General features: G+C 39.5%; 2 protein-coding genes and 1 pseudogene across 4 annotated transcripts; 1 reads left to right on the forward strand and 2 right to left on the reverse strand.

Moving 5' to 3' along the window:
• Positions 1-6,765: 6,765 nt before the first annotated feature.
• On the reverse strand, positions 6,766-139,264 carry LOC149200137 (sec-independent protein translocase protein TATC, chloroplastic-like). Its single transcript, XM_089402605.1, has 4 exons — positions 138,893-139,264; positions 91,953-92,263; positions 7,587-7,877; positions 6,766-7,112 (listed from the first exon to the last, which is right to left on the reverse strand). The coding sequence occupies exons 1-4, from the start codon at positions 139,182-139,184 to the stop codon at positions 6,888-6,890; spliced, it is 1,119 nt and encodes a 372-aa protein (XP_089258731.1). The 5' UTR covers positions 139,185-139,264; the 3' UTR covers positions 6,766-6,887.
• Positions 55,300-57,069, reverse strand: LOC149200138 (calcium-transporting ATPase, endoplasmic reticulum-type pseudogene; annotated as a pseudogene).
• Positions 139,265-239,695: 100,431 nt separating the features above from the next.
• On the forward strand, positions 239,696-247,306 carry LOC149200139 (psbP domain-containing protein 7, chloroplastic-like). Of its 3 annotated transcripts, none has more exons than XM_089402606.1 (4): positions 239,696-240,208; positions 240,373-240,510; positions 246,437-246,653; positions 246,823-247,306. In XM_089402606.1, the coding sequence occupies exons 1-4, from the start codon at positions 239,755-239,757 to the stop codon at positions 247,136-247,138; spliced, it is 1,125 nt and encodes a 374-aa protein (XP_089258732.1). In that variant the 5' UTR covers positions 239,696-239,754; the 3' UTR covers positions 247,139-247,306. The 3 variants fall into 3 exon arrangements, with proteins under 3 accessions (XP_089258732.1, XP_089258733.1, XP_089258734.1); XM_089402607.1 differs by having other exon boundaries at positions 239,696-240,202; XM_089402608.1 differs by lacking the exon at positions 240,373-240,510 and having other exon boundaries at positions 239,699-240,202.
• Positions 247,307-288,358: the final 41,052 nt, after the last annotated feature.

Here is a 288,358-nt window from a genome sequence, read left to right on the forward strand (position 1 = left end):
GACGCAGATTTGCAGTTTGACCACGCAGCTCACGTGTGCGATGAACTGAGGGAGCCCGTATAGCAGCAGCGTGAAAGGATTGCATGCACGATGGCAGCGGGCAGAAAAAATAAAATCGTGGATTTCTTGCAGTGGGGATTTGACTGTAGTTTTGCAGGTTTAGGAGTTTGCTGCGGATAAGATGAAGGGCAAACAGAGAAATGAGCGCAATAAGGAGCCACAAGGAGAGCTGGAGCTGTGTGGGGAGAATAGCTGAGCGTGGAAAGCTCCAGCATGAGGATGATCAGTGGATAAGAGATAATGGATGCCACAGATAATAAAAAGAAGAAATCGAATGCTTGTTTGGTTTGCAGCCCTGTGTGTGAGAACTTGACTGCGGCAGCGTAGAGGTAAGGAGAGCCAAAATCGCGTGGAGCTGAATTGCTGCGGAACTGGAACGAAAAAAAGAATGGGATGCATGTGGACAAGCTGAAGATAGGGAGACAGCATTAAAAAAATTGAGATTTTTTGTCAGAAAATAAAAAAATTCCTTGAGCGACAAAGAAACTGAAATCTTTAAACCCTTCCTGCTTCAAATTGCCTGATTGAAAACCCTGAAAAAGTTTCAAAGTCTGTACCTGCAACCTGCAAAAATCGAAAACCTAGAAGTAAAATGTACTAGAAACAAAACTGAAAACCCTAAAACCAACTAAAAATTTACAATATGTACAGATTTTCGACTCTTAAATAGCCAAATTTATCCATAGTCCATAGTAATATTTTCAAAATTTAAATTTAATGTGAAATACTTCAAAAAACCCTTCTTGCATTCAAAAGAAAAATTCAAATGATAAGCCTGGAATTAAAATTGGCTGGGCTCTTTCAGAAAACACAATCCGAGAATTGGCTGGTTCAGCCGAGAACTTCCCCTAATGCCCAGTAAACTCAAAACTAAGATTTCCTGCACATCTTAAAATCAACCATTAACATAGAGGGAAAAAACAATAGTGAAATCCCGATCAAATGGAGATACTTGCCATTATATTTCAGAATCTAAACTATCATTCAAACCCCAGAGATCAGACAAGATACCATTATTGAATAAAAATACTAGTCAACTTATGATTTTAATTAAAATATATATATATATATATATATATATATATGTAGAATACCAATAATAATTATTTAATAATTTGAATAAATAAATAAATTATCAAACCAACCATTAAAATTATTAATCCTACCTTAATAACCTAATATATATATATATATATATATATATATTAATTTTAATTTAAATAAATAAATAAATTCTCTTTTTGAAACCAACCATTTTACCTAATTTAACTTATTTCCATAGGAAAAATAATAATAATAATAATTATAATAATAACATTAAATTAATAAATAAGAATTTGACCTGTGTCCTAAGGTCAAAATTAGCCATTAGTCAATCTAGCCATTGGAGACTCTGCTCAGACTATTTATCATGCTAAGCTGGATCTGTTTCTTCACTTATCCTGACAATGAACCACACTAGTTGGTTCGAAACGCGTCGACAAATGGTATTCCATGTGATTTTCGCCGAAAAATCTCTCATAAACAAGATACCTGTGCCTGAATCAATCTTCATCAAGCTATTATCGATGACTGAAAATAAAATTATGCAGAAAAATAAAAGATCTTACAGCATTTCCACAAGAGTAACACCAGCAAGATTTTTAACCCCAAAGTCTTTCTTTATTGCACAAAAAAATGACTACAAGAGAGCTTTCTTTAGCACCAAACTCTCGGATCCAATCTCCTCTCAAATGACCCCTAGCACCCTATTTAAAGGAAAATTTCCCAACGGCTAGTTCGAGTGATCCATGTCAAAATGATCTTGACTGTCGATGAGAATCAAAATCCCTTTTAATCTCATCCGTCGAAATTTTAAATGCATTTTAATATATTAAAAAATTAAAACTTTACATTTATTTTCTCAAAATTTGACTTATTATTATCTTATTATTTTATTCTATTTTTTTATTTATTTTTTAATTTATTTTATTTTAGTTATTTTTATTTTTTTAATTTTTTTTAATTTTTTATTATTTTTGGATCCTCGAACTTAACCTTTGGAAAAATCACCTAAGACCTAGGACTTGGGACTTATGAGGGGATAAAACATTTTCTAACCCTCAAGACACTTTACATCATGACTTTTACAATTTTACATCTCAAGGGGGAAAACCCATTTGACATAGACCACCCAGTTCTGCAACACAACTATAATCTAGCAGATCATTTACATAGACTCGACCAAGTACACTAGAATTCCCCTAAGATTCTAATGACCAAATCCATTCTGGCTTTGGGGTTACGCTGAAGGAAAACTCTGCCGATCATGGGTCGGTGAGACAAAAAACCTTCCGGAACGTAGATTATCACTAGAAAATTAGGTCCACCTAGGCAATTTACATACATGACTCATATCTGCTAAGATTATTTACAATTTACACGTGCAGATTGGGTTTACAACATAACATGATCAGGTTGATGATGGAAGTCGAATGGCACAGACACGTCGCTCAAGCGCTATCCCTTTTGCGAAGACAAGCGGGTGAACTGCTATGGGTAGTTGACACGTAGTGGTCAATAGGCAGATTGTGAAACAGAGCCCACTGATATTGGAAATCAGACCGCAGAGAAGAAACTATGTAAATACATGTTTATTAATACAAACAACTTGATTTTGAGTTTATGTGTGTGTGTGGAGTAATTTAGCTATAATCTATGTGTGAACTAGAGTAGTTCTATGTAACAGAAGTTGCATGTGCAGAATCAGAGGCGAAATACAGAGAAGAGTGACAGAGAGGTGTTACAGCTTTGTTCACACCAACAGTACAGGAGGAAGCCTTTAACGTTATAGTGGAGATGAAGGAAGCATAAAGGCGCGAGTGGAGTTAAGGAGGAAGTTGCGATGCAGAACAACTAAAGACCAGAACCCTGGAAGAAACCTAAAACCACAGGAACACTAAGAAATGGCCTAAACATGGAGTAGGCAGAAAGGAACGAGAACCATCAGATCTTTTAGATTGACGGATATGAATGGCGGAGGACTAGATCGCGGGGATAGGAGAGCGTGGAAAGTCTTGATCACAGTTGAAGGCCCGCAATCAACCTTAGCCGTCGATCGCAAATTCAAACACTTTTGTGAAGTCAACTACGGGAGTTGAGCGTTTGGAAATTCACGTGTTAGTTGAAGGCTGCAAACCGTTGGATCATGGCTGATGCTGACTGTTGGATTAATATCGCATCGCATCATTCAGGAGTGAATGAACCTTGGCCGGAAGAAATTGCGATATGCAATGTGCGATGATTGGGTGAATCATCAACCGTCAGATTAATGAGGAGATCAACGGTGGAGGATGTCGATTGGGTTTGTTGATCAGGTGGATCAATGACCGTCAGATTGAATGGTAAGATCAACGGCGTAGAGTGGAGCGTCCGTACAAAAAGGGAAAGTCAACGCGGAAGTCAACGTGGGACCAGTTGCTGTTCAAATACCAGTTGTTCTTCAATTGTTGTTCAGTTGTTGTTCAATTGTTGTTCAGTTGCTGTTAATTGTTGTTCAGTTGTTGTTGAGTTGTTGTTCAATTACTGTTCAGTTGTTGTTCAATTGATATTCAATTGTGGAGCGGACCCGAGAAGTTTATAGACACGAGTTAAAGTTATTTGAGTTCCAGAGGACGAGTGGAGATCACACCACAGCCATTGATCTGATGGAATGAAATCGATGGTGGAGATTGAACCAATAAAGGTGGGCCTCGGAAAATGTGTCAAGGCTGTGGAAAAAGTGGAAAGGTAAGGTAAAAGCGGTTTATGCATATTTCTATTAAATGAGGTTATTATAGAAATAAATTGGGTTAAGGGCAATTAACCATGGTATGATTAGTGTTGAGAAAATCTAAGACCGGAGTAAGAGGGCATGGTTAATATGCGCGGGTTTAAGAATTAATGGAAGTTTATGAGGGTTGAACAAGATTCCGCTGGAGAGGTTAATTAAGGATTAGACTGTTGAATAGTCTTCGAAACATTTCCGCATGAGACATTATTAAGGGGCCTTAAAACATAATTCATGAAGGGTTGACTAGGCAGGGAGATTAAAATTCTTGGGATAAATAAGATTATGCATTTTATTTGCATACTGTGGGTATTTTCGTCTTAGCCGGCATCAACCATTATGCTAAATCTCGAAAAGCAAGCTTAGGCTCCTGAGTTATCCACCCAATCAAAGCAAATCATATAGAAGTAAAAGGTGCACTAGAGGGTTGGAAAAAACAAGTTGAGAAAAGGGGTAACTCATGCCTCCATGATTGCTCCCACCTTACATCTATACACTTAGGATCATGGACCACCATTAGTTGGATACTAGTTATGGCACCTTACCCTAAAGTCATTCCCACTCTATTGCCACCATTCCACACAAACCTATGGATTGATGGGCTAACTTGGGACTGTCACTTACCCTTGGCGGCTAGAAACACTTAATAGGATTATTCATCCAACCATCCCTAACATAAGGAGGTAACTTGTTTACGAGACTACATCTAATTAGATATTTAACGGTAAGCTTTGTGTGAAATGTTATTGTGCCCCCAACATTAGGTATGGTCCACTATGATGCATCCATGGTTATTGTGCCCAATGGTTGTTGATTTTCACTTCATCTTGAGAGGATTTTGTCAGGGGGTTTCATCACAACAATAGAGGCCTCATGATATGATTTGCCTACTTTCTCAGCAGCATTGCAAACGTTGTTTTACCCATTCTAGAAAGAAAATATGACCTTGTTGATGTAGTTTTGCCTATCCAGAGCAGAGTGTTGGGCTACTTGATGAACCCACATGATGCTTGACACTTTGAGGTACCCCCAAACGTTGAAATGTCAAGCCCATGAATCTTGGTCTTGGAAATATTAACAATGTGCCCAGTGGACCAAGGATGCCCCTAAGCTAGGTTTGACGTTGTGTGATGGGAATTTCTTGTTCAGAAGCCCAAATGATGATGGTCATCCTTATGATGACAATGGAGAGCTTGCACATCACTTTTAACCCCCAACGCTTGAGTGAGAGAGTGCCACATCACAACTCTTTCCCTTTGGAGGGTGACAATGGGCACCATGAATATAACATCTTTGGTATGGAGGCACTTGGGAGGGATGTCCATATCTAGAAGCTACATCTTGGGCTATGGAGCACTCATTATCCCACATGACACTTATTTGTGGCATTTAGAGCTCATTTGGAGGATGGCGTCATGCTTGAGGAGGTTTTTCTCCCACATGTGGGCATTTATGGCATCTTTGTTAAGCTTTTGAGCTAGGAGGTTAGCTTGTAACCTCTATCTTTTGGAACATTTAATAAACTTGTAATTAGGGCTTCTTTACTTGCATTATTGTAGAAATGAGTGGGATATTTCTCATATAAATAGAGACTCCCCTCATTTCATTTGTTCATCATCACACATTACATTCTTTTCCTCTCTAAAGAGAGTGTGAGTTAGTCGTTTTTGCTAGGGCAAGATGTAGTCTTTATTGGTGTGACTTTATTGTGGATGTGCTTTATGCATGGAGAGGATGTTCTAGGATTGAAAGTAGTACCGTTTCTGGAAAATTTTGTTAGTTTATTGTTTTATCATTGATATTTTGCATGTGGAATGTCTAAACTATTGTTTCTATTATGCCATGGCTAAATATTTATTATTGTTGAAATCTTGCTTAATTATTGCATGTAAAATTATTTTCTTTGAGATCTATACGGAAACTCTTAATATGAAAACCCTATATTTAATTTATCCCGTCGCAAGAATAATGGTTAGGGTTTTAAAAGTGGTTGCCCTTGTCATCCCCCCTTACTCCAAGATCTTTCCCTTGAATTTTTAACCTTAAAAGACTCCATTAATTGTTAGTGTGTTCATCATCCATAATTTTTTCTAAAAGACTTATTTTTCTCTCTCCTAGACATCTAGGGCAACGTCTAGGGTTTCTCGCCCCGATTTATGTATTAAAGTGAATTTTGTATGGATAAGAGTGGCCATAAATTAGGATTTGCTTCTATAAATTGTTTAAAGGCAAAATCTAGCATAGTGCATGGTCATATCCTTCTAATCAGGGCTTACATCACCCTTTTGCTATTTATGCATATCTAACAATCCTGGAAATACTTTTCCTAGCCTAATCCTTGCTTCCATTGGAAGATCTTTAATCCTTTGTTGTTAAATATCATTTTAAGATATGTTATTAGGCTGCTATATGACATTAAATACCCTTTCATTGCATATCATCCAAACCCTAACTTATAGCGGCCTCACTCTTTGTCTAGGCATAGAATACTTGAACCCAACATTATAGGCCTTTATTCCTCACCTTAAGCCATAGTATTAGAATATCCTTCAGGTGATTTAGGGAAGCCAGAGAGCAGGAGAAAGGTTGTTGAGGTGATAGTGGCAACCCTTTCTCTTGTTGCCATAAGGTTTAGCCCCACCCAGCGAGGCTTTGCACTGGGCCTACTAGAGTTTGTAGCAACAATGCCTAAGTATATAACTTATGTCAAACAGAAGCTAATGTTAGCAGCCAAAGTTCAAAACACATGTTTCCATCATCCATGCATTCAAGTGGATTTAAAAACTTCAGGTTAAAGCACAATACTCAGAGCAAGATTTTAAGCCAATTCAAACCATTAATGCCATAAACAAACTTTAAAATGCGACAATAATGAGCATGATAAAAAGAACATAATGTTAACACAACACTGCAACTTTTTGAAGCTAAAACAATTGTAGGAACTTAATTTACAGTTTGCATATTTGATGTACATGGAAGCACCACTATACTTCTTGTTCTAATTTTCATCTTCCTGTCACTAACTAATTTCACCCCGGGGTACAGTAAATTTCACAAGAAATGCACCACCTAAGTAGAGCCCAATAAGTGGTCCTGCCAAGAGCATCTGAGTTAGTGGATCAGTTGAAGGTGTCAGCACAGCTGCCACAATCACAGCACCTACCACGACATATCTCCAAACTGACAGCATTTGATCCCCAGTCACCAATCTAGTTTGTCCCAACAATAATTGTATGACTGGAACCTGTTAAAAATTCACGGACCATATCAAAAACAACCTCAAGAAAACAGAGACAAAAGTCTTCAAAATGTAATTAGGTCTACAAAGTCTATAAAAGTATAGATGAATGTAAACCAAAAGTACCAGTGAGTATCCAACAAAAATATCGATGGGATATAATTGACTTTTCAAAATTGGCAACCTACAAGAACTAAATGTGCAACAGAAAGTTCTTAAAAATAAAAAGAGACTTGCAGAGACTATACTTGATGTGATAACAAGCATGCAAATTGATTGTGTATTATTAAAGTAACTAGAATAATCCTATAATAAAACATGAAAAGGTCAGAATTCAAATATACATCATCTGAGTACTTATACTACCAAGCTAAATTGTGGCAGATTTAATGTAATTTAGATCAAAATGGATTTCATTAAATAGTTTCAGATTTCTAGGAAATTAACAAAAACAAAAATTATGAGATTGAACTGGATTACCTGGAAAGACAGTCCTGTACTGAACATAAGCACCAACACAAACTCAAAATACTGATCAATTGACCATAGGGACTCCACTACTCCTTCTGCATAACTTACAAAGAAGTTTAGAGCTGCTGGAGTCAACACCGCATAAGAAAACGCAAGGCCTGCATAGAAAAGAACTGATGAGCCTAGAACAATGGGGCCCAGAAATTTCTTTTCATTCCTTGTCAATCCTGGAACGACAAATGCTATAATCTCATAAAGGATGACTGGACTTCCCAAAAGTAGGCCACAATAACCAGAGACCTGTGCATGAAAATTAGCTTGATGAGAAATGAGTTTAAAATGCCACTTATAAGATTATATTGCAATGAGTAACTAGATCCTCGCGACAACCCTTTTACTTGATACTTCATGAAAATGACACCGACCATGTAGTTCAAAATGCAAACAAAAGCAACAACTTTTTTAATGATACTTCATGAAAAATGACCTCGACCATGTAGTTAAAAATGCAAACACAAACAAAAGAACAATAGAGAAACATGAGATTAAAAAAATGTCGAGTCAATATAATGACAAACAAAAATTTTGACTTTAGCTCATTATTATAGCATTTTACTAAAAAAGGAAGGATTGCTGATATTATTAAAAACCTTGGGTATCACAAAATCAGTACACTAGGTGTGATTGGAACTTAACTATGAAAAAATAAATGAGGTAATCCTTACCCATAGCAAAGGATTTCAAGAGTCCATTTACCAATAGCTGAGATCTCCCACCATCTACTAACTTCCTTTGACAAACATCTTGCAGGCCCTGTTGATTTTTAATGTACCTTGGACCTAGGGAAAAGTGTTCAAAATAATTACTTTCCTAAGTGTGACATTATAAAGTGAAAGTGACTTTATAAGTGGTAAAATCAATGTTAAATTATAAAGTGAAAGGTGACTTTAGACATAAAGTAAAATGTGAGTATTTTATTTAATGGGTGAATTAAAAAATAGAAAGTGAGAATTAAATGCACATTTATTATCATCCCTTGATCTAAATGAATCTAAGCCATTAGATCTTAGGGTTGCCCAAAAGTCATTTAAGGAAACAAAGGGGGAAAAGAAAAGAGAGACTGCATTCATTTTTCATGAGCAGATTGGAGAAAGGAGGCTAAGAGTTGGAGAAAAGTTCTGAAGGATAAATTTGTTGTAGCGTGCTGAAAGAGTGATTTCTGGGCAAAGTTGGGCATGGAAATCAAGGCATAGAAGACAGCAGAAGGTACAGTACGAACAGCATTGAATGTTGTGAGCGGTACGGAAATCCGTACAGTCGTATATGTATAGTACATATTTTCAGTTTAAAGTGGGCACGGAAATCGAGGCAAAGTGGGCACGATTCTCAAGGAGTTTTGGGCTGAAGAGATAAGTTATATTTTGCTGTTTTGTTTTGTTTGCAAATGTATTTTTCCTGAACGTGAAAGATAAATAAATTTGAAGAGCTCTCTAACAGGTTTTCCCCAGAGAAGATTGAAGGGGTTTTGCCTAGGTCTAAGTTGACCAAAAATCTGTGTATTTTTATGTGTGTTGCTGATCTGGTTATGTCCATATTTATTTTCAGCATGTGTTGACAGTCCCATGCTCTTTTATCTGAAAATTTCATTTCCAGAATTCTATATGTTGAATATATGTTTATGGGAAAGGGCATTTAACTGAATGGGAGTGATAAGGTGAAACTAAAACCGGGTTGGGATTGCAGGAAACTTTTTTTTAGTCATCAAATTTCAACATGGTATCAAAGCTACAGGCTGAAAATTGCAGTTTGAACAGCATACAGTGGTTTGGGACAGCAAATAGTGGTTTGGACAACAAACTGAATTTTTGGACAGCAAACTAATATTTTGGGACAACAAGGTGAAATTTCACACAGACTGAACTTTTAGGACAGCAAAGTGTGCTAGAAAGTTCATTTCTCCATTTTCTTGGTTTTGTAAATTTTGGACAACAATCATGGCCATGTTCTTAAGGATAGAGGACAGACTGGATGGGATATCCAACTATGACATTTGGAAGGACAGAATTCGGACAGTTTTTGAGGAGATAGAAGATTGGGACATAGTGCGGCAAGTGGTTGTACCTCCTACTGCTGCAGATGAACTTGCTAAATTCACAAAAAATAATGCAAAGGCAAAAAGGATTTTGATGGACAGTCTGAAGGATCATGTGGTTCCTTGGGTGAGAGGAAACACATGCATATCAGATGTGGACAGCTCTAACCACTCCCTATCAGAGTACCAATGAGAGCAGGAAGATGGTACTCAAAGAACAATTGAAGAACATCAGGATGACAAAGGTTGAAAGTGTAGTTCATTATCTTGGCAGGGTCAAACAAGTACGTGATGATTTGACTGCTATTGGTGAGGCAGTTGCACCCACAGAATTAGTCAGGATAGTTGTAGCAGGACTTCCTAAGTCTTGGGAGGTCTTTGGAGATGTTGTTACCTCCAGGAAGAATCTTCCTACTTGGCACAGATTCTGGGATGATTGTGTGCAGCATGAGATACAGAAGATTGGCAGTGGTGGGGTGAAGATAGCAGATGAGGAGGATGTAGCCTTGACAACGAGGGGGAAGAACAAAGTGAAGGCCAAGAAAGAGGCCTCATCAGATGGGGCTAAGGGAAAGGAGAAGAAGAAGAAGAAAAATACGAATATGTCCAAAGTCAAATGTTGGGCATGTCAGAATATGGGACACTATGTTGCTACGTGTCCTGAGAGGAAGAACAAGGAGAAGAAGGGTACTACAGCTTGAGCAGAGGTGGGGCAGTTTGCTTCACAGTTTGACCAGGACTTTGCATTTATTACTTCTACATCTAGTAGGAGTACATCATCTGATGTGTGGTACATAGACAGTGGGGCTTCCCGCCATATGACAGGTGCACGGGAGTTCTTTTCAAAGCTTGCAGAGAGGGCACTTGATATTGAGATTGTACTAGGAGATGACCGCACTGTGAGAGTTGTTGGTGTGGGGACTGTGACCTTTGAGAGGGAGTCTTTGCCTCCTTTGAAGGTCATGGATGTTTTGTATGTTCCGGGGATGAAGAAGAACTTGATTTCAGTGTCTGCTATGGAGGAGAAGGGGTTTGACATCACTTTCTCAGGAGGGCAGGTATTGATGCATCCCAAGGGAGCTTCCATCACTTCAGCCAAAGTGATTGGAGTCTGCTCTAGGAAACTATATAGGTTTAGTTTTCAATCGACAAGAGCATTAGTGAGTAGCACATCTAGTAGCACTCACACTAGTACCACCAGCAGTAGAGACTTGTGCGAGTTATGGCACCGGAGGATGGCGCATATGCATCATGGAGCTTTGAGAGTACTGAGGGAGATCACTACTAGAGTTCCTGATTTCAGTGTCGAGCATTATGAGGTCTGCAGAGGGTGTGCTTTGGGCAAGTACACCAAGTTCCCATTCCCAGCGAGCAACAACAGATCTACAGGTATACTAGACTTGATTCATACTGATGTTAGTGGTCGTATGTCTCATGTGTCTTTGGGTGGTTATGAGTATTATGTTATATTCATTGATGACTACTCTAAGGGGACATGGATATATTTCCTCAAGACCAAGGATGACGCCTTTAGTCGCTTTAAAGATTTCAAAGCTCTTGTGGAAAAGCAGATAGGTAGGAAGATTCGGGTCTTGAAGTCAGACAATGGTGGTGAGTACACCGATGGTGGGTTTTCTGACTTCTATGCACATGAGGGCATTAGGAGAGAGTTCACGGTTCCTTACAACCCCCAGCAGAATGGGGTGTCTGAAAGGAAGAACAGAGCTATTGTTGGGGCTGCTAGAGCGATGATTCATGATTAGGGGTTGCCTTTGTTTTTGTGGGTTGAGGCCTGCAATACTATTGTTTATCTTCAGAACAGGAGTCCTCACAGAGTATTGGGGAATATGACTCTAGAGGAGGCTTTCACCAGAGAGAAGCCTCATGTTGCACATCTTCGTATCTTTGGATGTCTCACATATTCTTATATCCCCAAGGAGCAGAGGACGAAGCTGGAACCCATGGCAGAGAAGGGTATCTTTATGGGTTACAGCGAGACTTCGAAGGCCTATCGGATCTTCATTCCTTCTAAATGGAGAGTGGTGATCAGGAGGGATGTGAAGTTCGAGGAGGAGAGGACCTATCGGAGATCTCGGGAGTATGATGAGAGAGAGTCATAGACTTCACAACGGGGAGGTCAAGTACAGTGAGCAAGACCTCAGATTCTGGATCGACTGGTACAGGAGGTACTTCAGTGCCAGTGATATCTGGCGCACCAGTGGCGCGTTCACCGAGCACTTCTTTAGGGAGTCCACTGGTACAAAGTTCACATGGCACTTCAATTGACACAGGCACAGGTTCCAGTACAGGTTCTTCGAGGACATGTGTTGGTACAGGCACGCCAGGGTTAGTTGGCAGACCTTCAGGTTCACCAGACTGGGGGGTAGAGGATGAGGTTCCCTATGGGAAAGCTTCTTCAAGGAAGAGGAGGCCCAAGTGGCTTCAAGACACCTTGAAGGAAGCGGAGTCTGTTGGTCCTCCAAAGAGGGTGAACAGGGAGAGTGTGCCACCTGAGTGGTTTTGCAGTTATGTAGCCAAGGCTACCAGCATTGTTGACTCTAAGCCTACTAGCTATGAGGAGGTTGCCAGCGAGGAGGTATGAAGAGAGGCTATGGTGGAAGAGTATGCCTCTATCATTAAGAACAATGTCTGGGAAGTGGTGCCTAGGCCTGAGGGAAAGTCAATTGTGACTTCCAGGTGGCTCTACAAGATCAAGCATGTTGCAAATGGCAGCATTGAGAAGTTCAAGGTGAGGTTTGTGGCTAGAGGGTTCTCACAGATAGAGGGAGTTGACTATGATGAGACCTTCGCTCCTGTAGCTTGGTACACTTCTATCCAGTCCCTTAACTCTATTGCTGCAGAAATGGGTTGGCAGATCCATCAGATGGATGTGAAGACCGCATTTCTGAACAGAGTTATAGAGGAGGAGGTGTATGTTGAGCAGCCACAGGGCTTTGAGGTACTTGCGTAGGAGACCCATGTATGTCAGTTGAGGCAAACACTCTACGAACTTAAGCAAGCTCCAAGAGCTTGGTATTCGAGGATTGATACTTACTTGCAGCAAATGGGCTTCACGAAGAGTGATGCAGATCCAAACCTATACTACATTGTTGTAGGGGATGATCCACTCATTCTTGTATGTTGATGATTTGTTCAAGAGAGACTGATTAGTGGTTGCAAGATCTTACTATGGAGTTCGAGATGAAGGACATTGGGCTGATGCATTACTTTTTAGGGCTTGAGGTGTGGCAGGAGGAGGGGCATATCTTTTTGGGGCAGGGCAGTATGTTGTGGATGCGTTGAGCAGATTTAACATGGCAGACTGTAGACCCATGTCTACACCTATGATCACCAACTGGAAGAAGCTTCATGCTTCAAATTCTAGTTTGGTGGATCTGCTTATTGGGTCCTTGATGTATATGGTCAACACTAGGCCAAATATATGCTTTGTAGTGAACACACTTAACTAGTTCATGGTTGAGCCCAGGAAGGTGCACTGGGTAGCTACAAAGCACATTCTTCGCTACGTGCAGGGGACTGTTGATTATGGTCTAGACTATAGGCAGGGAGATGGAGTGAGGTTGGCAAGTTACACAGATTTAGATTGGGTAGGTTGTGCTTCTGACAGGAAAAGCACTTCAGGGTGTTGCTTCGGATTGGGTTCGGTAGTTGTGTCGTGGTTCAGTCGAAAGAAAAAGTCAATTGCTTTGAGCTCTTCTGAGGCTGAGTATATGGTTGCTATTCAGGCTAGTTGTGAGGCCATTTGGCTTCACAAGTTGTTGTATGGCCTATTTGATCAGGAGTTGAGACCGACGATTATTCACTGTGATAATTAGAGTTGCATTAAACTCACGGAGAATCCAGTGCTTCATGATAGGTCAAAACACATTGACATTAGATATCATTTCATCATGGACTATGTTCAGAAGGGGGCAGTGAAGCTGGAGTATATATCAACAGATGAGCAGGTGGTCGATGTTCTCACGAAGTCCTTACCAAGAGGCAAGCATGTCCATTTCAGGGACAAAATGGGTGTGGTGAGAAACACTTCCCACAGTAAGAGAGAGTGTTGATTTTTAATGTACCTTGGACAAGTGGTTTCCCATGGGTTAGTCTCTACCTAGGGAAATGTGTCCAAAATAATTATTTTCCTAAGTATGACTTTATAAAGTGAAAGTGACTTTATAAGTGGTAAAGTCAATGTTAAATTATAAAGTGAAAAGTGACTTTAGACATAAAGTACAATGTGGGTATTTTATTTAATGGGTGAGTTAAAAAATAGAAAGTGAGAATTAAATGCACATTTATTCTCATCCATTGATTTAAATGAATCTGAGCAATTAGATCTTAGGGTTGCCCAAAAGTCATTTAGGGAAACAAAAGGGGAAAAAAAAGAGAGACTGCATTCATTCTTCATGAGAAGATTGGAGAAAGGAGGTTGAAAGCTAGAGAAAAGTTCTAAAGGAGAAATTTGTTGCAGCAAGCTGAAGGAGTGATTTCTGGGCAAAGCTGGGCATGGAAATCAAGGCATAGAAGACAACAGAAGGTACAATACAAACAGAATTGAATGTTGTGAGTTGCACGCCATTCAAGATAAGTTTTTGAAAAAAAAATCGTATAGTCTGTACAGTGGTACAGAAATCCATACAGTTTGTACAGGTTGTATTTGTACAGTACATATTTTCCACTGTTTTAAAAATCGGTCGGCTCGAAACCGACTCGGCCAAGTTGGTCCGGGTCATGCCCTCACTGAGTCGACTCGGCCTTCAAACCAGTTCGGCTGGCTCGGTGACAGCAGCCCGAAAAAGGAAAAAACATCGATTTTTTTTTAAACTTGCTTTTTGGGGACCCCAAACCCATTTCTAATTTGCCTATAGGTTATTTGGGGTCCATTCCCCTTTCCTAAACCCTATAAAACCCACCCAACCCCTCTCATTTCCTCACAGCCATCTCATTGCATTTGAGTGAGAGTTTGTGAGGAGTTGTCTAGTTTATTTTTGGAGCAGCAGTGAGGAGTCTTGGGCAAGCATTGTAGCAGGAGTGAGAAGCTTCTTGGGCAGCCATTTGGAGCAGCATTAAGGAGTTGGTTTGTTGGAGCAACCTTGAGGAGGCAGTTTGTGCCTAGAGGTATTTTTTTCACTTGTAAAAAATTGTTTTTGCTTATTAATTTTTATGTGCAAATCTGGAAATTGAAAAGAGTTTTTTTGTGAAAGAAATGAACATTGAAGCAACGCTAATTTTTTTTGTTTTCATTTTCAATTTTTTTGCTTTCATTTCCAAGTCAAAAAATGGCACCTAGAGTGAAAGATGTTGCTTGGGCATATGTTGAAATGATTGATAGTCAAATGCATTGCAAATTTTGCCATAGAAAAATTAAGGTCCTGGGGGCATTAATAGGCTGAAACAACACTTGGCGGGGATTAGAGGTCAAATAAATCCATGTGAATCAAATGAAATTGGGGAGATTAGGAAGGAATTGTTAACCAACTTTGAGAAGTTTAAAAAAGAAAAAGCTAGGCAAAACGAGTTAAAGGCTGAAATTGGGAGGAAGAGGAGTATACAAAAAATGTTGGCTACCAACCCCCATTTTGATTTTGAGGGTTCTTCCTCTATCCCTTGTACTGATGCATCCAACCCCTTCCGATATGTTCCTCCCTCTTTGGAGTCTATTCAAGAAAAGGGTAAGGGTAAAATGAAAAAGAAGGGTGATATGAATATCAAAAGTTATTTCACTGTCACACCCTCCTCTCCATCAGATGCACATGGTCCTCAAGCTAGTAGAACTTTGCAACCCACTTTAGATGACCATTGGAAGAAAGAATTGAGGGACACTGCTTGTGATTACATATGTAGATGGTGGTATGATGCTGATATGCCCTTCAATGTTTCCCGTTCATATTATGAGCCTATGTTTGATGCCATACATGCTACTGGAAAAGGTTTCAAAGGCCCTACTATGCATGAGATAAGGGAGAAAAGTTTGTAGAAAGAAATTGCCTCCATTAATGAGTATTTGAAAGATTTCAAGGACTCATGGGCAAGAACAAGATGTACCATCATGTCAGATGGATGGACTAATCCACTGTTGCAGGGGAGCGCCCCCCCCCCCCTTCGAACCCGCTCCCGAAGCGCGCTCCGGGCGGGAGCGGGTCGGGAGCGCGCTCCCCAAATCGCTCCCGGACGGGAGCGATTTTCGGGAGCGCGCTCCCGTAAAAAAATTTGCGCTCCCTGGTCTGTGAGGGAGCGCTTCAGGGAGCAATCGCTCCCGCGCTCCCGGAGCGCTTTTTAATGCCGGGAGCGATCGGGGAGCGATCGCTCCCTGATCGCTCCCGGGCATTAAAAAACGCTCCGGGAGCGAATTTTAAAAATCCTGGAGCGGTTCGGCGGAAAAAAATTCCGCCGGACCCGAAAAAACAAAAAAATTTAACTAATTTTTTTTGGTTTATAAGCCCAATGGGCCAAAAAAAAATCATTTCAATGAGATTGAGCTTGAGCTTGAGAGCTGAGGAAGAGCAAAGGAGCAAGGAGCAAGAGCTGAGGAGCAAGGAGCCAGAGCTGAGGAGCGAGGAGCCAGAGCTGAGGAGCGAGGAGCAAGCTTGCAGAGGTAAGTAACTTAATCATTTAGTTAGTTTAGTTGGTTAGGTAGTTAGTTTGTTTAGTTTAATTTACCTGTTTGAGTTTAAAGATCATTAATTTAAATTAAATTAATAAATTAAATGAATTAATCCCAATAAACTAAATTAATTTGCAGATTCAAGACTCAAACCCTACAAACATCAAACACGATGGACCTGGGGATTTTTATTGGCATTTTCCTCTTCCTGGTCCCTTTTCTGGTTATTATGGTGGTGGAGAGTAGGAAACGGAGGGGGCCTGAAACTGAAGAGGTGGATGAAGAAGCCGGAGGAAGTCAAATAGGTGAAAACCCCAGTGAGGAGGATGTGGAGGAGGGTGAACATGAGGGTCAAAAAACTAAACAAGACCAAACTCCATTGTGGAAATATGTTCAGAGGGCTGAAACAGAGAGAGGGGGTGGAACCACTAAATTTCATTGCCCCCATTGCAACACTGATTACACAGGCTCATACACCCGTTTGAGAAGACACCTTTGAGGGAAAAGGGCATGGGATGGAGAGAAACAAATAGGAATCAGAACTTGCGACGCGGTGTCAACAGCAGATAGAGCCAAATACATAAAGGAAGAGGAGGACGCCCAATACAAAGCAAAAAGATCAAGGGGTTTCTTTGAAAGCTCACAAAGAACTCCTTCAGCATCCTCCCAAGGCAGTGGATATGGACATGGAGGCTCAGGGTCATCATCTTTACGCCGTAGAACCATATCAGATTTCCTTGATGAGGGGTGTAGGAATGATGTGGATTCAAAAATTTACAGGTTCCTCTATGCAAATGGGATACCATTCAATGTTCTACGCTCACCTTATTGGCACGAAATGGTTTCTGCCATAAATGATGCCCCTAAAGGATACAAGAGCCCTGGGTATGACAAGGCAAGAACTGTTGGCCTTGATCATGAAAAAGCAAAAATATCACATTCTTTGAATAAAATGACAAGTTCTTGGACTGACAATGGGGTGTCCATTGTATCTGATGGATGGACAAATGTAAAAGGCAAGCCATTGATAAGTGTTCTTGCTGTGTCCCGAAGTGGTCCCATTTTTCTAGCTGCACATGATTACTCAGACAAGTTCAAGACCGCTATCAACATTGCAGAAGCATTGCTTGAAACAATTGAGCGTATTGGCCCATACAATGTCATCCAAGTCATCACTGATAATGCTCCTAATTGTAAGGCAGCGGGAGCAATTATTGAGGATAGATACCCGAACATATTTTGGTCTGGATGTTTGGTTCACACATTGAACCTTCTGTTGCATGATATTGTCAAAAACAAAAATGAACAATACCAATGGATTGGTGATTTGTACAAGAGAGGAAAAAAAATGATAAAATTTATTACAAATCATAGCAATACCCATGGCCTTTTCCGCAGTCACTCGAGATTGGAGTTGTTGAAGATTGCGAGGACTAGATTTGGTAGCTATTACCTCACCTTCAGGCGCCTTTTGAAGGTAAGAGAGGGTTTAGCTAGCATGGTATCAAGTCCAAATTGGCAGGTGTTAAAGGAAAGGGCTACAAATGTAGCTGACATTGCAGGTTTTGAAACGGTGGAGGAGGCCGCTCTTGATGGGCAGTGTTGGACAACTGTGAGACAGGTATTGGATTTCACCAAGCCAATTTATAACATGATTCGGTTTGCAGATACAGACAAACCAGTGATTGGCGAGGTGTATGAGCAAATGGATACCATGTTGGGGGAAATAAAAGACATTGTTAATAACAGAGATCCCGACTTGTACAATCTGATTCACGATTGTGTGTGTGAACGGTGGAAAAGGCTTAACCTTCCACTACATTGCTTGGCGTATATCCTTACGCCAAAATACTACTCAGATTCTTGGTTGGGCAAACCTGCAACAGGGGGTGGTGTTAGGACCAAACCCCATTTAGATCGAGAGGTAACTAAAGGATCTCTGGATGCATTAGAAAAGTTGGTGCCTGACAGGGAGGAATGTGCAGCTGTGCACCTTGAAATAGGCAGATACTTCACTGGCAGTGGTTTGTATGGTAACTTCCATGCAATGGACGACAAAGATAAATTTGATTCTCTCACATGGTGGGAAACATATGGCGGCCACGGACTTTTGCGAAAATTGGCATTGAAAGTTCTTGCACAGGTTGTAAATTCTTCTTCTGCAGAGAGGTGTTGGAGCACCTACAGTTATATACATAATGTGAAAAGAAACAGGCTCAACGAAAACCGAGCAGAAAGCTTGGTTTATGTGCACTACAATTCGAGGTTGTTGAGCCATTACTGTGATCGGGCTAATGAAGATCCCACATATAAAATTTGGGACAATCACCCTGAGGACGACAATTTGGAGGATGGCATTGTACATATGGAAGAACTAGAAGATGAGCTTGTACGGGATGAAGCTGAAGCAGCTGCAGCAGCCATGCCACCTCCACCTCCACCATCCAGTAGCAGTTCTCGGGGCCTGAGTCTTGTTCCATTGCTGTCGCCACCTCCATCGACACCCTCGCGTGGAGGCTCTAGTTCTGGTCGTCGGTCTGGGCGGGAGACTCCTAGAAGACCGCCACGACCTACTTATACTCCTAGAGACTCTCGTGGCAAGGGCCACTTGTATATTTACAGTTTACTTGTCTTTTTTAGTTTCTATTAGACTTGTCACTTTAGTTTTCATAACTGTTCAGTGTTGAGTTTTGAGTCCTTGACTCTTGACTCTTGACTCTTTCATATCATTATGACATTATGATATTTTTTGTAAACATTATATCACTGTGACAATGAAAATTTGAAGTTTGAAGTTGGGCCTTGGCAATTATAACTCATTGGTAATGATTGTGAATTATGAATATGATGCTTTGTGAAAGACTAAAGTTGTTTCATTTCATCTCATTATTCATGTTTCATTTTATAAATTTTTAACATTTCATATCATGTTAACAGTTAGAAGTTAGGACTTAGAAATATCTTCGATATTACTTCTTGTAATGGTTAAACTTGGCTTACAAGTACAACTTGTTACTTTGGTGATCAATGATGATAAATGTTATTGAATTGAATGTTATTTTAATTTATTATTTTACTAAGGTTGATGACGATTATAATTTCTAGATGATTGATGTGATATGGTTCAATGATCAATTTATGTTTTTTTATGTTTTTTATGTCTATTTCATCATTCTACATGTTTTTGTTGACATATATGTATCAAAAATTAAAAAATATAAAAAATATATATATTTTTAAAAAATCGCTCCGGGATTCGCTCCCAAACCGGGAGCTTCTGAAAATGGTCGCTCCCGCTCCCGCTCCCAAGTAACACTGGACTAATCAAAGGAACCGTACCATCATAAACTTTCTTATCTTCTGCCCACAAGGAACCATGTTTCTAAAATCAGTTGATGCATCTAATAAGGTTAAATATGGACAATTGTTGTTTCAGCTATTGGATGAGCTTGTTGAGGAGGTGGGGGTGGCTAATGTTGTTCAAGTCATCACAAATAATGCCTCTAACTATGTTCTTGCCGGTAAACTGTTAGAGGAAAAACACAAAACCATCTTTTGGACCCCATGTGCTGCACATTTCATAGACCTCATGCTTGAGGATATTGGCAAATTAGATTGGGTCAAAAACATTGTAGATCATGCCAAAAGAATAACAAAATTTATCTACAATCATTCATGGATTTTGAGCCTGATGAGGAACACACAGGGGGCATGGATATTATTAGGCCTGCCATCACTAGATTTGCTACTCATTTTTTGACATTGCAATCTATGCTTTCACAACATAGAAACTTGCAAAAAATATTTTCTAGTGAAGAATTGAATCAAAGCCAGTGGTCTCACAAACAGGAAAGCAAAGAATTGAAAAAGAAAATTAATGAAGAATTATTTTGGAGAAAGGCAGCAGAGATTGTGGAGCTTGTTGAGCCACAGGTTAGGTGTTGTGGTTGGTGGATGGGGAAAGATTGGCTATGGGCTTCATTTATGAGCCTATGGATCAAGCAAAGGAGCAAACAAAGAGGGCATACAAGGATAAAGTGGCTAAGTATGGGCCCATTTGGGCAATCATTGATGAAAGATGGAACAATCAACTCCATCGCCTTATACATGCAGCTGGGTATTTTTTGAACCCATGGTATCATTATAAAGCTAACGCGACAGGAGCTTTGACGAGGGAGGTTAGAGATGGACTAATTGACTGCATTGATCGCATGATCCCATTGGAGTGTGATCAGGTGGAGATACACCGACAAGTCACAACCTTCAGCAATGCCTCGGGTACCTTTGGGAAGAACCTAGCAAAGATTGCAAGGGAAGCAGATGAGCCAGGTAAACAAAAATTTCAATTTTCAAATTCTTAATACTTATTTTGTTGAATCATTTATAATTTGAAAGTTGGATATAATTTGTAATTTTGTTGAAACTTGAGCTAACTCATTACACTCCTATGTTTTTTGCAGCACAATGGTGGGAGGCTTTTGGTAGACAATGTCCTAAATTGCAAAAGTTTGCAATTCGTATTTTGAGTCAAACTTGCATTGCTACTGGGTGTGAGCGCAATTGGTCTGCCTTTGAGAGGATTCACATGAAGAAAAGAAACCGTTTGGATCAAAAAAGGTTAAATGATCTAGTTTATGTCCAATACAACCTCCGGCTCAGACACGACCAATTACTAACAAAAGACCTGATTCAAATCCCATTGTGTTGGAAGACATTGATCCAACATCAGATTGGGTAGTGGAGAGTCATCCAGCAGAGTTTCATTCTGATGAGGATATTGATTATGATTATGAGACAATAGCATCACTCGAACATAATGTTCAGTTGAATGCAGATCCTGATCCACTTGTACCAGCCTCAGGGCCAACAAGTCCTCCAGTTGCAAGCGCTTCCTCTACTCAGCCATGACAAAAGTGCATATCTCGTCTATCTCAGCTTGCAGTTGCTGCACAGCCTGCTAGTGCTACCACTTCTACAGTTGTAGTTGGAGATGATGATGAGGAGGAGCCATGGGTTGGCCTGTCTAACTCTGATCCAGAGGTTGAGCCAGATGATCTTGGCTCCTCTAGCAGTAGCCAGTAGTACTGGTCACAGTTTACTTTTGTTGTAGAGATCATTTCTACCCTCCTTAGTTATGTGTTTTTGTTTTGATCTCTATATCATCATCATGTATGTATTGGACAGTGCACTGGGTGCCATTTTGATATAATGGATATATTCATGAGCCTATTTTGATCATATGTTGTCTTCTATCTATATTCTAATGCTGTGTTTGGAAACATGAATGAAAATCTTTAAAATTATGCTTTTTTATAAATAAAAAAATATTTAATGTATTTTTTACAACGACCGAGTCATTGAAATCGAACCAGCCGAATCGATACCGAGTGGGAGTCGGAGTCGGAGTCGGCCCTCGGCCAAATCAGAGTCGGAGTCGGAGTTTTAAAACATTGATATTTTTAGCTTCAAGTGGGCACGGAAATCAAGGCAAAGTGGGCACTATTTTCAAGGAGTTTTGGGTTAAGGAGATAAGTTGTATTTTGTTGTTTTGTTTTGTCTGCAAATGTATTTTTCCTGAACTTGAAAGATAAATAAATTTGAAGAGCTCTCTAAGAGGTTTTACCAGGAGAAGATTGAAGGGGTTTTGCCTGGGTCTAAGTTGACCAAAAACCTATGTATTTTTATGTGTTGTTGGTCTGGTTATATCCATATTTATTTTCAGCATGTGTTGACAGTGTCATGTGTTTTAATCTGAAAATTTCATTTCCAGAATTCTATATGTTGAATGTATGTTTATGGGGAAGGGCATTTAACTAAATGAGAGTGATAAGGTGAAATTGAAATCGGGTTGGGATTGCAGGAAACCTTATTTTAGTCATCAAATTTCAACAGGCCCTCTATTTAATCATGATCTATTCTACTCCAATAAGGGGCATCCTACCGTCCACATGGGTGCAGCCAACCCTTGCATGCAATGGAAGGAATATGGAAATTTCTTTTTGTTGGTGTTTTTAAGTGTGACACGCAAGCACAAAATCTTAAGGAGAACGTGATTCTATTGCAATAAATCACAATAAGCCAAAAACACCTTATGATCATTAATGCTCGCAGAAAGGGTGCAATGCATCTAAATTATGACCAAAGAAGAGCATACAAATGTGTTAATTTTAGGTATGTTTTATGCTTAGAGCAATTTATTTCAATTTTATAGTTAGCTCAATATCTTTTCCAGATTAGCAATCACATCAACGTTAAAGTAAATTGCAGATAGAACATAAATATAGATTGCAGAAAACAAGCCAAGACAAGAGGACACAAGACGCGGCACTAGCCAGGGACAAACCCTAATGTGGGGAAACCCTTGATCAATTCTTCTTATAATGTTCTTCAATAGTTCAGCAGAGAGAGAGAGATAGTACATTTACAACGGAAGTCAACACTTTGACTTATCTAGATAAGAGCATAGATCATCTCTAAGAAGATGATACATGAGATCAGTTGAAGACATGCTGCTTCCACTGATTCTCCAAGGTGACTCTGTTAGGCCCCTATACTACTAGTGTAACCCCCTATTGTTGTTAGTATAACCCACTTATTATATTGATGTACCCATGTAGTGCCCATATTGTTACTATTGCGCCACATAGAAGCCCACTATTGTTATTATTGTGCCCTTACATTATTATTGTTATGTCGGCTCTGATTATGTTATAACCCCTTAGACTCCTATATATAGAAAGGAGGTCTTTTCATTTGTATCATCCAAGAATTGTTCATTTATGTAGTGTAAAGGAGGTTGCCCCCTCGAAGAGGCTGAATTCTAAGGCGTGGATCTCTCTTTTCTATCTTTTTGTGAGCTGGTTTCATAACATTTGGTATCAGAGCTTTGGATTCTAGGGTTTCGCTGCTCCAAACAGGTCATCGTGGCATTTTCGCTATAACTTTTTTTCTGTGACGTTTCAGAAGTCGCAAAAAAAAACCCATTTGAGAAGAAATCGCGTTGAACCTTGGGTCCGAATTTCAGAGCTTTTCGCGCGATATTTTCGGATATATGATCTCAGGAAGTTGGTCTTTTTGCAGACTCCTGAATTACACTCAAAACAGGTGACCTGGGGAAAATCGTCATAACTTTCTTTCTGAGCATCGGATTGAAGTTTCGTAAGAAGGTACAGAAAGAGGACGGACTGTAGTTTCTTGTGGGTGTTTTTCAGATCCAAAGGTCAAAACAGTGACTCGTGGCACGTCGTACAAGTTCGCTCTACTGAACTAGTCTATAATCAAGTCATTGTGGGAGATTTCGCATAACTCTTCCTTGGAGAATCCAATTTGGGTCAGACTTGTGGCATTGGAAAGAGGACACAGAGGGCTACTGCAGGTCACAAATTTAGAACTAGGTGATTGAAAAGTACAGAGTTACAGTCGTTTCAAGGTCGAGCTCCTAAAATCAAGAAAAAGCAAGATGAGGAAGTTTGATGGCAAGGATCCGGTAAATTGGATACTTCAAATGGAGCAATATTTTGATCTACATGGTGTACAACTGTTACAAAAGGTATGTATTGCATCTTCATATTTAGAACCAGATCAATTTTTATGGTATGAAAGGCTTTGTTCTCGTAAAAAACTTGTTACGTGGTCAATTTTCACGGAGGAAATGATAGCACATTATGAGGAAACAAAGAGCAACACCTTCTTTAGAGCAACACCACAACAATTGGAAAGAGTAAAAGGGCTTTGTGACATAATGGAAAGAAAAATTATGGAAACCAGGAAGCATACCCCTCACAACTATAAAGATGGAAGTGTTGTTTCTCCCAACCTTCCACAACCTACAAGGGTCACACCACAACAATTGGAAGAAAAAAGAGAAAAAGGGCTTTGTTACAATTGTGATAGCAAATGCACTAAAGGTCATAGGTGTGCTGAGAAGAAATTATTTTACATAGAATATGAAGAGGAGGAAGAAAAGGATCAAGAAACATCAAAAGAAGAGGATATACGCCAGGACACCACCCCAGAGAAAGAAGAAATGAATCAGACCATATCTTGTAAAGCATTGGAAAGAATTACCACTCCTCAAACTCTCAAGATAGAAGGACATATCAAGAAGAAAAAGGTGCAAGTAGTGAAAGATCACATCGAGAAAGAAGAAATGAATCCAACCATATCTTGTAATTCAATGGACAAAATTACCACTCCTCAAACTATCAAGATAGAAGGACACACCAAGAAGAAAAATGTTCAAGAAGTGAAAGATCACATTGAGCATCAAGAAATGAATCCGACCATATCTTGTAAAGGACGGGAAGAAATTACCACTCCTCAAAAGATAGAAGGACATATCAAGAAGAAAAAGGTTCAAGCAGAGAAAGATCACATCGACAATCAACAGCAAGTTCTCCAACTTTTAAAGGATAATGCCACTTCGGTGCAAAATCAAACGAAACAACAGGTAGATCAACATCGTAGTGAAAAAAATTTTGATGTAGGTGATTGGGTATTTTTACTGCTACATCTCAAGCAAGCTATTTATGAGAAGGAAATGTTGGCAATACTACATGCACTTAAAAAATGGCGACCTTACCGAATGAGAATACTCTTCAAGGATGAGGATGTGGAAGCATTGTTTTTTGCTATTTATATTATCCAACCAAATTGGATAAACGAAGCAAGGGATGAATGGAAGAAGGACGAAGAAGTATGGCCACTTATTCAAAAGTTGCAAAAGATGCCAATTCAAGCAATATTGTCAAAAATTGAAGAGGAAGGAAAAATCATATTGGAACCTAGAGCAGTCACAGAAACAAGAACCCGACAGCTACGAAATCGATCAATTTCAGAGTATTTCATCAAGTGGAAGAACTTACCCGCTGAATATTCCACATGGGAGGACAAGAATTTTATACAGAAGCATCAAGAACTACTCAAGCATTGAGGACAACGCTTTTTGAAGGAGAGGGGCATGTTAGGCCCCTATACTACTAGTGTAACCCCCTATTGTTGTTAGTATAACCCACTTATTATATTGATGTACCCATGTAGTGCCCATATTGTTACTATTGCGCCACATAGAAGCCCACTATTGTTATTATTGTGCCCTTACATTATTATTGTTATGTCGGCTCTGATTATGTTATAACCCCTTAGACTCCTATATATAGAAAGGAGGTCTTTTCATTTGTATCATCCAAGAATTGTTCATTTATGTAATGTAAAGGAGGTTGCCCCCTCGAAGAGGCTGAATTCTAAGGCGTGGATCTCTCTTTTCTATCTTTTTGTGAGCTGGTTTCATAACAGACTCCTTCACCTATCATTGTGTTGCATCTCGTCATCATGTTGCACCTCACCGTGCTGCACCATGCTGCACCCATCATCACAATGTTGGACCTCATGACCATGCTATACACGTCATACTGTTGCCCCTTGTGTTGCATTGTTGTCCCATGTGCCATTGTTGCACCATGCTACCACAGCTGTCCCATGTGCCATAGCTGCATCATGTTACCACACTGTTGTCCCATGTGGTGTGTTGAACCATGTTGACATACAACATGTCTCATGTGCTTGCAGCACCATGCTTGCCATGCAGTCCATGCTTGCCATGCTATCCATGCTCGCTGTTGTCCCATGTTTGCCTTAGCATTCCTTTGCCGTCCCATTTACGATGCAGTTTTCCCTTGCCACTACTGCCTAGATATATTGTTGTAGTTATTGTCCCTAACAGTCATACTATACCTTGTTGTTGTCCCCTTAGCCTTGCCATACCTTGTTGTTGTCCCATGTGTCTTAGCAGCACCATGTAGCCCAGTTGTCCCATTTACTAGCACTGTTGTCCTGGGCATGTTTGAGCCCTCAAACTCTTCATGTTGTCCCTGTTTTGAGGTGGTTAGGACTGCGGCCTACCACAGTCCCATGTTGTCACCTATAGCCCACCTTTTCACTGCCCCAAACAACCCTTCTTCAACTCAGCCTACCCTCGGCCTCCTTCCAGCAGCTCGGTGCCTTGTTTTAGGCCTTAAAACAATCCTCTTTTTTAGCCACATTAGACGTACGTCTAGGGCACCATATGCCTGCAGCTAGGGCACCATATGCTTGTTTAGGATAGCGTTAGGGCTGCCTTTAGAACAGCATTTAGGGTTGCCTTAGAACAACGTTTAGGGTTGCCTTTAGGACAGCGTTTAGGGCTGCCTTAGCACAGCGTTTAGAACTGCCTTTAGGACACGGTTTAGCACTGCCTTAGGACAGCATTTAGGGCTGCCTTAGAACAGCGTTTAGGGCTCTTCCTTGAGCTCCTTTAGGTCAACACATAGAACCCTTCCATCGCTTCGCTAGCCTGCCTTCTTTGCTGCGGCTAGGGCAGCCTCTTTTCCTCCAACGTCTAGGGCTTCCACTCCTAGATTTCTCTTCCACTAAAACCCAAGACAAGTGGAGAGAAATCAAGATAGAAGTGTGTGTGAAATGACTCTCAAGTCATCTCCTTTTATACTAAAACGTTGAGCACATGTGGGGTTTATTTGGTTGTTAGCCGACCTTGACGAATTGTCTTATAACACAAATAAATTCATAACTCCATGAATACTTATCAGAATCGGATGATCTTTAGATCAATCCTACACCTCTCGATGAGAGGGATCCAAGAAAAATATCAGCTGCCATAAATAAGATGACCCACGTGGAGTTTGGCCCTAGTTGCCAATTTTAACACTCCCTCTCAACTAGGGAGAACTCCATTCGCTGATCCATCTGTCTAACTGTACTATCTTTGCCATCAGTTCCCTGCACTGCTATGCTCTACTCTACTCTACTCTACGCTGCTCTACTGAGCTCTGTTGAGCCATGAAGAAGAAGAATTGATCGAGAATGTCTCATATCATTCTCTACTGACTCGAAGTTAGTTCCATATGAAGAGAGTGTCATACCACTCTTACTGACCTAAAGTTAGTTTCATTGATCCTAGATCAATAACACAAGAGAGTGTCTCAAACCACTCATACTGATTCCAAATCAATTTCATTGATCCCAGATCAATGGAGGTCATCCTAGCATAGGGAGTACGGTAGATACAACGATGCGTCCATCGATAGTACTACTATGGTCCCTAACCCCATTTCCCTGCTCATTGGCCAAATGAGAGGTACTTCCCATGAGTAGACTGCATGGGTAGGATGCCTCGACAGGAGAACCACTCATCCTGCCCCTAAGTCGCCACAAGGTATCACAGGGGAAGGCTGAGCCATTCACCCTGTACACAGCTCACCATTAGGGGAGGGTGAGTCGCCCTATGGTCACTTTTTGCTCCAATAAGTACCCCAAGCCCCCCCGGAGCCCCTAGAGCTCAATGCATGCAACATGCAGGACCCTCATAAGAAGGTCTCTCAACGACTCCAAGTCGTTCAGGAAAGTCACAAATTTGACCTTTCCCCGAGGCTTTGACAGAATGTCTGCAACCTGTACATCAGTCTCAATGCGATAGAGCCTCCTCGCTCATCGACGTACCATATCCCAAATAAGGTAGTATCTGATGTCTATATACTGGAGCAATCATAGAATACGGGATTCCTCAACAATCGAATCCCCCCTGGTTGACACAGAAGATCACGGTGGTATCCATCATGTGTACAAACAGCTCACTAAGGAGCTTCCACAACCAAGCAACTTCACACGAGATCATACTCGTAGCTATGTATTCGGTCTCAACGGTGCCCAAAGCAACCGTCTTCTGCTTCCTGCACATCCAAGATATCGAGCAGAACCCAAAGAGAACCAGCACCCAGAAGTGCTCTTGCGATCCTCCACACTGCCTGCCCAGTCAGCATTCGAATAATCATGCAGCTTCACATTTCTGACAGTGTATCTCAATCCATGAGAGATTGTGCCCCGCAGATATCTCAGAAAATTCTTGGCACCAATCCAGTGAGACTCAACCATATATGAGCTCATCATGCTAACTGCAAAACATATATCCGGACGGGAGTTCACCAAGAACATCAATGCTAGAATGAGTTTATGAAACACAGAGGCATTTCCCAAATCAAGTCTAGCATCCCTACCACATAACTTCTGAAAGTTAAGATCCATCGAGGTAGTCACGGGCTTGCAATTCACCATTCCAATTCCGGAATCCAACTCCCCCTTAATTTTGCAAATGAGAGGGTCTGCACCTGTCAGAAAGAGGTCGTCCTCAAAAGGTGCTAGTATGAGAGGTCTATCATCCACAACCTTCAAGCAATAGTTTGGATCGGCTTCACTCCTAGTGAATCTCAACTTTATCAGACAACTATCAATCCTCTCATACTATGCCCAGGATGTTTTGCTTCAAGCCATAGAGGGCTTTCTTCCACTTGCATACATGAGATTCCCGATCATGAATCTCAAACCCCTCGGGTTGTTCCAAACCTGTGGACCTGCTACATGAGGGGAATGGTCCCCTTGTAAGATTTTCCTTCGGTACATCTCAGACATGTACCTTCATGCTCTTTTTGAATTCAGGCATCCCAGTCACCATCTGACTCACATCAGGTAGGGTCCTATAATAAGTAGACCTCTAGTGCTATAGATGAGATATGTCAATTGACATGATCCCTAATGGACCATCCTGCAACTTGATACAGATTGCCAATCCTGAACCCATGAGTAAAAGCATCTTTGAAAATTCTATTTTCAAACACGTACCTTTCCATCAATGAATGCCACCATGAAACCTTTGACTTCCATTGCCGGAATGGACACCAAGGTCTTCTTGCGATCAAGTACATAAAAGAGATTCTTGTAAATGAATCGAGTTACCCTCATTCATTTGAGGGGTAACATTCCCTACATCCTTTCCGGGATAGGTGGCCTTGACTCCAAGTATAATCCCACGATTGTTTCCATCTCTACCAAATTAGAGAGAGCACCCTTCTATCTGATGAAGTGCCTTGAAGCACTACAATCAATAAGCCAGATTCCCAAAGACTTTGAAGGAGAGGGCCAATACAAGATAACACTTCTTATCTTATCATAAACAACATTTGATTCTTCATACCAAGGGTTCCTTGCTTTCTTTGAAGAGTCGGCTATTTCCTTGATGACCTGCATTACCTATCATTCCTTGATCATTGAAGATGTCCATGGAATGATTGTTATCTTCATCAAGTGATGTGTCCCTGCCATTCGGACACTCCTTGGTGAATATGAAGAGGGATGAGGAATCCATTGATCCTTTTGTCCTTTCCCCACTGTCTTCGGTGATTGCCCTTTCACTCTTGCTTGGGCTTTGTCTTCACCTCAACTCCAATTCCATGTTAATTTTAGGTATGTTCTATGCTTAGAGAAATTTATTTCAATTTTACAGTTAGCTCAATATATTTTCCAAGCAATCACATCAGCATTAAAGTAAATTGCAGATAGAACATAAATATAGATCGTAGAAGACAAGCCAAGACAAGAGGACACAAGATGTGGCACTAGCCAAGGACAAACCCCAATGTGGGGAAGCCGTTGATCAATTCTTCTTATATGTTCTTCAATAGTTCAGTAGAGAGAGAGAGAGATAGTACATTTACAACAGAAGTCAACACTTTGACTTATCTAGATAAGAGCATAGATCATCTCTAAGAAAATGATATATGAGATCAGTTGAAGACATGTTGCTTCAACTGATTCTCCAAGGTGACTCCTTCACCTATCATTGTGCTGCATCTCGTCATCATGTTGCACCTCACCGTGCTGCACCATGCTGCAGCTCACTGTGCTGCACCATGATGCACCTCACCGTGTTGCACCATGATGCACCCCACTGTGCTGCACCCATCATCACAATGTTGGACCTCATGACCATGTTGTACACGTCATACTGTTGCACCTTATGTTGCACTGTTGTCCCATGTGCCATTGTTGCACCATGCTGCCACAGTTGTCCCATGTGCCATAACTGCATCATGTTACCACACTGTTGTCCCATGTGGTATGCTAAACCATGTTGACATACAACATGTCTCATGTGCTTGCAGCACCATGTTTGCCATGTTGTCCATGCTTGCCATGCTTGCTGTTGTCCATGCTTGTTGTTGTCCCATGTTTGCCTTAGCATTCCTCTGTTGTCCCATTTACTATGCAGTTGTACCTTGCCACTACTGCCTAGATATATTGTTGTAGCTGTTGTCCCTAACAGTCATGCTATACCTTGCTGCTATCCCATGTGTCTTAGCAGCGCCATGTAGCCCCATTGTCCCATTTACTAGCACTGTTGTCCTGGGCATGTTTGAGCCCTCAAACTCTTCATGTTGTCCCTGTTTTGAGGTGGTTAGGACTGCAGCCTACCACAGTCCCACGCTGTCACCTACAACCCACCTTTTTGCTACCCCGAACAACCCTTCTTCAACTCGACCTCCCCTCGGCCTCCTTCCAACAGCTCGGTGCCTTGTTTTAGGCCTTAAAACAGTACTCCTTTTCAGCCGCATTAGACCTACGTCTAGGGCACCATATGTTTGCGGCTAGGGCACCATAGGTATGCTTAGGATAGAGTTAGGGCTGCCTTTAGAATAGCGTTTAGGGCTGCTTTTAGGACAACGTTTAGGGCTGCCTCAGAACAGCGTTTAGGGCTGCCTTTAGGACAGCGTTTAGGGCTGCCTTAGCACAGCGTTTAGGGCTGCCTTTAGGACAGCATTTAGGGCTGCCTTAGAACAGCGCTTAGGGTTGCCTTAGGACAGCGTTTAGCACTACCTTAGAACAATGTTTAGGGTTGCCTTTAGGGCAGCGTTTAGGGCTGCCTTAGAACAGCGTTTAGGGCTCTTCCTTGAGCTCCTTTAGGTCAACGCATAGAACCCTTCCATCACTTTGTTGGCTTGCCTTCTTTGTTGCGGCTAGGGCAGCCTTTTTTCCTCCAACCTCTAGGGCTTCGACTCCTGTATTTCTCTTCCACTAAAACCCAAGACAAGTGGAGAGAAATCAAGATAGAAGTGTGTGTGAAATGGCTTTCAAGTCATCTCCTTTTATACTAAAACATTGAGCACATGTGAGGTTTATTTGGTTGTTGGCCGACCTTGACGAATTGTCTTGTAACACAAATAAATTCATAACTCCATGAATACTTATCGGAATCAGATGGTCTTTAGATCAATCCTACACCTCCCGATGAGAGGGATCCAAGAAAAATATCAACTGCCATAAATAAGATGACCCACATGGAGTTTGGCCCTAGTTGCAAATTTTAAAAAAATGTGATATGTTGCTTGTTACAAATGAGACACATGAATATGGTTTTATACTCACTACACTCGGTGATCCAGATTGTATCATTATATTGTTTGTCATCCATCTCAATGCTTTCAAAGTGGAAAAGGTGGAGGAATCAGCTCACCGGACCATTTTTATCAATAGGACCCAATTTGGCAAAATAGGGTCTGAAACCTTCCGAGAGCGTTCTAAGGCATCAAACGACGTTTTTTGGAGGTAAAACTTTGTCACTTTACCGCCGCACTTTACAATGCTATTCTATACAAACAAAATTTTCAAACAACACAAGAACTGCGTCAATCGTAGTCCATATGCGAAAGTTATGCCACTCAGAAGTTGATCTTCCTTTTTTCACCACCATAATTCAAGAGGATGCCACGTCAACCCCATTATTCATGAAAAAGGGGCTAGCCATGTGATTATGATGTAAAAGACTCTAGAAAAGTCTATATTGTAACTCTGGTTAAGAGTTGAGGTAATCAAACCTAACCACTAGTAAGCTATTGGATTGTGTTATAACCGAGCCACTAGGAGGAAAAGGGATTCCATTCTTTTAAGTGTATTTGTTCCATAGCTGAGCAAAAATAGCCAAGAGAGGTAGGAGGTAGAGCACACATAGAGGATTGGTGCATTGTAGCATCCCACGAGCCACAAAGAGAGTAGAGCGGCCTCACCTTCCAATTGTGTTTTTCTCCCGAACGGGTTTTCTAGAGCATATCTTGCATTAAATGTGTGTGTGAGCTTTTTATTTTCCATTCTCTACTTTCCACATAATTTTAATTTCGTGCATGACTATTAACAATAAATCTACAAATCCAAAAATCTAATAAAATTCTAATAGCATAGAATTTCATATTTTAAATATAATTTTATCAAATCTGTTGTGAATATTTGTCTAGTGGAATATCCACGGCAACGGATCATATTAGTATCAGAGCAGGTTTCTTTGGGTGTATTGTGGAGATTTGCAAGAAATCTAAATTGGTTGGGCCTAAAGTCGTAAAACCCTAATCATGGTCCATGAATCTGTGAATAACCATCATGATTCCACAGAGGAGAGGCTTTTATGGCTGGAACAACAAGTCGCAAATATAAATCGCAATGTAAATATCCTTGTGGCATCCCTAAGCAATAAGCTCGGAATATTTGGAGAAGATGGGGGTTCAAATGCAGAGGTTAAATCAGAAGGTGGATCAGGAGATCAAGAAGAAACAGAGAATCAGTAGAAGAAAGAACCCAGAAAAGATCAACCCAGTTCAAGTTTCGTGAATCAATCACAACCCCTGTTTAAAATGGAAGCAAAGGTCGATATCAAGTTGTACCACGGCGATATCAACGCTATGAAGTTGAATCACTGGTTCCAGCAACTAGAAGTGTATTTTAGCATCCATCAAATTGAGGAAGAACAAAATATCTCGTTTGCGCAACTGAAATTAGAAGGCCATGCCCTAACTTGGTGGGAAAGCCACACGGAGACCCTGAGGTTGGAGGGAGAGCCTCCAGTGACTAAGTGGGAGGACTTCAAAACCCTCATTAAGTCAAAGTTTTACCCTACTGGGTACGTAGAAGACCAGTGGATCCAGTGCAACTACTTCAGGCAAAAGACGGGGCAAAGCATGCAGGAGTACACCACAGAGTTTAGAAAGATGGCCATAATGTTGGGTATCTCCCAAAAGAACCCAAATGTACTCATAAGTATTTGGAGGGTCTACACCGCCATCTGCGCGAGCAAGTGATGTTGTTCAAGCCTAAATCAGTGGGCAGGGTTTGTGTACAAGGCTAAAAGCACAGTACTCGGAGTATATAGGCCTGAAGAGTGCGCAATCAAGTGGATCGAAGTAGAAGGAGCAATAGAACACTTCTAATGAATGGAATAAGAAGCAAAAAGGGGGAAAAACAAAAAGACAACAGCCACAGCACACCAGTGCAAAGATCCCAACAACCACTGCAACATTGACGGCCATATAGAGGAGAACTGTTGAAAGTTGCATCCAGAGCTAAACCCAAAGAACAAGAAGAAAAACAATAAGAAGAAGAATCTCATGGCCACAAATTCGGGCAACCAAGTTCAACGCAGCTCAGACATGGATGAGAAGATCGTTTGTACGTCAGTGCAGAAGGAGGTGAATTTGAGTAGCCTTCAGCAACAGGAAGAGAGAAATGACCAAACTCTTTCATATAAAGATATAGGTCAAGAAGACGAATATTGATGCTCTGTTTGACTCAAGATCGCAAGTGAATCTCATTGCAGCAAAGCTGGTCAAGAAGTTGGGGCTAGAAGTTCATGATCATCCAAACCCATATCAACTGGGATGGATAAATAAATATACAGAGTTGAAGGTAACAAAACAGTGCAAAATTAGATTTGCCTTCAGTGTTGATTTTATTGATGAAGTAGAACTAGATGTGGTTCCCCTTGATGTATGTGGAGTCATGTTTGGGAGTCCTTACATGTACATGTGAGATGCAATATTCATGCGAAGAGCCAACCAGTATCGGCTCGTCAATGATGGAATATCATTCATCATCAATGTGCACAAAGCCAAGTCAAAAATTGCGTTGGTATGCGCCAAACAAGCTAAGAAATTGATCAGTTCCAGCAAGAAGTACGTTTTATTGTTTTTAGAAGAAAACCAGTCTGTAGAAGAGTCAGTAAGGGACAAGGCATCCCTGTAGGGGTGTACTAAGAAGCAGAAACAGCAACTGGAAAAGTTTCTACAGGCATACAGGGATGTGTTTCGGGAGCCTAAAGGGTTTCCACCTAAGAGTGAAGTGGAGCACGAGATCCAGCTATTGCGAGACTCTCCATTGACAAACATTGGGTTGTACAAGCAGTATGTTATAGAAGCAAGTGAGGTGAAGAAACAATTGCAGTAGCTGCTGGAATAGGATGTCATTCCACCGAGTACATCACCATGTGGGATACCCGTCATCATTGTGCCAAAGAAGTACAGGACTTGATGGACATGTATAGATAACAGGGCATTGAACAAAATCACGCTCAAGTATAGATACCCCCTGCCCAGGATAGATATTTTGCTAGATCAGTTGCAACTAGCAAAATACTTCACCAAGTTGGACTTAAAGTCTGGATATCACCAAGTTCGAGCCGGGGAAGAAGATACATGGAAGACCACCTTCAAAACCAAGTGAGGTTTGTATGGGTGGTTAATCATGTGGCATGACATTTAGCATATGCAATGCACCAACTATGTTTATGAGATTAACCAATGATGTATTGCACCCTTTTATAGATTCATTTGTTATTGTCTATTTAGATGATATATTGGTATATAGTGCTACCTGGGAAGAGCACATCTCTCATTTGACGCAGGTGCTAGAGACATTAAAGAAGCACCAGCTGCTAACAAATCTCAAGAAGTGTGAGTTTGTGCAGCAGTCTTTAGTGTATCTGGGGTATGTGATAGGTGGAGGAGAGTTGACAATAGATCCTACCAAGATGGACGTCATCATGAAATGGTCGGCGCCTACTAATGTTTCTGACGTCAGGAGTTTCATTGGGGCAACACAGTACCTAAGGAAATTCATAGCCTCATTTTCAGTGGTAGTAGCTCCATGCCATAATAGTAAGTGGCAAAAGTTTCTAGTGGGGAAAGGGTTAGTAGAGGGCTTTCGAGGAGCTAAAGAAGAATATCAATCAAGCACCAATTCTGGCATTGCCAAACTTGCAGCAACCCTTTGGAGTGGAGATAGATGTGAGTGGGTATGTTACGGGAGCAGTTGTGATGCAGGGAGGAAGGCATGTATGCTACCATTCTGAAGTATTTCATGGGGAAGTTCTTAACTACCCTACCTACGATAAGGAGCTCCATGCCCTGGTGCAAGTTGTGAAGAAGTGGAAGCACTATTTAATGGGAAAGGAGACAGTAATCCACACAAATCACAAGCCACTATAGTACTTGCAGGCCTAGATTAAGCTACAGCAGACCAAGCATTCCAAGTGGATGGGGTTTCTACAGCAGTTTCATTTGGTGATCAAGTAAAAGAAGGGAAGCATAAACAAGTTGGTTGATATGCTTTAAAGGCCACCCACACCACAGATCACAGCTTTGGGAACTCTTATGCATATGGAGCCATTCACCCATGATGCATATAAAGAGGCATATTCAGAGGATGAGGACTTCAAGGAGGTGTTTCAACAATTGCAAAGTCGAAGTCATGTGCACGATGGCAATAACATTGTTGACTACCATCTCCAGGATGGGTTACTCTACAGGCTACATAAGTTATGTGTTCCTAAAGGTGAGAGATTACAGTTGATTAGAGAAGTGCACACCTCCAAGGTTGCAGGGCACTTCGGTGTAGGGATGATTGTGGCCAACTTGCAAAGGTATGTGTATTAGCGCAAGATGCAAGAGCAGGTAGCTAAGTTATAAAAGGATACATGCTTTGTTGTACCAGCAAGCCTAGCTACAAGAAACGGGGTCTATATCATCCCTTACCTGTACACACTCGTCCTTGAGAGAGCATGTCCATGGAATTTGCGGGAGGTTTACCAACAACGAGGAAGGGACATGACTACCTATTCGTGGCAGTTGACAGGTTCAGCAAGATGTGTGTTTTGATGCCCTGTAAAAAGACCATTAGTGGGCAAGAAGCAATGAACTTGTTCTTTGGACAAGTCTGTGTGCACTTTGGGATACCAAGGAGCATCGTTTCAAACAGGGAAACAACATTTCTCAATGCATTTGGACTACATTGTGGGAGAAGATGGACACAAAGTTGAAGAGATCTACAGCATTCCATCCGCAAACAGATGGACAGACAGAAGTAGTCAACGAGACTTTGGTGCAGCTTTTAAGGGGATACAACCAGAAGCATCAAAAGACCTGAGATGAAAATCTGGTACAAATATGGCATTCTTACAATAGAGCAGTCCACACTTCTACAGGGAAGTCCCCCTTTTAAACTTGTTTTGGATATTTGTCGCCTTCACCTTTGGACATTGATATGGACAACAAGGAGTGAGGGAATATCTTACAGGTGATGCCTTGAGGGCTGAAAAATTTATAGAGATCAGGCAGATCCATCTACAGGTATATGAGACACTACAGAAGTCGCAAGAGAAATATAAGGCCAGGCATGATCGTTCAAGGTGGGAGACAGAGTATGGCTATAGTTGAACAAAGAGAGGCTACAAGGGCCTGGTAAGAAAATCAAAACTCTCAGGTATGGTATGTTCCAGATACTAGAAAAGGTGAGTGATAATGCCTATCAACTCCGTTTACCACCATATATGTGCATTTACTCAATTGTGAAAGTAGAGAATTTGAATCTCTATGAGCCTTCCATGCTAGATCAGGGAGAGAAACAAGTCCTACCTTCTATGGAGAATTTGGCATTAGATGCTGAGGCAGAGTTGACAAAAGATATAGTTTTGCAGAAGAGGTTTAGAACTACAAGAAAGGGGCAGCGTGATCTTTGACAGATTGGGTTGAAAGGACAACTTCCAGGCAAAGCTAAATGGTACACTAGAGAGAAGGTATAGGAAAAGCTTCCTCACGTCATTCAGTGAAAGATTTTGGGAACCAAAAGCCTCCCAAAATGGGCAAGTGTGATCCAGATTGGATCATTATATTGTTTGTCATTCACTCGATGCTTTCAAAGTGGAAAAAGTGAGGGAATCAGCTCACAGGACCATTTTTACTGGCGGGAGCCGATTTGGCAAAATAGGGTCCGAAACTTTCCAAGAGTGTTTTGCGGCATCAAACGACGTTTTTTGGGGTTGAAACTTTTGTCACTTTAGCATTGCACCTCATCATGCTATTCTACACACAACGACCTTTCCAACGATGCAAGAACCACGTCAATCAGAGCCTGTATGCAAAAGTTGTGCCACTCAGAATTTGATCTTCATGTTTTCACCACCATAATTCGAGATGATGCCGCGTCAACCCCCATTATTCTTGAAAAAGAGGCTAGCCACGTGATTATGATGTAAAAGACTCTAGAAGAGTCTATATTGTAACTCTGGTTAAGAGATGAGATAGTCAAACCTAACCACTAGTAGACTATCAAGTTGTGTTATAATTGGGCCACTAGGAGAAAAAGGAATTTCATTCTTTCAAGTGCAAAGAGGGATAGGAGGTAGAGCACACAAAGTGGATTGGTGCACTGTAGCAACCCATAGGCCACATGCCATACTTCTTTGTACACGCAGCCATATTTCCATCCAGAGAAAGAGTAGAGCGGCCTCACCTTCCAGCTGCGTTTTTCTTCCAAAAGGGTTTCCAAGAGCCATCTTGTGTTAAATGTGTGTGAGATTTTTATTTTGTTGTTCTCTATTTTTTGCATATTTTAATTCGCATGCATGCAGTATTAACAGTAAATCTACAGATCCATAAATCTAATAACATTGTAATAGTATAGAATTTCAAATTTTAAATATAATTCTATCATACTTGTGACGAACTTCCCAATGGAATATCCACGACAATGTAATGATCACTCGGATAGTGTGGACCTAGTCTAAAACACAAATTGACATAGACCAACACAACTCATAATAGAGGGAACCACATCAACCATAATGGAGCCACACAAAGGGCTCCAATAAACTTTACACCACAAAAATCACCAGTTAAATGTTATTGGGGAAAGAAGCAAAAATCATCACTCCACTTGAAAAAAGCCATCAAACACTAGAAGAAGATCCATCACTCAAAAGTACTTTGGGGATGGCATTACACATTAGGTACTTCTCCCCTTAATGACAACATTGTCTCAAATCACATGAAGCTCCATCTGCCAAGTTGATTCACTGATAGACTCACCAAAGAAGATGGGTTGTAGCCAACAAATCATAACCCTATTGGGATACTCCTCCCAAGTCATCATCATGGCCTCACTAAAAAACTACAGCTATTCTTGAATCCCTTACTTAGACTGATAAAAAAAGGGCAGGGATTAACAACAAATTGTCTAACTCACTAATGCACTCTAAGGTAGTATTCCTACTTAACTATGCCCGTGCCAAAAATAGAGCCCACCCTTTATCAATGCACATTAAAGCAGTGCTCCCACCAGCATCATTATTCTCATGCATAAAAAAAGATGGTCATCCTCAAGGATCATCACTCTCGAGGAAACATGCCATCTCATGGACTTCACCGTAATACCATCAAGATAAGGAATGTCAACATAAGCAAGTACACCTTGCCATCATGCATAACACTAGAAGATCTCAATTGTTAGGAATTCTTCAAAGTGAAGTATCTAATTACTAGGATGATTTCTAGAACCAGAAAACACCATCGAAAAATGGGGAAAAATTGCAAAAATGATGATATATTTGGGACCCTTGTGATATTATGATTCCTATGAGCTATTTTCAGACTGTTAAAATGTAAATACAAGAACTGCTTTATTTTACCCAACAATTATTTATACCTAGAAAATTATTTAATTACACATAAAATTTTGAATTCTTGAAAATAAATACTCTAGTATTTCTTAACTTCACAAATAAAATACAATAAAAAATCACAGTAAAATCAACCACAAGAACAGCAGAAATTTGACCCAGATCACTTTTCCTTCACTTATATTAAATCTGGAAAATATTGGGTTTTTATCCGCAGAAAATTACTTAGAGAAATAACAGTTGAAGGAGAACTTGTAACTAGGCTCACTGGAAATTATGGCTGCCTAGAAACTCAAATGTTGAACTAGAATCGGCCCCAAGTCAAACGCGGCCTCCTCGGAGTGCTCTTGACCTTCTCTCCTTGCTCATGGCTTCTCTGGCAATCATACAACCTGCGCAACTTTCAAATCAGCCCAAGGAAATAACTCAGCCTCCATAACAAATCATCCCCTCAACTCGGTCCTCCTCTTCCTGCTCGGCTTCCATTGAATTTCTCTAGAAATCTCCCCCGACAGCTCCTCCTCAATCTTCTTCAGTCAACTAGAGCCTCTCGCCCTCCTCTTGAGAGAATCACTCTCAAAATATGCATAATGGTGTCTTCACCTCTCCATTAGATTCACTTTATCATTTCATTAAGCAAATAATCCCTAACCCTAATTTCAATAGCTAGGATTAGATCCTAAGCCTCTCTTGAGATCAATGGCTAAGATTATATTTAAGTCACTTAAATAATATTATTATTTATCCTTAGAACTTTTGTTTAATAATCCAGAATAATTAATTACTCTAATTATTGTCTTTTTCCTAAGGTTAACGTTAGGAAATAAATAATATAGTCACTTACTCCACCAAGCAAGCATCTAAAGAGGCAATCAAAGTTTTTCTACATGCTAAGACACCAAGTCAGTGTTGAAGACATTCCATAGCTATAAAACATCAACACTCCCTCCTAACAAGGAAGGGATTCTCCACCACCCCCAGCCTGTCCCTATAGAACATGAACTTCCCCTTCACTAGAGGCTTGGTAAGAATGTCTACTTAACTGCTTCCCTATGTTGGAAAATATGGTTGCCATGGTTGGCATTTTCATCTTGAAAAAGAAATGGAAAATTGAATTTTAAATTTGCCTCCAAAAATTTATTAAGTCGGTTGGGCCCCTAAGAGGCACCCATTCAACCCCACTTGAAGGCTATATAAAGGAGATCATTTCTCCTCATTTGGACACACAATTTTTGTCACACATATCTATGATCCAACGAAATTACAGGAGGGCCGAAATTTCAGGAGGCCGAAATTCTAGGAATGGTCAAAATTTCAAGAACATGTTTTTTGATAGAGCACTTCATCATGATTTTGGTTACTAGTTTGGTTATTATTTTGCTATGTTTATTTATGATGTATGGATGACTTTGGAAACTCACTCTCTCTCATAAGGAAGAAATTTTTTGGGTTTTCCCCTTGTGGGTTTTGCCTTCGCTGTGTGCCTAATTTTTGTGTCTCTTGTCTCTTTGTTTCATGGTTACTTTATTGCTCTTACATGTTTATTAGTTGATGTTTTTCTTCTGTATAATTGCCTAAATGATATTGAATTTTAATGCTATGTGAATCTAATGTTCAATTGATCATTGAAGTAGTTCTCAGATGAAGAAAAATATTTTCTAGCAGGTGACCTAGAAAATCAACATGGTATAAGAGCGGGAAGTTCACATCCTGTGGACATTTGGATTGACGTCTGATGTTGAATTGCTATGATTATGGATCTCCTTCAACAAAAAGAAGACCATGATCTCAGTTATATGATGGCTTACCTCTGGCTCGTCTAACTCTGTGGAAGGATTACTGTAGGCTCATATAATTGTTACAGTGGCTCGCACTATATCTCTATGTTTATGGCTCTTAATATGACTATGGTAGATCGTTATAATTCCTATAACAGCTTGCTTTGTTCTGAAGTTCTCTCATCCTTGTTACTTGGCTCGCTACTATTAAAACTCACATATTTTGTACTTCTTTATGGCTCGCAAAACTCGTGTTTGTAATCTCGGGAATAAAACTCACAGTGGCACTACATTCTAATCTCAGTGGCATCTAAAAACATAAATTCATTCATATAATCTATGATTGTGACTTCACAATATTCAAATATCCAACTTGCATGAATGGAGTTTATAACTCTGTGGTTCTGGCTCGTATTACTCAGTAGTGAGCCTGTGAATTGGCTCCGTGATTAATCTCTATGATGACTTACACTTCTCGCACTTTTTGAAATCTCGCTCACTATGGCGACGTATTGTTTTTGAAGTCACACTTTCCATGGACTGATCTCGCAATCACAATGATTACAGTAGTTGGCTCTATAACATGATTTAGCTTATTCTGAGAAATAATTTCGAATCTAGCTGCACCTCATATATCACTGTGATGGTCTTGTGATGATCTTGATATATTTATAGTGGATGGTTGAAGGAGGCTTGTTTGCAATGGCTTATTACTAATTTGTTGTCTTTCTGAGGCATGAACTTTGCAAGTTTTGAAACTCGCATCAATGGCCAATCTCCTTGTAACCATATATCACCAAGAAGGATCATTTACTTACAAGGGCTCGGTCTTTCTACATATATCAATGGCTCCTGATTTGCTATTGGCAAGATTCATTCGCTTACATCACAAGTATGTGTCTCGTCTAAAGCTGGCTCTTCGCATCTAAAGTTCGCATTACAAAATTTATTGTTGTGGCAACAGTGGGTTATCAAGTTATGATAATGGCTCACATTAATGTGACTTGATCAAACATTACAAAGTTGCTCTTAACTATAGTAGATAATAATAGTAATTTGTATACCTCGAAGATGATAGTGATCTCATTCGTTGTGGTGACTCGATGGCTTGCGGCACGCTCTATGGAAAAATCCTATACCTTGGATACAATCTCTAAATAACAATGTGATAGCAGTCACCTTGCAATGACTCAAATATATTTTGAGTAACATATATTTGATATGTTGTGTAAAATCCGACCTGTAGATCACATAATCATTTTTGTGGTTTTGGTTTATAAGGCACAAACTTTAAGTATGAACAGTTAATAACTTGGAGGCATATGTGAGGAATGACTATGATGTACATAAGCAAGTAATTTTGGAGATTTATGATGATCGTATCCTCTATGACATCAGTTATAGGACTCATGATCCTGAATTTGAAAATATTGCAACAGTGAGTATTGAAGAATCTAAGGTTTATATGACCCCAATAAAATTTGAAGATTCAATGGCCTCTGAAGAAACTAGGGTTTGAAAGTTCGACTAGATTCTTGAAATATGTTGACCTTTTTTGGATTTATAAACCCTAGTAAGAAATTGATCTCAGAAACCTTAATATTGATAGCAAGAATGATGGAGATGAAATAGAATGCCAAAATGCTGATCGAGAAAGATAAGCTTTAGGGTTTGGGGCTAAAACCCTATCAAGTCAAAAAGGGATTGCAAATGAAAAACCTTGGGCCTGTGGATTGATTACTTCCCTAGATCCTAGATGAGTTGGCATCTTGATAATGAGGTTAATTTGCAGGATGGATTCAAAGATCAAGAAGGACCTATCATGATTTCAAAAGGATAAGTACCTTGTATTTCTTTGTTTTAATTATTATTGACATTGGATTGTTTTGAAAATCTTAGGTAGGGTTTTGGAGAAGAAAGCCTAGGGTTGATGAATCAAACCTTGGACCTGTTTGCTTCCACTTAAGAAGATTTGAAATCTTGTTGTTAAGGTTGATTTGCAAGAAGACTAAAAATTAATAAGGAGCTAAAAAGATAAGTATCTTGTGTTTTTCGTTTTACTTTTAAATCGTTACAAATAATGTGAACCCTTTACAAGGACTCCTTGTTGATGATATGGACTCAACAATAATGAAGGACTTGACAATGTGGACTTATTGCTAATGATAATGATGTGAAGCTCATTGATGATGTAGATGATATGAACTCATTGATGATGAACTCTATATTGATGTCTTTGATGTTGATATGAACATCTTGATGATGTGGATGATGTGATTTAACTCCTTGATGATGAACTCCTTGATAATATGAACACCTTGATGATGTGGATGTGAACTCTTTGATGATAATGTGGACTCATGATGTGGATTAGTTAATGTTATAGACTTATTGATGATGTGGATATTGATGTAAACTCCTCAAAGACATGGATGATGTGATTAGACTTTGAACTCCTTGATGCTTACTTGTTGATGATGATAATAATGATATGAACTCGTTGATTACATTGATGATGTTGATGATGATGATAAAGATATGGAATCAATGATGATATAGACTCCTTGATGATGATGATGATAACATGGACTCGTTGATGATATGGAATCGTTGATGATGTTAATAATGATAATATGGACTCGTTGATGATGTAGACTCCTTGATGATGATGATGAAGATATGGAATCGATGATGTTGTAGATTTCTTGATGATGATGTAGACTCGTTGATGATGTAGATAAAAATTCCTTGATAACATGAACTCCTTAATGATGTGGACTTCTGTTAAATTTTAGGTATGTTCTATGCTAAGAGCAATTTATTTCAATTTTCACAGTGAGCTCAATATCTTTTCTAGATTAGCAATCACATCAGCATTAAAGTAAACTGTAGATTGAACATAAACTTAAATCACAAAAGACAAGCCAAGACAAGAGGACACAAGATGTGGCGCTAGCCAGGGACAAACCCCAATGTGGGGAAACCCTTGATCAATTCTTCTTATATGTTCTTCAATAGTTCAGCAAAAAGAGAGAGAGAGATAGTACGTTTACAACAGAAGTCAACACTTTGACTTATCTAAATAAGAGCATAGATCATCTCTAAGAAGATGATACATGAGATCAGTGGAAGACATGCTGCTTCAACTAATTCTCCAAGGTGACTCCTTCACCTATCGTTGTGCTGCATTTCGTCATCATGCTACACCTCACCGTGCTGCACCCATCATCATTATGTTGCATCTCATCATGCTTCACTAATCATGATTGTACCCATCATTGTATTGCATTATGTGCCATTGTTGCACCATGCTGCCATACTAACCCATGTGTTGGTTACATCCTGCTTGCTTGTTGTCCCTAGCATGCTTGTTGTCCTTTGCATGCTTACTGTTGCATGCTAGCTGTCCCTTGCATGCCAGCTGTAACATTGCATGCTTGGTGTATTCGTTGCTAAGTACCATACAACTGTCCCAATGTTAGTTAGTTGTCCCTTGCATGTTGCTCTCCTTCGAAGACAGATGCTCTGGTTGTTTCGGCAGTTCCAGCTGTTCCGGTAGTTCCGGCAATTCCGAATGTTCCCGGCAATTCCGAATGTTCCCGGCGATTCCGACTGTTCCCGGCAATTTTGGTTGTTCCCGGCAGTTCCGACAGTTCCGGCAATTTCGGCTATTCCCGGTAGTTCCGGCAATTCCCGGCAGTTCCAACTTTTCCCGGTAGTTCCGGCTTTTCCCGGCAGTTCCGGCTAGTTCCGGTAGTTCTGGCAATTCCAACTATTCCTGGCAGTTCTAACAGTTCCCGATAGTTCCGACAATTCTGACTGTTCCTGGCAATTAAGGAAGTTCCCGCAGTTCCCGCAGTTTCAACAATTCTGGTAGTTTCGGCAGTTCCCGCAGTTCCGTCAGTTCCAAGCAGTTCCCAGAAGTTCCAGCAGTTACGGCAGTTCACGGCAGTTCCGAGCAGTTTCGAGCAGTTCTCGGAAGTTCCGGCAATTCCCGACAGTTCCGAAAATTCCGACAATTCTCGGCAATTTCGGCAATTCCGACAGTTCCGACAATTCCCGACAGTTCCGGCAGTTCCGGCTATTCCCGGCAGTTCCGGTAGTTCTGGCTGTTCCGACTGTTCTCGTCAGTTCTCGGTTGTTCCGGATATTCCCGGCAGTTCTGATAGTTCCGCCTTTTCCCGGTAGTTCCGACTTCTGCCCTCTAGATTAGGGCAACGTTAGCCCTTAGGATCTCTCCTCCTACTAAAACCCAAACACAAGTAGAGAGGAAGAGATCCCAAGTGTGTTGAAAATGACTTGAAGGCCACCTCTATTTATACTAAAACGTTGAGCACAAGTGGGCTTTATTTGGTTGTTGGCCGACCTTGACGAATTGTCCCATAACACAAATAAATTCATATCTCCATGAATACTTATCAGAATTGGATGATCTTTAGATCAATCCTACACCTCTCGATGAGAGGGATCCAAGAAAATATTAGCTTCCATTAATAAGATGACCCACATGGAATTTGGCCCTAGTTGCCAATTTTAACAACTTCTAAATGATGTGAACTCGTTGATGACAGTATGGACTCCTTGATGATGTAATCAAAGTCACTCGATTTGAGAAGGCTAAGATCAAGAGGAAGTTGACACACTCTCAAAAGATAAGTATTATCTTGATTGTTTCTATTGATTATTTCATTATGAGTCTCTTGGCTTGCTTGGTTGTTCTTGTTCTTTCATAGCCTCCTAGTGAGGATTGCAGGTACATAATGAAGATTGACTAGGTGTGGCAATAGTTGGAAATGATGGAAGAACAATGTGACAAAAGGACTCGTGATAGGATATGTACTCAGAGGGAGCAAACAAGATCAAGCACGTTTTTATAAAGATGACCGGAAGTTTTGAAGACTAATGCTGATCTAGATATGGTAAAAATGAGCCCGTGAATTTTCTGCTATGTAGAGGACTTTTGTGTAAAAGGGAGTTTTTTTTTTTTTAGGCATGAACCTGATGATATCCACAACAGGACTGCAGGTCCATCAACATCTCCCTAATGAATGTTTTGAAGAAGCTGCAAGACTCTAATATTGATTGTTCATTGATATATCTAATGATGTTTCTGTTGAGAAATCTAGGGGCAGCTAGATGAGGTGATTTCTCTTACACTGATAACTGCTTGTGATGTATTCTTACTTTACTTGATTAGCTTCTTCTTTCACTTGATTATATTTAGTGTTCTTATCATCAAATAGCTACAAAACAATAAATAGCAATGAGATAAGAGGACACAAGATATAGGTTATCAGCGAGGGACAACCCGCAAGAACTCTTCTCTTCTTATAGAACTTCAATTGACGAATTCCAAGACCTATGACCCTTGACCAAGACAGAGGACTGGAGGTCAGCTTCATGGGAGCTAAAGTAGTTGTTGGACCAAAAGAAGTTGATCCCAATGAAAGGCGAGTTATTGGGAGAAGGAAGAAGAATATTTATCTATTGAGAGGATAGACGGTGAAGGCTCTTGTACATGAGAGTGACAACCAAAGCGAGCTTTGGCACAAAAGGATGGGACACCTACACTAAAAGGCTCTTCCTATGTTACGGAGAATGGTCACAGGTTTTTTGCAGGTAAGGTTGGAGCAGGAAGGAGTCTGCAAAGGGTGTGCGCTTGGCACATAGGCAAGGTCACATTTCCTCACAGTGAGACAAGGTTGAAAGGTGCATTGGACTTGGTGCATTCAGACATTTGTGGTCCTATGTAAATGGAATCAATCACAGGGTTATTGTACTTTGCGACATTCATTGATGGTTTTTCAAGAAAGACTTGGATCTACTTCCTAAAGACCAAGGATGAGGCCTTTTGTCGATTTCATGAGTTTAAAACTTTAAAGCTCTTGTTGAGAACCAGATCCAGAAGAAGATTAAGGTGTAGAGATCGGATAATGGGGGTGAATATACCTCCTATGAGTTCCATTTTTTTTGCAGGGTAGTAGGGATCAAGAAAGAGCTCACGGTACCTTACAACCCTCAGCAGAATGGGATTACCGAAAAAAAAAATAGAACCTGTTGTCGCACAGATTATCCAGGCAGCGCGACAATGCTCAGACCAGGAGCTGTCAACCTGATCCCCGATCTCTCCGTTTAAGCAGTCTCCCCGAAGTAGGCTAAGGGGGTTAAACCCTATGGAATAAAAGAAGACCAACTAGTAATCAGCTGGGTTGGGAGACACAGCAGGGGAAAACATGCACTTGATCGATGTTAGAATTTGATTAGATTTTTTAAATGCTTAAGACCAGTGCCTTATGGAGTTAATGAAAACCAAGTAATTAATTAGCTGCTGCTGCTTATTTGACAATTGCTTGAAAATACTTACAAAATATCCAACATGTAACGAACATTATATAATCCAAGCGATGATTAATTTTACCAAATGCAAGATATTCAATAGATGCGCAATGTTCTAGCAAATAAATTTCAAAAGATCAAATACTTCAAGAAACCACGAAATTTTAAATGCTAAGCAGATTCAAATAGTTAATCTCCAGATATAAACATTTAAGCACATTTAACTATAGAGAATTGGAACAAAGATACCAAAAAAGACACCAAAATGAATTTTCGATTTTTAGTTAATCTTTTTCAATTTTTTTTTAATAAAAATTCTAAGTTTAAAATAAAACAAAACTAAAATCCTAATAAAATTAAAATCTAATCTAAACTTAAATCTAAATTAAATATAACCTAAAGACTAACCCTTTTTAACTTTTTTATTTTTTTAAATTTTGATTTGAAAAGTTAAAATTAAGGTAAACTAAGATCAAACCAAAAAAAAAAAAAAAAAAATCCTTTTTATGATTTTTTTTTAAAACAAAAAAGAAACTTAAATCTAATTCTAGAACTAAAGCCTAAGAAAAAATAAAAAAATGAACTTTTTTTTTGCCCTTTTAAAACCTTTTATGATTTATTTTTTATTTTTATATTTTTTAGATTTTTTATTATGATATAAAGTTCTAAACATAGAACAAAACTAAAATTTAAAAAAAAACAAAATATATATATATATATATATATATATATATATATAATTCTAAACTAAAACTTAGATTAATAAAATCAAAATCTAATTTAATCCAACCTAAACTAAAACCTAATCAAAAAACCTAAAAGAAACTTCTTTTTTTATGCCCTTTATGATTTTTTATTTTTTATTATTTTGTTTTTATCATTTTTATTATTAAATAAATCTAAAAATAATCTGAACTTAAATCTAAATCAAATAAATATAATCTAAAGCCTAAAACTAAACCAAAATAGAATTAATAAAAACTAAACGCATACATAGAAAATAAAATCGAATTTTTGTTTTGTTTTGGTAGCTGCAGGTTAATACGCAGAGAGCGTAGGAGAAAAAAAAACGCAGGTCTTGAGGCTGAGCAAACTGGACGGTGGAGAGAAGAGTCTCACACAGATTGTAATCGAACCGGTGAGGGAGCCACGGAAGAGCACACAGAGGAGGGCACGCTTTTTTGCAGGTTGGAAGGATGGACGGTGGAATGGCACCAACAGATCAGCGTGAGGAGCTCGTATGGCAGAGTGCTTGCAGGTACGCGGAAAAGAGAAGAAAATATAAACGAATCCAAAGTTTGATAAGGAGCAGCAATGACTGTGTGGAGGATGAGGGAGGTAGCACGCTGGAGCAGAGACAGCGGCGTGAGGAATGCGTGGGCAGCAAGGGAGAAATGGATGTATGGTTGCAGATGGGGTAGCTGCAGGGATTGAGGGAGATGGCAGCATAGGGTGCTAAAGACTCCGTGAGAGCTGTGGGAGAATAGAACATGAAATTTTTGCACGTATGAGCAGCACATTGAGGGTTTGTTGCAGGCCCAGGGCAGCGCATACCAAAAAAAAAAATCGAAAAAATTCCTGCGCCAATGAAACCCCAGATAGCAAACAAGTGGCTTGGCAAACCTCGAATTTCTTCAGAAACCTTTTCCAGAAACTTAATTTAGAATTTTTTAAATCAGCTGCTTCAGATTGTCAAATGAAAAATCCCTAAAATTTTCAAGATCTTGAAAATACCCCTACAAGAGTTGATTTTGAGGCCAGATCTTGCCCTCCAGGGCCTAGATCTGGCTTCAAACAAAAATTTCTTCTCAGACCTGTAACCTGCAATGGCAAAACAAATACCCAGAAACACCATGCGCAAGAAACAAAACTAAAAAACCCTAAAATCTGCTAAATAATTACACTATTCACAGTTTAAAGGCTCTAAATAGCCAGATTTGTCAATATGCCACAAAAATATTTTTAAAATTTTAAATTTAAGATGAGGTGCTTCAGAAAACCCTTCATGCATTCACCAGAAAATTTCAAATGATAAGCCCGGGATCAAAACTGGTTGGGCTCTTCAAAAAATGCAATCCGAGAGTTGGCTGGTTCAGCCGAGAACTTCCCCAAACGCCCGGTAATCTCAAAAAAAGGATTTCCTGCACAGCTTAAATCAACCATTAACGAAGAAGGAGAAAACGATACTAAAATCCAAATGTAATGGAGATACCTGCCATCATATCCAGAAATTTAACTACCATTCAAACCCTAGCGACTAAACAAGATACTTGTGTTTAAAATCACTCTTCATCAAGCTATCATCAACAGCTGAAAATAAATTTATGCAGAAAAATAAAACATCTTATAGAAATTCCAGAAGAGTAACACCAGCAAGATTTCAACCCCAAAGACTTTCTTTATTGCATAAAAAATGACTACAAGAGAGCTTTCTTTAGCACACGACTCTAAGATCGAATGATCTGAAATGACCCCTGACACCCTATTTAAAGGAAAAATTTCCCAACGGCTAGTTCGAGTGATCCATGTCAAAATGATCTCGACCGTCGATGAGGATCAAAATCTCTTTTAATCTCATCCGTAGAAATTTTAAATGCATTTTAACATATTAAAAAGTCAAAATCTTGCATTTATTTCCTCAAAACGTTGACTTATTATTATTTTATTATTTTATTTTATTTTTTCAAATTTTTATTTATTTTTAATTTATTTTTTAAATTTTATTTTATTTTATTTTTTATTTTTTAGTTATTTTTTAATTTTTTAATTTTATTGTTTTTTTATTTTTTTATTATTTTTACTGGACCCTCGAACTTAGCCTTTGGAAAAAAACACCTAGGACCTAGGACTTATGAGGGGATAAAACATTTTCTAACCCTCAAGACACTTTACATCATGACTTGTACAATTTTACATCTCAAGGGGGAAAACCCATTTGACATAGACCCTCATAGACCACCCAGTTCTACGACACAAATATAATCTAGCAGATCAAGAAATTTGTAATAACCTAACCAAATAGTTAGAATTATTTCCAAATTACTTTTACATAGACTCGAAGCACACTAGGATTCCCCTAAGATTCTAATGACAAAATCCATTCTGGCTTTGGGGTTAGGCTGAAGGAAAACTCTGCCGATCATGGATCGGTGAGACAAAAAACCTTCCGGAACGTATATTATCAATAGAAAATTAGCTTTGCCTAGGCAATTTACATACATGACTCAGATCTGCTAAGATTATTTACAATTTACACATGCAGACTAGGTTTACAACATAACATGATCGGGTTGATGATGGCAGTCGAATGGCACGGACACGTCGATCAAGCGCTCTCCCTTTTGCAAAAAAGGGGGTGTTACACAGTAATTTGTCACCATTTGTCACCGTCCCTATTACCCCTCTCCCGCACTTTGGAGGACTCATTCCAGGACCTGTGAGAAGTGACATAACTTGAAAACACTTGCATTATGTTCCCCTAAGTATGGACTTCATATGCCCTGAAGACATCTCCTGCAGAATATCCTTAAAAAGTTCCCTTTTTATATTAGCGCGGATCCACAATGTACTACTCGCGCCAATAGGGGAAATCCTCCAAAGAGGGCGCGCCAGTTGGCACTCTGTCTCATAGATATACTCGCGCCAACCGAGTTTGGGAAAGCTTTTAACAAACGCACGCGCGAAGGTTCTTTCCTTTCGACTCATGAAGCTTTTTAAGGATAATGCCAATCCCATGGATGTCGTGATTAATCTTATCTCCCTTTCCTCTATCCATAATAGCTTTTTGAGGATAAACCCAATCCCATAGATGGTGTGATTGATCTTATCTCCTTCTCCTCCATCTATAAAAGCTTGTTCTGTTGCCTTTGAGCAGGCTAGTGATAGTGATAGTGCTAGTTCGAGCATAGGGAGAATTATACTTTGAAGGGATCAAACATAGCTGAAGAAGAGAGTATTGTTGCAACTTAGTGACCTTCTGAAACCATATCTCTATATAGCTCTGATATCCTTGGTTCTTTTGCTGATCTGGATCATGTTTCATGTCACCTTCTAACATGACTTTCTCATCTTCCTCTTTTTGCTGATCTTTCTCTTGAATACATGGAATATTTGATGGTAACCATGAGGGATCTTTCTTTATCTCTGCTTCTGATGTCTTCTCTTCATCAAGTAAAGCCCATGGCTCTTTGATTTCCTCTTCTGAATCTTCTTTTGCCTGATGTGGTCCTTCAATGCTTTCAATATAGTCTCTTTTTTGCAATACTCTTCCTGAGCTATGGTGAAGATCATTGAGCTCAAGAGGAGTCATTTGGACATGTTGTGTCCCAGCATTGCAATTGTGTTGAGCTACTCCAATGGACAGGTTTGGAAATGGTGGTATGGGTAGCTGAGTGGGGGCGTAGATTTGAGATGGATGTGGATGGGGTTGTGGTTGGGTAGGCATTTGGGGCTGCCTTGGTGGAGGAGGAGGCGATGGTTGTGGATGAGCAGGTGGTGGAGGAAAATGAGCGGGATGAGAGTTGTACTGGGGCCTCCACCCCTGATAAGGTGCATTCCACTGAGGTTGTGGCTGAGCATAAGAGTGAAACGAATGAGCAACTGGTTGGGCATAATATGGATCTATGAAGGAACAAGGAGGAGGTGTGAACCAGGAAGGATGAGCAGGGGGACCCCAAGAAGGCATGAAAGTGGCTTGATAGGGGTCATAATAGGTCTCGGGTATCCCTTGCAGTTCCTGCTGGTAAGATCTAGGTCCATACAGACTCCTTTGGTTCATATAATAGAATGGTTCAGTGGCTCCTTTGGCTCTCTGATATGCAGCTTTGATTCTGGGCAAGGAAGGGCACTGATTCGTAGGATGGTCTCTTTCACAGACAAAACACACTTCGATGGAGTGCAATGGACATTCATTCCTAAGATGCTTTCTAGTGCACCTGGGACAAAAGATGACCAAAGCCCTCTTGGCTTCCTCTTGCCTCTTTTGGATCCGCAAGGTATCCAGTTGCATGGCAAGAAACTGCCTCATATCACTCTTGAAATCTTCCACCTGATCTTTAAATTCGTCTTTGGACAAGGTGCTGCTCCCAACATTTCTGCTTGTAGCCATTCGCTCTAGAGGAATGGTTTCTTCTTCTTCTTCCATTGAGGTTCTTCAAATATGTCTTGTTGTCCACCTAAGGGTTCTTTAATCACAGCCATCGAAGAAGAGAGAAGATTGGCTGTGTGAAGCAAAGGGGGGTGTTGTGAAAATATTTTTCTAACTTATCTCTACTCCTACAAGGCATGAAAGGAAATCTTTTTGGTTGTTTTTTTCTTTTTCTTTTTTTTTTTTTTGGTACCTGCAAAGACTAAAATAGATTGAACTGCAACTAACTATCTTGCTGAAATGAAAATGCGGAATCGAAATGAAAGCAGGAAATGACTAATTTATTTTGCTCAAATGAAATTGCAGGAATGAAATGCTAGTCTACGCTTGCAGAATTGAAATTGCGGAATTGAAATGCTAATCTATGAAAGCGGGAAATACTAATCTACTTTTGCAGAAACAAAATTGCATAATGGAAATGAAATAAACTACTTAGCAGAAGGTTGTAGTAGAAAATAGAAGAAAAGCAGCAATCACCAATACTCTGACGCTTCCCCAGCAACGGCACCAAAAAGATGGTGGGCCCCAGTATTGTAGCAATAATGCTACAACTCCTGGAACTCCCTTCTTTAATTTTATCAACCCAGTAGTTCGTAACAAACTTGGAAGCGACGGTGCTGTATGCACAAGTACTAGCTCTTGCCGCAGTTGTCACTTGGTCAGCTGGCACAAGTCCACTAGGAGCTTAAGCCAACTTCTATGAGGTCTTAGAAGAAGCTTTTTAATTGATGGATGAAAGCTAACTCGAAGGAAGCTAATCTAATTGCAAAAAGAAACTGAAAGCCAAAAAAAAACGCAAACCCTAGCAAACCCTAATTCTACCAGCTAGTCCTACTGACACAAAGGAGAGCATGCAAACTACTGAAAGAGATGCCATTACTTTTATGAAGGTAAAATACATGTGTTTAGACTACCTCTATCTGAAGAAAACATCTTTTTGTATTTTTGATTAAGTTGTTGGATATATCATGCATGTGCTTTTAACTGGCTTTTCACTATGCAGGGGTGGATCAAGGAGGAGAAATGCTTGGAAAAGGTTGGGATGGTACAAAGAGGGCCTAAGGGGTCCCTAACACCCTTCCAGAAAGTTTCACAGAGTTTGGCTATCAAGAAACCTCATTCGTGAGCTTCTACAGGAAGTCTGTAGGGGTTCTACAAGATGTTTAGGATTTCTACAGGATGTTCTGTAATTTTTCTACAGGATGTTTAAAAATTGGATTTTGGAGGATGGGTGAGTGAGGTAAGGTGCATGAATGGATAGGGAGGCAGAGTAGGGGCCTGAAATGACCCAAGGACTGATGGTTGGAGTGGTGAGAGGGTGTGGAAAGCTGGCTTGACTTAAAGAAGGCTAAGACAATGGAGGAGCAATAAGGTAGGGTTACGTGGGCAGAAAGACAGTTGTGAGACGAGGAACCTAACTAGGAGATGGAGCAGCTGGCCTGGACGAAGCTTGGGTGAATGAGAGAGAGATGGAGATGCCCTGCACAGTGTACACTTAACTGAATCAACTAAGTCCTGCACACAATCGAAATCTTAGCTAATCTAGTCTAACTGTCAATGAAACAAATGAACAGCAACTTTATTCATAAAGAGAACCATGTACAGCACTTAAGCAAAGAAGCATTTCAAAAGGCCTGAACGCATGATTAAATCCTACAAATGAAAACATTACACCAAAGATTGCATGGACAAGCAAACTAGTGTTTTTGTTGGGCAGCAAGGTCACCTTTGTCCCAACTCACGATCCCACTAAGGGAGAGGTAAGATCAGAGGTGCTTGAGCCCTTTTTCCAAGGATCCTTTATGTTATTAACCTATCAAATCAATCTGAATATGAAAATCTACTTTAATCATCAAAAGCAACCTAAATAACAAAACAAGATTTAGATCTAAATGGCAGATTTTATTCTAAGAATGCAGCAAAGACACATAAAGGTAAACAAAGGAGGTACTGGGCGCTTGAGATGGGCCCAACCCCAAGAGCTACAGCCTCCTAAGAGAGATTTAGAGCTGGTGCAAAGCTGGATTCATCTTTATTGATCAAGAAATGAAGAGTTACATCAAAATTGTCCACGAGGAGAACTTGAAAATGAGCTGAAAGCAAAGCTAATCTACTGCCTAAAAATCGAACTACAAAATGACTACAACAAGACTATGAAATGACTAACTACCAACTAACCAAAATGACTAACTGAAATGAGGCCCTAAGCCCTCTTATTTATACAAAATGAGGATCCCAACAGCCCTCCTAAACTTTAGGGACTCGACTGCCCAAAACTTGTAGTTAACAGCAGTCCTACTTGACTTGCTTGGCTGCCCTTGTGCTGATTGATTTGGTGGCCTTTGAACTCCGAGCTGATGGTGGAGAATTCGAGGTAAGGGCCCATAAATGAAGGGAACACCTTCCTAAAAATACTCTCCACGAATTTGGCTGCCAAGTGCTCATTTCAACCATTGACTTTGTCTCCAAATTGACCAAAAAGGCTACACAAAGCACACATTAGACTTGTTGGCATAATGACTAACCCAATTCACTCTATTAGCATAAATATAATCAAAAACATGCAATAAACTAATGAGAATGGTGGATTAATTCGAATTAGGAGGTTGAATGAGCCCAAATAATCATCCATTTTTGGGGCTCATCATCACCCCCTACTGAAAGTGTTGCTCATCCTCTGAGCAACCAATCTATCTCCTCATCTTTGATGGCCCTGGTGGCCTCCCTGTGATGCCAAGCTTCTGAAGTGATGCCCTCTTCTCTATCATGAAACCATGCTTTTCTCTTTGCTTCTTCCCACTGCCTGTGCTTCTTTTCCTAGAGAATTCTCAACTTTGGTATGATTGTGCAAGTATATTCAATATGATGGTGGAAATGGTGGTGAAAGGAGATGAAATCAATGGAGGATGGAAGTAAAGAGTGGTTGCATGCCTCCTCAACAAACTTCAAGCTTCATACCCGCTCCATAATTGATTCTGGCCTGCCCAAAGGCTTCTACAGGATGTTTCTGGTAAAAATACAGAACTTCCTGTAGAAAGTCCTGTAGCTCCCTGTAGAAGGTTGAACCATGACTAAATTGTGTCTGAACCCTTAAAAAAATGAGTGTTCATGGAGGGGATGGATGTGCTTAGGGTGGCCAGCACAAGTGCTGCCTCCCTAGCTAAAATCTCGGCCAATTTCTCCTTCTGCTGCCCTCTCCCCAAACTTCCTTGTATGCCAATCCCAAACAACGCAAAGCCTTTGAACTCATTTGATGAAACTTCCTCAAGAGTAATTCCCTTGATGCATCATCTAATTCAATAACTGATCCATCTACAAGTTGTTGAAAAGCACTCCTTTCAAGCAAATTTTCCATGGCGCCCTTCACTAGCAGACGATTTTGTCCCATTGGTTCCGTGACAATAACACCCATGGATTTTCGATCACAATCAAACTCCAATAAAGCCCGCCTCTTTGATCTTTGTATCCACCAATCACAATTGCCCAATTTCATTGTGCCACTGTTGAGAATGGCACTTGTATCACCTGCCATTGGGTCTGGAACTCCCATTTTTTCAACCAATACCTTCAAGGCTGCCTCAGTGGGAATACCAGTAGCATGGAACTGGTGACCTTGACAAGATATCCCTGCATCATTGCAAACTGCAGCAACTTCTGCCAGAGTTTCTAAATTTTCCCCCATATTATGTGCAGGCCAATCCAATATTTTTCCATCCTCAGGATTATATGTTGTTCCTTCAACAGTAAACTCTCTAAGTGAACCAGCACTGTGCCCTATGGCTATAAACTCACTGACAGACATCTGATTGGTTGTAAGAGTACCTGTCTTATCAGAGCAAATCACTGTGGTGCAACCCAAAGTCTCCACGCTCGGTAACTTACGCACAATAGCATTCTTTTGTGCCATCTTACGAGTGCCAAGAGCCAAACATGTAGTAATCACAGCAGGCAATCCCTCTGGTATAGCAGCAACTGCCAGAGCAACAACAATCTTAAAGTAGTACGTACATTTCTCAAAGGAAAACCTGATATTTTTTTTTGGCCACCCATCTATGACTTCCCATGAAAGAAAATATTTGTAGTTCATGATCCAGACAAGAATACAAATGGCACCAATCACTGTTGTCAGTCTTTCACCAAATTCATCTAACTTTCTTTTCAAAGGGGTATCATGACATTCCATTGAAGCTTCCTGAATTTGTACCTGAATTTTACCTATTTCTGTAAACATGCCAGTGCTCACAACAATGCATGTGCAGCAGCCATTGGTAACTGTAGTTCCTGCAAACACCATGCATTCTTTTGACTGCAACTCACAGTCACACAAGGTGGCTGGATATGTTCTTTTGACCACAGGCATGCTCTCTCTGGTCAGGGAGCTCTGCTCCATCCTAAAGGTGGATGTCTTGAGGGACACAATTCTCATGTCTGCAGGAACCTTGTCTCCCACCTTCAGTTCCATTATATCTCCTGGAACAAGTTCTCTGGAGGGAAGATCTACAACATAATGTCCATCTCTCAAGACCTTTGCATGATCGGATTGCATTTCTTTGAGAGCTTCCAAAGCCTTCTCAGAATTATTCTCCTGCCATACTCCAACAATGGCATTGAGGATGAGAATCAGGAGAATGACCAGGGGCTCTACATAGGCTGTTATGCCCTCCTCAGAAGACACATTATCACGAAAGTAGGCGAGAAGAAATGAAATGCCAGCTGCCAGCAGAAGTATTTTAACAACTGTATCATCAAATTGCTCCACTGCCAGCTTCCACAAAGGTGTACCATTTTTCTTCTGGAGCTCATTCCATCCATATATTTGACGGTTTTTTTCCACTTCATGAGAATTTAAACCATTCTCTAAGCTCACATCATATTCTTCTAAGCATTCTTCAACAGTTTTAGACCAAGCAGGGAATATCTTGTCCTCCATGGACTATGAAATAGATGATCAGATTCTGAATTCAAACAGATTGCTCCACAATTAACAGGTCTATAATGTGTTTGAAAAAGTCCAAAATCAATACTTTCAAGAACCCTGGTAACCTTGGACACAAGCTTTAACTACTTTTCTCATTTCAAGCTTGAATTTTGACAAAAATCTTGGGTTTTCCTTCTGCAGAGTTGTTTTCTGCGTTTCCTGTAGACGACTTCCTGTAGAAACGCCTGTAGAGTGCCCCTGCACCTCTAAGTGAGCCCGATACGCTGGAGAATTGTGAACCAAGCCACAAAGCTCAATGGAGGACAATGGGTTAATCATTTTGTGGAATTAGAGGATGCATACTTCAGTTGAAAATGTTGCAAGTGCAAGTTAACAGCAGTCTGTGAGTTTCAGCTGAGCGTTCGTTAATTGCTGCGTGATTTGTGGTGAAGGAGTGAGGTGGCCAGGTGTACATGGCCACATGCAGACGACAGTGCTATAATGAGCTGCATGTCCTCTTCTTGTTAATCAGTTGCACTGGAGTTAAAGCCTCTACCACTGTCTGTTTTTTTTTATTTTTAATTTTCACGTGAGTTGTCTAACACATACGTTGCATGATTCTTGGCTGATTGATAGAGAATTGGACAAGGAATTATCGGCTTAATCCTGCTATATTCGTGGCTCAATTCCACCATTCCATTCATTCATGCAGTTTTTAAATTAGATTTGTGCAATAGAAGAACGAGTTTCAGTCACGTACCTGAAGTCAAATGGCTGTTGTGAGGTGCTGAGGCTAGTCATTGCTGCATGCACTTGTTTCTTTGGTTGCATGAGGGCTTGGCTAATGATTTTTGCTTTTTTTCCTTGTGCAAGTGTCCTCTGGCCGGATGCATGCTGTAGGAGTTCATTTCCACGCTCAGATCTGCACCTTCAAGCTGCTGCGCTGAATTTTCACAGGACCGGAACTTGTTTTCGCCATTGCTCCCAAACGGCAAACCGGATTGATCTAAAACTTGCTGAGCGCATTCCTATCATCATGATGCACCTCCCATAGCAAAATCGTGATCAATGGATGCACAGATTTCGAGAAAAATGGAAAATGGCTGAAGATTTCAGAGATCAATTTCTCGGAAACCGTGCATCAGAATTGGCTGAAACTGCTTGGGTAGGCTACTACCACCTATGTGCATCTCCCCATGAAACAGGTTTTAAAACGGATGCATGGATATGGAGAAAATGCAAAAATGGCTGATGGTGATGGAGGTTGATTTCTTGGAAACCGTGCACCGGAATTGGCTGAAACTGCTCAGGCATGTTGCCATCACCCCGGTACAATTCCCCGTAAAATGGTTTTTCAAATGGATGCATGGTTTTCAAGTTATGGAAGAAACAAATTCTGTTCTAGGTATTTTTGCTTCAAGGCATTTTGCAGTTTTGTTGCATGGTATGAAAAATTGAGCTTGGGTTGTGATGCAGGCATGGAGATGATGGAGGAGGAGGTTGAAAAGTGCAGGAGGACTTCTGAACCCTTGAGGAAGCTACCATGTTTGCCAAACCACCTTTTTGAAATCCATTTCTAGCTTCCTACAATTTCTACAGGAACTTCCTGTAGAAGCACAATGAGAAGCACAATGAGGTGGAAAAATGATGGAGCAAGGCGAGGGATGGACACAAAGGTGCTTGCAGGCCTAACCAACAGATTCCCACCATCAGATTCCCTTCCAAAATCGAATCTGGCTCGCTTGAAGGTTCTACAGGATGTTTCCTGTAAAAATATAGAACTTCCTCTAGAAGGCACAAAAACTCCTTTGTCTTTGTTTTGAGTGATCCTCCTGACCTGCAATGTCATTGCTGCAACCTGAAATTATTCAATGGAAATTAGATTTCTTTTTCTTTTTCTTTTTCTCTTTTTTTTTTGAAAAACAACTAGGGCGCCTCATGGAGGTTTTCACCCTAATTGCCTGCCCTGGGCGCCTCCAAGGGAAGTTTTCACCCAGAGATCTTATTCTCTTTTCCCTTTTTTTCCCAACCCATTGACCGCCTCATGGAAGTTTTCAATCAATGAGCCAATCTAAGACACCTCCGAGGAGGTTTTCACCTTAGATTTCTATTTTCCTCTTTTTCTTCATTTTTTTCTTTTTCTTTTTTCTCTTTTTTTTTTCTTTTTTTTCTTTTTTCTACCCTACCCTACTTGAAAAACAAAATCGTTCTCAAGTATAAGAATACTTCCAATGGAGCCATGTGCACATCGAGATTAGAGATAAACTGATGTGGAGGCTTGAAATGCATGCTTTGACAGCTATCCGGATCTCAGAGACCAAATGATTTGACTTTGAAGGGATCAAACATAGCTGAAAAAGAGAGTATTGTTGCAACTTAGTGACCTTCTGAAACCATATCTCTATATAGCTCTGATATCCTTGGTTCTTTTGTTGATCTGGATCATGTTTCATGTCACCTTCTAACATGACTTTCTCATCTTCCTCTTTTTGCTGATCTTTCTCTTGTATACATGGAATATTTGATGGTAACCGTGAGGGATCTTTCTTTATCTCTGCTTCTGATGTCTTCTCTTCATCAAGTAAAGCCCATGGCTCTTTGATTTCCTCTTCTGAATCTTCTTTTGCCTGATGTGGTCCTTCAATGCTTTCAATATAGTCTCTTTTTTGCAATACTCTTCCTGAGCTATGGTGAAGATCATTGAGCTCAAGAGGAGTCATTTGGACATGTTGTGTCCCAGCATTGCAATTGTGTTGAGCTACTCCAATGGACAGGTTTGGAAATGGTGGTATGGGTAGCTGAGTGGGGGCGTAGATTTGAGATGGATGTGGATGGGGTTGTGGTTGGGTAGGCATTTGGGGCTGCCTTGGTGGAGGAGGAGGCGATGGTTGTGGATGAGCAGGTGGTGGAGGAAAATGAGCAGGATGAGAGTTGTACTGGGGCCTCCACCCCTGATAAGGTGCATTCCACTGAGGTTGTGGCTGGGCATAAGAGTGAAACGAATGAGCAACTGGTTGGGCATAATATGGATCTATGAAGGAACAAGGAGGAGGTGTGAACCAGGAAGGATGAGCAGGGGGGACCCCAAGAAGGCATGAAAGTGGCTTGATAGGGGTCATAATAGGTCTCGGGTATCCCTTGCAGTTCCTGCTGGTAAGATCTAGGTCCATGCAGACTCCTTTGGTTCATATAATAGAGTGGTTCAGTGGCTCCTTTGGCTCTCTGATATGCAGCTTTGATTCTGGGCAAGGAAGGGCACTGATTCGTAGGATGGTCTCTTTCACAGACAAAACACACTTCGATGGAGTGCAATGGACATTCATTCCTAGGATGCTTTCTAGTGCACCTGGGACAAAAGATGACCAAAGCCCTCTTGGCTTCCTCTTGCCTCTTTTGGATCCGCAAGGTATCCAGTTGCATGGCAAGAAACTGCCTCATATCACTCTTGAAATCCTCCACCTGATCTTCAAATTCGTCTTTGGACAAGGTGCTGCTCCCAACATTTCACATTTCTGCTTGTAGCCATTTGCTCTAGAGGAATGGTTTCTTCTTCTTCTTCCCTTGAGGTTCTTAAAATATGTCTTGCTGTCCACCTAAGGGTTCTTTAATCACAGCCATCGAAGAAGAGAGAAGATTGGCTGTGTGAAGCAAAGGGGGGTGTTGTGAAAATATTTTTCTAACTTATCTCTACTCCTACAAGGCATGAAAGGAAATCTTTTTGGTTGTTTTTTCTTTTTTTTCTTTTTTTTTGGTACCTGCAAAGACTAAAATAGATTGAACTGCAACTAACTATCTTGCTGAAATGAAAATGCGGAATCGAAATGAAAGCAGGAAATGACGAATTTATTTTGCTCAAATGAAATTGCAGAAATGAAATGCTAGTCTACGCTTGCAGAATTGAAATTGCGGAATTGAAATGCTAATCTATGAAAGCGGGAAATACTAATCTACTTTTGCAGAAACAAAATTGCATAATGGAAATGAAATAAACTACTTAGCAGAAGGTTGTAGTAGAAAATAGAAGAAAAGCAGCAATCACCAATATTCTGACGCTTCCCCGGCAACGGCACCAAAAAGATGGTGGGCCCCAGTATTGTAGCAATAATGCTACAACTCCTGGAACTCCCTTCTTTAATTTTATCAACCCGGTAGTTCGTAACAAACTTGGAAGCGACGGCGCTGTATGCACAAGTACTAGCTCTTGCCGCAGCTGTCACTTGGTCAGCTGGCATAAGTCCACTAGGAGCTTAAGCCAACTTCTATGAGGTCTTAGAAGAAGCTTTTTAATTGATGGATGAAAGCTAACTCGAAGGAAGCTAATCTAATTGCAAAAAGAAACTGAAAGCCAAATAAAAACGCAACCCTAGCAAACCCTAATTCTACCAGCTAGTCCTACTGACACAAAGGAGAGCATGCAAACTACTGAAAGAGATGCCATTACTTCTATGAAGGTAAAATACATGTGTTTAGACTACCTCTATCTGAAGAAAACATCTTTTTGTATTTTTGATTAAGTTGTTGGAATTATCATGCATGTGCTTTTAACTGGCTTTTCACTGTGCAGGGGTGGATCAAGGAGGAGAAATGCTTGGAAAAGGTTGGGATGGTACAGAGAAGGCCTAAGGGGTCCCTAACACCCTTCCAGAGAGTTTCACAGAGTTTGGCTATCAAGAAACCTCATTCGTGAGCTTCTACAGGAAGTCTGTAGGGGTTCTACAGGATGTTTAGGATTTCTACAGGATGTTCTGTAATTTTTCTACAAGATGTTTAAAAATTGGATTTTGGAGGATGGGTGAGTGAGGTAAGGTGCATGAATGGATAGGGAGGCAGAGTAGGGGCCTGAAATGAGCCAAGGACTGATGGTTGGAGTGGTGAGAGGGTGTGGAAAGCTAGCTTGACTTAAAGAAGGCTAAGACAATGGAGGAGCAATAAGGTAGGGTTACGTGGGCAGAAAGACAGCTGTGAGACGAGGAACCTAACTAGGAGATGGAGCAGCTGGCCTGGACGAAGCTTGGGTGAATGAGAGAGAGATGGAGATGCCCTGCACGGTGTACACTTCACTGAATCAACTAAGTCCTGCACACAATCAAAATCTTAGCTAATCTAGTCTAACTGTCAATGAAACAAATCAACAGCAGCTTTATTCATAAAGAGAACCATGTACAGCACTTAAGCAAAGAAGCATTTCAAAAGGCCTGAACGCATGATTAAATCCTACAAATGAAAACATTACACCAAAGATTGCATGGACAAGCAAACTAGTGTTTTTGTTGGGCAGCAAGGTCACCTTTGTCCCAACTCACGATCCCACTAAGGGAGAGGTAAGATCAGAGGTGCTTGAGCCCTTTTTCCAAGGATCCTTTATGTTATTAACCTATCAAATCAATCTGAATATGAAAATCTACTTTAATCATCAAAAGCAACCTAAATAACAAAACAAGATTTAGATCTAAATGGCAGATTTTATTCTAAGAATGCAGCAAAGACACATAAAGGTAAACAAAGGAGGTACTGGGCGCTTGAGATGGGCCCAACCCCAAGAGCTACAGCCTCCTAAGAGAGATTTAGAGCTGGTGCAAAGCTGGATTCATCTTTATTGATCAAGAAATGAAGAGTTACATCAAAACTGTCCACAAGGAGAACTTGAAAATGAGCTGAAAGCAAAGCTAATCTACTGCCTAAAAATCGAACTACAAAATGACTACAACAAGACTATGAAATGACTAACTACCAACTAACCAAAATGACTAACTGAAATGAGGCCCTAAGCCCTCTTATTTATACAAAATGAGGATCCCAACAGCCCTCCTAAACTTTAGGGACTCGGCTGCCCAAAACTTGTAGTTAACAGCAGTCCTACTTGACTTGCTTGGCTGCCCTTGTGCTGATTGATTTGGTGGCCTTTGAACTCCGAGCTGATGGTGGAGAATTCGAGGTAAGGGCCCATAAATGAAGGGAACACCTTCCTAAAAATACTCTCCACGAATTTGGCTGCCAAGTGCTCATTTCAACCATTGACTTTGTCTCCAAATTGACCAAAAAGGCTACACAAAGCACACATTAGACTTGTTGGCATAATGACTAACCCAATTCACTCTATTAGCATAAATATAATCAAAAACATGCAATAAACTAATGAGAATGGTGGATTAATTCGAATTAGGAGGTTGAATGAGCCCAAATAATCATCCATTTTTGGGGCTCATCAACCGGCAGGAGCAAAGGAACGGGAGTGTCGACTCTTCTACAACACTAGCGTTGGAATCCAAGTAGGCTCTCATCATTTACCTTTAATTTGTAATTAGGAACCTGCGTGTTAGCATTGTTTGATTGTTGCTAGACCCATTCTGGGCTAGTGGGGATCGCCTCTGTCTGCAGAGGGGATTTACCTCGTCAACAGGGGGTGTACTGTTATGGGTAGTTGACACATAGTGGTCAACAGAACCATAATGGAGGTAGCGAGAGCAATGATTTATGACAAGGAATTGCCCATGTTTTGTAGGCAGAGGCCTACAATACAGTTGTATATGTGCATAACAAGAGTCCTCACAGGTTATTGGAGGATGTGACCCCTGAGGAGATGTTTACAAGAGTGAAACCGGATGTGAGCCATTTGCGCATATTCGGTAGTCCAGTGCATGTCCACATTCATACAGAGAAAAGGACTAAGATGGAGCCCTTGTCAAAAAGGGGCATATTTGTGGGCTATAGTAAGGTCTCAAAGGCATGTTGAGTCTACATTCTAGGGCAAAGTAAAGTTATCGTCAGTAGGGATGTCAGATTCGAGGAGGGAAACAGCACCAGTAGCAGGGACATAGCCAGTAGATTTGGAGGAGGAACCATATGTTCCTTCGATCTCTTTCAGGTGGAGGCCGAGATGGGCCGAACAGACCTTGAGGGATGATAAGGAATAGACCTTGAGGGATGATAAGGAGAATGTGTAAACTCCTAGCAGCACTTTCAAGCAAAGCCAACCAACAGCAATATTTTCCAATTATTTGACCTTGTTGATCAACATAAGTGAGTACGAGCCTTCTACTTTTGAGGAGGCTACAGATGTGCAGGTCTAGATGGATGCCATGGTGGAGGAGTATAGCTCCATCATGAGGAATGACATGTGGGACATAGTGTCAAGGCTGAAGGGAAAATTAGTGGTCACTTCTTGATGGATCTACAAGATCAAACATGCAGATGATGGCAATGTCGAGAAGTACAAGAAGAGGTTTGTGGCAAGAGGGGTCTCCCATCAAGAGGGAGTGGACTACGAGGAGACATTCACACCATTGCTAGATATGCATCCATTAGATCAACCATGTCCATTGCTTCAAAGATGGGGTGGAGACTGCTTTCCTCAATGACTGATTGAGGAGGAGGTGTATATTAAGCAGCCTCAAGGCTTTGAGGTGCATTGGAGAGAGTCTCATTTATGCAGGTTGAAGAAGGCCCTTTTATGGGCTAAAGCAAGCTCCACGCACATGGTATGCCAAGATCAATGGATATCTTCTTCATTTGGGATTCACCCAGAGTGAGGCAAACCCCAACCTGTACTATGTACTCGTTGAGGGTGAACCACTCATCTTGGTACTTTATGTGGGTGATCTCTTCTTGACAAGGTTGGAAAAGCTCAAACGGATGTGCAAGGAGGATCTTGCTTCAAAGTTCAAGATTAAGGAAATGGGATTGGAGGTGTGGTAGCAGCCAAGCGAGACTTTCCTTATGCAGGGCAAGTATGCAATTGAGATCTTGGGGAGGTTAAGGATGGAGGATTCTGGCCTATGTCTACACCGATGATCACTAACTTAAAGAAGTCGAGTGACTCTGAGGACAAGTTGGTGGATCCTACATTATATAGGTAGTTGATAGGTTCCTTGATGTATCTGGTCAACACTAGGCTAGATATCTATTTTGTTGTGAACACACTCAGCCAGTTCATGGTAGAGTTGGGACAGGTTCATTGGCAAAGGTACCTACAAGGTAAAGTGGACTTTGGGCTCAGATATGTTGGAGTTGGTGAAGTGAAGTTGCAAGGGTACACATATTTTGATTGGGCAAGGATGTTGTGGATAGAAACCACATTTGGATGTTGTTTAAGCTTGGGATCAGTCATGATCTCGTGGTACAGCAGAAAGCGGCAGTCCATGGTGTTGAATTTGTAACTATGGTCAATCTTCATAATGTACTTTTGGTCACTCGATGTAATTATATTTATCATTGTAAAGCATATTTTAAAAATGCTTGAGTCAAAGTCCCATTGTGACTTTTAAAATGTAAATTTGAATTTTTGAGATGTAATTTTTGGGTCCAAAAAGTGACAAGTTGGCTTCCCTCCAAGTCAAATCGGCCGTGGCCAAGAGACACGTCTTTTCACCCTAGACAGACTACTAATGTAAAGGCAGCTCTAGCTCCTCATTTGCAAGATTTGCATTCCTCACTCAAGACGACTTCTGGGCAAGCGAAGGAGGTCAAGAAGGACAAAGAAAGGAGGTCGTGTTTCTCTCTCTCCTCTCTCATCAACTTGCACATGTGGAGAGAAGTCTCTCCCTGTGATTCGCATACTTTTGGGGCATTAGCTTCAGGGGGTCGAAATTTTTCTGGGTTATTGGGCACCTTCAGGGGGTAGAAATCTTTTCGGGTTATTGGGCAGCTTCAGGGGTCGAAATTTTTTTGGGTTATTGGGTAGCTTCAGGGGGGGCGAAATTCTAAGCTACTGGCCAATTGCTAGGAGGCCGAAATTTCTGGATCAGGCAGGCAAAAAAAAGTGCAGCTTCAATTTGGGTGACTTGACTTGGAGGAGAAGACCAGGTTTGACCATAGGTCTAGGTGTGTCTCTTATTGAACAAGAAGAATTTCTCTATTGAAAAGGTTGTTCGGTTTTTCCCCGTAGTGGGTTTTCCCAGGGTAAATATTGTCTCTCTTTTGTGCATTGTGATCTCTATTAATCTACTGTTAAATTTTTGAAGTATAATTGGTGAATGATATATTGAAATAAGATAAAAGAAGATCTACATAAAAATTAATTATCGGAATTTCAGAAATATTGTGCTAATCCTAATTGCACTAGAAAATTAACTCGCACATGGTAGCGATTATCGTGATGTGAAAATTCTATTATTGCAGCAACTGATTTATTTTACCTACTTATTCTTCAATAAGTTATTTACGAAATCCCTTCATTAAATATTAAAATCAATTCTACTACAGACATCACACCATTAAACAAAAACAAATACATGCACAAGAATCAAACACATCAACATAGTTATTTTGGACAATTGTCCCCGGAAAAACCCAATGTGGGAAAACTGGTGCACTAGGGGCGGATTTTATTAACCAGCTTTTCTTGAGTACAACTAGGGTGCCAAACTGGCTCACCCAACAAAGATAAATTCTTCGACACCTCCCCTAGGCTCAGCGTCAGTCCAGCTAGCCTCTGCGCAGCTCCCAAACCCTATGCATCAGCACTCTGCCTTATTGCGTCAGCACTTGGCCTCTCTGCATCACCCATGCAAGCCCTCTAGTGACTGCGCAGTCCTGCGTCTTCCTGAGTGGCTCTGCGTCTGCCTCTCTGATCTCTGCGCTGATCCTCTGGTACTGTCCCTGCCTCCTGTTACGTACTCGCTACCTCTTGCTGCTATCCAGTGTTTTAGTTCGTATTTCTCAACAAGCCCTGCTCCAGAAATCGAACTGACTGGTCTCCCTCAATCTCTCTCCAACTGACCCTCAAGCCTTCTCTTATACTTTTCTTGTTTATGAATCAACGGTCAAGATTAAGTCCCTAATCAACGGCTAAGATTAAAATAGACTTGATCTTCGTCTCTTAGAAGCTTCTCATCCTTATCTTTATTAATACCCATTAATATTTTTATTTTCCCAAGTTTAGACTTAGGAACTCATTAAAAATATTAATTATTTTAATAACTCTTCATTCGAATGGAATTTTCCAAAACCATTTTTGGGTCGTGGAGATCTCATGTGCTTTAGCCTCTCCACCAATTTTCATGGCTAGAGCACATCCGATGCTATCCCAAATCAACAGTACCTCTTAGCGAGGAATGTGCTCTAGTAATACTCCACAACTAAGCATCACCCTGATCATCTGGCACCAGTACCTGTGCTGATGTTTGGCCTTCTTGCCCAACATACACTGCTGCATCCTGTACTACTGCCCATGGCTCTACCACTACCACTACTACACATGTACTGCCGTTCCCTCTACATCTGTGCTGTTGTTGGTCCTTCTTCCCAACACTGCAACTCCCTCTGCATCCATGCTGCTACTGGTCCTTTCCTCCCAACATTGCATCTACACTGCAACATCATACCCATTTCTACGACTGAAATGGATTCTTTATCATCCCCATCTTCTCCATGAAATAAGCAAACTTTGTTCTTCCAAGGGCCTTGGTAAGGATGTCTGCCACCTATTCTCCTGTAGGAGTGTAGCTCAACTGTACAGCTCCTCGTTGGACACAGTCTCTGACAAAGTGACACCGAATATCAATGTGCTTTGACCAATCATGAAATACTGGATTCTCAAAGAGCTTGATGCAACTCTGATTATCACACATGATCCTGGTCGCTTCCATCCTTCTTCTGAATAGGTTCACAAGCAGTTTTCTAAGCCATATGGCTTCGCACGAAGCTGTGCTAGCGGCCATATATTCTGCTTCAGCTGAGCTCAAAGCTATGGATTTATGTTTCCTACTACACCAGGAGGTCATTCCCGATCCAATGTTGAAACAGTACCCAGAGGTACTTTTCCGATCCACTGAACTTCCAGCCCAATCTGCATCAGTAAATCCACTCAATCTGATATCCTTACTCCTAGTGTACAAGAGTCCATAATCGATTGTTCCTTGTATATATCTGAGAACATGTTTGGTTGTTGCCCAATGCGCCCTCTTCGGTTCCACCATGAACTAACTGAGGGTGTTGACAGCGTAACAAATGTCTGGCCTGGTATTGACCAAATACATCAAGGACCCTACGAGTTGCCTGTATAAGGTGGGATCAACATCCTTGTCTTTTGATGCATCAATTTTCTTCTAGTTGGTGATCATTGGAGTAACCATAGGCCTACAATCCTGCATCTTGAATCTCTTCAAAATTTCTGCGTACAAGAGTCCATAATCGATTGTTCCCTGTATATATCTGAGAACATGTTTGGTTGTTGCCCAGTGCGCCCTCTTCGGTTCCACCATGAACTAACTGACGGTGTTGACAGCGTAACAAATGTCTGGCCCAGTATTGACCAGATACATCAGGGACCCTACGAGTTCCCTGTATAAGGTGGGATCAACATCCTTGTCTTTTGATGCATCAATTTTCTTCTAGTTGGTGATCATTGGAGTAGCCATAGGCCTACAGTCCTGCATCCTGAATCTCTTCAGAATTTCTGTAGCATATCTCCCTTGTCCAAGGAAGATCTCCCCCTTCTGCTGCCAAACTTACAACCCCACGAAATAATGCATCTGTCCCAAATCCTTCATGTCAAATTTTGTGGCTAGATTCTTCTTGCAGTCCTCGATGAGCCTGGATGATCCTGTCAGGAAGAGATCATCCACATATAATACTAGGATTAGAGGCTCATTCTCTACAACCAGATAGTAGAGATTTGGATCTCGTCACTCTTGACGAACCCCATCTTCTGCAAGTAACCATCAATTCGACCATACCACGCTCTAGGTGCATGTTTGAGCCCATGTAAGGCTTTCTTCAATCTGCATACATGAGACTTCTTCTCATGTGTCTCAAAGCCTTCCGGTTGTTCAATGTATACTTCCTCTTCTATTACCCCGTTCAAGAATGTCGTTTTGACATCCATCTTATGAATCTCCCATCACATCTATGCTGCAAGAGATATCACGGTTCTAATAGATGTATACCTGGCTACTGGAGCGAAGGTCTCTTCGTAGTCAATTCCTTCCTTCTAAGCATACCCCTTAGCCACAAACCTGGCTTTGTATTTTTCCACACTGTCGTCTACAGCGTATTTAATCTTGTAGATCCATCTCGAACCTACCATCGATCTATCTTGAGGCCTAGGTACTACTTCCCAGACATCATTCACCATTATAGAGTTGTATTCCTCTACCATCGCATCCATCCAAACTTGATGTTGAGCGGCCTCCTGAAAACTGGAAGGCTCCCCATCCTGAGCTACTAAGGCCTGATATCTATCTAGTTGTTTTCGCTCCCTTTTATTGTTTCTCAGTGCACCGATGAAATCTTCTGCATCCCACAGAATCTGTCAAAGTTCCCGGCTCGTTCTTCCTCTGGTAGCAGGTGCATCTGTTATCTCCTCCTCTTCCTATGATTCTTCCTGTTCTGAGGGAGAATTCTTGGCTTCCGCTAGTTGAAGTGGTTTGACCAACAGCTCATCTTTTGACTGCTCCTCGGAAGGCATTTCTCGAGATTTTCTGAAGGCCCTATCTTCCATGAACTTCACATCTCGTCGAACTACTACCTTCCTACTCCCTGGAAGATAGATTCTATATGCCTCAGGGTTCTCACTATATCCCACTAGATATCTTTTCTCTACAGTTTGATCTAACTTCTTCCTTTCTCCTCGGGTATACGAGAATATGCTAAAGTCCCAAATATCCTGAAATGGCTCACTTCAGGTGTCTTCCCGATGAAGACTTTCTCTGGAATAATCTTGCCCAATGCCCTATGAGGAGTTCTATTCTGGACATGGACTATCATGTTGCATGCTTCTGCCCACAGGAATTTTGGCATATCCTGATCATACATCATGGCCCTCGTTGCTTCCACGATAGTCCTGTTCTTCATTTCTGCTACTCCATTATGCTCCAGATCGTAAGGAATTGTCCACTCTCTCCCAATTCCCTCCCTAACGCAAAAATCAATGAAGTCCTTATCGACATATTCTCCACCATTGTCTGAGCACAAAACTTTTATTTTCTTCCCATCAGATTCTCCACCAGAGCCTTGAACTCTTTGAATCGACAGAAAACCTCGTCCTTGGTTTTTAGAAAATAAATTCAAGTTTTCCTAGAGTGGTCATCAATGAAGGTGACAAAGTATTTGGCACCACTAAGAGCTTTAGTGGACATTGGTTCGCAGATATCTGAGTAAATCAATCCTAGTACACTCTTGGCCCTTTTTTTACTTCTAGGAAATGTTGCTTTGGCATACTTGCCCAGAGCACATCCTCTGCATACATCATCTCGTTTTGTACTAAGATCTGGAACTCCTGTTACAATTTTCCTGAGAATTCTTAGAGCTCCATGGTGCAAATGTCCCATTCTTCTGTGGCATAGTTCATTCAAATCCTTGTCACCATTACTACCTATCAGTGCCATTGGTGATTCTAGCTGTAACCTGTACAACCTGTTACTTATGATTGTGATATGCACTTTCTTTTTCCAACTCTGGTGTTTAACGTATACTTTCTCCTTAATGAAGAAAACATCATAGCCCTTGCTTTGAAGTTGTGATACGAAAAGTAAGTTCATCCTCAATCCTAGCACAATCAGCACATTGGTAGCACGGAACCGCCCTCCCGTTTCTGTTTGAAAAACTATGGTACCCTTTCCTACTAGAGTACACTTTGCCTTATTCCCCATGGTGATCTGAAAATTCATCCATTCCTCCTGATAATCTGAGAAACATTCCCGGATTCCTGTCATATGCCAGGAGGCTCCATTGTCTATATACCATACTTTTGATGATGCAAAGCTTGTCACACAAGCAACTTCTTCCAATCTGGAAGCCAACATAGAGAAATCGAAATTTCTCTCTCTTGTGCAATTGTTTGAAAATCTGCACGAGTCTCCTGACATAGATGCCTCTGCATCATGATATCGACCCATAATTGATTTTCCCTTCCTGTCTTTGATTCCTTGCGATGATACCATGTGAAAATTCTATTACTGCAGCCACTGATTTATTTTACCTACTTACTCTTCAATAAGTTATTTACGAAATCCCTTCAGTGCTGGGCGGATACGTACGTGGTGTTACATACACTTAATACCCCCCGCTCATAGTCGGAGGAAAAACGACCATCGTGAGGGGAATATATACCCCACCACTTCTCGGAGGTCAAACCTCAAATCCCTTCCTTTTGATGCAGCATGCTTTTTGATTTCAAAACCACTTCATTCTTGATATCCCCACTTCCTTAACATAGGCCACCTTTGAACTAGTGAATTTACCATCTTCTTGGGCCGCTACCTTTCAGTGACCACGCCACCTTCTATTACTGAATTGACCAGTTCAAGGTCCGATAGGTCTTGCCTGCCCTCCCCTTTTGTCCTCTATTTGAAAGGGGCCCCTACCTACCAGTAATAGGCCACCTTTCCGTATTGCATTTACCATTGGCGTAGACAAGGCGTATAATTTATCACTTCTCACCCTTTCACTCCACAATTTACCATCCCGCATACGCCACCTTGAATTAGTTATTGAATTTCCCCAATTTGAGAAGCGTGTTGAACTCAAAGAATTACCATCTTCATACGCAGCCTTCTTTCCCACTCTCACGATTACCAGTTCAATGAACCAGCTAAAGTGCCGCCAGATTCATGCATATCAATCTACCATCTGGATCTTCTAATAGGTCTTGCCCTTCCTTTCCTTAATATTAAAATAAATTCTACTGCAGACATCACACCATTAAACAGAAACAAATACATGCACAAGAATCAAACACATCAACACAGTTATTTTGGACAATTGTCCCCAGAAAAACCCAAAGCAGGAAAACCAGTACAGCAAAGGAGGATTTATTAATCAACTTTTCTTGAGTACAACTAGTGTGCCAAACTAGCTCACCCAATAGAGATAAATTCTCCGGTACCTCCCCTAGGCTTAACATCAGTACAGCTAGCCTTTGCGTAGCTCCCAGACCCTCTGCGTCAGCACTCTACCTTACTGCATCAGCACTCTGCCTCTCTGCATTACCTACGCAGGCCCTCTAGTGACTGCGTAGTCCTTCTACCTCTACATGAGTGGCTTTGCGTCTACCTCTCTGATCTCTGCGTTGATCCTTCTATACTAGCCTTGCCTCCTGTTACGTACTCGCTACCTCTTGCTGCAATCCAATCTTCTAGTTTGAATTTCTCAGCAAGCCCCGCTCCAGAAATCGAACTGACTGGTCTCCCTCAGTCTCTCTCCAATTGACCCTCAAGCCAAGCCTTCTCTTATACTTTTCTTGTTAATGAATCAACGGTCGAGATTCAGTTCCTAATCAACGGCTAAGATTAAAATAGACTTGATCTTCGTCTCTTAGAAGCTTCTCATCCTTATCTTTATTAATACCCATTAATATTTTTATTTTCCTAAGTTTAGACTTAGGAACTCATTAAAAATAATTATTATTTTAATAACTCTTCATCCGGATGGAATTTTCCAAAACGATTTCTGGGTCTTGGAGATCTCATGTGCTTTAGCCTCTCCACCAATTTTCATGGCTAGAGCACATCCGATGCTACCCCAAATCAACAGGCGAGTTGTGAGGCAGTATGGCTTTGCAAGATGCTTGTCGGACTCTTTGATTTGGAGATGGGGCCAACACTAATTCACTGTGACAATTAGAGCTACATTAAGCTCTCTGAGAATCATGTGTTTCATGATCGGTCCAAGCATATCAAGATCAAATATCGCTTCATCAGAGACAGAGTTCACAGAAGCGTTGTGTGACTGCAATACATTTCCACAAAGGAGCAGGTGGCAGATATTCTCACTAAGCCTCTAGCGAAAGGGAAGTTTGTGAAGTACCGAGATAAGTTGGGGATAGTGGAGAACTTTCCTTGCTAGGAGGGAGTGTTGATGCTAGTGGTAGCTTCAAAAGGTCTTTTGCATAGGCTTGGTTTCTTGGCATGTAGGAGATGATTTATTGCCTCTTTAGGTATTTATGTCTTCTTTCCTAAGTCTAACTTAGGAAAAATACAATAATTAAAGCAATTAAAATTGTGGACTATTTAGTCATTTTTTAAGGATAAATAATACAATTATTTAAGTGACTTAGAAATAATCTCAACCATTGATCTCCTAGATTTTCTAGAAGGGAGACTAGGGTTAGAGATTTGGACTTAATGACAATTATAAATGAAAGCCTAAGGGAGAGGTGAAAATACAAATAGAGAAGAGAGGCAGCTATAGTATTTTTGGGAAAGCGATTCTCTTAAGGAGAACGTAGATTCTCTGGAGTGAGAGGCTCAGTTAGACTAAGAAGAAGAAAGGAGAATACGGTGATAATTTCGAGAGTGTTTCCAGGGCGCCGATTCACTGGAAATTGTAGAGGTCGAATTGTTGAAGCAAAAAGGACGCGCAGTGGTTGAGGAGGCCGATTTGTTAGGGCTGATTTGTGAATGCGCAGAGGTTGAGCAAGGGCAAGGCACATGGGCCAATGGCTGAATTTCTTCAATGGTTAGTTTCCAATTGGTTGAATCTCCTTGGGCCGAATTATTCTAGTGGAGTTGAAGTTGTAGGTTCTAGTCATTGTATTTTTTTCTTTGTAAATTATTTGTGGATCGAAACCTAATTCTCCATATTAATAGATGAAGATGAATTGTTGTGGGTGTTTACATGTTGTAATGTGTGATTAATCTCTTTGTTTCATCATTTCCATTGCATATTTAATTTTCTGTAGTTAAAAATACCGATGATTTTATTTTTCAACAATTCAAAATTTATTTGATAAAATATATAAGTTGTTGGGAATAAAAATTGTTGTTAGAAAATAAATTTGGGTTGGTATTAGAAGATTTAACAAAATGAATAATAAGAAATCAGTTTTGGGCATTAAATTTTGTATATTGTGCGTGATCTAATTGTTGGTGAGTATTTCGCTATGTAAATGTTTTAAAGTTTGGCATTTCAATGTGTTTATGTTTTCTATTTTGTGAAACTGCCAAAACATAGACTAGACCTAAGGGGCATGGATTTCTAACATTTTGATAGTCACACATGGACTTTGCATGCTCTTATGTGTTCTTCTTACTATATTTGGAGCATAGACTTGGAGGGCACAGTTGTGGAGGGATACTTCTTGTTATTTATGGAAGTGTATCTTTTATTATTTCATGGAGTTTTGGCATGGTCAAAACCCTAATTCACCCTTATCTCTTTGGATTTAGCTTGTGAAGATGATCTACTTGCTCTATTGGGGTTTGACCACTTCCTTTCTTGTGGAGCGCTCAATTTCTTTGACATCTTACTTATTCATCCATGGAGTTGGTTGCCTTAGGATTCACAAGTGGATCACTTACATATATTTTGTGGACTACTTGCTATTTTTTAGGTTGGTTATAGAGCCTTCTCCTAGGATGAATATTTTATTGTTTTATCATTCATGCACCTTGGAGGGTGCACTTTGTGAGCTTTTCTCTATGTGGACTCTTGAGCACATCCTCCAAGGTCGAAATTATTTAATTATATTTTGCATGCATCCAACCTTGGAGGGAAAATTGCATGTGTACATCTTGCACGTTGACCTACTTATCATGCCTTTTTAAGTAGTATGCTCTCTCTTGGAGACTTTTGGGATGAAGATGAGCTCTCCTTGGGAGACATTTGTCCACATGTTGTGACAAGGTCGACCATAGATCAAGTATGGATATAACTACTCCAATTTTATATTATTTCTTTGAATTAGCATGGTGTTAGTTGGCAGAAAATATTTTTTTATTATATGAGAGGAGACTCACTCTATGAAGAGGAGCTCTCTCTCCATTGTAAGGGTTGTTGTGATTTTGGCGATTGAGGAGCACCCCCCTGCCCCCCCTCGCCCCTAACTTCATTTGTATACAACATACTTGGAGCTTGGATGTAGGATTGCAGTTATAATATCATTTTCATGTGAGGCTTCATTTGGTACTTATTATTTCACATGTCGATTTCTATTGTAGGAAATCATTGTATTGTTGATGTGATTGCCTTGTAAGGGACCATGCTTAATTTGGATAGAGTAACGCGAGAACATTATCCATCTTATTGCTATTGTTGTTATGTTAGCCTTGCATCTAATAAACCTAAGTGTTGTAAAATTAAGATGACATCAACTTCATGCAAACATTTTGAATAGCACACCTATATTTCCAATGACAGTTTTCTACAATATAAATCAGCAAAGCTAGGGCTGATTTGTGGTATGCTTAGCAGCCACTATTGCCCGAAATCTTCATGCACTCGCCTTCTTTGATCTATGCTTCCATGACTCCATTTACCCAAGGTGTGATTAGGTACCTGGTCTTGAGATTTCTACCTTCAACTTTCCCTTCTCACACCACTCATTATTCCAGTATTGCTACAACCACTTGTTTTGCTTAGGTTTACTCTTAACTAAATCACCTTCTGCTTCCACTCTATAACATCATCAATCTACATTTAGGGAATCCCCCCTTGAGTTGGAAAAGAGTCAACCAAAAGTGAGAGAAAGAGCTATTGTAGTGATAGTGAGTATCTTTCCTAAGTTGCAAAAGACTAGCCCCTTGATGCTTGGAACTTTACATTATACAAGGGTGCTCGTTTTTGTTGTAGCACTACACACTGACTTGGATAAAGTATGGTCATAAGCAATTTATTTAACACACATGGCTTGGGGCAAGTTGATGGTATGCAAATTGAGGCATAATGTTGGCCACTGGCCACACAAAGACAAATTCAGTAATTTGAATGAGAATGTTCGTGAAGGTCTTCTTGACTTGTGCCTTAGTCAAGATGACCACAAACAGTCTTCCTTTAGCATGCACAAGTTACTAGAAATCAGGACGAGTCATGGAGCAGTTAACTCATGCACAGGAGTTGGAGGCTCAGTTTTGTTTGTCTCCAAGTGCAAGTTTATTTTTGGAAAAGGACGAGTTAGTCCGCTTCAGTTTCTAATTGAGCCAGGACGAGTTATAAGACTCAGTTGACTCAGTTAACAGTTAAATCACAAGTCCGAGTTCCAAAAACAACTTGCCAGATTTAGCTGAGTCAAATTTCTTATAAGGAGGACGAAGAAATCTTTGTAATTCATTATTGTATCCACAGGTTGTGTGTGTGTGAGAGCTTGTTGTGGGAAGAGAGTATCTAGGAGCAGCCTAGAGAAAGGCAGCAGATTTGAGGGAGATAATTTCCTTGCAGAAGTGCGCTAGGATTTAGGAAGAATTCCTAAATAACAGGGGCTGTCCAGCGCTAGGAAATAGGAGCCAGACAGCACAAGGAAATAGGGAGCAGAGGTCGAGTCTTGCAGGGAGGTTTTTAGCTTAGTCCAAGCAGTGAGATAAGTTGTATTCTCTGTTGAAACAGTGGCCTTGTAAAAGAGATCAGATTGCTCTATTTTCTGTCAACAAAATTCTACAGCTAGCAGACGGTTTTCCTAGTTGGTTTACCTAGAAAAAATTATTGTCTCTTGTATAATTGTGTCTCTATCTCTGTGTTTTATTCCACTGCAAATTTTTTAGTAGAGAAATTCTGGGTCTTAGTGAATCAAACCCAGTTTCAGTTAGTTCATCAAGCAGCTCCAGAATTTCAAGGAAATTCTACAGAGAATCATTGTAGGTGAATGCTAAACACATGGCCTGAGGACGTGTGGCTATATGTGAATCAAGAAATGAAAAACAGTGCTAAAGCTATACACGAACGATTCTAACAAGCATAGACTGATGCTATGGGTAATTGACTGTGTGTAAACGCATTTCAGTGAATTAACTGGACCAGCAAACAGAGCAAGAGAAATTCAACATTGTAGCTATCAATTCCAGAAAAAATTGAATTAACATGCATGAGAACACTGTCTATGAATATGGTTTCCACTATCCAGTTTGTTAAGGAAAAAATCATTGATTAGAAGCATTGGACAGGGCTGCAGATTGAAAATCCTAAGAAGCAATCCCACAGATCAATACAAGTACCATAGCTAATCACAAACATAGTGCACAATCACAACTTCCATGCCAGAAAACAGAGCAATTGGAAAATTAACTAAGTGCACAAGCATTAATTGAACCATCAATGTAACCAGATTGATCTCAGTCACACAAGCATTTAAACACAATTGACACAGAGATTACCCTAGGATCCGAAATGGAAAAAACAGCATTTGGTGGCTTCTATTCATGCTCCTGATTTTTTACATATGTGAGTTATACACTCAATCAGAGATTTTATGTATTCTTACTCACTGGCAATATCTTACAGATTTCTTTGGCTCAGAGATGATCTTTTTTCATCGTGGATGGGCTCAAAATTCCCTTCGTCCTCCAATCTTCAATTAGACTTCTTCCGAGTCCTTCATCCTTTTGCTACTTACTACCTATTCTTCTTCCCAAGATTCATTTTGTTTCCGTCTCTCTTCTATTGCTTTTGCATCAAACAAGCAATCTTTATTATAAGGTCGCCTTGGAATGCCAACCATCGAGTGACTCATCTCATCTTCTTGATGCCTTTGCATGTGGACGACCGACTTCGCACTTTACAAGTTTTATCATGTTTACAAAGTTTAGGAGAGGGTTATTTCAAAACAGAACCTGGAAGGAACTTGGAGTACAAGCCAAGTCAATGTGAAGATTCCCCAATTAGGGAGAACTCCTCCAACTCAAAATAGATCAACTTAACTCATAAATGGCAAGTAGCAGACCTCCTCCAGTGACCCAACTCCTAAGAATAGAAGTTATTTGAACCACAAGTTATCCTTAAAAAGCATGCTTGGTGTGCAAGTCAAACCTGGAACAAACTTGCAGTGCAAGTCAAGTCAACTCGAATAAAGCTTGCTTTGCGTGCAAGTCAAATCAACCTTTCAAAGAGGTTGCATTGTCCAAGAATAAGTAACAAGTGGTTGTTACTTGTGAAGCAGCTTCTCCAAGGAATCTCTTAAGTGGGGTAAACCACTCATTTTCGCTCAAAATAACTCGACATTGATCATCAAGAAAGGTGCATTTTTCCAGGTCAAAACATCATCATAAAAAACCACATGCCAAAAATAGACTAGGATGCTCATCTCCACTGCTAAAAATAGACTGCACCAAAAAATATTTAAGTGCTCAAAATTTTCTAAAAACTGAAACCCAACACCTCTGCTAAAAATGCAATCCCGAGGTACCCACTGTTTTAACTTTTTTAGCACCAACAAAAACCACAAATTTGACCTAGTTTTTTATTTTCCAAGAATGTTTTGAAATTTTGACCACATATTGTTTACCATAAAGTTATCCAAAAATATGACCAATTCCCAAAATATAGAAACCCTATTTTTGACCTAATTTCGCATGGTCTCCAATCTTCAAGAAAATTGACAAACACGCTATCCATAAAGGGTATCCAAAAATTTAATTAGTTTCCCAAGTGCAGAAACCTTAATTTTGTAACATTTTTTTAATTTATCATAATGCCACCACAACTGAAACATCTGCAAAAATATGATCAAATTCTAGAAACATGAACTTTCTAAATATAGAAAATTCCCAAGATAGAATATCTTGTTAGACTAAAATTAACCTTTTGAAGCCCTCACCTGCCCATGCCAGCACCAAGAACTACATGTCATATGCAAGCATGGGAAAACTGTTGCATTAAAGAAATTTCTCAAGCTCTATACTGGTATGAGTGTGAGCTGCTCTCTTAAGTTAACTGCTTTGAAGATCACTGCAACAAACATTTTCAATCAACTCCAAAAATGAAGATACATGACGGTGTGCTAAGTCCAGGTTATAGCACTCACGAACTGTCAATGCTGATTCCCAAATCAGTCATGTATCCACCGACTGTCAATGCTGAATCAATCAAAAATGAACTTCTGAGAAGTTCATTTAAAGTGATAAGAGGTCCCCTCACGGTGATCAATGACTCCAATCAAAATCCATTCTCTATTTCTTCCCACTCTACTTCTAGCCTCAAAATGCCTTAACAGCAGCGTTGCATGCTTGACATGGTTTTGTTCTTGGTTTTGTATCTGCACTACTATTTCTTGTGTTTCTATAGACTAGTTAGTTAGCTCTCTCTCCTTTTAGTAGAGTAGTGATAGGAGTTGCTTTCTCACTCCAATTGTTTATTCACATTTGTCGTATTTTCAAGTCCCATTGACCAACTTTGTATTCACCTGTCAGATATTAATAAAATTACTATATCTTATCTAACGCTGACATTAAAATCAAAATCATAGATACACAACCACAAGATGTTGGAGAACACAAAGATACTGAGAGGGGGGGTGAATCAGTGTCAAACAAATTATTATATTCAATTAACATAATGCATGAACACACAGATTTAAAGTGGAAACACAAACTGGGTGAAAACCACTTGTAAATGCTTCACTAATAGGCTTCAATCTATTACAATGTTACAGGCAACCACCTGTGAGGGCATCAATCCTCTGTAAGCACCAACTTACAATTTTACAGGCTCCAACCTGTTGAACAGATGAGGACACCAATCCTCTGTAAGCACCAACTTATATTTTGTTGGAAATACTGAGAGGGGTGAATCAATATTTCTTTTCAATTGTTATTTTTACCAGTTAGATTCTTCACAATTTAATCAGAGAAATGTAGAATAATAATTTTATTAAGTACAAATAATTGAATACAATAATTGTTGCCAAGCACCTACTTGGTCTTTGGTGAGGCTCCGACCTCTAGGGCTTCGACCCTATCTTATCCAAGGCTCCAACCTTGTGTTTAGGAGCACCAACTCCAAGGACACCAATCCTGTTGTTTAATAGAGAATGTGTAAAGTACTTACTTGAATGTTCTTGGCATATTCTTCACTGTCTTCACCACTTCAAAAACAAAAGTACTTTGGCTTTACTGTGTACTCGTCCTTGATTTACTTCACTGTCCACTGTCCATCAAATATACTTGTTCATTGCTCAAAAATCACAATGATTTCTGTCATTGTTTTCACAATGATTGAATCACTGTCACATAAATCTGTGTAAAGAATCAATTCCAAAATTAAGTGCACTGTTCAACGTTTAAAGGTACTGCTGTCCGATAGGTGATGAGACCATGGAGCACTGTCTGAGTCCACTGCACTGTGTTCAGAGTACTGAAGCTATCACTGAGAGTAATCTTCAAATCCGAGTTGCAGTCCTGCAAAGAGGCCGAGGAAAGAACAGTCCTGCAGTGAATCCGAGGTGCAGTCCTGTAGTGAGTCCGAGTTGCATCACAGAGAGGCACAGTCAAACGAAGGTACAGAAGGCACAGTTCTGTTCTTTGAAGCCCGAGGTCCAGAAGTATAACCTTTTCTGAGATCTTTAACCCTTTCTTAATCAGTGTTCACAAGATGTGAACCTTCTTCAATTGTTCTGTGATTGTGTGCCGAAGTACTGGATCAAAATGAGGTCGAGCATCCTATATTTATAGTGTTTTTACAGTGAACAAGCGAAGAGACATGTCTCATAGGTAGGCCGACATGAGAGGCCAGTATAGGTCGGCTCACTGTCCAGAATAATATCCTTAACTTAAAAAATCTATATCTCCCAAACTATTTGGAGTTTCGGGCCAAGTAAGAGCTCATTAGAAAGGCAAAATTATGCTCTAAAAGATGGTATAGGTATCATATTGAGAGGCTGCTTCTAAGGTAGTGAAAAACATTTTTTAATGTGACTGGTCATCAATTAGTGCAGAATTGGAGGTAGGACAGAATGGCTTCATGGAGAGTAAGGCCATTTGGAAATGGTGACTTTCACTAGGAGAGTTGTGAAAATTCCTAGATCTAACAATCTCAGGAATCCTACTGCAACCAGCTGAATCTACTTCACCTAGATCATAAATTACATTACAAACTTATTTCAGATTTCTTCTTGAAATATTGAAGTAAATTACTGAAGCAGCCTACACCAAATTAAATATGATTCTGAAACATAGAAACTGAGCAAGGAAATACAAACACATAGGACACCGTTATTTTTGGACAAATGTCCTCAAAAAAACCCAATGCGGGAAAACCGGTGCAGCAGCTCTGAGGGTTTTATATTATCAAGCAGTAGCAAATTCTGAATACATCATTGAATACCTCATAGGGTTATTCCGTTACAAAGAGAAATATTGGCAAAATCTTAGTGAGATTTCCTCACACAATCACTGAGAAAAAGTCCCGGCTGTTCCGGCTGCTAGATGAGGTGCCCCTGGCAGGCCCTGCGCTCCCTCTACGTTGTCCCAGCGTCAACCCTCTCAGGCACAGCGTCACCCAGCTGGGCAATCGATCAGTAGCCCAGAATCACTGCTCTTAGCCTCCCAGTCTCACACCCCAGCTTCCGGCTGCTAAAACGGACTCTCTGCTCTGATTTTCAACTTTCTCTCTCTCCCTCTACGCTGCTTTTGCGCGCCTTTGCGTCAGCGTCTACGTCAAGGCTACTGGATCACTCTCTGCCTCTCTCTGTTAATGATTCTCCGGCTAAGAATCTCTCTCTCCGGAAGCTGCTATCCCTACCCCTCAACTGCAAGAAATCTTCTCAATCAATTTTTCTTCCTGAGAACTTCTCACTTCAGAAAATCGATTTCTTGATCTCTCTTGGTGTGTTTTCCAAATGACCCTCAAGCCTCTTCTTATATCTTCCTGTTGGGCAACCATATCTTCCTGTTGGGCAACCAATGGCCTAGATTAACTCCTAATCAAAGGCTCATATCATTTTGACTTGATCTCGGTCTTTTTCTAGAAGTTTCACCCACAATTAGATTAATACCCATTAATATTTTAATTTTCCAAAGTTTTGACTTAGGAATCCCATTAAGAATATTAATCATTTTAACAAAATTATTTCTGGGAGGAATTTCGCAAAACGGTTTCTGGGATCTTTGGAATGCATGTGCCCAAGCCTCCCTGCAAAATTTGAGGCCTAGAGCACATTCGATGCTACCCCAAATCAACACTCCCTCTTAGTGAGGAATGTGCTCTAACAATATACTGTTGCTAGATACTGCTCTGACTCTAAAGCATCGTCCTATGCGCTATTGATGTCTGACATGTTGTCCACCAACTACTGTGTTGTTGCTGCAACTGTACTGCTGCCTTTGACACTACCACTATCAATGCTACATATGTACTACAGCTCCCTCTCAAATGTTACATCTGCTATGCTGCTAGCACTGCCACTGCTAACACTGCATTCGTACTGCAACTCATTTGCTGAGAGAAGCAACTGAAAAACATCTAAAATTACTGAACTAATTATGTTCAGTATGATACCACGTGAATGTTGGAACTGACTGCTGCTAGTCTCTGCGCTGACCCTCTGAATCTACTGCGTTGTTGCTGACCTCTGCTCTATGCCATCTGCACTGTTGCCAACTCTGCTCTGCGTTGTTCAGTCTCTGGCGCTCCTAGCCACTGCAACTGACTCCCCGACACTCTTTGTCACCATCTGACACTAGTCCGTCCTGCTATTGCAAAATTGGGCTCCCGTAGCAAGGTATTGATCCAAGAGATGGACTCCTCAAGGATCCTGCCCATTTGTAGCTCTTTCAAACTACAGCTCCAAATCAGCCCACCTCCCTCCTGGAGGTATCTCGGCGAACTCCTCCCCTTCGATCTTCGTGGCTGCAACCTTAGGATCATGCTTCTCATCCTTGTCCTTTTTCTTCAAAGGACACTGGGATGCATAGTGGCCCATCTCGCCACATCTAAAACACTTCACCTTGGAGACATCCTTCTTTCGTCTTTGTTGCCCCTGCTGCCCCTTCGATGCAAGGGCTGCATTCTCCTCCTCCTCCTTGGGCTTCGACCCACTGCTGTTGCTGCTTCCATCAAGTTTGACCTTGACCAGGTCTCTCCTCAGCTCCTCTTGTTTTAGAGCTACCCACATCTCATCCCAATTAGGCAATGTTGCTCTGCCCAGGATACTCTGGACAAATACTTGCCACTCATCCAAGACAGAATTTAGGCCATTCTCACTAACTCTGAATCCTGAGGTGTATGCCCCGCAACCGACAACTCATCACGGGTCTCCTTTAGCTTCGTGAGGAATGGATCCACACGTTCTCCCTTCTGCATCTGAGCAAATCTCAGCTTCTGCTCTAAGTACATCTTCCGTTGCTCGGAAGATCCCTGATACAATGTGGCCAAAGCATCCCACATCTCCTTAGCAGTTGCTCTACTAGCAACGTGGCATACCACGTGATCCTTGACTCCATCCAGCATCATCCTCTTGACCTTTGCCATCTCAGCCTTGTACTTCTTTAGCGGATCAACGTCCGCAAGTTCAACGACCACACTATCAACATACGTCTTAAGGGCATGCTCATATAGGAGGAAAGACAATATAGCCTTCCAGATGACGTAGTTGGATGCTCCGTCCAACCTGTCCTGATCCCTCAAGCCACTAGTTGCCATATCTTCCAAAAAATGTCGAACAACTCCCTCTTTCTCCCTACTGCGTAGCTCCTACGTTGGCTTACGCACTCCCTGATGGAGCTAGTAACTCTGTTGCTCCTCTACTGCCCCGCAAATGAGAAAAACTGATTTCCTCGATAAGAAACCACTGAGGAAGTATTCCCTCACCATGCGATCCGCTTCCTTCTTCCAACGACTTTTCTACCCAGCACTCAACTTGCAGAAAACTGTGTCCCTCTAGATTTGCGCTAATGCTCTACGTGGTTCCCTCTGCCTTGGCAAATTCTCGATCCGGCAATCCTACCTCTCTGTCGGCTCACTTAGAGAGACACCCACGAAAATATAGCCCTCCTGGCTAGAACTGCGCAATCCCTCAAGGGATTTGAACTGCTGCTTGTTGCAGCAAGTTGGCGCTTGCTTCAGCGCTAGATTTGTTCTTCTTGTTTCACATCAAACCCTCTAATACCATGTGAAAATTCCTAGATCTAACAATCTCAGGAATCCTACTTCAACCAGTTGAATCTACTTCACCTAGATTGTAAATTACATTACCAACTTATTTCAGATTTCTTCCTGAAATATTGAAGTAAATTACTAAAGCAACCTACACCAAATTAAATATGATTATGAAACATAGAAACTGAACAAGGAAATAAAAACAAATAGGACACCATTATTTTTGGACAAATGTCCCCGGAAAAACCCAATGCGGGAAAACCAGTGCAGCAGCTCTGAGGGTTTTATATTATTAAGCAGTAGCAAATTCTGAATACATCATTGAATACCTCACAAGGTTATTTAGTTACAGAGAGAAATATTGCAAAAGCTTAGTGAGATTACCTCACACAATCACTGAGAAAAGGTCTCAGTTGTTCCGGCTGCTGGATGAGGTGCCCATGGCAAGCCCTGCGTTGCCTCTATGTTGTCCCAGCGTCAACCCTCTCAAGCACAATATCACCCAACTGGGGAATCGATCAGTAGCCCAAAGTCACTGCTCTCAACCTCCCGATCTCACTCCCCAGCGTCTGGCTGCTGAAACTGACTCTCTCTCTCCCTATGCATTGCTTCTGCGTGGCCCTTCTGGCATTGCGTCAGCCTCTGCGTCAAGGCTACTAGATCACTCTCTACCTCTCTCTGATGATGAATCTCCGGCCAAGAATCTCTCCCTCCGAAAGCTGCTATCCCTACCCCTCAATTGCAAGAAATCTTCTCAATCGATTTTTCTTCCTGAGAACTTTTCACTTCAGAAAATCGATTTCATGATCTCTCTTGGTGTGTTTTCCAAATGACCCTCAAGCCCCTTCTTATATCTTCCTGTTAGGCAACCAACGGCCTAGATTAACTCCTAATCAAAGGCTCAGATCATTTTGATTTTATCTCCGTCTTTTTCTAGAAGTTTCACCCACAATTACATTAATGCCCATTAATATTTTAATTTTCTTAAGTTTAGACTTAGGAAACCCATTAAAAATATTAGTTATTTTAATAAAATCGTTTCTAAGTGGAATTTCCCAAAACGGTTTATGGGTTCTTTGGAATGCATGTGCCCAAGCCTCCCTTCAAAATTTGAGGCCTAGAGCACATCTGATGCTACCCCAAATCAACAAGAGTAAGGCTTCATGGTGACATTTACTAGGAGAGCTCAACAATATATATTTCATCAATGACAATTATTGACCAACACATTTCTCCAGGCTCCAACCTGTTGAAAGGATGAGGACACTAAACCTTTGTGGTCAAGCAAACACAATATTGTACTCTGCCTGTCACTGAGGCAAACCTCACATTCTCCACTGAGGCAAACCTTACAATGTTGTTACATTCTCCACTGATCCCTGCGGCTTAAACAAGTCATGACTGGGATCTGTCAATTTCACAAATGAACTATTCCTTCTCTTAATGATAGCCTACAAGCCTGTGGTTTAGTTAGGCTGAAACTCGGCCTTCAAAATTGTCACAAATATGCAATATTCAATGGTTTAGGGCTTAGCCTACTCAACGGGCCTGGTGTTATGTTGCAGGAAACATGGTACAAAGGTCCAGTTTCCGTACGGAAACTAGTACGAAACACGGACACGCATTTGGTACGGCCGTGAAACGCGTTTCCGGCCGTACTGCCACGTTTCCCGAAACAGAAACGTCGCCAGTACGGCCGGAAACGCGTTTCACGGTCGTACGACCCACGTTTCCTCATTAACTTGTGTTTTTTTTTTTAATTTTTAATTTATTTTTAGGGTATGTTAGTGACTTCTAGTTGCTTCTAGATGCATGTCTAAAGTTATAAAAGTGAATTTTTGCCCTAGTGTTGATATACAGTTCATCAGGAAGTTTGACGCATATGCAATTCATGGTAATGTTAAATTCTTATAGTAAAAGGATGAAGATGAAAAATAAAGGAAGGAGAATATCACTTTTATTTTTCATCTTCATCCTTTTACTTAAATTTTTAACATTACCATGAAATGACTTAGGATGTTTGAGAGTGGTTTCGCCCTCATTAGATTTCATATGGAGAAAGTAGAATTTTAGATCTCACTCAAAATCCAGCAGACTTATCTGTTTTTCAGGATTTCAGGATTGGGGGGATTGCAATGTTTCCATTGGATTTTATCATGTACTAGGGTATGGAACTTGTATTTAATCAAGAGAACCAAGCCCTCTATGCAGGGGAAACTCCCAATAATCAAGATCATGTAGGGTACTAGGGTATGAAACTTGTATTTAATCAAGAGCACTAAGGTCGTTCAACTATGTAGGAGACTCCCGATACAACAGTAGGAGACTCCCAATACAACAGTGGTCCTTCTAAAGAATGGGATGTGGATGCAGAAAATCCTGATTTGGATCTTTCTCTTGCAGCCTTATAGTCTTTATTGTACTTGCAGCCTCATATATTAACATAAATAAAGGTTGATTTTGAGATTTGGATATATAATAAAGGTTGCTTTTGGATATTCCAATATTTTTATTTTCATTATGTGATCATTCATGAGTAAATGTGATGTAAAATAAATCTTAATGTTTAAGTGTAATAAATTATAATATATCATGTATGCTTTATGATTGCACATATATATATATATATATATATATATATATATATATATATATATTCGCGTTTCCCGGTTTCCAAAATTTGGGGAGGTCGCGTTTCGTATCGCTTCCCGTTTCGGAAACTCGTACCTATTTCCCCATTTCGTGCAACCTAGGTCTGGTGTCCGTTCTGACAGGGGTTACCAGTGAGCCCTTTACAGGGGCACGATGTTGATTTGGGGTAGCATCGGATATGCTCTAGCCATGAAAATTGGTGAAGAGGCTAAAGCACATGAGATCTCCGAGACCCAGAAATGGTTTGGACAGACTGTACCCTATTTGGGAGATATTAAAATAATTAATATTTTTAATGGAGTTCCTACGTTATCGGATATGCTCTAGCCATGAAAATTGGTGGAGAGGCTAAAGCACATGAGATCTCCGAGACCCATAAATGGTTTGGACAGATTGTACCCTATTTGGGAGATATTATAATAATTAATATTTTTAATGGACTTCCTAAGTCTAAACTTAGGAAAAATAAAACATTAATGGATATTAATATAAAACTGGGTTAGAAGGTTCCAAAAGTCATGGATCAAGCCAAATCTAATCTTAGTCATTGATTAGAGATTTAATCTCGGCCGTTGAAGGACCAACGAAAAAAATATAAGAGGAGGCTTGAGGGTCAGTTGGAAGACACACCAAAGTGATCAGTCATTCATTTTGCCAGAGCGGGGTTGCTAAGCAAAAGTGAATCAGTCATCAGCAGCGAAGGGCAGTGAGTACTGAACAGAGAGGCAAAGACAGTACTAAGAGACCAGCGCAGAAGCAGAGAGAGCGAGAGCAACAGCCAGTTCAGGCCACGCAGAGCCCAGTAGAGACAACGCAGAGGCCAGAGGGACTGCGTCATCCACGCAGAGGTTGCTGGAGTGACGCAGAGGGTCCCAGAGGTTGCGCAGTGCCTCAGAGGGCTGACGTAGAGGGTCTTGGGGCTAACGCAGGTCAGCAGGAGGCTGACGCAGAGGCCAGAAGGGCCAACGCTAAGCTTCAGAGTCGCCAGAGAGGGTTTCATGGGACAGGTTTTCTGAATACCTGTTTCCGAATATAGAGGTATTGTTGTCGTGTATTTTTCTCTGTCGGGTGAGACGGTTAGGCACCCAGTTGTACTCAAGGAAATATTGCATAATAATAAACCCTCATAATAGATGCACCGGTTTTCCCGCATTAGGTTTTTCCAGGGACATTTGCCCAAAAATAACAGTGTCACTTGTGTGTTTGTTTTCTTTCAACGGATGATTTGTAGATGTTGTCACTGTATTGTGTTTATTTCGGTATTTAAATGTTTTAAATAACTTGTTCAGAATTTACAAGTAGAAGAAATAAACCAGCAAAATACAGATTAATTTTCTAACATATAGACTTAGAAAATTCAACATGGTATCAAAGCATGGTTGCAGATCACAGGAACGGTGAAAGCATCAGCTGAGCAGAGCATTTGCAGCAGAATCAATTGTCCCGAGTGACAGTAGCTAATCCTTGCAGAAGCGACATAGGAAGGGTTAACGCAAAGGGACTGCGTCATCAGTCTGGGCCTGAGAGAGGCCAGCACAGAGGCTGAGGAGGGCAGAAACAGGCTCACATAGAGCCACGCAGAGGCTAGGAGGGCTGACACAGTTAGCTGAGGGAGTTGTTTTGCCAGTGTCGGGATTGCACAGAGCCAAGAGGCTCAATCCTTCAGTTGTAGGGGCGAAGGAAGCTGTGGGCAGTTTGCGGGAGCAAAGCTAGTGGGGTACCATGGTCAAAACCAACGGGGCAAAACCAAGGTATAGGGAGTCGTTGCTGAGGCGGATTTCTAGCCAAGTAATCCGGATCAGTGTTGCACTTGCACAGACGATCCGAGAGGGGCAACTTGACACTTGGCAGAAGGATCTCCAGGAGGGAAATCGAGACTCGGAGGAGTCGAACCGAGAACTTCCAGATAGGAAGTAGATAGACTCAGCAGGATTCGAACCAAGAACTTCCAAGCAGGAAGTAGAGAGACATAGAGGAGTCGACAAAGAAGAGCAGAGGGATGGTCATTAATGGGTTGAGGGATCAAGATAGGCTGGACGGAGTGTCCAACTTTGTGGTCTCGAAGGCCAGGATCCTATCCACTCTAGACAGACATCGCATCAAGGGCTTTTCCTGGAGAGTAATGGCTATCCCAGTTGACCCGGTAGCTAATGAAAGGTACGAGGAGGCAATGGCTAACGCAAAGTGCATCATCCTTGATGGGGTCAAGGATTATGTGGTCCAACATATTGCCGAGAAGGAAACGGCAAAGGAGATGTGGGACACTTTGAAGACAGTGTACCAGCATACTTCCGTGCGGAGGAAGATGCTCCTTGAGAATCAGCTAAGGTCATACTAGATGCAGAAGGGGGAGCAGAAAGACCTCTTCCTCAATCGGTTGAAGGAGACCCAAGACCAACTGACTTCCATAGGGGCCACACCGGATCAAGAGTTGATAGTGAGGACCACACTTAACGCAGTCTCCGAAGAGTGGGAGACATTTGTCCAGAGCATACTGGACAAGGTGAGTCTTCAAGATTGGGAAGAACTGTGGGCGGCTCTTCGCCAAGAGGAGATCAGACAGCTAACCAAGACAGGAAGTAGCAGCAAAGGAGTCTGGATCAAGAAGGAAGAGGAAGAGGATGCAGCTCTAGCATCTACGCAAAAGCAGGAGAAGAGGAAGAAGAAGGACCTCTCCAAGGTCAAGTGCTTCCATTGTGGGGAACTGGGTCACTATGCGAACCAGTGTCCGAGGAAGAAGAGTAAGGGAAAGGCCTCTGACTTGAAGGCAGCGCCAACAAAGGCGGAGAAAGAAGTCGAGGAGGATGACGATTGTGCCATGAGTGCTCATGTGCCACTTGAGAAGAAGGGGGGAGACATCGAGTTGTAGTTAGGAGGACTATAGGCGATAAGGGGCAGGATCCTTGAGGTACCCAACCTCTTGGATTATACCTTGCTACGGGAGCCCTGAAGAGGAGTAGCAAGACTGGCAGATGTCGGTAGAGACAAATGCGGATGAAGCGGCAGAGAGTGCTACAGTGCAAAAGTCCCCGGACAATGCGAGGCTAGCAGGTTGCAACAGTGCGAGGGGCACGGGAGTGTTGCACCAGTGCAGGATGGCACAAAGAGGTGTGCAACGATGCGAGATGCAGGGAGTTGTTGCAACAGCGCAGATGACAGTAGAGGGAGCACTTGTTAGCGGCAAAGGGAGCTTCAACATCGAGAGTGTTTCTAACCTGATAGGGATGTCAGTAGTTGGGTGGATCAGTTACTTACTTCTCATTAACTGAGTTGTAATGCAGTAGCAGTATGCAGTAACACGATACAACATGATGAGAGGGGGATGAAATGTAGATGCAGTGTTGGGAGGATGGACCAGCAGCAGCACGGATGCAAAGGGAGCTGCCGTATGGATGCAGCAGTGGCAGTGGCAAAGCCATGGGCAACAGTACAGGATGCAGCTGTGCAAAGGATGTTGGGCAGGGAGGCCCAGCATCAGCACAGGTACCGGTGCCGAATAATCAGGGTGATGCTCAGTGAGGAGTATTACTAGAGCACAGTCCTCGCTAAGAGGGAGTGTTGATTTGGGGTAGCATCGGATATGCTCTAGCCATGAAAATTGGTGGAGAGGCTAAAGCACATGACATCTCCAAGACCCAGAAATGGTTTGGACAGATTGTACCCGGTTTGGAGATATTAAAATAATTAATATTTTTAATGGAGTTCCTAAGTCTAAACTTGGGAAAAATAAAATATTAATGGGTATTAATATAAAACTAGGTTAAAAGGTTCCAAAAGTCATGGATCAAGCCAAATCTAATCTTAGCCGTTGATTAGAGATTTAATCTCGACAGTTGAAGGACCAACGAGGTATAAGAGGAGGCTTGAGGGTCAGTTGGAAGACACACCAGAGTGATCAGTCATTCATTTTGCTAGAGCGAGGTTGCTAAGCAAAAGTGAATCAGTGATCAGCAGCGAGGGGCAGTGAGTACTGGACAGAGAGGCAGAGACTGTACTAAAAGACCAGCGCAGAAGCAGAGAGAGCAAGAGCAACAGCCAGTTCAGGCCACGCAAAGCCCAGCAAAGACAACCCGTTGTTGGAGTGACACAGATGGTCCCACAAGCTGCGCAATTCCTCAGAGGGCTGACGCAGAGGGTCCTGGGGCTGACACAAGTCAACAGAAGGTTGACGCAGAGACCAAAAGGGCCAGCGCTGAGCTTCAGAGTCGCCGGAGAGGGTTTCATGGGACAGGTTTTCTAAATACCTATTTCCGAATATAGAGGTATTGTTGTCGTGTATTTTTCTTCGTCGGGTGAGCCAGGGAGGCACCCAGTTGTACTCAAGGAAATATTGCATAATAATAAACCCTCATAATAGATGCACCGGTTTTTCCGAATTGGGTTTTTCCAGGAACATTTGTCCAAAAATAACGGTGTCACTTGTGTGTTTGTTTTCTTTAAGCTAATGATCTGTAGATGTTGTGACTGTATTGTGTTTATTTCAGTATTTAAATGTTTTAAATAACTTGTTCAAAATTTATAAGTAGAAAAAATAAACCAGCAGAATACAAATTAATTTTCTAAAAGATAGAAAATTCAACACGCCCTACTCCAAAACAAGTGTAAAGGCTGCCCAGAATTTGGTCTATTCAAGAGCAAAAACTTGGCCTTGTCACAGAATTATACCATAGGTGAATACCCACAAGAAATACCAGAGTAACCAAAAAACGATCCTCCTTTAGCTCAGCCCTCTTTCTTCCTCAGCTTGGATCTTGTGGTCACCTCAAACCTTATTTATTGCTCAATCTCCGAGTTGATAATCCAAGTGAGCCACACAAGTGACATATTTATACTAAACAAGGGGGTGTCTATGGGCTGACTTATCCTCTTATTGTCACCTTAAAATTTGGATTCGGTTATACTTATGAGAGGGGCCGCCTTTAGCTAGGGACATAGTTTATATATGTGTGCATTCAAAACTTCATTTCTCTCCAACCGTGAAGAGTTGGGAGGTGTGCAACTATCACCGGAAAGGTCTTTAAATGGGCCATCTGTTTATGAAGTTTACCCTTCCATCTGGACTGCCTTTGACATTGATAACGACCTTTTTCAACACAAGAAATACTCAGAATAACATATCCCGTGGTAAATAGGTTCTCTTCTTACTATTACTCCTGCTATCCTATTTCATCGAATGAGTGGAGATCACAACAATTTGATAATAGAAAGGACACAAACAAACAACCTAGCACATATTATACATTAAACATAGATTTGTGTAACAGCAAGTGATTTGTCATCAAAATGAACAAGAGTATTCATAAACCCCTCGCAAACAAAAGAATATTCCAATATATGTTAACCACAAACTAAAACAACAATAGTCACCGCAGAGCATTGGATACTGTAATTAAAATTGCATACTTAGTTAATAAGGCATAAGAGCACCATAGAACAAGATATAAGATGTCCAGATAATCTAAATTTAATAACATTAGAAGCTACTTTCAAGGTACTCCAACTAATACCTTTATAGTAGTAAAAAAGAATTCTCCAGGTGACAGCTGCAGGAAGCGAACACCTTGTGAACTCACAGGAGCTTCTAGAAAGAATATTAAATCTTTAGAAAATGCAAAGCATGCTAAGATAGCCACTCCAACAGCTAACACTGACACAAATATCCTCTCCCGCAGCTCTTCTAAATGATCAAAAATGCTCATTTCTTTATCATCAGGAAGCTCTTCTTTGCCAGGATATAGCCATTTAGACACTGGATTCTCCTGATAATCTTCTTCCGAACTTTGAAGATATGGTCCCTGCAGATCATCTGATAACTTCCCTGCAATTTCCAGATAAAAATATTTAAAGTAGGAGACAAATTAGATGACATAGCAAATAAATGTGAAGGCACTCCTCTAACACATATTTGTGGGAACACATAAAACAGGTTTAGGACAGTGCTTTTTCTGTCTTTTTTATGGTATAACTTCCGGGCTTGTACTTTTTCCACTATAAATGAACAGTATTATTCAAGGTTTGATTTACATGGAACTTAAAAGCAGCAAGCACCTGTCAAATATTTTGTAGACAGTAAAATTTTTAAGTCGATTGCTATGAGGGTTTTGGAGCATATACAGAAGCGAACAGGATCAGCAGCTTTAGAAAAAAATGTTAACAAATGCCTTGACATTTTTGCTAAAACTGCTGGGGCAGCCATGAGTGAGGAAAAAGACACAGGCTATCATCTTAGGGTAAGAACACTTTCACTGTGAGATGCAAGGCAGAAAAAGCGGCCTTGTCGAGATCACAAGAGAGAGAAGAATCAAATGGAACCACCACCAAATCCTAAATCAGCAGGAGCCATAAACACATCATAGATAGAAGAGAACAAGTGTTACCAGAACCGGACCGGAACAGGTGGAACCGGCCGGTCCGGCCGTTTTTGGCCCAAAACCGGTCTGAACCGGGCTTCCGAACCGGCCGGTTCAGAACCAGTTCCAGCATAAAAAAAATTGCCTTTTTTTTATTTTTTGAATCTTTCAGTTGGTTGGCTAACTTCTAATTCTCCCCTAGGCTAGCCTAATATTCAAGCTTATGGCCTTCAGCCTAATAATCAAGCCTATGGCCCTAGTATTGCTATGGAATTCATGGTAAAAGTGACATTCTCCTTTATCTTTCATTTTCATCATTTTACTTGTATTTTTAACATTACCATGAAATGACTCAAGATGTTTGAGAGTGGTTCCAACCTCATTGGATTTCATATAGAAAGTAGAATTTTATATTTCACTCAAAATCCAGCAGACTTAACAGTTTTTCAAGCTTTCAGGATTGGGGGGTTGCAACGTTTCCACTGGATTTTGTCATGTACGAGGGTATGGGACTAGTATTTAATAAAGAGCACCAAACCCTCTATGTACTTTGATGTTACTAGCATTGGTTGTCGAACTATTCTATCACGACTCTACTAAAAATGTACCCATCATTCAAACAAAATCTTGACATGACATGCTACATTTTTTCTATCTTATTTTAATGCTTAAATGGTTATATCAATGACAAAGACCCCAATATAGGCAATGATTTTGATGATATGTAGGCATTTGTTGTAGCATGATTTTTTTTGGATGCTAGAGGCCATCTAGAGCCTATTTGTTGATGTATTTTCGGTTCAGAGATGGATTGCACTCGATGCTATTTTGGTTATGTGCACCCTTACATGCTATGTAAATGAGAACTTTTGCATATTTGTGTATAAATGGTTTGGATTCATATGGATGCACATGAATATATATGTTTTTCTTTAAAATATGAATATTTTATGTGTTTTTGTTAAACCAGTTTTTTTCCGGTATTTAACCAGTTCCGGTCTAGTTCCGACCGGTTCCCGGTCCATTGAGTTCATGGTTCATAATATTGAGTTGCATATTCATACACAACTCAAGTGAGGTGTCCCTTCAAGAGGGATTTATGGGCCCAAAAAACAAGGGCACACCCCCAAGAGGGTGACTAGGCTGACCTAGTCAAATATATATAAAAAAATCAAGAGGGTACTTAGCCATAAATGACCATATGTGAAGAATACCATCATTCTGACACCAATCCCCCCTACACAGCCCCCCTCCCCCCCAACAAAATTAATGTTAGAATGGGAACATGAAAAAGGATGATGAAGTATAGGAGTTTGCATACCCAACTCAACAAAGATAAAGTCGTAGCTGAAATACAAAGGAAAGTGAGTATGGATGATCCAACTCAAAATACAAGCATGCATGACCATATGTAGACCCAACCATCATCATAGAACCACTCAACTCCTGAGGAAATGCCATCACTGAATTTCATATCTTGAGACACAAGATAATCGACCTATCTATCTAATAAAAAAGCATTGAAAGGAGGCATGGGTACAAGACAAATGTGAGTGGGCATAACCAAGTCAATGCAAACTCAGCAATAGATGGAAGAGAGCAATGTAGGTTTGTGACAATCCAACTTAATAGAAAAGTGGACCCAATCAGCTGAAAGAATGTTCCACCAAACTACTCATCAATTGGCAAAAATAGTCACTAACATGCTCATCCAATGGAGGACAGCAAGAAAATATATCCCTGCCATACTATGCACCTACTGGGAGAGTGGTACTAGTGAACTACCCATCTAATGAAGAAGTACTAGAAGAAAGAACATGTGTAGAAATGAAGAATGTAGCCATAGACCTACTCAACTGCTGGGAAAAATAGTCACTAACCTACTCATCCAACAGAGAAAGTCAGGAAGACATCCCTACCATATTGCTCATCTACTATGAGAGTCGTACGATTGAACTATCTATCTAAAGTTGGAAGAGACATCTTGTATAGGAATGTTGAATGTAGCCACCAATTGTCTCATTTATTAGAAACAATTGCCAATGCCCAGTTCATCCAATGGAGGAGGGTAGGAAGATATATCCCTATTGTCATTGACCGACTTATCCAATGGAAGGAGGCAAGAAGACATATCCCTGCCATGTTCCTCATCTATTAGGACAGTGGTACTATTGAATTATCCATCTTAAGAGGTATTGGAAGAGACACCTTGCATATGAATGTTGAATGGAGCCACCAATTGTCTCATATAGGGGAAACAATTGTCACTGACCTGCTCATCCAATGGAGGGTAGGAAGATATATCCCTACCATATTCTACAACTACTAGGAGAGTGGTACTACATTATCTATCAAAATAGTGTTGATTTACGGTAGCATCGGATGTGCTCTAAGCCAGAAAATTTGCAGGGAGGCTAGGACACATGTATTCCAGAATATCCAGAAATCGTTTTGGGAAATTCCACCCGGAGATAGTTTTATTAAAATAATTAATTATTTTTAATGGGTGCCTAAGTCTAAAATTAGGAAATTAAAATAATTAAAGGGTATTAATGAAACTAGGTGTGAATCTTCTAGAAGAAGACAAAGATCGAGTCGATATGATCTAGGCCATTGATTAGAATCTAATCTGGGTCATTGATTACTCAACTAGAAGATTATAAGGACTTCGATAGACATTTGGAAAACAGACCAAGCAGATAGTCAGTTTCCCAAGCAGATCGATTTTCTCACTCTCTAAAGTTCAACAAGAGAAAATTGAATCAGAGGGAGAGTTGCAGGTTAGAGAGAGAGGGCATCAGCAATAGTCGGGAGTGCAGGAAGCAGAGAGAAGAAGCAGAGCAGAGGAGGGACAACGCAGAGGCAGTGACGCTAGGACTGCGCAGTCACTACACAGAAGGTGACGCGGTGAGATGCAGTGAGGGCAGCAGGTCCTCTCCAGAGTCAGAATTTCACTGTGAAGCGTGAGAAAATTGTCTGTAAAATTTCTCACAAAATTCCTCTTCTATTCTGCTGGTTGTATCTTGTACATGAGATTTTGTTGAAGATCAATCAAAAAACCCTCATTTACTGCACCAGTTTTCCCACATTGGGTTTTTCTAGGGACAAATGTCCAAAAATAATTGTCATTGTGATTGCACTTGTGCTAGTATTTTTCCTTGCATTTACTTTCTGCAGTGTTTTAATTGAGGGCTGCAGTAGAATTTATTTCGATATTTGTTGTCGAAACACTGCGAATAACTTATTTCTTAATTAATAAGTAGAAGAAATAATATCAGTCACTACAGTTGGATTTCTATTCAGAAATTTTCACAAATAGGTGATCCGAAATGGATCATTAATAATTATATAATTTGTCATATATCGTGGTACTTTCTAAATGGAAAAAATGGACAAAATTGCTTAGAGGGCTTGTTGCCTCAAAATCTAGCCGGCCTTGTGAGAGGCCTCACAAGGCAAGGGCCAGACCTAGATGCAACAATGAGGGGGATTGCCACTGTCACCTCAACAATCATCCTCCTGTTCTTCAATGAAATTTCACCACATGACAGCTTCCGAGTTTTCCCCTAAAGGATATTCTAAGTTAAATGGCTTAGGGTGATATAAATCAAAGGCTAAGCAAGGTACTTCTTTAATGGACAAGGAAACAATTCTCTATGTGTAGGAGAAACATACCATATAAAAGGTCTTAGAGAGGCTATTGACACCTAGGATTTCAAGATGTAGATCAACAAAGGAGAGCCTAAGCATACAAGAACAACGAAAAGGTTTGCAAATGATGTAATCAAAAAAATGAGAGGACAAGCCTTCAATTTAAGCCCCAAGTTGAAACATTAACCAAAGTTATGCTTTTTATAGGGCAAAAGTTACTTGGGGAAGATAACGTCAACCCTATTGAGGAAAATCCAATCATGAAAAATGCTAGATTTTGAGTGCAAATAATCAATCAAGGTGGATTCAAGTTAGAGAAGCCTAAACATCAGTCTAAAATGAGCCCTAATTGAAATCGGTCCTATGCACTAGCCCTAGCAGCTTGCCTTTAAGAGCTTAGAAAAATAAAGAGGAAGGAAAGAGTTAAGTTTTTTATGATTTTTGACCACCACAATGATTCTCAATGCCTTTCCCTACTTGGGTGATGGACTCTTTAGGGCTAAATTTACAAGAATTTAAATTTATGCTTGGAGTAACAAGGAAAACCATAGTTTTCACTTGATAAATCCAATTATCACTTAATAAGCCCTAGCTATCTTTTTATGAAGGGAGAAATTAAGTAGAGGAAAGCTCTCTAGGAGGTCCTCTATAGCATTCAAGGAAATAAAATCCACATGCAACGATCAAGCAAGACTTTCCAATAAAAATATGCACTTAGACAAAGAACAAGAGAAAAACACTAGCATATGTTCATTACATAAAAAACCATTAAAAATCTGCAATTCAACTTACATTTTTGCAAGAAATAGCCTTCTTTCAATCTCCAAGAAAAAGTATTCTCCAACAGCAATAGCTCCAAAAATATCACATCTCCACAAGTAGCGAGTTACAACAAGGCTAAGTCAAGCTCTCTAAAGGAGGCTGAAATCCACAAGTGATGATGAGAAATAAGAATGGAGTGATCCTCCATTTATATGAGGTCTATCACATCCATTAATTCACCTAAAATCCCTATAACAAGTTGATTTTGAGTAAACATGAAGTAAATGGGTTACAAGCCAACCCAATAGCTCAATAAAACAAAATAAGCCACTAATTTCCCACACATGTGAACCGAAACCCTCTCCAAGCATGACGTCATGCCCTTTTAGGGCTAATAAGGCTCCAAAAGTGTAAGATGAGGGCTAGATGCATCTCCAACCATCATAATCATCCATGAATTGAGGAAGAGTCCTCAAATCAAGCCTCAAAACATCTCCATGTGTTGAAAAGCCAACTTTAGGTGCCCTACGTCAACTCCATGGATGCCATCAAGACAACGTGGTGTAATCTCTCTCCAATGTTGGGGCTCCATGAGGTAGTACAAGCCCTTCCTAATCATCCTAGGGATGATCATCATCATCTAGACTTTGAATCAAGGCATGCCCATCAAACAGTATCAAAGCCAGCCTAGGGGTATGCTAGCTCCATTGGGTACATCATCAAGAATCTCCAATGCTAAGCAAAGTGAGCTCAGCATTTCAGCATCTAGAAGTACTTTGAGGTGTCAATCAACTATTAGGATCATCAACGTGCCCAACACTCTATTATGGAACAATGTTGCATCTACAAGGCCATCGATGCTCTCTAGAAGTGTAATAAAACCTAGGAAGCCTGTGGAGTAGGCATGGAATGAGTGTGCCCTCAAGGTCTCTGTTGCTCAGTATAGAACCACTTTGAAAAGCCATCTCAAACTCAAGTGAAAGAAATCACTCATTAGGGACAATGACCATATATGCAACATAGTGGACCATACTTAACTGTTAGGAGCATAATAAGACTTCAAACTAGGATCACCTTCAAATATCTAATAGACCAAGTCCCATAAAAGTGTTCCCTACCTTGGTAGGAGTGGCTAGGTAATCAGTCCTACTTCTAGCCCATAAGGGGAGGTGACATTTCCAAGGTCAGCCCTTCAATTCATAGGTGTTAGTGACAATTAATGGCAATAGAGGGGAGTAGAGCTCAAGAACCGGGTGATGGCTAATGAGGGGAGTAGAGCTCATGCTAGGCTTTTGCCCACAAGCTAATTATGTCTTGTCCATCTTTGCATTTTAACTTTTCTTTTTCTTTTTCTTTTTTCTTGTGGCCACGTTATGCTTTTATCTTTATTGTAGTTGCATCAACCTCCAAGGCAAAGATTTTTGGCCCTATCTCAAGGATGAGGATATATGAGTGCCAAATCCCAATGAACCAATGACAATTAACCTAAAGGATGGATGTCATATCAAGGGAAAGGTGAAAAGTGGTATGTGTGGAATAGTTATGGGCACGCTACTTCAAGTTTCAACCCAATTTTCCCAAGTAGTGCCCCTCCTATAAACGTAAGGCCTTAGAGGAGGTCCCACTGGACCAGGGCTAAAGACTAACCACCCAGTAAGGTGAGAGAACAAGTTTACAGTCAAGATCAATCAATTATCTAGATCACCCTTTTATCCATGTTAGGTGTTGAGAAACCAAGTGTAGTGGAATTAGGCTTGATTTCTCTGCTTGATAGTTACTTGTGAATATTTAGATTTCTTCTTTATTATTTGTTATGTCTTCTTCATCAAGCAATTATACAAAATGTTCAATATTCCAGGAAAATAAAGAGACGAGACACAAAAATTAGGCTCCAAGCCAGGGGAAAACCCCACAAGGAGGAAAACCCAACAATCCTTCTCTTATATAATTAGATCAAAATGAGATATCCAAGACCCAAGACCCAAGACCAAGACAAAACTACCACCAAAATGCCAAGTCAAACCCTCCTTCAAGTCAGCTCCAAGATCAAAGTCAATGATGGTCAAACTATCAAAATCAGGTCAACTCTTGAAATTTCGGTCCTGAAATTTCGCACCTGCAATAGCACAAAAAAATTCGGCCTATACAAAATTTTGTCCACATCAAAAATTTCGATCAACAAAAGAATTTCGCTCTCCTATGACTTATGCTCCTTGTTCTACTTCGTATGATTCAGATGTGCTTCTTGTTGTGTGAATGGATGATCTCTCAAATGAGTCAAACTACCACTTATATATAGTTGTCTAGAAGGGTTGAATAGGTGGCTCTTGGAGGCCCAAGCCAACTTGTTCCAAGGAGAGTTGACTTGACATTTTGTGGACTTGTTGACTCGGCATGGAATTCCAAATTCTTTTCTTACAAATGTCCAAATGGGACATGACTCAAGTGCATTTTTCTTTGACTCATAATAAATTATTTTTGACTCTTTTTTACTTTACAAGGATGAAGAACATGCTTTGACTAAAAATAAATATAATAATTATGTCAATGATAAAATTACATTACATTATGAAGACCGACACTAGTTACAATTTCAACACACCCTCTTAACTAGGGAGGTATTCATAATGACTCAACAGGATGTTCTCAAGTTGAAATATTCATATAAGGATCCGGATTGATAACCATCAATGATGATTACATCATCATAACCAGCATTGTCAAACTACCAAGGCCTTGACAAGTAAGCTCTATCTCTCCACTAGATCAGAGCACAATGTTGGGAGGCATAAATTTGGACACCATCGCCTCTCCAAGGCACATACCCCACCTGGGTGTTCACCAAGGTATGTCCTCACAGGACCATTTCCTAATCCATTGTCACAATACTTGACACAAGGAAATGTCGGTCCTCAAGACTATTCTTATCTTAGATCAATGTACTTGGTCACAATACAGATTTTCAAGAATGTTGATCCTTGATGCTTATCCAATCCACCATTCTCCCTACCAGCGTTCATGCACTAGGCTTACGGTTGTTAGTCCTGGCCATAGTACGTGACAAGGAGAACACGATGTCCACCCTCACTCCCTCTTAACCAAGGAGGAGATCTTCACTCCCTCTCAACCAGGGAGGAGATATCCACAAGCCCAAGCTTGTCACGGAAGTACTCATACTTCCCTTACATCAGCTACTTCTTCTTCCATGAAGATCTATTGTAGCTTCTCAGCTCTTATCTGCATCATACTCTTGAATCATAAAGCACTTCAACCTTCCTGGTTCTCTGACGATCTTCATGCAACTTTGATCAATATCATAATCAAATCCAACATGTCATCAAGTAGTTCATCAAACACCTTATGGAGCCAAACTTCTTCACAGTTGATTGTACAAGCCTTCACATCTTCTTCCTTTGCATTGCAATAGAATTTTGCTTCACATTCTTCCAAGAAATCATATTAGCTCCCAATCATCAGTAGTATCTCTATCAGCATCAATACTGCCAACTCAATTGATGTGCCCTTGAATAAATCAGGGATCCAAATGATGTATCCATCTTGCAGCTCCCTCCTTCCAACTAAGGTAAGTGAACTTCTTCCCGTTTATTAAGTGTTGCTTTCATGCTGCCATCTAACCGACTTCTTTGATGCATACATCTGTTAAAGTTAAGATAAATCTTCATGCTTTGCTACAATCTTCCAATTCTTCTATCTACTAATAAAACTTAGATAGTTCTTTATTTGACCTGCAAACTTTATTAGACAACTATGAAAGAACAAAAAGCAAAGTGCACAGACAAAATAGCAACAGTAGTAATTAAAGAGAGGAGATGTAGAGTACTTATCTTTATGTGGAAGGTCAACTCCCTCTTAAACTTGGACCTTTTTCACCAACCATGTCCTCACAACATCATGATGTTATTTCTATCGTCTTAAAGAGCTAGATTTTTCTTATTTACGGCGGAAAGAATTAGTTAGGGTTCTTGTTCCTAGGGTTTTCTAATTTAGACCTTTGCTAGGGTTTACAAACCCTAGATGCTTTAATAGCCAAAGTTTTCAAGACCTGCCATCTTTCAAATTGGCAGATATACATGTATATCAATATGCTAGCCATAAACCCTAGAAATGCTTTTGACAATTCTTTAAGAGATAGAATTCATTGATGTTTTGATCACTGGTTTTCTAACCTTGATCACAAAAATCTAGTTTTTCATATGCAAGAACAAGATCCGAGTACTATCATAACTATTATGTTATTGTCTTCAAGAGAGGGATGTGAAATTTCGGGAAAGCCAAATCCTATTGCAGCAACTAGAAATTATTCTCCTAATTGTTAATTAAATTTAACAATTTATTTATTGTTTCCTACAACAAATACTGAACAACTCACAATGCAACCTACACAAATAAACTACGAAAGAAATAAACACTAGAAGAAATACTAGCACACACACATAAAATGACAATTATTTTTGGACCAATGTACTCGGAAAAACCCAACTCGAGAAAACCGGTGCAGCAACTAAGGGTTTTATTATTATGCAACAGTGAAATAATCTGAGAACAACTGGATGTCGAAACTGGAAATCCTACAAAGAAATACTAGCAAGAAAATCTAGTGAGGAAAATTCCTCACTCCACAGGCAAATCCTGGCATTGACCTCAGCTCAAATTGAGTTGTCCAAACTGCCTCTACACAATCACTGCGTCACCCTAGCGCAATTGTTGTTACTCTCAGCTTGGAACAACTTCTCCTCAAACAGTCTGACCAGCTGTTGTCTGGGAAAACGTCTCTCCTGGCCTCTAGAACCTCTGCCCAGCTCTGGCATTGAAATTCTGAGACTCCCCAAGATTCGACTTTGCCTCTAGAGGCTACTGCGCTGCTCTGCATCAGCCGCACTGTGGCTTCTCTACCTCTCTGCAAATGCACTTACCGAATCTGGAATCCTTCCTTCGGCTTCATCGTCTCTGCCCCTCTCTCACTACTTCGATCTCACTAGCTCTCTCTCCAACAACTGACTACTGCGACTCTGGAAATCGATCTACCAAGAAATGGAATTGCTCAAGTGTCTTCTCCAAGCCCCGTCGACTTCTTATAATCCTCTATTGAGACTTCAACGGCCAAGATTAGACCTTAATCAATGGCTAGGATTAAGTCGATCCGTGTGAGTTTCTAGAACATTCACACCATAACTTAATTAATTCTGATTAATTAGTCATATTCCCTAAGTTTAGACTAAGGAAATATTTAAAAACTGACCAATAATCTAATTAAGTCATTTCTAAGAGGAATTTCTAGAAATGATTTCTAGGTTTTGGAGATCTCATGTATTCTAGCCTCTCTACAAAATTCAGTGTCTAGAACACATCCGATGCTACAAAAACTAACACTCACTCTTAGCAAGGAATGCGTTCTAGTGCTGTTGCCCCCTGTAGCAACACCTTGTCTCTGCATCATCTCCTACAACGTTGTTGATGTCAGGCTGCTACTACCCACTAAGTACTTGCACAACTCTGATATGTGTTGCATCTGTGTTGTTGCTGACTCTGCTAAACTACCGCCAACATTGCATCTACACTGCAACTCTCTCTCCATCTTCTACTGTTGCAACTACAACATCTGCAACTGAAAAGCATCCTAAATATTGAATCAACTGTGATCAGTATGATACATATGTCGCCCGAGTCTCTGACTGCTACTAGTATTTGCGTCGTCACTAAGGCATCTGCGCTGCTGCTGAATATGCACTGTGCCACTTGCACCACTGCCAACTCTACACTGCGTCCCCCAGCATCTGACTGCAACTAGACTGCATCTGTCACTGTGGCATCTGACTGCATCTACTGTCACTAATCCATCTTGCTACTGAATATTGTGGGCTCCTGTAGCAAGGTATTGATCCAAGAGGTGGACCTCCTCAAGGATCTTGCCCATCTGTAGCACTCTTAGGCTACAAAACCAAGTCACGTCACTTGACCCCTGGGGGTATGTCAGCAAACAGGGCGAAGTCCTCCTCCAGCCTAGAGGAAAGCCTATCGATCTCTCTTGATGTTTCCTATTGGTCTATCTTCTCCTCGTTGTCCTTCTTCCTAAGAGGACACTGGGTGTTGTAGTGGCCAAGCTCACCACATCTGAAGCACTTGACCTTCGACAGGTCCTTCTTCTTCTTTCGTTGCTCCCCTTGTCCCTAACTAGGACCCTTTGATGCGAGGGCCACATTCTCCTCCTCCTTCACCTACTTTGACTCATTGTTGTTGCCACTGATGGAGCTCTTCAATAGAGCTCGTCTCAACTTCTCCTGTTGCAAATCGGCCCACATCCTGTCCCAACTTGGTAAGGTTTCTCTGCCCAAGATACTTTGGAAAAATACCTGCCACTCCTCTGAGACACTGTTGAGTGCCAATCATACTAGCTCTGTGGGTTGAGGTGCTGTCCCAACAGCTAACAACTAATCCTGGATATCTTGCATCCTAGCGAGGAAGGGGTCTATGCTTTCCCCTTTCTACATCCTGATGCATCTCAGCTTCTCCTCCAAGTACATCTCCCGCTGCTTGGAAGCACCTTGGTATAGCGTGGAAAGTGCATCCCACATTTCCTTGGTTGTTCCCTTGGCCGCTACGTGTGATACAACATGATCTCGAAGTCCCAAACACCATCTAGGATCAATCTCTTCACCCTCACCATCTCCTTTTAGTATTCCTTCAGTTGATCTGCATCTGTGGGGTTAGCTACCACTGCATCAATATATGGCTTTAGGCCATATTCATCCAGAAGGAAGGACATCCTTGCCTTCCAGATGACATAGTTGAAAGCACCACCCAACATGTCCTGATCTCATATTCTAGCAATGGCCATCTCAGATGATGTCGAAAATCTCCTCTTCCCTTTCTACTCAACTGTTGTTACTCGGCTATTGTTGCTACTCAGTTGTTGTTGTTACTCGGTCGTTGTTGCTACTCAGCCGCCGTTGTTACTCGGTCGTTGTTGCTACTCGGCTGTTGCTGCTACTGCAAGGGAATTCGAACTTCTTGAGACTAGAATTCAGTGTGTGCTCTTCTTCCTCCCGAGGCTAGTTCTGCTCTAGCAACTGCTACAAAACTGTTGCATCCAGCGAGAGATCTGCTTTGTGAAAAATACTGGATTCTCCCTCTGCCTCTGCAAACCCTTGATCTTGAGAAATCGAATTTTTTTGTCCCTCTCTCAGAAAAATCGATTTCTCCTTAAGAAAATGACCTCTTCGCCAAGGTGACTGTGCTACCTTTGGGGTTTTGAACTATTGCCCCTCAAAGAACAGTGAAACTCCTTCTTCACTATTAAGCACTCTGGCAACTCATCTATCCTCTGATACCATGTGAAAATTCAACAAACCCGAATCCTATTGCAGAAATTGGAAATTATTCTCCTAATTGTTAATTAAATTTAACAATTTATTTATTGTTTCCTACAGCAAACACTGAACAACTCACAATGCAACCTACACAAATAAACTGTGAAAGAAATAAACACTAGAAGAAATACTAACACACACATAAAATGGCAGTTATTTTGGGATGAATGTCCTCGAAAAAACCCAACTCAAGAAAATTGGTGCAGCAACTGAGGGTTTTATTATTATGCAGCAGTGAAATAATCTAAATACAACTGGATGCTGAAACTGGCAATCCTACAAAGAAATATTTGCAAGAAAATCTAGTGAGGAGAAATTCCTCACTCCACAGGAAAATCCCGGCACTAATCTCAGCTCAAATTGAGTCGTCCAAACTGCCTCTACGCAGTCACTACGTCACCCTAGCGCAGTTGTTGTTGCTTTCAGCTTGGAACAACTTCTCTTCAAGTCGTCTGACCAGCTGATGTCTGGAGAAACGTCTCTCCTGGCCTCTAGAACCTTTACCCAGATTCTGGCACTGAAATTCTGCTACTCCCCAACAATTTGACTTTGCCTCTAAAGGCTACTGCATTGCTCTGCGTCAACCTCATTGTGGCTTCTCTGCCTCTCTGCAAATGCATTTACCGGATCTGGAATCCTTCCTCCGGCTTCACTATCTCTGCCCCTCTCTCACTACTTCGATCTCACTAGCTCTCTCTCCGGCAACTGACTGCTGCTACTCTGGAAATTGATCTACCAAGAAATCAAACTGCAAAAGTGTCTTCTCCAAGCCCCATCGACGACTTCTTATAATCCTCTGTTGAGACTTCAACGACCAAGATTAGATCTTAATCGATGGTTAGGATTAACTTGAAGTCGATCGGTGTGAGTTTCTAGAACATTCACACCATAACTTAATTAATTCTGATTAATTAGTCATATTCCCTAAGTTTAGACTTATGAAATATTTAAAAACTGACCAATAATCTGATTAAGTTATTTCTAGGAGAAATTTCTAGAAACGATTTATGGGTTTTAGGGATCTCATGTATTGTAGCCTCTCCACAAAATTTTGTGGTTAAAACACATTCGATGCTACAAAAACTAACAAGGGCAAATGATCTCTTACAACATATCTATACAGATTAACAATATCTAGATAAGCACAAGATAGTTAGCCTATCCTTCATAGCCTAGAAGATTTGTCATTTCAAGCAATACACTTGACATAGACTTCTAAGATTACAAACCTATAAAATCTACCCTTTTCTGATAGCTTCAGTAGTTAAGAGAACCTTGAAAAGAACTTACAAGTTAGAAGAATTTATACGTACCTCTTTCAACCTTACATGTCCATCTTTATAGGAATTCGGTCCTTATGCAACAAAGATTGTTTGACCTTTTCTTCAGTTGATATACATATCTTTCTTCAACATAGGTAACACAGATCTTTAGCTTTTGAACCAAAATGAGAGCCACAGAGATTTCCTTGTTAACTTTTCCATAAGAGGTCTTATGACTATGTCTTCATATGATCTTCTAGAGATCCACACATCAACCTTCAATTATACTTCTTATCACAGTGCTTTCTACAAGAAGTTATTACACCAAAAGATACAATTCTTATGATCAAGTGTAGACTTTCGTAACTCAGTCTTTTACCACAAAATCTCAACCTTTATTTTCAGAGAAGATTCATTGATTTTTCCGGTCCCTTCTAGGTTCTACAGAAATTTGGCTCTTATTGCACAAATGTATAAATGAACCTCAACCTTTCCAAGAGATATGCCATAGATAGCTTGATCCTCAGACTTTGTTGTATCATACTTTGTACTTTAGTCCAGACTTTTACTTCTAATTAGCCTCTCAAGTTCCTTGAGCGAGTAGCCTTGCCTGCAGTGTTCAAGTGTAGTCTTATCTTCTATTACAAATCAGAGGTATGTGGGTTGATGACTTCTAATTGAGAGATGTGATAGTTTCCTTCCACAAATGGATGTTTTTCTACATAACTCCAAAGAGATAAAACTTGCTTTAGTAGTTTGAATGTCTCCTTGGATCTGTTACAGAGGTTATGAGCCTTGATTTTTCATACTTTTGTCTTATGCATATGTCACAAAGTAATGTCCCTCAGGTCCTCAAATATAACTCAAATTAACATGTCTCGGGATCTCGCATACAATCACAAAAGATAGTGCCACGTATTAGAAGTCATAGAACTCAGATTCTTTCACAGAGAAATTCATCATTTGTATCACTAATCAAAAAAATCTTGGATGCCTTTGGAATAAGTTCAGATGTCATAAGAAGATGTTATTACAGTAAGCTTTAGAGAAATGTTGCCACAATAGATTTGGATGCAATAAAGAGTTGTCACAGAGGTTCAAACTTTTAGACTTATATTCTTGCTTGAGTGAAGGTATACAGATCTCTTCTTTATCTCTCTATACTTCAACCTTAAATCTTCTTGGTGTCGCATTATAACTTTTTCACCATAGCTCTAATACCATGTTGAGAAACCAAGTGTAGTGGAATTAGGCTTGATTTCTCTACTTGATAATTACTTGTGAATATTTAGATTTCTTCTTTATTATTTGTTATGTCTTCTTCATCAAGCAATTATACAAAATGTTCAATCTTCCAAGAAAAGAAAGAGACAAGACACAAAATTAGGCTCCAAGCCAGGGCAAAACCCCACAAGGGGGAAAACCCAACAATCCTTCTCTTATAGAATCAAATCAAGATGAGATATCCAAGATCCAAGACCAAGACAAAACTGCTAGCAAAATGCCAAGTCAAACCCTCCTTTAAGTCACCTCCAAGATCAAAGCCAACAATGGTCAAACTGTCCCAAATTTGGTCAACTCCTGAAATTTCGATCCTAAAATTTCAGCCCTTGAAATTTCGGGCCTACAATAGCACAAAAAAGTTTGACCTATATAGAATTTTGTCCAAATCAAAAATTTCGGTCAACAAAAGACTCTCTCTCCTTTGACTTCTCCTTATTCTCCTTCGTATGGTTCAGATGTACTTCTTGTTGTGTGATTGAATGATCTCTCAAATGAGTCAAATTGCCTCTTATATATAGTTGTCCAAGAGGGTCAAATGGAGGCCCAGGCTGACTTGTTCCAAGGAGATTCAACTTGACATTTGTGGACTTATTGACTCAGCATAAAATTCAAAATTCTTTTATTACAAATGTCCAAATGGGACATGGCTCAAGGACGTGTGAGAGATGAAGATGCCAAATGAGGTGGGAGGACACTTGTATTTATACAAGTCAATGAGGGTGAAGGGTCAGGTCTATTGGGCTTCATGAGCCTACATGATGATGTGGCCGACCTGAACACATTGTATATGAGTGGGCATAAATTCAAAATCATACTTCTACTTGTCCAAATGAGATGATCTTTATATCAATCTTGGTCCTCTCAAAAAGAGGAATCTAATGCAATCATCATTTCCATGAAGAGAGCTATCCCAAGGTGGAATTTGGCCCTAGTTGCCAATTTTAACACTCCCTCTCAACTAGGGAGAATTCCATCTGACAATCCATCCATCATCATCGATCATCATGCCATCATGACATCATGAACCTTCTTTGTATCTCATCTCTACTCTGCTGAACATTAATATGAATAATGATGAAGAATCGATCAAGAGTGAGTCACAAGACCTTACCACTCTCCACTGACAAAAGTCAGTCAAGAGGTAGAACCTCAATCAGACTTGATCCAGATCAAGTAGTTGAACACCATGCATCCTAGACATAGGGAGTACGGCAGTACACGATGCGTCCATCGGTAGGGTTATGGTCCCTATCCACTTTTCCCAACTCATTGACCAGATGAGAGGTACTTCCTATGAGTCTCGAACTACATGGGTAGGACCTATGTTGGGGCATCAGCAAGAGAAGGTGAACCACTCATCTTGCTCATATGCCATTGGAGAAGGTGAACCACTCACCCTACACACATGTCAAGGGAAGGTGAACCACTCACCCTACACACATGTCAAGGGAAGGTGAACGGCTCACCCTATATATAGTGTTAGAAAAACAGAAAGGCAGAAATATTTTCTTTAAATAGATAATTACTTGTGACTTTCTTATCTTTATGTTCTTCTTTTATCTTTTAGTTCATTAAGCAATTACCAAAACAATAGCATAAAGATCATGACACTAGATATAGAAGGACAGCCAGGGCAAAACCCCTATCTAAGGGAAAACCCAGTCAACAACTCTTCCTTAATAACTTCCAGAGATAATCCAAGACTCTTAACCTAGACACATGTGAAAATTCAAAAACCCCGAATCCTACTTTGCAGTAACTGAACAAATTATTTGTTAAATTAATTAAACAAATTATTTACAGTTTTCTACGGCAAATATCGAAACATATACATTGCAGCCTTCACAAAATAAATATTGCAGAAAAAATAAAAACACTGGAAGAATAGATGCACACACACAATAATACATCATTATTTTTGGACCAATGTCCCCAGAAAAACCCAACTTGGGAAAACTAGTGCAACCGCTGGGGTTTTATTATTATGCAGTAGTAAATCTGAGTACAAATCTATGGAAGCTCAAATCTAACTTTCCATACAGAGAAATAACTGACAGGAGATCCAGTGAGAAAAATCTCACTCCCACCAGTGATCCGAAACTGACCTTTGCTCAAGATGAGCTGCTCTTCACTGCCTTTGCATCCCTGCGTCATCCTACGCAGTTTTGCATCACACAACTCAGACTAGCGTCTCTCTCGCTAACTGATCAGCTGATGTCCGGGAAATGGACTCTCATAGCCTTCGGGCTCCCACCCCAGCTTCCGGCACTGAATCACTGCTTCTCCCCAGCAAAATACAACTTACCCTCTAAAGCACTACACTGCCTCTCTGTGGAACTCACTGTCTCTCTGTTATGCACTCACCGGACTTGAAAATATCCCTCCGGCGTTACTATCCCTGCCCCTCGCTGCTTCGATCTTACTGAATCACCTCCGGCAACACACAGCTGCTGCTGTGGAAATCGATTTCCCAGCAAAATCGAACTACTCAAGTGTGTTCTCCAACCCACATCGAATTTCCTCTTATAATCCCTCGTTGAGGCTTCAACAGCCAAGATTAAAACATAATCGATGGCTAAGATTAACTAGAAATCGATCCATGTCTTCTTCTAGAAGATTCTCACCATGACTTAATTAATACCCTTTAATTAATCAATTTTCCTAAGTTTAGACTTAGGCACCATTAAAAAAATATTAATTATATTAATTAAGTTGTCTCTAGGTGGAATTTCCATAAACGATTTTTGGGTTTTGGAGAATACATGTATTTTAGCCTCTCCACAAAGTTTCGTCACTAGAACACATTTGATGCTACAAAAATCAACACTCCCTCTTAGCGAGGAATGTGTTCTGGCGTTGCAACCCACTGAAGCAACACCCTGCCTTTGCACCACCTCTTGTTACGTTGTTGATGTCTGGCTATTGGTGCCCACCAACTACTACACAACTCTGATAAATGTTGCATTTGTGCTATTACTAGCCCTGCTGAACTGTTGCCAACACTGCATCTGCACTGCAACTCCCTCTCCACCTGTTGTTGCTGCAACTGCAACAACTGCAACGGAAAAGCATCCAAAATACTAAACCATTGTGGTCAGTGTGATGCATCTGTCACCTAAGTCCTGACTGCTACTAGACTCTGCGCTGCCCAACATCTAACTGCTGCTAGCCACTGCATCTGTCACTCTGGCACCTGACTGCACCAACTGCCACTAATCCATCCTGCTACTGCATGCTATGGGCTCCCGTAGCAAGGAGGTGGACCTCCTCAAGAATCATGTCCATCTTGTAGCTCTCTGGGGCTACAAAACCAAATCACCCCACCTCACTCCTGGAGGTATATCAGTGAACATGGCAAACTTTTCCTCCAATCTAGAGGACAGCCTGTCAATATCTGCAGAAGCAGCCTGCTGATCCTGCTAATCCTCCTTGTCCTTCTTTCTGAGAGAATATTGAGTGTTGTAGTGGCCAAGCTCACCACATCTATAGTATTTCACCTTGGAAATGTACTCCCTCCTGCTGCCCCTTTTGTTGATTTGGGGTAACATCGGATGTGCTCTAGCCATGAAAATTGGTGGAGAGGTTAAAGCACATGAGATCTCTAAGACCCGGAAATTATTTGGACTTATTGTACCCGGTTTGAAAGATATTAAGATAATTAATATTTTTAATGGAGTTCCTAAGTCTAAACTTAGGAAAAATAAAATATTAATGGGTATTAATATAAAACTAGGTTAGAAAGTTCCAAAAGTCATGGATCAAGCCAAATCTAATCTTAATCGTTGATTAGAGATTTAATCTCGGTCGTTGAAGGACCAACGGGAAAAGTATAAGAGGAGGCTTGAGGGTCAGTTGGAGAACACACCAGAGTGAACAGTCATTCATTTTGCTAGAGCGGGGTTGCTAAGCAAAAGTGAATCAGTGATCAACAGTGAGCAGCATTGAGTACTGGACAGAGAGGTAGAGACAGTACTGAGAGACCAGCGCAGAAGCAGAGAGAGCAAGAGCAGCAATCAGTTCAGGCCACGCAGAGCCTAGCAGAGACAACGCATCATCCATGCAAAGGCTGTTGGAGTGATGCAGAGGGTCCCAGAGGTTGCACAGTACCCCAAAGGGCTGACACAGAGGGTCCTGGGGCTGAAGCAGGTCAGCAGAAGGCTGACACAGAGGCCAGAAGGGCCAGCGCTGAGCTTCAGAGTCGCTAGAGAGGGTTTCTTGGGACAGGGTTTCTGAATACCTGTTTCTGAATATAGAGGTATTGTTGTCGTGTATTTTTCTCTGTCAGGTGAGCCGGTTAGGCACCCAATTGTACTCAAGGAAATACTACATAATAATAAACCCTCAAAATAGCTGCACCGGTTTTCCCGCATTGGGTTTTTCCGGGGACATTTGTCCAAAAATAACGGTGTCACTTGTGTGCTTGTTTTCTTTCAGTTGATGATCTGTAGATGTTGTGATTGTATTGTGTTTATTTCGGTATTTAAATGTTTTCAATAACTTGTACAAAATTTACAAGTAGAAGAAATAAACCAATAAAACACAGATTAATTTTCTAACAGATAGACTTAGAAAATTCAACACCTTTGATGTGAGGGCCACATCCTCCTCTTTTCCTGTACGCAGTTGCTGACTGGCTTTTCGCACTCGTTGGTGAAGTGGGCAAATCTGCTCACAACTACTGTTGCTCTACTAGGAAAATTCAAACTTCTGGGCTAGAATTCCCCTGAGAAAAGAATTCCCTCAGTGTGTGCTCTTCCTTCCTCTTGATGTTATTTTGCACTAGCAAACTGCTACAAAATAACTTCGTCCCAACTGAAGATCTGCTATGCAAGGAAAAATATTGCGTCTTCCTTTGCCTCTGGTAACCTCTAATCTAGAAAATCTATTCTCTTTTGACTCTCTCAGAGAAATAAATTTTCCTCAGAAACTGACCCTCCTGGCCCAAGGCACTGCGCTACCTCTGAGAATTTCGAACTGTTGCCTCCGCAAAGATTCAAAATTCCTCCTTCCTTCTGCTACTGAGCTCTCTGGCTTACGATCTGTGCTTTGATACCAAGCGATAATTCGGAAACCCCGAATCCTACTAGAGCAACTGATAATATTTCTTCTATCTGTTAAATTAACTAAACAAATTATTTGCAGTTTTCTACGAAAAATATCAAAACATATACACTACAGCCTTCACAAAATATATACCGTAGAGGAAATAAAAACACTGGAAGAATAGATGCACACACACAATAATACACCCTTTTTTTGGACCAATGTCCCCGAAAAAACCGAACTTGGGAAAACCAATGCAGCAGCTGAGGGTTTTATTATTATGCAGTAGTAAAACTGAGTACAAATCTATGGAAGCTCAAATCTAGCTTTCCATACAAAGAAATAAATGACATGAGATCTAGTGAGAAAAATCTCACTCCCACAGGTGATCCGACACTGACCTTGGCTCAAGATAAGTTGCTCTCTGCCGCCTCTGCGCAGTCCCTGCGTCAACCTACGCAGTTTTGCATCACACAATTCGGACCAGCATCTCTCTCGCTAACTGATCAACTGTTGTCTGGGAAATGGACTCTCCTGGCCTCCGAGCTCCCACTCCGGCTTCTGGCACTAAATCACTGCTTCTCCCCAGCAAAATATGGCTTCCCCTCTGAAGCACTACGCTGCCTCTCGGTGAACTCACTGTCTCTCTGCTATGCACTCACCGTACTGGAAAATCTCCCTTCAACCTTACTATCCATGCCCCTCTCTCACTGCTTCGATCTTACTGAATCACTTCCGACAACACACAGCTGTTACTCTGGAAATCGATTTCCCAACAAAATCAAACTGCTCAAGTGTGTTCTCCAACCCCCATCGAATTTCTTCTTATAATCTCTCATTGAGGCTTCAACGACCAAGATTAAAACATAATCGATGGCTAAGATTAACTAGAAATCGATCCATGTCTTCTTCTAGAAGATTCTCACCATGACTTAATTAATACCCTTTAATTAATCAGTTTTCCTAAGTTTAGACTTAGGCACCATTAAAAAAAAAGATTAATTATTTTAATTAAGTCGTCTCTAGGTGGAATTTCTAGAAACGATTTCTGGGTTTTGGAGAATACATGTATTCTAGCCTCTCCACAAAGTTTTGTGGCTAGAACACATCCGATGCTACAAAAATCAACAACACAAACTTCCTCCACACCAAGTCAGCCCTTTCTTCCTTCTTGCAAATGATAACCCTTCAACAAAAACTTGTAGCAGTAATTTCGACCTAGCAACTGGCAGCAGCAGCAGCAGCAATTTCGACCTAGCAACTGGCAGCAGCAACTTCGACTTAACAAGGGAGACTTCGATCTCCTTGAGGAATCGACATCAGAGAGAGATATAGCCCAAAATTTCGATCTTGATCTTTTCTTCCTTCTTTTCCAACTTTGCACTCCTTTTAGCCTCCTTTTCCAGCTTCGCAGTTTTCCAGCTCTTCCTCTAGGATATCAAACTTGTTTGTGTGAGAGAGTATGCACCAAATGAATTCGAATTGCTTGTATATATAGGCTTCTGGTGAGGTCGAATTACCCAAACTGAGGTCGCCTTGGTGTGGAGGGGACAAATAACCTATTTAACTCAATATTAATTCTTTTTACATAATTTAAAGACCCAAGAAGGGTCTCTTTAAATGGACAATGACTCTAATGACTCAGGATAAATCCTAGAAGTCCTCAATGGGGACTTTGACCTAAAACACTATGACCTAAGCATGAAACCCATGCTTTAATAAGTCATAATAATAATAATTATAATTCTTTTCGTTCTTTTGATAAATACATTTCATTGTGACTCAAATACAATTTATGAAGACCAAACCTAGTTACATTCTTCAACACTCCCTCTTAACTAGGGAGGTATTCATACTTACATATACAAGTACATGGAAGATCTCAAAACACATGAAGAGTTTAGGCACTTATGGTGCCACAGACTAGATTCCTGACCAGGGCAATCTATCTGGGTGTGACTAAGATGGACTAAAGCTTTCAGCCAGTCCAGGTACCACCAGGCTTAATTGCTAACCATCAACCAAGGGATCTAGGTGTGTATCCAAGGTCAAAGCTCCAAGACCAACGCAACCCTCTCTCTTCGGGATCCAGACAGCAATACATATGTCGGCCAGATGTCCTCCCAGGCATTATACACACTCAATGCCTCAACATATCAAATCCCTCTAACTTCAAGCATGCTTTTCAAAAACTTTGAGAGATTTAACCTGAACAGTCACAACCCCAATTAGTAACAACCTTCCAAATACTCGTGAGTAAACCAAACCTTCGGGGTCTTCTGACTTCTTGATGTTGCCTCACAATTCATCACAGTAGCACTTCGAGGCTTCCCAAACAAATCTTGACAAATGTTTCCTTAATCATTCAGCTTCCTTTTCTACTTCACACGCTGCAACCAAATCCTGCTTTCCTTCTTTCAACAACACCTCAATATGCCTTCTCCAATTTCTTCTTCAAGGTATCCATCATGACTATAATATGCCCTCTCTCTCAATGTGGGAGATATACTCTTTTCTTTATCTAGGCTCCCTCTTAACTTAGGGAGATCAACTTATATCAGAGAGTTTTCATGGCTTCCATCCTTCTTGATCATTATCATTCATATAACTTCCCTCATCATGCTTTACTTACGAATATCTTTAGCATCTTGAAGATTATGTACCTGCACAACTTAGATAGCAAGTACAACCAAATACATATAGAAGCATGAAGTTAACTATATCAGAATCATACACTAATGGAAGCATTAGACAACAAAAACCTAAACTTAGTTAGGTTCACAAACAAGAGACACATACTTTTATACTTCAATTTCTTGTTTGGGTCTTGTCATAAACCCTAGATCACAACATTTAAAGTAACTCAATCAAGATATCAATCTCATTATATCTAGGGTCTCAATATTTCTTTCAGAGATATGGCATACTCTACTATAATATATTGCAAACCCTAGAAGCAATTCAAACAAGTATAGTTCTATAATGCATCTAACAACTTTATATGTTAGACTTCTACTAGGATTTTAATGCAAACCCTAGATTCCATACATGACACATTACACCTTAGATGACAACAAACAAAAACAATGAAGTCACAGTCTAAGGTTTCAACTAAATGACCAACTTTTACTAGGGTTTGTTGTAAACCCTAGATTTTATCATCTCATCATATCCTAGAATATCAAACTTCTACTAGGGCTTAGTTACAGACCCTAGAACAAACAGGTTACCACAAATGCATATCTAGGATTTCATAAATCATGCACTAGCATATCAATATCCATTAAGTAAGCTCAAGACACAAATATCAATACATTTAAAGTCAGACATATAATGATCTTGATTAGGCTATGGTTTTGATTAGACAAACATACACCTAGGGTTTCATTCCTAGGAACTTACTCTCGATACATAAGGGTTTTACTTACAAACCCTAATTTACCAAAACCTCAAGGTCTAGCAACGCATTACCATCCAACCCTAAAGGACTAGGGTTTACCAAGACTCCAATCATGACATTACCATCAAAACCCCAAACATCAAAAGAATGGTATTTTCTAGATTTCATCAGTAACTCTAAGTAGACTAGGGTTTTTATCACATTAACATTGGCATACCCTTAGGTTAGGGTTTTACAGGGAACATATTAAGGTTCCACAAACATAATGATTAATGAGGGTAGATTCAATCAAATGATTTAATCTCCCAAACAAGAATCTCTATGATTCAATAATCCTAGACATAAACCTTGTTAGTAAAGTAGATTTATTAGAATGAATGAATGTACCTTTATCATGAGGAGAAACAAAACTTATAGTCTAAGACATACCTTTGATTTTAGACAAACCTTATAGGACATGAATTCCAATAGAACTTCTATGCTTTGTCTTGTGAGGTCTTCTCCATAGCCCTTGATCATAGCAGCAAGCTTTTCCCAAACAAGTAAAATATAAAAGAAATATGATTAGCATTGAGTGTAAATACATCTAAATAAGAAAAGAAAAACCAAATATAAAGGATAATACATGGAGTAACATACTCCAATCCGTGGGCTCCCTCTTAATCCAATCTCGAGGGATACCTAAAAACTTTAACAAAACAATGTTTTTCCAAATAATGTTAAACCTGTAAGTTCTAGAAATCAAAGTACAAAACAAATCAAAAATTCAAAGTAGAAGGGCTTAGTAGTATAAGTCCTTTATTTCCAATTCTTTGGTCTTGTGCTTCTTTGGAGATCCTTCTTCGGCAAAATTTGCATGATATCTATCTCTTTCTATTTCTTGGATTTTCAGGACAATCACTTTTGTAATGACCCATCTTGTGAAAATCGTAGCATTCAATTTAGAATATGTCAATCTTCCTTCTTGGCCCTTTAGTCTTCTTGAATGATCCTTTGTTCTTGTGATGAGCGGAGTAGGCATTTGAAACTTTTTCTTCTTCATTCTCTTTGTTGCTTACTAGAGAAATCCTGACTTCTTCCTAACTGCAAGCATTCCATAATTGTTCAAATGTAGGAGTCTCCTTCCAGTTGTTGAGACCTGATGAGAAGGCACTCCATGATGTTGGTAAACCTAGAAGTGTAGTGATTACAAGTTCTTTCTCTGGTACTATCTCATCAATCGCTTGAAGTTCATCTCTTAATCTGGCTATTCTCACAAAGAAAGATGCCACAGTGTCTTCCTTTATCATCTTTATAGATCTTAATTCAATTTTAAGGCTTTCTATTTGACCAAGATTCTTGATAGTGAATAATTTTGATAAAGCCTCATACATCTCTTGAGCAGAGTCTATGTTAGATATATAGGGGATGAGGTTATCTTTTATTCCATCCACCATTAGTGTCATAGCCAATATTTCTGTCTCCCTGAATTTTGTTGTTTCTGCATCAATTAAATCATTGGTTGGCTTCTTTCCCTTTCCCTTAACTAAATCCAAAACTTTATTCTTCTCAAGGATGAGGTCTATCCTCTTCTTCCAGGCCCTATAGTTAGATGCTCCTTCTAGTTTGTTTTCATCCTTCATTGAGTTAGACATTGTCCTTGAAGATGATAGATTTGACTTCTTATATGTTCCTTTTGAAGACCCTCCTTACTCTTCAATAGATGTTTGAGCTGCCCTTTTCCCTTCTTCACCTTAGCTCTGATCCCATGTTAGAAAATCAGAAAGGCAGAAAGATTTTCTTTATATAAATAATTACTTGTGACTTTCTTATCTTTATGTTCTTCTTTTATCTTTTAGTTCATCAAGCAATTACCAAAACAATAGCACAAATATCATAGACACCAGATATAGGCAGACAACCAAGGCAAAACCCCTATCTAAGGGAAAACCCAGTCAACAACTCTTCCTTTATAACTTCCTGAGATAATCCAAGACTCTTGACCTAGACACAAACTTCTTCCACACCAAGTCCGCCCTATCTTCCTTCTTGCAGATGATAAACCTTTAGCAACAACTTCGACCTTGCAGCAGCAATTTTGACCCAGCAACTAGCAGCAGTAGCAGCAACTTTAAATTGACAAGACAGACTTGATCTCCTAGAGGAATCCACATGAGAGAGAGATAGATAGCCCAAAATTTCGATCTTGACCTTTTCTTCCTTCTTTTCCAACTTCGCACTTTTCCAGCTCTTCTTCTAGGATATCGAACTTGTGTGAGTGAAAGAGTATCCTCCAAATGAATTTGAACTGCTTGTATATATCAGCTTTTGGTGAGGCCGAATTACCAGATTGAGGCCGACTTGGTGTGGAGTGGACAAATAACGTATTTGACTCAATATAAATTCTTTTTACATGATTCAAAAGCCCAAGAAAGGTCTCTTTAAATGGACAATGACTCTAATGACTCAAAATAAATCCTAGAAGTCCTTAATGGGGACTTTGACCTAAAACATGATGACCCAAGCATGAAACCCATGTTGTAATAAGTCATAATAATAATAATAATAATTTCTTTTTCATTCTTTTGATAAATACATTTCATTGTGACTCAAATACAATTTATGAAGACCAAACCTAGTTACATTCTTCAACATACAACACACCAATAGGGGAAGGTGGACCACTCACCCTATGGTCACTCAAAGCTCCAAGAAGTACCCCAAGCCCCCAGGAGCTCCCATAGCTCAATGTCCAACTCAAGCAGGACCCTCTTGGGAGGGTCTTTTCACGACTCCAAGTCACTCTCAGAAGGTTAAGAATTTGACCTTCCCAAAGGGCTTCGTGAGGATATCTACAACCTGCTCATCAATCCTGATGTGTTGGAGCCTTATTGCTCCCCATTGTACCATATCCCGGATAAAGTGGTATCTGATATCAATGTGCTTAGAGTGGTCGTGGAACACGGGATTCTCTAAAAGGTGAATCCCACTCTAGTTGTCGCAGAAGATCACGGTGGTATCTAGCACGTGCTCAAATAGCTCACTTAAGAGCTTCCTCAACCAAACAGCTTCACAATAGGCCATACTCACTGCAATGTATTCGGCCTCAACGGTGCTTAGAGCAACCGATTTCTACTTCCTGCTCATCCAAGAAATTGAAGCAGACCCTAATGAGAAGCAACATCCAGACGTGCTCTTAAAATCCACCACACTGTCAGCCCAGTCAGCGTCTCTATATCCATGCAGCCTCAAATTCTGGGCAGTGTATCTCAATCCATAATTGATTGTGCCCCAGAGATATCTCAAGAGATTTTCAGCAGCAATCCAATGTATGTGATGAGGCTCGACCATAAATTGACTCAACGTATTCACAACGAAGCATATGTCAAGACGGGACTTTACCAAGAACATCAGGACCCCCATGCGGAAGGGTTTGCCAATTCGAGCCCAGCAACACTTCCACATAGCTTCTTGAAGTTGAGTTCCATTGGAGTAGACACAGACTCACAATCCCCCATCCCATATCTCTCAAGTAGCTTCACAATGTATTTTCCTTGAAAAGGAAAATCTTACCTGGCTTTTGCCAAACCTCCAGGCCTAGGAAGTAGTGCATTAAACCTAGGTCCTTCATCTCAAATTCGGAAGCCAACTCCCTCTTGCATTGATAAATGAGAGGGTCTGCACTTGTCAGAAAGAGATCATCTACATAAAGGACAAGAATGAGAGGAGTGTCCTTTTCAACCTTGAAATATAGGTTAGGATCAGCTTCACTCCTTGTAAATCCTAGCTTCATAAGATGGCTATCAATCCTCTCATACCAAGCCATGGGGGCTTGCTTCAACCCATAGAAGGATTTCTTCAACTTGCACACGTGTCCTTCGATCTCGTACTTCGATCCCCTTCAACCCATAGAGGGCTTTCTTCAACTTGCACACGTGTGTCCTTCGATCTTGTACTTCGAACCCCAGAGGTTGTTCCAAGTAGACTTCCTCCTTAAGCGAGCCATGCAAGAAAGCAGTCTTAACATCCATTTGGTGTAGGCTCCATCCCTGAGAGGCAGCAAGAGCAATAATCGATCGGATAGTGGTATATCGGGCAACTGGTGCAAATATCTCGTCATAGTCCACTCCTTCCTTTTGAGAGAAGCCTCGAGCAACGAACCTGGCTTTATATTTTTCAACACTCCCATCAACTCCATGTTTGATTTTGTAAAGCCATTTAGATGTAACCACAGACTTGTCCTTGGGCCTAGGAACCACGTCCCAGACATCATTCTTCATGATTGATTCATATTCCTCATTCATCGCATCCTTCCAGACTTGGTGCTTTACGGCTTCTTCGAATGTACATGGCTTAGATTGAACAATAGTACTCATAGCAACAAGGTACCCTTGATACCTGTTTGGCTTCTTACTTTCACGAAATGTCCCTCTTGGAGCAACATGTCCTTCAGCATCTTCGAGAGTATCCTTGAGCCACAAAGGTCTTTTTCTTGAGGTAGAGGGATCACCAGGTGGTGGATCAATGGGATCCATCAGGCATAGATTCATCTGCCAGAGATTCAACTTGTTTATCTACAGCATTATCATTCTCCTTTCCTGGAATGGGGAGATCTCTGGCTTTCCCAAGGGCAGTGTCTTCATCGAATGTAACATCATGGCTTACTTCCACATCTCGTTGACCAGGCACATAGATTCTATATGCCTTTGAATTTTCACTGTAGCCCACAAATGTTCCTTTCTTCCCACATGCTCCCAACTTGTTTCTCTTCTCTTTAGGCACATGAAAATACATAGGACAACCAAATATTCTAAAATGAGAAACATCAGGTTTCTTACTAGTGAAAACTTCTTCGGGTGTCTTGAAATCCAATGCTTGATGTGGACACCTATTTTGAACATACATGGCAGTATTGGCAACTTCTCCCCATAAGAACTTTGGTAGACCTAGATCATGGAGCATGGCACAAGTGGCTTCCATGATCATTTGATTCTTCCTTTCAGCAACTCCATTTTGCTCAGGAGTGTATGCAACAGTTGTCTCCCTCTTAATGCCAGCCTCTCTGCAAAAGTCATTAAATTCATTTGATTCATATTCGGTTCCATTATCAGTCCTCAATATTTTGATCTTCTTCCATGTTTAATTCTCCACCAAAGCTTTGAAAGAACAGAAACATTTGAACACTTCATCCTTCTTCTTCAAGAAATAGATCCATGTTTTGCAAGAGAAGTCATCCACAAAGATAGCATAATATAAGTATCCTCCCAATGATGTTACAGGCAACATACCAGATAGGTTAGAATGGACCAATTGAAGAATATCAGAAGTTTGACTTTCACTTGAAGGGAATGGTCCCCTTGTAAGTTTCCCAATTGCACAACCCTGACAAACTCCTTCATGATTCATGTTGAATTCGAGCATACCTGTGACCATCTTCCTTAACCCCAAGTAAGACTTTGTAATGAAGGTGGGCAAATCTTCGATGCCATAATTCAGATTGAAGAGAAGTATTCCAAGACATGGATCCCAAAGCACTTCCTCCAACTTGATAAAGACCATCAACCCTAAATCCAAATGTGAATGCATCTTTAGGGTTTCTTTTCCAAATACGTACCTTTCCATCAATGAATGCTACCTTGAAGCCTTTATCTTCCATCACAAAAATAGATACCAAGTTCTTCTTCAAATCGGACACATACAATACTTCTTGTAGATGAATGGTTTGACCTTGATTCAAGTGAAGAGTGACAGTACCTATGCCTTTGACGGGATAGGTGGCATTATCTCCAAGTATGATCTCCAAATTAGTCTTCTTTTCAATCAAATTTGAGAGGGCCTCTTTGTACCCAGTGAAGTGCCTTGAGGCTCCACTATCAATCAACCAATGATCCAACGTATTCAGAGGAGAGGCAGTAGATAAAGCGGAAATAAGATAAAATTCATTTTGTTTTTCTACAACATTACTTTCCTCATACCTGGAATTTCTTGATCTTTTGGGAGGTTGACCATTTCCATATCGAGCAGCGAGAGCATTCCTCTTTCCTTTATTGTTGAACTTGTTGTTCCTTTGATTGCCATTGCCTTTGAAATTGTTGTGGTTGTTGTCATCATCCCTTGGAGTATCCTTCTTGTGAGGACATCTCTAGCATAGTGGCCAAACCTGTTGCAATTGTAGCACCTTCCTTTTCTTCCTTCTTTGAATCCTTGCTTAAATCCTTGGCATTGTTTCCTTGGACCAGCATTGTTCTTCCTCTTAGCATGAGTGGAGAAAGCATTAGGATCATTTCCATTTGAAGGCTTATCTCTCTCCATCATCCTTGTTTCTTCTTGAGTGCATCTAGCCAATAATTCATCGAAACCAGGAATCCTGTCATTGTTGAGGATGGTGGTGTTAAACACATCCCATGCTCTTGTAAGAGCTCCAAGTGCAATGAGAGTGAGCTCCCTGTCAGCAACAACTTCTCCAATAGATAGAAGGTCATTCTTGATTTGTGTGATCCTCATGAAGTAGGATTGGATAGACTCCCCTTTGTCCATTTTGATGTCCTTCAACTTGTTCTTGAGAAAGAGGATTTGATTTGCATTGTTCATTTTGAACATCCCAACCAGCTTGTCATACATCTCCTTAGATGTTTCCAAATCAGAAATATAGGCAACCAAATGCTTTTGAATGGAGTCTATGATAATTCTCTTAGCTTTGACCTCACCTTTCTTGTACTTTGTTTTTGCAGCAACAGGTGCATTTGAAGGAGGCTCCACCACTCTTCCCTTTACATAGTCCATTGCATCATGCTCTTCCAAAGTCAAGTCCAAAGTCATCTTCCATGCATGATAGTCAGATTTGTCCTTGAGCTTATCCTCAAATTTGAAGTAGGATGTAGAAGCCATTGAAGCTAGACCAAGATTCTTGTCTAACAACTTTCCTTAGTGATTGCTTTTCTCTCTCTTGCTTGGGCTTTGTCTTCACCTAGCTTTGATACCATGTTAATTTTAGTTAACAATGGTATGTTCTATGCTTAGCACAATTTACTTCAATGTTCCTTAGCAACCCAATAACAATTTCCAATTTCCAATAGCAATCACAATAATCACATTGACAGTAAAAGCAGATAGAACATGAAACAAAATGCAGAAGACAAGCCAAGACAAGAGGACACCAGATTTGGCAGATGCCAGGGAAAAACCCCAATGTGGGGAAAACCCTTTGATCGAATCTTCTTATTATTATATCAAATGTTCAGCAAAGAGAGAGAGTACAAAAGTCAAATTGACTTGCCCAATTCAAAGTCAAAACAACCTTGTAAATTTCTGTAGTCAACTACAATCAAACTTCAACCCTAACCAGAAAAGTCAACGTTGGTCAAAGTAGCAATAGATTTCCTCAAAACAGCGCAGTCTTCCTCAGTCAAACTCGACCTAATCAGGAAGTCAAAGTCAACACAAACAGTGACAAAGTCAATAGTCAAACTTGGTCAAACTGCTATCAGAAATCAGCGGTCAACCTGCAATTTTGGTCTGCGATCAAAGTGCTCAGAATGCCTCGATTTATGTGCCAAAAGATGCAACCTGCTAAGATAGAAATAACCCCAAAAAATCGAAGTCAAATGATGCCTGGAAGGTCATAGTCAACATTGGTCAAACTACAGAATTTCTGTGATTTTTGGCCTTGCAATTATGTCCTGTAATTTCATCCTCCTTGTGCCACACATGGGAGAGAGAGAATGCCCAATGATGTACGAACCAATGAGGGAAGGAGAGAGAATGTGTGAGAGATGAAGATGCCAAATGAGGTGGGAGGACACTTGTATTTATACAAGTCGATGAGGGTGAAGAGTCATGTCTATTGGGCTTCATGAGCCTACATGATGATGTGGCTGACCTGAACAAATTGTACATGAGTGGGCATAAATTCAAAATCATACTTCTTCTTGTCCAAATGAGATGATATTTATATCAATCTTGGTCCTCTCGAAAAGAGGAATCTAATGCAATCATCATTGCCATCAAGAGAGTTATCCCAAGGTGGAATTTGGCCCTAATTGCCAATTTTAACACCCTTTAACAATGGGCAATTTATCACTTCATCGAGGTTAGGATGTTCATTGAGATTTGCTTTTACTTTGATAGGCATTATATGCATGGATACTTGAATGTAATGGTCAAAAGATGAGCTCCAATGCTTCCTTGTTGCCTTCTATAGTCATGGCTCCTTCTCTCTCCTTGGTGACCCCCACAACCCACCAATTTGTCCCCTTTTCCTAGAGGTTTGAATTGCCTCCTTTGGTCGCCCCCGCATTCCACTAGAAGTTCAATTTCTCCCTCTTGGTGTATAGTGCCTCCTTTTTCTAGAGAGTGTGACCCATCTACCCACTTTTCCTAGGTCAAAAAGGGCCTAAAATTGTCTCTAACACCAAAATTACAAAATTGTGCTACACTTCATTAATTTATGCAATTGAGGATATCACAATCTAGGTGTAAAGAAGTAAATTAATAGTGTGACAAATCCATCACAATTGCTTAATTGTCAAAAACAAACTATTATGAGAAATTTTCTAGCAAAAGCATATCAATAGAAATCCTTAGTATCCTAGATCACGTATTAAGCATGACTCATCAAAAGAAAATAGGAATGTCTACAAACTTAAGAGTGCCACAGTCCCCTTCTTTGAGTTTAGATCAAATCATTGCCCCAAGACTAAGAGTATAGAAAATGGAAATTTTTTATTCATCATGAAATAACCAATGCCTATTCTTGTATCATGTTTGCACTTTGATATTAAAATTATTCAGATGATTGAGCATTTTTCCGACTATATTCAATGAAGAAGAAACATATAATGCTTCCTTGATCAAAATGGAAACTTAAAGATATTAATATCTTTTAATATGAATTGGATTATGCAAATGAGATAGCATGGGAATAAAAAGATGGAAAGGGGTGAAAATACAAGTTGGCACATTCCAATCAAATCTATATTATGTTGGGTTACACCATAACATCTAAAACGCTAAGCATCCTACATGATGACAAACCTATGAAATAATGGAGTACAGACACTCATAATATGAACAATTGGCCTAAAATTTTAACCGCAAACCTCTACCAACACCTAGCTTCCAACATTCATTGGAGATCCAAATGAGACATTGATACTACAAAAGGTGCAACCACATCAACAATTGACAGAAAAAACATTTGAGTATACACAATCCAAATCATATGATGCAACTCATGAAGTTAGCAAATTGAACAAATCAACACATAAACTATGGCACAAACTACTTGGGTAGAAAACCAACTCTCATAATTTTAATTAAGAATGATAACTTTGTATAATAATACATGACGCAGAATGAGGTGAAAAAGATTATGAACCATTATAAATCAATGTGAGCAATATAAATAACCTAAGCTAAGGAAGACAAAAATGATGCATTTTTTGTATCTTCATATATCCTATTGTAACAATAGTGAAGAAAAAGTGGGAGAGAAAGAGATGGGGTCATTGGAAGACAATTGTTGTGATGGTTAATAAATATTCATAAACCTTCTATTGAGTTGTCCAACTATTAGCATGCATTCAATTGGTTTGTTGTTTATTCCCTATGCAACAAAGCCAAGATGTAAGGTTGCATGGCAAGATGCTAGAACAACTAAAGTTCATCATGCATAATACGGTCATATCATTAGACTATTGGCACATTTGTGGTAAAATGACTTCAACCATTCTAATAATGTCCAAGGAGTTATTTATTACAATGCACAACCTGCACTAAATATATGCAACTCAAAAATTAAGCAATGACAAAATGTGCACCCTCATATGAAGACATATTTATGTCAAACTCTTCTCTATGTCAATCCAAACTAATATGGGCTTAGTAAACACTGAAACTCATCCTTGATCAAACTTCTTTACTTAGTTGTTGTTGGTCCCATACAATAGACCTACCAATTGAGAAAACTTCTTCTTGATTTGCTTTGAGGTGTACCACTTTCTAACATACAACGATTTTCTTTTTTAGTTCAATATGATAAAGCCACAGGTTTCATTGTCCAGTTCTACATTATTTACATTGTAGAATTATTTCTTCTTTAAACTCTATTCCAACATCAATGACAGGTTCTTCAAGAAGTGTCGTGATAGACGCATCCTCATCCTTTTCTAACATAAACGAGTTTCAACTCTATGAAAACATCAAAAGCAACTTCTTCAAGAAGTGTTACAACAAATTCATCTTTGCCTAGCATAGATAGCCCAAAGAGATTTGAGTGATCTATGTTAAACACTAGATGAATCCCCACGTATAATGGTGAATCCAATCTAGATGTGTTCTCTCCAGTTTGCTTGATGATTATGTTGAAAAATGTAAGTAGGTTTGGTCTTCATTTGATGTATTTGAGTCATCATGAAATGTACTTGTCAAAAGAATAAAGAAAAGATTTTTTATTATTGTAACAATGACTTATTAAAGCATGGGTTTCAAGCTTGGATTATCATTATATTAGTCAAAGTCCCCATTGTGGACTCCTAGGATTAATATTGAGTTTATAGAGTCATTGTATACTCAAAGAGACCCTTCTTAGGCTTTTGAATCATGTAAAAAGGTTTAGTATTGAGTCAAAAATGATTTATGTATCCTCCACACCAAGTCGGCCTAGAAGAGATTAAGTCGGCCTAAGGACACCTATTCGACCTCCCTTGAAGCCTATAAATAGAAGCAAGCCAAATTCGTTAGGAACATCTAATCTCAAGCTAGTTCGATATCTCTAAGGAAGCTGGAGAAGTGCGAAGTGGGTCAAAAGACGCTGAAGGAAGTGTGAGTTGGGTCGAGTCTAAGGAGGAGAAGAAAATCGAACTTTTGGTGCCTCTCTCTCTTTGTTTCATACCCTAGTTTGGGAGGTCCAGGTCTTCCAAGTTTCGTTGATGCAGGAAGTTGCCTGATGCCGGAAATTGCTACATAGTCGAAGTTGCTGGAAGAGAGGTCGAAGATCTGGGAGGCTGACTTGGTGTGGAGGGAAGGTTTGGTCTTTGTCTAGGGTGAAGAGTCTCAAAGAATATTATTGAAAGGAAGAAAATTTTGACTAGGTTTTCCCTTCGAGGGGAGTTTTGCCCTGGCATAGTGCCTACATCTTGTGTCTCTTGTTTTGTGATCTTCATACAAACATAATATGGTAATTGCTTGATGAAAGATAAGATAATAAATAAGTAAAAGAAGCCAAAAATACTCACAAGTAATTATCAAGAAAGGAGAATCAAACCCTAATCTATTTACATTGATTTTCCAACATGGTATCAAAGCTAAGGTCAGGAAAAGTTGAAGATCACTTTGTTGGCATGGATTCTCCCTCTTTGATGAACTACATAAGAATGGGTATCAACACTGCTGGAAGCTGGATCAAGAAGGTCATTCATTACTTATTCAACGAGGTCAAAAGTCGAGGATTCTTGGCTGCTCTTACAAGTTCTCTTAATGGTGACAATGCATAGTATCATTGATAGTGGAGCATCAAGACACATGACAGGAGAAAGTAAACAACTTCATACACTATCAAAGGAGCCATCTTCTCATGCAGTGGAATTGGGTGACAACAAAAGCTATGTTGTTAGAGGCCTGGGATCAACATTGTTGAAGCTGGAAAATGGATTGAAGCTGCATCTCAACAACATTCTATATGTTCGAGGTTTGAAAAAGAATTTGCTTTCTATTTTTTGCTTAGAAGATAAAGGGGAAAGAGTTGTTTTTGTTCATGGAAAAGTATTGGTTTGGGGAAAAGACTCTAGCATTGATAAAGTTAGGGTTATTGGAGTTCGTGAAGGAAGCCTTTATAAAGAAATTACACCACCTCCTCAAGCTTTGGTTCATATGGAAATCAGTCCCATTGAACTATGGCATAGGAAGTATGGTCATCTACATTAAAAGGCCATCCCTTCTCTTAGTCAATTGGTTCATGGTATCCCTAATATGAAGTTAGATCATGAAGGTGTGTGCAAGGGATGCTCTTTGGGAAAACACACAAGAAAACCATTTCTGAATAGTGAAACTAGGTGTAAAGAGATATTAGACCTCATCCATTTTGATGTGTGTACACTGTAGACCCATGTCTGACAAATCACTTGGAGGTCATCTCTACTATGTGACATTCATTGATGACCATTCTAGAAAGACATGGCTCTACCTTCTCAAATCAAAAGATGAAGTATTTGATAAGTTCAAAGAGTTTAGGTCAGAAGTGGAAACCCTAACTGAAGAAAAAAAAAAAACTGTGAGGTCTAACAATGGTGGAGAATACACTTCGAAGGAATTGATTGCATATTGTAAGGAAGCAGGTATCAAGAGGGAGCTCATTGTTCCCTATAATACTGAACAAAATGGATTGGCCGAAAGAAAGAATAGGTCAATTAAAGAAGGCATTCGAACTATATTCCTTGATCAAGACCTACAAAAATTCTTATGGGGAGAAGCAACAATGGCAGTCGTATACATTCAAAATAGAAGTCCTCATAAGGGTCTTGATAATACTACACCCGAAGAAGTATTCACAAGAAAGAAACCGAGCGTGGATCACCTCTGAATCCTTGGAAGTTCAACATATATCCATGTTCCAAAGGACAAGCAAAAGAAGTTGGACTCTACAAGTATCAAGGGAATATTCATTGGATATAGTCTCTCCTCAAAAGCATATAGAATCTACATGAAGGAAGGAAGACACATTGAAGTAAGGAGGGATGTCATATTCGATGAAAATCAAGCATACAAGAAATCAAAGGATATTTCTATTAATTCTGATGGCGATGAAGTTCCCATGTTTGAAGAAGAAGAAGGAGGACCAAGTGAGCGTATTCAATCGATGGTCATTCCAACCACAAGGAAAAGACCAAATTGGTTAAAAGCCACATTAAAAGATGTTGAAGGACATGAAGCTGCGAAAGGAACCTTCAAGGAAAGTAAGAGTCCGAAGAGATATTTTGGTCATGCTACATATATGACGAAGTTGATTGAAGCCGAACCATCTACCATCAAGGAAGTTGCACATCAAGAGGTATGGAAGAAAGCATGCAGGAAAAATATCAATCCCTCATGAAGAATGGGGTTTGAGAAATCATTCCTAGACCTAGTGACAAATCAATTATCACATCTAAATGGATCTATAAGATCAAACATGTTGTTGATGGAAGTATAGACAAGTACAAAGCAAGATTCATTGCAAGGGGTTTCTCTCAAAAGGAATGCATTGATTATGAAGAAACCTTTGCATCCATAGCAAGGTACACTACCATTAGATCTATGGTTTCATTGGTTGCTACAATGGGTTGGAATATCCATCAAATGGATGTGAAGACCGCATTTCTGAATCAGACCATTGATGAGGAAGAGTATATCGAACTACCCGAAGGCTTTGAAGTTAATAGCAGGGACTCTCATGTTTGCAGATTTAAAAAGGCTCTATATGGTTTGAAGCAAGCACCTAGGGCATGGTATGCAATGATGGATGCATATCTACTTAGAATTGGGTTTGTGATCAGTTCTATTGATCTGAATCTCTACATCAAGGTCGTGAATAATGAGCCCATCATTATTCTATTATATGTGGATGTTCTATTCATCACAGGTGTAAAGCAAAGAATTCAAGAATGCAAGAAGATGTTGGCCGCTGAATTTGAAATGAAGGATCTAGGACTGATGCACTATTACCTGGGTCTAGAAGTATGGCAGAGACCTGGGGAGATATATTTGGGGCAAGGAAAGTACATCATCAAGTTGTTGCAAAAATTCAGGATGATGGATTCCAAGCTGATGACTACTCCTATGATCACCAATCTCAAGAAGTTGAGGGGCTCTGACTCTAGTCTCATGGATCCTACCTCCTATCGACAGTTGGTGGGTTCCCTAATGTATCTGGTAAATACTAGGCCAGATATATGTTTTGCAGTAAACATTATTAGTCAGTTTCAGTTAGAGCCTCGTCATGATCATTGGATAGCTGCCAAACATATATTGAAGTATCTTCGTGGCACTATACATCGTTGCCTAAAGTATGATAGTAAGGAAGTCAAGCTAATTGGCTTCACAGACTCTGATTAGGGTGGCAGTGAGATAGATGGAAGGAGCACTACCGGAGGATGTTTTAGTCTGGGAGTTGTTATGATCTCATGGATGAGTAGGAAGCAAGGTCCCGTTGCTTTTAAGTAGTGTTGAGGCAGAATATGTGGCTGCATGTGAAGTAGGAAAGGAAGTTGTTTGGTTAAGGAAGCTTCTGACATATTTGTTCGAGAAGTCTCTAGGTCCTACTGTGATTAATTGTGATAATCAAAGTTGTATCAAAATGTCTAGAGATCTCATGTTTCATGCTAGGACGAAACATATCAACAATAAGTTCCACTTTATTAGGAACTTGGGACAGGATGGGATCGTGAGGTTGGAGTATGTCTTGACAGATGAATAGGTAGCAGACATACTAACAAAGGCTCTTCCTAATAAGAAGTTTGAATATCTAAGGAACCTGCTTGGTTTGGTAGATATTGTTAATTGTATTGATGATAAGAATGTGGAAGAGATTTGTTGAGGCTTTGTGAGTGAAGCATTGCCTGGGAGGACATTTGTTGGAAAGGTGGCATTGGTCATTGAGCTCTGACACGCACCTAGATTTCTGGGTTTATGGTTAGCAAGCCTGATGGTACCTAGAGACGCTGAAAGATTGAGTCCATCTTATTCCCACCTGGATAGATTGCCTTGGTTAGGAATCTAGTCCATGGCATTGCAGTGCCTAAATTGTTGAGAGACCAATGGATAGATTGCCCTGGTCAGGAATCTAGTCCATGGCATTGCGATGCCTAAATTGATGAGAGACCAATGGATAGAATGCCCTGGTCAGGAATCTAGTCCATGGCATTGCGGTGCCTAAAGTTCTTCATTTTTCATATAGTTTGAGATCTTCCATTGTATTTGTATATTATGAATACCTCCCTAGTTAAGAGGGAGTGATGAAAAATGTAACTAGGTTCGGTCTTCATTCAATGTATTTGAGTCATCATGAAATGTACTTATCAAAAGAATAAAGAAAATAATTTTTATTATTGTAACAATGACTTATTAAAGCATTGGTTTCACGCTTGGGTCATCATTATATTAGTCAAAGTCCCCACTGTGGACTCCTAGGATTAATATTGAGTTTATAGGGTCATTGTATCTTCAAAGAGACCCTTCTTGGGCTTTTGAATCATGTAAAAAGGTTTAGTATTGAGTCAAATATGATTTATGTATCCTCCACACCAAGTCAGCCTAGAAGAGATCAAGTCGACCTAAGGAGACCTATTCAATCTCCCTTGAAGCCTATAAATAGAAGCAAGTCGAATTCATTAGGAGCATCTAATCTCAAGCTAGTTCGATATCTAAGGAAGTTGGAGAAGTGCAAAGTGGGTCAAAAAAAGCTAAAGGAAGTGCGAGTTGGGTGAAGTCTAAGGAGAAGAAGAAAATCGAACTTTTGGTGCCTCTCTCTCTTTGTTTTGTGCCCTAGTTTGGGAGATTGAAGTCTCCCGAGTTTCGTCGATGCTGGAAGCTGCTACATAGTCGAAGTTGTTGGAAGAGAAGTCGAAGATCTGGGAGGCTAACTTGGTGTGGAGGGAAGGTTTGGTCTTTGTCTAGGGTGAAGAGTCTCAAAAAATACTATTGAAAGGAAGAAAATTTTCACTGGGTTTTCCCCTCGAGGGGGGTTTTACCCTGGCATAGTGTCTCTTGTTTTGTGATCTTCATACAAACATAATATGGTAATTGCTTGATGAAAGATAAGATAATAAAGAAATAAAAGAAGCCGACAATACTCACAAGTAATTATCAAGAAAGAAGAATCAGAGCCTGGTCTATTTACATTAATTTTCCAACAGATTATGTATGGACCACCTAAGCAATTTGAGCGTCTTGTCTTTCTCCTTGAAGCACTACCTCTAAAGATGCACCCACCCCCTATCTCCAATGTGAAACTATTGATTTTTAAAGTGTTGTTCATGCTTGTCCTTGTGTTTCTATTGACACTTCCACAAAGCTTCCTAAACTTTATCATGTATTTTTGGATGTGGTCAATGAACCTGACAACGTGCCCATGTACAACAACCTCTTTTGTCGTCATTGCATTATGAATGGGAACCAAGATAGCTAAAGGATCCTTGGGCAAGAATCCAAGGTAGAATTCAAATGGTGAGGTATCTATGTATTGCACATTTTACAATTATAACTACATTGCACATACAAGATATCGGTATCCCAAGTTTTTAGGTGTTTATGGTTAGAAATTCACAATAAGTGAACCATTGTGCAATTTCCTACCTCAATTTTTCCATCTAATACATAATAAAAATAATAATCTAATTTAAGCTCATGGCCTAGCCAGACACCAAATTGATGTATAAGACCCCTTTGTTTGTCGGACAAAGGATATAGGCAGTACTCTTCAATTTAGTGTCCACAAATCCCCATAATGTGTAATGTCCCCAATGAATTAATTGCCACGGGAGGACGAAATAGCTTATCCAACCCCATAGGCTATAGTCTTGATAAAGGGGGAAAACCCAAATTATCCAATGTTTGGGTCAACATTGGGTAGATTTTGGGTCGGTTGGGGCAAAAAGCCCAAATTTGGGGGTTACACTTGCAACCCCTCACATTGGATGAAACCCATGGAGAAATCTATAAATAAAGGGGAGTTGGAGTCATTTAGGATCATCAATTTGAGCTTGATATCTCTGTTTTCTTGAGCTGAGGCTCTGAGGATTTAGGACCCCTTCTCCTTAATCATCTGTCTAGTTTCAGTGGAGTTGATCCCACCCTACCTAGACACCCTTCTTCTTGTTCTGGCATGAGTCATTGGAGTAGTCTGGTTTGGTTTTAGAGTTAAAAATTTTACTCCGTTCTGGTACGACATCTCTTGGAGAAATATTCATTTGTTTTGGCTCATTGCGACGCTTTTTGTTCAGCTAAGGGAATCTGACCTAGGTCTTGTTGAAGGGCAACCTAAGGCAATTCGTTGGCAATCTGAAGTAACTCGCTAGCTTTTCCTGAGGCAATTGGGTGGCAATCTGAGGCAAAATTTGATGGCATCTCTGAGACAAAACTCGGTGGCATCTCTAAGGGAGATTTGGTGACAATTCTAGGATAGTTTCAGTGGTTTCTAAGACAGTGATTTGGGGTCCATTCTGTTCAAGAGACTTGGCCCTCCTAAGGTTTTTGATACATGGCCACAGCGACAGAGCCACAAGATTTGAGCCCAATCTGAAGCAATTTGGTCGCATTCTGAGTTTGGTCTTCTCTCATGAGGCAGCAGGATAGTCATGAATAATGTTCCAGACAAGGGTATCTAGTTCGGGGACCTATGCTCATTTGCGCACTATAGTTCCAAGTCAGTTGGTTGTCCCATTTCCAATTGGGTGGCAGCGTGTTTCCTGGTGTATTTATGAGCATAGCAAATCAAAAACCAATCATCAGTTGACTGATCTGAGGCAAAACACCACTAAGCTTAAATCAAGCAGTCTATGAGTTCATAGAAGTAGACTGTAGAGTAGAGTTGTTATTGTTGTCGTTCACTGGATTTATTGTTATGTAAATTGAGACTATACTGTTGGATCAAGTGGAATTGGATAATCATACTATTCATTAAGCAATCCGCCCTAGTTTATTATGGTTTTGTGAGAATCATGTTATTGTGACAGTCTTTATATTGTGCATGCAACTGATTGTTATAAGAATTGATGAATGTTCAGTGTTGTTGCATAATTTAATTGGTGGAGAAAAAACTAGTTGCAGTAGAACCCTAAGGGTGAAAATACCCTAGAACATTACATAATGCCTACTAGAAATAACTTAATAATATATTATCATGATTCACGATAAAAACAGTAACAAATGATAGTAACCCAAAAGCACCCAAACTTTGTTAAAAAATCACTAAGCTAATTTATGTATTGTAACTTTCTTATTGCAAGGTATCATGACGATCATTTTTGTTGGAAAAATCCACTACTACCATGAGGGATTCATTGCTTGTACTAGTTGTTAGTTATTCTTTGAGGAAGTCCATCTAAATATACTTCCATGATTTGCTCAAGACTAGCAATAATACCTCACTTTTTACCACTCCATTGTACATAATTTGATATGTAAATATTGTTGGTGTGTGGATGTTTTTCTTGGATGTCAAGCCATGTGACCATTGTATGAAGAGACCCATGATGTATATGTGTAAACATGTTCTACAAGTTTCTAGTGAGGATCCCAAGGCTAAGGTCCCATTGGAGAATCATTATACACTTTTGTCATTTTAATATTTCATGAGTTTGGCAATCATAATATCATCATCATAGTATCACCAAGTCTTCCACGAGGACACGTCCCCAAAGGTGGGGTGTGCGCACCCCACATTTCCCACGCACCTGAGATGGGGAGACACCTGGGGAAACATTTCCCCACATCCCCCTTTTGGGGAAAGTTAGGGAGATGCAGGGGAAAAAGTTTCCTCAAAAGGAGTGCTTGTGGGATCCCCCCCTCAAAAGGGGTTGGGCATCCCGCCCTGAATTCTACTTGAAAACAATAATTGATAAGTGGGGAAGCAATTTATTCAACCCTAAGGCCCTAATAATGTTATGTAATTAACGGTAATGTTAAATTCTTAAAGTAGAAGGACGAAAATGAAAAATAAATGAAATTTAACATTACCAAATGCCCATATGTTGTCTAAAGCCTTGTTTGGACAGAAGATCCACTTCAGAGTTCCTTTCCTTGTAGATGTGGCAGCAAGAGATGAAATCAAAAGCGTGTTTTAACTGAAATATCTCTTCAAGCATTGGAAGCAGTGGGTGGTTGTCACTAAACCAGTTGATAACCATTAAGGAGTCCTCGAAAGCTTAGAGAGAAAGACAATCATATTCCAGAGCCCAACACATAAAAAGATTTAAAGATAGTAGTTTTGCATAATTGTTGGAACCCTTGTCCAGACCAATTTTTTATTTCAAAAAATGTTCATCATTAAAGAAAAGAATGAGATCCCCCCCAACAGATGCCATCCTCAGATGATGCTCCATCAAAATATGACGAGGGGATTTTTCGATTGATCTCTTCTTCTGAGATAATGTGAGGCGCATGGTGAGATTCGTTCAAAGGCAAGGCAAAATAAATCACTCCTATTTCAGCAACAATGAGTTTCGGAGCCGATGGAGTATCCTTGAACATAGCTTTGTTCCTAGCTAGCCAGATCAACCAACAAATGAGGGGTGGAATGTTTCTAAGAACATCATCAATTGGCGAATCCCACCAAGACTTCCACGCCTCAATGAAATTGTTGCCTCTCTAATCCATATTACATCCCAACAACTATTTGGTTTTAACCCAAATATTCAAAGAGAATGGGCAAAGTAAGAATAAGCGTGAGACGGGCCCCTCCGCATTTTTGCCAAGGACGCACTAGCTAGGGCCTTCTTTGTGTCTCTTTTACAAGTTGTCCCAAGCTATCACTTTATTTTTAATTAAGCACCAAAGGAACAATCTTGTCTTGGTTGAGCATACGAGCTTCCATATCGGCTGCCACTACCACATTGGATTTACCCTTAATCTGTCAACAACCTCAATGGATTTCATATGGAGAAAGTAGAATTTTAGATCTCACTCAAAATCCAACAAACTTAACAATTTTCAAGATTTCAAGATTTGGGTGACTGCAACGTTTCCATTAGATTGTATCATATATGAGGATATGGAACTAGCATTTAATCAAGAGCACCAAACCCTCTATTACCTCGATACTGGTGGCATTGATTATTGAACTCCTTTGTCATGACCCTACTAAAATTGTACCTGTCACTAACAAAATCTTGACTTGACACGTTAAGTTTTTCTACTTATTTTGCTTGGAGAGAGGATCCCAATATGCAATGATTTTGATGATATGTAGGTATTTGTTGTAACATGAATTATTTTGGACTATAGACGCCATCTAGAGTGATGGGCTGGTTGTAGGGGTTAAGGATAATCGTTCAAAACGAGAAACTATTGCTTCAAGTTTGGGTGGAACTTCTTCTTGGGTTTCCTTTGGAGTATCAGTCATCAACCTCCAAATTTAGCTATTCTGCTAAAATAGCAAAACTATTTAATTTACACGGTATATGGCAAAACTTCAAATTTTCCACGGAACCAAAAGGAATTAAAATCTCAGTTCATAACCTTATCGCGTCCAAAATTTAAATTAATTCACGTGCATCTTCCGACGCAATCACCATCAGATCTGACCCATCTAATCGAACGGCTATCGTGTCACCCGCTCACCAACTAGCTTGGCCGATCTCCACCGTCGATCAATCCCGCTTGATCCAACGGCTATCGCATAATCTCGCGTGAATTCTTGCACGATGCATAACAAGTCGAGAGCGCGCGAGAAAAGTGGTTTTCCCGTGCTACATGTCAACCCCTCAGGTTAATCCCGTGAATTTTCAAAATACCATTTACCACTTTGAGACCGCTCAAGACACTGCTTACACCTACAAAGACTGCTCTTCTATTCTGCACGTGGTTTTAATCTCCGCCATTCCTCTTCCGTCGATCTGGCCGATCCGACGGTTTTCGCTCTCCTTCTAGGTCTCTCACAAATTTGTCAGATTTCTTTGTTCCGCCAAGTTTAGTCTGTCTCTAAATTATATTTTGTGATCTTGAAACATATCCAGGCTATTAACGGTTCACTGTAATTGAAAAATTCAAGAAATAACAACACAGGGTTCATGTGAATTCAACCCTATAGATTCAATTTTGAAATCAAATAACTTCAGAACTATTTCGAAGGAAATTTAAGAGACCTCCGAGATTTGACCATCCATGCACAGTATTCACAAAGATACAGAGAGATTCCAAATTTTACATTCCAATCCTCTTTAGCCAAAATCCCATTCTACTAATTCAAAACTTACATAAATACCTGTACATACAACAATCAAATCCTAAATCAATGGATCGAATCTGCCTAATCCTAGATAATATCTAATCTGCATGATATTCTCCTCAAGAATCTCAACTAAGCCTAAATACTTGAATTAATTACAAGATAATTCAAATCCCTGAATTCTAGCTCAAATCCTATCTAGAAAGCTTTGTAAAGTGACAGCTAAAGGATCCCACTCCTTTGCTTGTAAACTTTTTTGTTATTTTTGGAATAAAATTCAAAGTCTTTTGTCTTCAAGCCTCATGCTCCTGCATCATAGAGCCTCTTTGTGGATGTATTTTTGGTTCAAATATGGATTGCACTCACTGCTATCTTGATTACATGCACCCTTGCTATATATATGAGAAACTTTGCATAGTTGTGTATAACAGTTTGGATTCATATGGATGAACATGAATATTTATATATTTTTTTGATTGATCAGTTTTTGATCTGGTTTTTTTTCCACCTTCCAATTTTGGGGTCAACCAATTCGATCGCTAGTCCAGTTCTGTTAACAATGGTTTATTGTCCATCACTAGTCTAGTGTTGAATTTCTCTTCAATGCTACTCCCCCAATCATGGACTTAGTTGATCTCTAGCTTCTTCTAGAATCATTCCCACCATGATCTCTCTTCGATTTATGTCAAAGAAGAGACTTAATAGTAGACTTTATGGTTGGCTATGCATAACCAAACTCTCTTATTTTTTCTTACTAGAATGTTGAAAGTATGTTGCTACTCCATTGAATGTTGAGAGCGTGTTCCTACTCCATCGAAGCTAGTGTTCACTTTACATGATCAAAAAGATAACGTTAGACCACATCTCAAGGTCAATTGCACATCAGACCTCAACGTTGCCAAAGTAAGATGAAACTCATTTTAACAAAATAAAAAAAACACACAAGAAACTACTTGCATTGGTTTTGAAAAGATAGTCAGCTTTATAAGCCCGTAACCATTAGGATTGGCTACGGAGGTTATCCCAATTATTTTCTTACTAGAATGTTGAGAGTATGTTGCTACTCCATTGAATGTTGAGAGCGTGTTCCTACTCCATCGAAGCTAGTGTTCACTTTACATGATCAAAAAGATAACGTTAGACCACATCTCAAGGTCAATTGCACATCAGACCTCATCGTTGCCAAAGTAAGATGAAACTCATTTTAACAAAATAAAAATACACACAAAAAAATAATTGGGATAACCTCCGTAGCCAATCCTAATGGTTACGGGCTTATAAAGCTGACTATCTTTTCAAAACCAATGCAAGTAGTTGCACAGAAGTTATAATAATAGATTGTAAGTCTAATTGTTTATATCATAGATGAAATCCATAATAATTGCTGAGAATCCCAAACATATTAAATCAGCAATAATCGGAACATAATTGGGAAAAACCAGTCAATTTTGGTCAGCTTGTAGTGCTAAATCGTAGATGAAATCATCAGGATTAGTGTTAAATGAAATAATTGGGATTATTTCCAAATATTCACTACGTCGATTGCATCAAGATTAGTCAGGATTGATTCAATTAATGCGAGATTATTTCATATGTGTGCGTGGGGGAGGACCCAACGGGTTAACTTAATTAGTTAATTAGTTGTCAGCAGCATTTGTTTGAATCCCTCTAAGTATATGCATCACTTTATGCCAATGGATATATAAGAGATGACATTCAATGAATGTAGGAAAGCATCCTTGGATTTCCCTAGAAATTTTCTCTCTCACACACATATATATAAGACACCTCATAACTGGGTTGTTCAAGCACCGAAAAAGAAAAAAAAAAAATCGAAACATAACATCTTTTATCAAATGTGTCATTAAATTTGATTTTCAATATTGCAGAGAGAAGAGGTCATATAAACTAGCTACCAGCTAGGTCTCATAGGAATAGAAACATGTGTGTCACCCCAGTGTTGGGTACAAGAAATGAGAAACCACAGAGACAGGAAACGCGTTTCTAGAAACATTAGGTAGTCTACCAAGGAAACCACACAAAATTGGGTAACACTGGGAAACGGCTTCCGTGATCAAAGAATTTCAAGCAAAATCTCTCTTGAAAGCCTTCTATATTTTTCTTCTATTCGTTGACGTGCTACTACGTTTTAAAAAATCTAGACACTGGAACAGGGTTGATTTCCACTTCAACTGGCTTTTATTTTACATATTAGAGTTAGGGTGCACTTATATTGTTAGTGTAGGTCCCTTTTTTTCATTTAGAACATAACCAAAAAAAATTGAATAATTGCTGGAAACTGGCAGCAGTTTTTGGAAACTTCACCGAATTTATGACTTTTTTGGAGAAAACTTGTTCTTCTGAGATTAAATGCCTGACTCCGATAGGAAAGAAGACCACCGATTACTTACCGGGCCTTTCTTCTAGGGCCGACCCAGTCCCGCCAAGGGGTGATGATGACGAGTCCTCCACGTCATCCATGGAACATCGTGTCCGAATCTTTGGGCGCCACGTCGAATTCCTGAATTTCTCTGAAACCGCTCGCAATGAGAGTTCTCCCCAGACGATTCCACGGAGAACGCATGTCGTCTTGACGTGGAATGGAGAAGATAATTTGGGGAGGCAGCTACGGCAGTGTGCCAGAGATCCAGACCTGGGAACGTCATGGAACGAATTAAGAACCGTTTGCGACAACCCAGCCATGTTTGTGAGTCTCAGTCTGATTCTGCCGCCCCTGCTTTCTTCATATTTCAATGCTTCATCCCCTCCTTAATCTCCACCTTATACTTTGTGAAGATAATTTCATTGGAGTGAAGTTAGATGACGGTGGTAATTATATGGTTTTCATAATTCACAATCGCTATAAAACAAAAGGTGATTGTGAATTATGAAAACCATCTAATTACATATGGGACAAAAACAACATGCATTATCTTTCATAAAAGTTTTATGTTAACATTAAATCTGCTTAATTGTCCCTCTTTTTTCATATATATCTTTGTAATATAAATGGTTATCTATCATTATTACATTATTTTTATAACAATAATGTATCATTTTTTTCTTTCAAAACATACCAGTTATGGTCTATGTACTAGCAAAAAAAACAAAACAATAAGCCAAAAAAAAAACCTAGTGGGATCTATCTCTATGTTATCTATAGTATTTTAATACTCCTCAAATTTTGTTCAATTTTATAGTCAAAAGCAGAGAATTTGATCTCCCCTGTCGATGTAGGACATCCTTCCTTGGACAGATAATCTACAACCAGGTTTTGTTCCATGTATATATGGGCGAAAGATATTCTCTGAAAAGTCCGCTCCAATGTTCTAATACGTTGCATCCAATTTGAGAGAGAAGGCGAATCAAAATGAGAAAGCCCCAAAACCCAATCGATGATTCCTTTTGAATCACCAAACACATCAATCTCATCAATATACTAAGCCATTTGGCGCAAATGAGGACTCCCCGAAGAGCTAAAATTTTGGCACGGATGTTAGTACCCATGTTGGGTCCCTATAATACTAGTGATTACCCCATTACTATTGTAGTTATACCCCTTATTTATATTGTTGTGTCCCCATTACCCCCATATTGTTATTAATGTGCCCATAGAATCCCTCTATTGTTATTTTTGTGGCTTTATATTATTATTGTTAGGTCGGCTGAATTATATTGTGACTCCATAGACTCCTATATATAGAAAGGAGGTTTTGTCATTTGAATCATCCAAGAATTGTTCATTTATGTAAAGTAAAGGAGGTTGCCCCCTCGAAGAGGCTGAATTCTAAGGCGTTGATCTATCTTTTCTGGAGCTGGTTTCATAACATTTGGTATCAGAGCTTTGGATTCTAGGGTTTCGTGCTCCAAACAGGTCATCGTGGCATTTTCGCTATAACTTTTTTTATGTGACGTTTCAGAAGTCGTAAAAAAAATCCATTTGAGAAGAAATCGCGCTGAACCTTGGGTCCGAATTTCAGAGCTTTTCGCGCGATATTTTCGAAGATATGATCTCAGGAAGTTGGTCTTTTTGCAGACTCCTGAATTACACTCAAAACAGGTGACCTGGGGAAAATCGTCATAACTTTCTTTCTGAGCATCGGATTGAAATTTCGTAAGAAGGTACAGAAAGAGGACGGATTGTAGTTTTCTTTTATATATTTTTTAGAGTCAAAGGTTGAAACAGTGACACGTGGCACTTCATACAAGTTCGCTCTACTGAACTAGTCTATAATCAGGTCACTGCGGAAGATTGTGCATAACTCTTTCTTGGAGAATCCAATTTGGTTCAGACTAGTGGCATTGGAAAGAGGACATAGAAGGCTACTACAGGTCACAATTTCAGAACTGGATGATTCGAAATTACAGAGATACATCAGATTCAATATCAGGCTTCTACAAAGTAAAAAAAGGTGTGTAGTTTTTATTTTTTATTTTTGCATAAGCTTGGTTTGAAGGAATTCAAAGGGCATAGTAAAGCATTATTATCGGTAACTGATGCCCCGAGGAAAGAAAATGCAAACACCTAGTAAGGAACCTGAAAGCTCTAGCATGACTCATGAAGAAGAGGAAGAAATGCTACATGATATATCAAAATTACAAGAACAAGTGCAACAAATGTCACGCTCACAAAAGCTAACAGATGCTAAGATAAATGGCGTGGAATCTAAGATAAAGGGCATGGAAGCTAAGATGGATGATCTGAAGACAGATTTGAGGACAGATTTGAAGACAGACATGGCAGATTTGAAGACAGATTTGACAAATTTTCTACAAGAAATACTTACTAATGGTGAAAAGGTTGTAAAGGAAACTCATGATGAGAACAAAAGAAATGTTAATCATGATTCCATAGACTCTAATGTTGGATCGAAGACCCACCATATTCCAAAAATCGATATGAGGAAGTTTGATGGCAAGGATCCCGCCACATGGATATTACAGATGGAGCAATTCTTCGATCTCAATAATGTGCAAAACACACAAAAGGTACGTATGGCAACTTTATATTTGGAACCAAATCAGTTTGTATGGTATCAATGGCTTTGCTCTCGTAAACAATTTATCACTTGGGCAATTTTTACGGAAGAATTGATAGCACATTATGAGGATACAAAAAGCAACACTTTTTTTAGCCAATTGATAAGTCTCAAACAAAAGGGTTCAATAATGGAGCACATTGAGGAGTTCCAAAAATTGAACATAAGGGTAAAAGATATTCCAGAGGAGCATAGGATTGATGTGTTCATAGGGTCTTTAAAGGATAATATCCAACATGATGTTCGCCTTTGGGAACCTGATTCATTAGAGAAGGCATTCAGGTTAGCAAGAAAAATGGAAAGCAAAATTATGGCAACCAGGAAGCATACCACTCACAACTATAAAGACGGAAGTGTTGTTGCCCCTAGTCTTCCACAACCTATAAGGTTGACACCACAACAATTGGAAGAAAAAAGAGCAAAAGGGCTTTGTTACAGTTGTGATAGCAAATACACTAAAGGTCATAAGTGTGCTGAGAAGAAATTATTCTACATAGATTGTGAAGAGGAAGAAGAAAAGGAGCAAGAAAGGTCAAAAGAAGAGGATATACTCCAGGAACAAAGCCTAGATGAAGAACAAATAAATCCGACCATATCTTGTAATGCATTGGCGGGAATTACCACTCCTCAAACCATCAAGATAGAAGGACAAATCAAGAAGAAAAAGGTAATAGTGTTGATTGATTCAGGAAGCACCCACAATTTTATTCATTGTAGGGTAGCAAAAGAATTGAATTGCTTCCTATATCCAGCACCAGAGTGTCAAGTGATGATTGCAAATGGAGGAACAATAAATTGCTCTGGAAAGTGCCATAATATCAAGCTATCCATGGGAGAATATGTATTGACTAGCCCAATGCTTTCCATTCCAATGGGAGGTGCTGATGTTGTACTAGGAGTCCAATGGCTACAATCCTTGGGTACAATAGCTTTTAATTTTCAAGAACTTTTCATCAAATTTTCTGTGGAAGGAAAGGAAGTTGAATTAAGGGGTATTGCAGGGAAACCAGGAAAGATAATCAGCTCTAATGGTATGACAAAGCTTCTAAAAAAGGAGCAAAGAGGTGTAATTGCACAATTATGTTCGCTAGATGTTTCCACATTGGAATCATCTATTTCTCCAGATCTCCAAAAAGTCCTGGACAATCATTCCAAGGTATTTGAGACTCCCAAAGGTCTCCCACCTATGCGTGATCATGATCATGCTATTCATCTGATTCCAGGAAGTGTTCCTCCAAACATCAGGCCGTACAGATATCCCTATGTCCAAAAAAGTGAAATTGAACGTATGGTTGCAGAAATGCTAGAGGCTGGTATAATTCAACCGAGTCAAAGTTCTTTCTCTGCTCCAGTAGTATTGGTGCACAAGAAGGATGGATCATGGCGCATGTGTCCGGATTATAGGGAGCTCAACAAGCTCACTATTAAAGATAAGTTCCCCATTCCTGTCATTGATGAATTACTGGATGAATTGCATGGATCAATTTACTTCACCAAGTTGGATCTTCGTTCAGGATATCATCAAATCAGAATGAAGATTGAAGACATTCCGAAAACGGCATTTAGAACTCATGAGGGTCATTATGAATTTTTGGTCATGCCTTTTGGCCTTACCAATGCACCTTCAACATTTCAAGGTTTGATGAATTCAATTTTCAAACCATTCCTTAGAAAATTTGTGTTAGTATTTTTTGATGATATACTAATCTACAGCAAGTCTTGGAAGGATCATGTTGAACATGTTGACAGGGTGCTACAACTATTGGAGGAGAAACAATTATATGCAAAAAGATCCAAATGTTTCTTTGGAGTCCAGGAGGTGGAATATTTGGGTCATATTGTATCTCATGAAGGAGTTAAGGTAGACCCTAGCAAAATTAAAGCCATTAAGGAATGGAAAATCCCCACATCCATAAAGCATCTGCGAGGATTTCTTGGGTTGACAGGGTATTATCGCAAGTTTGTTAAGAATTATGGGAGAATAGCAGCACCTCTAACAACATTATTGAAGAAAGATGCATTTTCATGGACTCCGGAAGCAACAAAGGCCTTTGAACATCTTAAAGAGGCAATGTGCCAAGCACCGGTCTTAGCTACACCGGACTTCACAAAAACCTTTATTGTGGAATGTGATGCTTCAGGAAATGGAATTGGTGTTGTTCTAATGCAAGATGAAAGACCCATTGCTTTTGAAAGTCGTCCAATCAAGGGAAAGTTTTTAAGCAAAGCTATTTATGAGAAGGAAATGTTGGCAATACTCCATGCACTTAAGAAATGGCGACCCTACCTAATGGGAAGACACTTCAAGGTAAAAACGGATCATGATAGCCTTAAATACTTTTTAGAACAAAGATTATCCTCTGAAGAGCAACAAAAGTGGGTCACAAAGATGTTGGGTTATGACTTTGAAATCATCTACAAAAAAGGGAAGCAAAATGTGGTGGCAGATGCACTCTCAAGAAAGGATGAGGATGTGGAAGCATTGTTGTGCGCCATTTCTATTATCCAACCAGATTGGATAAATGAAGCAAGGGAGGAATGGAAGAATGACGAAGAAGTGTGGGCACTTATTCGAAAGCTACAACAAGATTCCAGTACGTCTGATACATTTAGCTGCAAAAATGATTCGTTATGGTACAAAGATCGCTTATACCTCTGTAAGAATTCCCAGCTAAAACAAAAGATTCTTATGGAATTGCACACTTCTCCCTTAGGAGGGCACTCAGGATTTTTAAAAACTTACCACAGGGTTAAGAAGGAATTTTTTTGGGATGGCCTTAAATCAGATATTCAAAAGTTTGTGGCAGAATGTTTGGTTTGCCAACAAAATAAAGTTGAAACAATTAAGACACCGGGTCTATTACAACCTTTATCCATTCCAAGCCAACGTTGGGAGGAGGTTTCAATGGATTTTATCACAGGTTTACCCAAGTCTGAGGGAAAGAGTGTCATCATGGTGGTAGTTGACAGACTTACCAAGTATGCACACTTTTGTGCATTATCACATCCATTTAAAGCCAGTACAGTTTCTACTGCATTTATGGAAACAATTCAAAAGCTACATGGAAACCCAAAGATTATTGTAAGTGACAGAGATCCCATTTTCACTGGAAATTTTTGGACAGAATTATTTTCTTGTCTTGGTACTCAGTTAGCTCATAGCTCATCTTATCATCCTCAATCTGATGGGCAAACTGAGATAGTAAACAAATGTTTGGAAGGATATCTTCGTTGCTTTGTATCTGATAAACAGACACAATGGGTCAAATGGTTGCCTCTGGCTGAATGGTGGTATAACACTTCCTTTCATACAGCAACAAAAATGACCCCATTTATGGCACTTTATGGGTATCAACCACCATCCATCACATCATATTTAAGAGAAAATTCTAAGGTTCAGGCAGTGGAACATCACATCGAACATCAACAACAAGTCCTCCAACTCTTAAAGGATAACCTCGTGTTGGCACAGAATAGAATGAAACAACAGGCAGATCAACATCGCAGTGAAAGAAGTTTTGATGTAGGTGATTGGGTATTCCTACGGCTACAACCATATAAGCAAATGTCCCTCAAGCAAGCTAAGAAGGATAATAAATTATCACCAAAGTATTATGGTCCGTACAAGGTGTTGCAAAAGATTGGTACTATGGCATACAAATTGGAGCTTCCTGCAGCTTCTCGATTGCACCCAGTTTTCCATGTTTCATGCTTAAAGAAGGTTATAGGCGACAAGCTCCCAGTTCAAACAATATTGCCAGAACTTGACGAGGAAGGAAAAATTATATTGGAACCGGAAGCAGTTATAGAAACAAGAACTCGACAGCTACGAAATCGATCAATTTCAGAGTACCTTATCAAGTGGAAGAACTTATCCGCTGAAGATTCCACATGGGAGGATGAGAATTTTATGCAAAAGTATCCTGAACTACTCAAGCGTTGAGGACAACACTTTTTGAAGGAGAGGGGCATGTTGGGTCCCTATAATACTAGTGATTACCCCATTACTATTGTAGTTATACCCCTTATTTATATTGTTGTGCCCCCATTACCCCCATATTGTTATTAATGTGCCCATAGAATCCCTCTATTGTTATTTTTGTGGCTTTATATTATTATTGTTAGGTCAGCTGGATTATATTGTGACTCCATAGACTCCTATATATAGAAAGGAGGTTTTGTCATTTGAATCATCCAAGAATTGTTCATTTATGTAAGTAAAAGAGGTTGCCCCCTCGAAGAGGCTGCATTCTAAGGCGTTGATCTATCTTTTCTATCTTTTCTTGAGCTGGTTTCATAACAACCCATGTCACTAACCCACTAGAAATGGTAATACCTACTAAGCCACAAGGCAATATAAGCATTACAACCACAAATCCTATGTGAAGATGCCTCGTCAAAAAATCCAACAAGGAAACTAAGCCACACCTCCTTATATTGGACAGATCTCTTAGCCAAGATCTTCTTTCTAGGGCCAATGTCCTCAAAATAAGATACAATCTTACAAATTGTGCCTCACACATCTACCTCAATATGTTCAAAAGTCTTTGAATTTCGACTTCTCCATATTCCCCAAAAAATATAAAAGGGCAAAGCATTGTATAGCTTGTAATCTTCAAACCAGTGTGTGAGACATTCCTCAATCGAACTCATATCCCAAACTGCAACAATATTGAGTATATGTATAACCCTATACCAAACCGAAATCATGAAGGAGCTTGTGAGAAATAGATGCCCCGCATCCTCAATATCTAACATGCAAATAACACATCTCCCAAGTCCCACAAAACCTCTTTTAAGGAGATTCTACCAAGTGAGAATTTTGTTATGTAAAACCAGCCAACAAAAACATTTTAGTGTTTGTGGGATATCCCATTTCCATGATTTATGAACCCATAAAAAGTCATCCAATGAGCTACAAACTAGAGAGACCAGGTTGTATACCTCTTTAACCGAAATTTGTCCCTTATATATGCAACCCTCCCATGCCAAATGATCCCCTTTCTCAGAAAGAGAAATGTCAGCTAAGCTTATCTGTAAAAAATGTATTTTTCCCATTCTACAGCTAAGGGTCCTATAAGTCCAATCTCTCCAGCGTTAAGCCATGAGTGTGAAATAGGAAAAGTAAAACGGTCAACATAAATTTGATTAAGAAAGAAAATACCAATACTATGTATATGCCTTAGAAGAGGCGCAGATAACGTATGGTCACCAACAAATCCTTTAATCGAATCCAATCTGATTTCTATCTTTGCACCCAATCCCACCTCTCATCTCAGGCTCCCAAGTAACCAATGTTTAACCTTCATCATACTCTTCCAAATATATGATGTTATCTTTTTTTCATGTGCTCCTTCTTTGATCCGCATCTCAATTTTTTTGTTTTTAGATATTTTGTTATGAAACCAGCTCACAAAAAGATAGAAAAGATAGATAAACACCTTCAAAATAAGCCTCTTCGAGGGGGCAACCTCCTTTACATTACACAAATGAACAATTCTTGGATGATACAAATGACAAGACCTCCTTTCTATATATAGGAGTCTAAGGGGTCATAATATAATCAGAACCGACATAACAATAATAATGTAAGGGCACAAAAATAACAATAGTGGGCTTCTATGGGGCACAATAATAACAATATGGGGACTACATGGGCACAACAATATAATAAGGGGGTTGCACTAATAACAATAAGATGTTACACTAGTAGTATAGGGACCTAACATGCCCCTCTCCTTCAAAAAGTGTTGTCCTCAACGCTTGATTAGTTTTGGATGCTTCTGTATAAAATTCTCGTCCTCCCATGTGGAATCTTCAGCAGATAAGTTCTTCCACTTGATGAGATACTCTGAAATTGATCGATTTCGTAGCTGTCGGGTTCTTGTTTCTGTGACTACTTCGGTTCCAATATGATTTTTCCTTCCTCGTCAAGTTCCGACAATATTGTTTGAACTGGGAGCTTGTCACCTATAACCTTCTATAAGCATGAAACATGGAAAACTGGGGGCGGTCGGGAAGATGCAGGAAGCTCCAATTTGTATGCCATAGTACCACTCTTTTGTAGCACCTTGTAAGAACCATAGTAATTTGGTGATAATTTATTATCCTTCTTAGCTTGCTTGAGGGACATTTTTTTGTATGGTTATATTCGTAAAAATACCCAATCGCCTACATCAAAACTTTTTTCACTGTGATGTTGATATGCCTATTGTTTCATGCGAGTTTACACCAAAGTGGTGTTATCCTTTAAAAGTTGGAGAACTTGTTGCTGATGCTCGATGTGATCTTTCATTGTTTGAACCTTTTCCTTCTTGATATGTTCTTCTATCTTGAGAATTTGAAGAATGGTAATTCTTGCCAATGCATTACAAGATATGGTCGGATTCATTTCTTGATCTTCGATGTGATCTTTCACTTCTTGAACCTTTTTCTTCTTGATATGTCCTTCTATCTTAAGAGTTTGAGGAGTGGTAATTCTTGCCAATGCTTTACAAGATATGGTCATATTCATTTCTTCTTTCTCTAGGGTTGGTTCCTGGTGTATATCCTCTTCTTTTGACATTTCTTAATCCTTTTCTTCCTCCTCTTCACAATCTATGTAAAATAATTTATTCTCAGCACACTTATGACCTTTAGTGTATTTGTTATCACAACTGTAACAAAGCCCTTTTTCTCTTTTTTCTTCCAATTGTTGTGGTGTAAACCTTGTAGGTTGTGGAAGGCTAGGAGAAAAAGCACTTCCATATTTATAGTTGTGAGTGGTAGGATTCCTTGTTTCCATAATTCCGCTTTCAATTTTTCTTTCCAACCTGAATGCCTTCTCCAATGAATCAGGTTCCCAAAGATGAACCTCATGTTGAATGTTGTCCTTTAAAGTCCCTATGAAGACATCAATCCTTTACTTCTTTGGAATATCATTTACCCTTATATTCAATTTTTGGAAGTCCTCAATGTGCTCTGCCATTGAAGCCTTTTGTTTGAGATTTATCAATTGGCTAAAGAAGGTGTTGCTCTTTGTATCCTCATAATGTGCTATCATTTCCTCTGTGAAAATTGACCAGGTGACAAGTGGTTTACGAGCACAAAGCCCTTTATACCATACAAATTCATTTGGTTGTAAATATAAAGATGCAATATGTACCTTTTGTAACAGTTGTACATCATGTAGATCAAAATATTGTTCCATCTGTAGTATCCAATTTACGTATCCTTGCCATCAAACTTCCTCATTTCGCTTTTTCTTGATTTTAGCTGATCGATCTTGAAGCAACTGTAACTCTATAATTTCAAATATCCAAGGTCTGAAATTGTGACCTGCAGTAGCCCTCTGTGTCCTCTTTCCAATTCCACCAGTCTGATCAGAATTAGATTCTCCAAGAAAGAATTATGCCCAATCTCCCAAGATGACCTTCTTATATACTTTTTTAGTAAATCGAACTTGTACGAAGATCCACGTGTTACTATTTCAACCTTCGGATCTGAAAAAGATACAAAGAAAACTACAGTTCGTCCTCTTTCTGTAACTTCTTACGAAATTTCAATCTGATGCTAAGAGATAAAGTTATGACGATTTTCCCAAGGTCACTTGTTTGGAATGTAATTCGAGAGTCTGTCAAAACCCTAACTTCCTCATATCATATCTCCGAAAATATAGCGAGAAAATATCTAAAATTCAGACCCGAGGTTCAGTACGATTTCTATTCAAAAGGGTTTTTTTTTTAGCTTCTGAAACATCTCAGAAAAAATGTTATATCGAAAATTCCATGATGACCTTTTTGGAGCAGCGAAACCCTAGATTCCAAAACTCTGATACCAAATGTTATGAAACCAGCTCACAAAAAGATAGAAAATATAGATAAACACCTTCAAAATAAGCCTCTTCAAGGGGCAACCTCCTTTACATTACACAAATGAACAATTCTTGGATGATACAAATGACAAAACCTCCTTTCTATATATAGGAGTCTAAGGGGTCATAATATAATCAGAACCGACATAACAATAATAATGTAAGGGCACAACAATAACAATAATGGGCTTCTATGGGGCACAATAATAACAATATGGGGACTACATGGGCACAAAAATATAATAAGGGGGTTGTACTAATAACAATAAGGGGTTACACTCGTAGTATAGGGACCTAGCATATTTCTCATTAATGATTTGTTTCCATAATCCTTTGTCACTTAAAGCCCTCCATAAATTCTTGATCAATAATGCCTTGTTGAAACACTCTATATCCTTAATACCCCAACCACTTGCCTCCAACTTACAAGAAATCACTGTCAGGCGAATAAGGTGTATTTTCCTTAAGTTAATAGGCCTAGCCCATGGAAGCTTGGCAATGATAGAGTTTGTTTTATGAATAACTTCTTTTGGAAGCTTGTAGAGATGCATCCAATACACAAATATATTTTATAAAACAGAATTTATTAATATCAATCTCCCACCCAAAGAGAGCCACTTATTTGTCCACAAAGACAACTTCTTTTCAAATTTTCTAATTATCCAATCCCAATCTTTATTTCCACAATTGTTTGGTTTCAACATAAAACCAAGATATTGAAAAACCATCATCCATAAAGATCGTCCTTACCTCAAAGATACAACGAATCTACATGGTCATAGTATATTCTTTGGAAGTCGATATCAAAGTTGATTTGTCTTTGTTCATGAATAACCCTGACGCCTTCCCAAAAGAAGTAAGAATTTGATTAAAGGTGTACCATTCTATAACCGAGACCTCTCCAATGAAGAGGACATTGTCCACAAACATTAAATGTGTAATGAGGATGTGCCTTATCAACCAACATCCTTTAATCAAGCCCTTGGAGCAAGCATCACCAATCTTCTTTCTTAATTCGTCAATAACAAGCAATAATAAAAGCAGAGATAAAGCACATCCCTATCTTAAACGCCTCCATGCCTTAAAAAACTCGATGAAAGACCATTGATGATGACCGCAAATTTTTTTGAGATGACACATGCCATAATCTAGTCTATATCTTGTACTCTGAGCCCAATCTTATGGAGAATCAATCTTAAACATTCCCAGTCCACACTATCATATGCTTTCACAATGTCTATATGCATGATGCATGCTTCCAGCTTACGGTAATAGAATGAAGACATCCGTGTGTGATTGCAACAACATCTTGTATCTGTCTATGGTCCAGAAAACCAAATTGCTTTAGAGAAATATGTTTCGACAATGTGGACTTGAATATGTTGGTAATTATTTTAGAAATCATTTTGTACACAAAGTTACATAATGAGATGGGCCTGAAATCCACAAAGGTAGTAAGCTCTAGAATCTCAGGAACAAGAGTAATAAATGTGGCATTAATAGAGCTCGTAATCAAACATAAAATATGGGATTCCTCTGCCACCTCTTAAAGATCGTTAATCATCAAATCTAAAAAAATGTAAAAATAGCTCCACAAGCCAACCATCTGGGTCGGGGTTTTTGTCCCTGACACATGCTTTCAAGACCTTTGTTCTATTATATTCTTTTGGATCGGAACTTGTAATCTTTATAAATAAGAGTAATTGTTACAAGGCAACATAGTTTTTGTCTATGCCGCTAATTAATTGATTAAGATTATGCCTCTTTATGTGGGGCCTGCATTTTGTTGTTATTTAAGAATGCTTGCATTTCTTTTATTTATTGTTATTTACATGTTCACACCTCTGTATCCCACATAATGAAAGCCACTTTCGCATAACTTTCCTTTTCACCTTCGTACTCCGCATAATGAAAGCCATATTTGCATAATTTTGTTTGCACTTCCGCATTCTGAAAAAGTTCCATAGTGCGCATTATGAAAGCTTTATCCACATCTTGATATTGTCGATGCAATTCTTAGCGAGGAAATGTGACGGAAAAGCTCTGGTGAGACATCGGGCAATGCTTTGACTGTAGAGACCAGGGGAAGAAAAATGGAAAGAGGAAAGAGCCCAGGATATCGCAGTAAATCAAGGAAATGCATATCCAAGTCTAATCAGAGATAGTGTGCTGGAAATGCGGGAAGAAAGGACACCTGAAGAAAGAATGTAAGTCTCGGAAGGGAAAAGAAGGCGACGCACAACAAGAAAACAATTATGAAGTGAATGGTATAGGTGATGTGTTGCAAAATGCTTTGATTCTTTCATTAGAAAATATTATTGATGCCTAGGTGGTAGATTCAGAGGTCTCATTCCATGCCACAACGAATAGGAAAAATTTTCATGATTATGATCAAGGATATTTTGGACATGTTTGTTTGGGTGATGATAAACCCTGTAAAATCATTGGAATGTGTAAAGTTTTGATAAAACATTAGAATGGAAACCAATGGCTATTGAAGGAGGTAAGGCATGTTCCAGATTTGAAGAAATATCTAATTTCAATAGGGTAGTTGGGAGGTGAAGGCTGTGTAACTACTTTTACAGATAAAACTTGGAAGGTCACTAAAGGAGCCCTGGTAATAGAAAAAGGAGAAAAGGTTGGTACATTGTATTTATGCAATGGTATTTCTAATTTTGTTAATGCTTTAATCTCTACAAGAAAAGATACAACATTGTGGCATCATAGTTCGGGCACATGAGTGAGAAGGGGATGAAGATTCTTCACTCAAGAAATTTGTTTCCAGGTTTGAAGCATGTTGATTTGGAATTCTGTGAGAATTGTGTTTATGGAAAACATAAGAGAGTCAAATTCCTCAGATTTGGGAAAGAAAAGAAGAATGAAAAATTAGAGCTTGTGCATATAGATGTATGGGGACCTTCTCAGGTACCATCTCTCGGTGTCTCTCGTTATTATGTTACTTTTATTGATGATGCAACCAGAAAAACCTGGATTTATTATATTTGAAATAAATTTGATGTATTTGATACTTTCAAGAAATGGAAAGCTTTGGTTGAAAATGAGACAAGAAAAAACTTGAAGTGTCTCATATCACACAATGAAGGTGAATATTGCAGCAAAGAATTTGATAAGTACTGTTCAAAGCATGGAATTCGCAGAGAGAAGACAGTTCCATGAACACCACAAGAAAATGGTGTGTTAAAAAGGATGAATAGGACAATCATGGAGCGTGAAAGGTGCATGAGATCGCATGGAGGATTGTCTTTACAATTTTGGGCAGATGTTGTAGATACTGTTGTTTATCTAATAAACAGAGGGCCTTCAAGTTCCTTGGATGGAGGTATTCCAAAGGAGGTGTGGACAAGTAAAAAGGTAAACTACTCATTTTTAAAGACTTTTGGTTGTGAAGTCTTAGTCCACATTAATAAAGAAAATAGAACAAATCTTGAGGCGAACTCAAAGAATTGTATCTTTATTGGATATGGTGTTAATGATTTTGGTTATCGCTTATATGATTATGAAAATCACAAAATCATTAGGAGTAGAGGTGTCATATTTAAAGAAAAGGTTTTGTATAAGGATCAGATCCAGGAAAAGAAATAGGAAAAAGAAAACATAGAATACACAGTGTTTGATGAGATCACGAAAAAGGTAAAGGTGCCTAAAAATCATAATGATCAATAGCTAGAACAACAACAACAAGCACCTCAAACACCTGAAAGTGGTGTTAGAAGATCTACCAGGATAAGTAGAACCCTTGAACAATACTCTCCTTCATTATATTATGTATTGTTGATTGATTCTGGTGAACTAGAATGTTATGAAGAAGAAGTGCAGGTAGAAACCAGGAAGAAGTGGGAGCTAGCCATGAAAGAAGAGATGGACTCCTTGGTACATAACTAGACTTGGGACTTAGTCAGGTTTCCTGCAGGTAAAAAAACATTGCAGAATAAATGGGTTTACAGGTTGAAGGAAGAAGATGGAGTTAGAAAAAGGTATAAAGCTATACTTGTGGTGAAGGGGTTTACACATAAAAAAGGTATAAACTTTGATGAGATATTTTCTCCTGTTGTTAAAATGACTTCAATCAGAACTATTTTAAGTCTAGTTCGTAAAATGACTTCAATAAGAACTATTAAAATGACTTCAATCAATCAGAACTTTTTTAAGTTTATTGAAAAACCTTTTTTGAAGGACGAACTAGTTTTTGAAATTTCTGTGCATGAGGACATGCAAAACCTTTGGTGTGGGGGAATGTTGAAGTATGGAATTGTTCCCTTTTTACTATCGCTTTTTCCCTCTTATATCATCTTCTTTCACCTTCTTATCACCATTTTGTAAGCAAACTCAACATGTTTGAGGTCAAGGTCAACTCTCAAAAAGGTATTTATCATCCATAATTAGAATCTCTGTTCTTAATGAATTATAATGAAAATATTCTCACAATCATGGAATTACAAACATTCTACAACTGATATTTTTTTCCACAACATAATCCATTATTAGACAGGTTGCAGCACTCTAGTAAAGGGGAAAATGCTACCAAAAGGTGACAAATGGCTCCCAAATGGATAACCACCTACTGACATCATTTGGCAAACTACGTGGGGTAAGAGAATATTGAAATTGGACCCCAGTTCGTGATGGGGGCGGAAACGCCACCTAATTGTTCACTGCCAGGGGGGTGATATCGATTTTATGAGCCCCCCTGGCGGGGGTTCGGGGGCAGCGCCCCCAAAGCTAAAAATAGATGTAAAATTGCCTTGTAAAATATTGTAATTTCATAGTCAATCTAAGTCGTTCATTAGGCAAATGATCTGACAGTAGAAGTTATGTTTAATTTAGGGGTTTTTTACCCTAGAAGGCAACCCCTCACTATATATGAGGGAATTGTATTGTGGCTATGTATATGTGTATTCTGAGCGAGAAAGAGAGAGGAGATTGTGTGAGAGCGAAGAGGAAATTACAGTAGATTTGTTGTAGGTTGTATCTCTTCATTTTGCTGGATAATATAAAAGGAAAGACTGGTTGTTTCTCTGTGGACGTAGCCCAAATTGGATGAACCACGTATATTTGTGTCTCTCTTGTTTTATGCGGTTTTTGTGTTTATATTTCTGCAATATTTTATGTGTTCCATTGCTTTGTAATATATAATTTTCTAACAATTTTCATTATAATTCATTAAGAACAGATATTCTAATTATGGATGATGAATACCTTTTTGAGAGTTGACCTTGACCTCAAACATGTTGATTTTTCTTACAAAATGGTGATAAGAAGGTGAAAGAAGATGACATAAGAGGGCAAAAAGGATAGTAAAAAGGGAAAAAATCTAGACTTTAACATTCCCCCACACCAAAGGTTTTGCATGTCCTCATGCACGAAAATTTCAAAAACTGGTTCTTCCTTCCTTCTTTAGTGAATGGTGTCTAAGGCACGTGCAAGTACATCCAAGTGAGTACTCTTTTTCTTCTTTTTAATGCCAAACATGGTCCTTGGTTTCTTCATTAAAATTATGCCTTGTAATCCTCTGACTTTGTTTTTAAGAAACTTGTTTTGAACTTTAAGTTTCTTATTATTTTTGTACCAATGATAGAGGTGTAGAAGTATATTTTCATTTTTAGTTCTGAGTATCTCATTTTGAACCTTTGTTGCTTCCCTTTCCTAAATTAAATATTTGTTAAGAACCTCCAACTCATATATGTCTTGCTTTAGATTTTCTTCAATTCTATGTTCTTGTTCTGCATTTTGTTTTGTTGCTAAAGTTTCTCCTATTTCATACTGAGAAAATTTTGCCTTTTGTTGTGCTCTTTGCTCTAGAGATTCCACATAGTCATAAATTTCTTGTTGGATTGGATCAATTTCTGGAGTTTGTCTTCTTGGACTGACTGTGTGAGGTGGCGTATTATACCCTTCTTCTTCAATGTCGATCATCTTCGGTGACTAAGTATTTGATATTTACGAAATCCTTTTGCTTCTCCTTAGTTTTACTTATGAGCTTCCAATGTTTTATCTTTTTGCTTTACTATACTCTGTTTTCTTCTTTTCTTTAGGTATTTGCGGCCTTGGGTTAACTTTCTTTCTTCTAAGGTTTTGTCTATCATTTTTCTGTTTAAATTTTTCAAGATATTGGGAGAGTGGAGTATTGTCTTAGAATGGGTCCTCTAGAGTTTCAGTCACACTCTGCTCCTAAATTTCCTCTTCGACTCTTTCTTTTTCAGGGTTAGGGTTTGATTTTCTTCTACTTCTTCTAACCCTATTGTTTGGTTCTTTCTATGGAGTTTCTATAAAGTGATTTCTCACTAATAAATCCTGCCAATTATCTCCTTTAGTTTGTAAATGAGCTTCGCTCAGAATCTTAATGAGTCAATGATGGTATAGAGAGTTATCGATGGACCTAGATTCTCTCTGTATGCTAAATTCCATTTTCTTTAACTTTGAAGTAGGAAGTAAGGCAAATTAATTTCAAATCCTTCAACAAAATGAATTATAAGCCTAGCATGGTAGAAAAGCATTGTCCCAAATCTCCCTTCACATGTTACAAATTTATGAATGACTAACAAGAGATTTCTCCATTTTCCTTTTAATGTTGTAACTAGAATACCTTTCTTAAAAATGGACAAATCCATACCTGGTTCTTTCAAGAAGTGAATCCAATAATTCTTTTTTATTTTCCTATTTTTGAACTATCTTTCTCCATTCCTTGGTAGTTTGGTTGCTTCTGCTACAACTGATTTTGTGAGGATGAGTTTAATGTCTCCTATTTCTACTGCCACTCCATCAAATGCTCGGGCAAAGGATTTGGTAACTTCTACTTCATAACCATTGAACTTTTTGAAGAACTGGAGCCATCCCACTTGCTGCAGTTACTCTTTAACCCTTGAATATGCCTGGAAGAATTTTACCCCATTTGGTTCAGAATGAACGAGCATCCCCATGGTGTGAAGAAGTCTTTGTCCATGTGGAGGCACTATCTTCTTGGCAGGGGATTTGTACTTATGAGTGATCACATTGGGTTGAGGTATTTGTTTGACTAGCCGAATCTGACTATCAAGAAGGCTAGATGGTTGGCCACGATCAGCGAGTTTGACTTCAAGATAAGGTACATCAAGGGTAAAGAGAATAGGGTGGCAGATGCTCTCAGCAGACGGGTATAGGTACATCACTTGGCAGCTACGAGCTCCTATGGGACGGACTTACATGATAGGATCTTACGGGCAGGACAACAGGATGTTAGGTATATGGAGATTATGCATAGGTTGCAACAGGGTGATAGTACAGGTACATGTACAGGTGGTCGTACAGGTACAGGTGCACAGGGCATGGACTATTGTCTTACACCAAAGGGATTGGTCAAGTTCTGAGACAAGATATATGCATCGGGTAGCACTGAACTCAAGAAGGTGATATTAAGGGAATTTCATGAAAAAACTTATTCGGGTCACCCAGGTTATTAGAAGACACTCACAATGGTGAAGAGATATTACTATTGGCTAAATCTGAAGAAGGATGTAGCAAAGTTTGTGGCGAGATGTTTTGACTGCCAGCGAGTGAAGGCGGAGTGCAAACATCCAGGCGGACTACTACAGTCGATCATTATTCCCAAGTGGAAATGGGAGGTCATTTCCATGGATTTCATCACAGGGTTGCTGAAGGAAGTGAAGCAACATGATTCTATCATGGTCATTGTGGATAGGTTAACAAAGGTTGCACACTTTGTTTTGGTAAAGTCTACATTCTTAGCTAGTGATGTGGCACAGGTATTCATCTAAGACGTGGTTAGACTACATGGTGTTCCAAAGAATATTGTGTTAGACAGGGATGCGAAGTTCACTTCCATGTTTTGGAAGGAGTTATTTGCATGTTAGGGCACCAAGTTGGCCTTCAGAACCACTTATCATCCACAGACAGATGGACAAACAAAGAGGGTCAACATGATATTAGAGGACATGTTGAGAATGTATGTAATGCATTAGTAGAGGAAGTGGGAAGAGTATATCCCTTTGTTTGAGTTTGCATACAACAACGATTATCAGGAGTCACTGAGGATGAGTCCTTTTGAGGTATTGTATGGGCGGAGTTGTAACACTACCATTAATTGGAGTGATCTGGTTAGCAAGGTATTGGTTGGACCATATATGTTGGCAGACATGGAACATGAGATGCAGGTAATCCAAAAGAATCACAAGGTAGCACAAGATAGGCAGAAGAGTTATGCAGACAGTAAATGGTTGTTCAAGGAGTTCCAGGTTAAGGAATAGGTGTACTTGCACATCAAACCGAAGAAGAGCTCCTTGCGGATTGGATCATGTGTTAAGCTGGCACCACAGTTTTGTGGACCCTTCAGTATCATTGAGAGGATTGGGTCAGTAGCCTATCGACTTTCACTACCTCTGATAGTGAAAGTCCATGATGTTTTCCATGTATCTTTTCTTAAGAAGTATGTTAAGGATGACGATCATGTGATTGACTAGTCTATATTGCAGGTGGAACCAGATGGAGAATTCCGGCCGGAGCCTCAGTGTATATTGCAGTAAAAGGTGCTCATGCTCCAGAACTGAGCAATCGAGAAAGTTAAAGTGCAATGGAAGAACTTTGCGCCTGATGCTACATGGGAGATGGCGGATCAGATGCGGGCAATGTATCCTTCCTTGTTTGTCGGCTGAGGCAAAGCAACCTTGATATGGTGGTTTGGTGATTGCTTATGGTGGGTGGTGATTACTTATGGTGGTTTGATGATTGCTTATGGTGGCTTGGTAGTTTCTTATGGTGGTTTGGTAGTTGCTTTATGGTGGTTTAGTATTTGGTTATGATGGCTTGGTATATGCTTTATGGTGGTTTAGTATTTGCTTTATGTTGGTTTAGTATATGCTTTATGGTGATCGATATATGCTTTATGTTGGTTGATACATGCTATATGATGTTTTGATATATGTCTTATGATGTTTTGGTATATGCTATATGATGTTAGTATATGTTTTATATATGTTTGGTATATGATTTGGCATATGTTGTGGTATATATAGTTTTGATGATGTTGTTATATGTACACCCGTGTATGGATATAAATATCGTAATGAGCTGTGTTATAGAGCTCCACTATGAGGTATGGGTGTCATGTTATTATGGTTATGTTATTATGTTATCATGTGGTTATGTTATCATGATGTTATGATGTCGTGTGGATTGGCACTCAGCAGGATGATCATTGTAAATACCATAATGAGTTGTGATATAAAGCTGCACTATGCGATATGTTGTCATGTTGTCATGACGTTCTTTTCTTTTGAGTAGATATTTCATTCTAAATACTACATCGAGCTGTGTTATAAAGCTCCATGAGAAGTATGCCTTCTTTCAGCAGGTTGCTGAGGTATATGTGTGATTGAACATCAAGGATGGTGTCCCCCAAGGGGGAAGGTTCTGTAACAACCCTGGTGAAAATTACATGTAATAAATGTTAAAAAACAATAACCATGGATGATTGGGACACATATTCCAAGCTAAATGTTGGGCAAGACATCCTAGGCGGTGTTCCCTTGGTTGTTTATGGCTAAGGAAATTGGGTAAGGCAATGGCTAAGGTATTAAAGAGGGAAAATGACAATTTGGCACATTTATCTATGAAAATAATGGAAATTAGGAGAAAAGGAAGGTGAAAGGTTATAGGTTGCATGTGAGGAGGAAATTGAAGGAAAATAATGGAAAATGAAGAAAATGGAGGCCTCATTCATAAAAAGTCTTCTAAGGAATAGTTGGTAACCTTTTGTTAGTTTAGCTTTGGAGCTCTCTCATTGTTCTCTCTCTCTCTCATACTCTTGGAAACTAAGTTTTCTTGAAGCACTTTGGCATTGGAGTAAGAAGGTAAGGAAGCAAAGATCAAGTAGGGAAAGGCAGGATCAAGCTGCTACAATAGGCTTAATTGCAGGTATCAACTTGCATGTGTATTTTCCTTGCTAGATTTGGCATGCATGGGATTGCATGTGTTTTTTTTCTACCATGGCATGGGTTTTGCCAGGTTTTACAGTATTTTTAGCCTAGCCTTGCAATTTCTTGATAACTTTGATGAGATGGGTTCTCTCATGTGGTTTGTGTGGGATGGTCAGATTGGATTCGAAGCTGAGTGGGGGGGATCTTCGAATTTACAAACACATGGTGGTAGTGGTCCTTGAACTGGACTAAGGATGCATGAAGCCACTGGCCTAGTAACCACTGAATCGAATTGTGGGCTATGGTAAAGCCAGATTGTGTGCCTCAATGAGCCTTGGAATCCTTGTCAGTGAATGGCGTGATATACGGTAAAGCCAAGAGGTGGATTTTCTCTCCGTTGGACCTAGTGATTCTTGGATGGAATGCACGGTAAAGCCTGGAGAGTATGTCTCGGTGTAGGGGCCAGTGCTCCTCGGATCGGACTACAGATGCATGGTAAAGCTTGAGAGACTAGGAGGCACTCAAATTGTTCATGGTGTAGGCAGAGAACTCCAGTGGCATCCACATTTATTGGTGTTTTTTATGTGTTCTATGAGTCCCACATTCATGCTTGGAATATGGCATGAGGGTGATTGGCTGAAGAGAGACTTGGCTTAGCCAATCTATGGTCGGGTGGAACGTGGTAGTCCCATCTCCGATTGATTCATTGCATTGATTAATGAGAAATTCATTCCATTGATTTTCATGTGTAAATGTATTGGTGCATATATGGATTTTGATGGCTAATATGTTTTTTGTAATTTTGTTCCTATTATGTTGGTTACGTGTTCATTTTATGGCAGCAACTATGTTTGGCCCTCAACATGTTTTTACTTGTATTTGAATGGATGTTGTATCTATGACCTAATAAGTGGCAACAAATTACATGAGGAAACAATGGTTCATGGCGATTCTCAGATAAGTAAGAGATCTCTACACTTAACTCTGTTGTTTACACTTGTAGGTTACATGTCGTTGATATGTTTGATGAAATGCCTGTCATGGCTAGTAGGGGTCTGGTTAAGGCCTTGATCAACTATTTACTTTTACATCATTGTTTCCCTATACTTTAATTAATTATGAGCTTTCATTCCATTCTAGGTAGTGGCCTAGGCTTTGGGCCTAAAAAAGTGGCTCAAATCTCAGAGCCGCTGGCACAAAACTAGCAAGTTTGGACCATAGTCACTAGCAGGCAAGCCTGTGAGAGCGACTTTAGGTCTCTGGTCACTCCCTTGCCCATAGCATGAGAGCGACTAAGCCTTAAATTGTCCAGAACAACAGTGGGACCTAGGGATAGGCTGTCTGAGTGGTTGACTTATCTCCTGAGGTTTATGTTGATGGTGTTGGATGGTTGTATGTAATATTTCATTGATTCCATTTCCTTAAGGTCACCTAGGAGGTCGAATATGATCATAGTAGACTCTCATCTCATGTTTACCTTAGTTGGCATGGTAACTTGGGTGGATGTGGGAGGAGGGCGTTACAGAGTGGTATTAGAGCATGGCTCAACTCTTGGAGTGAATGGGTTGAATGTGTGTTGGTCATGCATGCATGTCAGTTGCATGTGTGTCTCTCACACTTAAATACTTGTTGCATTTGCTTGATGATGGATTAGGGTTGTAGTATGGTTATCATGGAGACTTTGATGTTGATTTCATGAAGAGTAATTGACATGGGTATGTGACTGACTGTATATTGTTATTTGTCGCTTACATGTTGATTTTATGTCGCCTACTTACATCCTTGTATGTTAGGTTACATTTTGAATATTTTGATTACATGCATCAGTCTTGTAGGTTGATTACAAGAACTGTTTGATTATGTTCGACTGCATTCCATTATGCGTATTTGTAGTTGGTTAGGCATTGCTTGTGCATATTGTCGGTTGCATGTAGCAATGTGTACAATGGGGCAATGGTTGTTGTCATGCATGAGGTCATAGCATGCATTGTTGATATGGCCTTGCATTTATGACTGGATCCTATTTAGAGTGATGTTTATGTGTTGATTCATTTATTTGTGCATGTTTATACGTTGTTATGATTATGTTATACATGTATCATGCTAGTTTGGTGATCTTGCAGACAAGGTGTCCTCCCCGAGCTATACTAAGGTACGTCAATTTATTGTGATTTGGTTTATCTGACATATTATGAATTGCAAGAAGAAAGAGATCAAATGGATAGCAAGGTGGCAGACTACGTAAAATATCCTTATGCATTAGATGAGTAGCATGGTATGGGGCATACTTCTGATTTGGCTGATACACTGAGTAGCTTGAAGGAAGAGCTAAGGAGTTGTAAGGTAGATAATGATCAAATCATACATGCACAAGAGAAGCAAGCAGATGTTATTGCTATACTTCTTCAGATTTTGTCGGACTTGTAGCAACAAGGGTTGCTTTGGATCAGCCATGCACATGAGGATGGAACTTATGGAGCATATGGCAATGAATCTCCTAGTAGACACATGTCGGATAGATCTGACATGGTGAGAGACAACAAGTTGTTGGACACTTCGGAAAGGAGGGGCAATAAGTGCATGTATTATTCTAGTTCTGGTTCTAATAGACATCATCATCATTGTCGCTATCATCCTTATAGGAGGAATGATATGGGATACTTGCTGGATGGATTCAAGAAAGAAAAACAACCTACTTTTGATGGAGATATGAAGAATTTGGAAGATGCAGAGGCTTGGATACTTGGGATGAACAAATTCTTTGAGTTGCATGAGTACACATATAACATGAAGGCCTGGATAGTTATCTTTAGCTTGAAAGGTTAAGCAGACATCTAGTGGGAAGATGTTAAGCGGGTTAGAGACATCAGGACAAATGACTTGAGTTGGTAGGAATTCAAAAGGCTTTTCAGGAAGAAGTACTTGTTAGAAAAGGTATTGTTAGCACTCCAGGAAGCTCTCTTAGGTTGTAGCTCGGAGATGCCTAGAAACATATAAATCTTCAATATTGTTCTCTGAACTATTGGAATGGATTGGGGTTTGGATCAAGTCAGATGATTGTTTCAACTCTATTTCACTCAAAACATGCATGAACACCCTTAGCTAGACAAGGCTTTCAACCACTAATGCTCAATAGATTATAGATTCAATGGATAGATGGAGAATACTGACTGTACCAGCAGATGCATACATAAACACATATGAATGGCTAGCTACAGAAAGAAAATGAAGCTTACAAATCTAATTTATCAATGCAGAGATAAGATGACAATTATCTGGCATTCGACACAGAAGAAAACATGAATAACCCATTCAAGTGCAAGCTTAGAATAGAGGGAAAGATGGGGATTGAACATATAACAACAAAAGAAGCTTGTATTACTGGAATGAAGATGAGACGCTGAGAGGAGTAGAGTCTCCACAGTCTCCAAAAGTTGAACCTCTAATACCTCTAACTTTCAGCCATTTATAGGCTTTTTACAATGCCCTCAGGCTCTCTGAGGCTCGAGGTGTCTTAATCTATCCCCTCTGTCTTTTTAACCACTTGATGCCATAACTCGACATACATGAGCTCAGAGGTCTCTTTTTCTAACAACATAGTAACCAATTTCTGGTAAATTCGTTGCGCTGTCAGGTGGCTCGCTCGTGCCAGCGATGCTCCATGATCACTTTTGTTGGTCCGGTTGTATCGTGTTGTGGCTTTTCCCCTTCCGGCCATCTGTCTCCCGGCCTCTGTCTCCTAGATGAGTGCATCTAGCCTTTGAAATCCCTAAAACGGCCGCTTTCTATTTTACACAGAGAAACGCGTTCAAACTATGAAAATCCGTCGTGAACACTGTTCATCCGAACTTCAAAAGTCCTTAAATCTGGTCTATTCTCCTATCGGGTCTGTCCTCAATCGTTGTCGCAAGTCGCTTCAGCCTTGTTCCAAGGCTTCCCTTTGTATTTTGGAAATACGTTTAAAACATTGAAAATAACGTGAAAATTGGCTCCCTCCGGACTTCAAATATTATATATTTCCCTTCACGAACCCTTTCGGGTCCGGGTTTTATCGCATCGGCGTTGTTTCTTTGTATTCCGTTAAATAACGAAATATGTGAAATTACATTAAAAACGCCTTTCGGTGGAACTCAAAATCTATGCAATAATGTTTATATAGCCATCAAGTCTGGCTAATCACATTGCATACATGTATGGGTATAGGCCCCACTCCATATTATTTCTTCGATTGCGATATCGCGATGTGATCAGTCGCAATCGCATATCGCGATAGCCTCGGGCCCTTGTAAGCGCTCTGTTGTGGTTGCTGATTAGATATGGACCGTTGATCGGCTAGATCTGACGGCTGCTGTGCATTCATTGCTCAAGCCTCCGCTGCTCTGTTTTTCACTGCTTTCTAGTGTTTTTCGCCTCCCGATAGTGTTTTTCTGCCTGTTTGAAGGTTCCCCTTATGCGATGGTTTTGATCTTCTGAATGATTTTAAGAAGATTTCGAAGACTTAGAGAGTGTTTTGGATCTATTTGGATCAGCACCTCAGGGCTAACAGGACCCGATGCAATTATAGATGCAAGAGTAGTATTTTTGAAGTTCAGCTTATGGCCAAAGCGAAGCAAGAGGAGACATGGTTGTCAGAGCTAAAACAGGGGACATTTCTGCTAAAAATAGCAGCATTGCACCTCAGGGGCTAACACTGGCTCCTTCTGGGGATGAAAGCCTCCTTGTGAGGTTTCAAGAACTGAAGATTACGGCCTTTCCAGTAACAACCAAAACAAACTTATCTCCTATTGTTCCATTGGGCATGGAGTTTATTTGCATAAAAAACAAAAAAAATGAAAAAACCTATTACAATATTAAGGCCTTAAAGCCTCATGTGAAGTAAAGTTTCAAAAACTGCCCATTGACTGGGCCATCAAAAACACCTTCCCCCTCCAAATTGTGCAGAATGAAAGTGTTGTTCATCTGAACTTGAGCAATGACAAACGGTCCCATCCATAAGGCATCAAATTTACCATGGTTGCCCTTCTTTTCCTTCAACGCATCCCATTTGAGAACCCAGTCACCAACCTGAAAATTGTCCCTTTTTGCCTTTCTATCAAAGGTTTCTTTGATCTTCTTCTGATGAATTCTTGACTTCTCAACCAATTGTTCTCTGATCTGCTGTAATTCAACCAAGTTACTCATTCTCCTCGCTATGTCATTCTCTTCGTCATGTTCTTCTTGCAAGAATTTGGCCACAGGAAGAATCAGCTGGATAGGAAAAACAACATCCGCGCCATAAACCAGCTTAAATGGAGAATTTCCTATGGAGTTCTTGTTGGTAACTCTATCAACCCATAGTGCAAACTTCAACTTGGAATCCCAGCTCTTTTTATTGTCCTCCAATAGTTTTTTGATTATCCTTACAAGACTCTTGTTAGATGATTCTGTCAGGCCATTGCCTTGAGGATAATATGAGGTAGAATGCACCAATTGAATGCCCATGGATTCACACATGTCCACCAATTCTTCTGCCCTGAAAGCTACTGCATTATCAGTGACTAGTTTGGTTGGGCAACCAAATCTAGTGAAAATATTCTCATTCAAGAACTTCATGATAACCTGATGATTAACATTTTTAGTGGGTACGACCTCAATCCATTTGGTGAAATAATCAGTGGCTACCAAGATCCATTTGTGATGGCCACTGGAATGTGGATTGATCTCACCTATGAAGTCCAAGCCCCATTGCTAGAAGGGACCGTTGACGTGTACTAGCTTCAAAGGCAGAGATTTTAGCTGTTGTCTTCCTGCAAACCTCTGACATTTGTCACAAGACTTCACAAAAGAAAAAACATCAGAGAATAGAGTAGGCCAATAATACCCAGCTCTCAGGATCTTGTGGGCCATGGTTTTCCAATAATGATGCCCTCTGCAGATGCTAGAATGGAACTGGTGCGTGACTTCCACAGATTGTCCTTTGTCTAGACATCTCAGGAGGATCCCTGACGGGTCTTTCCAATAGAGAAGATTTTCATTAATGCAGAATTTGGCTGATCTGAGCTTAATGGCCCGGGCTTGACTCAAGCTAAGCCCTGGAGGGACTTCTAGCTTCTGCAAAAAATGAACTATACTGGAATACCATTCACAGGTGGCTAGATTTTCAGCCAAAGACTGATTCGGCTCTCGCTCTACTGCTGCTTCCTCTGTCTGCTCACCACCTGAATTTGAACCCACGCAATTGATGTCTAACAAACTGCAATTTTCCTCAGCCATAAGCTTAGCCAAGCCCTAGCCTTTGACAAGCTTGGTGGGCTTCACCTCTATGTTGAACTCTATGAATTTTTCAATCCATTTAGCTCTCTTTCCATCAATATTTGGCTGAGTTAGAACATCTTTTATTGAGGCTGACAATACATATGCAGTCACTTTGGAATGAAGAATATAATTTTTGAATGCCTTTAAAGATTTTATGAGAGCATAAGCTTGCTTTTCAATAAGGTCATACCTTAGTTTAGCGTCCCTCAGAGTTTTGTTTAAAAAGGCCACAGGGTGTTCTACTTCTTCATCGTTTTTCTGCAATAGAACCACTGCAAGTGTATCATAAGAGGCAAAAGAGAAGATATAAAACTCCTGGTATAATCTGGGTTGATTAAAGTGGGAACTTCCATGATAGTTTGTTTGATGGCTTCAAAAGAGCTTCTTGCACCATCTGTCCATTTTATTTCTGATCCTTTCTTCAACATGGAAGTGATTTGCTTCACTAGCTCTGTAAAGTTTGGAATAAACCTCCTGACAAAGTTAATCTTACCCAGGAAAGATTGAATGTCCCTTTTTTACCTTGGTATGGACAATGTCTGAATTGCTTGAACTCTTGTTGAATCGATCTTCACACCTTCAGCAGAAACAATGTGTCCCAGTAGTTTGCCTTCTTCTAGAGAAAACTGTGACTTCTTTGGGTTCATAGAAATTCCAAAACGTCTGCACTTTAGAAACACCTTCTTCAAATGCTGCAAATGGTCCTTGTGACTGCTGGAAAATACTATTATGTCATTAAGGTAAATAAGGACAAACTTTTCCTTCGCTCCCACAAAGGCTATGTCCATGGCCCTCTGAAAAGTAGCCCCGGCATTCATCAATCCAAAAGGCATCTTGGAGTACATGAAAGTGCCCCAAGGAGTAGTGAAGGCGATATTTTCCTGATCTTCTGGATGTACAACAATCTGATTGTAACCTGGAAATCCATCTAGGAAAGACATGACTCTAGCCCCTGAAACTTTTTGCAGCAAGTGTTCCATCTTAGGCAGGGGGTAGTTGTCTTTTTTAGAGCATTTGTTCAGATTCTTGAAGTCAACACAAAGCCTGATTTCTCCATTCTTCTTTCTTACCACCACAAGCTTAGCTATCCACTTTGAGTACCTAAGGCGAACTATGATCTTGGCATCCAACAGCTTCTTGATTTCCTTTTCAATCAAAGGCATTAAGAGAGGACTGATAGGTCTTAATTTCTACTTAAAAAGGATGGTGTTCTTCTCCAGTGGAATCTTATGCTGAATGATGTTGGTGTCATAGGTCTTAAGCTCACTGTACTCCCACGCAACAATATCAGCAAATTGTTTCATCAGGGTGCAATACTCAGAACTCTAGGCAAAAGATAAGTGAGTGGACAGATTTATGTACTTTGGATGGACTGAACTCCCTACATTATGTTTATGAACAACAAACTCATTTTCTTTTTTAGCAGGCTTATAAGGTACATCATTATGATCAAACAACTTCTCTAGGGGCACCAACCCTTTGGGTATATGGTTACTGGGCAGCTAAACAATGTTGTCATGACCAATCTTGTCCTTTAGCTTGGACTGATTGCATTCTTCAATGGTTTCGTTTTCTTGGTCGATGTGCATTTCAGAAAATTCATCAACGACTTGTACCTATTAATTTCATCATCATCTTCAAAAACTTTCCAGTATTTGACATTGTCAGGCAGAGATGGTCTATATTTCACCTAAAATTCATAAGTCAATTTAGGAGGCAAAGGAGGAATAAATGTGCTAGCAGATACAACAAGGGAATCAACAAGTCGGTTCTTCATTCTCGGGATGTAAGAAATGCTGAAAATATTAAAAGAGTCCTTGAGCTTCCATACCTCATCTTTGTATGCTTTCAACATTGGATGCTTTGCTTGGGAAGTTTTGTTGACCTGTTGAATGATAAGGTCTGCATCTCCAAACACCTTCAGACCTTTGATGCCCATTTCTTTAGTAGCGTTTAAGCCCAATATCAAGGCTTCGTATTCTGCTATGTTATTTGTGACATGAAAAGTTAACTTGAAAGATAAATGAATGTATTCTTGTGTGGGGGACACAAGCACTACACCTGCCCCTGTAGCTTCCTTGGAGCAAGCTCCATCAAAGAACATGTCCCAAATTTGTGGGCCTTCTTCCTCTGTGATCTAGAAAATTGGTTTCTTAAGCTGCATGGAGGCCAACTGGGATTTTTCAATCTGAAGAATACAGGCTCCAAAATATTTGTCAACAGCATAGATGGGATGATTAGTGGGATTCCTTTCATCACTGACTATATAAGCCAATTGAGCTTCCCTGTATAATCTTCTACTCTCACCTCCAAAAACTGGGACAGTAGCATAGGACAGATCATTTTACAATGTTTTGCACAATCTCTTGATCCAACCTCTGGAAAGCAACAAGCCAAACTTGGGGGGTACATCTGGTACCACAATATCCATCACCATGCTCTTCACGGGCAGCTGAGACAAGGTGATGGCTAGGTTTTTTATTAATCCCAAACATTTCACTTTTCTAGAGTCAAAAGGAAATAGGTCATGATAAGACTTGGTAATGTCAAGACCCAACTCATCCATGACAGCCTTGGGCATTAGATTATGGCTAGTTCCTGTGTCCAGAAGGCAGTTGTGAAGGATTTTGTCATGAATAGTCAAAGATACATAGAATGATGGGGAGCTGTCATCACAATTTTCAATCATTAGGCTGAGAACAACGGTTGGTTTGTTGTCTTGCAGATTTACATAGTCAGTGGAGGCTTGGATGGCTTTAGGCTCAACGGCCTCGAGGATAGATCTCTTGAAAGACTCATTCTTCACTAGTTCAATCAGAGGTATAGGTATGCTTAGCTTCTAAATTTCTAATTCAAAACTTAAAGGAGAAGGAGACTTGTCAAGGCCTCTTACCTCGTGAGCTAGAGCTTTGAGGATGATAGGATCAACTGCTGGTCATTTCTGCTTATTAGGTTGTTGTATTGCAGGGACAACAACTCTCTGAATGGGAGTTTCCTTGGCATTATTCATCTTCAACCTCAGATTATATTTGTGTTGATCAGCATTTTGCAGAACAGCGCCACCATCTCACTCTTGGTTGATCTAATCATTGAATAATGACTTTTCATAGGCAACTGAGGTAAAAAAGGAGGCACTGCCTGTGTCTTCTAGGCAATGGATCTCATCATCTTCTTCAAACTGCTCTTCTTTCATGACTACATTTTGGAAAGGGGTCTTTACCATTTGGTCTTCATTGGCATCTTTGCTTCTTTGCAGAATCTGCAACTGCTCATTAGCTCTTCTATATGGATTTGGATTTATAGGAGCAAAGGTATTAGGAACTCTTCCTTTCCCAAGGTGCTGCTCAACCTTTAATTTGGAGATTTCAGAGGCTAATGACTCTATCATCTTGGTCATTTTATCTATCTTGGGATCCGAAGATAATGAAGACTCGCCCCTTTGTCTCCTTCTATCAACATTTCCCTTGAGCTTATGTGCAACCATGATGTTTGATTCTACTTCCAAGGCTGCATCCTGCTATAGAGCCTTGAACCTGTACCTTCCCATACACCTCTCAGCCTCCTTTTCCCACCCATTTCATCCACCAAGTTGATTAAATCATTGTATTTTAGGACTTTTTACATGGTTTTCTAACTACGCTGATGACTGTTGTTTGGTTTAGAATTTTGGTTCAGAGTGCCGCGTTTCCGCAGCTGATCCAGGTTTCTGCAGCCAGCACAGGATTCCGCAGCTGTTTTATTAAACGATATGTTACAGGTGTCCTCTGAGAAGATGAGCCACATGGGCAAGTTCCAGGGGTCAAGGACATGGCACGTGTCCCTCCAGATCACCCAGAACAGCCATAAAAGCCCGCGGTCAACGAGGAGGCAAATACCGGTCAACATAAGTGTTCAGCGGTGGCACGGCTCTGCGTTGCTCTGTTTTTGGGCACGTGAAGCTAGGTGGCATCATCCTCAGCCACAGAAACAATCTAGAAGCACGAATCCAACAGCCATACCCTCCAGATTGAATGAAAACGATGACAGTTACCTAGATCCGGGGACGCAGAGGATTCACGTGTTGTTAAACAGCTGGTTGAATAACATAGATCTCGTTAAAGTAGTTTGCTTTCTCCTTATAAATAAAGCGTCCTTGAACGTTGTAGAGTTAATCGTTTTGTATGTAATTTTGAGCTCCCCACTGTACTTTTACATTTGCTGTCAATACATGAGAAGATTGTTTTGCATTTAAGCGTATAACTGCTCCTTGAACCGGCTGAAGTAGGCAGAGGGCCCCTGTTTGCTGAAGCCCTGTACAGTAACCTTTAATTTCTTGCATTTCTTTTTCTTGTTTCATGTATATTAGCTGTACAGATGTCTTTTAAATTGTTGCGTTTTTATTTCTTTTCAACATGTATATTAGCTGTACATAAACTTTGATTTCTGTTGATTTACATTTCTGCACTTTTATGTTCATGACTGATCAGTGTGTTATGCAGGTTTCTTAGCCAAGCCCGGGACAGTTTTCCTTCTTTTCTTTTCATAACTAGTGGCATGCGTGATCATCTTGTCTATGTTGCTGACCTTCATTGTTTTGCAGTTTTGATTTTCCTTACTGTCATTTCTTTAACTTGCATATTTACTTTCTGCTCTTAGATATCAAGTTGTTCATCTATTGATGGTTCCTTTTCCATAATCAAATAACTTTATTGGGAACCAAAATATCACTTAGTATAGCTTGATTTAGTTTGCTTTAGAACTCACATTACTTGACTTATTCATAACAGTTTCTTACATGATAAATTCAGCTGAAAGGCAAAAGGTTAAGAGAAAGTTAAAGTATTGTGACTAGTCTCTTTTATGTAGTTTCACTTAGATTTCACATTGCTTAACATTTCATGATATCTTTTCATAGAGAAGATTAAGTTGAAGAGTTGAAATAGTGTGGGATAGTTGTTCTTACTTTTAGTTGGATTTAATATAGATTTCATTTTCATTTTCATTCAGCAGCAGAGATACTGGGCCGATGTCATTAGTCCTTTATTTGATGTCTTTATTTTCCTTTAAGAGTTGATTTAATTGCAGTTGTTGTTCAAGCTTTCTTGTAGAATATTTTTTAAGTTTTGAAAAACCATTTAGAGATCACCACAATCATCCACATTTCACTTACTTTATTACATTTCCATCACATCACAGTAGGAAAGATACATTCGAAAACAAACTTAAAAAAGCTAAAAACGACAAAAGACTAAGAAAACGGTTACCTAAGTACATATAGTACACCTCACTTCATCAGTTTACGAGCCCCGGGTTGACATTTAAAAGTTGCAATTTAGACATCACTAAATTGACCAAACATTTTGGCGCCGTTGCTGGGGAAGTGAAATTAGGTAGCCAAATTCTAAAAAAAAAACAAGAAAATTTCAAGGAAGGAAAATTGATAACCTCTCAAAGTATGCTCTCCTCTTGCACTTAGTGCGATCTGGAGGATCAGAAAAGAGAAAGTTATTGGTTTAATAGTTTCTTGAGTATGCTCTCTTCTTGCACCTAGAGTGACCTGGAAGATCAGAAAGAGAATTATTACCCCGACTTGAAGAAAAATAAAAAATGACATGCATAGAGCAAGAGATTCTAGGGGAAGGTTTTTAGCTAGAGCCAAGAGTTCGATTTTTACAAGTCCATCTACTTCAAGGAATAGACAAGAGACACCTCCATCATCTCCAACTTCCACTCCTAGCCCTAGGATTCCTGGAATTCAAGAGGCAGGAGTCGACTCTCCCATACCTTCCATCGAATCTGAATTAGAAAGAGATCCTTTCCTTCCTTCTACAGAGAGACAAATTGTAATTGAAGAAGTAGAATCATCTGAAGAAGAAGAGGGAGAAATTCCTTGTCGTTCACCCTTAGTAGAAGAACCAGAAGACTCTGAAATCTCTAGGGAAACTACCATGACAGAGGAAGGAGCAACTGGATTTGGTAGAGGTAGAGGTAGAGGAGGAAAAGGAGGAAACAATGGAGGAGGTAGAGGTAACATTGGGGGAAATAGGGATGGAGATAACTCATTTGGATTTCCTATAGTCGATGAGGACTCCCGAGCCACCATGAAAAACATCTCACCATCTGTCCTCCCAAACTTCCATGGGTTAAGGAATGAGGACCCTGAAACATTTCTATTTGAGTATGAAGTCGTGTGTCGAACTTATGATTATCTGGAAGACTCTCAAAAACTCAAACTGTTTCCTTCAACATTGAAAGGAGCAGCCTTGAAATGGTTCATGGGATTACTCACTCAATCCATTAGGTCTTGGAATGATATGAAACAAACATTTTTGGATAGGTACCTGGACTATTGTATGCCCACTAATCACAAGGATGAGGTATTCAAAATGATGCAAAGAGAAGATGAAAACTTGGAGGATTTACTTGAAAGATTTCAATACAACCTGAAAAGAGAAAAAATGAGTAACTTGGATGAGGAGACCTTGAAAGCCCTTCTATTAAAAGCCATTAGAGATGAATGGATAGATATTTTGAACATGATGGGGAAGGGAGATATATCTCAACTTTCACTCAATGATATAGCAGAGCTATGTGTCCATCTCTCAAGAGGGAAATCTAAAACTCAAAAAGGGCCTAGAGATCCTTCTCTCATCAGAGCAAATAAATCTGCAACTGGATCAGTAAGTAGGGCTGAGATTGGCAACATGCTTGATGAATTCAAAACTAACATCTTAGGGAGTCTTAGTGAACAACTAGACACCCTTAAGATTCACAATAAACAGAAAGCAGAAGCTGAGGCTTTGGCCATCTTTTGCCCAAAATGTAGGAAGAAACATGCTCTAAGGGAATGTCCCTTGGATGCAAAAGTTGTAGAAACATGTGTAATTTGTTCAGAGAATCATGAGACCAAGGATTGTCCTTCAATTCCTGGGCTCAAAGCTGTCTTTCAAGAAGATCCAAATACAATCGAATCTCTCTGTTTTGTTGCAAGGAGACCTTGGCAGGGGTAACAAAATCAAGGGCTTAGCAACTCTATGAATTTTCAACCCCCACCAAATTGGAATCCTTGGCAACAACCTCGGTCCCAACCTCAAAATCCTTTTCAATCATGGGTACAAGGTATGCAAAATCCTTATAGGAGATTTGCTCAATTTTACCAATATCCTCCATCTTTTCAAAACCAACAAGCTCCACAACTTCCAAATCAAAATCCACAACTATCATTGCCATTTCCACAACAACAACAACCTTCTTAACAGAATCCAAATTCTCAACTCTTGCTTCCATTCCAACAAAAGTCAAATCAACTTCCTTCTCAGCCCTTGCCAAACCCCAATAATAAAAACCCTCAAAATGCTTACATGATGGAAGGTCAACAATTTCCTACCTATATGATTGTTCCTCTCAATGAAGTACAACTCAGATCCGGTAGAGTCCTAGATAAGCTTTCTATAAATGCTCAAAAGCATAGCATTTTTGAGGAAGAGTCTCTTGAATCCAATAAGGGTTCTGAAGCATCTCTTCAAAACCCAAACACTCAAAAAGAAAAAGAAAAAGAATTAACCCCCACAACTCCCATAGTTGAGCAACCCACATCTCTATCCACACCTCCTTTTCTTGAAAGATTACAAATTGATAAAGGGGTGGGAAAACAAATTTGGTTGCCTGACTATAATTTTCTAGATGAATTGAAGAATGTCTGTATCAAGATTCCCTTGTTACAAGCCATTAAAGAGATTCCTATTCTAGCAAAAACAATAAAGGAGTTGAGTCTTAAAAGACCAGGAAGGAAACCAAGAGATACCAGAAGAATCCACCTGGTAGGGAAAATTGCAGATATCATAATGGGAAAAATTACTATGCAGAAATATGTAGATCCCGGTAGCCCAATTGTTAAAACACATATTAATGGGGTAGAAATACCAAATACTTTGATTGATTTAGGGGCTGCTATCAACATCATGAGTAGACAGACTATGGAACAACTAAAACTTCCTAATCTTCTTTTTACACCTACCTTATTGCAACTTGCAGATCGATCAATTATTAAACCAGATGGTGTATTAGAAGACATTCCAGTCTCCTTAGACTCTTGGGAATATCCAGTGGATTTCATGATTTTAACTCCCAAGAGTAATCTAGGAGGACATCCTCTTATTTTAGGAAGACCTTGGCTAGCCACAGCTGATGCTTTCATAAGTTGTAGGTCTGGGGATATGTATATTTCTGATGGTAATTCGACAAAGAAGTTCAATCTGTATCCTCCAGGAAAAGCAATTACAGAAATAGGAGATAATGAGTGGGTTGATGATGAAGATACTATACAACCTGTCTTTACCATTTCTGAGATTAGTGAAGATAGTCAAATTCTGAACACATTAGAAAACTTTGAACCATCTTCAGAATATGACCACACACAATTTCAGTTGGATTCTGACATTGAGTGTCTATCATCTAGACAAATGTCTCTTTTCTCTATGGAAGAGTTTGGTAGTTCTGCCATTGAGATTTTTCCAGGAAAAACATTGAATATCAACAGAAACTTGGAAAAATCACAACAGGAGGAGCTAACCAAAATCTTGCAAAAACATTCTACTGCATTTGCATGGGAGTATACTGATATGAAAGGTATTGACCCTAAGACTTGTATTCATCACATCTACATTGAGGAAAACAGTAGACCAATCAGACAACCTCAAAGAAGGATGAATCCAAACCTTAGGGAGATAGTGAAAGAAGAGCTCCAAAAGTTACTTAATGTAAACTTCATTTACCCCATTTCAGATAGCCGGTGGGTTTCTCCTTTGGTTATAGTACCTAAAAAGAATGGTAAATGGAGGGTTTGCATTGATTACAGGGAATTGAACAAAGCAACCTTGAAGGATCACTTTCCTTTACCTTTTATTGATCAAGTATTAGATACTTTAGCAGGCAAAAAGTATTTCTCATTCTTGGATGGTTTTAGTGGTTACAATCAGATTCAGGTAGCACCTGAAGATCAGGACAAGACCACATTTACCTGTCCATGGGGAACTTTTGCTTACCAAGTACTTCCTTTTGGATTATTTAATGCACCCGCAACATTCCAAAGGGCAGTACTGGGACTCTTTTCTGATCTAATTCATGATTGTGTAGAGGTCTATATGGATGATTTTACAGTTTATGGTAATTCATTTGAAGAGGCATTAGAAAATTTGGAAAAAGTTCTTATAAGATGTAAAGAAACAAATCTTTCATTAAGTCATGAAAAATGTTTGATGATGTTTACTGAAGGGATTGTTTTAGGACATCATATTTCGGGAGATGGGATTAAAGTTGATAGATCAAAAGTTGAAGTCATCTCCAAGTTACCTATTCCAAATTGTCAAAAAGATGTTAGAAGTTTTCTTGGATTTACTGGATATTATAGAAGGTTTATTGAAAACTTCACCAAAATAGCATCTCCACTCTTCAAATTACTTACAAAAGACTGTGAATTCAAGTGGGATCCTGACTGTCAATCTGCATTTGAAACTTTGAAAACAAGAATATCTGAAGCACCCATTTTGAGAGGGCCAAATTGGAAACTTCCTTTCCATATTTCTATAGATGCTTCAGATACAGCTCTAGGAGCTATGTTGAGTCAAAAGGATTCAGTTCCTTATGCCATTTACTACACCAGTAAAAATTTGACTCCTACTGAGTTAAATTATACTGTGACTGAAAATGAGTTCTTAGTAGTTGTTCATGCAATCAACAAGTTTAGACATTATATAACAGGCTATGAAACTTTTGTCCATACTGATCATTCTGCAATTAGATATCTCATGAACAAACCTGTTACTAATGGCAGAGTTACAAGATGGCTTTTACTTTTACAAGAATTCAATATTACTGTGTTAGATAGACCAGGGAAACAAAATATAGTAGCTGATTTCTTGTCTAGAATCCAAAATACTAACGAAGATTCTCCTGTAGAGGATAAGTTTCCAGATGAATATTTGTTTGCAGTAACTACTAAAACTCTTTGGTATGCAGATATTGCTAACTATTTGGTTACAGGGAAGCTACCTCCACACTTATTTCCTAATGAGAAAAGGAAAATCATTCAGGAGAGTTCACAGTATTCATGGATTTCTAATGAATTGTTTAAAACAGGGCTAGATTGTGTGATCAAAAGATGTGTTTGGGAAGATGAAATGCCTGACATCCTTAAGGCATGTCATGATGAACCGTGCGGTGGACACTTTGCTGACAAGAGGACGACCTATAAAATTATTTCTTTAGGATATTATTGGCCTTCTCTCTTCAAAGATGCAAAACAATATGTTAGAAGGTGTGACAGCTGCCAAAGAGTTGGGAGACCAACTCTTTCAAATGAAATGCCATTACAGCCACAGGTACTCATCGAACCCTTTGAAAAATGGGCTTTAGATTTCATTGGACCCATTAATCCACCATCTAAACAAAAGAAGTATATATTGGTTTACACTGATTATGTTACTAAATGGGTGGAAGCCAAGGCATTATCTTTTGCCACTGAAAATTCAGTTGTTCAATTTCTTTTTGAGGATATTTTTACTCGTTTTGGTGTCCCAAGAGAAATTGCGACAGATCAGGGAAGTCAATTTGCATCTAACTTGATGGAGAAGCTGATGGAAGAATACAAAATCAAGCATAGAAAATTTACTCCGTACCATCCGCAAGCAAATTGTCAAGTGGAATCTACAAATAAAGTTCTTGAGAGCATCATCACCAAAAATGTTCATCTCCACAGAAGAGATTGGGCAGAAAGGCTTCCTGAAGCCTTATGGGCCTATAGAACTACATGGAGGAACACAACAGGACATTCTCCCTATGAACTTGTTTATGGGAAAGAAGTCTTGCTCCCCATTGAGTTTCAAGTCAAGACCTTCAAGATGGCAGTTCAGTTGGGGATGAATCTATCAGAAGCCCAAAAGCACAAAATGGAGCAGCTGAATGAGCTAGATGAAATAAGACAAGATGCAATTTTAAGGACTGATCTAGTTCAGCACCAAAGAACTAAGTGGCATGACAGATATATCAAAGAGAAAAAGTTTCAAAAGGGAGATTGGTCGTTACTGTTTGATTCCAAGTTTAAAGACTTCAAAGGGAAATTTCAGACTCATTGGCTTGGACCATATGAGATTGATGAAGTTTTTAGCAATGGAGCAGTTCGAGTCAAGACTATTGATGAGTTTCAAACTCCTCTCATTGTGAATGGCCACCGATTGAAAATTTATCATAAGCCACTCTCAAAAGAGGACTTTGTCAAAATGTTTCAAGAAAATTCTGTAATGAGGCTGGTAGAGAGGAATCCTTCTCCTCCATCAGCCTAATCTTTGTTTCTTTCAGTTGAAAAAAAAAAAAAAAAAAAAAAAAAAAATCTTTTGTATAAGCCTGAAAACCAATCATGGATTGGCAGTCTTATACAGAAAATGTAGAGTGAAAATCGGGGGCACCTGACACTCTATATTTTCCAAAAAAAAATCTCTCTCCCTTTTCATCTTCACTCCACTTCACTTGTCATTTCATTTCACCTCCATCTCATTTTCATCTCCATTCCACTTCACTCCACTCCATTTCCATCTCATTCCACTCATTTCATCTCATTCCATCAATAAAAGTCCCTCTCAGGACTATTTTATTCAGTTGGTTTTTTCTAACTATCTTTGTGCAGTTGAAGGGGTGTTGTCTTAGTTTCCGCAGCTAGCACCAGTTTTCGCAGCCAGAAACGATTTCCGCAGCCAACATCACACTATCTCTACAACCAGCAGCACTCTGTTTTCAAAAAAATCACAGTCAAAGGTTAGTGTCATCAATACCAAGTGCAACAAAGACATGAGGCATCTGGAAGATCAAATAGCAATAATGGGTCAGAAGCCTTAATCAACAAATGGCAAACTTCCAAAGGTATGATCAAAATCTCTACCAAATAACAATTTAATGTCATTGTATGCATAGTTATTAGATCATGGAAATTCCACTAAATACAATGATTTGATACGGCAAGATCCATATCACTCCTCTTCCACGATGATAATCCATCCACCTCATTCCTTTCTAACGGTCCCATAATCACTATTAATTCAAACTCGAAATGGGGTTGCTCTTTCATTTATTGGTCGTACGTGGAAGAAGTGACCTACTATACTACGGCTCTCCTCCACCATAATTTCCCCAGCCAACGTTGAGACGTGGCGTAAGTCATCCGATCCCAAAGGGACTCAGCCGTTATTCTGCCATTGTCACTCCACTCCCGCATGCATTGAACTCGTTTCTGTTATTTATCCTTTACTCCCTCGTACTGATACTATTTCCTACTCTCCATTTCCGCTGCAACCTCCATAGCTTTGCTCTAAACCCTGATTACAGTCACTGCATACGCTTTGCATTTTGATTACGGCCACTCCACTTACCTTAAGAATCCCGTAATCAGCTCGTTTTTCCCTTGAACGTCCACACACAGTAAAATTTTCAGCTGGGGTTGAAAGCCGATAATGGGAAAGTTACTCAGAGCTGAACCTGAGGGCCCAAAATACCTGGAGGGGTATCCGCAGATGAAGGAGTCATTGAAGAAAGCAAAGTGGCTGAAATTTATTCAAAAGTTCAGAGGTTATAATAAGGAAGTCACTAAAACCTTTTCTCGGTCCTTTAATGGACACGTAGTGGAGGTAGGGGATTTGAAATTTACAATAACAGAGGCCACAATAGCAGCAACAACCAGTTTACCACAAGAGGGAGACAGATGGTTTAAAAACAGAGGTCTGGATGATCAAGGATGGAAAGTCATGCTCAAAAACCCAGGTATGGATACTTCTATATTTACTAAAGGAATTCCTGTGCATGTAATCAAAGAAGAATGGTCTACGCTGTTATTACTTGTTCAGAAGTTTATTACATGCGAGGGTCGTTTTGGCACCATGTACATGTATCATGCAAGGATTATGATGAATTTTATGGAAGGCCATGCCCTTAATTTACCTTACTTTCTGTTAGCAAGCCTGAAGAAAATGAGCTCTACTATTCAGAAACATGTAGGCCATATTGAATCCCACCTTTACCATCACGGGCTCATCATAATTCTCATTGAAGATCAATTGAAAAATAATAACGATACTTGGGAAAAGTTTTTGATCAGAAATCACTTCCAAGAAGTGACTGAAGCCTCTGCCAGCAGTTCCCCAAAAATCCCAAAAAGAAGTAGGAGGAAAGAAAGAAATGTTACAGCCCAGGACCTTCCTACAGTAGACACTCAGGAAACTGTTCAGGAGGAAGAAGAGGAGGGAGTTAGAAACAAAAAGCAGAAAAAGGACAAAGGTAAAATAACTATTCAAGAGACATATCCATCCCTTGAACCATCTGTAGAAGAAGAGTCTCAAACTCTGGTCGATAGATTAGCACATCTTCATGCTGCTGCCATCAAAAAGAGAAAACAAAAAGAAAAACAGAGTGCCCAGAAAGAGAGCACTAGTCCATACCTGAGAAGGAGCACTAGGCTAAAAGGGAAGGGGAATAAAACCAAAGAAAAACAGTCTCATTTTATTGATTTGGATAAAGAGACACTTGAGAAATCTCCAACTCAGCCAATCATTGAGCCAAGTCCTCCACGTGAGGAAAGCCCTTTTCAGCAGGAAAGAGAAAACAATCCTCCTTCACTAGAATTTGAGTTCAGGCCGAGAAAAACACCTGAGGTAGACCCTGACCAGCAGCAGGTATACAACTACCTAGAGTCCTTGGAGCAATCAGTTGCAGGACCAAGCACCATATTGCCACTGGATGAACAAGTACAGTCTTTAAAATAGGAAGTGTTTGAGTTGGCAGTCCTAAATAGGCATATTAAACAAGAAAATGAAGCATTAAAAGAGCAAATTAAAGTGGACAAGATTGTCCATGACAATACCATGCTTCACTTAGGACTGTGGCAGAAGAAGAATAGAAAGTTGAAGAAAAAGTGTAAGAAGCTGAGCAGGGCATTGATTAATTTGAAGTTCAGGTGTCTAGTCAAGAAACCAAGGACCATTTTGGCATCAAGGAGAAAGAGAAGAAGGCTGGATGTTCTTGCAGAAGCATCAGAGCACATGGATTGAGGAAAAGAACTAAGTTTTGGTTGCATGAGGACATGCAACATGTTGACACCTAATCCGAAACGGATGAGGTGAAGCGGACAGTCATCTAGAAGATGAACTGATCCGTTTTGTATTTGTATAAATAAAGTACTAGCTAATGAATAAATATCAATCAGATTTTTCTCTCGTTCAAATGAGGAGTTACCCTGGCCTGACATGGTATCAGAGCTCAGGTCCCAGTCCTTAAAATAGTAGTAACTCCTGTCGTAAGAGCTGCCCTGCTCATGAACCTCTGGCGTGATTCCCTGGCTCTGCCTCTGCCTTTGCCTGAATCCGCTGCCCCTCTGACCTGAATTTTCTGCGCCTCTGACCTGAATTCTCTGCGCTGCCTCTGACTGCCCTGCGCTCTCTGACACTGCCCTCTCATGAGACTGCGCCCTCTGCATTTGAATAAACGTTTGTATCTCTGCGGCTTTCTCTAATGAATGCATCCGTTATACGTTCCTGGACATACCTCTGCGTGATTCTTTGCAGAATCTCTGAAGCTCGTTTAGCCATCCCTCTGGTGCCTCCACGCATAAACGTATTGATCTGAATTTATTACCGGCGTCATATTGTTCATGGAACTGTGGTACTGAAGTCTGCGCTGCGTTATTAGAAGACAAGAGATTGAAACTGCATTTTTATAGACTGCATCGAATTTTTCGTATGACTGTGGACTGCGTTTTTGAAGGTCTGACATGGTATGAGATGGTGACTGTGTTTTTATTGTAGAAATGTATTACTGACACAAATTTCAGCAATGGTTTTTAAATTGCCGTCATAAATTTTGGGCTTCTTGCGATGTTTTTTTTGAATGACTTGAGATGGTAGCAGTGGTAAGAACAGTGGTAAGAACTGCGTTCATATATCCAGCGTTCATTAAAGAACTGCGTTCATATATCCAGCACTGCGTTTCTAATGAAAGACTGCGTTTTTTTTGGTTGACTGCGTATTGATGCAAGAAGACTGCGTTGATGTGTTTTAATGGTTGACTGCTTATCAGAGCTATACTACAGCGTGTTTGTGGTGCAGCGTGTTTGTGGTAAATCCTGTGTAGCGTGTACGCAGCCTTGGAGCAGTCCTGTGTTGAAGAAAATGGTGCGGTCAATGGTCACGTCCACTCCTTTTTTTAAACACCATGCGTATGCGTATATGTTCACTGTGTTGTGAATATATTGGTGACTGCGTTTTTTTTTTGTCAAAACTGTGATATATGTAAGCAGTGACATATATATATGAGCGCCCTTTTTTGTTGAGCAGTGATATATGTAAGCAGTGACATATATATATGAGCACCCTAGTTTTGTTGAGCAGTGATATATGTAAGCAGTGACATATATATATGAGCGCCCTTTTTTGTTGAGCTATTGATATATCTAAGCAGTGAGCACCCTAGTTTTGTTGAACAGTGATATATATATGAGCAGTGATATATATATGCTATGGAATGTTAGAAGAAAAATAAATGCATAAGGCTATCATATAAGGATTTTTTTTTTTCTCTCAACAGAAGTGTTTTTTGGCAGAGGTATTTTTTTTTCACAGAATGCATTCAATCATTTCTATGGTCGGAATAGTTCTCACTGGCAAGGAGAACTATTCTGAATGGTCCCGGATGGTAAAACACACCCTTATCTACAATGAGCTGTGGAAAGGTGTGTGTGTCGGAGAAGAAGACAGAGACCCTGTGCAGCCCACATCAGACAAAGAACTCGCCATTTGGGAAAACAAGAACAGCAAAGCCTTTGCATTGATCGCAGCATCTGTCAATGAGGAAGTAAGTTGTCATATTTCCTGCTATTCCACTGCCTTTGAAGCTTTACAAAAGCTGAAAGAACTCTATGATACACATTCTGCACTTGAAGTTGTTCAGCTCATGATTAAACTCTTCACTCTTGAACTGAAAAATAATGATCCTCTTGCTCTTGCATCTGAAATAAAGTCTATAATGCATGATATAAAATCCACTAAGGTTGAGCTGGATATCTCTCTTATTGCCTTTCTCAAAGCACTCTATCCTACCTACTCCAATTATCTTGAGTCTTTACAAGCAAATGGAAACGTTAAAGATATAACCTTTGACTCTCTTGTGAAAAAGTTTGCTGAAAGAGAGAAAGCCTTTGGAAAGAAAACAGTCCCTGAATCTTCTGAAGAGACTGTTTGCCTTGCTCACAAAGAAAAGCATCCTGCTCAAGATTCTGCAAGAGGAAGAGGTGGACGAAGAGGAAGAGGAAGATACTTCAGAGGCAGGGGGGGCAGACATTCTCAAGCAGAAAAGGCAGATCTGCATTGCATTCGCTGCAAACGAAATGGATCACATGATGCTTCGACATGCAAGCTACCATGGGACAAAGTTGAGCAGAGAAGAAATCAACAGAAAGGTAAAACTGATGACTCAGACAAAGGTAAAGCACCTGAATCTGCTCACTATATTGAGGCACAATGTAATATTGGAGTAAATGAAGATTTGTTTAATGCTTCACTTGCTTCTTCGAAAAATGACTGGTTGCTTGATTCAGGAGCAACCTGTCATATGACTCATAGGAGAGATTTCTTTGAAGAATTCACTAACAATGTTGATGGAGCAGTATACTTTGCAGATCAGTCAAAAATCAAGCCATCAGGGCTTGGCACAATCAGGCTTAAACTGCCTGGTCTTCCAGACTTTCTTCTGGATCATGTTCTATATCTCCCACAGCTGAAGAGAAACTTGCTGTCCCTGGTCCACATCCGCCAGCAAGGTCACTCCATTCACATGTTTGATGGCAAGCTTGAGGTAAGAAAGGCATCTGACCACTCACTTGTCATGAGAGGTATAGAAGAAGAAAGACTCCTTAAACTGCAAGGAACCTCTGCTCATGCACAACATTTCTCATATATTTCTCATCATGAAGAAGGTGCACTTTCATCAAGTTTATTATGGCATGCTAGATTTGGACATTTCTCCGCTTGTTGAAGAAAAATGGTGTTGCTGGTTTGCCTACAATTCCTAGAAAACATAAACAATGTGATGCTTGCATTCTAGGAAAGCACAGCAAACAGTCTTTTCATGATTCACATTCAAGAGCACATAGGAAGCTTGAACTTATTCATTCAGATTTATGTGGTCCAATGCCTGTTTCTTCTGCAAATGGAAATAAATATATCATGACATTTATTGATGATTACACCAGAATGTGTTGGGTTTACTTATTGAAGAACAAATCTGATGCTTTTCAAACATTCAAGAATTTTCATAAGTGGATTGAAAATGATGCACAATCTCATATTGGGTCTATTCGCATTGATAATGGAAAAGAATATACATCAGATGAATTTGAACACTATCTTCGCCAACATGGGATTAAACATCAAACAACTGTGCCTTATAATCCTCAACAGAATGGTGTAGCTGAAAGAATGAACAGAACAATTTTGAATATGGTACGATCCATGCTTTTCTTCAAAAATGTAAAGACAATGTTTTGGGCCGATGTTGTTCTATGTGCTGCATATATAAAGAATAGATGTCCATCTAGTGCTATAAGAAACAAGACTCCTTATGAATTGTGGTATGGACATGTTCCTTCGGTAAAACATCTCAGGATATTTGGTTCCACCTGTTATGCTTTAATACCAAAGGTACATAGAAACAAACTTGGTGCTAGAAGTCGTAAGTGTATCTTCCTGGGGTATTCAAACACATCTAAAGCACACCGCCTTTATGATGAAGTAAATAAAAAGTTTGTTTTATCTAGAGATGTCATTTTTCTTGAATCATCCAAATCTGACAATGTTGTTGAGCGGCAACTTGATCGCTTGGATAGATTCAAAAAACCGAAATCATTTCAAGAGTTTGATAATCAGATTCCACATCTTGAAGGGGGGATCCCTATACTAGATCAACATGTGGAATCTTCTTCTGAAGAACAATCTCCCCTGCATGACACTCCAACAACGGATGATGCTTTAAGTGATGTAATTGATAGAATTGGGAGACTCAATCTTGATTCGGACCCAACTCAATCAACAGAACAGCCTGGACCATCTCAGAAAGGTCCCCCAAAGTGGCTGACAAAGACACTTGAAAGTGTTCATCATGATGAAATTGGAAAAACAGGAACCATAAATTCAAACCAACAAGATGGAGGTGATGTAGATAACTCTAATTCACCTGTTGATATGGATGTTACTTATGATTGTGAATTGAACTTGTCTACAGATTTTGAACCAACTTCCTTCAAAGAAGCTGCTTCTCATGATGAATGGAAAGAAGCGATGCAGAAGGAGTATGATGCCCTCATAAAGAATGGCACTTGGAAGCTGGTTGATCCTCCATTTGGAACCAAACCAATTGGCTGCAAGTGGGTCTACAAGAACAAGTACAAAGCTGATGGCTCACTTGACAAGCACAAAGCTAGGCTTGTGGCAAAAGGTTTTGCACAGAAGGAAGGGGTCGATTATGAGGAAACTTTTGCTCCCACAGCAAAATGGGCCACCATCCGGACACTCTTTGCACTAGCTGCTCAGAACGGTTGGAAAGTCCATCAAATGGATGTAAAAACTGCATTCTTGAATGGAGATCTAAAAGAGAATGTTTTTATGTCCCAGCCTGAAGGATATGCTGTGAAAGGACATGAACACAAAGTATGCAAACTTGTGAAGTCCTTGTATGGCCTCAAACAAGCACCACGAGCCTGGTATGAAAAACTAACTGAGCATCTTCTGAAACTCAACTTCAATCATTTTGATCTTGATGATGCAACTTTATTTGTCAAGAAAGTTGGAAAAACAGTTGTATATCTTGTGGTATATGTAGATGACCTTTTAATGACAGGGAACAATGAAAGCTATATTGCATCCATAAAGAAAGAATTAGGAAAAAATTTTGAAATGACTGATTTGGGCTATGTTCATTACTATCTTGGCATTGAAGTAACCCAACACCCAAAGTCCATATTTCTTTCTCAAAAGAAATACATTGGAGATTTGTTATACAGATTTGGCGTGACAGAGTGCAATCCCCTTTCTACTCCAATGGAACAAAACTTGAAGCTCACATCTACTGAAGGAAAGAATTTTAAGGATGCAACTAAGTATAGACAGCTTGTAGGAAGTCTCATCTACCTCACTACTACCAGACCAGACATTTCATTTGTTGTTGGAATCCTCTCCAAGTTTATGCAAAGGCCTTGTGAGGGACATTGGTCTGCTGCAAAAAGAGTCCTAAGGTACTTGAAGGGAACTCAAGACCTTGGAATCAAGTATACACAGGTGGACGACTTCAACTTGATTGGATACTCTGATTCAGACTTCGATGGAGACAAAGAAACTGGGGTATCTAATTCAGGATATGCTATGAGTCTTGGATCAGGAGCTGTCTTCTGGAGATCACGCAAACAATCAGTACCAGCAGATTCCACAACAGAAGCAGAATACGTGGCAGCAGCTGAAGCAACGAAAGAAATTGTGTGGCTCAGGAAAATTCTTGAAGATTTGCAGGTAAAACAAATACAATCAACTCCACTCATGATTGATAACACATCTGCAATAAAGTTGGCCAAGAACCCAAAGTTCCATGATCGTACTAAGCACATCAATACTAAATATCATCTGATCCGACATCATGTTGAGGCCAAAACAATCCATCTCCGTCATTGTTCCACAAACGAGCAAATTGCAGACATCTTCACCAAAGCGCTTGGAAGAGAAAAGCTTGAAAGATTCAGAATGATGCTTGGACTCACCAACATCCCTTCAGATTAAGGGGGGGAATGTTGACACCTAATCCGAAACGGATGAGGTGAAGCCGGACAGTCATCTAGAAGATGAACTGATCCGTTTTGTATTTGTATAAATAAAGTACTAGCTAATGAATAAATATCAATCAGAGTTTTCTCTTGTTCAAATGAGGAGTTACCCTGGCCTGACCAAACACCTTCACAGTGGGGGTATGTAGAGCCTTGAACCTGTATCTTCCCATACACCTCTCAGCCTCCTTTTCCCACTCATTTCATCCACCAAGTTAATTAAATCATTGTATTTTAGGACTTTTTACATGGTTTTCTAACTACGCTGATGACTGTTGTTTGGTTTAGAATTTTGGTTCAGAGTGCTGCGTTTCCGCAGCCAACACAGGTTTCCGCAACTGATCCAGGTTTCTGCAGCTAGCACAGGATTCCGCAGCTGTTTTATTAAATGATATGTTACATGCGTCCTCTGAGAAGATGAGCCACATGGGCAAGTTCCAGGGGTCAAGGACATGGCACGTGTCCCTCCAGATCACCCAGAACAGCCATAAAAGCCCACGGTCAACGAGGAGGCAAATACCGGTCAACAGAAGTGTTCAGCGGTGGCACGGCTCTGCGTTGCTCTGTTTTTGGGCACGTGAAGCTAGGTGGCATCATCCTCAGTCACGGAGACAATCTAGAAGCACAAATCCAACAGCCATACCCTCCAGATTGAATGAACACGATGACAGTTACCTAGATCCGGGGACGCAGAGGATTCACGTGTTTTTAAACAACTGGTTGAATAGCATAGATCTCGTTAAAGTAGTTTGCTTTCTCCTTATAAATAAAGCGTCCTTGAACGCTGTAGAGTTAATCGTTTTTGTAATCGTTTTGTATGTAATTTTGAGCTCCCCACTGTACTTTTACATTTGTTGTCAATACATGAGAAGACTGTTTTGCATTTAAGCGTATAACTGCTCCTTGAACCGGCTGAAGTAGGCAGAGGGCCCCTGTTTGCTGAAGCCCTGTACAGTAACCTTTAATTTCTTGCATTTCTTTTTCTTGTTTCATGTATATTGGTTGTACAGATGTCTTTTAAATTGCTGCGTTTTTATTTCTTTTCAACATGTATATTAGCTGTACATAAACTTTGATTTCTGTTGATTTACATTTCTGCACTTTTATGTTCATGACTGATCAGTGTGTTATGCGGGTTTCTTAGCCAAGCCCAGGACAATTTTCCTTCTTTTCTTTTCATAACTAGTGGCATGCGTGATCATCTTGTCTATGTTGCTGACCTTCATTGTTTTGCAGTTTTGATTTTCCTTATTGTCATTTCTTTAACTTGCATATTTACTTTCTGCTCTTAGATATCAAGTTGTTCATCTATTGATGGTTCCTTTTCCATAATCAAATAACTTTATTGGGAACCAAAATATCACTTAGTATAGCTTGATTTAGTTTGCTTTAGAACTCACATTACTTGACTTATTCATAACAGTTTCTTACATGATAAATTCAGCTGAAAGGCAAAAGGTTAAGAGAAAGTTAAAGTATTGTGACTAGTTTTTTTTATGTAGTTTCACTTAGATTTCACATTGCTCAACATTTCATGATATCTTTTCATAGAGAAGATTAAGTTGAAGAGTTGAAATAGTGTGGGATAGTTGTTCTTACTTTTAGCTGGATTTAATATAGATTTCATTTTCATTTTCATTCAGCAGCAGAGATACTGGGCCGATGTCATTAGTCCTTTATTTGATGTCTTTATTTTCCTTTAAGAGTTGATTTTATTGCAGTTGTTGTTCAAGCTTTCTTGTAGAATATTTTTTAAGTTTTGAAAAATCATTTAGAGATCACCACAATCATCCACATTTCACTTGCTTTATTACATTTCCATCGCATCACAGTAGGAAAGATACATTCGAAAACAAACTTTAAAAATCTAAAAACGACAAAAGACTAAGAAAACGGTTACCTAAGTACATATAGTACACCTCACTTCATCAGCTTACGAGCCCCGGGTTGACATTTAAAATTTGCAATTTAGACATCACTAAATTGACCAAACACCTGCATATCAGCCAAGGTAGCACATTGTCTCTCCCTCAACAATAGACAGAAGTTAGAATCAAAGGCACCGGCATAGGTGAGTTTAGCAGAGGTAGTGGTGGGTTTTACTTCAGCTGGTATCTAGTTGTACATGCGGTTAAACCTCTTATTAAAATCAGACAACAACTCACCATTTTCCCTCTTTAAGTTCCCAAACTCGGTGTGGTAGTAGAGTAGATCCTTCTTGTCCCCCTAATGCTTTAGGAATGCATCATATAAAGCCTCAATATCTGTTATAGACCTTTGGGTCAGTTCTTTGAACCATTTTCTAGCCTCTCCATCTAGACTTTGGAAAAATACTCTCATCCATACATCGTCTTCACTAATGTCCAGGTTATCAGCATAGTTATAGAATGATTCAAGATGTTCCTCAGCTGTAACACCTTCAGTCCCAGTGAACTTAGGCCTATACTTCTGATATTCTCCAATAGGCATGGCATTTAAAGGAGTGGGTAATACTAGAGGTCCATACCTAGCAGCTATGATTCTTTCCATTTTGGTAGGTGCTTGTGGACCTGCCATAGCTGTGGTGGCTATGAGGGGACTAGAAGTTTGAATGACAGAGGGTTGAGGAGTGACTGATAGGACTAAAGGAGTATGATGGATAGGAGGAGAGGCTTCCTTCGGGCTTAGAACAGAAGGAGAAACTAAAGAATAAGGAGCTCTATGAATCTCTGAGATTTTTTCTTCACTACTAGTATTAGATGCTATACTCTCAATATGTATTTGTTCTATTACAGGATTTTCTTGAAGAGATATAGAATATTGTTTAGAGCTACCTGAACCTGATGCTCCTTTTTGCAATGCCTTTCTTTCTTTGATGATTTTTTCAGGGTCAGATACTGGGTCAACTTGTGGCTTCTGAGGATTTCTCTGAGTATGCCTCACAAACTGAGCCAGAACTATGAAGTGGAGTCGCCAAGAGGTTCGTCCTTCAATAGAGTCACCAGATAGATGATTACAATCGAAAAAGTGCCCAGACTTTGTCTATCATCAAAGTTGGATTTGTGTCGTCTCCCAGGGAAGCTGAGCTTCAATCTCCTCTCCCCGGCAATGATGCCAATTATGTTAGCACTCCAGGAAGCTCTCCTAGGTTGTAGCTCGGAGATGCCTAGAAACATATAAATCTTCAATATCGTTCTCTGAACTATTGGAATGGATTGGGGTTTGGATCAAGTCAGATGACTGTTTCAACTCTATTTCACTCAAAACATGCATGAACACCCTCAGCTAGACAAGGCTTTCAACCACTAATGCTCAATAGATTATAGATTCAATGGATAGATGGAGAATACTGACTGTACCAGCAGATGCATACATAAACACATATGAATGGCTAGCTACAGAAAGCAAATGAAGCTTACAAATCTAATTTATTAATGCAGAGATAAGATGACAATTATCTGGCATTCGACACAGAAGAAAACATGAATAACCCATTCAAGTGCAAGCTTAGAACAGAGGGAAATATGGGGATTGAACATATAACAACAAAAGAAGCTTGTATTACTGGAATGAAGATGAGACGCTGAGAGGAGCAGAGTCTCCACAGTCTCCAAAAGTTGAACCTCTAATACCTCTAACTTTCAGCCATTTATAGGCTTTTTATAATGCCCTCGGGCTCTCTCAGGCTCGAGGTGTCTTAATCTATCCTCTTTGTCTTTTTAACCACTTGATGTCGTAACTCGACATACATGAGATCGGTGGTCTCTTTTTCTAACGACATAGTAACTAATTTCTGGTAAATTCGTTGCGTTTTCAGGTGGCTCACTCGTGCTAGCGATGCTCCATGATCACTTCTGTTGGTCCGGTTGTATCGTGTTGTGGCTCTTCCCCTTCCAGCCATCTGTCTCCCGGATGAGTGCATCTAGCCTTTGAAATCCCTGAAACAGCTGCTTTCTGTTTTACACAGAGAAACACGTTCAAACTGTGAAAATCTGTCGTGAACACTTTTCATCTGGACTTCAAAAGTCCTTAAATCTGGTCTATTCTCCTATTGGGTCCATCCTCAATCGCTGTCGCAAGTCACTTCAGCTTTGTTCCGAGGCTTTCCTTTGTATTTTGGAAATATGTTTAAAACATTGAAAATAACGTGAAAATTGGCTCCCTCCAGACTTCAAATATTATATATTTCCCTTCACGAACCCTTTCGGGTCCGGGTCTTATCACATCGGCGTTGTTTCTTTGTATTTCGTTAAATAACGAAATATGTGAAATTACATTAAAAACGCCTTTCGGCGGATCTCAAAATCTATGCAATAATGTTTATATAGCCATCGGGTCCGGCTAATCTCATCACATACATGTATGGGTATAGGCCCCACTCCATAACGTTTCTCCGATGCGATCAGTGGCAATCGCATATCGCGATAGCCCCGGGCCATTGTAAGCGCTCTGTTGTGGTTGCCGATTGCAATTTGCCGATCAGATATGGACCATTGATCGGCCAGATCTGACAGCCGTTGTGCATTCATTGCTCAAGCCTCTGCTGCTCTGTTTTTCGCCTCCAGATAGTGTTTTTCAGCCTGTTTGAAGGTTCCCCTTATGCGATGGTTTTGATCTTCTGAATGATTTTAAGAATATTTCGAAGAGTTAGAAAGTGTTTTGGATCTGTTTGGATCAGCACCTCAGGGCTAATAGGACCCGATGCAATTATAGATGCGAGAGTAGTATTTTTGAAGTCCGGCTTATGGCCAAAGTGGAGCAAGAGGAGACGTAGCTTTTGGAGCTAAAACATGGGACATTTCCGCTAAAAATAGCAGCACTCCACCTCAAGGACTAATAGGTACTACATCAACAAGGCTAAAGAGTTATATGAGTTAAATATGGGGTTAGTGACAGATGAAGAGTATACGACCAAGTTTTTTAAGTTATTGAGGTATGTATTGTATCTTACTAATGAGAAGGTTAAAAATTAGAGATTTGTCAGTGGTTTTCTATTAGCATTTAGAGATCAGATTGACTATGATGAGCCTCGGTCACTTGAGGAAGTCATTAGGAAACTGAAGCATTGTTATGAGAAATCAAAGTGTAAGAATGAATCTCAGCATGGACGGAAAGGAAAATACAAAGGTAGAGGTAAATGGAAGCCTAAGAGGACAAGGCCTCAACATGCAGATGGGAAAGAAAATGTGGCACCGCAAAAGAGATTTAATGCAGCTAGACAAGGACATGGGTCACAACAGCAGCAACAACATAGAGGTGAGGGCATTGGTTGGTTGGAGTGTTGGACATGTGGTAAGGAACACCTTAGGATAGATTATCCACAACATCAGTGTGGAAGGCCTAAGATATATAGTGCACGGGAAGCACAAAATCTTGGGATGTTGGTGAGAGTATTCCATGTATCTATGGAGCAGTGGACAACGGGTAAGCAAAACACCATGCATCTATCATTGAGATGGACGGTAAGCTCTGTGATCAAGTTATCTCTATTTTGATTGACCCTCGATCTAATTATAGCTATGTTAGTCCTAACTTAGTGGAGACGTGTGGGTTGAATAAGGAGTTGCATGCAGAGTCATGGTTAGTGCAGTTGGCTACAGGTACGAAGAAGCGAGTTTATCATTGGGTGAGAGCTTGTGCATTTGACTTAAATGGTATGCCTAAACAACACATTTGAATGTACTACTGTTGGGTTCATAGAGTATGTTAATGCGCATGGATTGGTTGTATCTACATAGAACTAAGGTAGACTGCTATGATAAAGCTATTGAGTGTGTTGATGACAGTGGAGAACCAAGAGTCTTGCAATGTAAGAAGAAAGCCACATCAGTTAGGATGGTGACAGATGTGCAAGCAAATCGTAGCCGCGGGAAAGGGTGCAAGTTATTTGTAGTACACATTTCTAGTGATAAGGGTAAGGAAGTTGAGGATGCAAATGTGTTGAACAGGTACCCAGTGTTGTAGTGATTTCGGGATGTATTCCTATGGACATTACAGAGTTGCCACCTCATAGGGAGGTATAATTTTTTATTGATTTAGTACTAGGGGAAGCTCCAACATCGAAATCACCCTACAGGATGAGCACACCTGAGTTGGTTGAGTTAAAACTGCAGCTGAAGGAAATGTTGGACAAGGTATACATTAGGCCAACTATATCACCTTGGGGCACACCGGTCTTGTTTGTGAGGAAGAAAGATGGTACCCTCAGATTATGCATTGATTTCAGGCAGCTGAACAAAGTGACTACCAAGAACAAGTACCCTTTTCCAAGGATTGATGACTTGTTCAATCAATTGAAGGGAGCAGTAGTGTTCTCAAATATTGACTTGAGATCCGGATACCATCAAGTAGGCATCAAAGAGGAGGAAATTTACAAGACTGCATTCAGGACCAAGTATGGGCATTACGCATTTGTTGTTGTTCCATTTGGCTTAACTAATTCTCCAGCTACATTCACATTTTTGATGAATAGTGTGTTGCGTTGATCCAGGTGGCTCCAGACATGCAAAAGTCCAAGAGGGCTTAGAAATGGTCAAAATTCATAGTGTTCAAATTTCAACAAACTCAACATCAAATCGAAGTTCTCGATGCCCTGATTCCAACAGTGTGAACGCCACTCAAATCTGAGCTTGTATGGAGGAGATAGAGCCAGTCAAATTTGAGGGTTGACTTAGACAAGTGGCAGTGTAAGGAGGCAGCAAACTGGTCAATTTCGGCATCGAAATCCAATCAGTTTTCGGGCAAATTTGTGGGACACATAAAATGTCTAATAACCTCTAGTTTCAAGAATTTTTAAAATAGGGCCATGGTTATAACAAGATTAAAAAATATAATATTAGGTGGCGGGCCACCAACCCCGCCACCCATATCCAACTACATGCCAAAATTAATGGGGGGCAGGCTATCACCCCTGTGACCATATAAAACAAATTATATATATCGAGGTCGGGTTACGGTTGACCAAGAACCCCGCCCCATGGCCCTCGGAATAACACAAATGTCAAAGCGCAGTATAAGGGTGTCGGCGGGGGTCGAACCCGCCCAGCCCATGTGGTCGGCCCCCAAGCGGGCGACACAAGATATAAACAAACGGTCAACACATGCGATGAAACCACACTGCGCCATTCCAACAGCTTACCAACCACAACAAAATTGATGCCATATTTGGGGTGTTGGCGGGATTCGAACCACAACCACCTTGCCTCCATTCCTCCGTCCAAACCTATCCGCCACGATGGACGACTTTGCAAAGTCTGCCCCCCAAACAATATAAGAATTCAACTTTCAGTGCAGCGGAGGAGGAGCTGACACGTTTTTCAACAAATGTTATTATTTTATTATAGAGGCGGAACCCGGACTACAGAACCCGGAGCCAGGAGTAGAACCATTATTTGTAGGCCAGAGGCGGGAACCATGATGGCACACATTCCGAGACAGATTCTCATAGAATATTCCTTAATGCCTGAAGATTCTTCGGGTAGCTAAATTTTCATTTTGTCAAAATGATATGAAGTTTACAATCATTTTAACTGAATTTCACAGGGAACGCGATGGTGAAATTTGATTCACCATTTGAGCAACATATTTGCATATTCCTGGTAGAGCAGAATCTTAGAGAATCTTGAGGGAATCTTCCATATTCCTTGGAGGCTGAAATTCACCAGAGTCAGAATGCAACCAAATTTATACTCAAAAGTCTCAAAATCTCATGAGGATCATGATGGTGAGATAAGATTTGTGATATGAGTTGCAAATATCCAGTCAACCCAAAGAACAAAATCTTTAGAGAATCACGGGGAATCTAAAAGATTCCTACAGGCCCAGATTTTGATGGTGTCGGAATTCGACAAATGGATAGTCGATTTTACACCTCTCGACGACAGAAATTCAGTGGTGCAGCCTGTGTTAGCAGTTGAGCCTTCCATTTATCAGCCAACTTCAAACATGAATCAGTGATGTCATGTTTTCCTTCATAATTGTTGAGATGGTGTATTATGTTTTGAGATCCATGTTTGATGTTATGTTGTGAGATTGATTTTGCCACATTATGTGAGATGTATTTATCTTGTCATGTTATGTATTGTTGTGGAGATCCATATGTAATTATGTTGAAGGGATGCTCATTGCCACATTGTGTGAGATCATTTTAGTTTGTCATGCTGAGAGGAAGCCTTCTTGAGTGAGAATTCCTGTAAGTGGAACGTCTCGTGGAGAGACAAGCCACTCTTGTTTGAGGGCATATGACCTTGCTATGAAAAAGTGTTGTCCATGTACATCATCATCATTTCCAGCATTATATGAAGCGACCAACACCACCTTGACACCGGGCCCGGAGACGTAGTCCACATTGGACGAACTCCGTTATCAAATGTGTCATGTTCATGATTTGTTGTTCGATTTCATGTTTCCTCTTGTTTAAGCATGCACATATGTTATTTTATGCTCTTTAAAATCCAATTCTATTAACATCACAGAAGTAAAAGATCTTGGATAATCCTGGTAGCTGAAGAAACCCAGATAAAATTTGGTATCAAAGTGGTCTTCTCGCTGATATGAATTGCAAGCATGAACGATTGAACGTGCAGCAATGGAGGATGACAAATAAATGTACGAGGCCTTACTCAGTATGTCAAAAATGTTGGACATGATGTATGAAGCTTATGAGGAACGAGAGAAAGAAAGATCAGAGAACGATGCTCCATCCACACCTTCTAGTGTACATTCATCGCCTTTATCATCTTCTCATCATTCGAATGAGGAGATAAACCATAGCCTTGAAGAAGACAATGTTGAATTGATGATGATTCCATGAGAAGAGAATGAGGAGAAGCAGTGATTGCAGCTTCTGTTGCATGCCGTGGAAGAGGCCTTGGAAGAATTGAAGCGAAGCGACCGAAGCCTTCAAGCAAAGGATGCTGAATTAAGGAGGCTTCTACAAGAAGAGAAAGAGGAGAAGCAGAAATTGCAGCTTTAGCTACAAGCCATGGAAAAGACCTTGGAAGAGTTAAGGCGCGAAAAAGGCTTAGAAAATCCCTCATCACCTGTTTCGAAATCGACATTTGAGGTAAACAATTGTGATCATTCTTCAGTTTCATCTTCACATGATATTATTTATGTTGGAAATGTGGAGATACCCATTACAGGACCTCGCATGAGACTCCTTACCAATATGGGTACAAAGGAGGAGGACTTGGTATTAATGGCCAAGGGATAACTCAGCCATTAGAGGCTGTGTAGAGCCCTTGATTCACAGGTTTGGGATACACCGAAGGAGAATGCTCAAATGTGTCAGATGCTTATGAGACATTGTTAAAATTGTCGATGAAAGAGAATGATGGGAACACATCACCATCATCCCATGGAAGTGCCCATTGCAGGGAAAGAGCTGAGGCAAGCTCTCATCGCCATAATTACACCAGAGACAACCAGGAAAGGTATAAACAGTCTCAGTATTTTAGAGTTCATTTTGATTACAATCATGTTGTTTATGATGAACGTAGATCATGGCATCGAAAAACATGTAGTTTTTGTGGTTTACATAGCCATGTGTTTGTTGAGTGCTGGAAGAGAATGGAAGCATGAAAGAGGATGAGGTGTGAAAGGCCTTCTCCACAGTAGGAGAAGAAGCATGTTAAATAGATCTAGAGGAAGAAGACTTATTGTAGTCATTGCAATAGAGGTGGTCATGAAAGAGGCACATGTTGGAGGCTCCATCCAGAGTAGTGCCTTAAGGACAAAGTGCCCGTGCATGAACCAGTGGAAAAAGTTGTTCGACAAGCGAATCAACCACAGGGAGATGAAACATTCACTTTTATAAGTGATAGATGGTTCTTTTTAGATGTGTTAGCTTGTCATGGCCATATTTTTGTAAATCATTTGTTGCAATTTACATTGTAAAAGCGATGATATGTTTTCCATCACTTGTTGAAGCAACAATGATGTTTTGGCCTTGTATTGATAGTTGGGGTATTGTTTCCATTTTGATGTAAACTTGACCATAGAGTATGTGTTATAAACTCATGGAAAGTATGGGATGCTTGGGTCATTAGTTGGTCATGTAAATTAAGCATGTAATTTGCAGAAATGTACTACAGGTTTGCAGAGGATGCAGGTGTCGACTCATCGCTTATGGCTCCGAAGAACAAAGGTGAAGGAGAAGAAAGGGTGACCTATCAGAACACTTGGGGTGCAGGTGATGTACAAAGAAGTTGCAAATTATTTTCATGCTTTTGGAGGACTAAAAGCTCCTCAGTGGGGAGGATTGATCTAGGTGGCTCCAGACACATGCATAAGTCCAAGAGGGCTAAAAAATGGTCAAAATTCAAAGTGTTCAAATTTCAACAAACTCAGCATCAGATCGAAGTTCTCGTCGCCCTGATTCCAATGGTGCGAATGACACTCAAATTTAAGCTCGTATGGTGGAGATAGATCCAGTTAAAGTTGAAGGTTGACTTGGACAAGTGATAGACTAAGGAGGCAACAAACTGGTCAATTCTGACATCGAAATCCGGTCAATTTTTTGGAAATTTGTGGGACACTTAAAATGTCCAATAACCTCCAGTTTTGAGATTTTTTAAAATAGGGCCATGGTTATAACAAGATTAAAAATATATAATATTAGGTGGCGGCCCACCAACGATGCCACCCATATCCAACTACATGCCAAAATTAATGGGGGGCGCGCTGTCACCCCCGCCACCCTCGTGACCATATAAAACAGATTATATATATTGGGGTCAGGGTCCGGTTGACCGAGAACCCCGCCCCATGGCCCTCGGACTAACACAAATGCTGGAGCTTGGGATAAGGGTGCCAGCGGGGTTCGAACCCGCCTAACCCACGTGACCGGCCCCCAAGCGGGCGACATTAGATATAAAAAACGGTCAATGCATGCGACAAAACCACATTGCACCATTCCAACGGCTTACCAACTGCAACAAAATATATGCCACAGTGTTGGAAATAATACTGAGAGGGGGGGTGAATTAGTATTATCAAATCAATAAAACTTTTTCATTTCCATACTTTAGATACATATACACTACTTCAGTTAATGGAACCCGCGTGTATATGCAACTGTGTCTAATGCAACTAGCGTATATCCAAAATACTTGTGATTCAGTTAATCCATTAAATGTTGATCTTTAGTTAGTGCATCAGAACTTCATTAACCATATGAACAGTAAGCAGGTGCAGTAAAACAAAACAGATCATCACACACAAGAAGCACACATGAACACCATGATATAAGGTGGAAACCCAATGTGGGTGAAAACCACCTGCTGCAAGTTGTCTCTATCTTCTTTTAATAAGAAACTTTTTACAATAGTTCTGTACTGGTGCAGTCTTATACCAGTACGCAGGCTTCTACCTGCAGAAGGCTACAACCTTCTCTCGTTCTCCAGACTCTCCTGGAAGGGAGCTACAACCCCCTTAGCTCTTGTACTAGCCGATCCATTTACTAGTACGTAGGTGTCGGCCTACTGAAATGCTCCAATCTTTACTCATTTTCCAGCTGCTACTGGAAGGGAGCTACCACCCCCTTAGCTCTTGTACTAGTTGATGTACTAGTACGTAGGTGCCGACCTACAGAAGGCTACAACCTTCTCTTTCTTCCTCCAGGTACCACGTTTCATACATTTTCAGACTGGATACTCCTGAAGCACAACACAATAATCTGAAGGCCACGTTTCATCCAATTTTCATACTGGACCCATCAATATCATTGAAGCACAAAATCAATCAATACTAGCTTCATCAATCTCTAAATCACCCAATATTGAATCATTGAAACCCTATCAACAAACTGCAGTCACAAAGCAGACAACAGAACTCTGTAATAACAATCAGACCCAACTGCAACTTCAAATATCATACTTCATAATGTATACGCTACTACGATGAACCAAACCCGCATACATACGCACTTTTACCAAAGCTAACCTGCGTACACATCTGCAAATATCTCCTTAGAGCTTTGCAGCTGTTCCAGACATTAGTCATACCCGAATCATAACATTTATAGAACATTACATGCGCGAGTATATAGATCTAGACTAAACAAGATCAAACTATATAGAGATGATTCATTCCAAGCCATTAGATCCTGATCTCTCCTTAGATATTGTTCTCCATGAACTGCCAAGATTCTTCCTTAGCAAAACATCATGAACCCATAATCAGCATACTAGATCTCATACTTCAACAGATCTTCAAGACTTTCTCAATGCCTTTGCCTAATGATCTTCTTCTGCTTTTATAGTATTAGGCCTTTCACAATACCACGGTCCAAAACCATAACAAATCAATACCATGGACCCAATACTTGAGATCAACACTTCAGACGAGATACCATGGTCCAAAACAATAGGTTCAAATACCAAGGACTAAATACCACGGACCAAACATACGTTCTCCCACATGTACGCACTTTTCCTTGCGTGAAAGTGCATGTATACGCATATGCGCCTTTGGAACGCCTAACCTGCGTGTATACGCGGCTTTGCATTAGTGAACCTGTGTATATACTTTTCTCTCTTCATTCTTGTAGTCTGATCATCAATTCCTTGCTACTAACCTGCTGCACTATGATTTGTCATCTGTTTGATTTGCCATCAAGGACAACACTTATCTCATAATGCCAACAATCTCCCCCTTTGGACTTAATGGCAAAGCTAGCTTGTCATACTGAGAACTGTCATCTGATTCTCATGCATTCTGTCACATCTGATATCTCTTCTGTAGATTCATATGTAAGTGAGTTGTGCTTCCACGAGTGGGTTGCCATCAAGTACAACACATGCATCATAATGCCAACACACAGTTGGGGTGTCGGCAGGATTCGAGCATCGACCACCCCACCTCCATTTGTCTGCGCAAACCAATTCGCCACAGGTGGTGGCTTTGCAAGTCTGCCCCCCCCCCCCCCCCCAACAATATAAGAATTCGACTTTCAATGCAGCGGAGGAGGAACCAACACGTTTTTCAACAAATGTTATTATTTTATTGTAGAGGTGGAACCCGTAATGTGGAACCTTGAGCCAGGAGTGGGACCATGATTTAAAAGCCAAGGGCGAGAACCATGATGGCATGCATTCTGAGATAGATTCTCAGAGAATATTCCTTGATGCCTAAAGATTCTTTGGAGAGGTAAATTTTCATTTTGTCAGAATGATATGAAGTTTACAATCATTTTAACCAGAATTTCACAGGAAACACGATGGTGAATTTAGATTCACCATTGGAGCAACAGATTTGTAGATTACTAGCAGAGCACAATCTTAGAGAATCTTGAGGGAATCTTCCAGATTCCTTGGAGGCTGAAATTCGCCAGAGTCATAATGCAACCAAATTTATACTCAAAAGTATCAGAATCTCATGAGGATCATGATGGCGAGATCAGATTTGTGATATGAGTTGCAGATCTCCAGTCAGCCCAGAGAACAAAATATTTGGAGAATCATGGGGAATCTAAAAGATTCCCACAGGCCCATATTTTGACAGTGTCCGAATTCGACAAATGGATAGTTGATTTTACACCTCTTGACAACATAAATTCAGTGGTGCAGCAGTGTTTGCAACTGAGCCTTCCATTTTTTGGCCAACTTCAGAGGTGAAGGTACATGAATTAGTCATGTCATGTTTTCCTTCATAATTGCTTAGATGATGTATTATGTTTTGAGATCCCTGTGTGATGTTATGTTGTGGAATCGATTTTGCCACATTATGTGAGGTGTATTTAGCTTGTCATGCTATGTATCGTTGTGGAGATCCCTATGTAACTATGTTGAAGGGATGCTCATTTCCACATTGTGTGAGATCATTTTAGTTTTTCATGCTGAGAGGAAGCCTTCTTGAGTGAGAATTCCTGTAAGTAGAACGTCTCGTGGAGAGACAAGCCACTCTTGTTTGAGGGCATATGACCTCGCTATGAAAATTGTTGTCCATGTACATCATCATCATTTCCAGGATTATATGAAGCAGCCAACACCACCTTGACATCGGGCCTGAAGACGTAGTCCACACTAGACGAACTCTGTTATAAAATGTGTCGTGTTCATGATTTGCTTATCGTTTTCATGTTTCCTCTTGTTTAAGCATGCACATATGTTCTTTTATGCTCTTTAAAATGCAACTATATTAACATCACATAAGTAAAAGATCTTGGATAATCCCGGTAGCTGAAGGAACCCAGATCATGCATCCATATTTGGATAAGTTTGTTATTGTGTTCATTGATGATATACTGGTATATTCTAAAAATGAGGAAGAGCACATTGAGAACTTAGCAATAGTATTGAGGTTGTTTAGAGAGCATCAGTTGTATGCTAAGCTCAACAAGTGTAGTTTATTTCAGACTTAGGTACATTACTTAGGGCACGTGGGCTCCAAGGAGGGCATTATAGTAGATCCAGAGAAGATAAGGGCCATCATGGAGTGGGTAGCTCCTAAGAGTGTGGATGAGGTGAGATCTTTCATGGGTCTGGCAGGATATTATACAAGATTCATCATGAACTTCTCACAGATTTCTTATCTTATTACATCATTGCAAAGAAAAGGTAAGAAGTTCGAATGGACTGAAGAGTGTGAGGGTAGCTTTAAGCAGTTCAAGCAGTTACTGGCACATGCACCAATGCTACAAATTGCAGATCCGGAAAAAGAGTTTGTAGTGGGACTTGGTGGAATCCTTATGTAGGATGGACAAGTGGTATGTTATGAGTCACGGAAACTAAACTAAACGAGCAGAACTACCCGACACATGATCTTGAGCTAGCAGTGATTATACATGCACTGAAGATGTGGAGACACTATCTTCTTGGTAGGAGATTTGTACTTATGAGTGATCATATTAGGTTGAGGTATTTGTTTGACTAGCCGAATATGAATGCGAGGCAAGCTAGGTGGTTGGCCAAAATCAACGAGTTTGACTTTGAGATCAGGTACATCAACGGTAAAGAGAACAGAGTGCCAGATGCTCCTAGTAGACGGGTACAGGTACATAACTTGGCAGCTATGAGCTCCTATGGGATGGACTTACATGATAGTATGTTGCAAGAAGGACAATAGGATGTCAGGTATATGGAGATTGTGCATAGGTTGCAGCAGGGCGATAGTACAGGTATAGGTACAAGTGCACATGGCATGGACTATTGTCTTACACCAGAGGGATTGGCCAGGTTACGAGACAGGATATATGTATCGGATAGGAGTGAACTCAAGAAGGTGATCTTGAGGTAAGTTCAAGCAAAACCTTATTCAGGTCACCCAGGTTATCAGAAGACACTCACAGTGAGGAAGAGATATTACTATTAGCTGAATCTGAAGAGGGATGTACCATAGTATGTGGCGAGATGTTTCTACTGTCAATGAGTGAAGGAAGAGTGCAAACATCCAGGTACACTGTTACAGTCAATCATTATTCCCGAGTGGAAATGGGAGGTCATTTCCATGGATTTCATCATAGGGTTATCAAAGACAGTGAAGCAGCATGATTCCATCATGGTCATTGTGGACAGGTTAACAAAGGTTGCACACTTTGTTAGGGTAAAGTCTACATTCTCAGCTAGTGATGCGGCACAGGTATTCATCTGAGACGTGGTAAGACTACATGGTGTTCCAAAGAAGATTATGTTAGACAGAGATGCGAAGTTCACTTCCAATTTTTGGAAGGAGTTATTTGCTGGTTTGGGCACTGAGTTGGCCTTCAACACAACTTATCATCCTCAGACAGATGGACAGATAAAGAGGGTCAACAGGATATTAGAGGACATGTTGAGGATGTATGTAATGCATCAACAAAGGAAGTGGGAAGAGTATCTCCCTTTGGTCGAGTTTGCATAAAACAACGGATATTAGGAATCACTAAGGATGAGTCCTTTTGAGGCATTGTATGGGCTGAGTTGTAACACTCCAATTAGTTGGAGTGATCCGGTTATCAAGGTATTGATTGGATCAGATATGTTGGCAGAAATGGAACATGAGATGCAGGTAATCAAGAAGAATCTGAAGGTAGCACATGATAGGTAGAAGAGTTATGTAGACAAGAACAGGTTGTTCAAGGAGTTCCATGTTGGGGAACATGTGTACTTGCACATCAAACCAAAGAAGAGATCCTTGCGGATTGGATCATGTGCCAAGCTGACACCACGATTTTGTGTACCCTTCAATACCATTGAGAGGATTGGGCCAGTAGCATATCGACTTGCACTGCCTTCGACAGTGAAAGTCCATGATGTTTTCCATGTATCTTTTCTTAAGAAGTATGTTAAGGATGTTGATCATGTGATTGACTGGTCTGTATTGTGGGTGGAACCAGATGGAGAATTATAGCTGGAGCCTCAGTGTATATTGTAGAAAAAGGTGCTCGTGCTTCAGAATCGAGCAATCAAGCAAGTTAAATTGCAATGGAAGCACTTTGGGCGCGATGAAGCTACATGGGAGATGGCAGATCAGATGTGGGCCATGTATCCTTCTTTGTTTGTCAGTTGAGGCAAAGCAACCTTGATATGGTGGTCTGGTGATTGCTTATGGTGGTTAGTGATTGATTATGGTGGTTTGATGATTGCTTATGGTGGCTTGGTAGTTGCTTATGGTGGTTTGGTAGTTTCTTTATGGTGGTTTAGTATTTGCTTATGATGGCTTGGTATATGTTTTATGGTGGTTTAGTATTTGCTTTATGTTGGTTTAGTATATGCTTCATGGTGATCGATATATGCTTTATGTTGGTTTAGTATATGCTTTATGGTGATCGATATATGCTTTATGTTGGTTGATACATGCTATATGATGTTTTGATATATTCCTTATGATGTTTTGATATATGCTATATGATGTTAGTATATGTTTCATATATGATTTGACATATGTTATGGTATATATAGTTTTGATGATGTTGCTATATGTACACCTGTGTATGGATGTAAATACCGTAACGAGCTGTGTTATAAAGCTCCATTATGCGGTATGGGTGTCATGTTATTATGCTATCGTGTGGTTATGTCATCATGATGTTATGTTGTCATGTGGATTGAACTCAGTAGGATAATCATTGTAAATACCATAATGAGATATGATATAAAGCTCCACTATGCGGTATGTTGTCATGTTGCCATCACGTTCTTTTCTCTTGAGCAAATCTTTCATTGTAAACACTGCATCGAGTTGTGTTAAAAAGCTCCATGAGCAGTATGTCTTCTTTTAGCGGGTTGTTGAGGTATATGTGTGATTGAACACCGAGGACAATGTTCCCCAAGGGTGAGGGTTATGTAACAGCCTTGGTGAAAATTACATGTAATAAATGTTTAAAAACAATAACCATGGATGATTGGGACACTTATTCCAAGCTGAATGCTGGGCAAGACATCCTAAGGGTGTTCATTTGGTTGTTTATGGCTAAGGAAATTGGTAAAGGCAATGGCTAAGGCATTAAAGAGGAAAAATGGGAAATTGGCACATTTATTTATGAAAATAATGGAAATTGGGAGAAAAGGAAGGTGAAAGGTCATAGGTTGCATGTGAGGAGGAAAATAACGGAAAATGAATAAAATGGAGGCCTCATTCATAAAAGGCTTTTGAGGATCAGTTGGTAACCTTTTGTTCGTTTAGCTTTGGAGATCTCTCATTATTCTCTCTCTCTCTCATACTCTTGGACACTTAGAGTTTTCTTGGAGGACTTTGGCATTGGAGCAAGAAGGCAAGAGGAAGCAAAGATCAAGCAGGGAAAGGTTGGATCAAGCAGCTACAATAGGCTTTCATTGTAGGTATCAACTTTCATGTGTATTTTCCTTGCTAGATTTGGCATGCATGGGATTGCATGTGTTTCTTTTCTACCATGGCATGGGTTTTGCCAGGTGTGACATTATTTTTAGCCTAGCCTTGCCATTTTCTGATAGCTTTGATGAGATGGGTTCTCTCATGCGGTTTGTGTGGGATGGCCGGATTGGATTCAAATCTTAGTGGGGTGGATGTCCAAATTGACAAACACATGGTGGTAGTGGTCCTTGAATCAGACTGAGGATGCACGAAGCCACTAGCCTAGAAACCCCTGAACCAAACTAAGGATGCACAAATCCACTGGTCTAGTAATCCCTGAACCAAATTATGGGTTGCAGTAAAGCCAAATTTTGTTCCTCGGTGGGCCTAGGAATCCTTGTCGGTGAATGGTGGGATATACGGTAAAGCCAAGAGGTGGATTTTCTCTGCATTGGGCCTAGTGATTCCAGGATGGAATGCACGGTAAATCCTGGAGAGTATGTCTTGGTGTAGGGCCTAGTGATCCCTAGATCAGATCGCAGATGCACGATAAAGCCTGAGAGACTAGGAGGCACTCAAATTCCTCACGGTGAAGGCAGAGAACTCTGTTGGCATCCACATTGATTGGTGTTTTTGATGTGTTCTATGAGTCGCACATTCATGCTTGGAATATGGAACAAGGGTGATTGGCTAGAGATAGGCTTGGCTCAGCAAATTTATGGTCGGGTGGAATGTGGTAGTCTCATCTCCGGTCGGTTCATTACATTGATTAATGAGAAATTCATTCCATTGATTTTCATGTGTAAATGCACTGGTGTATGTATGGATTTGGATGGCTGATATGTTTTTTGTAATTTTATTCCTATTATGTTGGTTCTATGTTCATTTTATGGCAACAACTATGTCTGGCCCTCATCATGTTTTTACTTGTATTTGAATGGATATTGTATCTATGACCTAATAAGTGATAAGGCAACAAATGACATGAGGAAACAATGGTTCATGACGATTCTCAGATAAGTAAGAGATCCCTACACCTAACCCTGTTGTTTACACTTGTAGGTTACATGTCGTTGATATGTTTGATGAAATGCCTGTCATGGCTAGTAGGGGTCTCGTTAAGGCCTTGATTGACTATTTACTTTTGCATCGATGTTTCCCTATGTTTTACTTAATTCTGAGCTTTCATTCCATTTTGGGTAGTGGCTTGGGCTCTGGGCCTGAAAAAGTGGCTCAAATCCCGGAGTCGCTAGAACATAGCTGGCAAGTTTGGACCGCAGTCGTTAGCAAGGCAGGCCTATGAGAGCGACTGAGCCTTAAATTGTCCAGAACAACAGTGGGACCTAGGGACATGTTGTTTGAGTGACTGACTTGTCTCTTGAGGGTTCTGTTGATGGTGTTGAATGGTTGTATGTGATGTTTTGTCGATCACATTTCCTTAAGGTCACTTAGGAGGTCGAATATGATCATAGTAGCATTTTATCTCATGTTTTCCCTAATTGGCATGGTAAGTTGGGTGGATGTGGGAGGAGGGTGTTACATAATTGAGGATATTGAGGATATTTGCTAACCTTGAACCCAAGATGGATTTTGAGATTGTGGGGGCCAAGGTTGCCATGACATGGGTGCAATGCAATTATTTTGTGGTTATACATATGATTGAGTATTGAGACCTTGAGTCATATTTGATTGTTGATTTTGCCATGGTCTTTTAGCAATAAAACAAAGAGATTTAGCTTGGCTTGTCCCAACTTCATCTTGAAAAACGACTTTAAGACCAGGTATTGAAGGGCATTCCTTCATGTTATGATTTTCATCACATATGACACAAATTTCTATACTATCAAGTGGACATTCTCTTAAGGCATGTTTCTTTCTACACCTGGGACATAAAATAGATAATGCAACATTCTCGACTTTTTACTTGTTTTGTATCTTAAGAGTATCTAGTTGTTTACTAAGACTCCCTAGGATACATGTTTTGAAATTATCAAGCAAATTTCCTATTTCATCTCTACTTATTGTTCCAGTTGTAGATTTATTAATTCTAGACATCATAGGATCTCTCCGATTTTTTCTAGTTCTAACCTTACCCCTAGAGATATGTTTACATAAATCACAGATTTCTCCGAATGAAAGTATTGAAACACATCCCTTGCTCATTAAATTAAGAAGATCAATACATTCATCTTTGATGGATTTTAACAAAAGAGCTTTTAGTGTTTCATCATCCAATTTATACAACTTAGCTCTTTTGATGTTGTAAGCAAATATTTCAACTAGATCTTCAAGGCTTTTGTCCTCTTTTTGCATCATCTTAAAGACTTCATTTTTGAGGTTATCGGGTATAAATTAATCCTTGTATTTTTCTAAGAACATGTTTTTCATTTCATCCCATGTTCTAATTGCATGTGTTCATAATCCCATAAACCATTTAAGTGATCCATCTTTAAGAGTTGTTGGAAACAATTTCAACTTTTGAGGATCAAGTAAGTAGTCATAAGTTCTACATAGAACTTCAAACTCAAAAAGAAATGTTTCAGGGTCCTCATGTCTTAAACCATGGAAATTAGGGAGGATGGAGGGTGAGATGTTCTTCATTGTGGCTGTGGTGTCTTCATCAAAGATGGGAAATCCATAAGGATCTGGTTCTCCCCTACCACCTCTACCACCTCAACCTCGACCTCCTCCTCTATTTCCTCCTCTGCCTCTTGTACCTCCAATCCTAAGTTCACCACCATCTACATTATGAAATTTTCCTTCTCCTTGTCGTGCCAGTGTAGATTCTTCAAAGCTAATATAAGGTTCTATAATAAGAGTATCTAGCTCTTCTTCTAGTTCCTCTACTAATGGTATGTTAAAATAAGTTTCTTCTTCTTCTTCTTCACTAGGAACCTCTAGTTCTTGTTCTAGAAGTTATTCTCTTGTTGAAGAGAGGAAAATAACTCCTTCTGTTCGGGATGTAAGTTCGTCAACTATAGCTTCGGTAGAAGAAGTTGGTGAATCTCTAGGTTGGATTTCAGATCTATGCACCTCAGGAAGTCTATGTCTACCTGCCAATGATGGGATGCGAGTATGGTTGGATGGTGTGGCACTACGAGGTCTAGGTGGAGTGAGTGGTGATGTTGGAATTGAACTTCTACCTCTACTTATAAATCTACCCCTAGAAACCCTTTCTCTATGTATAAATGTTTTTATTTATTTATCAATTTTCTATTTTTTAAAATTAAAAACTCCTAAAAATGGTATGCAAGAATGGAATCCTATATACACTTCTCTGGCATCGACATCAAAATGTTTGGTAAATTAATTGTTCTTAATTTCCTTCATTAATTGTCAACCAGGATTCGTGTACTTGTGAAATGTATGTGCACTATATATGTTAGGATTCTTCTTGTGAACTAATTGATTCTAGAAATGAAACTAGTTCTAAGTATGGACACAAATTGGAGAGTAATTACGCACATGTTCTTTCAATCTAAAGTTATATTAAATCCTAATTAACTGAATTGAAAACCTCTTCTTTGCAGAAATTGAAAATCTATCTTAAGTTGCAAAATTCAAAACTTTCCTCTATGAAAGTAAAATGTTGAAAAGAAAAGTTTCAAGAAAGAAACAATCTAACTCTATTTTGTAGAATTCAGAACATTTTACACTATCTTGTAAAAGGAAAATCTTATACTAAATTGCATCAAGGAAAATCTAGATTAATTGCATGAAAGACAAATTGCCATAAAAGGATCTACTTATAGAAAATGAAATGAAAATCTTTACAACTTGAGAATGATTACTTGTGTGCGTATTTATCCTCTAAAGAGTGTTTCATTAACAATTGAGAAATAAATTTAAGCTATGAAATGATCAAGTGCTAGAAAGAATATACATTCAATAATTGAAATATTTTTAATGCTTTTCTATTTAAGAGTACTCTGTAACCAAATGAAAACATTCATAAATGTAACTATAATGGAAACAAATTCTGTAAAGAAATGATAATGCTAGAAACAAAATAAAAACCATGAATAAGACCTCACAGCTTGCAGGGGGGCCTCTTGTGAGTGTAGGTCGATTAGTGATCACATGATCTTTACACACGCATTGGAAATAATAATGATTTATATTATGAAATAGTGTCATCATTCTTGTCCACAAAAGAGTTATAAACTTAACAATACAAACCCTAGGTTTCTCCTCTCGCTTACAACATTTATACAAATTATAAAATGACTTGAAAGAGTTTTAAGCCGATATGCTATGAATCATTTCGAAACCTACGCGACCAATTTAACTTAGAGTTCAATCTCTTTATGACTTGCTATTGAAAAAGAAAGTCATAGGATATTTTATCTCGATCTATAATCTTGACAGCTGATCCAATATTTAGTCTCGCTCGCTTGATGTTTGTTATTTCTCCGCTACCTGTGTTTGATTGCTACACGCGGTTCCCAAGTTTGACTTTGCCTTTGACTCCAGGGTTTCTTAACCCGCGTAGTTTGCCAAGTGATGTCAGTAGGTGGTTATCCATTTGGGAGCCATTTGTCACCTTTTGGTAGTCTTTTTCTATTTATTAGAGTGTTGCAACCTGTCTAACAATGGATTCTAATGTGAAAACATATATTAGTTGCATAATGTTTGTAATTTCGTGATTGTAAGAATATTTTCATTATAATTCATTAAGAACAGAGATTCTAATTATGGATGATGAATACCTTTTTTATGGTTGACCTTGACCTTAAACATGTTGAGTTTGCTTACAAAATGGTGATAAGAAGGTGAAAGAAGATGATATAAGAGGGAAAAAAGGATAGTAAAAAAGAATCAATTCAAACCTTCAACAATTAGAAGACACCAACTACGTCATGATGTCCTCCATCTCGCAATATCTATCTTCAGCACTCCTCCACCTATGACATACCCCAGATACACCAAAGGTTATTGTGCAAACTCACACTTCTTGAGATTTTCTAGCAGTTGGTGCTTCGTTAATGTCTCTAGCACCTACATCAAATGTGAAATTAGCTCCTCCTAGGTAGCACCATATACAAGTATAACATCCAAATAAACAATAAGAAATGAATCTATAAAAGGGCACAATATATCATTCATTAACCTCATAAACGTGGTTGGTGCATTACATAGGCCAAACAACATGAATAAAAACTTACACAAACCTAAACTAGTTTTGAAGGCAATCTTCTGAGTATCTTCTTCTATTACTCGAACTTGGTGATATCCATACTTTAAGTCCAACTTAGTTAAGTACTTGGATTGTTGCAATTGATCTAGTAGATACTCTATCTTGGGAAGGCGTAGTGTTCTTGAGCATAATTTTGTTGAATGACCTATAATGAATACACATCTACCAAATCCCGTCCTTGTTTGGCATAATGATGATGGCTAACTTACATGGTGAGGCACTTGGTTGAATGACACCATGTTCCAGTAGTTACTGCAACTACCTCTTCACCTCACTTGATTCTATAACAAACTACTTATACAACCCAGTGTTTGGCAACACAAAATCTGACAATAGCTAGATCTCGTGCTCCACTTCCGTCTTGGGTGGTATCCCTTTAGGCTCTTGGAACACACCTATGTATGCTTGTAGCAGCTTTATGTTCCCTAGTACATCTTTCCAAGGATGACTTTTCTCTTACTATGTTATGTATATAAAAATAAATGTATATTAATTATGATTAATTTAGGAAGAAGGGGCATGATCAAAAGATCATGACCCCTCTACTTCATGATCTCTCTCTCTCTCTCTCTCTCTCTCTCTCTCTCTCTCTCTCTCTATGTTTGCTTCATCTAGTATTAGAGCCAGTCTTTGACATTGCTCCCTGTTTGTTGGGACAACCACTATTCCTCGGCCTGTCTCGTTGTATGAACCACATCCACATTATTATTTCATTGTCTCTCCCTCCTAGTTCATTGTTCGACGTCCCCGTCCACTTATCCAATTCAAATATAGTCAACCGACACGATTCAACCACCATTTGTCCTTGTTCCCCAGTCAACATCAACATTTGTTATGCCATAGTTTCCCCACGCCCGTTTGTCATCAAACAACCCCAATTCTCCTTCGTGCACTCTGTTTGTTCACTTTCTGACCACTTGTGTTCCATTGTCCGTGTACTATTCGCCTTTCCCTGACAAATTGTGTTTTCGCCATCCACATCTTGTTCACTTTCCCACTGACAAGTGCCTTGTCTGCCACTGTAATAGTTACTTCACTTGCACAAAATTATCATTAGTATAAAAAGTTCAATATATAAATATAATTATATAGTTAGATTATTAATATAGTATTATAATATTTAAAAATAAAAAATAAAAATAAATAAATAAATTATTGTTATTATTAGTATATAATAATAATAATAATAACAACAACAATAGTAAAGGAGGTGAATCAAATTGGAACAGAATACACTACCAGTAACTCAAATAATATAATGAGTGAATTTAGTGAAAAAAATTGGAAGATTTTGAGAAGAGGTTAAACCAAAATGACACAAAAATTACAAAGTTCCAGGATAAAAAATAGAGTTTAGAAAATAAAATCCAGCAAAATTATAATGCCATGCAGAAGGGACAAGTAAACTTGCAAAATTTGGTTGATCATAATCACAATCAAGTGATGAGTATGTTGAACCTGATCTTTCAATCAAAGAATAATGCAATCACTCAACAACAAGACTCTTCAAATATGTCAAACACATCAGATTCACATAACATTCCAGAATCTCCACATTAAATTACCATACCCAATCCATAAAACAATATACCGAATCTTCAAAATATGTTGATTTCAAACCATATTCCTTCATTCAATCCATTGATTGTCATATACCAACGAAGAGCAAAACTCGAGTTATCAAAATTTCACAATAACAAAAAACACGGTGCAACATGGTTCAATAAGGTAGAGGAGTATTTTGAGATTTACAATATTCACAATGATGATGAAAAAATCAAGCATGTGTCCATGCAAGTTGAAGGCAATGCATATAATTAGTACATGTGGTGGAAGAAGTCAGCATATGCGTGGCATATGCAACCGTGTTAGGTCCCTATAATACTAGTGTAACCCCTTTATTACTATTGTCGTGCCCCATAGAAACCCACTATTATTATTGTTGTGCCCTTATATTATTATTGGTATGTAGGCGCTAATTATAGTTTGACCCATTAAACTCTTATATATACGAAGGAGGCCTTGTCATCTGAATCATTCATGAATTGTTCGTTTATGTGATGCAAAAGGAGGTTTCCCCCTCAAAGTGGCTTATTATCAAGTTGTTTATCTATATTTTCTCATGTTTTCACATTATTTTGATATGGATACATAACATTTGGTATTAGAGCTCTTTATCCTGGGGTTTTGTTACTTCAAATAGGTCATCATGGAATTTTCAATGTAACTATTTTTGTGTGAAGCTTCGGACTATGAAATTGTTATCACATGAATAATAAATATTGATGAACATCTAGTTAAAATGTTAGACCTTGGTTCGTTATATTTTCAGATCTATGGTCCAAGGAAGTTAGGATTTTGTATGCTCCAACATTCAGTCTCAAACATGTGTCCCAAGGAAAAGCATCATAACTTTCTCTTTGAGCATCAAATTTGAATTATGTAAGAATTTTTTGAAAGTGCACAAACAATAGTTTTTCAGGGACAATTTTTAGGGCAGAAGGTTAAAACAGTGACACGTGGCATCTCATACAAGTTCGGTCTACTGAACCAGTCCATAATCAGGCCATTGTGGGAGATTTGGCATAAATTTTTCTTGAATATTCCTATCTTAGTCTAAATTTGGGAGATGGAAAGAAGAAAGGAGAGCTACCTCAAGATGAAATTTTAAACCTTAGGAGGTTGAAATCATAGAGATACAACAGTTTCAAATTTAGCCAGATAAACAAGCTCAAAATCAAACTCTTAAAAGGCGTGTATTTATAAATTTGCATACTTTTGTTTGAAAAATCAATTTGAAGCGATTCAAAGAGAATATTGAAGCACAAATATCATTAATTTGTTCCAAAATTCCTCCTAAACAAGAAAAATTCAACACCCATTAAGCCCTTAAAAATCTCTTCTATGAAGCATGAAGAAGACAAAGAAATGCAACAAGATATATCAAAACTACGGAACCAAGTGCAACCAATTTTTCTCTCACAAAGAGCAACCAAAGATGAACTGGAAGTGATGATGAAGAGCTTAAAAGGAAACATAAAAGGGGATATTGAAGGTTTAAAAGTAGACATGGAAGTTTGGAAGGGAGGCTTTACAAAGTTGCTACAGGAAAGGATTCCTAGTGGTGATAAAGTATTCCATGAAACTCATGATGAAAAAAAAAACGTGAATCATGATTCTAGAGACTCTAACTTTGGGTTGAGGACCAATGATATTCCAAAGATCGATATGAGGAAGTTTGATGGCAAGGATCCAGTAACATGGCTATTACAAATGGAGTGGTTCTTTGATCTACATGACACGCAACACACATAAAAAGTATGCATTGCATATTTATATTTAGAACCCAATCACTTTGTGCAGTATTGATAGTTTTGTTCTTGTAAATCACTCATTACTTGGACAATATTTATAGAGGAATTAATAACACATTATGAGGATACAAAGAGAAATATTGTTTTCAGCTAATTGATAACTCTTAAACAAAAGGGTTCAGTTGCGGAGCACATTCAAAACTTCCAAAGATTAAATATCAAGCTAATTGATATTCTAGAGGAGCGTTTAACTCATATCTTCATATGGATTTTAAAGGACGACATCTAACATGAGGTTTTCCTTTGTGAACCTAAGTCATTGGAGAATGCATTCAGGGTGGCAAGAAATCTTGAAAACAAAATTATGGCAACAAGGAGGTTTACCACTCACAACTATAAAGATGGAAGTGTTGCCACTCCTAGAATCCCACAACCTACAAGGTTGTCACCACAATAAATAGAGGAAAAAACCAAAAGGCATTTGTTACATTTGCGATAAAAAATACACTGAAGGTCATAATTGTGCTCAGAATAAATTATTTTACATAGATTGTGAAGAGGGGGAAGAAAAGGAATAAGAAACATTAAAGAAGAAGATATATACCAGGAACCAACCCTAGGGGTTGAAAAAGAAGAAATAAATATGACTATATCTTGTAATGCATTGACATGAATTAACACTCCTTAAACTCTCAAGATAGAAGGATATATCAAAAATAAAAAGGTAACAATGTTGATTAATTTGTGCAATACCCATAATTTTATTCATTGTAAGATAGCCAAGGATTTGGATTGCTTTCTATATCAAACACCAAAGTGTTAAGTGATGGTTTTAGATGGAGGAATTATAAATTGCTCAGGGAAGTGCCATAGTATCAATCTAACCATGGGGGAATATGTATTGAATAGTCCATTGCTTTCCATTCCAATGGGCAGTGTTGATGTTGTATTAGAAGTCTAATGGTTGCAATCATTGGGGTCGATAGATTTTCATTTTCAATAACTTTTCTTAAACTTTATAACGGAAGGAAATGGAATTGAATTAAGGAGTATGGCAGGGAAACCTAGGAAGATAGTAAGCTTTAATGGCATGACAAATCTTTTGAAGAAGGAACAATGAGGGGTAATTGCACAATTATGTTCAATAGATGTTCAAACATCTAACTCATCCATTTCTTGAGATATCCAAAAAGTCCTTGAGAATCATTCCAAGGCATTGGAGAGTCCCAAAGGTCTCCCACCTATTCACAACCATGCTCACGCTATTCACTTGATTCCATGAAGTGACCCTATAAACATCTGAACTTACAGATATCCCTATGCCCAAAAGAGTGAAATTGAACGTATGGTTGCAAAAATGCTAGAGGTAGGCATAATTCAACCTAGTGAAAGTTCTTTCTTTTCTCCAGTAGTATTGGAGCACAAGAATGATAGATCATGATGTATGTGTCCAGATTATAAAGAGCTCAACAAGCTCACTCTTAAAGATAAATTTCCCATTTATGTCATTGATGAATTGTTGGATGAATTAAATGGAGTAATTTACTTCACCAAGCTCGATCTTCATTCAAGATATCATCAAATTAGAACGAAGACATAACACATTCTGGAAACAATGTTCAAAACTCATGAAGGTCATTATGATTTCTTGTTCATGACTTTTGGCATTACTAATGCACCTCCCACATTTCAAGGTTTAATAAATTCCAATTTCAAACCCTTCCTTAGAAAATTTGTGTTATTATTTTTGGTTGATATACTAATATACAACAAGTTTTGGAAAGATCATGTTCAACATGTTGGCAGAGTGCTCAAACTATTAAAGGAGAAAAAATTGCATGCAAAATCGTCCAAATATTTCTTTGGGGTACATGAGGTGGAATATTTGGGTAATATTGTATCTCATGATGGTGTTAAGTTAGACCCTAGAAAAATTAAAGCCATCAAGGAATGAAAAATCCCCACAACTTTAAGGCATCTTCGAGGGTTTCTCAGGTTGACAAGGTATTATCACATGTTTGTTAAGATTTATGGGAAAATAGCAACACCTCTTAAAACACTATTGAATAAAGAGGCATATTTTTCGACTCTAGAAGCAACTAAGGCCTTTAAACATCTTAAAGACACAATGTGTGAGGCTCTGGTCTTAGATACACCAAACTTCACAAAAACCTTTATTATGGAATGTGATGCCTCAGGATATGACATTGGTGTTGTTTTAATGCAAGAAGGAAGAGCCATTGCTTCTGAAAATTGTTCAATCAAGGGAAAGAATTTACACAAAGCTATTTATGAGAAGGAAATGTTGGCAATACTACATTCCCAGAAGAAATGGCTCCCTTACCTAATGGGAAGACATTTCATGGTAAAAAAATATCATAATAGTCTTAAATACTTCTTTCAACAAAGATTATATTTAGAAAAGCAACAAAAATGGGTCACAAAGATGTTGGGTTATGACTTTGAAATCATCTACAAAAAAGGGAAGTAAAATGTTGTCGCAGATGCACCCTTGAGAAGGGATGAGGATGTGGAGGCATCACTCTATGCCATTTCTATTATCTAATATGTTTGGATAATTGAAGCAAGGGATGAATGGAAGAATGATGAAGAGGTATGGACACTCATTCAAAAGTTGCAACAAGATCCCTGTGCATCTGATACATATATGGAAAAATGATTTGTTGTGGTACAAAGATTGGTTATATCTATGCAAGAACTCCCAACTTAAACAAAAGGTTCTTTTCGAATTGCATACCTCTCCTATAGGAGGGCACTCAAGATTTTTAAAAACTTATCATAGGGTGAAGAAGGATTTTTTTTGGTTGGTCTTAAATCTAATATTCAATAGTTTGTGCCACAATGTTTGGTTTGCCAACAAAATAAAGTTGAGACAATTAAGATCCCAAGTCTTTTACAACCATTAACCACTCCATGTCGGCATTGGGAGGAGGACTCAAAGAATTTTATCACAGGTCTGTTCAAGTCCGAAGGGAAGAGTGTCATCAAGGTGGTAGTTGATAGAATTACTAAGTATGCACATTTTTGTGCATTGTCTCATCCTTTCAAAGCCAGTACAGTTGATACTACATTTGTGGAAACAATTCAAAAGCTATAAGGAAACCCAAAGATTATTGTAAGTGACAGAGATCCCATTTTCACTTGAAATATTTGGACAAAATTGTTTTCTTGTCTTGGCACTCGATTATCCCATAGCTCATCTTATCATCCTCAATTTGATGGGAAAATTGAGATAGTGAACAAATGTTTGGAAGGATATATGTGTTGCTTTGTATTTGATAAACACACATAATGGGTCAAGTGGTCACCTTTGGCAGAATGGTGATATAACACTTCCTTATATACCTTAACAAAAATGACCCCATTTATGTTGCTTTATGTATATCATCCACTGTCCATCACATCGTCTCTAAGAGACAATTATAAGGTTCAAACAGTAGAAGATTACATTGGGCATAAAAACAAGTTCTCTAACTCTTAAAGGAGAACCTCACTCTAGAGTAGAATGAAATGAAAAACCAAGCAGATCAACATCGCAACGAAATAATTTTTGACGTGGGAAATTGGGTATTTTTACAACTACAACCATACAAAAAAATGTCCCTCAAGCAAGCTAAGAAGGATAATAAATTATCACCCAAGTACTATGACCCTTACAAGGTGTTGCAAAATATTGGTACTATGGCATGCAACTTGGAGTTGCCTACATCTTTGCGAGTACACCCAATTTTCCATGTTTCATGCTTACAGAAAGTTATAGGTGAAAAGATCCCAGTTCAAACTATATTGCCAGAACTTGATTAGGAAAGAAAAATCATATTGGAACCTGAAGTAATCATGGAAACAAGAATATGATAGCTACAAAATTGACCAGTTTCGAAGTATCTCATTAAGTGGAAGTACTTGTTGAAGATTCCACATGGGAGGATGAGTATTTTGTACAGAAGCATCCAAAGCTACTCGAGCATTGAGGACAACACATTTTTGAAGGAAAGGGGCATGTTAGGTCCCTATAATACTAGTGTAACCACTATATTGTTATTGTTGTGCCCCATAGTAGCCCACTATTGTTATTGTTGTGTCGTTATGTATAATTGTTATGTAGTCCCTAATTATATTTCAACCCATTAGACTGCTATATATACCAAGGAGGTCTAGTCATTTGAATATTCCAAGAATTGTTTATTTGTGTGATGTAAAAGGAGGTTTCCCCCTCGAAGTGGCTTATTATCAAGCCATTGATCTATCTTTTCTCATCTTTCTGCGTTATTTTGAGTTGGATACATAACAAACTAGTTGGACTAAATTCATAGATGTTGTGTTTAAACAGTTCCAGGGTGTTAAGGAAGAAGAGTTCTTCATAAAATTCATCAAACTACAACAAAAGGGAAGTGTGGATGAATATATTAAAGATTGGGAAACACTCGCTACATGAGCACCTGGATTATTAGAAAAACACCTCATTCAATCATATATCACTGGACTTAAACCATATTTCCAAAATGAACTTAAGCTTCATGATGTTACATCTATTGAAAAAGAAATATGGAAAGCAAAAGTTGTAGAAAAGAAATTCGAAAGAATATTGTTGCCAAAAGTTGAAAGAGTATATTCAAGACGAAGGTTTCCCCAAACTTCTGACATGGATAATACAAAGTATGTTCCACCACATCTACGAGAAGGAGGAAAATCTAATATGGAGGTGCAAAGAATAAAAGAAGGTAAATGCAAACGTTGTGGCGAAAAATGGGACCCCATACACAAACGTTTTAACAAGAATGATACCATGAACTTATATAAATGTGAATAAACAAATTATTCAAATAATGAAGAATCAGACATAGAAGAAATTGAGGATCCTCAACAATTGTCCCTAAAATTAAACAACGAAAACGTTTTGGAAGTATCATTATTAGCCATAACATGAATAGCCTGACCCCAGGTCTTAAAGTTAAAAGGTCATATAAAAAAGAACAATGTAATTATTCTAATTGATAGAGGAAGCACTCACAGCTTTTTGGATTCAAATCTTGCAAAATGGCTCAACGTTTTCACATATCCAATGCCTAATATACAATTGATGATAACAGATAGAAAGAAAATCGAAGGAGTAGGAAAATGCCATTAGGTCAAACTAGAGATTCAAGACTACAATTTAGAATCCCCATTTTACACTGTACGACTTGGAGGAGTAAATGTAGTCCTATATGTCTAATGGATACAGACCTTAGGCACTTACTCTACCAACCATCAAAAACAATTTATAAATTTTAGAAGGGAAGGACATAAATATAAGTTATACAGTTTTCAACCACCTAAAAATCAGATTGTGTCATCCTATCAAATGGTAAAGTTGATCCAAAAAGGAGCACCAACATATATGGTGCAATGTCAACAAATGGAAATTTTGGTTTCAAGATTAATTAGAGAAGACTCCCCTGAATTCATGAGTTAATTAAAAAACACAAGAAATTTTTCCAATACTTTCCACTATAGATTGTTAAACACACATGGACAACAAGAGAGATATGAAAGATAAAACATGCAATACAATTTTTATTAACAACTGATATACATTTATAGTACATTGTTGTGACCGTTGGGTTTCACATCCCAAGGTCTCTTGGACTACTTAGTCTATTCAGATTCCACACTAATCCATTTAGGATTAGGTGTCCAACAGTCCCCCCCTTAATCCGAAGGGTTATGTATGAGTCCAAGAAGAGAGCTGTAATACAAAATGTGCAAAAAATGCATGGCAGCACTAGGCTGAATGTGCTCTATGAAATGTTGGTATAAAGGGCGGTGGTTTAAGGATGACCACCAAAACTGGAACGCTTAGTGCAGTTCCCGGAACTCTTCCAAAAGTGGCAAGAAGCTGAAGTCTTTTGCTAGAGGAAGTGCTCCTATTGTTTTGAAGAGGGAAACCTTCAACCAATAAAGGGAGGTCTCACCCCACATAAAAGGTAAAACTTCAACCTGAAAAGGGAAGTCTCAACCTGTGATGGTTTAAGGATGACCAACAACTCTGGAATGCTTAATGCAATTCCTGGAACTCTTCCAAAGCTGGCAAGAAGCTGGTGTCTTCTGCTAGAGGAAGTGTTCTCAATTGTGTTCCTGGAATTCTTCCAAAACTGGCAAGAAGCTGAAGTCTTCTGCTAGAGGAAGTGTCCCAGATTGCCAACTGAAGGCATGTTCACGGGCATCTTAGTCTCTGGCTACAACTCTGAAACTAGTGTGGCAGGTTGTGGCTCAGGCTCGCTTGATGTGGCTCTGAAGCTTGTAGATGACCATCATTTCCCCCCCTGTCAGATACAAGGTGAGATGATGGAGAAAACTCAACTGCAAGACTGTTCAATACTCTGGAACAAGTTTTGACATGTGTTTGGAATATCTTCTTGGTTGTTGATGCCCATTGCCAAGAAGCGATCCATCCAAGATGAATCTTTGTTCTTGCAGGACGTTTGTTTTTGAAGCATCTGTTTGAAGAATGACTAGTTTTATGACAGTGCTGACATGGATGAAGATCAAAACAGTGATCTTTCAGATGGCCAACTCGGTCACAGTGTTGGAATTTCACAATATGTTGTTATTGCTGTGGAAGAGGGGCAGAGTCTGGAACAGCTGAAGCTGAACTGTCATAAGGAGCAGGTGAACTGTCATGAATAAATCCAGCACTTTGAAACTGAATGGGCTTTGAGTAGTCTGGAATATGAAAGGACAAGTCCTTGTCATATCCAAGACCAGTTCTGTGCTTGTTGTGGACAAGCTGTTCCCAAGGTCTAATGATGGGCTTGGGAAGTGCAGACTGAATTTTTGCATCTGCATGTACAACTGTTGCTTTATTTGAATGAACGGTAACATTATTGACTTGCTGTTGATGGGTTGCAGTCTCAATGTTCTGAACAAAAACAGGTTCAGAATGATGTCTATTTTGATGTAGCTCTTCTTGCTGTAGTTGTGATTCAAGCTGCAAAAAATCAATCTTTTCTTATGCATTTTGTAGACATGTCTGAATTTCTGAGAGAGATCCTATGCTAATTTGTAATGTGTCATCAACAGTAGATTGTATAAGAGTTTTCATGAACTCTAATACTTCATTGATTCTGGCCATTTTTCTTCAATGTCAGATTTACACCTTAAAAACTGATCACAATTATTACTTAATGCAGAAAAGTAATATCCACTCACAGTACACAACAATATCTTGTATAAATGTGCAGCAAATGAATCAGGGAATCAATGCATATATATATGTAGACAGAAACTATAATGGGTTTTAAATATAATGCCACAATTGGGGCAGCAGCAATTGCAAACTTGCTTGGATCCTTCAAGTACTCCTTCACAGTTTCAGGAAAACCTCCAGCCAATTATTAAGGAGATTTGACTCTTTGACATTGATAAAATCTGCCCACAAAGGACAACTCGAACACAAACTGATAGAACTTGATTTGAAGATGCTTTGAAACCAACTTTTCCTCTTGAAATAGGCTCCTCTTTGTCTAGACAACTGTAAATATAGGAGCCTGAGCCACAACCTCCTGCACTGGAATTTTCTCAACCACCTCCACCTTCAACAGATGCCAAAAGATGAAGCAATGGTTCAGAATATTGAAATTATCTCTGAATTTGTTGTAAAGAATGGGCTTGAATTTGAATATATGGCTCGGGCTAAGCAAGCAGGTAATCCAAAGTTTTCATTTTTATTTGATGGAGCACCCAGCAGTGATGCGGCAATTGGATATCAGTATTTTCAGTGGATGAAAAAAGTGGGAACTGCCGGGGATGACCGAGATGTTTCCTCAAGTCCAGGCCATGCTTTCGAATCAATCTTCAAGTACCTGCCCATCCAACCTGTTGGAATTTTATCCCCAACTTTCAAATTATACAATCCCAACTAAAATCGAAATAATTCAGCTTAAATTTCCCAAGACAGATGCAGATTTATCAAATTTCACAATTCTGTGATCAAGCGGTGAATTAAGTGTGCTTTCTTTAGAGAGACCCGGCTTCAATCCACCAAGAACATGCTGTGGTGAAGAAAGAAAGAAAAACTGTCGACAATCGGAAAAATTAATCTAGAAACTCCAAGAACAAAAGTCAATGCACAGATATTGTTCTTCGGAACGACCTGAACACAGGACGAAGAAGACCAAATTTTTCATGGATCCACAGTTCAGTTTCTGGTATATTTATCGGTTCTTCGCAAGCTTCCTCATCGGCCTCCGAAGGACAATTAAACCCTGGGGAAGAGAATTGATGTATTTGAGCTTACCGGAGTGCCAAGGCTAACAGAGCTCCTTATTTCTTTGGAACAACATAGTGTATCGTTGTCTTTATTGGAAAAAAAATACGCGCACTGGCTGACGGGGATTCAAGATATGCCTCAAGATACAGAAGAGGGTGAATGGCTTGAAGAGGGTGAAGTCTTCTGGCCGGAGAAATAAATCGGCTTCTTTTGCTTATCCTCTTACACGGCTCAAATTTCCTTCGACAATAGATTAATTGAATATTATCTTGCAGAAGACAAATTCCAGGCGATTATTACGCTTCCCACACTCCAATCCGTTCCGGGAGAATAATCCAGAGTACTGCTTCCCAAATAGTTATAAGGTCGTTGAAATTTGCGCCGATTCTTCGAGGCTCCGAGAGTTTGCTTCGAAATCTTGTATAACCAGGCCTACAATGCCCTGACCTGCAGAACACCACACAACAAGCTCCCGAAACCCTGAATACGAACCGATCCATACGCCATGATACCATTACGCCATAATCCAAGCACGATTGAATAAGGAATTCTTCAGAATGGGAAATTACGGAATGTAGTATACACTCATCCCTACAAATGCAATCGAACTAACTGTTGTAGGCTCTCTACCTTTACGAAATCTGTGGGACAAGGCAGAGCTTTTCCTTCTTTGCCAGAATTCCTTAATATCTCCGCGTACTCGATCTCCCTGTCGCTCAACAAATTGCTTTGGGTCGATAGCAGGAGTGGGGACAAATGCGAAATGGAGGTGAACAATAGCGTGTGGAGAGGGCTGTGTAGGGTAAGATAGAATGCTCGGCTTCAAAAGGAGCACGTCTGCGACTGATTAGAACAAACAATAACCAAGAAACGAGTCCAGCGGATGCAAGACCCACGACGCACAAAATTCCATTTCAGCTCATTTACGCTGATGATGAAGAACATACAGGTTCAAAACGTTTCAAATTGCTTTGGTTCAAAACGCTTCATGTCAGACCACACCAATGAAAGACCACACCAATGCAATATTCTGGTTAAAAATCTAGGAGTCACGGGATTCGATCACAGAACTGCACCACTGGTGGATCTGGCGAGGCCACGGCATGTCATTGTCAAAGAAGAAACGGCACTGATGTCGACGTCAGCGGAAGGCGGCCTTCAGAAGCCGGATGAAAAATCTGGAATTATATCAGGTGAGGGTGAACATTATCCTATTGTGGAAGCCAGAGATTTCCCAGTATTGATCGATTTTGAGAAAATATGCCTTTGGGACCATGATGGCGATCTTAAGATCGGAATTAGAATGGAAGATCCGGATTATATGAAGAAAAGATTATTGGAATGGGTTCACGCGGTTGGGGCGTATGCTCGTTTGCTCCAAGGTCATATCAATAGCAGCGTTAAACAACGTTCAAAACTCCAAAACGTTCAACACACAGCCACAATTTTCAATTGAATTCGCACTGACATAGTATGCAACAGGCGCAGTTACCAGGTCAGAGACGTTTATGAATCAGTGGGAGAGCTGAACAGTCAGAGACATTTTATGAATCAGCGAGAGAGCTGAACAATCAGACAGAGGGGTAGGCTAGCAGCGTTGAGGTTAAGTGGAGTAGGCCAACGTTCAGAAATAAAACGCATATGAGAGACAGGGCCAGTCAATAAAAATGACAGACAGGACAACACTAAAATTACCATGAAACGCTTATGGACAGAGAGCGCAGGTAAAAAATATGGCAGACAGACATCTCATAACCACTTGGACAGCGCTGGCAGTGTCAGGAGCAGCTAAAATTTAGCTGAAGAAATATTCATGAGAAAATATTCCTAAGATGCCGAATTGATGGCAGAAATGACTTGCACAAAAAAGGCCATACAACAAATGGCTCAAATTAATTATGCAGGGCAGGAATACGCCTGCTCTGATACCATGTTAAACACACATGGACAGCAAGAGAGATATGAAAGATAAAACATGCAATACAATTTTTATTAACAACTGATATACATTTATAGTACATTGTTGTGACTGTTGGGTTTCACATCCCAAGGTCTCTTGGACTACTTAGTCTATTCAGCGTCCACACTAACCCATTTAGGATTAGGTGTCCAACATAGATGCCTCTAGAAAGAGAGATTGAACACATTATCAAAGTCAAAGTAGGTGCAAATCCAGTTAATATCAAACCATATTGATACCCCCATCATCAGAAAATAGAAATCGAAAGGATAATCCAAGACCTATTAAAGTGTGGTATTATTACAAAAAGTAGAAGTCCTTATGCAACTCCTGTGGTCCTCGTTTAGAATAAGGATGGATCCTTCAGGATATGTATTGTTTATAGAGGATTGAATAAGACAACAACAAAAAAACAAATTTCTTATTCCCTTTATAGACGAGATGTTGGATGAACTACATGGAGCCAAGTATTTTTCTAAATTGGATTTGAGACAAGGATACTACAATATGGGGGTAAGATTGGAAGATATGGAAAAAACTGCTTTTCAAACTCATGTATGACATTACGAATTCAAGGTTGTTCCATTTGGATTAACTAATGCCCAACCACCTTCCAAGCAATCATAAATGAAGTATTTTGACTGTACTTAAGGAAATTTGTGTTAGTCTTCTTTGACGACATCGTGATATATAATAAAACATGAGATGAACATCTTAAACACTTAGAGCAAGTTCTCTCTCTTGTGGAAAATAACTAATTTTATGCGAAGATGTCGAAATGCACCTTTAGAAAGGAAGAAGTGAAGTATCTGGGACATGCGGTGTCACAAGAAGGAGTGCGCGTAGATCCAAACAAGATTAAAGCTATCACACAAAGGTCCAAGCCAACTAACATTTCTAAATTAAGAGGATTTTCAGGTTTAACAATATATCGTCGAAGGTTTATTTGAAATTATGATAATGTAACCACACCCCTTACAAACCTTTTAAATAAGAACTCATTCTAATGGGATGGTAAGGCAGAAAAATGTTTCGAAACCTTAAAGGAAATTTTGTCCACTACACCTGTATTATCAACTCCAGGTTTCTCAAAACCTTTTGTAATCGAATTTGATGCCTTAAGTTTTGGAATAGGAGCAGTGGTGATGCATGATTGCCATCCAATATCATTTGAAAGCAGGAAGATCAATAAAAGAGAATGTCTAAAATCTACACACAACAAGGAAATGCTCGCCATTATGCACACATTAGCCAAGTGGAGACAATATCTTTTGGGAAGTAAGTTTTTGATACAAACATATCATAATAGCCTTTAACACCTTCTCTGATAGAAAACACTTTCTACATTATAACAAAGATGGATTGAAAAAAATTGCCACTTTTGACATGGAGATATTACATAAGAAAGGGAAAGACAACATAGTAGCAGATGTTTTATCCCGAAAGGATGAAGCGTCATCATTACTTGCAATTTTGGTTGTAGTCCTCGAATGGCTTAATGAAATTCGAAGTGAGTATGCAAAAGATCCAAAAACATGTGCTATAATTAATAATCCTACTCAAAATTAGAAATTTGACTGGAAAAAAAATATTCTTTGATATGAAGGAAGAATTTACTTAAGCCCAATATCAAAATTTTAGTCCAAAGTTCTTAAGGAATCCCATGATTCTCTAGCAACAAGACATGTAGGCTTCTTTAAAACCTACTATAATGCACGGAAATCATTTATTTGGAAAGGGATGAATAATGATATTCAAAATTATGTAGCAGAGTGTGATCAATGCCAAAGAAATGAAAATGAGAACATTATTATCACCGGATTGATCTGTCCCCTAAATATTCCAAACCAAAAGTAAGAAGAAACATCTATGGTCTTTATTGAAGGGCTACTCATGTTGGATGGAAAATACAAAATCCTCGTAATAATCAACAAGCTCACAAGTATGCCCACTTCATGGGAATAAAGAAATCCGACTCCACAAAACAAATCACTGAGATATTTTGCAAAAATCTCTACAAATTACATGGATTCCCAAAAGTAATTGTTAGCGATAGAGACGCCAAATTTAAAGGGAATTTATAGAAGGAATTTTTAAAACATATCGGAACATACCTCAACATGAGTTCAACTTATCATCCTCAAACAAATAGTCAAACATAAATTGTCAATAAATATTTAGAAGCTTACCTTCGTTCTTATACAACAAACAAACAAAATAAGTGGGTTCAACGGTTACACTAAGCTAAATGGTGGTGTAGAGTCTCCAAAATGTCTTCAAAATATCATCCACTTTCACCTTTATCGCCACCATTTCACTCACATGTCGCAACTCCATAGCCATATAATCTTTCATTAGCCTCCATTTTCATGATTACATGGGGTTACCTTTGTGTTTTCCAAAAGCTAATGATTTCTAGTATTTTAAGTGAATTTATGGTTAAAACTTAGAAAAATGACATATACTTGCTAATACTTAAAAGTGGCTTGAGTTTCATGACATGTGTAGGTCATTTGGAAGCTTCCAAGGCACCCTTATGTGGCCTCCAATGCTCAAATTTGAATTCCCTTCAAGATATGGAAGAAGATTTGGATAAAGGTCAAAAAGGATATGTGTCGCATTATTACCTATTTGAGTTGTAACTCTATATGTGTCTCATCATTACTATTTGAACTGTAACTCTATGAGATTTTCTAGGGATCTAGGGAGAGAATAATGGACCTCCATTAATGAGGTAGCTTCTTATGTTCTTGTATAAATAGAAAAGCCTTCTCCTTTCAAAGGCATGTGTAAAGTTGGAGATACTCAGGTGTGCAAGTTAAGATTACTCATATTTGAATGTAATTTAGATTTAGCACCATGCTCATGAGTGATGTTCACCTCTTTTTGGTAATTCTTGCATTGGGAGCCTCTCAACTTTCCATCTCTCATGCTTTTGGATTGGCCACTTATGGTGTGTGAGATTTATTTCTCTTCATAGATAAAGATTTATTGTTTTCATAGATTAAGTTTTATTGCTTTCATGTCTTTTCCTGTGTGAGAGGTTAAAAGTGATTGTTTTTATTTGCTTTCATATATTTTCCTGTGTGAGAGGTTAAGAATGATTGCTTTTATTGATTTCATAGATTAAACACTCATTACCACTTTATGTGTTTTTCAAAAGCAGCACATAAAGGTCGCGTAGAGATCCTAGTGATTTTTTTTGCTTTCATTTCATGTCATGTGATTTTGATTATTCATTTCATGGGATCCTAATTTGATAATGCACACATGATCCCTCAGAGTTGATTTCATTTCATGCAATTTCAATTCCTGCAAGTGTGGTAGATTAAGATTTCAATTCTCGCAAGTGTGATAGATTAAGATTTCAATTCCGCGCGCTATACTATAACTTCTTTTGAATTGATAGTTGAATTAGAATAGGTGAATTTGGTTTGTCGTTATTTGCTTTCGTAGTTAGATTGATCTAAATTGAAAGTTAATTTCTAGCATATACAGTGCATGCACGCTTCACAAGTTTTACGAATCCCCCGAGTTGACAATTAAATGATAGGTAATTAATTTGACTCAATAGGTGATACGATTCCACTTATCACACAAAAAAATGACTCTATTTCAAGCTCTTTATGGATATGATCCTCCTAAGTGGAAGGAATTCGCTATTATTGAAACAAAGTTCCCAACAATAAAAGGTTAGTTAGAAGAAACTCAAAAAGCCTTTCAAGCACTAAAGGAAAATCTAAATGTTGTAATAAATCTTATGAAACAACGAGCTAACCAATGTAGAACAAAAAGTAAATTTGAGTTTGGAGAATAGATATTTGTTAAGTTTCCACCTTACAAACAATTATCTCTAAAGCAGGATGGAAAGAAAATGGACACGACAATTCTATAGGCCGTATTAGATTAACAAAAAAATCAATCAAGTAGCATACAACTTGAGCCTTCTTGATAAAAGTTGCATTCATAATTTTTTCCATGTATCTTGCTTTAAAGAAGCACTAGGAAAATACCAAGCAACACAAATAACACGTCCAACATTAGATGATGAAGGGAAGATCATTTTAGAACCAAAAGCCATCACCACTAGGGAAAAGAAATCACGATCACGAGTTATTCAAGAATATCTTATTAAGTGGAAGAATCTATCAAAAGAAGAAGTCTCTTGGTAGATAGAAGGTTTTCGTCAACAACACCCTTCATTATCTATGCTTTGAGGACACAACATTTTTCTCGAGAGGAAGACAATGTTATATATATATTATTTTATTTTATTTTTTTAACAGAAAAGACCCAATGACTAATCAAGAGTCGAGACGTATCATATTGACCACAGATGGAGCGAAAACTCCCTAGGGCTGCCTACTCCTTAAGCCTAATCAATTTAGGCTAGAGCATGCCTCTAGAGACTTGAACCTAGGTGGATGGAATGGCAAGCCACAATCCCAACCACTCAAGCTAAGAACCATTGGCAAAAATTAAATATATATAAATTATGATTAATTTAGTAAGGAAGGGGCATGATCAAAATATCATGACCTCTCAGGTAAAAGCACCTAAGGATATATTTAAGCTAGGGGCCCTCATTGTAAATATCATCCTTCATTATTCATTCTATTACACACACACACACACACACAATAATATCTCTGCTTCATACTAACTCTTCTACAAAGTGATTTTTTGTTAAAAACAATAAAACACACTTCTTGCTATAATTGATCAATTTCCTCGCTTGGTTGGAACTTACCAGTGAAATTTTGGACTTGCCCTTGTGTGTGTTGATGGTGAAAGATTTCCCATCCTTGATGAGGTGGTACTAGTTGACTCTCCACATGGATCTTACATATTGCATGTAAATATAGGGATTTCCAAACACGACTCCACATACATAAAGGGGAACTGAATCTAGCTATACTTCATCAATAAAGTCAACACCGATAACAAATCTATTTTTTCACTATTTAATACAATTATTTTCACATTCTTATTTATCTATCCCAATGAATATGGGGTTGGATGATCACGACCTTTCAATACCAATTTGTTGACCAGCTTAGCTGCAATGAGATTTTCCTGTGATTTTGAGTTGAGTAGAGCATAAATATTTGTCTTCTTGACCTGTATATTTATATGGAAGAATTTTGTATTTTGTTCTCTCCCGTTGTTGAAGGCTACTCAGATTCACCTCCTTTTGCACTAATATATAGATAATCTTATCATCCACGTCGTAGCTTCTTTCCACGTGGTTGCTCAAATTAATGGCAATTATATTTTTCTTCTTAGATTTTTTCTTTTTGTTCTTCATAGTGAGCTCTGGATGAACCTTCCAACACTTACATGACTGTCAATGTTACAACGGTTGTAGTGTTTGTAGGATATTTCCACTGGTGTCTTGTGGTCCCTTTCCACTTCTTCTTGCCCTCCTTAAAATCATCCTGGTGCCCCTTGTGCTCCAATCCACTTGATTTACCTTTCTTCTAGCTTATGACTCTAGGTATTGTGCATGTACATAAGCCTCATCTATAGATCTAGGTTTGAATAACATCACTTACTTCTACAAATTGTTGTGTAGATCCCTAAATACTTGAAGATTATGTTTGGGTTCTTTGGGGAGATACCTAGCAGTATATCCATCTTTCTAAATTATGTGGTGAACTCCTATACACTCTGCCCTTGCTTCTACCTGAAGTATTGCCATCAAATCCACTGGTCCTCTACATACTCGACATGGTAAAGTTGTGACTTTATGAGGGTTTTGAAATCCTTCCACTTAGTCACCGGAAAATCTCCTTCTTACCTCAATGTCTATGTGTGGTTTCCCAATAGGTCAAGGCACGACCCTCTACTTTCAATCAAACGGACAAAATGTTTTGTTCTTCCTCTATATGATGAACACCCAAATAAACTTCTAATCACGACAACCCGTGATTTAACTTCAGAGTTAATATCACCTTGATACAACTCGATATCAACCTTCGCTTTAATTTTGAATAAGGATTGTGAATGGTTCTCGACTCTCAAATTGAGTTAATCCTCTTTGGGTTCTTTATTAGATTCCTTCTTTAGTTCTTCTCGATTTATCGATTCCCCATTTTATCATATGTCCACTTTAGAACCTCCATATTCTCAAAATAACTAAGCTAGTTAGGGCGACCATAAACAGGCTTAAATTATGGTTTATATCCGCAATTTTTGCTTCTAGCTGTGCAAACATCTCCTTTTCGGGATCTTGAGGGTTATTGAAACATTCCTTAACCATGGTTGGGATTTTATGACTTTTGGCTTAATAGATCTCGATACCCTACAACTCCTCACAATATACCCAAAGAAACCTACTTTGATATCAATATGATCCATAAATTTATGTGGATATTCCACTCGATAATTGATCACAATAGATCTACTGAATTATATTAAAAAATCCAAAATCTACACTAAGAAGGTTTATTTCTCCTTAGATTTTTAGATTTGCTAATTATTGTTTATTGCGTTTACATGCAAATTATAAAATGGAAAATGCACTCTAATAAAATGGAACCCCATTTCACGCAAATTATTGTTTATCGTGTACACATGCAAATTATAATTATGCAGAAAACAAAGAATAGTGAAATAAAACTCACAAGGCACAAATTAACATAAGATATAACTCGGGAAACCCTTTCTGGAGAAAACCCAACTAGAAGGTGAGACTGCTCTACTCTCTTTCTCTGAATCGTAAATGGATGCAAGTACAAGGAAGTGAGGAATGTGTCCTCTAGGTTGAAACAATGCACAAATCCTCTTTGTTTGCTCTCTCCCTATCCACTTTTAGCTACTTTCCTCATATATGGAACAAAATACACTCAAATAAAATTGAACCCCCTTTCCTCCTAGTGGTCCGATTATATCACAACCTAATAGCCTACTAGTGATTAAGTTTGATTCCAACTCATAACTAGAATTATAATATTGATTCTTCTAGAGTCTTCTTCATCATGATCACATGGTTAGTCTCGTTTCCATGAATAATGGGGGCTAATGTGACATGCTCTCAAATTATGGTCGTCAAAACAGGTAGATCAACTTTTGCATACAGACTTTGATTGAGGCAGTTCTTTTGTTGTTGGAAAGGTGTTTATGTGTAGAATAACACTAAAGGTGAATCACTTAAGTGACAAAGTTTTATCACTCCCTTTGAGTAAAAAAATAAAAGGAAGGGCATTTGATGCCTAATAATGCTTCTGAAAGGTTTCAGACCCGACTTCACCAAACTGGGTCCCACATGTAAAAATGGTTCCATGAGTTAATTCCTCCACTTTTTCCAATATAATGGGTGGTAAAAAATATAATGATTCAATCCGAGTCACAATGGAATACAAAAAAAATCAATAAAAAATAACACAAATATCTTCATGCTTGAAAGCTCTGTGGTTAAGAGAAATATATGCCAATTTGTTTTCTATATTTTTTAATTTTTCTCTCTGAAATTTAAAGCTGGACATCAATTTATTTATCATTTTACTGTAAGTACATTTACAAACATATAAAACACTTTTTTACACACATAAAACACATTCTAAGCTATTATAGAAGGTTTCACTAACTAGTTGTAACCGCCCCCTCCCACATTTATTCGCTTTCACAAGCTCTCCAGGTAAACATGAGCTGAGAGTTAATATGACATGAACCGACCTCCAAGATCCAAATATGGAAGTGGGGCCAACACACCGACAACTTAAAAACATCACTCAGGTACTACAGACAACTTAGGAGCCTACAAACCACTCGAGATGGACAATCCCTGAGTTGAAGCTCTTTTCACAAGGGAAACTCCCCAACCGCACGCACAACACAACATCAATGTGGTTACAAGGTCCTAACTGCATGCATAGGTTTGCCTCTATGTGATTATGACTAAAATTCATGAGTTTAGTGCCAACGGTCCCGAGATCTGAGTCACCTTTCCAGGCTAGCCTCTAGACCACTGCCCAAAACTGCCTGTAACTTTCCAAAATCATAAATAAGATGCCCATGATGATAACCATTCAAAACTTGAACAAGATCTTGACCTAGACATGCCTAGTACACAACAAACATTTCGTCAAACATATGGTAAACATATAAGTTGCAGGTCATGAATGCATATCTGATCATAAACTTCTGAACTTCATTTGAGAATCACCAAGAAGATCTAATGTCCTCTCAAGTAGCCATAAAAACACTTGTTAGAGAATGCATTCATCAACCATTCAATAACTTATCAAATCATGAAAGAGATCCATAACTAGAGCACATCATATAACGGGGTATCTAACCAAAATAGAAACCATGACAAATCATCCATAAGATCACTTAATAACCAATACATGTGCTTATAAATTATGAGGAAAATAACTTGTATTAACATATGCAAAAGCCAACCAAGTCAGGGACTTCCACGTACCACTTGACCATAGATTGGGTTGAACCAATTCTTTCTTTCACCTAATCACCTTCATGCCATATTCCAAGCATGAATGTGAGATCTCATGGGATAAACTAAGACATAACAAAACAGGGACTCCGGAGGTTAAACAACCTACACCCTTAAGATACTGTGATCTCACCTAAACCAATCCTCAGAACACAAAATCAAACAAAGCTTAGATGCCTCATAATTCTTTCACCATACCTTGAGGATTTTTCCTATATCCACCCACCTATTGTGGGCTTCCCCGAGAAAACCATCTCCACCCCCAACCCTTGGGAATTTTCTTGAGACAACCTCACTCGGTTCCAAAACCTTCCGGTAATTTAAAGCTCAACAAAGGATGAATCCCATCACACCATGGCTATCCAGGAAATGGAAAGGCAAGACTGAAATCACCATCAAACTAGGCAAAATCCTATGCCAGTGACAACAAATGAACCAAATAAACAAATGCATGTACCATGCATTCACATCCCAACAAGGAAATCACACATGCAACCTGCTACCCACAAGATCTTCCTGTTGATGTTGTTGATCCAACCTTTCTCCTTGCTTCCCTTCACTTTCCTTTTCTTGTCCTATTCCTTCCTTTGCTTGCTTGCTTGCCTTTCTCCAAAGCCAAGTGAATGCTAAAGTGATCTAAGAATGCTCTAGGTGTGCAAGAGTGTATGAGAGCCAAAACTCAACTGCCAAGAGCTGTGAAGTGTTTCTTTGATGCCTTTTTATCATTGGTGTCTCATTTTCCTTCGTTTTCCTCTAATTTCCCTTGCATACATATTTGTGTCTCTTCACCTTCCTTTTCTCTGATTTTTGTTTATTTTCATAATTAAATGTCATTTATTACCTCTCTGCCTTTTCTAATGTCTTTTTCAATTTCATAGTCGTTATTGAACCACAAGTGATGGCCACTAAAGTGTTTGCCCAACATTCAACTTGGAATAGGTGTCCCATGACCTTGGTCTTATTTTGTCTTTATTATCCTTTATTACATGAAACTTTAACCCAGGGCTATTACACCAGCCTAGATCCATCTTAACTCCGGATCTACCAAGTGTCGAGAGGGAACAAATCTCTTTGCTTCTCTTTATGGAATGCAAATATCTTAAGATGCAAAGAGATTTGATCCCTCTCTACGCTTGGTAGATCCGGAGTTAAGATGGATCTAGGCCGGTTTAACCCCCCTTTTAAATAGGCTATATTCCAAATGAATACCATGGGTTCTCATAAATTTGGAGCTTAAAAACTATTGGTAATTTGACCAAGTCAAGTTTACCCTTTTTTTTTTTTTTTTCCACAGAAAAAAGCGAACCATCTATTAAGAATAATAGGTAGTTACACAGCAAATGCAATGCATTGCAAGAGGACTCGTTCTTTGCCATGAGGCAGGGGAAAGAACAGAGTCGCTGCTGAAATAAAAAGAGATCAGCACCGTCAAGCGCACCCGGGAGGCTATGAACCAGCGCAGAGATCCCATATGATTTACATTCAGAATGGAGAAGTCGTGCGCCGAAAAGAGCCAAAAGAAGAGAGGCATATAGCCTGTCAAATAACACGCCTCTCTGTGGCCCGAGGAAAGGCAGACCGACGAAGAGTATTTCCCATGCAGAAAAAAACAAAGATTTCGCACAGGGAAGGAGCACCCATCGTCCAGGAAGAAATCCTGCGTAAACACGACCAGGATTCTGGAGAAAAGGAAGATAGAAATAATGACCAGGTCGAAGCGAGCCTCCTTTTACAAGGAAAGCAGCCCGAGAGACCTGAGAAGGAGCAATGAAGCAGCAAAGAAAAAACTAGAGAAACAAGACATGTATGTACAGAGCACAGGAAGGAGAAAATCAGAGAAGAGAACTAAGCGAAAATGGGCTGCTCAAGAGGACGAGCAACCCCATTTTCTTCTTCCAGGACAATCCACGACCCCATCATTTGATTAACACCTTCTTTGGAGAGACGATCAGCATCAGAATTTCTTTCCCTGTAAATGTGACTGAGAGAGAGCTCCGTGAAGTGATTTTTTAGTCGAGAAACTTCTCTGAGCAAGGGAAGCAGGGTGAAATTGTTGCATAACTGTGTCCCATTGAACCAACGCACAGTGTTCATAGAGTCCCCGAAGATCTGAACCTCATGCATGTTCCGCAGGACAAGCCAACTGAGGAGAAGGTGGAGGGCTTTCAATTCAGCAAAATTATTGGAGCCTTGTCCGAGGCCAACTGAAGCCTTGACAGTCTTATCCTTTGAAAGATGAATTATTAAACCAGCCCCACAGTGGCCATTTATATCTGAGGCTCCATCAAAGTAAGCCCACGGGATGGAAGGTCTTATTGTTTCTTGTCGAACCAGCCTGGGAGAAGGAGAAGTAGGCGGAGCAGGGATACTATCGAATATTGCAGCTCCTTCAGCGGCCAATCTTGCGATCGGGAAGACAGAGTCCTTGAAGATGACCTGGTTCCTAGCCAGCCACGTCCCCCAGGTGATGAGGAGCGGGATGGATCTCTCTCTGTCATTTGCAGCTTCATTCCACCACTTCTGCCAGGCTTCCGAAATCCCTTGCCCTTCCCACCTATAAGGGATTTTGATTAACCTTAACGTTTCAGCCCAAAGACTAGTGTTGAAGGGGCAGTAGAGGAACAGGTGTTGAACTGATTCAACGTTGTCCTTGCATAGAGGACACCAGCCCGGGCCTATCCTACCCCGTCTTTGAAGAAAATCCCAAGTAGGGACTTTTTGGAGTAGAGCACACCAGAAAAAAAGTCTGGTTTTCGCTGGACCTTTTAACTTCCATAGAGATTTGGCCCACCAAGACGGATTTTCCCACCCTTTCTGGGTCATCATCCATTTGTACCCCATCTTTGGAGAGTAGATGCCATTCTGAGCAAAAACCCATCGAAGTTCATCTGGGGCGTCGGAGAGTCTGACAGAAGAATTAAGGAGGTCATTCCTGTACGAATCCCATTCCTCCAGCCATTCTTCATCCAGTTGAAGATCTATTCCTTGCATCCACCCTTGGTTCCATATGGAAGTAGTCCGGGGATCGGCCACCTGGTTTAATGTGAGGAGACCTTTCTCTTTTAACACCGCAGCCAACCCCTGAGATAGGGAGAAACGCTCTGAACAACCAATCCAGGGATCTCTGCCCAGCCTTATTTGAGTGCCATCTCCCACACTCCAAGCCAATCCCTTTTCAATGATGTTGACAGAGGCAACCACGGCTTTCCAGACCACCGATGAGTGTTTGCAGGCCTTTGATGGCAGTCTGATCCAATCTGTCGTTGATAGAGGGTCGATGTATTTTCTCTTAGTAACAGTAGTCCACAAATTGTCAAAAGAGATTAACCTCCAAGCTAGTTTTGCTGCTAAAGATTGTGAGAAGCATTGAAGGTTTTTGATCCCCCAGCCTCCCCACTCTTTGGGGCGAGCCACTTTATCCCAGGCGATCCAGGGAGTAACCTTTTCTGACTTGGAACCTGCCCACAGAAACCTGCTGCAAACTTTATCGATTTGGGAAAGGACTCCTTTAGGAACCCAAGTCAGACTAGCCCAGTAGACAGGCACAACCATAAGCACAGATTTTATTAACACAAGCCTTCCCGCCCTGGAAAGCCATCTGAAGCTCCAGTGTTTCAGCTTGGATTCGATTTTGGCAAGAATCCAGGTCCAATCTTTGTTTTTGTAGTTGTTCGGTTTGAGGAGAAAGCCCAAGTATTTGAAGGTATCCTCCAGCGCTTTGACATCGAATTTTAATACCATCTTCACGCTGTGCACCATATCTCTGGAAAAACCTGAACACGTAAGAGAGGATTTCTTCTCGTTTATACAGAGTCCAGTCGCCTTCAGGAAAAGGTCCATGATCCTTTTGAGCGTCTTACAATCCTCCAGGCTGCCATTACTGAACAGAATTATGTCGTCCACGAATAAAAGGTGGGTAACCCAGAGATTTTCAGCTGCTTCAATGCCTTTGAGGGTTCCTTGTCTTTTAGCATCATGGATCATAAGGCTGATGCCCTCTGCAGCCAACAAAAACAAAAGAGGAGAGAGCGGACAGCCTTGACGCAAGCCGCGTTCAGGGTTGAAAAAATTGGAAGCCGCTCCATTAATCAAAACAGCTATGGAAGAGGAAGAAATACAACTCATAATCCATTTCACAAAGTCATACCTGAAACCCAGGTGAGTTAGCAGTAGCCTGAGAAACAACCAGCTGATTCTGTCAAAAGCCTTTGACAAATCGATTTTCACTACAACTCCTTTTTTTTTCCCGATTTTGAGACTATGGAGAGTTTCTTGAGCAACTCCAACCGCTTCATGGATTTGTCTGCCGTCGAGGAAGCCAAATTGCTCAGGGGATATGTTTCGGGAGAGGAAGGGTTTTAATCTGGAGGCAATGACTTTAGCTATGATTTTGTAAACACAGGTGCACAAGGATATGGGTCTGAAATCTGCAAAAGAGCCCGGGAGGTCAGATTTAGGGATAAGAGCGAGAAAAGTGGAGTTGAAGGGATGGAAAATTGATCCCATGCACCTTGACTCTTCTACAACTGCCACAAGCTCATCACCAATGTACTCAAAAAAGTGTTGGAAGAATTCGACAGTCCAGCCGTCCGGACCAGGGCTTTTGTCCTTTTGCATGGATTTGAGAATGTCCTCTACCTCTTCCCTAGAAACAGGGGCCATGATGGAATCGTTGCCTTCCTCCTCTATGAACCTAGGGAAGAACTGAGCAACTCGTATGACTTCAGCGATAGTTGCTTCCTCTGGTTGTTTAAAGAGATTCTTAAAATAGGAGTTCCCTAAAGTAGCTAGCTCTTCAAAAGAGAGAGCCCTATCACCATTGGCTTTTTTCATTTCCCATATGGTGTTGGAATTTTTCCTGCCTTTGCCATAGTTTTGGAAAAACTTGGTGTTGTCGTCCCCCGCCTGCAACCAGATCGCTCTACTTTTTAAGCGCCAACTTTCTTCCCTGTTCTGAAGAATCCGCTTCCTTTCCAACTCCAGATCTTTGAGTCTGGCCCGAGACTCTTCAGTTCTATAGCCAATACCTCCTGAATCTTCAAGAAGGGCTATTTCCGCATTGACATTTTCCAGAGATTTTTCTTCACTTAGTTTCTTTTGGTGAGCCCAATTCTTCGAGGCGACCTTCATCCTTGTGAGATTTTCCATGAAATCCTTGCCACGACTTTCATCTTCGCTGAGGTTATCATTAATCCAGGTGCTGTGGAAGAGGCTGATATAGGATGCGTCCAGAAGCCAAGAAGCATTAAATTTGAACGGAGTGCCCGGTTTTGGGAAGGCACCCTTCACCTCGAGGAAAATAGGGAAATGATCCGAGAGACCTCCTTCTCCAACCCAGTGTCTGAAAGCCTGTAGCTTTTCGGACAGCGAATCACAAATTAGGAATCTGTCGAGCTTCTTCCCAACCCAGTCATCACCTATTCTTCGGTTTCTCCACGACGGACGCATCTTAAGCGGAGTGACATCCACCAAAGGAGAGGAGGCCAGCTTATTTATGAAGAAATCCGTGAGAGGGTCTGCTCGGGCTCTGACCCCCCAGGACTCTGTCATCCCCAGAGAAAAGTTGAGGTCTCCGCCGATTACAAGATTAGGGTGCGCCATAAACGACTTAGCAAAAAAGGGGTTCCAAAATTTCTCCCGATCCGCAACAGGACCATATACATTGATAATGAGGAAAGGGATGCATAGTTCGCTTGAGAAGAGTTTAACAGCCAGAACATTTTCCCATCCCCACGAAGAGATCTCTCTAAGAACCTTCGAATTGAAACCCAATGCCACCCCTCCTGAGTGGCCATTGGCATCAAGGACATGAAAACTCCAGCCCGGAAGAAGCTTGTTGAGACAGCCTGTGACTTCTTCCCCTTTTCCCAAAGTTTCTTGGAGTAAAATAATGTCAGGTTTATTCGACCTGACCATTTCCTTCAGAGCTAGCTTTTTGGGTTGGCTAGCTAGACCCCTACAGTTGTAGGATAAAATGATCATCGTAAACTCGCAGAGGGTGTCCGCTTTGCTCTAAGCACCCCTGGAATAGATAGCTGCTTCCCATCTGCAATGTCTATGACTGCCTTCAACTGAGCCTTCGACAGATCGGTTTTCCTTCCTCTTTTGATCCTCAGTCCAGAATTCTCCATATCCAGCTCCAATCCACTCGTAGCGAGCCCTTTTCCTTTTCTATTGGCCAAAGGTCTGAGGTTGTATGGGGGCTCAGGACTTCGGACAGAAGGAGGGGCAGAGCAGACAATCTCGAAGGGAGAAGAGGACGGCAGCGGGGAGGAGGGGATGGTCATAATAATGCTGTCAGAGGAGATTTGCCCCTTCCTCAGTTCCATCGATTCATTCGAGAGCTGTCTTAAAGGACCAGCCTCATCACTACAAGGCATAGATGGAGCAATAGAAAGACATACAGAGGAGGGAGGGGAAAGAATCAAACTCGCCTGATCCTCACCTACCATTTCAGAGATTAGTGAGGGTCCCCAGGAGAACATCTGATAAGAGTTGTAATCCTTTGCTGCTGACCCCGGATGATCCTGGAAATCTATCTTTCTTTGCTCCGTGACCAAACCCTGAGAAGATGCCGGGGGATCGCTTTCCGTTGTCAGAGCCTCTGCTTCCTGAGGGATCACCTTCTGATTTGTCTTCTGGGTGTTTCTGCTTCTCCTTTGTCCTCTGCGCCGACGGTATCCAAGCGGACATTCCCGGGCCAGATGACCATATTGATGACATCGGTGGCATCTGAAAGGGAGATTTTCATAGTCCAAGATCTGAACGAACTCCAGACCACGATACTTCAGGTTCATAGCGTCCGCCAAACCCGCCCTGGGGTTTAGACTAACTAGAATACGGGCCACTCCCCATTCATGCGTTCGAAGGTATGTTCTATCAATGTCGAGAAATTTCCCCAGAGTGTTGCCAATAGAGGTGAAGGTAGAATCAGTCCAGAATTGCATAGGGAGGCCCGGAAGTTTAACCCAAACTAGGGACTCCACCTCTTTTTCTTTCTGGGCGTCAAACAGGGGCGTCCATCTTTTGAAGAGGATTGGCCTCTTACCGAAGCTCCAAATTTTTCCCATCACCCAGTCAGCGTGCTCCTTTTGTTCGAATCTAACACAAAACCAACCTCTGTCCAAGTTTTTGATTTGTTCTGGTTGTCCCGGTGCCTCTTTCCATTCCAACTGAGTCCACTCTTTTATGTAACCTACCGAGAACTTTCTTCCTCGGACTCTACCGACTAGTAAAGTTTCTGAGGCTTCCATAGCCTGGTCAATGAGGATGTCCACTCCAAACACACAGCTAGGACGCTCCTCCTTCATTTTGATGGGATTGATCTTTTTCCTCTTTCCATCCCCACCGACCTTCCTGGCTTCTCCCGTTTCTGTCTTCTTAATGGCAGGATCAACTGCCTTATCTGCCTCATTCAGCTCAGGATTATTAGCAACATAGTCTCTGTTTTCTTTTTCCTCCTCCTCAGCTGGCCTTTTTATCCCAACCCCTGGAATAAGAGGTGATCTTCTCCCTAGATCCTCTTTTCCGATACCTGTCAGCTCCCTTCCCTTTTCTTTATTAGAGGGGTCTTTGGTCATGATGGCAGCCGGGACTTCCAATGCAGGTTTTATAGCAGAGGCCTGTTCCTGGCCTCCTGACTTCAAGCTCCCTCCTCCCATCGCCTTGTCAGGAGACCGAGGGTACCTTGTTTTGTTCGGGAAGAAATGTATTAGGTTTTTCTCGGAGACGTCAAGACCCCAGCAGGCAAGAAGGTCTTCTGGTGCTGGGTCTATATCGACGGTCTCAAACTCCTGGGCCATCTCGCGATGAGCACCACTTCCTGGGTCCACCATTAATATTCAAAACTGAAATCTGTCATAGCATTTTCAAAAATACGGTCCCACATGCTTACTACAATGACCAGCTCTCCGCCTCCCTGCACGCACTGATTCCTTCTTTCAATCTACGCTAACACTGCCAGAGGAATCCCTGTTTGTCTGCATTCGAAGTCGCACAGAGATGGGTCTTCACTAAGCTGATCTAACTCCGCAGGAAAAAACCTGTCCTCGGCTTCCATGGCCGCATCTGACTTCGCCCGCCGTTAGGGTTTAGTTGCAGAGCCGAATCAAGGTCGAGGTCAAGTTTACCTTAACTACCCAACAAAAATTAATAATAAAAAAATAATAACATAGAATTTTCATTTTAGCATATGTTATTTTTTTTTCAAGTTTACCTTAACTACCCAACAAAAATTATTAAAAAATAATAACGTAGGATTTTTATTTTAACATAGGGTTATTTTTATTTTTTTATTTTATTTTATTTTGACCGATTCAAAATGTTTAGAGGACAAGACATTACAACATCTCTTACATACTAGGAGAGCACCAACTCCTTCACTAAGTCAATTACCAGTTTAGATCTATCTTAACTCCAGATCTACTAAGCATCGAGAGGGATCAAATCTCTTGAGGTGCAAACACCTTTTAGAGTGAAAAGAGAGATTTGATCCATTTGGGCACTTGGTAGATCCAAAATTAAGACGAATTTATGTTAGCTTAATTATTAATTTGTATTTTATTTTTCTTTCTATTTATGTAATTTTACTGAGTCAAATGTTTTAATTAATAATTGTAATAATAATTTTATTTATTTATTTTTATGTAATTTGAAAATGTTTACATAACATAACAACATCTTTTCCATATTGAACTAGAGAGAGTTTCTAGGAACATGCACAATGTTATGTGTAAATGGATGAATACTTTGATTTGTTTATCAAAAATTAAAAAAAATTACGAATATCATACCTAACAATGTTATGTGTAAGTGGATGATGAATACTTTGGTTTGTTTGTGTAAAATTTTTAAGAATTTTATTATTTTTTAAAATGTTAATTAAAACGTTTAATTATATTTTAATAGAATATTTAAATTTTAAAATTTATATGAAATTGTGATAAATTTTATTGTGCCGGAAAATGTGCTTTCGAGTTCAATATAGTAGAGATATAGTAGAGATGTAACATAATGTAAACATACTAATTAGTTAAAAAATTAATATGAGAGAGATGTTGTAACATAATGTAAAGTAATGAACAAAAATTAAACTGGCTTAAAGTGAAAAAAAAATTGATTCTTCTCCGAGATTAGTAAATCCAGAATTAAAAGATGAAATTTGAGGTAATTCTATTTTGCTTTAAAAAGGAAAGAAGGAAAGAAAGAATAGAGAAATCTTGTCGAGGCAAATTGGTAAACTTGGCCACTAGCTCGTCCGTGCCAATGAAATTAGAAGTTTATACTGTTAAAAAAATACATATAATGTCGCGGGCAAAGGACATGAAGGAAATTCTTGGTGGCTTTAAGCATGGATGTAAACATATCCAGCACTTCATCATTTCCATGCCCGTTATCGCTTGCATTCTCATTATTGCATCCTCTGAATAGGGCAGGCTCTCTAAATTGTAGGGCGGTTGCCTGCTCCAAACGGCGCCAACGCGTATTTTGTGCTGCTACCACAGACTCCAATGAAAATTCACCTGTCCCGGACTCATCGTCAGGCAGAAGCCAAGCTCAAGCTCGACAACCTTCTGAACTCGACCCTGCGGCCCAGTTTTCGTCCCTTGCCAATGCATTCAGCAGGCGGCTAGCACTGGGAATTGTTGGGGCGTCGATTGTTGCAATTGGAGGGAATTTAGGCGGTATCACCAGCCTGCTCCTGGGTTTCGAACCCCAGATCTCGCGGGACCTTAAACTTGATGCAGTGTACCCTGTCCGGGGCTACAAGCGATGCATTGATACCAGTAATGGATTTGGTGGGTGTAAGTGATGTACCATTTCAATTTCTCATTTTCTCATTTCTTTAGTGTTCTCAGTCACTATACACACACACACACCAGTCTTTTAAACTTCCTAAAGGCTAGGGAGGCGCAGGCTAAGTGCTTAACTCTTTGTTTTAAAGGAAGTCTCCTGAAATTCACTGCAGGGTTGTGGAAGGACCTTATACCACGGACTTCTTTGGGCTTAGGTTCCAAGTATGCGAACATCTATCTTACGAAATTTGGGAACCTTGTGAACCTTGCGAAAGTTGGGTGGGGCAGAGCTCAGCAAGAATGGAATCCTGGTAAACTGGTTAACAATTCGTTAACCTCACCAGTGACCTAAGGAGGCCCCACTGCCAAGTGCTTCAAATTGAAGTATAATTCTTGTTAAGTTGGCCTTCTACATGAACATTGTGAATCATCCAATTATATATATCTAAGAGGAATAGCATAGTGAAGTGCATGACACTGACCTAGACTTAATCCCTTCACCGTTTCTTGGTCGAGATCATGCCAAGCATAGTGTTTAGGTTATCAAGTATTATTTCTTGAATTCTTTTATAACATTTAGATAACAAATTATTCTTGGTGAAATCGATATTTTGTTTGAAAACCTCTCTTGATCACCATTCCATTTCGCCTTTAAACTATCAAATTGCGGATTATGTAATTTGGGTTCTGCCATATTTGCATGGACACCAGTCTCCACCTGATAATCCCAGTCAATGAAGTGAAAATCATCAAGAAGGGATTGGGCAAACTAAGAAGGCACTGCAAAGACAACAATCACAAGAAAGGGGGCTCACACCTGTAATCAATGTTAGTATAATGTTATCGAAACTGTTGAATCAGACCAGAACCGGCCGTTCAGAGCAGGTCACAGGGGAAGGGGCCTGAACTAGACCAAAGGTCTATTTTGTCCTAAAAACTGCTGGTTTAGACCTTGGACCAGCCTGTTCGAGACAGAACCTGTTGACCATATATATATATATGAATGCAATCCATTTATACACAAATATGCAATTTTTCTCATTTATATAGCAAGAGTGCAGATCAACTGAAGGAGTACAGAAAGGAGATGGCGTGGGCGAAGAGGTTGATCCTTGATGGTGTTCAAGATCACATTGTTTCACACATAGCTGGCAAAGGGACTGCCAAAGAGATGTGGGAGACTCTTACCACGTTGTACCAGGGCACTTTCGACCAGCGGAAGATGTACTTAGAGGAAAAGGTGAGATGCACCAGGACGCAGAAAGGGGAAGACATAGACCCCTTCCTCACTAGGGTTCAAGAGATTCGGGACCAACTTGTAGCTATTGGGGCACTGTGTCAACCCACGAAGCTAGTGTGATTGGCACTCAACAATGTCTTAGAGGAGTGTCAGGTGTTCGTCCAAAGTATCTTGGGTAGAGACACCTTGCCAAGGTGGGATAAGATGTGGGCCAATTTGCAACAATAGTTGAGACGAGCTGTAGTAAAGAGCTCCATCAGTGGCAGCGATAGTGGATCAAAGTAGGTGAAGGGGGAGGAGAATGTGGCCCTTGTTGGCATTATGATTCAAGTGTTGTCCTTGATGGCAACTCACTCAGAGGTTGGTACAGGTGCTCAGAGACTGGTACAGGTGATGACAACTTAACTAATGGACAGATCTCAGTACAGCAGGACAAGAAAGAGATATACGCAGGTTCAGCAAGGCGAATCAGCGTGTACACGCAGGTTGGCTTCAGCAAAAGCGCGTGTATGTGGAAACGTACCTTTGGTCCATGGCGGTTAGTCCTTGGAAGTTGTGCCTATGGTTTCGGACCATTGTGTCTCGACGGGCGTGTCGATCCCTAGTATTGAAGTTGATGGTATTGTGTTACTATGGTTTTGGCTCTTGGCATTGAGCAAGGCCTAAGGCTATATAAGGAAAAGATCACTAGGCCAAAGTGTGCAAGCGTGAGCAAGTGTGAGTGATGAAGATCTGAGAAAGTGTGTGATCCAAGTGCTGGTTATGGGTTGGTGATCTGAACCAAGGTTTCACCCATGTGGAGGATGATGAATGATGGAACGAGATCTCAAGGCTTGGAATGATTATCTTCATATGGTTTGACTCTGGATAGACTAGATCTACTGACGCATGTTTATTATTATGATCTGGGTATGCTTTGATGTCTGATATAGCTGCAGAGTTTTAAGGTTGAATTTATAGATCTGTACGCGAGTTGGTTTTGGTAAAAGAGCGTATACACGCAGGTTGGGGTCATCCAAGTAGCGTATACAATGTGAAGTATGATATTTGAAGATGGAGTTGGATCTGGTTGTTGTTATGTTGTCTGGTTGTTGTTGACAGGGTTACAGTGATTCAGAATTGGGTGTTTCAGTGATTGATGATGCAGGTTGTACTACAATGATGATTGTCTTATGGATCTAGTATGAAAATGTATGAAACATGGTCCCGGGAAGATCGTAGGCCGGCACCTACATACTGGTAAACATATCAGCCAGTACAAGAGCCAAGGGGGTTGTAGCTCCCTTCCAGGAGCAGCTGGAAAACGAGTGAAGGTTGTAGCCTTCTGTAGGGTTGGCACCTACGTACTAGTAAATGGATCGGCTAGTACAAAAGCTATGAGGGTTGTAGCCCTCTGCAGGTTGCAGCCTGCGTGCTGGTAAATGACTGCACCAGTGCATTGTAAAAGAAGTTTCTTATTAAAGAAGAAAGAGACGAATTGCAGCAGGTGGTTTTCACCCACATTGGGTTTCCACCTTATATCATGGTGTTCATATGTGTGGTTCTTGTGTGATGTTCTGTTCTGTTATTCTGCACCTGTTTACTGTTAATATGCTTAATAATGATCTGATGCATTTACTGAAGATTAAGATAACTGAATTATAAGATCTCTGGATATACGCGGGTTTCATTAGACACAGTAGCGTGTACACGCGGGTTCACTTAATTGAAGTAGCGTATATGTTTCTGAGTATGAAATAGAAAAGTTTGATTGATCTGATAATACTGATTCACCCCCCCTCTCAGTATTATTTCCAACAGCATCAAAGGGTCCCAGTCAAGGACGAGGAGCAATGAAAGAAGACGAAGGACCTGTCAAAGTTCAAGTGCTTCAGATGTGGTGAGCTTGGTCACTACAACACCCAATGTCCTCTTAGGAAGAAGGACAAAGGGGAGAAGTAGGACCAACTGGCAACATCAACAGAGATTGATAAGCTTTCCTCCACGCTGGAGGGAGACTTCGCCATGTTTGCTGACATACCCCTAGGAGTGAAATGGGGTAATTTAACGTTGTAACTGTAGATTGTTACAGATGGACAGGATTCTTGAGGAGGTCCACCTCTTGAATCAATACCTAGCTACGAGAGCTTGCAGTATTCAGTAGCAGGATAGACCAGTGACAGTAGATGTAGTCAAATGCCAAAGTGATAGATGCAGAGTCTAGTTGCAGTTAGATGCTGGGGAGCGCAGTGAAGAGTTGGCAACAGTCCAAGTGGCACAAGGCAGAGTCAGCGACAATGCAGATGCCTCAATGACAACGTAGATACTAGCAACAGTTAGAGACTCGGGAGACAGATGCATCATAATGATCACAATTGATTAAGTATTTGGAATGCTTTTCAGTTGTAGATGTTGCAGTTGCAACAACAACAAATGGAGAGGGAGTTGCAGTGCAAATGCAGTGTTGGCAGCAGTTCAACAGAGTCAGCAGTAGCACAAATGCAACACATATCAGAGTTGCACAGTAGTTGGTGGGTAGCAACAACTAGACATTAGCAGCGTGACAGGAGATGATGCAGAGAGAGGGTGTTGCTACAGGGGGCAGCAACTCTAGAACACATTTCTCGCTAAGAGGGAGTGTTAGTTTTTGTAGCATCGAATGTGTTCTAACCACGAAATTTTGTGGAGAGGCTATAACACATGAGATCTCCAAAACCCATAAATTGTTTCTTGAAATTTCGCCTAGAAATGACTTAATAGATTAATAGTCAATTTTTTAATACTTGCTAAGTCTAAACTTAAGGAATATGACTAATTAATCAGAATTAATTAAGTTAAGGTGTGAATGTTTTAGAAACACACACAAATAGATTTCAAGTTAATCCTAACTATTGATTAAGATCTAATCTTGGTTGTTGAAGTCCCAATAGAAGATTATTATTATTATCCAATTTTAAGGTCATGGTCAAACCAGACACCAAATTGGTGTATGAGACCGCCTTGTTTATGGGACAAGGGACCCACCTCCACGCAAAAGCGTCATGAGGGAAAGTACGATCTGGACAAGGTATTGGTGGGCTTGGGATGACTTGAACCTGAGATTGAATTCCTTAGCCTGCCTAGGTTCTCTTCAAACTTTGTTTAGACAATAGCCCTATGATGGGAGGAGCCCCTTCTCTTTGACCACTTGCACTCAGTAATGATTCTTGTCAACTTGCTTTTGGAGAGATTGTTGAAACTTGATGGGCAGTTGTTGCATCTTTCAAATTTTTATGATGCAGAATTATTTCATTTGTTTATTCTTGATCGCCGAGACAAAGGTTTTTTGTTCTTATCCTCTTTTCGAGTATCTGAAGTTGGTTCCTAAGGGCTTCAAATTGCCATCTGTTTTTTGGTTAGTAACCTTCTCTTTGTGCATCTGTAACTGATTTTTGATGGTTAGAAAGTGGGTGATAGATTCACAAAGCAGTTATGATGCTTGGTTTTAATTAAAAAAGGCTAAGCATGAGGAAAAATGATCTGTTGTACAAGAAATTTCCATGTTTTCCTTTTTCAGGACCAGAAAGCTAATTGGAAGGGCTTTAATAATGAGTAATTTCTTCCCAATTTAGAGTTTGGTGTATTTTGCAAATGAATTTCTTATAATTTCCATTTGAAAAGGTATTATCCTTTAGAGAGTCATGTTGAGATTACTTTCCCAAGCTGGCTATGGCTTTGGTGATTTATGTGAGACCCATGACTTTGGGGCTTGTGACAACTTGTCTGAAATTGTTGTGATAATGAGGATCGATGCCATTACAGCAGCCCGGGGCACTAAGGCACTATAATTCAAGTATGGCGGGTGTGTTCTGTTTTGGTGCAAGAGTATATACTATATACACTGAAAATTTGATAAGTTCAGTTGGCACTCTTTGCAGGTGCAATGGAAGAACAATACACTTCTATGACCTACTCTTCCAACAGTACTGTATGTTTTCATGTTAATAGGATTTAAATTGCAAATGGTATGGTGCTACGTATCCAAGAAGTGTTTCAGAAGATTACAAATCTAGTAGCTCTATGCTATTAAGTCGTATTAAAAAGGAAAGAACTGATGTTTAGTAGGGATCTTGTTTCACTATTGGTGTAATGAATGATCCAAACGCTAGAAAATCTAAGATATTCTCAGAGCACTTGCACAGGACTTCTACATGTAGGTTTGATATTGTTGAAACCTTATGCAAGGAATCTCAAAACTAAAATAACGAGCTTTGTTAGCCTGATACTTTTTAAGTGTTGAAAATAATATATCAGTTCAATATGCATTCCATCTCCCAACATCTATGGTTCTGTATTCGTTATATCATTCTGATTATTTAAGAAATAGGTATCCTTGTTACCGTCAAGCAATACTTGCAAGTCTTACTTGCATAGGGCATCCTATCATGTTGCCCAAAGTGCTTGCCTTTCATGCTAGTTCTGTGGAAGTTGCCTTCTGCATCTATTCAATATTTACAGCTCCCATCATTCCATTTCTCTGTTTGTTGTGCTTTATAGATGCCTGACACTGCATTTTGATATTGTTTCACTATGAGAATATCTATATCTATCTCTCTCTCTATATATATAGGATTGTCTTTCTGTGAGCTTTAATAATGGTTGAAATGTGCTGGAATACATGATGGATCGTGTATGAAACTATGCGATTTTCATTTACTTCTCTGATGGTTAGATGTAAAAGATTATTCTCTGACCTTATGTACTGGAGGATAAAAAACTTTGAAAAGAAATAATAAGTGGGACAAAATTGTCACCAGTTGGTTCTTTTACTTGCGAAAGTCTCACTCGAGTTGAGATTTCTTGGAATTGAAATTTGAGTGTGAAAGTATAATTCATATTTTTGTTTCTTAGCGAGAGAACGTTTTACTGATAGCAGCAGGGTATTTACTCTCATTATATTTCAAGGATTCTTGCTTGCTTTCCTGATATCTTAATTGCAGAATTCTTTCATGTAGGTTAATTCTTAATACTTTTTGCAGAGTTTGTTTATCCTTCTTCTTGGGTTGGGGATCAAACATTGTTGTATAGAGCTGTTGAAAGAGCAGAAAAAGAAAGATCACTTGGCCTTCCACCACTCCAGGATAGAGTACGTCAACGACAAACTGCGAGGGAACCAATTGTTGCTTTTGGCCCTCCTGGTTCAAATGGAGAGCTCAATGTTAGTGTTATCGTAGCTCCAGTTCCTACTAACTTTCTGTAAGCTCATATGATCCTTCTCTTTCATTTTGCATAAACTTTCACTTGATATATATATATATATATCAAGAAAAGCCATTTCATTAGTGCAATGCCTATATAACATGACTTCTGCAAAACACTGAAATATACCTGAATGAGTTAATGCTGACGGTGTTCCTTTTTACAGCATTGAAAAGTTAGGAGAGCCCAAGCAAGCAGGAGAGGCTATTCTCAGTAATTTCATTGTTTCAAGAAACCAAAACATCGCTGCAATACTCTTAGATGCAAAGAAACGGGAAGCCTATCTGAATAATCAGAAAATTACATATTATAATCTAGAATATACTGTCCAAGGTCCGTCTTTTTTGCGGCACAATGTGGCTGTATATACTGCATGTGCTGGACGGCTGTTCACACTTAATGCACAATGTCCTGAACTATTGTGGCCAACAGTAAAGGATAGCTTCTATGAAGTATCAGATTCCTTTAAACTGGTCCTTTAATTGGTAATCACATTATGCTCGTTCTATTGTTGTCATGCTCTGTATTCTAAACCATAACAAGCGATTGCAGTTTATTTAAACCAGAACAAACTTTACCCAGACATGGAACAATTGTAAATTCTGTACATACACAAGCAGAAGAGTAATACAAATTCCTCATCTAAACAATGACATCTTTTTCCTGTTGGAATGATGTTCTGGCCTCTTCATTTATGCAATTTATTAAGCATCACACTGGATTTGTCTCTCTTATTGGAAATGATTAATTTATAGATCATATATTCCAAGGTTCATAGAAAATGCCTCCACATAAAAGTAGGCAGGGCCTAAGTAATTTAAATAAGTAATTAATCTAGATATTAAGGGTTATCTCCAATCCGAGAGTTTATAAAGTACTGAGGAGAACTGAATAGCGTGGGGTGTGGGGGAGTTTCAAAACTTTTGACAGCATCAAAGGGAAAAGATTGAACACATGGTTTGGTGGGATACATTATAGTGAAGATCGATTCTTTTGGGGTTGCTATTCCAAAAGTCTTTTCCCCCTATTTGATGGCGCAGAACAAAGCCTGCTTCAGGGTTGGTGTGCAGAAATTTTCTGTTGGTGCCAAGGAGTTTACACAATAATCCAGGGATTTTAAGCTGCTCATGCCGAAGTACTAGTCTTTGCGACATATTCTGTGGGGGCAATATTTGAATCCACATTATCGGTTGTAATGCCTTTATATTATGACCTTATTTTCATCTAAATGGAGGGTTGTATTGCGTGTATCATTTCCTAGTCCCGTTGATTAATACTTCAGGATGCTGCAGTGTTTGCATGCCAGGATTATTATTATTATTTTCTAGAGTTGAGTCCAAAATATCTTATGGAATAAATCTGAGAAGTTCTGTGTTGCACTTATATCACAGTCATCTTTTAGTCAATACTGCTTGGAAATATTTGGAAAACTACCGCCTATTATGGAGAATATGGAGTTGCGAAGAATCGATTTTAAGAATACTCTGCTGCTAAGTCAAATGATAGAATATTGAATATTGACATTGGGTAATGTGGCAATTAATGAATTTTCCATCACCAAGATTGATTTTTTTTTCATGGACTAAAATGAAGGCCTATCTCTCTCTATGGAGGGGCAGAGAGAGAGAGATTTGAACATAATTTTTCTTTAAAGATTGATTGAATGCATAAGAAAATATATGGGGAGAGAGAGATAGTTGAACAGAATTTTTCTTTAAAGATTGATTGAATGCATAAGAAAATCAATGGCAGCTTAGAAGAACCTGAGTAAAGTTGGTCTGATGTAAGTTGCTGGGTGTTCTATCTCATATCCACACCTGACTGACCAATGGGTTATGCCAAATTCATCACACCCCTTGGTTTGTAGTTTAGTGATGCTATACCACAAAAACTGCACAATTCCTTCGTTTCATAATATCACTTATGCACATTGTTCCTTTTTGCATTTCTACACTAAATAGAAGCTCAATGACACTTGATTCGCATTGGACATAGTTTGATGCAGACACTTTCACACTGAGACAAGCATTGATAATAGGCAATATGACCTATGACCTATATGCAGCGAATCCTTGGTTTGTAGTTTAAACTGCACAATTGCTTCGTTTCATAATATCACTTATGCACATTGTTCCTTTTTGCATTTCTACACTAAATAGAAGCTCAATGACACTTGATTCGCATTGGACATAGTTTGATGCAGGCACTTTCGCACTGAGACAAGCATTGATAATAGGCAATATGACCTATGAACTATATGCAGCGAATCCTCTTTGTTTGAGCTTAACACAATAGAATATCACGTTTAAAATAAACTCTTTTCATCAAGATTAAAGAACTCAAAGAGGCATATGAATTTGGAATTTTCTATCATTTTGGGGATAAAATAAATAAGATACGTCGCAATTTAAGCTCTATTTATCTACCTCACCTAAGCTTGGAACTTGCCTTCCACCCTCGAACACCTACTTTATTTTGCTTATTTGTTTACGTTTTGACTGCTATATTGGCTTTCATGATCGATCTCCATATTAATTGTCAAAGCCATTTATACAATATTTATGAAGATGCTCTACTAACTCTATATGTTGAAAGGATCAAAGATTGAAGTATAAGTTGGCTTGCCCCCTCAAGAAGTGTCCTCGACCTACATAAAACAAGGGCCCGTCTACCCTCCATGTACAAGAGCATTCACACATCTTTGAAAGAGATTTCCTGTAGCTCGGAGTAATCACACATATCTGAATCAATAGGTTGATTTTTTGGGGATTGTTTGGGCTTAAAGTTATATTTTGGTTATGGTTTTTCACTGGATTGCGGAGTCATTTAAATTGGTTTATCTGTGCATATTATCTGAGTCTCCTATGGTGGAAAAATCAAGGATAATTGGCATTCTTTGATGTGATGATTTGAGGTTATCTGAGGGCACATCTTGTTGATTTTTGGTACCATTAGATGTGCTCTAGCCTTGAAATTTGGAGGAGAGGCTAAGGCACATGAGATCTCCAAGACCCAGAAATCATTTTGATAAAGTCCATCCGGATGAGGAGTTATTAAAATAATTAATATTTTTAATGGGTTCCTAAGTCTAAACTAAGGAAAATAAAAATATTAATGGGTATTAATAAAGATAAGGGTGAGAAATTTCTAAGAGATACGGATCAAGTCTGTTTTAATCGTAGCTGTTGATTGGAGACTTAATCTCGACCGTTGATTTATCAACAGGAAAAGTATAAGAGAAGACTTGAGGATCATTTGGAGACACACTGACAGATACTCAGTATCTCAAGGAAAATCGATTCTCAAGTAAAGGAGATCGATTTCAGAGGGAGAGTTGCAGGGTGGAGGAAGAGGAGGGCATCAACAAGAAGCATAGACTGAGGAGGAGGTGACGCAGGGACAATGGTAGACACGCAGAGAGAGACGCAGTCTAGAGGAGAGACGTAGCCCTCACGTAGGCTCACGCAGAGGGACGCAGAGCCACTCAGAGCCACGCTGAGCCATGCTGAGTGACGCAGGAGTGGGAGCAGGGTCTACAAAGTGTCAAAAGTCTCGAAGGGAAAGTCTCAGGTGTTTTCTTTCAGTTTCTCTGTAAAATCATTCCTTGTAAAAGCAATAGTTGCTGAAGATTAATAAAGCCCTCATCTGCTGCACTGGTTTTCCCGCATTGGGTTTTTCCGGGGACAATTGTCAAAAAACCAGTGTTGATGTGATTGGTTCTTGTGCATGTATTTTTCTCTGGGTAACTGTGTGGTAACTACAGTAGAATTTATTTTAATATTTGTTGAAGGGATTTTGTAAATAACTTATTGTGAATAATAAGTAGGTGAAATAAATTAGTTGATGTAGTAGAATTTCAGTTTAGAAATTTTCACATGGTATCAGAGGAGAGATCCGGCAACAGGAGAGGAAAATTGACTATGGGTCAAGAGCATGATGTAGAGGCATCCACTCAAGGGGACTCACGCAGATTTCCAGAAGAATGCACAAGGGACATGAATTTTGATTATTCTATGCTAGCTTCCGGATTGGAAGAAGAAGTCTCTTGCTTAGCAAGCTCTGTCTCCTCTAAGGTTTGGTATATAGACAGTGGAGCTTCCTGGCATATGACAAGAATCCGAGAATGTTTTTCAGATTATCAGGAAGAAAGAATGAATTTTCAGATCACGATGGGAAATAAGGCAAAGTGTACTCCAGTGTAGGAATTTACAGGGTAAGTTCCTCAGAAAGAACACCAAAGGGACACCGCTCACAACCAGATCACAGATCAATACACCAGTATTTTTGACGTGGTTAAAACCCTCAAAGAGGGAAACAGTCCACGGCTTGTCCCAACGTGGGTACTACAGGGAATTTATTAATCAAAGAATGAAAATTTACATAAGCTTCTCTCATGCACGGATTACCCGAACAATGACCCTCCATGTGCTTTAAATAGAACTCATGGACCAATCGGGTGTCAAGCCACGGATCAAGTGTTGGTAATACCGAGGAGAGAATGAACCGTCGGATCACTACATATCGTGACCGTCGGATTGTAAGTTACAAAATGTACAACGGTAAAGAAACACACTTTACCTAACTCTATACCTAACTCTACACTAGACCAAGTTGAACTTAACTATATCCTATGTGTCAGAATATCCTAACATCCCCCCTTAAGAACAACTTGGGATAGGATTGAAGGATTTACAAATATGACACAATAGGAGAAGGAAGGAGGCACTAGAGCCTATCCCCCCTTAGTGACAACTTCCTGAACTCCAAGCATATATCGAAGTTTAGTGAACTTCGCCTCTGTGAGAGCCTTTGTGAAAATGTCTGCAACCTGATCATCTGTTGGACAATATTGCACTTCAAGAACATGGTCATGAATGAGCTTTCTGATGAAGTGCATGTGTAGTTCAATGTGTTTGCTGCGCTGATGCTGGACTGGATCTTTGCATAGCTGAATGGCACTTTGATTATCACACCAAAGTGTGGTTGGATGCTGCTGCTCAAAGCCAAACTCTGATAGGATCTGACGAAGCCACAAGGCTTCCTTACTAGCTTCCACGGCACCACGATACTCTGCTTTTGCTGACGAAAGAGAAATGGCAGCCTGTTTCTTACAAGCCCATGTAATAGGTCCTGAACCAAGAGTGAAGACATAACCGGTAGTAGACTTCCGATCATCAGGGTCACCAGCCCAATCAGAATCAGTGAAACCAACTAATAGAGGAGCTGCTTTGGCACTGTAATGAATCCCAAACTGTACTGTACCTCGAACATAACGAAGTATTCTTTTAGCTGCTTTCCAATGACTTTCACGGGGGTTTTGCATAAAACGAGCAACAAGGCCAACAACAAAGGAAAGGTCAGGACGAGTATGGGTTAAATACAAGAGTTTTCCTACAAGTTGACGGTATAAGGTAGCATCAACTTCAGGAGAAGTACAAGAGACTGAAAGTTTGACTCCAAACTGAAAGGGAGAAGGGGCTGGCTTACAGTCTTCCATGTGAAAATGACGAAGAATATCACAAGCATACTTGGACTGGGAAAGGAAAATACCCTCCTTGGATTGCAAGACTTGAAGACCGAGAAAATAGTGTAAGTGTCCTAAGTCTGTCATTTCAAATTTCTTTTTAAGGCTGGACTTCACATGGTTTATAAGGTTGGGATCACTACCAGTAAGAATAAGATCATCAACATAAAGAACAAGGATGATAAGAGAGTTGCCCACTTTCTTGGTGTAGACAGTATTGTCAGAATGACACCTAGAAAAGCCAGATTCTAAAAGAAAGCTATCCATTTTGGCATACCAAGCCCGAGGAGCTTGCTTGAGACCATAAAGGGATTTCTTAAGTCGACAAACAAGGCTGGAGTCTGTTTGTATGAAGCCAATGGGTTGTTCCATATAGATTTCTTCCTGCAAGTCCCCATGCAAGAAGGCAGATTTAACATCCATCTGATGGACTTCCCATTTTAAAGAGGCAGCAAGGGAAAGAACAAGGCAGATAGAGTTCATTTTGGCAACAGGGGAGAAGGTTTCAGTGTAGTCAATGCCTTCAACCTGTGAAAAGCCCTTAGCAACAAGACGAGCTTTATGTTTATCAACTTTCCCATCTGGTCCATACTTGGTTCTGTAAACCCATTTACATCTAACAAGTTTGCGTCCCTTTGGTAGAGGAACAAGATCCCATGTATCATTTGTCAACAATGAATGATATTCTTCATTCATAGCTGCTTCCCAATGTGGATGGCCTGAAGCTTCTGCAAAAGTGTCAGGATCATGATTTACTGGAGCTTGAGCCAGTAAAGAAGAGGCTCTTTCAAACTGAGAACGTGTACGTCGCTGATCTGTAGGATCACCGGCAAGATCACCTGCTGCATCCCGAGTAGCACGGACCCATCTTGGAAGTTGAGGATCCTGAGAAGGTGGGGGAGGATTGTCATCCTCACTTTCATCATCTGAAGAAGAAATGTTTTCAAAAGTAGAAGAGATAGGAAGAGGTGGCACATCCGCCGGACTAGGCTCGCAGGCCGATTTATTTTCATCAAATTTTACATCTCTTCTAATGATAACATTTTTGGACTTAAATGGAATAAGTCTATAACCTTTTACATCTTCAGAATATCCAACAAAAGTACATTTCTCACTCTTAGGTTCTAAAGCTTTATGCTTTTCATCTGGAATATGGGCCCATGCTTCACTTCCAAAAACACGAAAGTGACTTACATCTGGTTTAATGGAACTCCAAGCTTCTTCTGGAGTGATATTCTCTAGAACCTTAGTAGGAGTGCGATTGATTATATAATTTGCACAATTAATTGCTTCGGCCCAAAAACTAAGACTGAGTCCTTTAGATTGCAGCATACAATTAGCCATTTCCTTTAAGGTGCGATTTTTCCTTTCAGCTACACCATTTTGTTGTGGAGTGTATGGAACAGTATGTTGCATTTGAATTCCATTTTCGGTGCAAAAGTTGATGAATGTGTTTTTAACATATTCTCCACCATTATCAGTTCTTAGCTTAAGAATTTGATGTCCAGATTGTTTTTCAACAAAGGCTTTGAAGGCCAAAAATGTGTTAAATACTTCGCTCTTGAGTTTTAAGAAGTATACCCAAGTGCGTCTGGAGAAATCATCAATGAAAGTTAAGAAATACTTGCAGCCAGAGAATGAAGCAACAGGAAGAGGACCACATAAATCACTGTGCACAAGCTGTAAAGGGGCTGAGGCGTGCCAAGAGGCACGTTTGTCAAAACTGTCCCGATGATGTTTTCCGAGTACACATCCGGAACAAACACCATCTCTGCAAGATACCATAGGAAGACCTGTCACCATATTTTCTTTACATAGATGCTGAAGGGAGCGATAGTTTAAGTGACCAAATCGCTCATGCCAAAGTTTGCTCACTTCATCATTATGAGCAACAAATACTGAGGGAAGATTGGATGACCCAAAGTTGTGAAACTTATACAACCTTGTGGAATCATCAGCAATACCAGTAGCTAGAATCTGTTTAGGATCTCTTAGATCCTTGATTACAACATCATGAGGTGAAAATTCAACAATTTTACCTTCACCTGAATGAGTTATCTGATATACAGATAGAAGGTTGCAGGATAAGGTTGGAACACATAATACATCATTAAACTGACCATTGTCTAGATGAACAGTTCCAGTCCCTACAACATTAAGAGATCTATCATCACCAACATATATATTTTTGGTGTTACAATCATTTAAAGAAGAAAACATGGCTTGGTTTTTGGCCATGTGATAAGAGGCTCCAGAATCAATGAGCCACTCATGAGAAGGAGAAGAAGAAGATACATTTAATGCATAACCAGACTGAGATGATTGACAACGACATGCAGAAAGTGCCATTCCGGAAGTTGAAGTTGAAGTAGGCTCCACATGGATGTTATGTTTCTTCATTGCGGCTTCCAAGGCTTCCATCTTCTTAAAGCATTTAGATTCTAAGTGGCCATCTCGATTACAAAAGTTACAATGTCTATCAGTCTTCTTCCATTTGTTTTTATTGGTCTTATCATTTTGCTGAAATGATCTTTCATTTTGAGGCTGAGTTGGTTTAGGACCATTCTTTTGAGGATATGACTTCTTAGGATTCTTTGAATTTGGTTGCTGCTGGGCGGCTAACGCTTTCGTGGAAGAGTTTCCAAGATTAAGAAGACCAAGGTGTAAGAGTTTTTCTTGTTCTCTTATTAAGGAATCACAAAAGGAGTCAAAGGAAGGGGCCTTGTAGTCTTTTCCTTGACAAATGAAAGCTTCCCTTGTAGAATGGAAAGTGGAAACAAATACAGAGTAGGCTGGTCCCAACTTAGTAAGGATGGAATAAATAAGGTTACCATCTTCTTTCTTAACCTTAACACCTTCCAAGAGATATCTAAGGGTCTTGAATTTGGACAAGAAATCTTCAATGCAAGAAAAATTATTAGGATCCAAAGTAAGCAACTCATTTTCAAGTTGATGGGCTCTAATTTCATTTTTAATCCCAAAAACTTTAGCGAGTTTTTCTAATGCTTCATGAGGAGTCTCAAGTTCTGCAATGTGGAATCTAAGATCAGGAGAAATAGACATCCCTATCAAACCACGTGCTTGATCTTGTCTATTTTCCCATTTTGTAGCCTTGTCTTCATCTTTTGGTTTCTTCTCTTGGTCTGTGGCTATTCTGAAGAGACCTTTACTTCTAAGTAAATCTTCCATGTAGGCTACCCATTGGAAGTAGTTAGTGCTGTCAAGAATGACTTGGCATGGACTTTCCATTTTTTTTTTTAAAACTGAAGCTGAAGATGCTGAAAGTAAGTGTTCCAATGGATAGATCTCGAAAAAATAGGCGATTTAAAAAAAAACGGCTCTGAAAAAGGCTTCCGGATGAAGAAGTTATGGCTTTTTGAAAAAAAAATTGTTGACATTGCCGACAAAGTGCGCGAATGTGCGGGAATGAAAAAATCCGCCCCCACAAAATGGAGACTTGAACCCAAGACCTCTACTCTCTTAAAATAGCTTTGAACCAATTGATCTATACAAAAAATTTGAGAGAGAGAGAGAGAGAGAGAGAGAGAGAGAGAGGGGCCTTGGTTTGCGTGCTTGCCTTGAGAAAGCTCTTTTTCCCTACAAAACACAAAACACAAAACCCAACACGAATATGCAAAGAAAAACGAACCTTGCGGCTCGAAGTTAGCTTTAGCCAAAAAACTAGAAATTTAAAAAAAAAAATCTCAAAGTTAGCTTTAGCCGAAAAACTATATATTTTTCTCAATGTTTCTGATTTTCCGAGATCACACTAAGGTGCAGGGAAAAGAGCATACGCATGAGAAAAATCTTTCCTTTCTGTTTCTGATTTGCCCAGATCGCACAGAGTCGTAGGGCAAAGAGCATACGCAGAAATGAAAGGTATAGATCCGGTTAAAAAAAGGGCTAAATAAACCGAAACCGAAATAAGCAGAGAGAAAATAACAGTAAACTGCAAAAAACACTGTATACCTCCCGATCTGAAAAATGACGCAGCTAGGGCTACCGGAAACCTTTTCGCGTGAAACGAAAGGGGTTCCTCACTGGAACAGATGCTCCGAACGCAACAGAGCAGTCCTCTCGGCCCGAAAGCAGTCAGAAACAGCAAATCTAGGAAACAACAGCCGCATGTAGTTCTACCGGCTTCAGATTTGGATCACCAACGGACGCGGCCCTCAAATAGCTCTGATACCATGTAGGAATTTACAGGGTAAGTTCCTCAGAAAGAACACCAAAGGGACACCGCTCACAACCAGATCACAGATCAATACACCAGTATTTTTGACGTGGTTAAAACCCTCAAAGAGGGAAACAGTCCACGGCCTGTCCCAACGTGGGTACTACAGGCAATTTATTAATCAAAGAATGCAAATTTACATAAGCTTCTCTCATGCACGGATTACCCGAACAATGACCCTCCATGCGCTATAAATAGAACTCATGGACCAATCGGGTGTCAAGCCACGGATCAAGTGTCGGTAATATCGAGGAGAGAATGAACCGTCGGATCACTACATATCGTGACCGTCGGATTGTAAGTTACAAAATGTACAACGGTAAAGAAACACACTTTACCTAACTCTATACCTAACTCTACACTAGACCAAGTTGAACTTAACTATATCCTATGTGTCGGAATATCCTAACATCCAGTAGGAAGAGGTACTGTAGTCTTTCAGACCGAAGCAGGAGAGCGGCTTCGAACAACCAATGTGATGCATGTGTCGGATTGGGGATGAACACCCGAGTTGGAAAAAGAAGGTCCAGATTGGAATAAGAAGTAACATGTTGTACAAGTTGCAGCTAGAATCACCAATGACACTGATAGGTAGTCATGGAGACAAAGATTTGAATGAACTATGGCACAGGAGGATGGGACACTTACACCATGGGGCTTTGAGAATTCTCAGGAAAACAGTATCAGGAGTTCCAGAACTAAGTACCGAACGAGATGATGTATGCAAAGGGTGCGCTCTAGGCAAGTATGCCAAAGCAGCGTTTTCTAGAAGTAACAATAGGGCTAAGAGTGTGTTAGGATTGATGCACTCAGACATCTGCAGATCGATGTCCATAAAAGCTCTTAGTGGTGCCGAATACTTTTCCACCTTTATCGATGACCATTCCAGAAAGACTTTGATCTACTTTCTGGAAAACAAGGATGAGGTTTTTGGTCGATTCAAAGAGTTCAAAGCTCTAGTGGAGAATATGACAGGAAAGAAGATAAAAGTGTTGCGTTCAGACAATGGTGGAGGGTATGTTGACAAGGACTTCATCGATTTTTGCGCTAAGGCATCAGAAGGGAGTGGACAACTCCCTACAACTAGGAGCAGAAAGGAAAAACATGACTATTGTGAAAGCAGCGAGGGCAATGTTCTATGATTAGGATATGCCTAAATTCATGTGGGCAGAAGCATGCAACATGACAGTTTATGTCCAGAACAGGACTCCACATAGGGCATTGGGAAAAATCACTTTGGAGAAGGTCTTCACTGGGAAAACACCTGATGTTAGTGATTTCAGGATATTTGGGAGTTTAGCATATTGTCGTATACCCGAAGAAAAGAGAAAGAAATTAGATCAAACTGTTGAAAAAGGATATCTTGTGGGATATAGAGAGAATGCTAAGGCATATAGAGTCTATATTCCAGGGAGTAGGAAGGTAGTAGTTCGGCAAGATATAAAGTTCATGGAAGACAGAGCTTTCAGGAAATCCCGAGAAATGTCTTCTGAGGAGTAGTCGAAAGACGAGCTGTTGGTCAAACCACTTCGACTAGCAGAAACTAGTACCTGAAATTCTCCTGAAGACAAAGCTTCAGAACATGAGGAATTTCAAGAAGAGGAAGAGTTGATAGATGTGCCTACTACCAGTGGAAGAACGAGCCGGGAACTCCGATAGATTTTACAGGATGTAGAGGACTTCATTGGTGCACCCAAGAATAATAAAAGGGAGCGAAGACAACTAGACAGATACTAGGTCTTAGTAGCTCAGGTTGGGGAATAGTTTTTAGGAGGCCATTCAACATCAAGTATGGGTAGATGTTATGATGGAAGAATACAACTCTATAATGGTCAATGATGTATGGGAAGTGGTACCTAGGCCTCATGACAGGTCAACGGTAGGTTCGAGATGGATCTACAAGGTCAAATATGCTGCAGACGACAGTGTAGAGAAATACAAAGCCAGGTTCGTGGGTAAGGGGTATGCTCAGAAGGAAGGCATAGACTACGAAGAAACCTTCGCCCCAGTAGCCAGGTATACTTCTATTAGAACCGTGATATCTCTTGCAGCACATATAGGGTGGGAGATTCATTAGATGGATGTCAAGACGACATTCTTGATTGGGGTAATAGAAGAGGAAGTATACATTGAACAACCAGAAGGTTTTGAGACACATGAGAAGAAATCTCATTTATGCAGGTTAAAAAAAGCCTTGTATGGGTTTAAATAGGGACCTAGAGTGTGGTACGGTCGAATTGATGGCTACTTGCAAAAGATGGGGTTTGTCAAGAGTGACGTAGACCATAATCTCTACTATCTAGTTGTAGAAAATGAGCCTCTAATCCTAGTGTTATATGTAGATGATCTCTTCCTAACAGAATCATCCAGGGTCATCAAAGATTGCAAGAACTTAGCCACATAATTTGACATGAAGGATTTGGGACAAATGCATTATTTCTTGGGGTTGGAAGTTTGGCAGCAGAAGGGTGAGATCTTCCTTGGACAAGGGAGATATGCTACAGAGATCTTGAAGAGATTCAAGATGCATGAATGTAGACCTATGGCTACTCCAATGATCACCAACTGGAAGAAGATTGATGCATTAGGAGATAAAGACGTTGATCCCTCCTTGTATAGGCAGCTTATAGGGTCCCTGATGTATCTGGTCAATATCAGGCCATACATTTGTTACGTTGTCAACACCCTCAGTCAGTTCATGGTGGAACCTAACAGGGCGCACTTGGCAGCAACCAAACATGTTCTCAGGTATATACAAGGAATAGTTGAACATGGACTATTGTACACCCGAGGCAATGACATCAGACTGAGTGGGTTCACTGACGCAGATTGGGCTGGAAGTTCAGTGGATCGGAAAAATACAATTGGGTACTGTTTCAACATTGGATTAGGAATGACCTCCTGGTGTAGTAGGAAACAAAAATCCGTGGCTCTGAGCTCAGCTGAAGCAGAATATATGGCAGCTAGCACAACTTCGCGCGAAGCCATATGGCTTAGGAATGACCTCCTGGTGTAGTAGGAAACAAAAATCCGTGGCTCTGAGCTCAGCTGAAGCAGAATATATGGCAGCTAGCACAGCTTCGTGTGAAGCCATATGACTTAGGAAATAGTTTGTGAATCAATTCAGGTGAAGGATGGAAGCGACCAGGATCATGTGTGATAATCAGAATTGCATCAAGCTATCTGAGAATCCAATATTTCATGATCGGTCGAAGCACATTGATATCAGGTGTCAATTTGTGAGAGACTGTGTCCAACAAAGAGCAATACAGTTGAGGTACACTCCTACAGGAGAACAGGTGGCAGACATCCTCACTAAGGGTCTAGGAAGAACAAAGTTTGTTTATTTCAGGGAGAAGATGGGGATGGTAAAGAATCCATTTTAGTAGCAGAAATGGATAAGTGTCGGGAGTTGCAGTGCAGTAGTTAGCAGTGGTAGTGCTATGGGTAGCGTGATGCAGCATGTTGAGAGGGAGCTGCAATACAGATGTAGTAGTGGCAATGGCAGTGTCATGGGAAACAATATAGGAAGCAATAGTACAGTGGATGTGGGGCAATATGCCAGGCATTAGCACAGAGGATCGATATGAAGGATCAATGTGACGCTTCTACGGTGAAGCATTGTTAAAGCACATTCCTCGCTAAGAGGGAGTGTTGATTTTTGATAGCATCGGATGTGCTTTAGCTTTGAAATTTGGAGGAGAGGCTAAGGCACATGAGATCTCTAAGATCCAGAAATCGTTTTGAGAAATTTTACCCGAATGAGGAGTTATTAAAATAATTAATATTTTTAATGGGTTCCTAAGTCTAAACTTAGGAAAAAAAAATATTAATGGCTATTAATAAAGATAAGGGTGAGAAGCTTCTAAGAGACGAGGATCAAGTCTGTTTTAATCTTAGCCGTTGATTAGAGACTTAATCTCAACCGTTGATTCATCAAGAGGAAAAGTATAAGAGAAGACTTGAGGATCATTTGGAGACACACCAACAGATACTTAGTATCTCAAGGAAAATCGATTCTCAAGTAAAGGAGATCGATTTTAGAGGGAGAGTTGCAGGGTGGAAGAAGAGGAGGGCATCAACAACAGGGAGAGACAGATGAGGAGGTGACATAGAGACAGTGGGAGACAGTGCATAGAGAGACGCAGTCCAGAGGAGAGACGTAACCCTCACACAGGCTGACGCAAAGGGACACAGAGCCACTCAGAGCCACACAAAGTGACACAGAGGTGACACAGGAGTGGGAGCGGGGTCTCCAAAATGTCAGAAAGTCTTAGGTGTTTTCTTTCAGTTTCTTTGTAAAATCATTCCTTGTAAAAGTAATTGCTGCTGAAGATTAATAAAACCATCATCTGCTGCACCAGTTTTCTCACATTGGGTTTTTCCGGGGACAATTGTCAAAAAACAGCTGTGTTGATGTGATTGGTTCTTGTGCATGTATTTTTCTCTAGGTAATTGTGTGATAACTGCAGTAGAATATATTTTAATATTTGTTGAAGGGATTTCGTAAATAATTTATTGTCAATAATAAGTAGGTGAAATAAATTAGTTGTTGCAGTAGAATTCCAGTTTAGAAATTTTCACACATCTCTGTGACCTTCCTGAGGTCTAGAATTTGGTGTTCTATGGCTTATTTGAGGCAATATTTTTCTGGTTTCTGAAGTATAGGTCTGGAAGTTTTGGACTTCTATGATAAGGCAAAATCCGAGCCCAAATTAAATGTTAGGTAGTTCCATGTAAATTCATCTTGCAGAATTTGAGGCCTATTGTGGCCCTTCTTTAGGACCTACATTAAGACATTTCAAAACAGAGTTGAAAGGCTTATCAAAGGTATTTTGTAGACTTTTTAGAAACTTATTTTACACACCCTTGTAGCCCATAATCTGAGGCCAAATTTGAAGGTTATCTGAGGCTCGAACCTGCTTCCCGAGGCCTATATTTTCGCTTCTTCTGAGGCATCCTTTGTAGTAACTTTTCGGCCCTGATAAAGTGACTCATTCACACAAACTAAATGTTATTTCTCCGTGGATCACTCACATTGTTTTGAGGCTAATTAAGTGCGATTTGGAGAAGGATTTGTGGGATATACTACATAATTTCTAAGGCAGTGTTGTTAGAAAATCAAAAGGATTTTTTTCTTTTCTTATCTTGATAGTTACTTGTGATTATTTTTAAATTTTTATTATCTTCTTTTATCTTCTTATCATCAAGCATCTACCAAAAACATAAGTACATGAAAACTGACACAAAAGAGGCACAAAATATAGGCTCTCAGCCAGGGCTAAAACCCCTCTTCTAGGGGAAAACCCAAAACTTCTCTTCTCTTCCTTTAGAACCAAATCAAATGAGATAACCAAGACCTTTGACCAGACCAAAAGACCTCCTCCAATCCACCAAGTTAGCCTCCCAATATGATTAGACAAACTTCAATAGTCAACTCTAGTAAAACGGCTTCAATCTTGCAACAAATCAGATTTTCGGCCCTCTCGCTTCAGAGTTTTGACCCTACTGCAGATATGCAACTTCAACGCTCTTGCAACAACCTAGAAACTTGCACGTGTGGCAGAAAAGAGAGAAAAATTGTCTTCAAATCATTCGCTAGGGTTCCTCCTTTGATTTAGGGTTTCTCCTTTTCTCCTTGGAATTTCACACTTCTTTCTTGCTATTGCAACTACAGATCGAAACTTGCTTGATTGGTATCCAAATGAGGTCGAGTAGCAATGCTTTAAAGTCATTTTGTGAGGTTGAATTCTCTTAATGAGGCTGACTTGATTGGAGTTAAGGTCAACTTAGTGGAGGAGGCATAAAATACAATTTTGACTCAAAAATAAATTTCTTTCTTGACATACAAAGCCCAAGAAGGGTCTAGATAATAATGACAAGGACTATGACTCTTGACATAAACCTTAGAAGCACTCAATGGGTGCTTTGACCTAGAAACAAAACAAAACATGAAACCCATGTTTATAAATATATTTTATTTTCTTTCCTTTTGACAAATACATTACATCATGACTCAAATACAATAATGAAGACTGGTACTATTACATTTGTCAACACTCCTTAACTAGGGAGGTATTCATAATTGTTCAACCGGTACAAGGTTGGCCTCAATTTGAAATGGTCTTAAGAAGAGTAGAACATCATTCACAATGCTTGGGATACCCTTACTGCTAAGGTACCTTCCCAACAGGTACTGAGGTGTCATCTAGGTATTTGCCACTATAAGTACCATCAAGCTACAACCTTGGTATCCATCCAACATGATATAGATACCATCTACGCCTCCATGTCCTGACACCAACCCTTAAAGGGATCCAGGTATCACCACTAAACTAGAGCTCCACATGATACCCCTCCTATGGGATCTAGACATCAACTAAGATCTCAATACTAACTAGGCCACGATGATGTCCTCCTAAGTACCATCATATAATTTTTTTTATGGTACTTCATCTCGACCTCTCAACCAACTCAATTTTTTTTTTATCAATACACCAATTTTTTTGGAAGAGGTCAACACATCCACCAATTTGAGCATGCTCTTGAAACTAACTTCTTTTTTGGGAAGAAATTTTGTCAACACATCAGCTACTTGTTTATCTGTTGGCACGTACTGTAGCGTCACGACCCCAACCAATATTCGAACTTCCAATGTATATGTTCTTGTATGTTAGCACAATCTTTGGGGTCTTCAATTTTTCTGATGTTACTTAGGTCATCGTAATATCCAAACTCATCTCGATGGAGACTTCCTTCAACTTTTTCGGTAGCACCAAACTCAATCTCAACACTTTTTCAAAACATCCAATTTTTGTTTTCAATTTCATCAATCACGAATAACCATTTGTAGTGCCTTAGCCATTCTCCAATCTTCATGTTCCTTATTGTCGTTGTCACAATATGTCCTCCCTCTTAACTAGGGAGTTATACACTTTCTTTATCCGAGCTTCTTCTCTACGAGGGGACAAACCATCAACAACTCAACCACACATGCTTTATCATCATATCATCAAAGAACTTCAACCTTTTGGAACATTATTCCTTCTTATCCTTACATGGGAACAAGGCCATCTATACACTTCAATGCTATCAAGATTCTTACAACTCCGTCTTTCCATCATGCTTAACACCATTATCAAGTCATCATCAAGTATGAGGTTGGTAAGCATCTTCAACCTCTTAAAGACTATGTACTTGCAAATTTTCATCAAGTACAACCAAACATAAATATATAGGAGCATGAAAAGTTAAACTAGCATTATCATATTATCATAAAGAGCGCATCTAGGGTTATCAAAATTTTGGGCAAGAACTTTGAACTTATATCAAATTCTAAACTTAGATAGGATGGAAATCAAAAGAGAAGCAATCAACTAGGGTTACATTTTCATGTCATAGACTTCTCACAATCATTTTAGCTAGGATTTTTGTCGCAAACCCTAGATTTCATCATCAAGACTAAAGCCTTAGATATCAATAACAAAATCAAGCTAGGATTTTAATCATAGCGAAAGGATTATTACATCTAGGGTTTCATCATCATACCCTAGAATCTTATATCAATCTTTGCTAGGGTTTTGTTGTAAACCCTAGATACAAACATCAAAACAATCGTATTCATCAAAACTTTAACAACCAAGTTAGGATTTCAATTATACATAAGCATATACACTTAAGGTTTTATTCCTAGGAACACATATTAACTATTGCAAGGTTTTGTCATAAACCCTAATTCATCAAACCCTAAAAATTTAGGGATTCATAAGATTTAGATATCATCAACAAACCCTAATAGGTTAGGGTTTCATCATAACATCAATAAACCCTAAACATCAAAAGAGCTAGGATTTTACATTGAACCCTCAAGATTAGGGTTTTACCAAGGTGAACAAAGGATAGAGAGTATGACAAGGGTTGATTCAATCTAAAGATTAATCACCCTAAAAAACAAGAATCATTATGATTCAAAACCCTAGACATGAGACAATTAGTAATACTAAACAAATTTCAAAATGATATTACCTTTCAATATGAAGAAGACTAGCAAAAAATTATGTGGTCTTAGACATACCTTGAGTTGCTCCTTTTAAAAAACCTTGTAGGGTTTCTTATTGCATGGCTTCCTTTGCAACAAAGCTTTTTTTTTAATAGAGTCCCCCTCTTGATTTTTAAATTATTCTTGCAAACTTTCCTTCCAAGGAAAACACGAGAAAGAAGATTATAAACAAGCACAAATAAAACTTAGACAAATAGAGGGAATCAATGATGAAAAGAAATAAATAACATGATACTTATCTTTTGTGAAAAAGGTGGGGAAGCTCCCTCTTGATTTTACATCAACCTAGACTTGTGAGTGATTCCTTTTATTCATCAAAACAACTCAAGAACAAAACATATTAAATCAATAAACCCTAGAAATCAAAAGATTGATTCATAAGAGAAAATCTACAAGAAATAAAAACAATAGCCTAAACTATAAGTTAAGGATATATGAGACTTAATGGAATAAGTCTTTGACTTTAGACTCTTCTGCCTTAGACATCTTTGGAGGGTCATCATCATCAACAACATTTGCTTGGTCCCTTTCTCTATTCTTGTTCTTAGGATTATCGAGATATTGATTCTTATAGTGTCCCATCTTGCGACAATGATAACATTCTATTTTAGAGAGGTCAATCTTCCCTTGATTTTCTTTGCCCCCTTAAACTTCTTATATCTTCCTTTCTTCTTGACATGAGCAAAATAGGAATTTGAGGCTTTTTCTTCATTTTCTTGTTTGCCTTCGACCAAGGAAAGACGAGCTTCTTCTTGTATACATGCAGACCGCATTTCTTTGAATAATGTAGAGTTCTTCTGACTACTAATTCTAGCTGCAAAGGCATTCCAAGACCTTGGTAGTCCTAGAAGGGACACAATCACAAGTTATTTTTTTAGGGACTACTTCATCAATTTCTCACAATTCATCTCTAATACGGGCAATTCTTACAAAATATGAGGACATTGTATCATCCTTTGTCATCTTATCTGTTCAAAGTTCATTCTTTAGACTTACTATTTGTCCAATATTCTTGATTGTAAATAGCTTTGATAGGGCATCATACATCTTTATTGAAGAGTCTAGTGTGGATATGTAGGGAATCAAGTTGTCTTTGTCTCCATCCACAATTAAGTTCATGGCAAGAATATCAATTTCTTTGTACTTCTCCTTTCCTGCATCATCTGAGGGTTCCTTGAATTTTCCTAGAACAAAATCCAATACGTTCTTCTTTGCAAGGATGAGGTCCATCCTTGTTTTCCATGCTCTATAGTTAGATGCTCCTTGAAGCTTGTTCTCAAATTTCATTGATGAAGCCATATATGTACCTACATGATGGAAACTAGATATCTTTACAACCTTTAATTACCTTTCAACACTGACTTCCTTAAGTTGATGAGAACTATTGATCTTCTAGCTGCCTTTTTACCTCCTTCACCTTAGCTTTGATACTATGTTAGAAAATCAAAGGCAGAAAGATTTTCTTACCTTGATAGTTACTTGTGATTATTTTTAAATTCTTATTATCTTCTTTTATCTTCTTATCATCAAGAAACTACCAAAAACATAAGTACATGAAGTCCGACACAATAAAGACATAGGATATAGACTCTCAGCCAGGGCTAAAACCCCTCTTCTAGGGAAAACCCAAAACTTCTCCTCTTCCCTTAGAACCAAATCAAATGAGATAACCAAGACATTTGACCAGACCAAAAGACCTCCAACAATCCAAAGTCAGCCTCCCAATATGATTAAAGAAACTTCAATAGTCAACTCTAGTCAAATTGCTTCAATCCTTCAACAACTCATATTTTTGGCTCTCTTGCTTTAGAATTTCGGCCCTACTGCAGATTTGCAACTTCAGCCCTCTTGTAGCAACCCATAAACTCGCACGTGTGGCAAAAAAGAGAGAAAAATTGTCTTCAAATCCTTCGTTAGGGTTCCTCCCTTGATTTAGGGTTTTTCCTTATTTCCTTGGAATTTCACACTTCTTTCTTGCTCCTGCACTGTAGATCGAAACTTGCTTGATTAGTCTCTAAATGAGGTCGAGTAGCACTGCTTTTATAGTCATTTTGTAAGGTTGAATTCTCCTAATGAGGCTGACTTGATTAGAGGGCAGATCGACTTGGTGGAGGCATAAAAAACAATTTTGACTCAAAAATAAATTTCTTTCTTGACATACAAAGCCCAAGAAGGGTCTAGATAATAATGACAAAGACTATGATTCTTGACATAAACCCTAGAAGCACTTAATGGGTGCTTTGACTTAGAAACAAAACCAAGCATGAAACCCATGCTTACAAATAAGTTTTCTTTCCTTTCCTTTCCTTTTGACAAATGCATTACATCATGGCTCAAATATAATTATGAAGACCGATACTAGTTACATTTCTCAACAAGTTTTTGTGTAAACCCTGAAGCTCTTGTGAACTATTCCAAAGAAGAGCTACAACATTTGTTGGAGAGGGCTACTTCACACAAGTTTGAGGCAACTTTCATTGTCTTCCCAAGGCTTGATCTAAACACTTCTAAGGCACATTTTGGCATGATGTGAGCTTGATTGTCATACGCTCTAAGGAGTATATTCACTGGCTATTCTTTGACTCATTATGGATGGTGTAATTTTGGATTCTCTGAGGTCTGCTCTAAGATCCCTGTGTCTAGGGTAGAACTAAGGCTGACTTGAAGCTACCAATGAAAGGTTGCTCTCGGCTCCTTGTTAGGACTAAAATTTGAGGCATACTAACTGTACCTCAATCTTTCTTCTAGCTATGTCATCCAAGGTATGTTGCAGACCTATGTTATTCAAGGATGTATGGTTAAGGTTTGATCTTTTTCAAAGGATGTATAAGATTCTTGCTTGACAAGTCTCAAGAGAAGAATGAGGAGCACTGTTTCCACCGGATCATTTTGAGGAAAGGTAGAGGAATATTCATATTTGACAAATGATGTTAAAGGAAGGGCATATTCAAGTGTATAACTCCTAGAAAAATCTGAAGTAGATAAGTGCATATTCTTGATACATTGTTGTTGATAAATGTATCGCTGGTCCCTAGTTGTCAGCGTGTTCTAACAAGTATATATGTACACAAAGAGGGCCCATAAATGTTTCTTAAGGGAACTAGCCCCTCCCATTTAAAAAAAAATGTATAGCTGGTCCCTACATGGCTACAAAGATGAACTCAGGTTTGCTGGCATACAAAATTGGTTAATCATTTGATCAATAATGTGTTGTCCAACAAATAAAAACATTACTTAACTATATAAAAAAACTCTAAATTCAGTAAGAGAAAATATTAAAGAATGTGAATTTTATTTCTTTGCATTTGCTATAACTTTACAATATACCATGTTATTAAACACCATATAAGTCACTATATAAACTTGTAAAAAAATATCCGCCAATTTTTTAGAAACATTAATGAAATGAAAGAGGAATGTTTTCTTTTGGTCCATGCCTCTAATATCAAACTCCAATAAATATCAAAATTGGTATAACTATTTTTTTAATATATTTTTCTCCTTTTATAATTTATAGTCGGAATGATTTTTTTACCGGAATATGAAAATACAATATCAAGCAAGCGTGTGATTTTTTGTTGTTTAAAATACATTTTTGAATGCATAAATGGATTTTTTTTTTTTTTTTTAACTCAAACGGTTATATTTTTATTGATTTGGAAGTTCTTGGGTCTGATCCCAGCTACAGTTACATTACATACTTCACGCTATTGCTAATTAAATCTGCTTGCTTTTCAGGGCATATGAATATTGCTTTCGTTGTTTACAATAAGGAGTCCTTTCGCCAAAGAGCTGCCTTTGTTTGCCAGCTGATCTGCTTCCCCATTAGATTTTCTGAGGATATGGTAAAACTTGCATGTATTGAAATCTAGCATGACTCTCTGTAACCTGTCCTGAATTTTGTTTAAGCTGGCATTTCTAAAAGGGTTTGCCATCTTCATGCTCTTTATTATTAGTTCTGAGTCTCCAAACACTTGGATATCTTTAGCTCCTTTATCTCTTGCTATGATGCATGCTTTCAGAAGCCCGAGGATCTCTGCTTGGTTGTTAGATTTCTGTCCGAGTCCCCAGCTAAAATAGTCTTTTGTTGTCCCATCTGTGTAGTATATGACTCCCCCTGCTCCTACACTTCCTGGATTACCTTTGGATGCTCCGTCGAAGAAAATAGTGATTAAATTTTGAGTCCGCCACCATTGTTGAAATTTGTCGTCCTCTTCTCTTATGCGCCATTCCTGATTTGTCTTTTTTGGAAAGGAGAGCTGCTTGTGGGGATGAGGCTCTAGCATACCAAGCCATTGTTTTTCTTCAGGCATTAACAGAAAGTCTTCTTTGAAATACTGTTGCTGAGCTGCTTCCAGTAGAAAAGATTTGGCTTTTGATGCTACTTTCAATGGAGTGTGGCTTATTTCTTTAAAGATCTGTTGGTTTCGAGCTAACCAAAGCTGCCAGCATACAAACTTTGGGATAGCTATCCATATTTTTTTCCAGAACGATTTGGAGGGGATGCTCTGAGGGTAAATTCTATTCCAGTTGGCATATAAATCTGCTACATTGGTTTGAGGAGGAATAGTAATCTGAAAATTTTGTAATATATAGCTCCATACCTGTTTTGCAAAGTTATATTCCAGGAAAAGATGCTGAGCTGTTTCTAGATTGCTGTTGCAAAGTGCACATCTGTGTGGTCCTGCTATATTCCTTTTAGCCAAGTTGTCACCTGTTAAAAGTTTGTTATGAGCTAGGGTCCAGAAAAAGAAATTTACCTTCGAAAGTGCTAAGGGATCCCATACATTCTTCCAAAAAGCCGAGTTTTCTCTGTTGTTATTTGAGGCCTGTAGAGCTCTATATCCTGCTGTTGTAGTGTAAATTCCGGTCTGACCCCACCCCCATTTGTCTTTCATGACTCTGTTGATGGGTGCTACTTCCTCCAGCCTATCTTCAAGCAAGGTTTGTTGATGAGTTAACCTCTCTGGAACTCCATGAAAGTCCCATCCAACCCAGTCCCCTCGTTGATCCCACTTTGACAATTCAAAAACAGTATTGACTCCTGCCTGCTTCAGCCAGTCCCTTAGGTTGCCTATATCCTCATTGTCCCTCAAGGGTTCTTTCCCCATGATTCTGTCATTCCATAAATGGGTGTGCTTGCCATTGCCCGGGATCTTGTAGACATGTTTGATGAAAAACTTACTGCTCTTGCAACAAAGTTTCCATACCTGCGTACTATTGGCTGTATTTGCGTTCTGTAGATTGCTGAGATTTTTGTTGGGACTGTATTTAGTCCTCAGTATTTCACTGACCGGGTGTGTGGGTTCATGTAACAGTTTCCAAAGGATCTTTCCTCCCAAAGCTAAGTTTATGAGGGCTGGATCTCTGATTTGCAACCCTCCATCTGCCTGTGTTTTTTTTACCACATCCCATTTCACCAAATGAATTTTCTTTTCATTTCCCTTTCCTCCCTGCCACAAAAAATCTCTGAGTAATTTGGAAATTTGTTCTGTAATGTTTCTTGGAGCAAATAGGAATGCTGCCTGGTATATTGGAAGCGCTGAGAGTACTGCTTTAATTAAGATTACCTTTCCTCCCTTCGTCAGCCAGTGGCCTCCCCACACTGCGATTTTGGCTTTTATTTTCGATATTAAATCGCTCCACAACGATCTTTTGTTTGTTCCTGATGAAATGGGGAGGCCTAAATACCTGAAGCTATCCCAATTTACCTGTCCTTTAAATCCTAGAATCGTGGTAATGTCTGTTAGCTCCCTCTGCTCTATATTCCAGCTATAAACCTCTGTTTTATTTTCGTTTATTAACGCCCCAGAGACTCTGCAGTATTTGTTAAGGGTGGCGTTTATGGATCTGGCAATTCTTGTAGTGGCTCCTGCTAATAGAATTGTGTCATCAACAAATAACGCGTGGTTCTGTCCTTCTGCTCCGTGGAATGCCTTAAGACCCGGAATGTTGCCTCTTGTTTTTTCTTCTGCAAGTTTTCGGCTTAGCGACTCTGCCATGAGGATATACAGTGACGGGGATAGGGGGCATCCCTGTCTGATGCCCCTCTGCGCTTGAAAGAAGTTCGTGGGACGCCCGTTGACTAGCGGGGCGATCCAAGGCTTTCCTATGCATGCCTTAATCAGATTTATGAATTGCTGCGAGAACCCAAATGCCATCAGAACTTTGCAAATGAAGGTGCGATCCACTCTGTCGAATGCGGAGGCCATATCTAACTTGACCAGCATGCCCTTTTCCTTGCGCTGTTTGCTGGAATGAATAATCTCTTGAACCTGTATTACGTTATCCGTAATGTTTCTGCCTTCCACAAATCCGCCTTGAGAAGGTGAGATCAATTTGTTTAGCAGTGGCTTGATCCTGTTAGCGATCAACTTTGCCAAGATTTTATATGAGGCGTTACACAACGAGATCGGGCGGAACCTGGCGAATGTCTCCGGATTGGTCTCTTTGGGGATTAGTGCGAGGTATGTAGAATTTGTTCCTCCGCCTACCTTAGCCTTTTCCATAAATCTGCTAATCATTTTGAATAGATCCAGTTTAATGATTTGCCAGCACGCCTTATAGAAATGGATTGAAAATCCATCGGGCCCGGGTGCCTTGTCTGCCTCCATGGCCCAGACAACTTTAGTGATTTCTTCCTCCGTGGCTGGCCTGCACAATTCTGCGTTTTCTTCATAGCTAATCAGGTTTGGAATATTGGTCATAAAGTCCACGATTTCTTCATCGTTACTGTGATTTTCTTTCCTGTATAGGTTCCTGAAATAGTTTTCTGCAGCTGCCTTGATCTGGTGGTAACTATTGCATACCCTGCCCTCTGGAGTTTTAATCTCTGCTATATGATTCTTGATCACTCTTGCTCTGTATTGTCGGTGAAAGTATGAAGTGTTTCTGTCCCCGGCCTTCAACCACAAGCTCCTGGATTTTAAACGCCAGTGTTCCTCCTCCTTTCTGAAGGTATGGTGCGCAGAACATTGGGCTTTTGTTTCTTTTTCCAATAGATCTGCGGTTATATCAATATTTTCCATCTCTGTTTGCAGGTTTTGGAGTGCCTGGACTGACTCCTTTCTTTGCTCGGTAGGGGTATATACTGGCTTTTTTACCCAGTTCTTCAGCGCTAATTTGGTGGCCTTTAACTTCTGCTCCCAGACGTAGCTTGGAGATCCCGATACTGGTTTGCCCCAGGCTGCCTTTACTGTCTCTTCGAAGCCTTCCTTCTCAATCCATAGGGGGCTGAATCGGAAAGGAATGGGTCCTAAGTCTTTTTCATCTTCTAAAAGGAGTTGAATGGGTTTGTGATCCGAGGCTAACTTGGCTAAAATTTTTGTTGTTATAATTTTTTTCTTCATCATTATGGAACCTTGGACCATGAATCTGTCTAGCCGCGCTGATATGTGATCAGATCCCAGTCTATTGTTGGTCCAAGTGAAAAGACCTCTGATGGGGTTGAAGTCCAGGAGGTCCCAGCACTGGAAGAGTTCCTCCACTTGATCGAGCATGGGATCTCTGTTATTTGTCCCTCCTCTTTTTTCTTTAGCTTTCATAATAATGTTTAGGTCCCCTGCTATGATAATATTACTAGGGGAAGTCTGATCTAGATAGGCTGATAGAGAGCTCCAGCATTCTCTCTTTTCCTGATAAGTGACAGGAACATAAAGATTAAAGAGATTGATGTTTAACTTGCTTTGTGCATTAATTCAGTTTGTATCCAATGCTGCGTTTCCTTGTGATTATCCAGCTGGAAAAGGTCATCATTCCAGAGTGTTGCCAGTCCTCCTGATGTGCCCCTTGAGCTGACCGCTTTGCCTGCTTTTTTGTTCCACTTTGAGCTACTAATCTCTAGAAGGGCATGCCCTTCTATTTTAGTCTCTTGGAGCAAGAGTATGTCTGAGGGTTCTGCTTTCATAAGATCCTTGACTGCCTCTATTTTGGAGGGGTTCCCCAGACCTCTGCAATTCCAAGAGACGATGTTCATTATTTACTTGAAGGGGCGGGTCCTCCCTTGGAGGTCTTTGGTCTGGTGTTTCTCCCAATAGTCATTTCGATGGTGGCTTGGCTTCCTTGCGTTTTAAGTCTCTCTGCCTCCTCCTCCCTTTTTTCTTTGCGGGATTTCCTTCCTGCTTTTTTCGATTGGCGCTCATAAACTTCATCCTCTGAGGAGCTGGAACTTTCAATTGGTTTTTTCTTTTTTATTATTTCTGCATATGTAGGGTTCAATGGGCTGCCCATATTGATCTCCCTCTGTATTACTTCTTCTACCTCCTTGTTAGGAATAGAAGTGTCCTCTTGTTCTTCATTCTCTTGACTTAGGATAGTTTGATTGGCCTGATCCTTATCTGCATCTTTAGGATTTACTTATGTTTCTTGATTGGCTTTACTGGAGCTGGGGACTTCTTCCGTTGAGCCTTTACCATTTCCTTTTTTTTTGGAGGGTGCATTCTTCTGTACAAGGGTCCATTGTTCCCCGTTCTGTTTTTCTGCTTGCTCCTCTGCTCTCTTTTTGCAGTTCTTTGCAAAGTGGCCATGGCTGTGACAGTGTCTGCATTTAAAGGGCAACTGTTTGTAATCCAGTTCCTGAACATACGACCACCCAGCTACTGTAAGCTTGATAGCCTCCGGTAACCCTTCCTCTAAGTCCACTTCTACGCAGATCCGTGCACATGAGTATTGGTCTTTCCTCGCTGCCTGATCTATATATTTTCCCAGGGCGTTGCCTATGATTTGAAATGATTTTTGATTCCAGCAATGCAATGGCAAATGAGGCAATCTGACCCAGACCGGGACTGCTGAAGGGATGTCCTGAGTGGGGTCGAAATCTGGTGCCCATTTATTCAAATATAGGCCCTGAGGCCCCATAAAATACGGTCCATTCCTAAATATCAAGCCTTTGTCATCAGGGTTTTCAAAGACAAACACGAAGAAACCCTTACCTACGAAATAGCTCTTGACTCCTTCTTTGATGAGGGGCTTCCAGTTCCTTTGTGTCCAATCCTCTACCGACTTAGGAGATGGCCAGAGGCCTGTGAACTGGCCTATGAGGCCTCTTTCCGTGAGATTCATTGCGGCTTTGCAAGTTTCTTGTTCAGGTAGAGCAACTGAAGGGATCGAATCCAGCTTTTTCACAAATTTCTTCTGCATTCCTGAGGGCGGCCGCTTTGATCCAGCTGCAATCATTGAACGAAAGGCCAGCACCTCCGGAGGCTCTCGAGGGGGATCCGGATCCCCGCTGCCCTCCATTGGATCGGCAGGGGAACGCGAAGGGCGTGCAGAGCGCAGAGCGTAAGGGTTGGGGCATGCTGCTGCAGGCGGGAGTAGCAGGCGCGCACAGTTTTAATGCATAAATGGATTTAATGCCTTAAACAAAATTATATTTTTGAATGTATAAATAGATTCAACACTCTGAAAAAGGTTTGGGGCACTTGAATTCTACGGATTAAACATGCGAAAATGCCATAAATCAAGAAAATGTGTGATTTTTGTTGTTGTTTAAAATACATTTTTGAATGCATAATGGATTCAATCTCTTAAAAAATATATATTTTTGAATATATAAATAGATTCAACACCCTGAAAAACCCTCGTGGCAGTTGAATTCTACAGATTAAACATTTTGATTAAAATTAACCAAAAAAATGCAAAGAAAAGGTCATTTCATCTAAGAGTTAGACTAAGCAATTTTTATATAATAAATAACAAATGGTTTTTTTTTTTAAATGTGCTTTAAACTAGTGTGATTATATAAATGAAATTAATTGTTGGTAAAAATTGATAAGCATCCAAAAGTAACTTTAAATATTCTTTATATTTGGGTAATAAATATATTTACTAAGAGTTAGTGTCCACCATAATTTATGCATTTCTTTGCATAAATTTAGGTAGGAGTGAAAATGTAAATATGTAGATTTACCAAGGTTAGTGCCACCAAAGTTTATGCAAGTGGTTGCACAAATTTGGGTAAGAGGATTGTTGATGTTGTTAATTCCCACAAATTTAAAATTGAATGATGTTAATTAAAAAAAAGGACGATGATTAAATACAACCCCACCATTCACTTTGAAAGCGCCCTTTCAATTCCAAAATATACACCCCTATTGACATAATAACAAATAATTTTTTTTAAGTTATATATATATATATATACATTTTTTTTTATAAAAATAAAGTTTAAAATTTTATTTTATTTATATAAATAAAAATAATAATTGTCAAGTGGGTGTAGCTTGGGTGGTAGAGAGGCATTGTTATTATCCTCCCCACCTAGGTTCTAGTCTTATTGATATTGACATGCTTACTCCTTGGGAGTCATTTCTACATATAAGATACCTACTATTGATCTCTAGTAAAATGAACCACAAAAAATTAAATCCTCCCCACCCAAGGTCTAGTCTTATCGATATTGACATGCTTACTCCTTGGGAGTCATTTCTACATATAAGATAACTACTATCGATCTCTAGTACAATGAACCACAAAAAAAAAATAAAAAATTTCCTCAGCTTTATCAATATAATTATATTATAAAAATAAAATAGTTATCATTTTGATTTCATGGAAACTATAATATAATTACTTTATTCATATAATAATTATTATAAGAATAAAATAGTTATCATTTTGATTTCATGGAAACTAAAATATAATTACTTTATTCATATAACTATATTATAAAAATTAAATAAAGGCTCACTATTTTTTTTTCAAAATTAATTATATACATCTTTCAAAACAAATTCAAAATACCATGAAGGTTAATTTTCCAGTGTTATATGCTTAACACAATCACTTATAATTCTTCTTCAATTAGCAATCGATTTTTCCAATATAACTTAATCTTCCAGCAACAATAAGAAATTGTAGATAGAAAAGTAAACCAATGCAAAATAGAAGATAGCCAAGAACAATAGAGACATAGTCTTTGGTCAAAGACTAGGGAAAAACCCCACAAGGGGAAAAACCCTTTAAAAACTTTTCTTATATTAGATTTTCGTCAAATGTTCATCATAGAGATATAATGTTCACTTTCATCAACAAAGTCGAAGGTCAAAGCATTGAGTATCCCAAATGCCAATCCAAATATCCAATCAAAGATGAGCCCCAAAGTCAACTCTGGTCAACAAGTCAAACATGAAATTATGGTCAAAGTCAACAACAGTAATAGTAGCCCTAACCAGTCCTTGTCATTGGTCAAATCAACCTCCAGAAAGTTTGTTCAAGGCAATAGTCAACTCGACCTTCCAAGATTTGTCAAATCTAGTCAAAACAATCAACAAAAACTCGATCAAAAACTCTGTCAAAGGAGAGAGAAAGCCTGCGGTCAAACTTCAACAAATCCATGATCAACTTTGGTCAAACTACCTATAAAAATTCAGCCTCTTTACTAATCAATCCGACCTTCCAAAACAGATATTTCCCAAGTCAAACGAACCCAAGTCAAACCAAGTCAAAGGTTGGTCAACGAAGTCCAAAAAAAGTCAATGCAAAAACATAAATGTCCTCCTTCCCTTTGCACATGTTAGTTCAGAGTTCCTATTTCAAACCTATACGAACCAATAAATCAAGAGAGATGTGTTGTGTGATGATGTCCTTGAAGTGATGTGACATTAGGTCTATTTATAGGTGGTTGAGAAGACCTAATTTCTTCTTGAGGTCGACATATACTTTTGGGCACATGTAGGTTTCACATTAAAAATAATATTTTTCCTTGACCAAATTAAATTCTTCCAAGGGCTAGAAGGGTCTTCTCCAGATGAGGAAGGCTCCCTAATGAAGGGAATTTCTCCCTGGGCTAACAAATTTCAACACTCTCTCTCAGCTAGGGAGGATATACCGACTACATCACGAATCTCATCTCAAATGTATTGTCATCATCATCACTAAATCATGTCATATATCGACTTTGCTCATCCGTTGAACACTCGAATCTAAATAAGAAGAATCATTATAGGGAAGATAAATATGCCAGCCTATATCCAATGACAATAGGCAGGATACCTCTACTTGTCATGAGAGACAATGATCACACTTTCGATTGCCTGTTGATCTTCCCACCTTGATTCTTAAGAATCAAGTGGTAGAACACATGCATTCTTTCACTTGGGGAGGATACCTCTACTTACCAATGGTAAGGATCACACACACCCAAGTCTCTCCTCACCCATTGGCCAGATGGGTGGCAATCCCAACAAGCCTATCTTGTGGGTAGGATGCATACTGGGGTATACTCTGTCAAGGGAGGATACCTATACTTTTCATAAAAGACAAAGACCACACACACCTTAAAGTGGCAATAGGAGGATACCTCTACTCATCATAAATGACAAGGATTACACATCTTATGTCCAAAGTTCGCTTAGACCCAAGAGCTCTCTGGCTTAATTCCTCTCCTTGGAAGATTAGACAAGGGGGAGAGCATAGTTCAGTGTCTTCGATCATCCATGATCCTTTCCTGGGAGGGTCACATCCAACAGTCCAAGTTGCTCTTTGAAGACCAAGAACTTCCCTTTCAACAAAGCCTTCGTAAGAATATTTTCTATTGCTCGCCAATCAAAATATGGAGTCCCACTGCTCCTCTCTACACCATATATCAGATGTAGTGGTATCTATTATCAATGTGCTTAAACTTGTCATGCAACAAGAGATTCTCTGCTAGATGGATCCCATTGTTGTTGTTGCAATATATCATAGCCGTATCCATGACATGCACAAATAACTTTCAAAAGAGATTCCTCAACCATACTGCCTTGCAACTAGCCATGCTAGCAACAATATACTTTTCCTAAACCATGATAAGGGAAATAGACTTTTGCTTCATTCTCATGCAAGATATCATGGAAGATCCAAGGCTAAAACAACACCTTGATGTGATCTTTCTGTCAATAACATTTTCGACCCAGTCAACATCAATGTAACCATGAAGTCTCACATCTCCGACAATATATCTTAGACCAAGATTAATCGTCCCATGTAAATATCTCAACACATGCTTAACAACAACCCAATGTGCATGTAGAGGTTTGGTCATGAATTGACTTAGAGTGCTAACTACAAATCATATATCTGGTCGAGTGCTCATTAGGAACATCAAAGCTCCAATCAACTGCCGATACTTAGAGGGATTTTCCAAATCAGGTTCAACAACTTCTCCACATAACTTCTTGAACTTCATTTCCATCGATGTGGCCATGGACTTGTATTATACCATTCCAAATATTTCCAACAGTTTCACAACATATTTCCCTTGAGAAAGGAAAACCTCACCAGGCCTCATCCACACCTCTAAACCCAGGAAATAATGCATCAATTCAAGGTCTTTCATCTCAAATTTAGCGGCCAAATCCCTCTTGCACTTGATAATTAAAGATTCACCACCTGTCAAGAATAAGTCATCAACATATAATACCAAAATAAGGGGCATACCTTGGACAACTTTGAAGTAGAGGTCCAGGTCGAAATCTCTTCTTGTGAATCCAAGCTTCATTAGGTAACATTCAATGTGAATATACCAAGCCCTGGGGGATTGCTTCAATCCATAGAGTGCCTTCTTCAGCGTGCACACACGAGTCTTCCTGTCCTGTACTTCAAATCCCTGTGGTTTCTCAACATATATTTCTTCCTAGAGTATGCCATGTAAAAATGTGGTCTTCACATATATTTGGTGAAGAGTCCATCCATGGCTACTAGTTAGAGCCACAATAGATCTAATGGTAGTGTAGTAGGCAACCGGTGCAGAAATGTCATGATAATCTTCTCCCTCATTTTGGGAGAAACTTCGAGCCACAAACCTCACCTTATATTTCTCGATACTTCCATCTTCTCCATGCTTGATCTTGTACAACCATTTAGAATTCATAACAAACTTCCCTTTGGGCCTCAAAACTACTTCCCACACATTATTCTTCATTATATATTCATATTCTTTGCCATACCATCTTTTAAGACCTGCTCTTTCACCACTTCTTTAAAGGTGGAAAGCTCAACTTGTATGATGGTGCTCATAGCCACAACATAAGCTTGATATCAACATGGCTTCTTACTTTCTCTAAAGGTTCCTCTTGCAATGACATGTCTTTAAACACCCTGTAAGATATCACGAAGCCAAAGTGTTCTCTTCCTAGCAGGAGGATCACATGGAGGAGGATCTGAGGGGCCCATGGGTTCCAAAGGATCATTAACAACATAAGTCTCAGGTTTAGGCACAAAAGGACCTTCCAAAAGATCACCATCCTTGTTCTCAACATTGGTAGGAGGAGGAGGAGGAGTGCCCCTTGCTTTCCCAAGGGAAACATCTTCATCAAATGTCACATCCCTGCTAAACTTGATATTCCTTTGAACAAGCACATATATTCTAAAAGCTTTAGAATGTTCACAATATCCAATAAACATACCTTTCTTTCCTGAATCTTCCAACTTGTTCCTCTTGTCCTTCGACACATGGAAGTATAGGGAGCAGCCAAAGATCCTTAGGTGTCAAATATTGGGCTTCAAACCTATGAAGACTTCTTCGGCGGTCTTGACAACCAAGGATTAATGAGGTGTCCTATTTTGAACATAGGACACAGTATTAAAAGCTTCTCCCCATAGAAACTTTGGTAAGTTTTGATCATGTACTATAGCTCGGGTATCTTCCATGATGGTAATGTTCTTTCTTTCAGCCTGTTGTAGCTATTTTACCTTTGTGTTCTTTCAAAAAATAATTGCTAAAAGAAAGGATTCTGTCTCATCCCTCTATATTGAATATTTTTCCCAATATTCTTTCCTTCCATATTACAACTTCAGTGAGCTATACTCACAGACATCTTGGCCATCTTGAAGGGTTTTGTCATTTTCTCCAAGAGCATGACTTACATTACATTTTAAAGAAATATCTATGGGAAAAAATGTTTACAATTTTGAAATAAAATGTTTTTACTTGTTTTGAATAGATGTCCTAGGCACTGGCCTCCTTTCAACTAGAGGATGTGCCTAGGGTTACAACACAACCACTCCATTTTTTTCGGGGACATAAGGTACAATGGTCTCCTTCTTGATTCCTAATTTCTTGCAAAACTCAATGAGATCATTTGAAGTGAACTCTCCTCCATTATCAAACTTGAATACTTTAATTCTCTTCCATGTTTATTTATCTATTAGTGCCTTGAAGTCTTTGAACATATCAAATGCCTCGTCCTTGTGTTTCAAGAAGAATATCCATGACTTCCGTGAGAAGTCATCCACAAAGATTATATAATATAGGTAGCCAACAAGAGATTTCACCGGAATGGGTCCACATAAGTCAGAATGTATGAGTTGTAGAATATCATTGGCCTTGCTCTTGCTAGAGGAGAATGGCCCCTTTGATTTCTTTCCACTTGCACATTCCGAACATACTCCATCATGGTTAGCCTGAACCTCAGGGATTCCAAAAACCATACTCACTTTAGGCAGGGCTTCATAGTGAGGATGAGCAAACCCCTAGTGCCATAGTTCACTTTGATGATTTCTATCATGAACCAATGCTCGCACCAGTCTTCCATTAACTCTATAAAGTCCTTCAATTCTTGATTCGAAAGTGAATGCATCCCTCATGCAAGATTCCATAGGCCAAGCGAGGACCTTTCCTCTTATGAAGACAACTCTCATCCCTTTGTCTTCTAAGTCAAATATAAACACTATATTCTTCTTCAATCTCGATAAGTACATGACATAATATAGATGTATGATTTCACCATAATCCAAATGATATCAAACAAAACCAAATCCCTTCACAAGATAAGTAGAATTGTCCCCAAGGATGATTTTCAACTTTTTCTCCCTCTCAACCAAGTTTGAGAGGACTTCAACCAATGAAGTGTCTAGAGGCCCCACTATATACCAACCAAATATCAAACATATCTGGAGGGGAGGAGCTAGAAAGTGCAGAAATAAGAAAATATTCAGATTGAGTAGCATCTGCATTATTTCCATACCTTGAGTTCCTTGATCTCTTTTGAGGATGATGGCCTTGATCGTCGAGAGCATCTCTTCTTCTTCTCTCATTCAAATCATCTCTTCTTATTTATCATTGAACCTATTGTTTTTGAAGCCACCATTTTTGTTGTAGTTAGATCTTGGAGCTCTTATCTTTTCTCGAAAACCTTGGGCAAAGTGACCATGCTTATGGCAATTGAAGCATTCAATTTTGTCCCTTTTAAATCTTTTATTCGAATACCTGGGTTCTAGAGTAGGATTCCTAGTATTAGATGGTCCTCCTCTTCCTTTTCTCTTCTTGTCTCATGCAAAAAATGTTAAGGGATCTCTTTCTTCATGCTTTTGAATCCTCCCTCTAGATATCATCCTAGTCTCTTCTTGAGTGAACTTGCCAACAAGTTCATCGAATTTTGGGAACCTTTCATTGTTGCTTATGGTAGTAATAAATGTTTCCCAAATTGGAGGAAGGCCTCCAAGTGCAACGAGCACCAACTCTCTATCAGACATAGGTTCTCCGACAGTTAGAAGTTGATCCTTGAGTTGGGAGCACTAACTCTCTATCAGACATAGGTTCTCCGACAGTCAGAAGTTGATCCTTGAGTTGGGATATCCTCATGAAGTATGATTGCACAGTCTCTCCCTTGTTCATTTTGATGTCATTGAGTTTATTTTTCAAGGAGAGAATATGGTTCAAATTGTTGACCGCATACATCCCAACCAACTTATCATAGATTTTCTTATACTTCTACTTAGAAATATAAGTAAGCAAACGATCTCTTAAAGAATCAATAATGATTTTCTTTGATTTGATCTCACCTTTCTTGTACTTGGCCTTGATAGCAATAGAAGCATTCTTTGGGGGCTGAATTACTTTTCCTTCCACATAGTCCAAGACATCATTCTCATCCAATGTCACTTTCAATCTGATTTTCCAAGCAACAAAAAATGATGAGTCTTTCAACTCATCTTCTTCCTTGAAGTATGAGGTAGACATCTTGACCAAGTCAAATAAGCTTCTTCAAATCTCTTCAAAGGTGATTTCTTGTCTCTTGTCTTCCATGGGCTTGTCTTCACCTCTGCTATGATTCCATGTTAATTTTTTAGTGTTCTATGCTTAACATAATCACTTATTCCAATTCTTCTTCAATTATCAATCAATTTATCCAATATAAATAAATATTCCAACAACAATAAGAAATTGTAGATAGAATAGTAAACCAATTCACAATAGAAGAAAACCAAGAACAATAGAGACACAATATTTGGTCAAAGACTAGGGAAAAACCCCACAAGGGGGAAGACCCTTTCAAAATTTTTCTTCAATTAGATTGTGATCAATTGTTCAACATAAAGATACAATGTTCAAGTTCATCAAAAAGGAGTCGAAGGTCAAATCATTGACTATCCCAAATACCAATCCAATATCTAATCAAAGACGAGCCCAAAAGTCAACTCTGGTCAACAAGTCAAATATGCAATTCCAGTCAAAGTAAAAAATAATAGCAACAACCCTAACCAGTGCTAGTTAATGGTCAAATTAGCCTCCAAAAAGTTTGGTCAAGGAAAGAATCAACTCAGCCTTCTAAGCTCAGTGAAATATAGTCAAATAGTCAACAAAATATTGGTTAAAGGAGACAGAAAGCATGCGGTCAAACTTCAACAAATCTACAGATCATCAACTGTGGTCAAAGTCTGTGGTGAACTTTGGTCAAAATACCTAGAAAATTTGGCCTCATGACTAATCAATTTGGCCTTCTTAAACAAGTATTTTCCAATTCAAACAAACCCAAGTCAAACCAAGTCAAAGGTTGGTCAATGAAATCCAACAAAAACTCAATGCACAAAATAGAAATGTCCTGCTTCTCTTTGCACGTGTGAGCTCAGACCTCTTATTTCAAACATGTATGAATCAATCAAATCAAGAGAGAGAATATGTGTTGTGTGATCATGTCTTCCAAGTGATGTGACATTAGGTCTATTTATATTTGGTTAAGGAGACCCAATTTATTCTTGAGGTCAACTTGTACTTTTGTGCATATGTGGGTTTCGCATTAAAAATAATATTTTTCCTTGACCAAATTAAATTCTTCCAAGGGCTAGAAGGGTCTTCTTCGAATGAGGAAGGCTTCCCAATGGAGGGATTTTCTCCCCGAGTTTCTAAATTTTAATAATGAACAAAGAAAGGGGGGAATTCTCATGACTTCTGATGAGGCTCATCAATGGGTATATTATATGGAAGTTAATGCACCTCTAGGTTACTAAAATCAACTTCTCTCATCATTCTTTACATGTTTTAATTATGTTTTGCTTAATGAGGAGAGTAAAGATGAGATATCATGTCTAATGGTCTAATGTGCATTGATTGCAGGTTTTGGAGAAAATTTTGGCTAATTAAAGTGCAGGAACTCGAATGGAGACAAGCAAGAGGGATTCTAGGAGACAAGATCTCCCTCCTTAACTCCTCACTCACTCGAAGATTCCTCAATCAAATCTCATCAGATCGAAGTTGCAAGCAACCGAGTCATGAAGTTCATTGGCAGCCAAGCCAGTGACAGTTGAAGACCATTTGATCTCGAGATTGTAGCCAAGCCTCCCTAAATTTAAAGAAGTTGTTGGTAACTTCAATGTTATAAATCAAGAGGCCCAGGGCCTCATTAGGTTTCAGATTTTTTGTTCAAGATAGCTAAGCAGTTTTCGAGTTGAAGCATTGTAACCAAGAACTCTTATGTATTTCTGATTTCTTTAATGAAAATGAGCAACATTCCCTTGATCCAACACTGATTTGACTCAAATGGCTAAAGTTCTTGGGTTAGGGCCCAGCCCTAGCAGTAGAGGTTCCTCTTGTTGTATATGTATGCTTAGGTTAACTTCATAGTTAGAGTTAAACTGATTTTGGTGTTGTTAATTTGCAAGCATTGGTAGATTTAATTAGTTTGCTTCCGTTTGTGTATAGTTCTAACAGTAGCATTGTAGTGATAAGAATATATTCCAAAAATGTTGACAACAAGTGGTTTTCACCTCATTCCCCCCCTTTAAGGGATCATGGTTTGAGGAACACTTCTCATGCAACCCAAAAAGGCAGAATTTTTGCTTTTGTGTGTAATTTAGGGTTTTCTTGCTAATTAGGTCATTATCTTGCAGTTTCATAGATAAGTTGCAGTTGGTATTTTCTGACCTCTTAAGTTTGCACTGATCTCATCTCACTTTCATCTTGGTTCCAAGTATTTCCATGCAGGAGCTTAGAAAAGTAAATGGTGATAACTCTGATTTCTTTTTCTCGAATACACCTTTCTTGTTTTTGATGAGTTTATATATGAATGCCAAGAATGATGTTTGTTGATTGCAGGAGTTTCTAAATTGCAGGGAGACCTCATCTCATCAGCCTCAACCAAGCCATATCCACCAATGATTGCCAAAAGTCACTAAGGTCTCAATTTGAATTCTTATCTTATGAGGAAAACTAACCATCGCCTTTGAGAAAATCCAACCATCTTAAAGCTTTGGCTTGAGTTCTAAGTGCGTGCCTATCATTCCCATGCCTTATTCCCTCCTTATTCACCTTTTCCAAGCTCCACCCCACCTTTTAGACCACTCCCTAATCTTTCGGCCTATTCCTGTAGTAAAATAGGGGATCATGTAGGTGAATTAGTACTTCTTGTAGACATCATGTAGGAAAACCTGTAGTAGCTTGTTTCGAGCCCGAATTGAGAAAAATCATCACTAAAAGCCTAGATTAGGTCCCTACTTGCCCTCCAAGTCATCTGAACCATTAAAATCCTTTTCCTTCACACCTGTCTCCCCTGCCAAAGAACCAAGCAAGATTAGCATTTACATTTTTCAAGCAAAAAGATAAAAAGAAAAAAATATTTTATATTTATTCTTGCACACGACAGATTATCACTCTTTAGATCAGATTTCATGCTTAGACTAGTTAAAATCTCACAAGTGTTAAAATAGGGTTCTTTTGCAAGCAAAGTATGTTAGCAAGTAGATAGAGGATTTCATGTTGTTTTTCAAGCATTTCTTTCAGTCTTTTCTTCATGCAATAGACAACATTTCTTTTCTTCCAATTAGGGTAAATTCCCCTTTTCCAAATTGGTAATCATACTTCTTCTAGTCAATAGAAGGTTGGTTTGAGAAACCCTAGTGGTCTATCGCCCCAGCTTAGAAGTGACAAAGAGTATACCAATTACATCTATTTGTGTATACATCACTGCGACCTCCAAGCTTGTACGAACCTCGGGTTGATGAAGTCAAGTCGGTAGCCCCAAGAGTTGCAACATCCTTGCTGCAATATTGGTGCTCATCAATTTTTGGCACTGTTGCTGGGGAGGTGTCTGAGTAGATGTGATTTCTTCTTTCTTCCTTCCTTTTCTTATCTCTCATTTTGCAATTAGTTCCATTCAGTAAATAGTTGCAATTCAATTTTTTTTGTTTTGTTTTGTTTTGTTTTTTCTTTTAATTCTGCAAGTAGTTTAAAACTCAAAAAGATAAAAACACTTCTTTCATGCCTCGTAGGAATAGGGATAACTTAGGAAAATTTCTACCAAATACCCTCACCACTTCAAACAACCAACCTTCCCTCTTCTTCGGTGGCTGTGAGTTAGAGGACCCCTTAGATGAACAACCAGAGATTTTTGAAGAGCCTATAGGGGAAGAAGAAGAAACCATTCCAACTGACATAATGGCTAAAAATAGAAATGAAAGGGGAGACAGGGTAATAATCGAAGGTGCTTTTTCCATCAGAGAAACTAATGGGGATACCAAGATGAAAAAATAAGCCCCTATGCTCTTCCTCACTTCCATGGCCTTACCTTAGAAGATCCATATAATTTTTTGTTTGAATTTCTTTCATATGCAGAACTTATGATTACGCCTCTGATTATCAGAAGTTGAAATTATTCCCATCCACTCTCAAGGATGCAACCCTGCGCTGGTTCATGGGTTTACCTGGGGATAATATTACCACTTGGGCTCAGATGCAACAATATTTCAACAAAAAGTATAAGGACTAATGCAGGTCCAAAGATACCAAAGAGAAAATCTTTAGAATGACCTTGGGACATGATGAATCCTTAGAGGATTATGAGGAAAGATTCCAACTCATCTATAAAAGGGCCAGGTGCACACTTGATCCTGAGTCACTTAAATTAGTCCTTCTCAGGGGGATCAAGGAAGACCTTCTAGAAACCCTAAACCTGCTTTCAGGAGGGGACATATACCAGTTACCCTGTGATGATACCAAGACAGTTTTCAAGAATCATTCTAGGGCAGATAGAAAGAAGGGTAGGGCTAGTCAAACAATGGCTAGTGTATCCTCTTCCAACCCATCCATAAAAAGTGAAATTGGGAATATGTTGGAAGACTTTAAGAGTGAAATGCTGCAAACCCTTACTATGCAAATAAAATGGAAACAAGAGGAAGCAGAGAGAGAATTAGCCATCTTCTGCCCTAGATGCACAAGAAGGCACCCTAGGAATGAATGTCCATTGAACCTTATAGAATCTTCTTGGTCTGTGAGGAAAACCACTCCACAGATAAGTGCCCTTCTCTACCTAGATTAAAAGTTGTGTATGAGGGAACCGAAGGGGTGACTGAACAACTTTGCTACATTAATCAAAGGAGGCCTTATGGACCTTGACCATACCAGCAGGGAATGAAAGGGTCATCCTACTCATATTACAACCCTAATCAAAATAAATCCATTCCCCCTTGGTGCCCCCTAGCTCATCCTTCCTGGTCTACACCTTCTCCCTGGTCTTTTGCACCTCAATACCATTCCCAATCGGCCAACCAACCATTTCAGCCATATACTCCTCCACAACCTCAGTGGAATGCACCACCCTAGGGGTGGAGGCCCCCATACAACCAAGATCTAGCTTTATTTCCTTCACCTCCATCTCAACCACAGCTCCTACACCTTGCTCCACCTAAACAACCTCAAATGCCTGCCCAACCAAACCCGAACCCAAACAACAGACATGCACAACAGGTTTACAATGGAGAAGCATCCTACCCTGCCTATGCTGTGGAAATTCATGAAATTAAACTTAGATCTGGGAGAGTGCTCTCGGATAATCAACCTCCTTCTCCACCTAAGGAGAGTGACTAGGAAAGAGAGGAAAGTGTGCCTAGAATGAATCCACCCCCCTTTCCTGAAAGGTTAACCCATCCAGTCCAACACACCCCAGAAGAAACTGAACTTCTAGGTGAGTTGAAAAATTTGTGTGTTAAAATTCCGCTTCTCCAAGCTATCAAAGATGTCCCCATTTACAACAAGTTGATCAAAGAGAAGTGTTTCAAACATTCAGGAAGGCGAAAAAGAGACACCCCTACCATTAATGTCACTGGACAACTGTCTGACTTAATGTTGGGGCGGGTAATTTGCTCGAAGTATTTGTAGGTTTTAACCCCGTACATAAATTACATGCATATGAATTCTAAAACACAGAAAATAAACAATGCGAGAGAATAACACATAAAACACATATATATAGATATTTTCCCTTGGATCCCAAAACCGGGATTACCAGCTTGATTTTTCATTATGTTCCTTTCAATGTTACAACACATATATATACATGCCAAAGCATCCAATACCATGGACCGAAAACCATCGCGCTCAAAACCATGTGCAAAAACCATGCACATAACCATAGGTAGGTCCGCCCACCTAATATAGGGTCCCAAAAAATATAACACAACCCAACAATATTTAGATCCTGGGATCCCTGTAGTAGATGTACACATCGATGGCACCATTTTCCCCCATACCCTGATTGATCCTAGGGATGCCATCAATGTAATGACTAAGGACTCTATGCTCAAGCTGAATCTCTAGGGATCATTAAGCAAGACCACGACAGTCTTGCAGCTTGCAGACCGATCCATAGTAGCCCTTGAGGGGATTGTTGAGGATGTGATGGTCTTCATTGATTCCTGGGAATACCTTGCGGCTTCTTAGTTCTCCATCCTAAGACCAAATTCAATGGTTATCCTCTCATTCTTGGGAGGCCTTGGTTAGCCACTGTTGATGCCTACATAAGCTGCAGAGCTGGAAATATGACTATAAAAAATGGGCATCTATCCAAGTAGTTGGTCCTGTACCTTCCTGATCAGCCATCTCTAGAACATGACTTACCTTTATGGCTAGAAGAGGAGGAAGAAGATGAAGTCTACTCCTCCCAAATCTATACCCTAAAAACTGCCATAGGAGGAGGACAACCTGATGAAGATGATTTGAATGAACACATCCTCCAAAATAAAATCCCAACGCCATGTCTCTGGAGAAAGTAGTGAAGAAACCAAGGAAAACCATGTAGGAATTTACAGGGTAAGTTCCTCAGACAGAACACCAAAGGACACCGCTCACAAACAGATCACAGATCAATACACCAGTATTTTGACGTGATTAAAACCCTCAAAGAGGGGAACAGTCCACGGCCTGAGCCAACGCGGCCACTTCAGGCAATTTAATGAAAATTTACATAAGCTTCTCTCATGGACGGTTGCCCTACAAATGACCCTCCATGCTCTTTAAATAGAGATCATGGACCAATCGGGTGTTAAGTCACGGATCAAGTGTTGGTAATACCGAGGAGAGAATGAACCATCGGATTGTAAGTTACAAAATGTACATAGTAAAGAAACACACTTTACCTAACTCTATACTAGACCAAGTTATACTTAACTATTTCCTATGTGTCGGAATATCCTAACATCCCCCTTTAAGAACAACTTGGGATAGGATTGAAGGATTTACAAATATGACACAATAGGAGAAGGAAGGAGGCACTAGAGCCTATCCCCCCTTAGTGACAACTTCCTGAACTCCAACCATAAATTGAAGTTTAGTAAACTTCGCCTCTGTGAGAGCCTTTGTAAAGATGTCTGCAACTTGATCATCTGTTGAACAATATTGCACTTCAAGAACATGGTCA

This window comes from Pinus tabuliformis, chromosome 2_1 (assembly GCF_031772625.1).
Source record: "Pinus tabuliformis cultivar Carrire ecotype Pingquan chromosome 2_1, CPIR1, whole genome shotgun sequence".
Classification (NCBI taxonomy): Eukaryota; Viridiplantae; Streptophyta; class Pinopsida; order Pinales; family Pinaceae; genus Pinus; species Pinus tabuliformis.

What these genes read in the sequence shown, in the direction of transcription:
- LOC149200137 (XM_089402605.1), bottom strand. Translation starts at nt 139,184, where the DNA reads ATGGCTGGGTTGTCGCAAACGGTTCTTAATTCGTTCCATGACGTTCCC. An exon ending in GGCCCTAGAAGAAAGGCCCG is followed by an intron (nt 92,264 to 138,892) that starts GTAAGTAATCGG and finishes TGGAAATTGCAG; the next exon opens with GGAAGTTATCAGATGATCTG. An exon ending in GTACAGGACTGTCTTTCCAG is followed by an intron (nt 7,113 to 7,586) that starts GTAATCCAGTTC and finishes AATTTTTAACAG; the next exon opens with GTTCCAGTCATACAATTATT.
- LOC149200139 (XM_089402606.1), top strand. Translation starts at nt 239,755, where the DNA reads ATGGATGTAAACATATCCAGCACTTCATCATTTCCATGCCCGTTATCG. An exon ending in TCAGCAAGAATGGAATCCTG is followed by an intron (nt 240,511 to 246,436) that starts GTAAACTGGTTA and finishes TACTTTTTGCAG; the next exon opens with AGTTTGTTTATCCTTCTTCT. An exon ending in CCAGTTCCTACTAACTTTCT is followed by an intron (nt 246,654 to 246,822) that starts GTAAGCTCATAT and finishes TCCTTTTTACAG; the next exon opens with CATTGAAAAGTTAGGAGAGC.